Source organism: Lepidochelys olivacea (genome assembly GCF_965140295.1).
Source record: "Lepidochelys olivacea isolate rLepOli2 genome assembly, chromosome: 10".
NCBI classification, from domain to species: Eukaryota; Metazoa; Chordata; order Testudines; family Cheloniidae; genus Lepidochelys; species Lepidochelys olivacea.
The window spans coordinates 39,286,693-39,575,050 of NC_140420.1; the positions used below are offsets into that span (position 1 = coordinate 39,286,693).

The window sequence follows — 288,358 nt, forward strand, 5'->3', positions numbered from 1 at the left end:
CCCTTTGTGCCCCTCCTACACGTCACCACATACTGTTCTAGTGCACCGCAGCTGGCTTCCTTTGTGCAGCTCATGGATGTATGACCCATAGCTAAGCAGTTCTGCTTCCATCTGGTGGAGGGCAGTGATGGACATAAGCACTATACAGTAGAACCTCTGAGTTAGGAATGTCTCAGGAATGGAGGTGTTCGTAACTCTGAAATGTTCATACTTCTGGACTAAACATTATGGTTCTTTGAAAAGTTTACAATTGAACATTGACTTAATATAGCTTTGAAATTTTACTATGCAGAAGAAAAATGCTCCTTTTAATCATCTTAATTTAAATTAAACAAGCACAGAAATTGTTTCCTTACTTTGTCAAATCTTTGTTTTTAAACTTTATTTTTTTAGTAGTTTATGTTCAACACAGTACTGTACTGTATTTGCTGCTTCTTTTTTTCTCTGCGCTGCTGCCTGATTGTGTACTTCCGGTTCCAAATGAGGAATGTGGTTGACTGGTCAGTTTGTAACTCTGGTGTTCGTAACTCTGAGGTTCTACTGTACATTCAAATCACCATCAACCTATTTTGAAATAGCGTATGCCCCTGTTGGGCTTGCTATGTTAGATACACAGGAGATCTTTAACAATGCTCAGAACAATACACTGAGAGATGTATTATTTTTCTGATGTGGACTTGAAAGAAACTGTTCCATGCAGGGTTTCCCCAGTGGCATTGGCTGGCTCTGTATGTATATAATTAGTGTGCATACGATAGGGGAGATAGTCACTGCTGCTGAAATAGTTCTGCTTCTCCTGAGCTCCTCTCAAGGCATTTAGATGCTGGAAAGAGAAATCTGTGGCACTGGTAAATCCTTTTAAAGTACAATTGTTGTGCCTTTTGAAAGGCATTTTATGTTATTGTCACAAAGGGTGAGAAAACCACACAACTGTACAAACTTGGCAGGCTGGCCCAAGGGCAGTGAGAGGAAGGGGGCTGTATGAATCTCCTGCCGGTTGCTTTCTGTGAAAATGGAGCGCTTTGATTTTAAGCGAGACTGGCAGTCATTTATGATAACAAGCTGTGAGGAGGAGCTCTGAGCACACCATGTTGAGCTTAACCCTGTGAACCCTGACTCCTTGACTCTGATCCCTTCTTCTCAGTGCCCTGCTGCAACCTACCTCTGCGTTAGTAGGGACAATAAAGACGGTGATGGTGGATGGAATAGAATTACAGAGGAGACGTAGTGGGGAGCATGGGTAACCTTTGGGAGAGGGATGCAGTAGATCACTAGGAAGTGTCTTTGCAAGCTCTTTTAAAGCAAGCTGCTACCACAGGCAATTCAGGGCCCCCCTGGGCTTTCCTCGTCTCTTGCCAACTACTCTGACTGCATTGCCAGCAGCCGTGGAACTTTGGAGTTCCACCATTGTGTCCCTCTTGCAGCAAACGAATGATCCCGATCAGCCCCTTGTTGCCAGAGCCTTGAACCTCAAGAGCAACGCTCCACGCAGCACAGCCAAATGCTTTTCCAGCACTTCATGCCCACGTGAAAGCAAACTCCCACCTTCTCCCGTTTCCCATTTCCCAGTGACTTGAGATGCACATGAGCTGTGAATATCCTCAGAGGGTTGTGATCAGGAAAGCAGCCAAGAAAGGCTGGTAGTTGGGTATTTGTTGTTTTCATTTACTTCTGTGCTGCTGCTTTGGGAAACACTTTGAATCTCTGTTCCAGAGGGAAATTGATGAACCAAAAATGTCCAACCTTAGGGAAGACTGGGAAGTGGGTTTTTTTTCCCTCTGGGAAGTCAGTAGGTAGAGCACAGTGCTGGGGCTCTAGGTTCTATTCTAGCCTCTGCCACTGACGTGCTGTATGAGTTTGGGCAAGCCACTTCTGTCTGCTATATTAGAGCTAGGTATTACTGTTATTAGGGACCATTCACAAATGCCCCTTGTAAAATATTCCTCCTCCTGTTTTGCCCATACAGTATCCTACTTTTGTATTGCAGCTTATGTCTTATCTTAGCATATCTGACAGCAACAACAACAATTAATTCTACGTTTCACACACACGCTGTTTGGATGATAGAACTAATATTTTAAATCTCACAAAGCACCTTTCATCCGAACCTCTCAAAGCACTCTAATGAATTAAGCCTCACAACATTTCTGGGAGAAAGGGTACATGGGAACCCATTTTGCAATAGGGTAAACTGAGGCACAACATGTTTAGAATGACTTGTTTAAAGTTAAACAGCAGTGGGAGAGTTGGCAATAGAACCCAGGCAGTCTTCTGCTCTAATCGCTGAGGGCCAGATTTTGACTTGATTCTGGATTGATACTAGTGTCACTCCTTTGAAGTCAGTGGTATGCCACCTAGCCGCTATGTCCTTGGTGATTCTTTATCAACATGACAACTAGTGTGTCCCCAAAGCTATGTCCTTTTTTGGTACAGGGACTCTGAGTTCCTATGCACACCATATAGGCAGAGCATCAGCTTCCATGTGTGCCTGACTTCTGCCTTCATTACAACACATGGGCCAACTCAGCCAACCATTCCCTCCCCATAGAATTTGGTTACATATTGAAACAGCAAAGCTACAACCTTTTCAAAGGCACAGTGTCACTCAGACTAACCCAGGATGTAGGGCTGTATTTTATCTGCTACTCCCATGCCTCCTCCAATTTGTTGGTCTCCATTTGGCTCATCAGCATGGTCTTCCTCAGTCTTGCTGGTTCTGCTTTGGTCTGTGTTTTTCTAGAGACACCAGTCATGCTAGGACCCTGTAGCCTTTTATTTTATTTAATGTTAATTCGGCTCTGGCAGCTACAGTATCAAGTTCAACAGAATCCCCTCAGTTAGCTCTAGATTTAGAGTTCATAGGAACACATGAAACCATAGGCAAATAACACATACAATTACAAGAGCATCTATCTTTTAAAAGTTTTATTAAAGTTACCAACAAAGCTATAAATGTTACAGCATATACAGTTCCTATAAACACATATAATGAACTAGTTATACCTACAGACATACTCACATCCTCCTAGATGGTGTTAGTCTGTTGGCCCTTTCATGGATTGACCATCAATACAAGAGTGGCTCCTGCTGGAGTTTCCCATAGGAAGCCTAATTTTCTGCTTTGGGCATCCCTTTTTATACTGTGAGTTTGTCTATACCTATGTTCTGTGCATGTACATGAAAGTGTCAACCCTCTCTTCTTTTTATTGCTTTGTCCCTTGGAAACACAAGGGACCCCAAATTTTATAGGCTGGGTAAGTTCTGGTCAATATTGATGTACCACCTTTCAGCGGTTAGGGCATGTGTTAGAGACTGTATTTGTTACAGCATTTAATGATTTAATTTTAATCTTCCCAGCTATACTTTTGCAACGTTACCGAATAATGGAAAAGAGGCATTAACTCTTGGGTTATTTCTTGGTCATTGTCTTGCGCCATCATTTCTTGTCTCCAAGGCCTAAAATAGCTAAGCTAAAGTCTTGCAGGCTTTGGACTACAGGTCTTGCATTTCAGCTTGTCTTACTTATGTCTAATACTTGGTTCCTGTAAATCCTGATTAATCTTATACTTTTATAGTTCTACAAATCAACTCTAATTAACATACAATGAATGTATGTAATATAACATTAATTATCACATTACGTGATAAATGAATACTAAAAAGTCATTGGCTGCAACCTGAATACAGCCATGGGAACAATCTGTAGGCCAGAGGAGATATCCTGTAACAGAGGAGTCATGCTGATGGAGTCGGCCTGATGGCATGGATTTGGCAGTTCCCTGGGTAGGATAGTCTCTCTTGAGCTGACTAATTCAACTCTTCATGTTGTCGAAATGAACACGGACAAGTTTGGGGCTTAGCAGGAGACTGCCTGGCTCTTGGTATAAGTTAAATCATCCCTGAGGCTGCTCTAACTTATTCTCTGCCTCGGTGGCCCTGGAAAGCAGATAATCATAATAGCACAGAGCACTCCAGCCACACCCTCCATCTACCCCTTACACCAGGGGTCCAGAAGCAGGGTCATAATAGCACGCCATGACAGCTCTGCACTGGCTGGGGAAGCCTTTTGCACAGGTAGTATTCTTAGCCCAGTTTATGGCTCCTTTATGCTGCTAGAGTGCCATAAAAGGGCCTTAACGTAACTAGGTTGACTAGACAGCAAGTGTGAAAAATCAAGACACGGGGTGAGGGGTAATACGTGCCTATATAAGACAAAGCCCCAAATATTGGGACTGTCCCTACCAAATTGGGACATCTGGTCACCCTAAATGTAACTGAGAATCAGGCCCCCCCTCGCTCCATGTGCATATGCCTTTAGAGAATCTATATGGCAGAGAACAATTCATCTCAGAACAATATTACTCACTGCCTAAAGCCCAGTGGGATGAATGCTACTGAGGCAGCAATGATATAGCCACATAGAGCTCCAGCAAACTAGTAAAGAACCAAATCATTCCTTCCCAAACCCCAAATGCCATTTATTACTTCTTCTTTTGTAAAGAAGCTCCAGATGGTTCAGATGGATACCCCCAAACCAGACTTTTAATCATGTAGGAAAATCAAGATAAAGACTGTTCCTTTTAGTCTAACTCCCCTCCCCTCAACATCCATAATTGTACAGACTAAACCCCCTGTCAAGGTTCCTTCCTCACTCTGAACTGTAGAGTACAGATGTGGGAACCTGCATGAAAGACCCCCTAAGCTTATTCTTACCAGCTTAGGTTAAAAACTTCCTCAAGGTACAAACTTTGCCTTGTCCTTGAACCGTATGCTGCCACCACCAAGCATGTTAAACAAATAACAGGGAAAGAGCCCACTTGGAGACATCTTCCCCCAAGCCCTACACCCTGTTTCCTGGGGAATGCTTGATAAAATCCTCACCAATTTGCATAGGTGAACACAGACCCAAACCCTTGGATCTTAAGAACAATGAAAAAGCAATCAGGTTCTTAAAAGAAGAATTTTAATTAAAGAAAAAGTAAAAGAATCACCTCTGTAAAATCAGGATGGTAAATACCTTACAGGGTAATCAGATTTAAAACATAGAGAATCCCTCTAGGCAAAACCTTAAGTTACAAAAAGACACAAAAACAGGAATATACATTCCATTCAGCACAGCTATTTTACCAGCCATTAAACAAAAGGAAATCTAACGCATTTCTAGCTAGATTACTTACTAACTTAAGGAGTTATGAAGAGCATTCCTGATCTGTTCCCGGCAAAAGCATCACACAGACAGACAGACCCTTTGTGTCCCCCCGCTTTGAAAGTATCTTGTCTCCTCATTGGTCATTTTGGTCAGGTGCCAGCGAGGTTATCTTAGCTTCTTGACCCTTTACAGGTGAAAGGGTTTTGCCTCTGGCCAGGAGGGATTTTATAGTTCTGTATACAGAAAGGTGGTTGCCCTTCCCTTTATATTTATGACACCCCACCGTCAGAGTATCAGAGCTAATATCTACTAGAAGAGGTTTGCTGGTACAGTTATATCAATAGATGCAGCTTTCATGCTGGTATAACTACATCTACGCGAGGGCTTCTGCCAGTATTGAAAAGTTGTAAAAAATCACCCTTAACTGGCATTAATATGCCAGCCAAAGTTTCTGGTGTAAACCTGGCCGGTATCCCCTAATACTAGCTTACTGTACTTAGGATCTCAGCCTGTCTCCCTTCAGTTTGCCTTGGGCAGATCTGCTAAAATACCCCTTTCACATCAAACTCGCTTCATGATTTTGACTAGAGAAGATTCAAACCAGACCATCAGATCTAATCATCACAATTGTGTGGCTCAGAAGCCAAACCTAGAACTGAATTTTGCAAATCACCTGCTTTTTAATGGCTTGAAGCAAAAGTCTGGATCTAATTTTAGTGTGTTTGAAATCTGGATCTAGGTCCTGATCTGACTTTTGGGACCTAAGATTAGCTTTATTTTTGGCCTGTTACCTGAATTTCCTCAGTGCATCTCCTGCAGCCTGGAAGGATTTAAGACTTTATACAACAGGACTAAGCCAGGTGTCGCCCATCTGCAGTAAAGCCACCCACCTCGTATGCCACTGAGTTTTGTCTTCCTGGTGGTTTAGGAGAACATGTGTTCTTAGGGCTCTTGGGGGAAGAAGGGGAGTCTTGTGGTTAAGGCAAAGGCCTGCAGGAGACCAGGCTTCAATTCTTGGCTCTGATCTAAATTTCCTATGTCACCTTGGGCAGATCAGTGAAGGCCAATCTATGACACATGGGACTTGCCTGAGCAAGGAAGTGAAACGAACTCCCCTACATGAGCCACACACAAAGTAGGAGAGAGCAGTGTATGCATGTGGTTGTGTGTAGAGCCTTAACAGCAGCCAGCATAGCTGAGCTGGGGAAGAGGGGGAAGTTATCCATGTCTGCTGTGCTAGGGGGCTCTCTGATGCCTGATGTACACCTAAAACTTAGCTCTGTTGCTCAGAGGGTGTGAAAAATGAGAGATGTAGTTAAGCCACGTTAAGTCCACATGTAGACAGCACTAGATTGATGGAAGAATTCTTCCATCGATGTAGCTCCCACCTCCTGGGGAGGTGGACTTGCTATGGCAGTGGGAGACACCCTCCCATCGCTGTAGGAAGAACCTACAGTGGCTCAGCTGCAGCCGGGTAGTGTTAGCCTCAGAGGGATGGACTGACTACAGCCATGGGGAAACCCCTTCTGTCACTGCAGCGAATGCCTACATTATGGGGGCACGGCTGCAGTGTCATAGCTGTGCTGCTGTAGTGTCTATGGTGTAGACATAGCCTCAGTAGAATGTTGGTTTCTGGGGTGGCTGGTGCAGCTGGGCACTGCCCTTCACTCAGGGTCTGTGGCAATTGCCCAATCCAGCCCTGTTGCCTCAGTTTACAAATCTGTACAATCAGGAAAACCACATTGACTCCCTTCCCATGGAGGGGGGTTGGTAGTGTCTAGGATGGGGATGGGCAAACTTTTTGGCCTGAGGGCCACATCGGGGAATAGGAATTGTATGGGTGGCCATGAATGCTCACAAAATTGGGGTTGGGGTGCAGGAGGGGGTGAGGGCTCTAGTTGGAGGGTGCGGGCTCTGGGGTGGGGCTGGGGATCAGAGGTTTGGGGTGCAGGAAGGCACTCTGGATTGGGATCAAAGGGTTTGGAGAGCAGGATGGGGATCAGGGCTGGGACAGGTGGTTGGGGAGAGGCTCAGGGGTGCAGGCTCCGAGTGGTACTTACCTCAAGCGGCTCCCGGAAGCAGCAGCATGTCCCTTCTCCGGCTTGTATGTGGAGGTGCAGCCAGGAGGCTCTGCACACTGCCCCATCTGCAGGCACTGCTCCTGCAGCTCCCACTGGAGTACTTAGGAGCTAGAGCGGAGCCATGCCGCAGCTTCTGGGAGCCGCGTGGTGCAGCCCCCAACCCTGCACCCCGGCTGGAGCAGGGCCAAGCCACGTGGTGCGGCCCCCAACCCTGTGCCCTGGCTGGAGTGCCAGTGCGGGGCAAGCCCCAGACCCTACTCCCCAGCGGGAGCTTGCGGGCCGACTTAAAATGGCTTGGACCGTAGTTTGCCCACTTGTGGTCTAGGAGGTGCTCAGACACTAACGGTGCATGCCATAGAAAAGCGTTTTGTGGCAGAGCCCACTTCACTCATGACTACCCTGCTCTATTACACAGCTGCTCTTCCTCTCTCGCAAATGCGGCTGACAGTCTGATTCATCTGCAACAGGGTTCTTCCTAAACCTTTTCATGTGCTGTGCCGGTATCTAGCTAATAGCCTGCCGTGGCCCAGGCTGACAGGGTCAGAAATGCCTGCACTGCACAACTGTGGTGTCCTGCTTTGACATTTGCCCCATACAGTTAGACACATTGCCTCATTTTGTAAGTCAGGATTTCCTGGGGGGTTCCTAGGGAGATTCCTTCCATGTACAGCATTGTATGATTGGCCTCCAAAGCATCAGCTACTGGACCCTGTCCAAGTCTGGATACCAAAGTAGACAGACCTATGGGTGAAATTCTGATGCCATTGAGATCAACAGGTGTTTTGCCATTAACATCAGTGGGACCAGGATGTCACCAGTGGGCTGACGCAGTACAGCCTATGTCATTTAATGTGATGCACCAGTGCCACCTCACCTACCATGTGACTATATTTTGTATTGGGTCTCTCACATGCAGGGATGTGGGTTTAGCTGGTAATATAATAATAGTCAGTGCTTTAAATAAAAAATGATGATTTATTTTGCAGTAGTGTCCAGGAGCCTTAGTCTTGGCCCAGGACCCAATTGTGCTGGCACTGTACACACACAGAACAGGAAGACAGTCCATGCCCTATGTTACACATGTTCATTAACATAACCCTCACAACACCCCCTTGAGACTGACAAATAACTATTACTATCGCCATTTTACAGGGGTGGGACCTGAGGCAGGGAGTATAAGTTGCCCAAGATCACCGCACAAGTCAGCAGTAGAGCCAAGATTAGCCTCAGGAGCTTCTCACCCTCCGTATCTGTGCAGAGCAGACTAGGCCAAGCTTGTGACGTTGCACTCCATATATTTTATGGAAATACATTGTATTTACACTCATAAGCATAACTGGAATATGCTTTATGCAAAAGGTCTCTTGTAAGGTATCATTACAAAGTTTATAATCTACTGAGTGTTTGTATGAATGTATCATTCTTGTATCTGAAACTAGAAATATGAAGTATTACTCTGAAGTCCTATTGTAACTACGCAAAGTGTGGGCCATTAATGGTGGCATGGAATCTTGATGGCTCCCATTAACTGGGACAATTGGTTGTGAATCGCTCTGTTTACTCGCAAACCTTCCTGGGTATGTGCAGGCCAGCCCTGAAAGAATGGAAAATAAGGTCTTACCATCTCACCTGGTACTGGAATCCATATTAAACCTGGTGCTTTTCCATTTAGAAGGAGGGGTTGGGACCCAGAGAGACAAAAGATTCCTGCCTTGTGCCAAAGCTATAAAAGGGGGTGGAACAGAACAAAGGGGGCTGCCTGTCATGAGAAATTCCCTACTTACCACCTGAGCTGGGACTAACAAGAACTGCGCCAGGGGAGAGGATTGGGGCCCATACTAAGGAGTCTAGCCTGTGAAAGAAGCTTATTGGAACATCTCTGAGGGTAAGGTTCACCTGTATTCAGTTTCTTAAATGTATTAAGCTTAGACTTGCGTGTTTTGTTTTATTTTGCTCGGTAACTTACTCTGTACTGTCTGTTATTACTTGAAACCACTTAAATCCTACTTTTTATACTTAATAAAATCACAGAGTAAGTGATTAATACCTGGGGGGAGCAAACAGCTGTGCATATCTCTCTATCAGTGTTATAGAGAATGGACAATTTATGAGTTTACCCTGTATACGCTTTATGCAGAGTAAAATGGATTTATTTGGGGTTTGGATCCCATTGGGAGCTGGGTGTCTGGGTGACTTGGAGATAGGTGACTTGCTGAGCAGTTTTTGGTTAAAGTCTGCAGCTCTGGGGGCATGGACCAGACCTTGGTCTGTGTTGCAGCAGACTAGCATGTCTGGCTCAACAAGACAGGGTTCTAGAGTTCCAAGCTGGCAGTGGAAAATGGGCTCAGAGGTAGTTTCAGCACATCAGATGACAGTCCCAAGGGGGTCTCTGTGACCGAACCCGTGACAAAGCTGCCTCCCTAGGGGATCAAAGAGTAAGATGTATTTTGAAAGGGCTAAATACTGAGAGGTGATGAAGTGGGAAATGATTCACACACTTCCTGTGGGTGATGTCTCTTGAGACCTCCCCTGTTAAGCAACAGATGCCTTGGTCAGGCCTGTGAAGTGCTAGCCAGCTCCTGTCAGTGCCAGGAGGCTGCAGTGCTGGTGCCTGGGGACAGGCCCTGGATATGCTTGGGAAGTGGTGGCTTTCAGCAAATCTTTCACCACAGAGAAGTAAGCTTGTGCCAAGCAAGTAGAGCCTGATCCCAAGCAGTGGGAGTCTTTCCATTGACTTTGGTGGGCTTTGGATCAGGCTCCTATTTAGGAACTTATGCCAGTGGGGTCTTCGCGTGCCTGGGAGGGGAGTGTGAAAGAGCATAACATACAAGCTCGGGATAATGACATGTGCAGGATCACACAGACTTATATTACTCCTGGGGGAATTATGCGCCACTGTGCATACACAGAATTCATGTCCCCTGCAGATTTATTTGATTTCCTGCAAAAAAAAAAAAATGACTTTCTGACAGGGAAGCAAAGGGAAGCTGCAAGATCAGTCATGCACCACTCCTTAGCAGAGCAGATACATTGTTTCAGGCTCCCGTAGCAGCCAGCAGAGAGGTAAATCACCGCAGGGCTGGGGACACCTCAGCCAGTGGCTCCTACCATGAGTTAGGATCAGCTGCTAGTGCCAGCTGGGTTGGAGGCAGGAGGGGACAAGATTTCCTCTTCCCCTGAAGTGTCTGGGGCTGTCTCAGACCCACCCCCAGAAACTGCGGGAAGCTTAGCATCCTCCCGCTCCCTGCCGACATAGCTCCTTAATTGTGGGGGAGGGGTCACTGTACGGGAGTTGCTCCCCCATTCACCCAACCCCCATGCATCCGGGCCTCCCATACCCAGATACTCCTGCCAAGTCTCACTAGGTATATCCAGAACCCTCCTAGCCCTCTATACCTATACCCCCACCCCACTGAACCTGAACCCCTGCCTCCAGACCCCCACCCCTGCACTCAGACAACTCCACACTGAGTTCCTTATGCTCAAACCACCATCCTGATGCCCCACCCCCTGCACTACCCTGAGCTTCCATATCCAGACCCCCACACCACTGACCCAACTAGCTGCACCCAGACCACCACTCCACAGACCCCCCTACTGCTGAGACCCCCCCCCCACCCCTCTGCTGAGCCCCAACCACCTTCACCTGGAAGCCCCTGCAGAGTTCCATTGCCTCTGCACCTGGAACCCCCCCAACAAGCCTCTGGGCATCCAGATCCCCCCACACCTAGACCCCCCACTGAGCTGCCTGCACCCAGACTGTCCCACACAGAATCCTCTCACCCCACATCTGGATCCCCCACACTGAGCCCCTCCACACTTGGATCCTGCTTGGTTGAGCATATTTGTCTAACACCTGGTGCTCCTGGGTGCAAATGGGCTTCTTGATTTCCTGGGTGGTGCTCGAACGCCTGCTCCATCCTAGGCCCCGCCCCCACTCCACCCCTTCCCCCAATTCCTCACCCTTGCCCCACCTCTTCCCACCCCAGCTCCATCCCCTCCCCCAAGGGTGCTCCATATTCCATTAGTGCCTCCCCATAGTGGGGGGGCATGAGCAAAAGTGCAGGTCACATGTGTGTCCCCCCCGTGCCCAGCCCTGTGGCCACCGCACTCTGCCTGCTCCATGTTGCCTGCGGGGGGGTGCTTTGTCTTCCCGCTGTGCCTGCTCTCCCGGCACGTTCTTCTGCTCCCCAGGAGCCCAGGCAGGGAGCAGGAGTGAGCCCCTTTTAACACCGGCCCCTCCTGGTCACTGCTCTCCAGCCCTGCCTGGCAGCTGCCCGAGAAAACCTGGCTGGGGAGGAAATGGCTTCCGCTCCCCATCTGGCTTGGCTGCCAGGGACCCCAGCACCCGAGCCCAGGCAGGCAGCGGGAGTCACCTCCAACTATGCTCTTTCAGGCAACCGCAGCGCTGCAGAGCAGCGTCTCAATGGCTCGAAGGGGCTGGTGCTGCCCCTTCCACTCCCAATGTCTGGGCCATGCATCGCCCAGGCCCGCCCACCCTGTTTCTCCCCCAGCATGCTGCCAAACAGCTGATGGCAGTCTGTTGGAGGCACTGCGGGGGATGGGGACAGGCTGATTGACAGGGCCCAGCCCTGGACCACCCACAGAGTCGGTGCCTATGCCCCAGAGTGTTTCGGGGGCAAGCCCAGGCCTTGTGCTGTGTCAGGGTCGGGTGCAGCCTCACTACTGAGTCTGGGTCCTGGGGTTGGGGGGGCTGCAGGGTGATCTACAGCCAGTGGCCTGTGCTCCCCATTGCCATGCTGGAGCCTCCATATTTATTTATTGACAAATAAATCTTGCAGAATTTTTAAATATTGTTGCAGAACTTTAAATTTTTTTTGGTGCAGAATGCCCTCAGGAGTATGACATGCAGGTACTGGAGGCCTCCCTGGCTCAGCCTTTGAAGGGGATGTCAGCAGGACACCTGGGGTCAGTTCTGAACTCTGCCACTGACTTACTGTGTGGCCTTTGTGCAGTCATTTCCCCTTCCTCTGCCTCAGTTTCCTCATCTGTCAAGTGGGGACAATATATCTGAGCTACTGTACAGTGGGCTCTGAGGCTGAGCTAATTAATTCTTGCAATGTTTTTGGGGCAAGCTGCTGTGAAGGGGCAAAGAACTGCCACTTATTATACATAGGTTTCAGAGTAGCAGCCGTGTTAGTCTGTATCCGCAAAAAGAAAAGGAGGACTTGTGGCACCTTAGAGACTAAATTTGTTAGTCTAGTCTCTAAGGTGCCACAAGTACTCCTTTTATTACACACAGTGTGCCTTGCCAGGGGCTATGGCGGGGAGGAGCGGGGAATCTCCTGCAGGAGACCTTGGGTCTGGTTTGCTCTGCCTGGGCAATGAATATCCCACCAAGCTCATTTTTGTAGGATTCAGGGGTTGCTCCAGTATTGCTGGCCCAAAGTTTCCCTCTTCTACCAGCTGTGCATTGACCTGGGGGCATTGCAGGGGAACTGCACATCAGGAGAGTAGCGTAAGCCAACTCAGTATTTGTGATCTGAGTGTGTGCCTTGCAAGTACAGCACGGATGCTCAGCAGTGCTCTGGTCACTGGAGTCAGCCCTCCCAAAGGCCAAGATTGTGTTGAGCCAGACCTTGACTTTGCTGAAGCTGGGTGTGGGCCATTCACACGGGAGTGTAGCATGCTCAGCACCGGAGCAGATCAGGTTCTTTTGTGGCACTCCCCTGCTCCCTTTTCACAGGGACAGATTCATGTGCATTCCAGTGACAATAACAAGCTGTGGTTGGCTGGTCCTTTAATTCCAGTCCCCCTAGAGTCCCAGATCCCTTTTGCAAACACACTACTTCATCGGAATTCTGGCGGGAGCCGTGATTGATGGGAGCAAAACAATCCTTCCCCCACCACCTCCCTTCTTCATTCTCTCCCCTCCCCCTCCAGCTATCTTTATGGTAATGGCACTTGGCCAGCTCCCAGCTCACATGCCATCTCCATTCTTTCACTCCAAAGGTATCAGAACAACGGGGATGCCGCTCTTTTGTTGGAGCCAATGTATGTGATAGGTGGAGAGATAATTGTCCCCTTGGCGCCCACCCTTTCTCCTAGCACCCCCCTCCCTGTGATCACCTAACCCCAAGGCCTCTCAGACTGCAATATTGAATCTGTCTCACTGGCAAATAGATTGGCTAAATGGGCTGGTTCAGAATCAAAGCATGGACCAAAGCAATTGGGTCTGGACAAACACTGCAGATTGTAGCCTGTTATGGAGTGGGTTGGATCCAAAGGTGGTGTGGATTTGGGATCTGAAGGCAGGTAGCAGCCCTCCCCCAGAACAAGGCAGGGTTGGCAGTGATAAGCATTTAGAGGGAATGCACAGGTATTTATTCTGGGTCAGAATCACAGGGGTTAAGGCCAGAAGGGATCATCCAGATCATCTACTCTGACCTCCTGTACAACACAGGCCTCTAAACCCCTGCACTAAACCCAGGAGCCTGCATTAGACTAAAGTATTACAGCCTTCTGGAGACTAATGTATGCCACAGGCAGAGAATAGAGGGACCAAGGTGCACCAATGCCCGAGGCCCCTGCAATGGCAGGGAATTGAGTTAATGAGCTATATCCACCTATCCAAGCAAGTGACCACACTCTTCCTACTTGGAGTCTAAGAGCAACTGGGTCAACAACACTATTGTTATGGTCTACACCTTTAAATTAAGGATAACTGGACCATGGACCAGAGCATTGGAAACTGTTCCTATTTTTATTCTACCTCCCAGGGTTGTAGCGAGGATTAATCAGTTGATTAGATGAGCCTGGAAAAAGGCTAATGTAGTGCCAATCTTTAAAAAAGGGAAGAAGGAGGATCCTGGGAACTACAGGCCAGTCAGCCTCACCTCAGTCCCCGGAAAAATCATGGAGCAGGTCCTCAAAGAATCAATCCTGAAGCACTTACATGAGAGGAAAGTGATCAGGAACAGTCAGCATGGATTCACCAAGGGAAGGTCATGCCTGACTAATCTAATCGCCTTCTATGATGAGGTTACTGGTTCTGTGGATGAAGGGAAAGCAGTGGATGTATTGTTTCTTGACTTTAGCAAAGCTTTTGACATGGTCTCCCACAGTATTCTTGTCAGCAAGTTAAAGAAGTATGGGCTGGATGAATGCACTATAAGGTGGGTAGAAAGCTGGCTAGATTGTCGGGCTCAACGGGTAGTGATCAATGGCTCCATGTCTAGTTGGCAGCCGGTGTCAAGTGGAGTGCCCCAGGGGTCGGTCCTGGGACCGGTTTTGTTCAATATCTTCATAAATGATCTGGAGGATGGTGTAGATTGCACTCTCCGCAAATTTGCGGATGATACTAAACTGGGAGGAGTGGTAGATATGCTGGAGGGCAGGGATAGGATACAGAGGGACCTAGACAAATTGGAGGATTGGGCCAAAAGAAATCTGATGAGGTTCAATAAGGATAAGTGCAGGGTCCTGCACTTAGGACGGAAGAACCCAATGCACAGCTACAGACTAGGGACCGAATGGCGAGGCAGCAGTTCTGCGGAAAAGGACCTAGGGGTGACAGTGGACGAGAAGCTGGATATGAGCCAGCAGTGTGCCCTTGTTGCCAAGAAGGCCAATGGCATTTTGGGATGTATAAGTAGGGGCATAGCGAGCAGTTCGAGGGATGTGATCGTTCCCCTCTATTCGACATTGGTGAGGCCTCATCTGGAGTACTGTGTCCAGTTTTGGGCCCCACACTACAAGAAGGATGTGGATAAATTGGAGAGAGTCCAGCAAAGGGCAACAAAAATGATTAGGGGTCTGGAACACATGACTTATGAGGAGAGGCTGAGGGAACTGGGATTGTTTAGTCTGCAGAAGAGAAGAATGAGGGGGGATTTGATAGCTGCTTTCAACTACCTGAGAGGTGGTTCCAGAGAGGATGGTTCTAGACTATTCTCAGTGGTAGAAGAGGACAGGACAAGGAGTAATGGTCTCAAGTTGCAGTGGGGGAGGTTTAGGTTGGATATTAGGAAAACCTTTTTCACTAGGAGGGTGGTGAAACACTGGAATGCATTACCTAGGGAGGTGGTAGAATCTCCTTCCCTAGAAGTTTTTAAGGTCAGGCTTGACAAAGCCCTGGCTGGGATGATGTAGTTGGGGATTGGTCCTGCTTTGAGCAGGGGGTTGGACTAGATGACCTCCTGAGGTCCCTTCCAACCCTGATATTTTATGATTTACAGCGCCGTAATTGAGAGCAGAATGAGGTTCTACCAACATTAGTGTAATCTCCTTTAGGCTCATGTAAATCAGGAGTAACAGCACTGAACTCAGTGAAGGTGCATCACTGTAAAACTGGGGAGAGAGGAGAATTAGACAGTGTGTTATAATGAGTGGGAAACGGCCATTTTGTTTTCCCCAAGAACTCTGGAAGGAGACAAAACAATTTTTGCTTCATTCAAAATTTTTCATAGAACTCTTGTATTCCAAAATGAAAATGTCAACAAAGATTCCACTGCGAAAGAGAGAAAAGTCGACAAAAGAGGGAGGAAGAAATTAACGCTGAAAATAGACTGAAAAATGTAGGTTACTAATCAAAACAATCTTTCATTTCAATGAAAAAAATAGGAAAATTTCAAAAATGCCAAGAAATATTTGAACATTTTTGTATAATTCTAAAAGCCATTTTCAGTCTGAAGAACCATTTAACTGAAAACATCTTGACCAGCTCTAATTCTTATTAATTATGATGATGAAATTTTTGTCTCTCACACTGCCTTGCTTGCTGTTTGATTTTCCATATATTTTTTTTCTCCATTAGATTTTGTCTCATTCACCTTTTTTGCTCCTTCCCCACTCCCAGTTTCCAAGTGGGACACAAACCATTAATATTTGCACTTCCGCTGAAGTCCCAAGTGCACACAGTGTGAGTGGTTTTGGAATTAGGCGAAGTGCGTTCACTCTGGGTAGCTTTCGCACACTTGCAGTTTATCCCATGCAGGGGCTGCTGCTGTTTAAGGCCGCTGGGGGTACTGAGTTACGTCTGCGTGATAGATGCGCTGCAGCCGATCTCGTGCCGGTGCAGTGGTGCTTCCGTGCAAGAGGAGCGGGAGTGAGTGGGCGCTGAGGCCCAGTGCTAGCTGTCGGACGCAGCGGGCTGCAAGGTCGCAGAGTCCGGTGGCTAAGGCCGCGGGCTGGGAGCGCCCGGAGACTGTGTTCTAGTACTAGGTCTGCCGCTTGCTTGCGGAGTCTGTTTTCCTCTCTCTGCGCTTCAGTTTCCTTGCATTTAAAACAGGAGTGACCCCCTTCTTCATAAAGTGCTCTGAGATCAGTGGCTGAGGCCCACCCTACGAGAGCTCGGTGGCCTCTTTTCTCTCCAAGTGCTTGCCATAGAGAACAGGATCCCAGGCATGAAGTGATCCTGCTGGTTCACCTCCCTATTTCACCTTCTTCCTACACGTTTATATCCAGGGGCTCTTCTGCAGGCCTCTTACACCAAAATTCCCCAGCCAGGCGAGTGCCTTTTACTCTGTCTTTGCACTCCCTATGGCTAACTCTATCACTGTGCTGATGGCCATTTATCTCCGGCTGCAGCTTCCAGAACTGTCTGTGCCAGACATTTCACAAATAAATCACTGCTCTGGCCTCTAAGGTGCTGCCTCTTCCCCACTCCCCAGAGGGACCTGGTTCAGGCAGGAGGAGCTGTCAGACTTTCAGCACAAAAAGGCCCATGCTAGCTTCGACACTAATATGCACAATCCAAGCTTGCTGCCCACAATGCTGTGTGCGCACACACCACTGGAGTTACACACAGAATCACACATGCACATGCCATGTACCGAGTTCTATGCACACACCAAAAGAAGCTTGCATTCTGTACATACATAAACACTCACGGTGGCTTGGGCACACACACACAACCACACTACAGCAAACCCAACCGTCATGAACACTCTCAGATACATACTGTGTTTGCATGTATTTACGCACGAAGACACACTCACACAGAGACCTCCCTCCACTCTTAGCACTTCATAAACATTCCCTTTCCTCTACCCACTTCCCACCTTTCATTCCCAGTGTAAACTGAGAGCACTGAGGTGCCTGTAGAGAGTGTGGGGGTGTCATGGCAATTTTCCCCCACACCCCTTTCCTGCCTCCAACTCCAGTTGAGAGGTAGGTTCATGCCTCATCCGTCACAGATGTCACCACCTTCACCTCTGTCGACATGACTGCATTAACCCGTGCCTTGCCTTAGCGCTGTAAATCAAAGCTCACCTCCTCCCTCCCAACCAAAGAGAAGCAAACTGTCTGGGTAAGCATGGCGGGGGGGGGGGGGGCTCAGGAGGCAAGGCAGGAGATGCAGCTGAAGGAAGTGGGATAGGAGAGCAAGCTGCCTTCCTGCTCAGGGGTTTACAGGACACGTGGGGGGCATTGAGGCTGTTACAGAAAAGGACAAGGGGTGCTTTCCAGAAGTCCGGGGCCCTCTATAAAAGGAGGAACCCTGGGGTTTGGCTAAAGACAAAAGCACAGGCCTTGTTACCATAGAGACGCAGGCTCAAGCATGCTCATGTTAGGCAGGCTTCTCCCCTGCTCCTATAACAGGCCCAGAGATCAGGGGTGATGTGACCCCCAGGGCAAGCCTGTCCTTTGTCTAATGTCCCTGAATTATGGAGTCAGAGGCAAAAGACACTAACGAGGACGCTGAGTTCCAGGGGAGGAGAAAATAACAGGTAGGTAGAAGGGGTCCTGGAGAGGTGACCAACAAAGGGAGATAAGCAGGTTACACTATTAATGTGACTGGCCATGTCTATGCTAGCAAGCTTACAGCGGTGCAGCTGCACTACTGTAAGATTTCTCATGTAGTCACTCTATGCCAAAGGGAAATAATTAAACCACCCCAAAGAATGGGAGTAACTATATCAGTGGGAGATGCTCTCCTACCAACATAGCACTTCTGTTGGTGAAACTTATGTTGCTTGGGGTGGCTTATTCACACCCCTGAGTGACATAAGCTATACTGACAAAAGTGCTCATGTAGACATAGAGAGACGGGGTCTATGGCTATCTCCAGTGTTTCTCATGCACAGGGGTGGCTCTACCAATTTTGCTGCCCCAAGCAGTCACCGCCGAATTGCTGCCGCCACAACAGCTGCGGAGCTGCTACCGAATTGCCGCAGCGCCCGGAAGAGCAGCGGAGCTGCCGCCCAAAAGCCGCCGCAGTGGGAAGAGCAGCAGAGCTGCCATCAAATTGCTGCCCTGGGACACGGACTGCCACCCCATTCTGAATGCCACCCCAAGCACCTGCTTGGAAAGCTGGTGCCTGGAGCCAACCCTGCTCATGCATCTCTCATCTTGGTAGTGAAGCACAGTGCAATAGTAACTAACCTATGAGGAGAGCAGACAAACCTACTGAGCTGCAGAGTTTCTGGGTGTTTTTCCTTGAGGAAAGTCTTTATGTAGCAGGGTTTTGGATTTCACCCTAAACACTGTCAGACTTGGGCATCACTCGATCTTCCCGACACAGAATAAAGGTCTTGCTGCTGAGAACTCTGTGCCTTGCTCCTCAGACTCTAAACCTGGGGATCTTCAACGGAGCAATGCAGCTCTCTTGGAGGGTCACTGATGATGAGGCAGGCTGTGAGAGAGCCAGGCTGCAATCCACTGAAGGCACTGTAGAATACAGCCAGGACTCTTCTATCCAGAGGGAGCCAGTCAAGGTGTCAAAGCACAGGTGTAATGTTCTCCTCAGGCTTTGCTGTGTGATGCAAGAGGCTGCATGCTGCATCAGTTGCTGCCTCCCTGTGGCAGGTATGTCCAACTCCAGGTACTATGAGCTGCAGCAGTTAACCATAGTGTGGCTCACTGAGGCTAGATCCTAGTCCATAGTTTCCTGCCTGTTTGAAGACAGATGCAGCCATTCCTCACCACTGAGGCTTTTTGCATGCTCAGGAGCAGTGAGAAGTCCAGCATGACTCTGAGACTCCACACAACTCACTGACCTGTGGTCTGATGCTCTCAGCCGACCGTGATATCAGAGTACTGGCAACTTCCGCAAGGGATTCCCCCATCCCTGCTACTAGCTCTTTGCTCTCACCTGGGATTAGCTTTCTCTCCATCCATCTGCTATATATTTGTAGGCCTAGGGGCAGCATGGTGATGTGAAGCTGCATTAACTGGAGAAGGAGATGCTGATAGTCAGTGTGACGAAGTGGGAATGTTCTTAATGTTTTATCTGAATACTGTGTGGGTGCCTCAGTTTCCCCATGCATTTCTTAAGTATCTAGGTGGTGGGATAAGGGTGTGTGCTTGTTGCAGAGCTCTAGAGGGCCAGTGTGATGCTGTCTGCACAGAGAATGGCCGACACCCTGTCTCCTGGCAACTGATGGCCTGGGCCCCTCCCCTGCAAGGTGCCAATTGAAGGTGTTGGAGAACAAACACCTGTTCTGTTGCCTCCTGGCCTGGGAAAGAGACAAAGGCCAGAGGAGGGGCTGGAGGGGGTTTCAGTTTAGAGTTGGTTGGGGAAATGGATGGAGGCCCAGAACTGGGGTCTGGGCTCTCTACCCCCCAAGATGGACCTGGCTGAGGGGTCCTGTTTTCTGTACGTACAAGCTCTGTTTTGGACTGTGTTCCTGTTTGTTTTACTGGCTGGCTGAGAGTCACGGTGAATTGCAGGAAGTGTGTGTGTGTGGGGGGGGGGGGAGGGTGGTTCAGGGCTCTGATTCTCCCACACTCTGTGACAGTCAGATGTTGGAGACAGTGAAGAGTCTTCCACTTTCTGGTGGCGCACAAGTCTGTGGTGTCTCTTATCTCCTCCACTCTGTCAGATGGTGGAGAGGAGGGGAGAGTACCAAGCCCTGTGGGATTTTGCATACCAGGGGCCTGTGGGATAAGGAGCAGGTGCTCATCACCGCTCTCTGGGATCAGTGCTTTAGAAATGAGTGGACCCAGCTGAACATTGCCTCAGTGCACTCCTGCCAGATCTAGCATGCATGCCATAAACACTGTATGATCAACAACACCCACGGCTGCAGAGATCAATAGAGAGGTCTGTTTCCTGTCCATGGTCAGGAGATGCGCATCTGTTGGCACCAGCAGGGCCAAGTCTGTTCAGTGTTTTTCTCTGAAAGCTGCTGGTGAAGGATCCAGGCTGTGGCCAGAGGAGACAGACACTGGTGCTACCACTAGACCTTAACACAGAAAGAGAGGCTGGAAAATGTGTGGTAATCAGCACAGTGGCTGGGGTAAGCATAGGGTTCTTCTCTCCTGCTGGATTACTACATGTTTTTGCTTCTTTGAAAGCAGCACTAAAGATTTCCTTTCAAGGAGGCCAAATGTTCTCTTTAGCCACCAGTGAGGGCAGCAGAGGTATTGGGCCAGATATTTGCTCATTGATGGGAAAGTTTATTAAAACCTAGATAGACATATTGCTTGGGTGACTGTTCTGAATCCTGACCAGGAAGCTGGGACAGGAGTCATTCTGGGCTCTGGCTCCGCCAGGCCTGCCTAGGAAGTGATTTCCTTCATGTTTTACTTGAGTGAGTCTCAGCCCTGCTTCTCCATAGCCTTGTTAGTTGTGTAACCCTCTGGGCAGCGTACATTACACATCCCTGTAGTGAGGTGGACTGGCCCTCCCCAGACACAGAGGAAGGGACTCGTGGGCAGAGCCCTACCACCTAGCTCCGCCCCCAGAAGCCAAGGGGCAAGGCTAGGAGTATAAAGGCGGGACCCATAAGCTCAGTGGGCAGCCAGCCACTGGAGGGGACAGGTGCTTCATCTTAGCCCTCACACTGGGAGATGGCAGCAGAGTGCAGATGACTGACCTGACCCCAGGGGAAACAGATGACTGGCCCAGGCCACCTGGACTCCTGGGTGACCTGGCCCCACAGGGAGCAGATGACTGGCCTGGACCACCCGACCCTGCAGGAGACTGCTGGCTGGCCCAACTCCCACAGAGCTTCTGCTGGTAACTGAGGCCCCTGCAGATCACCTTATCTCACTGGACCAACAGGTACCCTTGGAGAGGGAGTGTGGAAGAGGCCCAGGGGTAGTAGACCCCTGTTTAGCTGCAATGCTAGCAGAGGGTGAGTCAGCGTGTTGCGGCTTGGATCCCTGCTGACACAGTGGTAGACCCCTCTGCCACCCTTAGGGCCCTGGGCCGGGATGTGGTGGAGTGGGAGAGCCTGCATCTCTCCCCCCACCCCCGCCATCCAAGTGTTGGGTGGCAGTCTCCCCCTCCCTCAGGCTAGCTGAAGGAAAGCCTGAGGTAACCGACTTTGGGTACAGGCCCAAGCTGAGTGACTTTGTTTCCTGCCCAGCTCTGAACCAGAGCCTGGGCTTGTTGACTACTTGCAGCCCCACCTGAGTGCAGGCTTGAACCGAAGGACTGCAGCTCACCCTGAGCAAGGGGCTGGACTATGGGCTTTAGCTCGCCACTGCAGTGAGAAGCTGGGTGAAGGACTGCCAGTTCCATTGGAATGAGGGGGGAGACAACGGAGTTGGGGCACAGCCGGAAGATTGTGCCCTGAAAAGGATGCCATGGTCCGGGAGTGATGGGGTGCCCTACAGACAGAGGGCGCAGAGGGTGCTCCAGAATTGGACAGAGCTAATTCCTGGAGCAATCAGCAGGAGGCGCTGTGGTGGTGAGCACAATCTGTTACAGTCCCCCTCTGGGACACTCCACAGAGGATAGGAGTCCTTACAGCCTTAACTACAGAGCTTTTGCTCAAGCTGCAGCAGCTTGTGTTTCACTCTGGAGTTCCCTGGGTCAGTCCCCCATGTGTTAGCTAAGGGAGATTGCATCAAGGTTGCATGTACTTTTGCCTCCCCAGTGGGGAATGGGAAGGTTCAGTACAGGAGGTTCCTAGGGTGCCTGGGTCAGCTTCATGCCTTCCTAGAGCCCCAGACTAAGTCTCATCTGCATTCACCCGAGGTTTGGCAGCTGTGCTGATCCTATGTTGAACTGCTCTTGGAGATGCATTTGTGAGTCCTAAGCCCTGGATCCAAGCCAGCAGCTTCTGCTTTAGAAAGGTTTCTCCATGGACTACTGGAGCTGTGCAGGGGGATGGAGCAACCTGCTTGCAGCTGATGTGAGGTCATCTGTTACAATGAGCTGGTGACTCCTTCTCTCGCCTGCTCTCTAGTCCCCCTTCCCCTCCCCACCCGGCCAAGTTCCTGTATCCAGCAAAGCCTGGGAAACATGCTCTGTCGGTCTGGGCCCAGAGCCCAGCCCATTGTGGCCATGAATTGCTGCAGGATAAAGTAAGCTATGGGATGGGATGACAGTTCTAGGTTAGGCCTGTAGAGGAGGAGGCAGTAGGAAGCTGGGATAAGAGGGAGTGCTGGGGTCCCTAGCTGGTTGCCAGTTCTGCTGGAATCTTAATGAAATTAAATTCAATCCCAGGGCACTGAGGGGGCATTTCTGGGAGGTGGAAGCTGCTCCTTTGTGAATCTCAGCTGCTAAGAGTATAGGGCACTATGCTTGGTTTATCTCCAAAAGACACCCCCTAGCTTGTACTGGCCCCCATCTCCATGGCCACCCTATGACTGCTCAGCATTTCACTCGATGGCTGGGCAGTGCACGGAAGACATCGCCCACGTGCCTAGAAACACCTTCCACTCCCAGGCTTAGGTGGAAGCATCCTAAAGGTTGTGACATCCCTGTTTGTGTCCAGAGACATTCCCACCCTGCCGCATGGCTGCAGCATCTTGTAGGGCACAGTCCAAAGGAGTGACGGGACTACCACTGGCCAACTCATTCCATTGTGAGGATATTGTCTCACTCAGACCTGTTCCAGGCATTCTTGAGGCTGGAGCTTTGTTTCTGGACAGCAGGGCAGTGGGACAATCCAAGTGCATATGAAGGCGAGTTGCTCTGAGTTTGCTGGTTGGGGAGCTCTGAGTGCCTGCATCAGCTCACGTACTGACTGGCTTTGCATAGAGTCAAAGCATTAACACAGCCCAGTTCGGGATGCTCTTCACTGACTGGCCAATTGCTGAGCCCTTCAGCACAAAGCCCAGCAGACAATGCATAGCAGGCCTGGCAGCTTTCCCCCCCAGCTGACATGCAGAGGAAAGCCCAGGGCACATACACAGTTTAAGGCTGCACTGCAGGTAGCATTGTGTCCTGGAATGTACAAGAGACTTTCCAGAAAACATCCCAGGGTAGAGGAGGGAAAGCTGGGCTTCCTGTTTGCCAGCTTGGGGGAGGAAGAGGGAGGCTTACTGAAGCCAAAAGTCACATTTCAGGGACTGTTTCACATGAGAGCAGTTTGTTCGGATTGCTAGTTTGTCTGGAGGCTGTTATTTGCTTTGTTAGCCTTTGGGCAGGGGCAGATGTTGGAGGTGCCTATATGCAGAAAGGCTTCTGGGCAGAAATCTTCATGCTGGACTCTCTTACCCCTAAACACCAGACAGTGAGAGGATAGGCTGGTGGAAAATAGTCCTGGTAGCCAGAACAAGTTGGTTTTACTTCTGGCTCTAACTCACTCTGTGACCTTGGGCAGGTCACTTCACTGCCTTGTGTGTCCGTTTCCCCATCTATAAAATGGGAGTGGTGGTATTTCTCCATGCCAGGGAGGGTGCTGGGAGACTTGGTTTGTTAAGTGCTTTGAGGTCTGTATATAGAAGTTTTGATCCAATCCCAGAGTACTATCCATATAAACTTGTGGAACTCAGCCTCTACACTATCATGTAGCAATAAGAGCTCACTGGGCATCCAAAAAGGATTAGACACTTGTACTGATAACAAGAGCCTGGACAGCTATGACAGATACAATGCACTTTTTTTAAGAAGGGAGACCAACCGTCTTGCAGCAGGGCATGAGCCCATCACTGTCTGACGGGAGATAGGAAGAAACTGCCCCCATGAGCTAGTTATTCCATCATTGCCCCCTGCAGTGTTTCTTGGACCTGTTTTCAAAGCAGCAGGTGCAGTCAGAAACAAGATATTGGCCTATATGGCTTCCTAGTCTGATCCAATCTGGCAGTTCCTATGCTCCTCTGAGTTCATATTCTCCAAGGCAATATGTTCACCTCCTTGGGTGGGAGGGGTCGAGCATTTTGCGTGACTCCCCCTGAGCCAATCTTAATCCAGGTGGACATGCTACAGAGGGAGGCACATGGCCTGGATTCCTGGAAAGGCAGAATCCTCCCCAGCAAGGGGTCTTTGCACAGGGGAATAGAATAAGTCAGCCTCTGATGCTCCTGGGTCTCCAGCAGCAGGCAGAGATCTAACAGGGCCCTCCACGTGGGCCCCTGAGAACAAAACCAGGCAGAACCCTTTCCCAGAAGGAGGTCATATGGCCTTCTGCATTTCCTCCTATTGCTTCCCTCACGCCACCAACACAGCTGGGCATGAGCTTCATCCAATAAGCTCTCTGGCAAACCCCAATTTTGGTCAGATCCTTGTTCAGCAGGACTGGCTGAATGAGAGCATTATTTGGCATTAGCACCCTGGATGCACCCCATCCAAACACTCTTGAGGCAATAGACCCCATTGCACCCTGCATGAGAACCCTCTGGGCAAGGAGCAATTGCCCAGCACTGCCCTCTTGATCCCATTGGGTGAAAGTTGCATGACCCTGTTTGGTTTTGCATGGTGGACGTGCAGTGTAGTCCTGAGTGCAGAGCCCTGCACAGAGGGTTCCAGGTTTTGTACATAGTCAGACATAGGGAAGGTGTGTGCTCCTGCCCAGATGGTGCTTAACCACATGAACCTGTATGCAGGCCTGATCCAAGGTGGAAATTCACACCTCCAAGGGAGGTTGTGGAATCCCCATCACTGGAGGTTTTAAATAACCGGTTCGACAAACACCTGTTGGGGATGATCTGGAGGTTACTTAGTCCTGCCTCAGCAGAGAGAGCTGGACTGGATGACCTCCCAAGTTCCCTTCCAGCCTGACATTTTGATGATTCTGTTCCTACTCCCATCTGCTAACAGCAAGGAATCAACTTGCTCCCAGAGGCACAGAGACTAAGTGTTGTATTCCATTCCTTTGCCCTCTCTATCAATGAAATGTGATCTCAGCAGACATTGAGGGTCTTTTTATTCACCTTCTCCTGACACTGGAGCTATCCAATTTTGCAAGCCTGGCTGGAAGTGATCTTTACTCTGGTTGGGTATTTAATAAATATTCCCCTATGGACAGCTAGGAGGGCTGGGACCTATCTCCCCTGGGCCTGAGCATGCAGAAAGGGAAACAGCAGTCAATTGGGGGAATTAATGACCATATTTTGGCAAAGCTCAAGCAGCTAATGAGCTGAGCTGCACGGTTATTTGGCTGGGTTTTCACTCATTTTTCCTCTTGTTAAATTAACTGGGCGGGGAACACTACAGCTGAACTTTTGACTTGGTGTCTTGGCAAACTTTCCCTTTAATTAATATGTCACTGGGAGTGGCCAAAATAAGCCCCCAGCCATAGTGGAGTAGCAGGTGTGTTGGGGGTCTGGAATTGTACAAGTGGCCTGATGCTGCCATCCTACAGCAGACAAAACTCCAGTTAACTCCAGCGGGAGCTTTGCCTGAGTAAAGAATGCAGAGTTGGCCTTAGGGTTTGTAAAGAGCTCCATCCTGTTTGCTAGGTTAGGATGTTTTCCATGCTCCCAGATAAGGATGCTGCAGAACATGCATTTAATGATAGTATAACAGCAGCCACCTGACACTTCATGTTTGTCACTAAGCTGCACCCCATCTCCTCTCAGAACATCCAGGCAGCCATGGGGACAGAACTCAGATGCTCCTCCTAAAGCACAGGCCACTTGAACTCCAGGAGAATAGCCATAAGCTGTTAGCAGTATGAGGCCTAGGAGACACATCTGAACAATACTGACTGTGCCCAGTAGAGGCCCAAATTCATTAAAATGGGAAACAATTTCTTCAGGGATGTACTCTGTCTATTTACTGTCCCAGGGTCAACCCAAGAAATGCCTGAGGGGAAGTATCTCACTTCTTGCAATCTGATCACTAACCATGGAACCTGGCTCTCCTCTGTCATGGTCTGTGGAACTACCCCAGTGTGAGAGCAAGGAGAATCAGGGCCTTCTACTGAAGGGGCTTCAAGGATACTGGGTCTTAGGAAGCAGCATAGGGTTGCCAACTTTCTGATTTCTGAAAACTGGACACTACAACAGGAGAGCCGGAACCATCCCCATCACTCAATAATCCCCCCTTCCTCCTTGCTGGATCCAGTCCACCTCCCTCCCCCTCCCTCCAGCTGGGCTCCCTCAGCTCTGGGGCTAGAACAGGAGCCTGCTTGCCCGCCCATGAGATACAGGTAGGAGGTAGCCCCAGCTGAGCTGGGGCTGGCATGGGTTGATGACCCAGTACCTCCTCCCTTGGCCCACCAACCCTTGGTAACTGAACTTTTGGTATCCAGTCAGTAAATGTGACCAGAAGCTGTACAGGCAGGGCTGGATTAAGATTATGAGGGGCCTTAGGCTAATGGGAGGGAAGGGCCTAAGTATGAATTACATATTGCAAAAAAAATTATGAAGTCAAACATTTATCTACATACATATTTATGTAAAATTAACAAGTTTATTCTACTCTCACTACACTCAATTCTTCAAACAAATTGTTTTCCCTAGTTTAGCTGTGGCAAAGTTATGAATGATGTCATTGTAATTCAAAGACCTGACTATTTTATTCTCAATGCTCAAGAGAGACAAAGAACTGAGATGATCTTGAGTCATGGTGGATCAGAGGGCATTTTTTTACCCTTGTTAGAAGAGAAAAAGAATGTTCTCCACTACAGTTAGTGATCATCAGTGACAAATACAGCCATAATGCAGTTTCAACATTTGGGAAACTTTCTATCACATTGAATTCAGTGATAACTTGGTACATCCAAGTAGATTTGCTTTCATCATCTTTTCTCTGTATATCTGAGAGTGGTGTGAATTCCACAAATTGAAGACATTCTTTAGTAAAATCTACTGGGAGATCGTCTGGGTACTTTTGACACAGACGTTTGATATCTTCACTGACTTTGGAACTTAAAATGTTAGGTGAAAAATTTGTCAGTACACTAAAGGTTTTGTCCATATTTTCATAAGCCTTGATCCGATATTCTAATGAGCTCTTCAGTTTGTTGATTGTGATGAAGATATTAACTCTGAAGGCTTCCTTGTCACTGAATGAATGGGCAGTTGCATCATCGCATGTCTTCTGTCTTTTCCGGCATTTGGCTGACTTATACTCATGGTTAGCAGTCCCTGCAGCCACCTGAATTTCATACTCATCAAAACTATCCCGCATTTGTTGAAGAACAGTTCCAAGACTCCTCATTAGGTTTACAGCAGTGGAAAGGTCAATTTGAGCACTTTGCAAGCTTAGACTGCACCTGCTGAATGGCTCAAGTATATCATTCCAGACCTCTCACACAATACCAGTTTCCAAAGTGTGCATTGCATTACTCAGGATCTTTGCATTTTTTCTTGTTGCTGATTTTCGAGATTCATCATCCTTGATGCTCTCTAACGCTTCAAGGATGTTGGGGTATCCCAGAACAACTGTATTCACAGCTTCAGCGTTGGCACTCCACTGTGTCGCTGAGTTATTTGGGCACTAGGCATTCCTTTGGTAGTGAATCTCTAAGAATCATCCAATAACTGGTTGATGCAGAGGAAAAAATTGTACAATTCTTGGACAGATAAAAAAAAACTGTTTTAACACAACAACCCATGGCAGTCTGACCAACAAGGTTGAGTGAGTGTGCAGCACATGGTATGTAATCAACCAAAGCATTGTGCTCTTTCATCTTGGTCTGCGTCCCTGAATCTTTGCCACTCGTATTACTTGCATTGTCATGTTCATGACACAGGCTGATGTCAATCCTACTTTCGGTGAGGAAATCAAGTAGGTATGAGGCAAGTTTTCCCTTGTGTGGCTCATGATGTTTATAAAGGTCATGAAATGCTAAACTGGTCCACTGGGTAGCATATAACGCAAGGTGACAGCTGATCCACATGTGACGCGTCTGGTGTTGAGTTGATGGATACTGAAAAATATCCCACATCTTTGATCTCCTCTACAATGGCTGATAGAGCATCTTTGCCAGCAGTGCAATGAATTCATCACAAAAAGTCTTTGATAGATATGTATGGCCTTTTCCACGATTTGTGTGCTCATTGATGTGCTGAGGTAAGAGAGTCGAACTTAGCAATTCGCTCTAGAATGCCAAGGTAACTGCCATTGTGTTTCAATCCAACAGTCTCATCTGAGTCACAGAATGGCAGAACACGCTCAGCAAAAAACCTATGGTTTCAACTACATGTCTGAGAACATTCTTCCACTAAGCATGAGCTTCCAAAAACTGTTTTTTCCATTTGGGTATCAATTCTGCCACTAACTTTCTTTCGGCATAGTAGCTGCTAACTGACAATGCATGTTGCTCACTCATTGCATGATTGATAATGTATGCAGTTTTCAGAGTAATAGCCGTGTTAGTCTGTATTCGCAAAAAGAAAAGGAGTACTTGTGGCACCTTAGAGACTAACCAATTTATTTGAGCATGAGCTTTCGTGAGCTACAGCTCACTTCATCGGATGCATCTGATGAAGTGAGCTGTAGCTCACGAAAGCTCATGCTCAAATAAATTGGTTAGTCTCTAAGGTGCCACAAGTACTCCTTTTCTTTTTGCGAATGTATGCAGTGTTCTTCCAATCACTGAAGCCTTTGCAGAACATTCCCTAGTCTTTGGTATCAGAAAACAGGCAGCAATAAAAACAGTACACTTCTTAAAAGGTGAATAGATGAGCCATTCTTGCTTGCCAATCTGTTAGGCTTCACATTCAAACATGGATTTGGTCAAATAACAGTTGTGATTGGTGTACTCTTGCTTTGTCAATGAAAAGTCAGCATCTAGATTCTGGCATTTCTGTGGACTTCTCAAGATCTTATTGCATATTGGACTGAGAAGGACCATGTCCCACTCTCCTGGGTCATTGGAGAACGATATTTTTGTATTACTATCACTGGGAAAGTCTTCAGAGGAGTGGGGTGAGAACGCAGCTAGAGAATTCACAGGAGGCTGCTCCTTTTTCGTCAGGCGCAGGCTCAGCAGGTTCACTTGGGTTGGTATTTGCCTGGACTTCCTCACCACTAGACTTAGTAGGAGGAAAAAACATTAGAGAAGGAGTACCTTTCAGCACTACATCTTGCCTTTGCCATCTTTCTTTGGCCTCCTTCAGTTTCTGCCATCCTCCTCGCTTCAACATGGTTTCTATTGTCCAGTTTAGTCCTTCTGTGTACAAAATTCAATATTTACTTAGCCCACAAAGACAAAATCACAACCACCATAAATTCAATTCACAATCTTGATGGATTAATTTGTACAAACAAATATCTAATGAGACAAAGAATTTCCAATGGCCCCACTACTGTTGCTCAGCTGTTACTTCAATATGGAATGGAGGTACAGTAGGGCCTAAATATAGGAGAGCCTAAAAATTAGGGCCTAAAGTAAGGCCTAAAAATAGGAGGGCCTAAGGCTATAGCCTTCTTAGCCTATAGGTTAATCCGGCCCTGTGTACAGGCCCCCTTTCAATCAGACTTTCCGGTTGAAAACTAGACACCTGGCAATCCTAGCAGCAGCTTGCATGTAGGAAGAGGCAGGTAACTTCCCACAGAGACACTCAGCCCGACAGTGCCTTACACTCACCCTCCCTGTTCTGTTCTCACGTGCATCCCTGCAACCTTGGTCAGCTCTGTGGGGAGTGGCTAGGTATAAAGAAGACTAGAATTAGGTACAACAGGAGTTTAGGGCTTGTGCAATGATTTTATGAAAGCTGGCCCCAATTCCAGACCTTGGGGTAGCTGTAGCAGAACAACCCTCAAAATATAGACAGGCTAAGCTGTTCTTTGAAATCAATGGGCGTTAGGCACTTCATTCCCTTTTGAGGATCTGGGCCCAAGGGACTTGCTCCAGGTCCCACAGCGAGTCAGTGGCAGAGACAGGACCAGGACCCCCTATTCCCACTTCCCTCTGCTCTGAGTGCTGAATGCCACATCCCCTGTGAACCTGGACTGACAGGAGTGGCAGGGAAAAAATTATTAAAAACATAAATATGCATGTGAAAGTGTCTCCATCTGTGGGTGGGCTGGCCCTTTAAGGGAGTTGGGCCTAGTTCTCCTCCTCCCAGGTGAGGGGTTTTGGCTTGGGCAGGTGGTTGGGTCAGGTGACTGAGCATCACGTGACAATAGCCTCAAGGCAGAGCTTTCCATAAGACCTACAGGAAACAGCTGTCAAGGAGCAGCAAGAAAAGGTTGAGGGGGTGAGCCTGCGTCTGGAATGGGGCCACTGGAGCTCTCCTGCCTGGGGGAAATGACTTGAGAGAGAGCCAGCGCCTGAAGCCCTGATATAAGAGTAACTGGGGAGCCCTGAGGAAGGGATCAAATTGGCTTATGGAACCCTGAGCTGAGGGTGAGGGGTTGAAAGACTTGGTTTGCTTGTTCGTCTTGTTCACCCCCAGAAGCAGTGGGTAGACTTCATTATGTGGCGGGAAAAACTGGGACTGGTGCAGCCAAGAATGGGAGATTAAAGTGCTTACTACTGACTGAGAGGAAACTGAAGCACAGAGCACCAGGTACTAAGATGATTTTGTCCTGCTCTACCTAAGGCACTTAGCACGCTTAGGGTGTTACCACAAAGTAAATAATTTCTCTGATCTATGTGAACTGCTTCCCATGAATATAATTCCTTCTTTGCCAGGACATGTCCCAGTCACCCGCTCCCTACGCCATTACAGAATCTAAACAAACAGATGGGGAGATGCTGGCTGGGGTGGCTGCTCTAGTCCCTCTCTCCATTCAGCCACAGGATGACTTGGCAATTGAAGCCACTTGTCTCAGTGCTCAGAGAGATGGGGAGGTGTTTACATTTTGCTTCTGTCTTGCTCTGGTTCTCAGGCATGTTAAAAACACTCGGATTCCTTTCACTTACAACAGAATTGTTCCTTCTTACTCCACTCCTCTCCCATGAGCCCCTGCAGCTTCCTGATATCACCCAGTCCCTTGAGGCACCTGAATCCTTTTTTCTTGGCCTCGCTGTGCTCCCTGCATTGAAGCCATTGTCAACAACTCCTCTTTCTCTCTTTTTTTTTTTTTTTACCACCCTATACATCTGTCCCCACCTTCAACAGCAACCCCCTTCTCCCATTTCCATCCTTCATTTGCTTAGCAGAGTGGTTGTGTCATAAATATAAAGGGAAGGGTAAACCCCTTTGAAATCCCTCCTGGCCAGGGGAAAGCTCCTCTCACCTGTAAAGGGTTAAGAAGCTAAAGGTAACCTCGCTGGCACCTGACCAAAATGACCAATGAGGAGACAAGATACTTTCAAAAGCTGGGAGGAGGGAGAGAAACAAAGGGTTTGTGTGTCTGTCTGTAGTCGTCTTGGCCGGGGACAGAACAGGAATGGAGTCTTAGAACTTTTAGTAAGTAATCTAGCTAGGTATGTGTTAGATTATGATTTCTTTAAATGGCTGAGAAAAGAATTGTGCTGAATAGAATAACTATTTCTGTCTGTGTATCTTTTTTGTAACTTAAGGTTTTGCCTAGAGGGGTTCTCTATGTTTTTGAATCTAATTACCCTGTAAGATATATACCATCCTGATTTTACAGGGGGGATTTCTTTATTTCTATTTACTTCTATTTTTTATTAAAAGTCTTCTTGTAAAACACTGAATGCTTTTTCATTGTTCTCAGATCCAAGGGTTTGGGTTTGTGGTCACCTATGCAAATTGGTGAGGCTTTTTATCCAACATTTCCCAGGAAAGGGGGGGTGCAAGTGTTGGGAGGATTGTTCATTGTTCTTAAGATCCAAGGGTCTGGGTCTGTAGTCACCTAGGCAAATTGGTGAGGCTTTTTACCAAACCTTGTCCAGGAAGTGGGGTGCAAGGTTTTGGGAAGTATTTTGGGGGGGAGGACGCGTCCAAACAGCTCTTCCCCAGTAACCAGTATTAGTTTGGTGGTGGTAGCGGCCTGTCCAAGGGGTAATATTTTGTACCTTGGGGAAGTTTTGACCTAAGCTGGTAAAGATAAGCTTAGGAGGTTTTTCATGCAGGTCCCCACATCTGCACCCTAGAGTTCAGAGTGGGGGAGGAACCTTGACATGGTGGCAGCGGTGGGATTAACCTGAAATCATTTTGAGATCCAGTTGAGATTTTTTGAACTAGAAATACAGATTTTAAAAAGGAATTTTTAGGAAGTCCAGAAGGCAGCTTTGAAACTGAAAGCAGCTTGGTTTCTCTCTGCTTTGTGGCCAAGCAGAGACAAAAGGGGATTATCTTGTGAATTGCAGGTTTTCTTGCCTGGAGGCAGGGTACTTAACTCCTGCAGGGAAATTCACAGTCTTCCAACCCAGAGGTTTTTTTTTTTCTTTTCTTCCTAAAAGTAAATAGGGGGTGTGTGCTCTACCCATTTGCCTGGAGACAAAAGTGGCAGGGTTTTTTTAGGATTTTGATTTTTTTTTTTTGTTTTACAAGGAGCACAGGTTTGAAAAGAAATTTTTTTCTTCTTTGGGCTGGGTAAGCAGGTTTCCAAGTAGTTGGAGGGTTTTTGCTTTAATTTGGGCCCAGAGCAGAGACAAGGGAATTGTCTTTTTCTGTAGGCTGACAATCACTATCAGAGAATAGGTATTCTATTCCAGCACAGCAAAATTTTACAGCCAAGTTTTGTTTGTTTATTTCTAAACCTCGGGTGTAAAGTTAGTTAAAAACAGAGAGGTTAGAATGGCCAAATCCTCAGCTCGACTACAGCTGGAATTAGCCAAATTTCAGGCTGAGGAAAAACAAAGGGAACATGAAAGACAGATAGAACTCATGCAGCTGAAGAAGGAACAAGAAAGGGAGGCAGAACAACACCAAGAGGCTGCCCACAAGAGGGAAATGGAGGCAAGGAAGCATGTGGAGGAGGAGAGGGAAAAAGAGAGGAAGCATGTGGAGGAGATGGAGAGGATAAAGGCCCAGCAGAATATACCAACAAACCCTAGCAATCCTTCTCCAGGTACCACTTCCCATCCCAGAAAGTTCCCCACCTACAAGGCAGGTGATGATACTGAGGCCTTCTTAGAAAACTTCGAAAGGGCCTGCCTTGGGTACAACATCTCTACTGACCAATACATGGTAGAGCTGAGGCCGCAGCTCAGTGGACCCTTAGCTGAGGTGGCAGCTGAAATGCCTAAAGAACACATGAACAAGTATGAACTGTTTAAATCCAAGGCGAGAGTCAGAATGGGGATAACACCCGAGCAGTCTCGTCGGAGGTTCAGAGCCCTAAGGTGGAAACCAGACGTGTCATTTACCCGACATGCCTACCACATTGTAAAACATTGGGATGCCTGGATATCAGGAGCAAGTGTTGAATCTCCAGTAAATTTGCCCTTCCTAATGCAAATGGAACAATTCTTAGAGGGTGTTCCTGAGGAAATAGAAAGATACATCCTAGATGGGAAACCCAAAACTGTAATTGAGGCAGGAGAGATTGGAGCCAGATGGGTGGAGGTGGCAGAGAAGAAGAAAACTGGTCGCAGTTGGAGCGGAGACCAGAAGGGACCACCCCAGACCACACCCTATTACCGGGGGCCGCCCAAAGCCCCACCTACCTCCCAAAGAACCCTCCAGACCCCTTATCGTCCCACCACCCCGTTCTCCAGCAACCCTCCTCGCCCCAGTGACCCGTCAGCTGGACGATGTTTTAAGTGTAACGAGCTGGGGCATGTAAAGGCCAACTGCCCCAAGAACCCCAACAGATTACAGTTCATTGCACCGGAATCACACCAGAGGTCCACAGGCCCAGATACCTCCCAGATACCCTTGGAGCGGAGGGAAACTGTGAGTGTGGGTGGGAAGAAGGTCACCGCGTGGAGGGACACCGGAGCACAAGTGTCAGCTATCCATGCTTCCTTAGTGGACCCCAATTTAATCAACCCAGAGATCCAAGTGACGATTCAACCCTTCAAGTCCAACTCTTTCAATTTGCCTACAGCCAAGTTGCCTGTCCAGTACAAGGGCTGGTCAGGAATGTGGACTTTTGCAGTCTATGATGATTATCCCATCCCCATGCTGTTGGGGGAAGACTTGGCCAATCATGTGAAGCAGGCCAAGAGGGTGGGAATGGTCACCCGCAACCAGGCTAAACAAGCCGTGAGGCCTAGCTCTGTTCCGGAAACTTCTATCAGGACCCAGTCAGAGGTGATGGACCTGGACCCCAGGCCAATGTCTGCAACAGCAGTAGTGGATCCAGTCCCAGAGACCCAGACGGAACCAGTCCCAGAACCGGAACCAGCCGAACAACCAACACCAGACCCCGTGTCAGCACTGAATCCAGTACTTGCAACCTCAACACCAGAGGGCCCCACCGAACCTGAACTGGCAGCAGCCGATAACCCTACACAAGAGGCTCAGCCGGAGCCTGAATCCCAACATAGTGCACCAGCGGAGAGCGGTTCACAGTCAACAGAAACAGCTCCATCCCCTATATCGCTTCCAGAGGGACCAAGCCTAGGTCCACAATCCCATGAGGAACTGATGTCTCCAGCATCAAGGGAACAGTTCCAGACCGAACAGGAAGCAGATGAAAGCCTCCAGAGAGCTTGGACGGCGGCACGGAGCAACCCACCGCCTCTCAGCTCTTCTAATCGATCCAGGTTTGTTGTAGAAAGAGGACTTTTATACAAGGAAACTCTTTCTGGGGGACACCAGGAAGACTGGCATCCTCAGAGAGAGTTGGTAGTTCCAACTAAATACCGGGCCAAGCTCTTGAGCTTAGCCCATGATCACCCTAGTGGCCATGCTGGGGTGAACAGGACCAAAGACCGTTTGGGGGGGTCATTCCACTGGGAGGGAATGGGCAAGGATGTTTCTACCTATGTCCAGTCTTGTGAGGTGTGCCAAAGAGTGGGAAAACCCCAAGACCAGGTCAAAGCTCCTCTCCAGCCACTCCCTATCATTGAAGTTCCATTTCAGCGAGTAGCTGTGGATATTCTGGGTCCTTTTCCGAAAAAGACACCCAGAGGAAAGCAGTACATACTGACTTTCATGGATTTTGCCACCCGATGGCCGGAAGCAGTAGCTCTAAGCAACACCAGGGCTAAAAGTGTGTGCCAGGCACTAGCAGACATTTTTGCCAGGGTAGGTTGGCCCTCTGACATCCTCACAGATGCAGGGACTAATTTCCTGGCAGGAACTATGAAAAACCTTTGGGAAGCTCATGGGGTAAATCACTTGGTTGCCACTCCTTACCATCATCAAACAAATGGCATGGTGGAGAAGTTTAATGGAACTTTGGGGGCCATGATACGTAAATTCGTAAATGAGCACTCCAATGATTGGGACCTAGTATTGCAGCAGTTGCTCTTTGCCTACAGAGCTGTACCACATCCCAGTTTAGGGTTTTCCCCATTTGAACTTGTATATGGCCGTGAGGTTAAGGGGCCATTGCAGTTGGTGAAGCAGCAATGGGAGGGATTTACACCTTCTCCAGGAACTAACATTCTGGACTTTGTAACCAACCTACAAAACACCCTCCGAACCTCTTTAGCCCTTGCTAGAGAAAACTTACAGGATGCTCAAAAAGAGCAAAAAGCCTGGTATGATAAACATGCCAGAGAGCGTTCCATCAAAGTAGGAGACCAGGTCATGGTCTTAACGGCGCTCCAGGCCCATAAAATGGAAGCATCGTGGGAAGGGCCATTCGTGGTCCAGGAGCGCCTGGGAGCTGTTAATTATCTCATAGCATTCCCCACCTCCAACCGAAAGCCTAAGGTGTATCATATTAATTCTCTAAAGCCCTTTTATTCCAGAGAATTAAAGGTTTGTCAGTTTACAGCCCAGGGAGGAGACGACGCTGAGTGGCCTGAAGGTGTCTACTATGAAGGGAAATGTGCTGGTGGTGTGGAAGAGGTGAACCTCTCCATGACCCTTGGGCGTATGCAGCGACAGCAGATCCAGGAGCTGTGCACTAGCTACGCGCCAACGTTCTCAGCCACCCCAGGACTGACTGAACGGGCATACCACTCCATTGACACAGGTAATGCTCACCCAATTAGGGTCCAACCTTACCGGGTGTCTCCTCAAGCTAAAACTGCTATAGAACGGGAGATCCAGGATATGTTACAGATGGGTGTAATCCGCCCCTCTGAAAGTGCATGGGCATCTCCAGTGGTTCTAGTTCCCAAACCAGATGGGGAAATACGTTTTTGCGTGGACTACCGTAAGCTAAATGCTGTAACTCGCCCAGACAACTATCCCATGCCACGCACAGATGAACTATTAGAGAAACTGGGAAGGGCCCAGTTCATCTCTACCTTGGACTTAACCAAGGGGTACTGGCAGGTACCGCTAGATGAATCTGCCAAGGAAAGGTCAGCCTTCATCACACATCTCGGGCTGTATGAATTTAATGTACTCCCTTTCGGGCTGCGAAATGCACCCGCCACTTTCCAAAGACTTGTAGATGGTCTCCTAGCGGGATTAGGAGAATATGCAGTCGCCTACCTTGACGATGTGGCCATATTTTCGGATTCCTGGGCAGACCACCTGGAACATCTACAAAAAGTCCTTGAGCGCATAAGGGAGGCAGGACTAACTGTTAAGGCTAAGAAGTGTCAAATAGGCCTAAACAGAGTGACTTACCTTGGACACCAGGTGGGTCAAGGAACTATCAGCCCCCTACAGGCCAAAGTGGATGCTATCCAAAAGTGGCCTGTCCCAAAGTCAAAGAAACAGGTTCAATCCTTCTTAGGCTTGGCCGGTTATTACAGACGATTTGTACCGCACTACAGCCAAATCGCTGCCCCACTGACAGACCTAACCAAAAAGAAACAGCCAAATGCTGTTCAGTGGACCGGAAAGTGTCAGAAGGCCTTTAACAAGCTTAAAGCGACACTCATGTCTGACCCTGTACTAAGGGCCCCAGACTTTGACAAACCGTTCCTAGTAACCACAGATGCATCCGAGCGTGGTGTGGGAGCAGTTTTAATGCAGAAAGGACCTGATCAAGAATTCCACCCTGTAGTGTTTCTCAGCAAAAAACTGTCTGAGAGGGAAAGCAACTGGTCAGTCACTGAAAAAGAATGTTATGCCATTGTCTACGCTCTGGAAAAGCTACGCCCATATGTTTGGGGACGGCGTTTCCACCTGCAAACCGACCATGCTGCACTAAAGTGGCTTCACACCGTCAAAGAAACTAACAGAAAACTTCTTCGGTGGAGTTTAGCTCTCCAAGATTTTGATTTCGACATCCAACACATCTCAGGAGCTTCTAACAAAGTGGCTGATGCACTCTCCCGTGAAAGTTTCCCAGAATCAACTGGTTAAAATCGTCCTTGAGATGTGGAAAATATTGTTAGTCTTTATGTACTTGGTAGTATATTTAGAGATGCATGTGTCTTATTAACTCTGTTTTCCTAGAGCTCCAGGAAGAAATCCCAGCCAGTGTTTCACCCTAGCTGAGATTTGGGGGGCGTGTCATAAATATAAAGGGAAGGGTAAACCCCTTTGAAATCCCTCCTGGCCAGGGGAAAGCTCCTCTCACCTGTAAAGGGTTAAGAAGCTAAAGGTAACCTCGCTGGCACCTGACCAAAATGACCAATGAGGAGACAAGATACTTTCAAAAGCTGGGAGGAGGGAGAGAAACAAAGGGTTTGTGTGTCTGTCTGTAGTCGTCTTGGCCGGGGACAGAACAGGAATGGAGTCTTAGAACTTTTAGTAAGTAATCTAGCTAGGTATGTGTTAGATTATGATTTCTTTAAATGGCTGAGAAAAGAATTGTGCTGAATAGAATAACTATTTCTGTCTGTGTATCTTTTTTGTAACTTAAGGTTTTGCCTAGAGGGGTTCTCTATGTTTTTGAATCTAATTACCCTGTAAGATATATACCATCCTGATTTTACAGGGGGGATTTCTTTATTTCTATTTACTTCTATTTTTTATTAAAAGTCTTCTTGTAAAACACTGAATGCTTTTTCATTGTTCTCAGATCCAAGGGTTTGGGTTTGTGGTCACCTATGCAAATTGGTGAGGCTTTTTATCCAACATTTCCCAGGAAAGGGGGGGTGCAAGTGTTGGGAGGATTGTTCATTGTTCTTAAGATCCAAGGGTCTGGGTCTGTAGTCACCTAGGCAAATTGGTGAGGCTTTTTACCAAACCTTGTCCAGGAAGTGGGGTGCAAGGTTTTGGGAAGTATTTTGGGGGGGAGGACGCGTCCAAACAGCTCTTCCCCAGTAACCAGTATTAGTTTGGTGGTGGTAGCGGCCTGTCCAAGGGGTAATATTTTGTACCTTGGGGAAGTTTTGACCTAAGCTGGTAAAGATAAGCTTAGGAGGTTTTTCATGCAGGTCCCCACATCTGCACCCTAGAGTTCAGAGTGGGGGAGGAACCTTGACAGGTTGTAAAAGAGGGGTTCTTCCAGTTCCCCACACCAATAGCTGACTGTCTCCCCCTTCCCGTAGCATGGTCACTGCTCTGTTATGGCTCATAACATGAGTTCTTGCTGCTGCTGAAGGCACCTTACAGCACCACATTCTCAGTGTGCTCTGTGCTGCCTTTGAGGTTTCAGCATCCTGTGGCACTGCTATATATGGGATCACTGGCCCATGGCTTATCTCTCTAGCCATTCCTTCCTCATCTCTGGAGGTGGTTCATCCAAGATGCCACTCAACGAGTCCCATTGACTTCGCTGCTTCTCCTATGGAATGGAATAGGGATGAAAATAGGAGGGTTTTAGTAGAAATTGCTCAATAAATCTGAGATATTTAAAAAATTACATCCTTTCTCTCTAGGCTTTTGACCCTTGTACAGAAAAGGTATAATTCTCTACTAAATTCTCTAGAGGAGCTAAAAGACCTTTAGAAAGGTGATCATTTTCTATTAGATTCTGTAGGACTCTCCTAGAAGGGTTGGCTGTCTGCTCTTTTCTTCTGTCTACCTTCTGCTTCCATCACCTCTGAGCACATGTAGCTGCCACTCAACTCAATGGGATCTGAACATCATAGAATCATAGAATATCAGAGTTGGAAGGGACCTCAGGAGGTCATCTAGTCCAACCCCTGCTCAAAGCAGGACCAGTCCCCAGTGTTTGCCCCAGATCCCTAAATGGCCCCCTCAAGGATTGAACTCACAACCCTGGGTTTAGCAGGCCAATGCTCAAACCACTGAGCTATCCCTCCCCCCCAAAGATGGATTAGGGCATGGATCTTCGAAGGTATTTAGGGTCCTATTCCCATTGATTTCAATGGAAGGCAGAAGTCTAAACACCTGGGCCTTGGAGCCTTGCTTTGGGCACCTCATCAGGAAGTCTTGGCCTCCATTTTTCTCCTGCCACCAGAAGCAGAATGAACCACCCAAGGCTGACATTCTGATGGAGCTGCAGGCAATGGGAAAGGGAAGCTCACTGGGCTCCAGTAAAGCATGGCCTAACCCCGGTGCATCCCCTCCCCCAATTACCATGGTGAGGCATTGTGCAAGCCAAACGACGTTTCCCTCGGGATGGGCCTAGGTGAAGTGGCCTAAACTGGCCAGCCACATACAGCTGTGGCCTCAGTGCCCAGCAGTTGTCAAGTGGGCTTAGGCATACCTGGGCTCCAGTGTCTTGCCAAACACAGCTGTGGCCTGCGGGAAGGGGCGAGAGAAAAGAGGGAGGGGAGAGCGAGTGTGACATGGTTGCAGGTGCTACTTAGTGCTAATTGGACAGGGGAGGAAATCATCTTCAAAATGCTCCTGTTAAAACCTAGCAGCTATTTCCCAGGCCACTTCTCCAGGGGATTTGCTGGCTGCTTTTTGGAGGATGAGCTATGTCACTCCAGGGCTAAATGGAGAGCCTAAGCCTGGGACCTTGCTCAGGCGAAGCTCACAGGACCAAGCCCTGAAATCCTCAGCTGATGGAAATCAGTGTTTCAGTGGAGCTCTGCCATTTACCCCAGCAGAAGGTAAAAAGGGGAGGTTCTAACCTCCCAGAATGTGGCATCTAGTTCCACTCTTGGCACTGCTGGGACACCCCCATTCTTCAGGCCCAGCTCCACTTGGTCATTCAGACTCTTTGGGGAGTGATAGCCCATCACTGCATCTTGAGCTACTCCCTTCATACCACCTGTCCAATACTAGTGCAAGTGTAACCCACACACCTCCTGGGTGTGCTGTTCTGTCCCACCTAGTGGTACTGAGACCACTAATTGAGAGAGAGGTAAAATGAGTCTGCTCTACAGCCTTAGCCCAGCCAGTTGGCTTTTAGCTCATGCAGTAGAAGCTCATGCACTAAACTCCAGAAGCCCCAGGTTCTATTCCGCCTGCTGACAACCGGGGTCTGTCAGCATTACACAAGCAATGCGCTTTGCCTGAGTAAAGTGCACTATAGGTGGCAGCCTATGGCTCCATGACTTATTTGCTTGCACCCATTTGTTTTCCAGCTCAGGGTCTGCATTCCGAATCCTGGCTGCATAGCGCACTCTCAGATGCTGTACTAAAGACGACTGATGCCATCATACAAACAGGCCTGGCAGGAACGCTCTGCAGCCTGGATGGAAGGTAGTGACTTTTCCCCTTCAAGGGAGGGGTGTTTATAGCACTTCCCATATGACAGAAAGCCAGTGAGAGGAGGGAGGCCACTAGCATTACATTGTCTGAATGGAGCTGATCTTAACCAAGGAGAAGGATCTGTCACCACTGGGCTCCTTTGTTTTAAGAAATACACCCTGAGATCTTGCCCTGAAGCTCCAGAATGGCCCTAGCTCCTCCTGTGCATTCCCTAGCCAGCTTGTACTGAGCTCTCGTAAAGCTTTGTCAATGCCCTGGGTCTTCAGCGACCTACTGGTATTGCCGACCTAGGAGCTCAGAGATCTGGTGAAGCAACTCAGACCTCCTTGGTACCAGTTCCTACTCCACTAGCACTGTATTTCACAGAGCTGTGTGCTCACATACATGGCTAGGTGTGTGCATGCCAGTCTGGGGTGAGTCTGCTGTGCATACAGTATGGGTGAGGGAAGGAAAGTTCTATAGACAAAAGCAGTCAGAACTAACCCTGTTGAACTCTAATAGGAGACTGTGCAGTGATGAACTAGTTACACTTGACAAAAAGTTTGGGTGGGGAAGAAATGACAAGAGCCAAGGCTAGCTCTGTTCATCATACATGATAAAGAACTCATGTCACAAGCTGCCTCTGTCTAGGGACAGGTAACCATTAGCTGGGGGAGGGGATTACCCCCAACTTCATTAGCATGTGGAATAACTTGCTTAATCTTCTGGGAGCTGGTACTGATTCTGAATTGGATATTTATGGAATAACCATGTCTCTAGTATAGCAAATGAATAAGTAGATAATTCATGCTTGTGGACCTTTGCTTCTTTCTGTCCTCAGTGCCCATGAGTGAGTCCTACTGCTCTCTTACATACAATGCAACTCCCCCACCTTTTCTGCCCTGCGTGTCCTTCCTGAACAGTTTATATCCATCCATGACAGTACTCCAGTCAGGTGAGGGATAAACTTCTCCCAAGGCCTACTGTTTTTTCCTTAATGGCCCATTACCTTGAATAAGCCCTTCACAATTAGCTGTATAGACTGGAAGCATCTTGCCTAGCGGGTATCACCCAAGTGTAACCACATTTGAAATACAAATACATAGTCCATATTCATAACTCCAGATACAAAAATGATACATACACACAAATAGATAATAGTATTCACCAAATCATAACTTTTCCAATGACATTCTGTACAAGGTGCATCATAATTACATTATAATAATACCACTATACTAAATATGGGGTGCAGAATGTCACAGGCATCACCCAAATCCTCCTGGATTCTGATCTCTGCTTCTTCACAACAGAGACAGAGGGTGAAAAACTTGAACAGAAAGGAGGAGTTAGTTTGCAGTCAGTGCAGTCTACTGTCCAACTGAGAAGGACAGCATATTGTGTTTCGTGTTGACCCAGATCTGCAGCTGTTGTAAATCTGCCTAGCCCCACTCAGGACAATGGATTTACATCAGCTAAGGATCTGACCCTTTCTCTAGTGTTATGTGGGATTTTGTAAAAGGCTGCCCCAGAGTAATAAAAATGATGGAAGAGAGTTTCTCACTGTCTCTTTAAAAGATGTCTGAAATTATTCTAGCAAACACATAGTGTGGGTGTGGAGTGCCAGACCCTGTGGATTCGTTTTGGGATGTGCTCTCAATCAAGGTGACATGTTTAACCCTGGCAAATGGTATATTCTAGCACAGCTTCTCCTCTGGACAGCAGGAGGTTCCCACACAGGCTAGTGGAGATTTAGCCAAATCAATCACTTTGGATACCCCAAGGAGAGGTACAAGAATGGTTTCTGGGCACCTGTTTCTAGCCTCTGAGAGAAGTAGAAAATTGCTACAAGCAAGCTACTGGAGATGTAGGCTCAGTGCGCCCTCTAGTGTCCAGAGACAGGAACACAGATACAGCTCTGCTCTTGTAGCTATCACACAGTTTGATCCTGTGTAAACTATACAACCAGTGACCAGTCAAGGAAGACATGCTAGCTAGGCAAGGTAGAGGGCTCACCTGCCTTTGGAGGATGAGGGTCCTGCTTTGTGACTCAGCCTCATGAGCATGTGAAATGTCCATACAGAAAAGCCTGCTCCCAGATGGGAGAGATTGCTGAGTCTTGCTGTTCAGAGCTGGGACTCAGACCTGGATCTGAATGTCCCCAAAATGTTCCAGGGTGGGGGGCCTTGAGTGGGGCTCATCAATAGTTAAACCATCTCTGGCATCTGGTTGCCAGCTGGAAGATCCAAGGAACTCAGTGCAGGATTTCTCCACTGAGCCCACAAAAGCTTATACCCAAATAAATGTGTTTCGTCTCTAAGCCCTGGTATACACTAGGAGTTGAGGTCGAATTTAGCAGCATTAAATAGATTTAACCCTGCACCCGTCCACCCGATGAAGTGTTTTTTTTGTTTTTGTTTTTGTTTTTTTTTTACTTAAAGGGCTCTTAAAATCGATTTCCTTACTCCACCCCCAACAAGGGGATTAGCGCTGAAATCGGGCTTGCCGGGTCAAATTTGGGGTAGTGTGGATGCAATTCAATGGTATTGGCCTCCAGGAGCTATCCCAGAGTGCTCCATTGTGACTGCTCTGGACAGCACTCTCAACTCAGATGCACTGGCCAGTTAGACAGAAAAAGGCCCATGAACTTTTAAATTTCATTTCCTGTTTTGGCCAGTGTGGCGAGCTGCAGGTGAGTGCAGAGCTCATCAGCAGAGGTGACCATGATAGAGTCCCAGAATTGCAAAAGAGCTCCAGCATGGACCGAACGGGAGGTACGGGATCTGATCGCTGTATAGAGAGAGGAATCCATGCTATCAGAACTCCGTTCCAGTTTTCGAAATACCAAAACACTTGTCAAAATCTCCCCGCGCATGAAGGACAGAGGCCATAACAGGGACCCGAAGCAGTGCCACGTGAAACTTAAGGAGCTGAGGCAAGCCTACCAGAAAACCAAAGAGGCAAACAGCTGCTCCGGGTCAGAGCCCCAAACATTCCACTTCTATGATGCCACTTCTGCATGCCATTTTAGGGGGTTCAGCTACCACTACCCCAACTGTGTGCTTTGACTCCGTCAATGGAGAGGGAGGCAACACAGAAGCAGGTTCTGGGGACGAGGAAGATAGCTCACAGCAAGCAAGCAGTGAAACCGGTTTTCCCAACAGCCAGGAACTGTTTCTCACCCTGGATCTGGAGCCAGTAACCTCCGAACCCACCCAAGGCTGCCTCCCAGACCCACCAGCCGGAGAAGAGACCTCTGGTGAGTGTACCTTTTTAAATAGTATACATGGTTTAAAAGCAAGCGTGTTTAATGATTGATTTGCCCTGGCATTTGCGGCCAGTACAGCTACTGGAAAAGCCTGTTAACATGTCTGGGGATGGAGTGGAAATCCTCCAGGGACATCTCCATAAAGCTCTCCTGGATGTACTCCCAAAGCCTTTGCAAAAGGTTTCTGGAGAGGGCAGCCTTATTCCATCCACCATGGTAGGACACTTTACCACACCAGGCCAGTAGCATGTAGTCTGGAATCATTGCAGAACAAAGCATTGCAGCATATGTTTGCTGGCATTCAAACAAAATCCGTTCTTTATCTCTCTGTGTTATCCTCAGGAGAGTGATATCATTCATGGTGACCTGGTTGAAATAGGGTGCTTTTCTTAAGGGGACATTCAGAGGTACCTGTTCCTGCTGGGCTGTTTGCCTCTGGCTGAACAGAAATATTCCCCGCTGTTAGCCACACGGTGAGGGGGGGGGAGGCAAAATGCGACTTTGTAATGAAAGCACATGTGCTATGTATGTAATGTTAACAGCAAGGTTTACGGTGAAAGAGTGTACCCATTGTTCTATAAAATGTGTCTCTTTTTTTAAATACCGCTGTACCTTTTTTTTTTTTTTTTTCCTCCACCAGCTGCATGTGTTTCAAGGACCACAGGATCTTCTCCTTCCCAGAGGCTAGCAAAGATTAGAAGGCAAAAAAACTGCACTCGTGATGAAATGTTCTGAGTTCATGCTGTCCTCCCACACTGACAGAGCACAGACGAATGCGTGGAGGCAGACAATGTCAGAGTGCAGGAAAGCACAAAATGACCGGGAGGAGAGGTGGTGGGCTGAAGAGAGGGCTGAAGCTGATAGGTGGTGTCAGCGTAATGAGAGGTGGCAGGATTCAATGCTGAGGCTGCTCTGGCGTATGGTTGAGCTGCAGGAAAGGCAGCAGGAGCACAGACCACCACTACAGCCCCTGTGTAACCAACCGCCCTCCTCCCCAAGTTTCATAGCCTCCTCACCCAGACGCCCAAGAACGCAGTGTGGTGGCCTCTGGTCACCCAGCCACTCCACCCGAGAGGATTGCCTAAGTAACAGAAGACTGGTATTCAATAAGTTTTAAAGTGCTGTGGGGCCTTGTCCTTCCCTCCTCCACCACCCCTCCTGGGCTACCTTGGTAGTTATCCCCCTATTTGTGTGATGAATTAATATAGAATGCATGAATGTGAAGCAACAATGACTTTATTGCCTCTGCAAGCGGTGATCGAAGGGAGGAGGAGAGGGTGGTTAGCTTACAGGAAGTAGAGTGGACCAAGGCGGTGGGGGTTTTATCAAGGAGAAACAAACAGAACTTTCACACTGTAGCCTGGCCAGTGATGAAACTGGTTTTCAAAGCTTCTCTGATGCGCACCACACCCTCCTGTACTTTTTCTAACCACCCTGGTGCCTGGCTGCATGTAACCAGCAGCCAGGTGATTTGCCTCAACCTCCCACCCTGCCATAAATGTCTTCCCCCTTACTCTCTCAGATATTGTGGAGCACACAGCAAGCAGTAATAACAATGGGAATATTGGTTTCGCTGAGGTCTAAGCAAGGCAGTAAACTGCACCAGCGTGCTTTTAAACGTCCAAATGCACATTCTATCACCATTCTGCACTTGCTCTACCTACAGTTGAACAGCTCCTGACTATTGTCCAGGCTGCCTGTGTATGGCTTCATGAGCCATAGCATTAAGGGGTAGGCTGGGTCCCCAAGGATAAGGATAAGCATTTCAACATCCCCAACGGTTATTTTCTGGTCTGGGAAGAAAGTCCTTTCCTGCAGCTTTTGAAACAGACCAGAGTTCCTGAAGATGCAAGCGTCATGTACCTTTCCCGGCCATCCCATGTTGATGTTGGTGAAACGTCCCCTGTGGTCCACCAGTGCTTGCAGCATTACTGAAAAGTACCCCTTGCGGTTTATGTACTCGCGGGCTTGGTACTCTGGTGCCAAGATAGGGATATGGGTTCCACTACAGTTAGGGAATCCCATTGCAGCAAAGCCATTCACTATGACCTGCACATTTCCCAGGGTCACTACCCTTGATATCAGCAGATCTTTGATTGTGTTGGCTTCTTGCATCACAGCAACCCCCACAGTAGATTTGCCCACTCCAAATTGATTCCCAACTGACGGGTAGCTGTCTGGCATTGCAAGCTTCCACAGGGCTATTGCCACTCGCTTCTCAACTGTGAGGGCTGCTCTCATCTTGGTATTCTGGTGCTTCAGTGCAGGAGAAAGCAAGTCACAAAGTTCCATGAAAGTGCCCTTATGCATGCGAAAGTTTCGCAGCCACTTGGAATCATCCCAGGCCTACAACACTATGCAGTCCCACCAGTCTGTGCTTGTTTCCTGGGCCCAGAATCGGCGTTCCACGGCATGAACCTGCCCCATTAGCACCATGATGCCCACATTGCCAGGGCCCGTGCTTTGAGAGAAGTCTGTCCATGTCCTCATCACTCTCATCACCGTGCTGATGTCGCCTATTCGCCCAGTTTTGCTTTGGCAGGTTTTGGTGCTGCATATGCTGCTGGATAATGCACGTAGTGTTTAATGACAGGTTTCAGAGTAGCAGCCGTGTTAGTCTGTATTCGCAAAAAGAAAAGGAGTACTTGTGGCAGCTTAGAGACTAACAATTTTATTTGAGCATAAGCTTTCGTGAGCTACAGCTCACTTTAATGTGCTCCTAATTGCCAAAGTGATCTGAGCGGGCTCCATGCTTGCTGTGGTATGGCGTCTGCATGGAAAAAAGGCATGGAACGATTGTCTGCCGTTGCTCTGACAGAGAGAGTGTCGACTGACGACATGGCTTACAGGGAATTAAAATCAACGAAGGGGGTGGCTTTACATCAAGGAGAAACAAAAACAACTGTCACACAGAATGGCCCCCTCAAGGATTGAAATCAAAACCCTGGGTTTAGCAGGCCAATGCTTAAGCTACTGAGCTATCCCTCTCCCCGGTATTCCAGGCAGGAATGAATCTCCATTAAACTTTTCAAGGTGCCCCTGGCAGACCTTACCAAAACGACTGTCGGCCATTGATTTCACAGAGGGAGGGAGGGAAGGGGGAGCAAATGAATAAAAAATAAATCTGGTCTATTTCTTGTTTTGATCCACTCCATCTATCTTTTACATCTTTGGCTAGCAGCAGACGGTGCAGTAGGACTGCTAGCCATCCTCCTCTCTTGGCTGCTCGGCAGAAGACGGTGCATTACAACTGGTGGCAGGACTAAAGAGAATGACCTGGTTGAGTCACTCCTATTTTAGTCCCTGCACCCATGTCTGCCCAGGCGCTCCTGACCGACCTTACCGAGGCGGCCAGGAGCACCTTGGACATGATGATGATGGTTATCAGGCCTATTGCACCGTCTGCTGCCACAAGGCAATGAGCTGCTGCTGTGTAGCAATGCAGTACTGCGTCTGCCAGCACCCAGGAGACGTACGGTGACAGTGAGCTGAACGGGCTCCCTGCTTGCCGTGGTATGCCGTCTGCACAGGTAACTCAGGAAAAAAGGCGCAAAACGATTGTCTGCCATTGCTTTCACGGAGGGAGGGCGGGCCTAATAACATGTACCCAGAACCACCTGTGACAATGTTTTTGCCCCATTTGGCATTGGGATCTCAACCCAGAATTCCAATGGGCAGTGGAGACTGTGGGAACTGTGGGATAGCTACCCATAGTGCAACGCTCCAGAAGTCGATGCTAGCCTCGGTACTGTGGAAGCACTCTACCGAGTTAATGCATTTAATGCACTTAGAGCATTTTGTGTGGGGACACACAAAATTGACTATATAAAAACAATTTCTAAAAAAACAACTTCTATAAATTCAACCTAATTTCGTAGTGTAGACATACCCTAAGGTGGCACAAGAAATCCTCATTGTTTTTGCTGATACAGACTAACACTGCTACCACTCTGAAACCTCTGTGAAGTCTGTTCTTAGAATAATGCAACAGCACCTGTTTCTAAATACCTGATGGATCCAATTCTGCCACCTCTGCTCAGGCCGAGTAATACCTTACTCCTTGAATAGCCTTGTTGATTTAATTGGGAGTGCTTAGGGGTAGGACACTGCTCAGTCTGAGGAAGGGTGGCAGAATCTGGCCCTTTGTAATAAATTAGGTACTCAGAACCTTACAGACCAATCAGGAGGCCATTGCCCCACCTGACAATCAAGGTCTGATGCACATGCACGCACATGCATGGCATGGGGGCTGCTGGCTGCATTTGGAGGAGGATATGAGAATCTCACTGAAGCAATGTCCATAAGGCTTAGTGGGAGTGTGTGTTTTGAGCAGGCTAAAACATGACACTGTTTGAGTACAGAGAGTGCCAGAGCAGTAATATGAAGCTGAGCAACAGGAGGGATACAGAGGAAATGCTGGGGCCATCAGGGGCCTGTCTTTGTAGCTTAGTCTCAGTCACATGACGTAGGTCACCCCCAACACATAGCAGTGGTCAGTGGCTCCTGTTAAAGGGTGGGGAGATGAGAGGCAAGGAGCAAGAGATGGGCCCAGTCCAAACACCCCTAAACTGTGGGCGAGTTCAGAGTGGAATTTCACAGCTACCCTTAGGAGCCACATTGTCAAACAAACTCAGCAGCCAGCCACCCCCCGTGATCCAACAATCCAGCCATTTCACTGAACTCCTGCAAGGGCAGTGGAGCACTCAGCACCCACAGTGGGGCTGCATTTTCCAAAGGGCTCAGCAACCCACCACACGGTATTCTTCTGACAAACCTAGTCTCTGTGATGTGCTGAACCAAACCCCTTGCTTTGTGGGTGTTTGGGTGGCTCTGTAGTTTGAAACTAGGGCTGTCATTGCAATATTAACTGTTGATTATCAGTCCCAGGAGAGCTACCATCTTTCCCCTCCTTTCCCAGGAACTTAGTATTCCCTTCAGAAGGCTCTTCCCTGCAGATCTCCCACATGCCTGTTCTCATGCCTTTTATTCCAGGCAGTGGAGTGGGCGAGCAGAGCTCTAAGCTAATAGACTGAATTTCTTTGCACCCCGACATCTCACCGGCTGAATGTGTTCTTATGCGACTGCTTTTGAGTAAACAATATTGTGCCTACCGTTGGATGTGTTGCAGTAAGAGCTGGGTTAGAGAACTCGGACCAACATTGCCTTCACCATGACATCAAATACAGATCTAAAAACCTTAAGTGCAAACCTGCCTGTTACCCTGTGTCCTTGGACAGTGCTCTGGCCCTGTATGCATTAGCTAACTGACTCTCACAACAGCTCAGGGAAGTAGTGCTCTCCATGCTGTACCTATCAACACTGCACGTACACCGGGATGTGCTGTCTCTGCACCTACAAATTCCACATCCCGCACAGGGAGGGGCTTCTTTATAGCTATAAACTTACTAAGGGAGGCTGTCTGTACCGTACAAACCCTGTAACCCCCCCATCCCACACCAGGAGGGGCTGTCTCTGCACCTCTAACAAGCATGGAAGGGGCTGGGATCAGAATCATGGGACTGGCTTTGCTCATGCCAAAATGCCCAAAGCCAGAAAGGAATGAAAATATAATCCCATAACAGTGTAGCCAAAACCTTATCTCTATTTCCCACCACTGTCACCTACAGCGGGAAACTGTCTAACCAGCAAGAGGCTACCTCTGGCCAGCAAACCTGGCATCTTCCCCCGTGTCCAGTGGAACAGGGACAGTTCTGATGTAGAGATGTGGGGAAGGGGCTGAGGTTCTCAGGCTGTTGACAAGCATTTCCACTAGAACTGGGTGAAAAATGATTTTCCCACCCTGTGAGGATTCTCAAAATTTCAAAACTTGTCGTGTCCCGAATCAAAATGAAAAGTCAATCTTGAAAATGTTTGTGAACCAAAAATCTGCAAAAATTTCAGACTCAGGTCAGTTGCTTCAAGTCAACTTTTTAAAATCAGTTTTGCTTCAATTTCAACCTTTTAAAAATTTAAAAGTTTTTTTGACCATCAGTTAACTCAGATTTCAAAACAAAAAGTTTTTAAGCAGAAAATGGAACTTTTCCTTTTGTTGATTTCAAAATTTTTCCCCAAAAACTTTTCAAAATGGAAAATTCATTGACACCGACCCTGTCTTGGGAAAAGTTGTACTTTTCACAAATCAGCAATTTCTGATGAAAAACTTTCAGTCAAAAAATTCCCAACCAGCTCAAATCCACCAGCTTTCACTGAGCCCTTAATTACATTGATTATCCAGGCAAACTGATGGCGAATACTGAATTAATGTCCAGTTGCAGAATGCTCATCTGGAGGGTTAGGGCATGAGATGGTAACTGGATTCTCCTTATTATTAATTATTTTGTGTTAGTAAGTTGAATTATGGATCAAAACCCCATTGAGCTAGGTGCTGTACAAACACAGAACAAAAAGACAGGCCCTGCCCCAAAGATCTTCCAAGAGTCTTTATATTTTCAACTGTGCAAGTCAAATCCAGAGCCAGTGTCAGCAGGAGTAACTCCATTGATTTAAATGGCACCCTTATGCCAGGGCTGTATTTGGCCCTGTTCTGGCAGGAATGGTGATTAGTAACTGCCTGATGTAGAGGAAGATGAGTTGCGAGAACAGAAGGTACCAAGTATCAGAGGGGTAGCCATGTTAGTCTGTATCCACAAAAACAACGAGGAGTCCGGTGGCACCTTAAAGACTAACAGATTTATTTGGGCATAAGCTTTTGTGGGTAAAAAACCCACTTCTTCAGTTGCTATGCCCAAATAAATCTGTTAGTCTTTAAGGTGCTAGGGGACTCCTCATTTTTGAGAGCAGAAGGGTTCATCCACGCTTGTTCTCCCTCTGAGTCTCTGGCCTGTTGCCACAGTTTGCCTTTCAGATTGGCTGGCATTGGAATGCAAGGAGCACTCTAGTATAGTCCTGGAGTTTGGGCCCATCATCGCTTCTCCACCAGTATCCTGCCCACAGCTTATCAGTGAGAGGAAGGATGGGCTGGTGACCAGAAAGGCCCTAGGCTGGGTTCAATCCCCTGTTCTGCCATAGACTCCCTTTCTGACCTTGGATGAGACATCTCTTGGCCTCAGTTTCTCATCTGGGAAATGGGGATGGGCCTCCTTTCTTTGTCTTATAGCCTGTGAGCTCTCTGGGGCAGGGGTGTGGTGTGTATGTAGTGTGTGTATGTGGCGTAGTACAATGGAGCCCACATCTCAGCTGGGGCCTACAGACACTACTGGGATCATGAGTGGGGGGTAGCCTTTTAATCAACTAATGTGTGTGATATTGATTTTCCCTTTTCACCCACAGTCCTCACCAGGAATTGGTGCCAAGGGGCCTGTGACTTTTTAGCAAAACTCAGTTATTACACTAGATAGCAGAGGAAGGGTTTTCCTGGCTGGCTGTTTCAAAAGGCATTTCTGTCATATCCATCTTTTCACTCATTCTGTATATCTGTCTAGTCAATCCTTCTCTCCATTCCATCTGTCTGCCTATCTAATCTAACAATCATAATCACATTTACAATATACCCATCCCCATGGTGTCTGGGCACCACAGCACTTCTGTGATATAGGCTTTGTTCCTTGGAAAGAGCCTGTAAGAGTAGCATATCAGCATTGCACTGTTCCAGGGAAAATTATTTTGAAATCAGGTGCCATCACCCAACCAAAACCCACATGAAAGGATGAAGGTCCTGATCCTGCATTGAAATCTGCATACTTGCAGCCCTGCACCCCAGGGATCATGGGGCTTTGCCAGGGGAAAGGGCAGACTCTGCACTCATATGGAGCTCATTGCAGGATTGGGGTCTAAGTATTGGATAAAGCAAATGAAAGTCACAGTAAATGAGTCATCAGGAAGGTTGCTCTGGCTGCAATGTGAAGGCACAATAGTGAGTGTGAGGGAATTAGGGCATCATGCAAGAGACATCCAAGAGGCCAGCCTGGTGGCAAGTACATTAAGCTGTCTGTAGGGGAGCCAGGATTTCTGCTTAGATTGGCAAAGCCTGTGAATGCTGGGGCAGCAGCATGTTGATTGCTAGCAACTGGTGCTGCGGAGGCTTGGGATAGTACCATCCAGCCCTTCTAGGCCAGAAGGAAAATTGGTACCTGGGGGATGTAGGTGGGGCAATTATTTGGAAAGAAATTCAAAGCTGGATAATTTTGCTTTTCCTTGTGAATTCCCGATCAGCCACATTTTCACCACATGTTCATGCTGCTAGAGGCTGGCATTTGACAACATCAGGAGGATATTTCCTTGGGAAAGTATTTTCTCAGTGAAACTGACCTGATTTCCCAGTCACATCGGGGGGAAATGGGCCCCTCCATTTCAGGGGGACAGAAAAGTGTGTCATGTGCTTGTGACAAGAATCCAACATACCAAGCTAGCTTTAATCTAGCTCAAGTACCAATAGCAGTGAACTTGTGGCAGCATGAGCAGCAATTGCTCAAGTGTGTACCCAGGATCCTGGGTGGCTTAGATTTTTAAAGATATTTAGGGACCTAAATATGCAGATGGGTGTGTAGTGAGGTTTTCAAAGTGCCTAGACTGCTTTACAGATTCTGGAGGTCTCCCCTTGGTCCCTAAAAAGAAAATATTTGCTGCAATATTCACCCTGCCCCCGTTCCCATTGAAAGCAGCAGGAGCATGGTTGGATAGCTTTGGGATTATGGATTTCTGGATTTGGCTGTGGATTCCTTTTCTTGGAGTGCTTTGCAAACTGGATTCGGTTCTTTTATAGAACTGGGTTTCAGGAATAGACTTTGTCTGTGGTTCTCAACCCCCTCAAGAGTTGGGGGCGCTGGGATCAGGGGTTTCAATTTGGGCACAGCTCTGGTCTCTGCATTTAAACCTTATTTAAATGGTGATTATTTTTATTAGTATTATTAGATCCACCTTTGTGCAGATGACAAAAGCTTCTCTGATACAAAGAGGGATTTTTGAACACAAGGCGAGTGGATCTCTAGGATACAGGCTAAATATAAGCAGAGTGCCTGCCTGCCATCTCAACAGCCCCCAGGTGCAGCATAGATTAACTTGTCAGGTCTATTGCATTGACAACTGAGAGCTAAAAACAACTCCTACAAGTGTTCACAGTGCATTTATGAGCAAGGCAGCTTATTAGCCTGGTCAAAATTATCTTTGTATGTGCCAGGGACATCTTAAATTAAACAAGCATGGTCTTGTGCAGAGGTGGGCAAACTGCAGCCCGCAGGACCATCCTGCCTGGCCCCTGAGCTCCTGGCCCGGGAGGCTAGCCCCCAGCCCCTCCCCTGCTGTCCTCCCTCCCCCTCAGTCATGCCGCCGCATGGACAGCGCTCTGGGTGGCGGGGCTGCACGCTCATGCAGGGCAGCACGGCAGCATATCTGGCTCCGGCATGGTTCCCAGACATGCTGCTCTGAGCGGCATGGTAAGGGGGCTGGGGCCGGGGGGTTGGATAAGGGGCAGGGGGGCCTGGGGGGCAGTCATGGAGCAGGGGGTGGTTGGATAGGGGGTGGGGTCCCGGGGGAGATGGTTACAGGCGGGGGGTCCTGGGAGGAAGCGGTCAGGGGATGGGGAATAGGGGGCGGTTGGATAGGACAGAGGTTCTGGGGAGGCAGGCGGGGGTTAGATAGGGGGTGGAGTCCCAGGGGGTGGTTAGGGGCAGGGGTCCTGGGAGGGGGCGATCAGGGGACAAGGAGCAGGGTGGGGGTTGGATGGGTGGGGGATTCTGAGGGGGACGGGAAGTGGGAGGGGGCAGATAGGGAATGGGGGCAGATAGTGGGCAGGGAGCAGGCTATTTGGGGAGGCACAACCTTCCCTACCTGGCCCTCCATACAGTTTTGCACCCTGATGTGGCCCTCGGGCCAAAAAGTTTGCCCACCTCTGGTCTTGTGGTTAAGGCACTGGGTCTGGGGTTCTGGGTTATAGTCCTGTCTCTTCTGCATGCTCGCTGTGTGTCCTTGGAAGTGGCACCTCACCCTTCCTTCAGTTTCCTGTCTATAAAATGGGGATATTGTAATAATCGTTCCTTTGTCTATTTAAATTCGGAAACCTTCAGGGTAGGGACTGTCTCTTACTATATGTATATACAGTGTCCTGGACAGAGGGCACCTGATCTTGGTTGGAGCATTTAGGTGCTATCACAATAATTACAGTTCTGCCTACTAGCTGAACTACAGCTTCCATTCCTCCTGGAGTGGCTCCCTCAACCCCACATCAAAGCTCTGCTGCAGTATGGGAGTACACCTAGCCAGCATGGATTGAACATTGCTGAGGGGTTGTTCCAGAGAGGTGCGGGGTGCTGTGGACTCTGCTGCTACAGGGACACTGTAGTGGGGTGGATTGGCCGTCCACAGACCTGGAGGGGGGGGAGCCCCTCATTGAACCCTGATGGGTGGAGCCACACCACGCTCAACCCTCCTGTCCGAAGTTAGTGGGTGGGACTGGAAGTACAAAAGGCGAGCTGGAGAACCCAGCGGGAAGGCAGCCGCCGGAGGAGCCAGACGCCTCCCGTGAGTTCCCAAGCTGGGAGGCTTCTGCAGACCCCAAGGGAGCAGAGGACTGGCCAGGACCGGCAGGGCCATTTACAGACCCGAGCATGGAGGAGCTCCAAGCACTGATAGAGGCCTTCTTCCCCGATGACCAGGAAAACCCTCTACAGAGCCAGGTACACCCTGAGGGGGAGTTAGGAAGTGGCCCAGGGGTAGCTGACCCCTGTCTAGCTGCAACGCTGACAGTGAGCGAGTCAGCTTTTGCGGTCTGGATCCCTGCTGACCCAGTGGCAGATCACCCAGTGAGCCGGGACGCAGTGGAGTGGGTGGGCCTGTGTTCCCCCCTGCCACCCCAATCCATGGGTGGCAGTCTCCCACTCTCTGAGGCAAGAAGCCTGCGCTTGTCGACCCTCCACCAGAGCTAGGAGGCCCAACTGTTTGCTGCTCAGCCTGGTGGCTTCACTAACTGTGTGTGTTGTTCGGCCCTGAATGCAGGCCCAAGTTCCCGTCGCCCCGCTGATTCCCCATGTCAGGCAACCCCCAGAGACATACTGGGGTGGATTGGCGGCCCACAGACCCAGAGGAGGAGGAGCCACTCCTCCCCCCCACCCCACACTGACTACAGACACCCAGCCCTTGCGAGCCTAGGAGCAAGGATCTGAGCATTAAACCTTATCCTCTACACACTTGTGTTGTGCTATCAGTGGTTGATACTGTGTGTGCTGTATGGACGGGAGGAATGGACTGGGATTCCTTGGTATGTCCAACCCTGAGTCCACACAATTCTTAGCCATTCTGATCTGGAGATCCTGTAGTTTTTTCACACCACTGTGTGACGGAAGTTACATTGACTTAAGCAGTAGTGTAGACAAGTCCACATTCTCTCCTCGGGGAAGAAGCATGTGCAGTGGCATGTCTTGTTTTGGTAGATGTTGCTCTGTAATTATGGTAGAGAAGGCAGGCCAAAGAAATGTGCCTTGCCCTAGGAGCAGAAGGTGGTGAGGTTTGGGATGGTCCTAAGTTCCTGAGAGACTTGACTCCAGAGACTTGGACTAACCCCCCAAGAAAGTTCTGTCTCCTGCACAATGAGCTTTACCCTGATTGTAGAGAGATCAATTGCGCCAGAAGAGCAGAGATGTTGACCATGGTCTGCATCCTGAAGCTTTCGGTGATCTTTTAGATATCCAGGCCATGGAGCATCTTGAAGATAAGGACCAAGACCTTGAACCTGATTTGGTGTTTAATGGGAAGCCAGTGTAGAGAGAGAGGACAGGTTTGATGTGCTCATGGTAGTAAAGATCCATCCTAGAGTACTGTTAAGGAGTAAAGATAGTCTCCTGCTCCTCCACTACCTCTGTCCTACCTTGAGGGAGTTTTATAATTTGGGCAAAATACTTTGACTGTAGAAGAAAGCATAGGGGCTCTCCATAAACTACATTACACATGCTTTGGTGATTTTCAAGCCCCAAGCACCCCTTGTGACACTTTGTAACAATAAAACAAATATGCAGAATTAAGGAGCTAGCCACACACTAATGCATTATATAATATATGAATAGCCTGTAAACCCCACCCTCAGATGGGGTTATTCTAATTAGGGACGGAGTTAAGGCCCCGGAGCTATAGTTCTGATCTTGATGGCTGATGGTCTGAGTTGGTTCTGGAGAGACCTGCTCTATTTTTATCTTGGCTTATTGCAACCATTTTATTTTGCAGTCTCATCTGTGACTTGTTTTGTGTGATCATGTGTGTGCGCTCAGTAACGAAATCTCACGCTAAACCACATGAGCAATGCTAGTTGCACAACAACAGTCTGGATGCAGCAGGGTTTTTTCCAAGTGCCATCCACTCCCCAACCTGCAAACCAGCACAAGAGAGATCAGGATTATCCGTGGAATGTTCCCAGAGTCTACTTGCTCTGGGAGTTGCAGGGTGAAGCTTTGCTAGCCCCGGATGTGGTAGAATGGGATCCTACTGAGTGCACTTGCCTAAGGCTATTGCTCTACATTCATTATCACTTATGGAAAAAGAAAAGGAGTACTTGTGGCACCTTAGAGACTAACCAATTTATCTGAGCATAAGCTTTCATGAGCTACAGCTAGCTTATGCTCAAATAAATTGGTTAGTCTCTAAGGTGCCACAAGTACTCCTTTTCTTTTTGCGAATACAGACTAACACGGCTGTTACTCTGAAACCTATCACTTATGGCAAAGTCCTGAAGTCCTCATGCAGGCAAAACTTCCCTTGATTTCAGTAAGAGTTTGCCTGAGTACAGAGGAGTTAAAGCTGAGTAGCAACCTCAGCATCTGGCCCTCTGACTTGAATGGGAGTTTTGCCTGAGTAAAGAATTCCAGGATTCGACCCTTGGTGAAATGGGAACCACCTGTTTCCCCAATGTAATATTCCACAGACTCTCTCTTTGGGTTATTCTAATCAAATTAATGTTTCATACCCAGATAAGAACAGCTCTTTGGAGATGAATAGCTGTATAATGTGGATGTGTTTCAACTCCTGCTAGAAGACTTTAGGTTAATGTTAGCAGGTGGTTGAGATGAGAGATTAAAAAACCCTCAACAATCAATATTCATTCATAATCTGAGAGGAAAACAATATTTCTTCTCAAAAATATTAACACCAAAGACATGATGAATCTTTGAATTATATTCAAATTGGGGAAGAATCCAGCCTCCTTGGACTCTGATGTTTGGACAAGTATGGATTCTGACTAGCCCTGATCCTGTGTCTAGGACACTAGACTGGGACCTGGGTTCAGTTCCTGGCTGTGCCACCGATCTGCTGGGTGATGTTGGGCAAGTCACTTCACCTCTCTGTATCTGTTTCCCCTCCTGCCCTTTGTTTAGACTGTAAGGTCTTTGGGGGCAGGCACTGTCTGTATGTTTATATAGCACCTAGGACATGGGGCCCTGATCTCAGCTGAGGCCTCTAGATGCTCTATAGTAATTATAATAATAACGGGGTGAGGTGGTCCCTTAGATAGCTTGGCCCGGTGCGTTTAGAAGATCTTGAGCATAACCTGATATTTTCTAGGAAGTCAGCATAAGGAGCAGAGCATCAAACTAAGGTGTCTACACAATGCCCTGCAGTGCCAGGCCCACCAGCCATGTGGAATGTTTGGATAAGGTACCTAGGAAGCCTGTGAATCTTGTAGTGTTTTTTCCATGCTCCAGCAGAAAGGCTGTTTAGTTTCACTGAAGACATCTGCATGAACATTGCTGCTAGGGCTGTCTAGTAATCACAGTTAACTCACATGGTTAACTCGAAAATATTAATCGTGATTAAAAAAATTAATCACGATTAATCACACTGTTAAACAATAGAATAACAATTGAAATTTATTAAATATTTTTGGATGTTTTTCTACATTTTCAAATATATTGATTTCAATTAAAATACAGTATACAAAGTGGACAGTGCTCACTTTATATTTTTTATTAAAATATTTGCACTGTAAAAAAGATAAACAAAAGAAACAGTATTTTTCAATTCACCTCATACAAGTACTGTAGTGCAATCTCTTTATCATGAAAGTGCAACTTACACATGTAGGTTTTTTTGTTACATTAACTGCACACAAAAACAAAACAGTGTAAAACTTTAGAGCCTACAAATCCACTCAGTCCTTCTATTTCAGCGAATTGCTAAGGCCTGGTCTGCACTATGAGTTTATGTTGAATTTAGCAGCATTAAATCTAATTAACCCTGCACCTGTCCGCACAATTAAGCCATTTTTTTCGCCATAAAGGGCTCTTAAAATCGATTTCTGTACTCCTCCCTGACGAGGGGATTAGCGTTGAAATCGACATCGCCATTTCGAATTAGGGTTTGTGTGGACGCAATTCGACGGTATTGGCCTCCGGGAGCTATCCCACAGTGCACCATTGTGACCACTCTGGACAGCACTCTGAACTTGGATGCAACTCTTCAGGTGTACAGGAAAAGCCCAGGGAACTTTTGAATCTCATTTGTTTGGCCAGGCAAGCTCATCAGCACAGGTGACCATGCAGTCCCAGAATCGAAAAAGAGCTCCAACATGGACCGAACAGGAGGTACTGGATCTGATCGCTGTATGGGGAGACGAATCCATGCGATCAGAACTACGTTGCAAAAGACAAAATGTCAAAACATTTAAAAAAATCTCCAAGGCCATGATGGACAGAGGCTACAGCAGGGACGCAACACAGTGCTGCATGAAACTTAACTGGATGCACGATTAAATGTTCTCTGAGCTCATGCAGTCATCCGCCACTGACAGAGCTCAGCAGAATGTGTGGAGAGGCACAATACAGGAAAGTGGCCAGTGAATGTGAGGACAGGAGGGATGATCAAGATGAGAGGTGGCAGCAGGAAGATCAGAGGAGGCAGGATGCAATGCTGGGGCTACTCCGGGATCAAACGGACATTCTCTGGCGTATGGTGGATGTTCAGGAACGGCAGCAAGATCACAGACTGCCGCTGCAGCCCCTGTTTAACCACCCTCCCTCCTCCCCAAGTTCCATAGCCTCCTCACCCAGACACCCAAGAACGCGGGGGACAAAGGGGGAGGCTTTGGGCACCCAACCACTCCACTCCAGTGGACAGCCCAAGCAACAGAAGGCTGTCATTCAACAAGTTTTGAACAAGTGGCCTTTTCCTTCCCTCCTATCCTCCTCCCACACCCCACCTGGGCTACCTTGTGAGTTATCTCCCTATTTTTATAATCAATTAACAAAGAATACATGGTTTTTAAATAATAGTGACTTTATTTCCTTTGCAAACAAGCTGTGATCAAAGGGGGGAGGGCGGGTGGCTTACAGGGAATTAGTCAACCAAGAGGGTGGGTTTTCATCAAGGAGAAACAAAAAGAAGTGTCACGTGGTACCCTGCCAGTCATGAAACTGGTTTTCAAAGCTTCTCTGATGCGCAGCGCTTCCTGCTGTGCTCTTCTAATTGCCCTGGTGTCTGGCTGCGCGTATTCAGTGGCTAGGCGATTTGCCTCAACCTCCCACCCCGCCATAAACGTCTCCCCCTTACACTCACAGATATTGTGGAGCACACAGCAAACAGTAATAGCAATGGGAATATTGGTTTCGCTGAAGTCTAACCGAGTCAGTAAACTGCACCAGCTCACTTTTAAACATCCAAATGCACATTCTACCACCATTCCGCACTTGCTCAGCCTATAGTTGAGCAGCTCCAGAATGCCTGTGTACAGCTTCATGAGCCAGGGCATTAAGGGGTAGGCTGAATCTCCAAGGATAACTATAGGCATTTCAACATCCCCAATGGTTATTTTCTGGTCTGGAAAGTAAGTCCCTTGCTGCAGCTGTTCATACAGGCCAGAGTTCCTGAAGACATGAGCATCATGAACCTTTCCTGGCCATCCCACCTGTGCTTTCAGCATCATTGAAAAGTACCCCATGCGGTTTATGTACTGGCTGCCCTGGTGGTCCGGTCCCAAGATAGGGATATGCATTCTGTCTATCACCCCACCACAGTTAAGGAATCCCATTGCAGCAAAGCCATCTACTATGACCTGCTCATTTCCCAGAGTCACTACCTTTGATAGCAGCAGCTCAATGATTGCGTTGGCTACTTGCATCACAGCAGCCCCCACAGTAGATTTGCCAACTCCAAATTGATTCCCGACTGACCGGTAGCTGTCTGGCGTTTCAAGCTTCCACAGTGCTACTGCCACTCGCTTCTCAACTGTGAGGGCTGCTCTCATCTTGGTATTCTTGTGCTTCAGGGCAGGGGAAAGCAAGTCACAAAGTTCTATGAAAGTGCCCTTACGCATGCGAAAGTTTCGGAGCCACTGGGAATCATCCTAAACCTGCAACACTATGCTTTCCCACCAGTCTGTGCTTGTTTCCCGGGCCCAGAATTGACGTTCTACGGTATGAGCCTGCCCCATTAACACCATGATCTCCAAATTGCCGGGGACCACCGTTTTAGAGAAATCTGTGTCCATGTCCTCATCACTCTCGTCACCGTGCTGCCATCGCCTCCTCTCCTGGTTTTTCAGGTTCTGGTTCTGCATAAACTGCACGATAATGCGCAAGGTGTTTACAATGGTCATAACTGCTGCGGTGAGCTGAACTGGCTCCATGCTTGCCATGCTATGTCATCTGCTTAGGGAATCCAGGGAAAAGGGTGCAAAATGATTGTCTGCCATTGCTTTCACGGAGGGAGGGTTGACTGATGACATTTACCCATAACCACCCGCAACAAATTTTTGGCCCCATCAGACATGAGGAGCTCAGCCCAGAATTCCAATGGGCAGCGGGGACTGTGGGATATGTGAAAGTAGAATGAATTATATTGAAATTATAATTCATTAAAGAAATGCTACTTGAAGGGTTTGTTGAAATACAGTTGTCAGGAAGAGAAACATTAGGGAGTGTGAGACAAGGGGTCCTCAAACTAATTAACTTAGAGCTCCTACTGAGCTAGGAGATTGGTAAACGTTAGTATGCAAATAAGATATGTATGTATATTTGTCAGTTTCTGCTTCCTTTTGTCTCTTATGTTAAATTGGCTTTGGCTTCGCTGTATAAATAAGTTATCTTTAGCCTCAGAGAGGGGCTCGCATCTGGGTGCATTAGCAAGGTGCTTTGCTAATAAACAGATCTGTCCTCCGAAGCAGAGGACAGAGCAGGTAGGGAGTATTAATTTAGCTGAGTGTCCCTCCTGCCAGCCTTGAAGAGCTTGCTTAAGCAGGCTCCAGGTTGGCTGAGTGGGAAGGTACTGAGGAGGGAAATGAGCAGGCAGCTTTCGGGATGTCAGTCGGCTAGCCCTCTGCATCACCAAGAAGTTTGAACCTGTTTCAGGGTTAGGAGCTGGATGCTGGGGAAGAGATAGCTGGGAATATATGGTAAAACCAGTGGGTAAAATCTGCCTTGCAGTAGGAAGGGAAGGTTAACAGTGGGAGAGCTATGATCCAGCAGGGAGGGAGCAGCAGAAGTGCTCGCATAGGTAGGTGGTGGATGTTCACTGTTCAGTTTCAGTGATGTTCGTCATTTAACTTGAGCAGGGGGACCTGGACTTTGGAATGTGCTACTGGATGAGTCAGTTGACCCCTGTGCTTAAAAAGTAGGCAACCTTTTGCAGGATGTCTGGGAGGCACCATCTCTCTGTGTCTGCCCACGAGAGGTGCAAGTAAATGGGACTCTGATAGATTTTAATGCTCTATATGTTTAAAGGTTACCACCCGACTGGTGCTCCTGGACTCAGGGTGTGTTTGCACTGAACTGGGGGTGTAATTTCCAGCTCAGATCATGCTAGCATGTCAAAATTGAAGTGTAGCTGTTACGGTGGGAGCGGCTAGCCACCCAAATTTGATTGGGCAGATTGGAAGAGGCCCTGGAGGTGTTTTGCCTTCTTCTGTAGCATGGGGCACGGGTCACTTGCAGGAGGATTCTCTGCTCCTGGAAGTCTTTAAACTAAGATTTGAGGACTTCAGTAGTACAGATATAGGTGTGAGGTTTTTTGCAGGAGTGGTGGGTGAAATTCTGTGGCCTGCATTGTGCAGGAGGTCAGACTAGATGATCATAATGGTCCCTTCTGACCTAAATATCTATGAATCTATGAATCTATGTGAGTCCTGAATCTGACTTTGACAGATAGCTACCCACAGTGCACCGCTTGGAATGTCAACGCTTGCCACAGTACTGTGGATGCATACCGCCAAATTAATGTGCTTAGTGTGGGTGCATGCACTCGACTTTATACAATCTGTTCCCAAAAATCGACTTCTGTAAAATCATTTTGTAGTGTAGACATACCCTAAGAGAAACAAGTTTGTTTACATTTACGGGAGGTAATGCTGCCCACTTAATTACAATGTCTCCTGAAAGTGAGAATAGACATTCTCATGGCACTGTTGTAGCTGGTGTCACAAGATATTTACGTGCCAGATGCGCTAAAGATTCATCTGCCTCTTCATGCTTTGGCCATCGTTCCAGAGGACATGCTTCCATGGTAATGACACTTGTTAAAAAAATAATGCGTTAATTAAATTTGTGACTGAACTCCTTGGGGGAGAATTATCTCTCTCCTGATCTGTTTTACCCGCATTCTGCCATATATTTCATGTTATAGCAGTCTCAGATGATGCCCCAGCACATGTTGTTCATTTTAAGAACACGTTTGCTGCAAATTTGACAAAATGCAAAGAGGATACCAATATGAAATTTCTAAAGATAGCTACAGCACTCGACCCAAAATTTAAGAATCTGAAGTGCCTTCCAAAATCTGAGAGGGATGAGGTGTGGAGCATGCTTTCAGATGTCTTAAAAGAGTAACAGTCCAATTCAGAAACTACAGAACCCAAACCACCAAAAAAGAAAATCAACCTTCTGATGGTGGCATCTGACTCAGATGATGAAAATGAACATGTGTTGGTCTGCACTGCTTTGGACCATTATCGAGCAGAACCTGTCATCAATATGTACACATGTCCTCTGGAATGGTGGTTGAAGCATCAAGGGACATATGAATCTTTAGCATATCTGGCATGTAAATATCTTGCAACACTGGCTACAACAGTGCCATGCAAATGCCTCTTCTCACTTTCAGGTGACGTAAACAAGAAGCAGGCAGCATTATCTTCAGCAAATGTAAACAAACTTGTTTGTCTGAGTGATTGGCTGAACAAGAAGTAGGACTGATTGGACTTGTAGGGTCTAGTTTTACATTGTTTTATTTTTGAATGCAGGTTTTTTTGTACCTAATTCTACATTTGTAAGTTTAATTTTGATGATAAAGAGATTGCAGTACAGTACTCATATTAGGTGAATTGAAAAATACTATTTCTTGTTTTTTACAGAGCAAATATTTGTAATAAAATATAAAGTGAGCACTGTACACTTCGTATTCTGTGTTGTAATTGAAATCAATATATTTGAAAATGTAGAAAACATCCAAAAATATTTAAATAAATGGTATTCTATTATTGTTTAACAGCGTGATTAATCACGATAAATTTTTTTTAATCACTTGACAGTCCTAATTGCTGCAGATTTCTGCCAAAAACTGCAGGGAATCTGTTCTTTCTTCAGTGAGATTTGCCCATAACGGAGTCCAAGCATTAAGGGTGGTATTTAAGTTTAGAGATGGAGCTGAGATGTTTCCCGAATGAATTTCTGTACAGTAGCACCATTGAGTGCATTTGTCTCTCTGTATTAGCATTTTAACCTCTGGCCCAGATCAGCCACCTCCCAGCAACAAGAACATATGGGAGGGCCAAGGTTAGGCAGAGAATTCCACTGCTTTGAAACTTCTTCATACAATGTGAGTGGGTGGTGGCGCCATGCGATCCCTGGGGAAATCGTATGGCTCTAGAGGTAGTCACAGAATACCAGGGCTTCACCCACCAGTCACAGTGCCTCTGTGGGTCATGCCTCCTTGCCGGAATTATAGCTCCATCGGGAACCTCACTCTGTTGCAAAGCACTAAACTAAAGTAAATGGTGGAGAGAATGGGCCAGGATCTAAGAGTGGGTGTGGGTGGATTCATAGATTCTGGACCATTGTGATCATCTAGACTCATGTTCTGGATACAGAGGTCATTTCTACATCTAGCCCAGGGGTGGGCAAACTTTTTGGCCCAAGGGCCACATCGGGGTGTGAAACTGTATGGAGGGCCAGGTAGGGAAGTCTGTGCCTCCCCAAACAGCCTGGCCCCCGCTCCCTATCCGTCCCCTCCCACTTCCTGCCCCCCTCAGAACCCTCCCCATCCAACCCCCCTGCTCCTTGTCCCCTGACCACCCCCTCCCAGGACCCCCACCCCAACCTCCCCCTGGGATTCTACCCCCTATCTAACCTCCTGCCGCTCCCTGTCCCTGACTGCCCCCCACAGAACCTCTGCCCTATCCAACCGCCCCCTGTTCCCCATCCCTTGACCGCCCCCTCCTGGGACCCCACCCCCTATCCAACTGCTCCCTGACTGCCCCCCAGGACTCCCTGCCCCTTATTCAACCCCCCAGCCCCCTTACCATGCCACTCAGAGCAGCATGTCTGGGAGCCGCGCTGGAGCCAGACGCGCTGCCCATGTGGCGGCGTAACTGCGGAGGAGGAGGGACAGCAAGGGAGGGTCCAGGGGCTAGCCTCCCTGGCCAGAAGCTCGGGGCTGGACAGGACAGTCCCACAGGCTGGATGTGGCCCACAGGCCGTAGTTTACCCACCTCTGCCTTAGTGGACCCCAAATTCATCAACTTAGAGACCCAAGTGACGATTCAACCCTTCAAGACAAACTCTTTAAACTTGTCTACAGCCAAGTTGCCTGTCCACTACAAGGGCTGGTCAGGAATGTGGATTTTTGCAGTCTATGATGATTAACCCATTCCTATGCTGCTGGGGGAAGACTTGGCCAACCATGTGAAGCTAGCCAAGAGGGTGGGAATGGTCACCCGCAGCCAGGCTAAGCGAGCTGTCACACCTAGCTCTGTTCCTGAGCCTTCTTCCTGGGCCCAGTCTGTGTTACCCGAGACTGAGGTGGTGGAACTGGATCCCCTGCCAACGACTGCAACAGCCGTAGTGGATCCAGTCCCAGAGACCCAGCCAGAGCCAGTCCCAAAACCAGAACTGGCAGAGCAACCAGCACCAGAACCATTGCCAGCACTGAATCCAGCGCTTGCAACCTCGTCTGCAACTCCAACACCAGGGGGCACCACCGAGCCTGCCCTGGCAGCAGCAGCTAAACCTGCACAAGAGGCTCAGCCGGAGCCTGAACCCCAACCTAGTGCACCTGCGGAGAGCAGTTCAGTCACTGGAACCAGCCCCATCCCCTGCATCGCTTCCAGAGGGACCAAGCCCAGGTCCACCATCCCGTGAGGAACTGATGTCTCCAGCGTCAAGGGAACAGTTCCAGGCCAAGCAGGAAGCAGATGAAAGCCTCCAGGGACCTTGGACAGTGGCACAGAGTGGGAAAACCCCAACACCAGGTCAAAGCCCCTCTCCTGCTACTCCCCATCATTAAGGTTCCATTTTAGCGAGTAGCTGTGGATATTCTGGGTCCTTTTCCGAAAAAGCCACCCAGAGGAAAGCAGTACATACTGACTTTCATGGATTTTGCTACCCGATGGCCGGAAGCAGTAGCTCTAAGCAACACCAGAGCTAAAAGCATGTGCCAGGCATTAACAGACATTTTTCCAAGGGTAGGTTGGCCCTCCAACGTCTTCACAGATGCAGGAACTAATTTTCTGGCAGGAACTATGTAAAGCCTTTGGGAAGCTCAGGGGTGAATCACTTGGTTGTCACCCCTTACCATCATCAAACAAATGGCCTGGTGGAAAAGTTTAATGGAACTTTGTGGGCCGTGATATGTAAATTCGTAAATGAGCACTCCAACAATAGGGACCTAGTGTTGCAGTAGTTGCTCTTTGCCTACAGAGCTGTACCACATCTCAGTTTAGGGTTTTCACCATTTGGACTTGTATATGGCCGTAAGATTAAGGGGCCATTACAGTTGGTGAAGCAGCAGTGGGAGGGGATTACATCTTCTCCAGGAACTAACATTCTGAACTTGATAACAACCTACAAAACACCCTCCAAAACTCTTTAGCCCTTGCTAGAGAAAACCTAAAAGATGTCCAGGAAGAGCTAAAGGCCTGGTATGATAAACATGTCCGAGAGCGTTCCTTCAAAGTAGGGGACCAGGTCATGGTCTTGAAGGCGCTCCAGGCCCATAAGATGGAAACGTCGTGGAAAGGGCCATTTACGATCCAAGAGCACCTGGGAGTAGTTAACTATCTCATAGCATCCCCCACCTCAACCCTAAAGCCTAAAGTGTACCATGTTAATTCTCTAAAGCCCTTTTATTCCAGAGAATTAAAGGTTTGTCAGGTTACAGCCCAGGGAGGAGATGACACTGAGTGGCCTGAAGGCGTCTATTATGAAGGAAAAAGTGACGGTGGCGTGGAAGAGGTGAACCTCTCAATGACCCTCAGATGTATGCAGCGACAGCAGATCAAGGAGCTGTGCACTAGCTTCGTGCCGATGTTCTCAGCCACCCTAGGACGAACCAAACGGGCATACCACTCCATTGACACAGGTAATGCTCGCCCAATTAGAGCCCAACCTTCTTGGGTGTCTCCTCAAGCCAAAACTGCTAATGAACAGGATATCCAGGACATGCTACAGATGGGTGTAATCCACCCCTCTGAAAGTGCATGGACATCTCCAGTGGTTCTAGTTCCCAACCAGATGGGGAAATACGCTTTTGCGTGGACTACCGTAAGCTAAATGCTGTAACTCGCCCAGACAACTATCCAATGCCACGCACAGATGAGATATTGGAGAAACTTGGATGTGCCCAGTTCATCTCTACCTTAGACTTAACCAAGGGGTACTAGCAAGTACCGCTAGAGGAATCCATCAGCCTTCCTCACCCATAAGGGGCTGTATGAATTTAATGTGCTCCTTATGAGCTGTGAAATGCACCCACCACCTTCCAGAAACTTGTAGATAGTCTCCTAGAGGGATTGGGAGAATCTGCAGTCACCTACCTTGACAATGTGGCCATATTTTCGGATTCATGAACAGAACACCTGGAGCATCTACGAAAAGTCTTTGAGCGCATAAGGGAGGCAGGACTAACTGTTTAGGGTAAAAAGTGTCAAATAGGCCTAAACAGAGTAACATACCTTGGACACCAGGTGAGTCAAGGAACTATCAACCCCCTACAGGCTAAAGTAAATGCTATCCAAAAGTGGCCTGTCCTAAAGTCAAAGAAACAGGTCCAATCCTTCTTAGGCTTGGCCTGTTATTACAGGCGATTTGTACCGCAATACAGCCAAATTGCCGCCCCACTGACAGACCTAACCAAAAAGAAACAGCCAAATGCCGTTCAGTGGACCGAAGAGTGTCAGAAGGCCTTTAACCAGCTTAAAGCGACACTCATGTCTGACCCTGTACTAAGGGCCCCAGACTTTGACAAACCGTTTGTAGTAACCACAGATGCGTCCAAGCGTGGTGTGGGAGCAGTCTTAATCCAGGAAGGACCAGATCAAGAATTCCATCCTGTTGTGTTTCTCAGCAAAAATCTGTCTGAGAGGGAAAGCCACTGGTTAATCACCATTGTGTATGCTCTGGAAAAGCTACACCCATACATTTGGGGACAGCGTTTTCACCTGCAAACCGACCATGCTGTGCTGAAGTGGCTTCATACCGTCACGGAAAATAACAAAAAACTTCTTCGGTGGAGTTTAGCTCTCCAACATTTTGATTTTGAAATACAACACATTTCAGGGGCTTCTAATAAAGTGGCTGATGCAGTCTCCCGTGAAAGTTTCCCAGAATCAACTGGTTAAAATTGTCCTTAAAACGTGAAAAATATTGTTAGTTTATATAAAATCAGTAGTATGTCTAAAGGTGCATGTGTCTTATTAACTCTGTTTTCTCCTAGAGCTCCTGGAAGAGATCACAGCCAGTGTGGAACAGGCTATCCAGCACTATCTGTGATTTGGGGGGCGTGTCATAAACATAAATATAAGGGTAGCGTAAAATCTCTCCTTGCTGCTGTACTGAATCGCTTTACCTGTAAGGGGTTAAGAAGCTCAAATAACCTGGTTGGCACCTGACCAAAAGGACCAATAAGGAAAGAAGATACTTTCAAATCTGTGTGGGGAGGTTTTGTTTGTGCTCTCTTTATTTGTTCCCTCTCCGGACGGAGAGAGAAGCCAAGCAGGGACAACTTCTCCTGAAAACATACCTGGAATAATCCAGCTAAGAATTACAAAAATTGTAAGTGAGGCAAGGAAATGCGTTAGGTTATCTTTCGTCTTAGCTTGTAAATTTTTCCTGTGCTAAGAGGTAGTTTTATTCCTGTTTTGTAACTGTGAAGCTGAGACCAGAGGGGAGTCCTCTGTGTTTTAAATCTTTTTATTACCCTGTAAAGTTACCTTCCATCCTGATTTTGCAGGTGTGATTCTTTTTCTTTATAATAAAATTCTTCTTTTAAGAACCTGATTAATTTTCAGTGTCCTGAAAACCAAAGGGTTTGGTCTGGGCTCAAGTTGTAACCAGGAAAGGGGCTGAAGGGGTTTGGGGGGATATTTTGGAGGAATAGGGACTCCAGGTGACACTTTCCTCAATTTTTGTATGAATCACTTGGTGCTGGCAGCAATACTGTCCAAGGACAAGGAAAGGAATTTGGGCCTTGGAGAATTTTTTAACCTAAACTGGTAGAATATAAGATTAGGGGGTCTTTCATGTGGATCCCCACATCTGTACCCCAGAGTTCAGAGTGGGGAGGGAACCCTGACAGGGAGACAGGAGACCACTTATCTGGGGTACAGCTTGGGCTGAGGGCAGGTACGAGCCCTCATCCGGAAAGTTCAAGCACTCCAGGAATACCAGGCGCTGACCACAAAGAGGCAGGTGCGTCAATTCTTGGGCTTAGCTGGATATTACTGGCGGTTTGTACCCCACTTCACAACCATTGCCACCCCTCTGATGGAGCTCCTGACCAAAGACAACCGCCGAGTTTGCTGGTCCAACAAATGAGAGAAGGTCTTTCAAACCATCAAGGAACGGCTGTGTAGCAAGCCAATACTCTTCAGCCCTGGCTTTCATTGTGGATTCATCGTTCAGACCAATGCCTCAGAAGTAGGGGTTGGGGCAGTCCTCTCACAGGAGGTGGATGGGGAGGAACACCCTATTGTTTATCTCAGTTGGAAGCTGTTCCTGAGAGAAAAGAATTACTCCATCATTGAAAAAGAGGCCCTAGCAGTTAAGGGGCGATCAACGCCCACACCAATTACATCCTCGGGGCCCCCTTTATACTGGTTATGGACCATGAACCCCTGAAGTGGCTCAGTAAGATGAAGGACACTAATGCCAGGCTTATGGAGCTGTATCTAGCTGTGCAGCCCTACACCTTCACCATTCACCATCGGGAGGGGAGGGACAATGCCAATGCTGACTTTCTATTCCGCTTAAGGGAGGGTGAGGTCAGCAGCTCTGAAAGTCGGGAGCTGGATTTGCGGGGTGGGGTGTATAGGGAGCTGGGGTGGCCTCCCTCCGAACCAGAGGGTAAAGAGCCACTCTCTTAGCCTGAGTGGGCTGGGCTAGGCCAAGCTTATTCTACCCCAAGAAGGGGAGGGATGGAACAGGAAGTACGAAAGGCCCTTAGCCCAGTCAGGGCAGCACCAGGAAGGAAGGGAGGGAGACACAGACTGCTGGCTGTTCTCTGTAGACCCTGCTGCCAAACCAGGGAATGCCCTGGACCAGGGGAAACCTGACCTTGAGGAAGGACTCGGGCTACCAGGACTGCTGGCCGCAGAGTACCCCGGGGGACTGGAGGAGTCACGCAGCAACTCCAGCCAGAGTAAGCCTGATGCTGAGGGCAAGCTGGAGCTACCAGGGCTACTGGCAGCTCAATATCCCAAAGAGTTGGAGGGACCCACTTGAGAGACCAGGTAGGAAGTAGCCCAGGGGCAAAACTGGACAGTGCAGTATTTGGTCAGCGTGTTGTAGACAGATCCCCGCTGACCCAGTGGTGGGACCCTCTCCTCCTGCCACTATCAGGGCCCTGGGCTGCAATGCAGTGGAGTCACGTAGGCCTGCATTCCCCTACCACTCTGTCTTGGGTGGCAGAACCCCGATAAAGAGCTCTGACTCTTCCCAGCACTCCCCTGCCTGAGGGGCACGTCACAGACTCTTGCTGGTGACCCCCTGCCTGAGGGTAGCATCACCGACTCTTGCCGGTGCTTCCCAGCTTGAGGGGCGTGTCACAGACTCTGGCTGGTACTCCTGTGTCACGCCAATTATGACAGCACACCTCCCTCTGCTAATTCCCCATCAACGGAGAGGTGTGATCAAGGCCTTTTGGCGAGGCAGTAGTTCCCCACTGCCCCCCAGCAGCTCGGCAGACCAACTGAGACCTTGCTACAGAGCCCTTTCCTGGTATTGGGTCCCTTCTCTCACCTGGATCCTTCCTCAGGATCTTGTAACACCGTGGCCCAGGAGGGATCCTTCTGTGGCTAGCTCTAGAATTCAGCTGCTGGGTTTGGGGCCCAGCCCTAATATCCAACCTAAACCTCCCCCACTGCAACTTGAGACCATTACTCCTTGTCCTGTCCTCTTCCACCACTGAGAATAGTCTAGAACCATCCTCTCTGGAACCACCTCTCAGGTAGTTGAAAGTAGCTATCAAATCCCCCCTCATTCTTCTCTTCTACAGACTAAACAATCCCAGTTCCCTCAGCCTCTCCTCATAAGTCATGTGTTCCAGACCCCTAATCATTTTTGTTGCCCTTCGCTGGACTCTCTCCAATTTATCCACATCCTTCTTGTAGTGAGGGGCCCAAAACTGGACACAGTACTCCAGATGAGGCCTCACCAATGTCGAATAGAGGGGGACGATTATGTCCCTCGATCTGCTCGCTATGCCCCTACTTATACATCCCAAAATGCCATTGGCCTTCTTGGCAACAAGGGCACACTGCTGGCTTATATCCAGCTTCTCGTCCACTGTCACCCCAGGTCCTTTTCCGCAGAACTGCTGCCTAGCCATTCGGTCCCTAGTCTGTAGCTGTGCATTGGGTTCTTCCGTCCTAAGTGCAGGACCCTGCACTTATCCTTATTGAACCTCATCAGATTTCTTTTGGCCCAATCCTCCAATTTGTCTAGGTCCCTCTGTATCCTATCCCTGCCCTCCAGCGTATCTACCACTCCTCCCAGTTTAGTATATTTAGGGTCTAAAGGTAAGGGAGGATTTTGGGGGGAAAGATGTTTCCAAACGGGCTCTTTCCCAGTAATATACCGGTTAGATGTTTGGTGGTAGCAGCGATAAAGTCCAAGGGCAAAAGGTAAAATAGTTTGTACCTTGGGGAAGTTTTAACCTAAGCTGGTGAATGTAAGCTTAGGAGGTTTTCATGCAGGTCCCCACATCTGTACCCTAGAGTTCAGAGTGGGGAAGGAACCTTGACAGGGTCTGGCTCCAGACACGCAGGTAAGGTAACCCCATCATCCCTTGTGTTACTATCTGGGGGGGAAATACTCTCTTCGCTGATGGCCAGGCCATTTATGGGCCATTTACATGTTCACTGGCCCCTGCCCTCTCCACCTTCCGATCTCTGGTGGGTTCAGTTCTTTGGCCGTTACTGACCCAGAGTCCGGATCCTGTCTTAAAGAGACACAGTCACTTTCCAAGAGTATGTCAAAGCTGATGTGCTGAAGGACCACAGCTAACAGCCCTATGCCCTGATCTGTGTCTGCACACTAACCGGAGCCATAGGCCAAGTGAATGGCTGCCATTTGGGAGCCTTCCCACAAGTTACATTGCCCCTCAGCAGCTTGCGGGGTTGCACCACACTCCCGGAACAGTCTCGGTCCCAGAATCTCTTTCACGCCGTGAATGTCTCCCCATTGACCACCATCATCCGCTCCCATTGGGGTTCAGAGGGGCCTGAGTCCCGGAGTTACAAGCAGACATATCTGCTCGGCTTGGAGTGGAAGCCTATCTGTCTTCCCCCTCTCCTGGGCAGCTCTGCCCCAGGAGCTGGCTGGGTCACTGCTTCCCAGCTTGCTCTCTGAGCCTGCATTACAGGCTGTCTTCCCTTTGCCCATTAACCCTTCGAGGATTCTCTTGTGTGAAAATTTCCTGTATCTTTGGGCATGACACCACCTTGCATCCTTTTGCCCAAAGTAACGACATCTCAGGTCCTGCAGGTCCCAGGGAGGGGGTCTGTCTGTTCTGGCATTCGGGGGAACCCCCTCATTGGGCTTCCTGGAGTCTCACCTCTGAGAGGTCTCTGGGTGACTCCCCTTCCGAGTCCTCAACACGAGTCTCTCTTCCCTCACTTTCCTGCTGTCCATAACCTCAAGTCTACCAATGTACCTGCACTTTGCAGGGCTTTGGGCTTCTGAGGACAGATGTTCTACAGCTGCCCCAGTCCAACCAGATTATACACATCCTCTGTGGGAGTGCCCCACACCATTTCCCAGCTGCAGAGATATTCTCCCAGCAGGATGGTGACCTACTTGTATGTGGGAGAGCAATACAGCAGTGCACAGACAATCCAGGAAGTTTCTGGAAAGTGTAGGGGACAATTTCCTGGTGAAAGTGCTGGAGTGACCAAGTAGGAGCAGAGCTCTTCTTTACCTGCTACTCACAAACAGGGAAGAATTAGTAGGGAAAGCAAAAGTGGATGGGAACCTGGGAAGCAGTGACCATGAGATGGTTGAGTTCAGGATCCTGAAAAAAAAGGAAGGAGAGTCGCAGAATACGGACCCTGGACTTCAGAAAAGCAGAGTTTGACTCCCTCAGGGAACTGATGAGCACAATCCCCTGGGAGAATAACATGAGGGGGAAGAGAGTCCAGGACAGCTGGCTGTATTTTAAAGAACCCTTATTGAGGTTGCAGGAACAAACCATCCCAATGTGTACAAAGAATAGTAAATATGGCAGGCCACCACCTTGGCTTAACAGTGAAATCCTTGCTGATCTTAAACACAGAAAAGAAGCTTACAAGAAGTGGAAGCTTGGACAAATGACCAGGGAGGAATATAAAAATATTGCTCAGGCATGCAAGAGTGACATCAGGAAGGCCAAATCACAATTGGAGTTTTAGCTAGTAAGGGATGTTAAGAGGAACAAGAAGGGTTTCTACAGGTATGTTAGCAACAAGAAGGTGGTCAGGGAAAGTGTGGGCCCCTGACTGAATGGGGGAGGCAATCTAGTGACAGAGGATGTGGAAAAAGCTAATGTACTCAATGCTTTTTTTGCCTCTGTCTTCACGAATAAGGTCAGCTCCCAGAGTATTGCACTGGGCAGCACAGTTTGGGGAGAAGGTGACCAGCCCTCTGTGGAAAAAGAAGTGGGTCAGCACTATTTAGAAAAGCTGGATGCGCACAAGTCCATGGGGCTGGATGCACTGCATCCAAGGTTGCTAAAGGAGTTGATGGATGTGATTGCAGAGCCATTGGCCGTTATCTTTGAAAACTTATGGCGATCGGGGGAGGTCCCGGATGACTGGGAAAAGGCTAATGTAGTGCCCATCTTTTAAAAAGGGAAGAAGGAGGGGTAGTGGGGCAGCTGCCGCACTCCTGGAGAACAGGGGTTAAAAGCAGACAAGCTAGGCTGATGGGGGAAGCAACCACAGGTGTGGCCAGCTCATTTAGTGCCCAGCTGGCCCTGATCAGAGGGCTGGGGGCCAGGAGCTGGAAGAGTCTCACTCTAGTCCTGGAGTGGGAAGGGCTAGCTGCCTGGAAGCAAGGTACGTGAAGTGGAGCAGTGCTGAGGAATGGTAAAGGGAGCTCCAGTCTGATAAACCCCCAGGCTACAGGCCTTGTTGAAGGCCTATACAAGGTACTGGGGCTGCAGAGGGGCAGCCTGGGGATAGGCCAAGGCAGCAGGTCCTAACCCCTTGCCAGTGATGAATGGCCATTACACACTGCAGTCTGCCCCAGTGAGCAGGGGCTAGATGATGACTGGCAGTAGCCACTGAGGCAAGGTGGATTTAGAGGTTGGAGGTTCCCCTGGGAGGGGAGATCCAGAGCGTGGGGTTACTGCTGGGGGCAGAACCCTGAGGTAAAGGGCACTGGGGTCCGGGAGAGACACGGGGGCCTGAGGCAGGTGAGCCACTGGCCTGCATAGGGCACTCCATACACTGGAGAGCTAATTCCCAAGATGACCAGCAGGATGCGTCGTGCTGGTGAGTCATCGCCTTGCTACAGGAGGATCTGGGGAACTACTGGCCAGTCAGCCTCACCTCAGTCCCTGGAAAAATCAGGGGGGTCAAGGAATCAATTTTGAAGCACTCTGGGGAGAAGAAAGTGATCAGGAACAGTCAGCATGGATTCACCAAGGACATGCCTGACTAACCTAATTGCCTTCTATGATGTGATAACTGGCTCTGTGGATGAGGGGAAAGCAGTGGATGTGTTATTCCTTGACTTTAGGAAAGCTTTTGATACGGTCTCCCACAGTATTCTTGCCAGCAAGTTAAAGTATGGGCTGGATGAATGGACTGTAAGGTAGACAGAAAGCTGGCTAGATCATTGGGCTCAATGGGTTCCATGTCTAGTTGGCAGCCAATATCAAGCGGAGTGCCCCAAAGGTCAGTCTTGGGGCCAGTTTTGTTCAATATCTTCATTAATGATCTAGAGGATGGCGTGGACTTCACCCTCAGCAAGTTTGCAGATGACACTAAAGTGGGAGGAGAGGTAGATACGCTGGAGGGTAGGGATAGGATACAGAGGGACCTAGACAAATTAGAGGATTGGGCCAAAAGAAATCTGATGAGGTTCAACAAGGACAAGTGCGGAGTCCTGCACTTAGGATGGAAGTATCCCATGCACTGCTGCAGACTAGGGACCAAGTGGCGAGGCAGCAGTTCTGCAGAAAAGGATCCAGGTGTTATAGTGGGCCAGAAGCTGGATATGAGTCAACAGTGTGCCCTTGTTGCCAAGAAGGCTAACAGCATTTTGGGCTGTATATGTAGGAGCATTGCCAGCAGATCGAGGGACGTGATCATTCCCCACTATTTGGCACTGGTGAGGCCTCATCTGGAGTATGTGTCCAGTTTTGAGCCCCACACTACAAGAAGGATGTGGAAAAATTGGAAAGAGTCCAGCAGAGGTCAACAAAAATTATTAGGGGGCCGGACCATGATTTATGAGGAGAGGCTGAGAGAACTGGGATTATTTACTCTGCAGAAGAGAAGAATGAGGGGGGATTTAATAACTGCTTTCAACTACCTGAAAGAGGGTTCCAAAGAGTATGGATCTAGACTGTTCTTAGTGGTAGCAGATGACAGAACAAGGAGCAATGGTCTTAAGTTGCAGTGGGGGAGGTTTAGGTTGGATATTAGGAAAAACTTTTTCACTAGGAGGGTGGTGAAACACTGGAATGCGTTGCCTAGGGAGGTGGTGGAATCTCCTTCCTTAGAAGTTTTTAAGGTCAGGCTTGACAAAGCCCTGGCTGGGATGATTTAATTGGGTATGGGTCCTGCTTTTGAGTAGGGGGTTGGACTAGATGACCTCCTGAAGTCCCTTCCAACCCTGATATTCTATTATTCTAATCTATGATGCCTAGGGTTTCTCGTACACCTCCAGAATATTTTCCTATCTGGTTCAGGGGTCCATTGAAACTTAAGCAGCAAAGCCCATTTGAACCTTCATAGTCTCCAGTCTCTGCATTGTCCATTTGGCTGAACACCCCTATGGCCTTGGGCCAAGCCAGAGGGTGATACAGCTGTGCCTCTCCACAGGGTCAGTCTGGTTCAAGTCACAAGCCTTCTCACAGGCAATGAGGTCAGTATTGTAACCCTCCCCCATTACACTAGGGCACACTTTGGAATCTAGGCTTCCTGACAAATTGGCATCTTGGGGTCCTTCCCCACTTGCCCCACAGGAGGTGCTCTTGGCCTGCCTCTCCTCCAACTCCAGTTCATGTTTTCACTGTTCCCAGCAGCCTCTGCTCCTCCAGCTCCTTTGCTCTCAGCTCCAGTTTCCATCTCTTCACATCCACTGGGGGGAACCCAGGTTGGGATGTGCTTCTCCTGGCTGGGGAACCGTGTCTCGTGGACCCCCTGCCCAGGGCTGGCTCTAGGTTTTTTGCAGCCCCAAGCAAAAAAAATTTTTGGCTGTCCCCCACCCCAGCCCTAGGCTCTCCCCTCTCCCCACCCGCACCCCCTGCCACTCCAGCTCTGGGTTCCCCCCTTCTCCCCCACCAGTGCCCTCTCCCCCACCTCCCTGCCACCCCAGCCCTGGGTCACTGGTAACTTGCTCCCAGGGCAGGTCATCAGCATCCCGCTCATGACACAAGCAGGGGCGGAGGCTGCATCCACCCGACTCCTTCCCGGCGCCCGGGGGGCCCTGACTCTGCCCGCTCCCCCCTTGCCTCCAGCCAGTCCAGCGCTGGCAGGATAGGGGTAAGCAGCGGGGCTCCCGGGCCGCGCCTCAGCCCAAGGTCCCTCCAGCTGGGGCTCCCGCCTCCAGGACCGGCCAGGAATCGGGAGGGCAGAGCCGGGGGGACCGCCCTGGCAAGGGGCTGAGGAGCTGGGGCAGGGCAGCCTCAGAGGGAGCGGCTGGCAGGGAGCGGAGCCCCGGAGAGTGGGACGCGGGCCCTGCACGGCAGCGCCTCGGGCACCGGTCCCCTCTATGGACCCGCTGCTGCTGCTTCTGGCTGCCCTGCCACAGCCCCAGGGCGGCTCGGGCCGCTTCACCCAGCCCTGGATGTGGCGCTGGGGGGCGGCCGCTCTGCAGCACCTGCAGGTGGCTCCGTGCACTCTGCAGGGCGCCCCCAGCCCAAGTGTCCCGCACTCCACCTGCTGGATGGCTTGGCTACAGCCGGCGGCATGAACCACAGCGGCCCCAGGGCACCCCCCGCGCACTGCTGCTGGACCCCAGTCCCGGGGCCAGCTTTGGCCACCCACTGCGGCTCTTCCCCCTGGACTTCGGCATCAGCTTAGGGGCTGGGACAGCGTCTACCTGGGTGAGCGCCCACAGGGCCGGCCCCCAAGCAAAAAAAAAAAAAAAAGGATGGCCCAAATGCCGCCCCTGCAAATGTGCCACCTCAAGTACCTCCTTGCTTTGCTGGTGCCTAGAGCCTGCCCTGCCCCTGCCACTACACCAACTGCCCCCCTGCTACTCCCAGGCTCTCCTGGAAGCCCTCCTGGGTTCTGGGCCTCGCTCCTTGGACTGGGCATTCGCTACCAGCCGGGCAATCAGCTCCTCCTGGGTGAGCCTCCCAACTCTCAGCCCTCTCTCTCCCTGTACAGATGTGCAAGGTCCCTTTTAGGGAAGTGGTTCTAAGCCATTTCCTTGCTGGGTCCTTCAGTTTCCCTTGCCTTATTGCTGGCAGCCACTCACTGCAGAGCCCCTCCGCTCGCAGCCAACTGTCTACAGGGTGCATCCACCAGCCATCCTCTGCTACCAAGTTGTCACAGACTCACAGGACTCATGCTCTCTCCCGGCTCTGTAGGGGTCCTGGGAGGAACCCCCTTCATTGTGACAGCTCTTCTCAGGAGTCCACTCTCTCTCAGGGGTTAAGCCATAGGCCCCTTCACCTCCTGGAACCACACCTCTCTGAGCCTTCAGCATGCCAGTCTCCCGCTATGGACCTAAATGTACTGTGCTATGGGCGAGAGCAGTGCACGGAGCCTCCTGCCCTCCCTCCCCCACCTAGGAGCCGGACCTGCTGGCTGCTTCAGGGGTGCAGTGCCAGGACAGGAAGGGAGCCTGCCCTGCTGTGCTGCTGACTGGGAGCTGCCCACAGTAAGCCCGTGCCCCAGCCCTGAGCCCCCCCCCCAAGACCAGAGCCCCCTCCTGCACCCCAAACCAGTCAAGTCATCCCTGGCCCAGCCCTAAGGCCCCTCTGAAACCCTGAACACCTCATCCCCGGCCCCGCCCCAGAGCCCGTACCCCCTCCTGCATCCCAACCCCCTGCCTCAACCTGCAGCCCCCTCCTGCACTACAAATCCCTCAGCCCTAACCCCCAGCCTTGATTACCCTCCTGTACCCCCAAACCCACACCCCCAGCCCAGAGATCATACCCCCTGTCTCAACCCGAAGCCCCCTCCCACATTTCGAATCCCTCAGCCCCACTCCAGACCCTGGAGCCCCCTCCTGCAACCCAAACCTCTCAGCCCCACCCCAGAGCCCGCATTCCCAGCTGGAGCCTTCACCCCCTCCAGCACACCCAGGCAATGTGCATGGGGGGGACGATGTCACAAGGGCCAGGTGACATGCCCTGAGGGGTGTGCAATGTTTTGGAGGCAGTGTGTGTGTGTGTGTGGGTGTCTCAAAACGGCCAGGTGACGGAGGCTTGTTGTATTGGGGGTATCACAAGAGCCCGGTGATGAACTCTGAGGGGCAGGCAGTATTTTCAAGACAATGTGTCTCGGTGCAGCGTGTGTCACAAGAGCCCCATGACGGGCCTTGAGGGGCAATGCAGTGATTTGGAGGCAATGTATATGGGGAGGTGTCAGAACATGGTGATGGGACTGAGGGATGCTTGGTGTTTTGGAGGCTCTGTGTCTGGGGCGGCAGGTGTGGCAAGGGCCAGATGACAGGCCCTGAGGGGCGCACAGTATTTTGAAGGGAGTGTGTATGGGGGGTGTCACAAGGGCCAGGTGACGGGTTCTGAGGGGCTTGTACTGTTTTGGAGACAGTGTGTACAGGGGCCAGTTGAGAGGACCTAAGGGACGCACAGTGTTTTGGAGGTAGTGTTTATGGGGCGGTGTCTCCAGCACTAGGTGACATGCCCTGAGGGGCGTGCAGTGCTTTGAAGGCAGTGTGTATGGGTGCATGTCAAAGAGGCCAGGTGACGGGCCCTGAGTGGCACATAGTATTTTTGGAGGCAGTATGTATGGGGGAGTGTCACAAGGGCCAGGTGATGTGCCCTGAGCACCATGCAATATTTTGGAGGCTAGTTGCATTGTGGGGGTGTCACGAGCCCGGTGATGAACTCTGATGGGCAGGCAGTATTTTCGAGACAGTGTGCCTGGGGGTCATGGGCAAGGTCACAGGCCCTGAGGGGTACACAGTGTTTTGGAGGCAGTGTGTCTAGGGGGGTGTCACAAGGCTTGGTGATGGGCCATGAGGGGCGCCCAGAGTTTTGGAGGCAATGTGCATGGCAGGTTGTCACAAGGGCCAGGTGACAGGTTCTGAGGGGCTTGCACTGTTTTGGAGTCAGTGTTTATGGGGGGGTTATACAGGGGCCAGGTGACTGCTTCTGAGGGATGTGGTGTGTTTTGGAGGCGGTGTGTATGCGGGGGTGTCACAAGGACCAACTGGTGGGCTCTGAGGGGTGTGCAGTGTTTTGGAGGCAGTGTATATGGGGGTATCAGAAGGATCAGGTGACAGGACTGAAGGAGCGCAGTGTTTTGGAGGCTGTGCATGTGGGGCGGGGGGTGACAGACCAGGGTTGGGCAAAGTTTGTGGCCCGAGGGCCACATCGGAGTGCAAAACTGTTTGGAGGGCCAGGTAGGGAAGGCTGTGCCTCCCCAAACAGCCTGGCCCGTGCCCCCTATCCGCTCCCTCCCACTTCCTGCTCCCCTCAGAATACCTCACCCATCCGACCCCCACTCCTTGTCCCCTTACCGCCTCCTCCCAGGACCTCCGCCCCCAACCACCCCCTGGGACTCCACCCCTATCTAACCTGCTGCCACTCCCCGTCCCCTGACTGCCTCCCCGACCAGAACCTCTGCCCTATCCAACTGCCCCCTGTCCCCAGACCACCCTCCCCGCCCAGGACCTGACCCCCTGCTCCCTGCCCGCCCCCCAGGACCTCCTACCCCCTGGCCCCCTTACCATGCTGCTCAGAGCAGCATGTCTAGGAGCCGCACTGGAGCCAGACACACTGCCATGCTGCCCTGCATGAGCGCACAGACCCTCTGCCCAAAGCGCTGCTTGCACGGCACCCTGGCTGCGGGGGGGGGGGGCGGGGCTGGGGGCTAGCCTCCCGGGCCAGGAGCTCAGAGGCTAGGCAGGATGGTCCCACGGGCTGGATGTGGCCCGCGGGCCATAGTTTGCCCACCTCTGATCTAGTCCAATGCCTCATGGTAGACCTAGAACATATCTGTTAGAGAAAAATGGATGATGGAGAATTTACCACAACTCTTGGGAATCTGACCCAATGATCAATTACCCTCCTTGTTAACCATACAGTCTTATCTCCAGTTTGAGCTGGATGATGCTTTGTTGCCTCAGACTCTTCTCCCTTGGACAGAACATGGGCTGAAGAAACATGTTTTCCACCTTTTCCATGGCCCCTGTGTCAGAGAGTGGAGGGGACACATCGCCACCCCCCTGGTATTGTTTCACTCCATCTCATGACTAACGCATGCATATTCATAGCACACGTCAGTATGTATTTTAGTAAGAAAGCACTCTGAGTGAAATTGCATCCTTTAAAATCAGAGATCAGAGAGAATGTATTTCCAAGTTAGCATTTCTTATAATAATCATCTCCCTCAGAGAGATGTGCCATCTAATAGCTGCTGTGCCACATCCATTTTTATTATAATAATGAAATCAATTTATGAGCAAAATTGCAACAAACACTACAAAATTTTACTCATTATGATGCCACGGAGTCTTCTGATTGTTTGTCTTCAGTATCAAGTAAACCTTATGAGCTGCTTCTTGGATTTGACACACCCGTACTTACTTCACTCTTCAGCAGCTCATGCTGATACATAAAATGTCTCAAGAAAGTCCTGATTCTTAGGGCCTGATTCTCCTCTCTCACCAAATCTTGGGCTTGGTATAGAGCTGCACGGTATTGCCCAGCTCCAGGAAGGCAGAATGTCTCCTGGGATCACCATCCCCTGGGAAGATGCAGTGTGATCTCCCCATTCTGGGATGGATTGTACCCTACGGGGCACTAGCAGGGACTGTAATTGCACCTGGCCCCTGAATTGGGATGCAGGTGAAGGAAAGTCCTGGTGCCATCCTCTCTCATGGGACCTCACCATGATCTAGCCCTCAGTTTTCACTTCAGCAAACTCCCACCGACTCCTGGATGTGGTCTGTTTATACAAGGGCTCAAATCAATGCCCTGCCCAATATTCTGGGGTGTTTGAAATCGGTCCTGTCTCTCCATGGCTGTGCTGGTGTGCATGACACGGTACGTATGAGCAGGGAGAGAGTCATCACCCCATGGTGGTTACTGTGAAAACGAAATCTGTCTTTGTAGCCTAGTTCCAGCTCCCCTCGTCCTCAAGGTGCACAGTCCCTTGCTCTCCCCATTCAGATTCTGTTTGGCAGCAGAATATTGAATGCAGCTGAATAACAAAGTAAGGATGGACCACAGGCCCTGAGGAGAGACAGCATGTACAGTGTGGGCCAGATCCTCAGCTGGTATAAATCACTCTATTGACTGCAATGGAGCTATGCTTCTTTACACATGCTCGTCCTGGGCAAGGAACCAGCTCCCCTGACTCAATTATAGCTGAAAAGCTGGGGGAAACTAAGTGCTTGTTTGAATCCATCCTCAGCAGCAGTGTGTCCCTCTCCCTGTGGAAGGGCCTGCTGTGCTCTAAGCATTGTCCTCGAAGCACAGTAGCCCTCCATCTCCCCCATTAGATCTGATTGGGGTCCATGGTCTCCATTCCCAAGCCCTGAGGTTTGTCTCATCCCTGCTGTAAGCTCTCTGCTGGAGATGAAAGCTCAGCTGGTGTTCTCCATTGGCATTTCTGAGCCAGACTGCCAATTTCACCTGATGTTTCCATTTATTCTGAGCTGAGAATAATTAGCCCCTTTTTGAAAATCATGGTTTGCTGCAAGGAAATAGGAGCTGGGCAGAACACCACCAGGGGGCCATTGTGAGTTACCTGCATTGGGATGTAGCTGCCTCCCTTTCAAAAGGGATCCATACTCCCAAGCTTCCTTCCCCAAACCCATCAGCTCAATGCTCTCAGTGCTATTAATCCTTTCTGCATGACTTGCTGCAGCAGGGACCCATGGCCTCAGTAACGTGCTGCCTTTCACATGAAAATGTGACATTTCCATTTGCTTCCTCCTTTCATGCACCTCACACAGCGCTGTGAATATAACAGAGTTAGAGCAAATCCAGCCAAGCATCCTGCATGCCAAAGGAAATGCAAAGCTGGTGACATGAGGTGCATGGAGGGTTGCTGCAAAGGATCATGCTTGGAGCACTGAGATGCCCCTATTTTTTCCTTCTGCTTTACAACCCCCTCCCCAGACTCCTCTAATTTCCAGGCCTGCTGCCACAATACTCTGGGCTCAGAAAGGACAAGGTGGTCTAGGGTAGATCCCCTCCAACCAGCTTGGATTCTATTACGCTCAGTTAGATTCCCTTAGACAGGCTGTCACAGGGTGCCTAGCCCCTTAAGAGAGAGCAGGAGGGTCCAGTGCACCTGGACTGATTATCTGTTGTTCAGCTGGTTGTAAGGGGGACCCTGAGACTCATAAAGAGGGAGATGGCTGCAGAGAGCAGCAAGGTTCCTGCAGGGCCCTGACTCAGCTAGAGGAGAGGAGCTGTGGAGAAGGCCAGAGGTGCTGGGAAGACAGACTCTCAGGGAGGAGGGGCTGGGCTCAGCTGAAACTGGGATGAACACTTTGTAGATCAGACTTTGTGAAGGGCATAGTAAATTGGACTTCAGAAGGGGAAATGTTCTGAATATCGGGCCTGTGCGGACTTCCTAAGAGAGCCTGAGTTAAAGGGAAGCTGAGGCAGGCCTTAGCAGAACCACACTTGGCAAGAAGGGGGTGGTACAGGGCAGGCACGCCCTTTGATATCTTCCCACACCTACTCTGCCGACTGGGCAAGGGAGTTTGTGTAACTTGCCTCCCAAGGAGCCAGAAGAAGGTGACACTTTAAAGCAGGGTGAGGGTTACTTTAACTTGCAGATTTGTTGGGGTTTCTTCTTTTTAGGAGTGGAATTACATCAGCGTGGAAGGGGTGCCAGAGGAGAATCAGGCCTTTGTGTGTAAAGTACAGCAGTTTAATCATAGAATATCAGGGTTGGAAGGGACCCCAGAAGGTCATCTAGTCCAACCCCCTGCTCAAAGCAGGACCAATTCCCAGTTAAATAATCCCAGCCAGGGCTTTGTCAAGCTTGACCTTAAAAACCTCTAAGGAAGGAGATTCTACCACCTCCCTAGGTAACGCATTCCAGTGTTTCACCACCCTCTTAGTGAAAAAGTTTTTCCTAATATCCAATCTAAACCTCCCCCACTGCAACAGTTTAGGCCTGGTCTACACTAGGAAATTAGGTTGATTATAACTGTATTGCTCATGGATGTGAAAATCCACCCTCCTGAGCAACACAGTTCAACCAGTCTGACCCCTAGTGTAGAAAGCACTGGGTTGATGGGGAAAATTCTCCTGTCGACCTGGCTATGGCCTCTTGGGGAGGTGGATTACCTACGCCACTGGGAGAATCCCTTCCATTGGTGTAGGTAGTGTCTGCACTGCAACAGAGTGAGCGTAAGTAGGTCTAAGGGAGTCTAATTGTGGCCTGATTTTCCCCCTCACTCCAGTTCTATACCACTGAATCTCCATTGACTTCAGTGGTGTTACTCCTGATATATATCCGTGTATGTGAAAGGAGAATCAGGCCTTGTCTATGTTAGCACAGGGTGTGTGTAAGTGTGTGCTAAATTTCACAGGTTTACAGACCCCCTCTGAATTTCTAATTGGGTACCCCTCCAACGCATTATTAAGGATCTACAACCTATCCTAAAGGATGACCCAACACTCTCACAAATCTTGGGAGACAGGCCAGTCCTTGCCTACAGACAGCCCCGCAACCTGAAGCAAATACTCACCAACAACCACATACCACACAACAGAACCACTAACCCAGGAACTTATCCTTGCAACAAAGCCCGTTGCCAATTGTGCCCACATATCTATTCAGGGGACACCATCACAGGGCCTAATAACATCAGCCACACTATCAGAGGCTCGTATACCTGCACATCCACCAATGTGATATATGCCATCATGTGCCAGCAATGCCCCTCTGCCATGTACATTGGTCAAACTGGACAGTCTCTACGTAAAAGAATAAATGGACACAAATCAGATGTCAAGAATTATAACATTCATAAACCAGTCGGAGAACACTTCAATCTCTCTGGTCACACAATCACAGACATGAAGGTCGCTATCTTACAACAAAAAAACTTCAAATCCAGACTCCAGCGAGAAACTGCTGAATTGGAATTCATTTGCAAATTGGATACTATTAATTTAGGCTTAAATAGAGACTGGGAGTGGCTAAGTCATTATGCAAGGTAGCCTATTTCCTCTTGTTTTTTCCTACCCCCCCCCCCCCAGATGTTCTGGTTTCACTTGGATTTAAACTTGGAGAGTGGTCAGTTTGGATGAGCTATTAGCAGCAGGAGAGTGAGTTTGTGTGTGTATGGGGGTGGGGGGGATGTGAGGAAACCTGGATTTGTGCTGGAAATGGCCCACCTTAATTATGCACATTGTAGGGAGAATGGTCACTTTGGATGAGCTATTACCAGCAGGATAGTGAGTTTGTGTGTGTGGTTTTTGGGAGGGGGGTGAGAGAACCTGGATTTGTGCAGGAAATGGCCCAACTTGATTATCATGCACATTGTGTAAAGAGAAAAGGAGGACTTGTGGCACCTTAGAGACTAACCAATTTATTAGAGCATAAGCTTTCGTGAGCTACAGCTCACTTCCTCAGAAGAGCTGTAGCTCACGAAAGCTTATGCTCTAATAAATTGGTTAGTCTCTAAGGTGCCACAAGTCCTCCTTTTCTTTTTGCGAATACAGACTAACACGGCTGTTACTCTGAAACCTGTCATTGTGTAAAGAGTTGTCACTTTGGATGGGCTATCACCAGCAGGAGAGTGAATTTGTGTGGGGGGGTGGAGGGTGAGAAAACCTGGATTTGTGCGGGAAATGGCCCACCTGATGATCACTTTAGATAAGCTATTACCAGCAGGACAGTGGGGTGGGAGGAGGTATTGTTTCATATTCTCTGTGTGTATATAAAGTCTGCTGCAGTTTCCGCGGTATGCATCTGATCAAGTGAGCTGTAGCTCACGAAAGCTCATGCTCAAATAAATTGGTTAGTCTCTAAGGCCACAAGTACTCCTTTTCTTTTTGCGAATACAGACTAACACGGCTGTTACTCTGAAACCTAAATACCTTTGTAAAGCTGGCCCAACAGCTTTATAGACATTAGCCAGTTTATTAGACACCTGGGATATGTCTACACTGTGGCTGGGAAGTGTGACTTGGGTAAACAGACTTGTGCTAGCTCTGCTTCAGCGACCATGCTAAAAATAGCAGTGTGGACATTGCTGCATGGACAGTGGTTTGAGCTAGCTGCCTGATTCCAACCCCACCTGATGGTCTGGATGGCTAGCCCAAGCCACTGCCCATGCTGCAACATCCACACTGCTGTTTTTGGTGCGCTAACTTAAGCAGAGCTAGCGTGAGTTTGTCTCCCTTGCTGGGAAATACACCCCAGCTGCAGTGTAGACATATCTTTGGAGTCCTGCATCATAGCCACCATCCTTCAGTGGTGCTATGCTGATTTATTCAAACTGAAAAACTAATAGGACAAGTCAAAATCAGAGAGGATGCTACACTCAACCCGGCAGGAATCAGGAGTAACTTGATGACACCAAGTGAGTTATATCCATATGAAACTGTTGCCGGCACCCAGTGCCGAGAGGCTGAACAACAGCTTGAGTGGTTCGTTACCCGGTGTGCTACACCCAATAATCACAACGGGGTGGAGAAGCAGAAAAGTTTATTTGCAGCTGCAAAAAGGTACAGGGAGAATAAAATCTCAAATCCTGCACAACAGAGCAGGAAGTTACACAGGCTTTTATACATCCTTTTTTCCAGCATACTTATCCAATAGCAAGCTGCTCCAAGTATCCATATAGCCAGCCAATCCAGTTCCCAGCTAGTTCCCTGATTCTCTGTATCATTTGTTAAACTATACATAAAGCTGCTTTATTCAGCATTGTTCTTCCATATCTCCCCTGTTTGGCCTTGCTTAGTTTCAGGCAGTCTGACTCTGCAACATACTGTTGCAGATTCTCAGCATAACTGCTGTGTGGGCCTCCAGGCGGGGGGGCCAAGGACACTTGGGCCTAGCACACAGAGCTGCTGCGAGTGCCTCCAGGCAGGAGGGGGGGGGGCCAAGGACACCGGGGCCTAGTGCGAGGGGGCTTCATCGACACTTGTGGTCTTCCATCCCCTCGAGTTACCTAGTGGCCATGCCCCAGTGTTCCCAACAACTCCCCCCTTTGAGAACACTCAACAGCCTTGGCTCTGAGTTTTCTCACTTGGGCTACTTATTTCTTTACAATATGACTTTGCATGAGCACTTTGTGATAGCCCTGAAGAGAATGACTTATTAACTTTTGCAAAAGGGCCCTGACACATGATACCGCACAGCATAATACCAGTAATACAAGCAGTACAGGAAAGAAAAATTTTAATAGCAGGCTAAATAAACCACCAAGCCAAGACGACAAACCCCAGCCTGAAAACAAGGTTTGCAACCAATCGTTCTCTGGGGCAGTATAGGCAACCTGTGCTCCGGCTCGGGCATGGGCTTCAGCCTGTACCACCTTTTCATAGATCTCATAACTGCTATCATTTACATATACACAACATCGGGGCCCGACGAGGGCACAAACCCCTCCTTGGGATGCCAAGAGATAGTCCAAAGCCAGCCTGTTTTGGAGGGAAAATCGTCCTGAGCTGCTGTACCTCTTTATTTAATGTTTTTACTGCGGACCCTAAATCACTAACTGAGTCCTCTAACTCTAAGGCCACTTTCTCAAGTACCATCTGCAGCCTTACAGTATAGCGGCCTATGCATGCCATGGCTGGCCCAGTAAACAGTGGTGCTATTCCCAGTACAGAGCACCCTACCAGCTTCTCGGTTGTGAGGGGATTCTTCATATTGCCCGCCAATGCCTTAGTCAGTCGCCGCAGGGTCTTTTCTCGTGACTCAACAGAGGTGTCTCGGGCATTTCTAATCTTTCCTTTGGGCAGTGTGGCAGTTATGGAAAGATGAGGAACTCCATGAGCTATATAACAGCTACCTGTCCAGTTGGCTGGCAGCACCTTGTAAGCCTTTCGGCCACATACAAAATAGTGACCCTGTAGGGCCCAATAAGGACTGTTTCTTAAGGGGATTCCTGGGATATTTAAGGCTGCTTTTTCAAACAGTTCATATGCCCCTAGGGGGGCATCCCATCCTCCTGATTGGGTACAAGTGGGGGCATTTCTAATTGTGCCGTTCAAATTACACTTGCCATAGGGACCACTACAAACCCACCATTGGCTTGCTACATTGGAGATATTAACTGGACGGCAAGTTACATTTCCAAACCCCTTTTTTTGTGGTAAGATTATTTGTAAGTGTTTCCCTAAAAGGGGAGGAACCATTACACCCACACCGTTGGCCTCCCCTGTTGGTCTTTATCCAATACCCATCAGCCCACTGTGTAATAACACAGGAGCTCTTTCCCACAGGATGCCCATAGGGATCAGATTGGTTTCGGGTAAAACATAACACTCCCTCAGTGAGTACTGCAACTGAATACTCCTGGTCCTGATAGGTGGCTTGCTGTAAAGAGGTCTTGTTCCAGAACGGTGAGTCCGTTCTTTCCTGCTCTTTGGTGGTGGCTAATTCTGCTAGGGTCAAGGGCAGCATGTCAAGGGGCATTCCCGTTTTGGGGGATAGTGGAGTTGGAGCACACACCCAGCAATCAGTCTGGTTTGTTAAAGTAGCAACATGGTGCGCAAGCAAAACAAAGGAGTTATGCTCCCGATATGCACAATTTGGAAATACCAATACAGAGAATAACAATGTTACCCAATTAATTATCACCAGAGTCTTCCCCACCCAGGGTCTCCAGTACCTGGGTGGGCCCATTTTAGCATTAAGGTGCCCGCTATTTGTGTCTTTTAAACAGTAGCTTTAGCCCGAGATCGTCACTAGATGAGGAGTCAGCAGGTTGGACGGTCCACTGTTCTGCTGACGAGGGGGCAGGTACTGCCTTCAGACGAGAGTGATGGATCCAGTTCTTGTGTCCCTTGATCTTTGCCGCTGTATGGGAGATCAGCAGGACGGTATAGGGTCCTTTCCACTTTTCCTGGAGAGGCTCGTCTTTCCAGGTGCGAACAAGCACAGAGTCACCGGGCTGTAAGGAGTGAACGGGAGAGTCCAAGGGGAGAGGCTGGGAATCCTTGGTATACCTGTGAAGAGACAAGAGAACAGCAGACAGGGAACACATATACTGTGACAAAAAAACATTACCCAACTCCCATTCCCCTGACAGAACCGGGGTGCCATTCATAGGCCATGCCCTTCCAAACATAATTTTAAAGGGACTGAGCCCTAATCTACCCTTTGGGAGAACGCGGATACGGAGTAGGACGAGGGGCAAAGCATCAGGCCATTGCAGTGAGGCTTCTTTGCACACTTTTGAGAGATGCCGTTTAAGGGTCTGATTGGTCCACTTCACTACCCCACTGGCTTGGGGTCTCCACGGCGTATGGAGTTTCCAGGGGATCTGTAAGGCATGTGAGATGCTTTGAATGATTTTTGACGTGCAGTGTGTCCCATTGTCAGATTCCATCCACAGGGGGAGTCCAAAGCGAGGAATGAGCTCCTTAACAAACTTGAGGGCCACTGTCCTGGCAGTGCAGTTACGGCATGGGAAGGCTTCTGGCCATCCGCTGAACCGATCCACTATAACAAGGAGATATTTGAACGCTTGAGTCTGGGGAAACTCAGTAAAGTCTATTTGCCACACTTGTCCGGGGCTTAGAGTGGGTTCTAGGGCAGCTGGTGGCACAGGATGTCCCGGTCGGGGGTTATTCTTTTGGCAGACTAAGCAGTCCGCTTGTACCTGGGCAGCCAGGAGTCGGAGTCCGGAAGTGATAAAGTATTTTCCCATTAGCTGGATAAGTGCTTCCCTGCCAGCATGAGTGGTTTGATGTAGTTTCTGCAGCACTGGCTGGATTAGGCCCTTTGGTAAGAGGACCTTCCCTTCTGGGGAATGGAGCCATCCCTCCTTTTCCCGGAGACTGAGTTTGTCAGTTAGCTGTCTCTCCTCCCCAAAGTACTGAGGGGTTGGAAGCTCCCCTACTGATGGGATAAGGGCATGCATATGGGCGTTCTCAGTCTGAGGGGATGGCAGGGTGGCAGCATGCTTAGCCTCTCTATCTGCCCGGGCGTTACCTCTGGCCACATCTTGATCCTCCCTTTGATGGGCTTTACAGTGTACCACCGCCACTTCCGAGGGGAGTTGTACAGCTTCTAGGAGCCGGAGGATTTGGGGCCCGTACTTGACTGGGGAGCCTTGGGCTGTCAGCATTCCCCTTTGCTTCCATAGGCCAGCATGAGCATGCAGCACACCAAAAGCATACTTTGAATCAGTAAAAATGTTGACCCGCTTTCCTTTTGACAGTTCAAGTGTACGGGTCAGGGCTATTAGTTCGGCAAGCTGGGCAGAGGTCCCAGCAGGCAAACCTTCAGCTTCCACAGTGTCATGGAGGGTCACAACAGCATAACCCGCCCTCCTTTGCCCATCTATTACAGTACTGCTACCATCAGTGTACCACTCATAATCTGCATTTGGGAGAGATACATCCTTTAAATCCGGACGGCTGGAGTACTGGACATCTATGATCTCTAAACAGTCATGTTTCTGTTCCTCTGTTTCTGGCAAGAGAGTGGCTGGGTTAAGGGAGGGGCAAGGCTGTAGGGTGACTTCAGAGTTCTCTAACAGCTTAGCCTGGTACCGAGCAATCCGAGCCTGGGTAAGCCAAAGCCCTCCCTTTGCATCCAATAAGGCTCGGACCATATGGGGAGTATAGATTTGCATAACCCCTCCCAATGTTAGCTTCTCGGCTTCCTCAAGCAATAGGGCAGTAGCTGCGACCGCCCGTAAACATGCCGGCCAACCCTTTGCAACCTGATCCAATTGCTTAGAAAAATAAGCCACAGGACGCTTCCATGCTCCTAACAGCTGTGTGAGCACTCCTAGGGCCACCCCCCTTCGTTCATGTACATACAACTGAAACGGCTTAGAGAGATCCGGCAGGTCCAGAGCTGGGGCTTCCATCAATTTTCTTTTCAGGATTTTAAATGCCCTGTCAGCCTCTGGGGTCCAATAGAAGGGGTCATGATCTGCTCCTTTTACACAGTCGTACAGGGGTTTAGCCCACAGTCCAAACTCTGGGATCCATATCCTGCAAAAGCCTGCCATACCCAGAAATGCCCTGAGCCGCTTACGGTTACTTGGGGTAGGAACTTGACAGATAGCTTCCTTTCTTTCGCTTGAAAGCTGACGCTCCCCTTGCCTTAGCTGTAACCTGATTCCTTTCCACCTCAGACAACAGGGTTCTCAGGAGGATATTACAGTCGTCTCAATCGGCTTGTGACTACTGAGGCACCCCTCAAAGACTGATATAAACCTGCTTGGGTTGGTGGAAAACTCTCCTGCCTGTGCTTTAAAAGCTGCTAAGTCTATTGGATTGAATGGCACATGGGTGTAAACTTGCATAGTGGTAGCCTGACGTCCATCTGCCCCTGGGCAGGCCACAACCGTCTCGGTAAGCAAAGGATAGAGTACCACCGAGAGGGCAATCTCTGTAACCCGAGGCATCCTACCCTTATAAGGTGGGGGTGTGGGGGCCGAAGGGGACACCGGCTCTGCCATTACAGTGGGGGTCTGGGGACTAACATTAGCTGCTACTGAACCAGTCGGAGTCAGATTACAGCGCTGTAAAATATCTGGTCAAGTACATAAAGTCAGAAACAAATGCGCATACATATGTTCATTCCATTTACCCATTCACTGACAAAACAAAACTAATTGGAGGATCGTGTTGTAATTAATTGACCCTCCTGGTGGCCACCACTCCTGGTCCTCTAGTTGATATTGAGGCCAGTCAACTGTACAGAATCGTTTTAATTGGCTCTTAGTCATCGGATCCGCACCAAATACCTTCCAGTTTGCTAGAATGCACTCTAGGGGCGTACACCGTGCCCTAACCTCTGAGCTCTGTCCCTGTCCCATACCTACAGGGTAACTCTGGGCGTCCCCAGGTTCCAACAGAGCATATAATCCGGATTTTAAAAGGATCCTACCTTATCCAAGGGACCGGTTCTTCACCGCCGTCCTGCAGCTGCTCCTCCCCCACGTCTAAGGGACCGGTTCTTCACCGCCGTCCACAACAGCTTCTCCACTATATGAGTGCGTTGCACCGTTGTGCCCTCTGGGGTCGATCAAATCGCGTCTCCTCCAAGACCCCCGATGAACTCACCGGTGCGCGCTGGGCGTCGGCTTTCGCCGCAATCCTCGACCTCCAGGAGGGGTCCGGGCAAGGCTAAATTGCAGCCTCGTCGCCCACCCAGGGACGCCAAAAGCTGTTGCCGGCACCCAGTGCCGAGAGGCTGAACAACAGCTTGAGTGGTTCGTTACCCGGTGTGCTACACCCAATAATCACAACGGGGTGGAGAAGCAGAAAAGTTTATTTGCAGCTGCAAAAAGGTACAGGGAGAATAAAATCTCAAATCCTGCACAACAGAGCAGGAAGTTACACAGGCTTTTATACATCCTTTTTTCCAGCATACTTATCCAATAGCAAGCTGCTCCAAGTATCCATATAGCCAGCCAATCCAGTTCCCAGCTAGTTCCCTGATTCTCTGTATCATTTGTTAAACTATACATAAAGCTGCTTTATTCAGCATTGTTCTTCCATATCTCCCCTGTTTGGCCTTGCTTAGTTTCAGGCAGTCTGACTCTGCAACATACTGTTGCAGATTCTCAGCATAACTGCTGTGTGGGCCTCCAGGCGGGGGGGCCAAGGACACTTGGGCCTAGCACACAGAGCTGCTGCGAGTGCCTCCAGGCAGGAGGGGGGGGGGGGCCAAGGACACCGGGGCCTAGTGCGAGGGGGCTTCATCGACACTTGTGGTCTTCCATCCCCTCGAGTTACCTAGTGGCCATGCCCCAGTGTTCCCAACAAAACTGACAAGTTTTTAAGATTATTTTACTTAAAGAATATTGTGACAAGTTGGATCACAGAAACCCCTTTGGGGCTGCCAACTGATGTGCCAAGACTACTACTGCTCCTGCTTTCCCTGCCCTCCCAGCTTGGGACTTCAGTGCCCTGCCTGGTTTGAGCCAGACCTGCTAGCCTGCTGCAAACCCAGACCCAGGTCTGAACCACATCCCCTAACAGCTGTAGTTGTAGAAGTGTTCCTGTCTTTAACACTCAAATGCCTAAGTCCCAATAGGGTCCACACCCCAAATAAATCTTTTTTTACCCTGTATAAAGCTTGTACAGGGTAAACTCATAAATTGATCACCTTCTATAACACTGATAGAGAGGTATGCACAATTGTTTGCCGCCCCCCCCCCCGGTATTAATACATACTCTGGGTTAATTAATAAGTAAAAAGTGACTTCATTAAATACAGAAAGTAGGATTTAAGTGGTTCCAAGTAATAGCAGACAGAACAAAGTGAATTACCAAGTAAAATAAAATAGAACACACTAGTCTAGGTCTAATACAAATGCAAATAAAAACCTCACCCTCAGAGGAATTCCAGTAAGCTTCCTTTTACAAACTAGCCTCCTTCTAGTGTGGGTCTAGCAATCGGTCACACCCGCTGTAGTTACTGTCCTTTGTTCCAGTTTCTTTCAAGTATCCTTGAGGGTGGAGAGGCTCTCTCTTTAGCCAGCTGAAGACAAAAGGGAGGGGTCTCCCATGGGCTTAAATAGACTCTCTCTTGTGGGTGGTGACCCCTTCCTCTCTCCTATGCAAAGTCCAGCTCCAAGGTGGAGTTTTGGAGTCACATGGGCAAGTCACATGTCTATGCATGACTCAGTTTTTACAGCCAGCAGCCATTGTTTGCATGCTACCTTGAACGTCCTCATGTAGACTTCTTATGTGGATTGGAGCCTTCCAAGATCCATTGTGTGTTAAGTACTTCTTGATTGAGCACTTAATTTGCACATTCCTTTTTCAAGAAACTGACCAAATGCTTTACTATGACTACTTAAAAATTAAGCAAGTACACAGCCAATATTCATAACTTCGAATACAAAAATGATACATGCATACAAATAGGATGAATAGATTCAGTAGATCATAACCTTTACAGAGATATGTTACATGGCATATGTAGCATAAAACATATTCCAGTTATGTCATATATATATATATATATATGCGTTACCTAGGGAGGTGGTAGAATCTCCTTCCTTAGAGGTTTTTAAGGTCAGGCTTGACAAAGCCCTGGCTGGGATGATTTAACTGGGAATTGGTCCTGCTTCGAGCAGGGGGTTGGACTAGATGACCTTCAGGGGTCCCTTCCAACCCTGAGATTCTATGATTCTATAAGCATATTTCCATAAAGCCTTATGGGGGGCACCATCACAAATATCACCCTTAATTTTGAATTTTACAGCTCTGGTCAGATTGAGTTGAAACTTGACCATCCTCTGATTATAGGGGTTATTGTTTTGCATTTCCTTTCTTTCGTTTGTTTACATTTGTATTTCTCAAAGATCAGAAGAATTCTCCCATGTACCCATTAGAGGACTCTTAACAAGCTCCTGGTATTTCAGTGAATGACCCAGTTCCATAACCAGTTATTGCAGGATTCTTAAAAATGTCAGTTGTTGGCCCATAATGGTTTCCCTTTAATGCAAACCCATACTTTGATTCATGTCAGGCCATCGACCAGAATGTGGTGATGATGATATATTTGGGTCTGTGCAGATTTGAAAAGCTGTCACAAATAACTGTGCAGAACAGGGGTTTTAAAGATTAACAACTCAGCCATTCAAAAAAAATGCCCAAATTGTTTGAAAAGCTAATTATCTGGACTTCCGCAGAAAACCATGACCCAAAATAGCTCGTGGACAATTCCAGCCAAGGTTGCAATGGAGTTGGAGAGGTGGGGGAGAAAAAGTGGGAGACATTCTATACCTTGGGGGAGTGTACTGTAACCCTCATATTCCTCATTTTCTTATAATTGTGATCTTGCATATAAAGCATGTCTTGTAAGGTATCAGGGGAAAGGTTATGATCTGCTGAAAGTCATTTCTCTATCCATATATGTGTACCATTAATGCATATGATGTTATGAGAATTGTGTAGTATGGTAGTCACTAAAACATGCTGTAAGTTGGGGGAATCAGCCAGATATTAGCTCCCCAGATGCAACAGCAAGGAAAGTAACCAATGTCCAGGCGGGGTGTCAAACAACCCATCAACAGCCATTGTCCAGCAAGGGAGCTACAATGCAATGACTCACCTGCATGAGGCCGCACCAGGGGAATTGCTCAACCTTGCTTGGAGAGACTCAGCAATGCCCCACAGACATGCCTGGACTTGTGCTCCCCAAGCACATGGACTGAGGGTGTAAAACAGACAGAGTGGACACATACTGGGTCCTTCTCCTGTCCCCACCTTTGCTGCAAGCAACCAAGACCCTGAGAAGAATGGCCCAGGTTTAAGAAACAAACCTGTATATTAAGAACTGCAATATCCAGTGGGGTGAGAAAAACTGCTTAATCTAGATATTGCCAGTCTAATAGGGTTGAGAGTTTAGATTGTGTGCTTATATTTTATTTTATTTTGGTAACCACTCTGACTTTTTGCCTATCACTTAAAATCTATCTTTGTAGGTAATAAATGTGTTTGTTTATTCTACCTAAAGCAGTGCATTTGGTTTCAAGCGTGTCAGAAACTCCCCTTGGGATAACAAGCCTGGTGCATATCAATTTCTTTGTTAAATTTACAAACTCATATAACCTTGCAGCGTCTAGTGGGCATAACTAGACACTGCAAGATGGAGGTTCCTCAGGTTTTGTCTGGGACCGGAGATACTGGCTAGTGTCATTTGGTTGCACAATCCAAGGTGCAGCTTACATGCCAGAGGCTGTGCATGAACAGCTCAGGAGTGGGGGTTCTCACAGCAGAGCAGGGTAAGACTGGTTCCCAGAGTCAAGGATTGGAGTGACCTAGCAGATCACTGGTCCAGATAACACCAGGGGAACATCACAGAGTTGCACTGTATATAAGAGAGCAGTATGATTGTTCAGCGCTCCAGTATGAAACTGGAGAAAAGCCTGTTGATAGTCTTTGGGTTAAGTTTAAAGGTGAGAGCAACATGGTTGGTGTCGTGGTGAGCATCTGCTCTAGACCACCAGACCAGAAGGATGAGGTAGATGAGGCTTTCTTTGGACAATTAACAGAAATTTCCAGATCACAGGCCCTGGTTCTCATGGGGGACTTCAGGCACCCTGACATCTGCTCGGAGAACAATACAGCAGTGCACAGACAATCCAGGAAGTTTTTGGAGAGTGTTGGGGACAACTTCCTGGTACAAGTGCTGGAGGAGCCAACCAGGACCCATGCTCCTCTTGACCTGCTGCTCATAAACAGGGAAGAATTGGTCTGGGAAGTAGAAGTGGGGGGCAACTTGGGCAGCAGCGACTGTGAGATGGTAGAGTTCAGGATCCTGACAAAAGGAAGAAAGGAGAGCAGCAGAATACAGACCCTGGACTTCAGAAAAGCAGACTTTGACTCCCTCAGGGAACTGATGGGCAAGGTCCCCTGGGAGGCTAAAAGGAGGGGGGAAAGGAGTCCAGGAGAGCTGGCTGTATTTTAAAGAAGCCTTATTGAGGGCACAAGAACAAACCAACCTGATGTTCAGAAAGAATAGGAAATATGGCAGGTGCCCAGCTTGGCTTAACAGAGAAATCTTCGGTGAGCTTAATACGCAAAAAGGAAGCTTACATGAAGTGGAAACTTGGACAGATGACTAGGGAGGAGTATCAAGCATGCAGGGATTTAATCAGGAAGGCCAAAGGAGTTGCAGCTAGCAAGGGACGTGAAGGGTAACAAGAAGGGTTTCTACAGATATGTTAGCAACAAGAAGATGGTCAGGGAAAGTGTGGGACACTTACTGAATGGGGGAGGCAACTTAGTGACAGATGATGTGGAAAAAGCTGAAGTACTCAATGCTTTTTTTGTCTCAGTCTTTACAGACAAAGTCAGCTTTCAGAGTGCTGCACAATATGGGGAGGAGGTGAGCAGCCCTCAGTGGTGTAAGAACAGGTTAAGGACTATTTTGAAAAGCTGGGTATACACAAATCCATGGGACCGGATGCAATGCATCCGAGGGTGCTGAGGGAGTTGGCTGATGTGATTGCAGAGCCATTGGCCACTATCTTTGAAAACTCGTGGTGATCGGGGGAGGTCCCAGATGATTGGAAAAAGGGAAACATAGTGTCTATCTTTTTTTAAAAAAAAAAAAAAGAAAATCCGGGGAACTACAGCCTCACCTCTGTCCCCAGAAAAATCATGGAGCAGGTCCTCAAGGAATCCATTCTGAAGCACTTGGAGGAGAGGAAGATGATCAGGAATAGTCAACACGGATTCACCAACGGCAAGTCATGCCTGACCAACTAATTGCCTTCTATGATGAGATAACTGGCTCTGTGAATATGGGGAAAGCGGTGGATGATGTCGGTGGATGAGAAGCTGGATATGAGTCAACAGTGTGCCCTTGTTGCCAAGAAGGTTAACAGCATATTGGGCTGCATTAGTAGGAGCATTGCCAGCAGATCCAGGGAAGTGATCATTCCCCTCTATTCGGCACTGGTGAGGCCACATCTGGAGTATTGCATCCAGTTTTGGGCCACCCACTACAGAAAGGATATGGACAAATTGGAGAGAGTCCAGTGGAGGGCAACAAAAATGATTAGGGGGCTGGGGCACATGACTTATGAGGAGAGGCTGTGGGAACTGGGCTTATTAAATCTGCAGAAGAGAAGAGTGAGGGGAGATTTGATATCTGCCTTCAACTATCTGAAGGGGGGTTCCAAAGAGGATGGAGCTAGGCTGTTCTCAGTGGTGGCAGATGACCGAACGAGGAGTAATGGTTTCAAGTTGCAGTGGGGGAGGTCTAGATTGGATATTCGGAAAAACTTTTTCACTAGGAGGGTGGTGAAGCACTGGAATGGGTTACCTAGGGAGGTGGTGGAATCTCCATCCTTAGAGGTTTTTAAGGCCCGGCTTGACAAAGCCCTGTCTGGGATGATTTAGTTGGGGATTGGTCCTGCTTTGAGCAGGGGGCTGAACTAGATGACCTCCTGAGGTCTCTTCCAACCCTAATCTTCTATGATTTATCATTTCTACACAGCACACCACTGGAAAAAATGAGATGTTTTTGCTAGGAAAAGTCTGGCACTGGAATAATAGGACTTGCTGCAAGTCCGCTTTGAGGGGCATTGTCAGAGCTGCATGTGGGGAACCCAGGACTGTAACAATATAGGATGCTGCAGGTCAGGACTCAGAGCTCTGTGTAGGGAAAAGGCAGGGGTGTTGCAGGGCTTGATTTGGAGGGTTAGCAGAGACTTAGACCAGATGAGAATAGTAGCATTATATACAGCTGTAAGTGATTACACCATGCAGTGCGGTGGACAGTCTGGTCCTGTATATTTGTCCTTTCCTGATTTGTTGGTCGGTTTCCATAAACTGAAATAAATCAACCAGCCAGAGAAATGCACACTTTGCTCTTTGTGTTTGAGGAACCACAACATTTTCTACTCTTTGGGCCAGATTGTCAGTGGAGTGACGCTGATTTATACCAGATGAGGATCTGGCCCTATATGCTGCAAATTAATTCCTTAGTTTACCTTTCCTGAACCACTGAAGCCAATGGGAGCGTTGCCATTGACTTCAGTGGGTGTAGGATCAATCCTTAATCAATGAAGTCAGTTTCACTTTCATTTCTAGTCAGTTTCACTTCTGGTTCTTAGTGTTGCAGTGATTGGGTTGTAAACAGTATTTGTTTGACATTATTATTATTAATAATCACCTGTTTGTACAGCACCTAGCACCATGCAGTGCTGGTCCTTGGCTGGGCCTGCCAGGTGCTAGTGAAATACAGATAATATCGTATAACAATAACATGAATTAAAAATCAATGGAAAACATTTCTATTGGTTTTAGGTTTCAGAGTAACAGCCGTGTTAGTCTGTATTCGCAAAAAGAAAAGGAGTACTTGTGGCACCTTAGAGACTAACCAATTTATTTGAGCATAAGCTTTCGTGAGCTACAGCTCATTTCATCGGGTGCATACTGTGGAAAGTGTAGAAGATCTTTTTATACACACCTTGGCCCACCTTGATTATCATACACATTGTAAGGAGAGTGGTCACTTTAGATAAGCTATTACCAGCAGGAGGATGGGGTGGGGGGAGGTATTTTTTCATGCTTTGTGTGTATAAAAAGATCTTCTACACTTTCCACAGTATGCATCCGATGAAGTGAGCTGTAGCTCATGAAAGCTTATGCTCAAATAAATTGGTTAGTCTCTGTTGGTTTTAGGTGTTGTAAATACTTGTTGTTTTAACTAAATCTACACTTTTTGACCATTTTGTTTGATGAGAGCCCCTTAATATTAATGGGTCTTTAAAACAAATTGTTGTTTCACACACGCAAAAGACCTCCACAGAATCCAGATGCTGGTGCTATATATAAGCATATGAATAGCATTAAGACCCTGCCAGCCCCTCTGTATGTTGGGATGGAAAGCTGAGCCATTCCGACTGCTCTCAGAAATCCTAGCTCAGACAGCAGTAGAGCTTCCCCATATTAACTTTACTGAGAGACAGAGGCTTAATTCAGATATCTCAAATGGGTATCCCAATGATTCCCACAGTGACACCTAATTTACATTGGTGTCAGTGACAGGAGAGTTGGGCCAACGACTGCCACATTGTACAATCACAGCTGTGTCCCTGTCACTGGACCTGATTCTGCTCTTACTTCAGATTTACACCAGTGTAAGTCAATTGAAGTCAGTGGAGTTGCACCAGGTTCTATAGCAATGTACCATCAAATAAGATCAGAATCAGGCCTTCTGCCTTTATCACTCCCTGTTCAACCCCTCTAGCCAGCTGGCTCTGGACAGATCCCTCCATCCATCTCCTCACTGATGGGGGCAGAACCTTATTATTTTGCCCTGAGTCCAGACCTCATTTGCTACTATTGTTGACCAGTTTGAATCCTGCCTAAAAAATTTGCTCCTTTCACTTGCTTGTGCTCAGTGCTGTCAGCGCCCTTCTTCATCCCCATCTTATCTAACCAGTGCTCCAGGCATGGCCCTGCTATCTGAACTCCCATCTAGCTCATTTAGTTCTCATCTCACATCATACTGCACTTTCTGTTAAATCCTCTCTTGTGCAGCTGATCGCATGCACACTCCCACTGGGCCAAGTTCTGCTGTTACCATGGTGTAAATCCAACACAACACACTGACTTCAGAAGGCTTCAGTCCTTTTGTTGGCCATATCACACTGTAAATTGGTGTCGAATGTGCTGTCCATTCTCTTCCCCACGGCCTTGTCCATTCTGGCATTTTTGTTAAAATATCCTGCTGTGGGCCCATCCCCCAGTGCAGAGTCACAGATGCTGGGGGCTCCTGCCTTGAATGGGGTAAGACCACAGGTGGCCAGATCTTTGGGTCTGGGTTGTAAGCTGCCAGGATGTGGGCAGCCTGCCTAGTGGATGGAGCAAGACCGTGTCTGGTGGTTGTGGTGGCAGTTCAGGATAGTGGTGAGCATAGATCCAGGAATCAGGCACCAGAATGAGGGTGAAGGCAGGATCGGGAGCAGACCAGGGAGGCAAAACCAGACTAGAGTGGACAGGAGTCAAGGCTATAATGAGGCTGGAACAAAGGAGCAGGGAAAGCACAGCTGTGGGCATGATATGTGTTAAGTGGCTGCTGTAGAGCTCAAATAACAGACTCTCCTGTCCATGCAGGAAGTATTGCAGTTTGGAGAAGGCTCATTGGACCCAGCTGAGCTTGCTGGGTTGCCTAGCAAGCAGTCAGAGAGCTAGCTGTGCTCCTGACATGGGTGAACTGCCTTTTCATCATATAGGTCTGCCAGTGGACCTCACTCCTGCCTTTCAGTCCCACTGCTATTCCAGTCCTGACTCCAGCCCCATCCCTAGGTCTGCTGATCACCTCAGTCCTGACCTGCAGCTCCTGTTATTGGAACAGGGCCACATGGAGTGGGTGAGCAGTGGCTCAGGCTGCCCTGACCCTCCATAGCGGCTAGGTAGTGGATTCACTTCCACTTCTTGACCCGGGAGAAGGATCTGGCTCAGTCATGGTGGGAATTCCCAGCAGGCTGCTCAGTTACTCATGCTTTGTTTTGGTGAGCTACCTAAAGTCCAATGCTTGGGTTCTTTCCACCATTTGTGGAGCAGGCTTGCAAAGTGAGAGGAGTTTTACATTGCCCCTGGCCTACTGGACAATGGACTACAGTGAATTCCATAGCTCAGGGCCTTCCCCTTCCCACCCCAGAGTGTTCAATGCTGGCCTTCCTCAGCCGCAGCACTCCTATGGAAGGCAGCTATGTCTGAGGCCTGAAGAGCTGCAAGTAGAATAGCATGGCTCCACTCATGCAGACCCCTTTAAGAATATCACCCTTTACCGGGAGGGACAGGCATCCCTGGTGTGTGAGGTCTGCTCTCTTCTAGCGCAAAGCTTATACAGTCCAGGTCACCTGCTCTGTGCTCTCACCACCTACATTACCACATTCACAGACCTTAGTGAATGATAGGGAATTGGCTTAGTCGTGTACCACTGCTTTCTACTGGATGCAATCAGAACTGCTCAACTTTGTGTAATGAGCTCTTTATTGCCAACAATTAAAGGCAATCTCTTCTTCAAGGGCTTTTGGAGCAGGAGGGCCTGGGTTCTAACCACTTGGCTGCCTCAAAGCTCTAAGTGGCCACAGTTTCCAGTGTAGTGACACTGGCCACCAATTTATTACTCCCTCTTTCTACTAACCCTGATTAATTTTCTTTTCTTTTCTTAATGTGAATTCTAAGCACCATCAGCCTAGAGAGAGAGAGATTTGAGCTCTGCAGATTCACACAACTGAACTGAGAGTTAGCAACAGAGTTTGTCATCCAAATATTTATTTTTACCTGGTCTGACAAAAAAAACAAATGACCAAACACAAACCAAAACAAACAGCCTCCAAATGAACATCTTCTCCAATGGCGAATGGAGCTGCCTATTGATTTGCAGCAGGGCTAAAAATAACTTTAAACTCTTCATCCAGAGCTGTGAAAAATATTCTATTGCTAGGAGACCATGGTTACCGGGAGACAGACATTGCTAGGCTACACTGGTTGCCTTGGTGACAGCTGGGGGCCTGAGTCATCTGCAGTGCAGTCTATCTTTGGCAAAGGCTGGTCAAATAGTGATGGGGTTCCAGCTGACAGCTCAGCTCCATGTACTGTTGATATTTGTTTCTGGTTGAGAAGGGTGTGGGGGAGGGAGCTCCAGGGAGAGCGGGATTGTGCTTTTGAATAAGTACAAATAAATGGACCAAATAAAGCCGCTAAGGGGAGAAATGAAGCTGCTTTTGCTTTCAAATGCTCCAAGCATGCTTGTGACTGCTGGGATGAGAGTATTGCAAGGGTCAATTAAATGCCAGTAATTAAAAAGATGAACCTATAAAGTAGATTTGTGTGTCCTCCTAGATCCAAGCACATTGATTGAGAGGAAGGGACCCACCCCTTCACTGACATGTTAAATCCTCTTCCTTTCCTCTCCTACTTTGGGATTACAGCTGTAGTAGATGTGGTACCTAGATAGACAGCTAGCCCTAGTGTCAGTATTACAGGACCCAATCAGGCTTTGGCCTACAGGCTCAGTTCTGCATAAGTCAATGGGATCATTACCACTGATTTTGGGTGAAGGATGAAGCCCTAAATGAGCTGCTGTGCTGCATTTGAAGCTGCGCAGGGGGTTGAAATCTCCATTATGATGCATTAGCCCTATAAATGTCTTCATTTAGCAGTAGATAGAAATTACCCATGCTCACTCAGAACTTAGCAGGGCTCCCTCTTGAAGTGAACAATCCAGTCTCTGCCTCAGATTTCCTGGCCTTGCTCAGCAGATTTTCTAGGCTCTACACACCATGCCCCATCTCACTGGTGATGGTGCTAGGCCTTGGGAGGAAAGGGGGCTTTAAGGTAAAGTAAGGGGCTGGCAGGAGCTGGCAGATCAGGGTTTGAATCCTGGCACTATGTGACAAGCAGGTAAATCACTTCCCTTTCTGTGCCTCAGTTCCCCTATCTGCAAAGTAGTAATAATGCTATTGCACTATCTCAGAGGGGTTTGTAAAGGTGAGTTCAAAGGCACTAACCTGTGGCCTTTTTAATTTTGCTTCTTTATGATCTATGAAGAAAGGGCCTTATTCTTCTTTCACTTACACCATATATATCTCCACCATGAGCTCAGACTCTGGACTTGCGGTGTCCCTGCAGCAGTGGAACATATTCTATCCTACAGCCCTTGCCATGTGGTCTCTTCTACAGTGCACTCCTATTGGCCAAGGCGAGGAGACTGGGCTGCAGGAAATCAGGGGTGGGATTTCCTGCCAGATCTCTAAACCAACAAAGACTATGGAGGGGTGTGGAGGCCAGCTCCTCCTCTCTGCCCATCAGTGCTCCAGGAGCTGGCCTTCACAGCACTGCTGTTGATCTGTGGAGTCAGAGGATGCCTCCTGCAGCACAGAAATCCCATCACTGCCTTGGAGCGCTATCCTGGAGCGAAGAGTACTGCCAACTGGTTCATCATTGCTGCTCTTGCTCCTCTGAGCTGCCTCAAGTGAGCAACGAAGGTAGTGGAGCCTGTTTATTTTGTGCTGCAAACCGCTAGGTGGTAGGACATTACTGGTGATCAGAACGGAAGAGGGACTATAGAAGAGCAAGATCTCAAAATACTCTTGGAGCCCAATCCAGCTCTCTTTTCACTGATTTCAGTGCAGGCTGGATGGGCCATTGCTAATCAGCAAACACCGTTATTATCAGCAGTTAAGGTAGAAATGCCTATAGCTGAGGTTGCCTGACTTTCCATAACACGGCTGTTACTCTGAAACCTGTTTTCATTTGCTTTTCACTTTGCCAAACTAACTGTTCAGGATGAAATTTTCTGTTCCAGATATTGGCATTGGTCTGGAAAGTTTCAGCAAAAATGGTCTAGCCATTTCCAAGAACAAGATTAGGGAAAAACTGATTGTGATACCAAAGTTAACAAATTGTGAGAATTTTTTAAAGAAACTTTAGTGTCTCCATGCTGTGAAGCAAGGACTTGAAATCTCGTAGGAGGCTGCTTTTGGAAAAGGAGTTTGTGATCGTGTAATTAAAGACTATCATAATTCATATGGGCAAGGTGGGATGAATTAAAGTTGCACAAGCAACCTTAGTTCTGGTATTTCCTAACTTTTGAGGGCTTGACTTTGCAACCTTAATGTTCTTTTAATGCGGGGTGGGGGGAGAGAGAGAGAGTGTGTGTGTGGTAAATGGCTTTCTCTTTGATGGATTTGGAAGTTCACTCAAGTGTATGATTCCCCTCTTAAAGACTAGTAAATTTGCAAACTCTTCAGTCATCCTCATCTGATGATGATGAAACACCTTGTCCATAGCAGAGATTACATCATACTGACCTCATGCAAAGTGGTGCAGCTTGGAAGTACTCAGTGCATTACAGGGCCTTTGAGACCGTGATAGCATAAAACTGGCAGTGTCATTTTTTCATGCTCACTAGCTAAAGCAAAGGAAGAAAGGCTAATACCTTGGGATAACCAATGACATGAACCAGTCAGATGCACCATAAATGTTGTGTATTAACTATTTCCACTGCAGAAGCTGAGGGGAGAATAAATGGAGATGATGATAAATCCTGGGTTGTCCCAGGTTGGGAGAGATGATTGAGCTGATAGAATTAAATAGGGGTTATGAAAATCTGTAACTCTGTATGGCGTGGAAGAACTCATAGCCTCCTTCAGCCCCTTCCCTCCTTTCATCAGGAATATGGACTTGATTCTGATCACGACTGGGACAGATGCATCCTGACATTGGTCAGAGATTCAGAGGAAGTAGTTTTGCTTCCCTTATATGGGGACTGTTCAAGTTCAGAGAGCCTGTGGACTGCACTGACTTGCACTTCTTGCTGCCATAAGACTGATGGGGCTTGCAAGAGCAGAGAATCTCCAGGGCACAGGGCTGCCCCTACCATGCCTCTCCCCTTTTCTAGCCAATTCCTAACACTCCGCCATCCTGGAGTGCTCCCTGCACCAGGGGCTCCTGAGGGAATAGTATAAAGCTGGCTCAGGGATGGTGTCCCTAGCTTCTGTTTGTGAGAAGCTAGAAATGGGCAATGGGGGACGGATCACTTGATGATTAACTGTTCTATTCTTTCCCTCTGAAGCACCTGGCATTGGCCACTGTTGGAAGACTTTATCCTGGGCTAGATGGACCTTTGGTCTGACCCAGTATGGCCGTTCTTATGCAGGGCAATATTGAATCTGGCCCATTCACTTTCCTGTAGTTACTCCAGATTTACACTAGTGGGGGTGGAAGCAGAATCTGACCCCAGGGAGTGATTTCTCTTCTTTCCTCCTGCAAATTGTTGGTGGTGGTTGACATTTCATGCGTCTTTTGTTGTCGTCCAGAAGGGGGTGCTGTCTGGGCTGATGGGGAGCTTCAAGCAAGTTTCTAGGTCTGATTGCCTTCTATTCTCCCTTCTGCCCATTTGCACTCCTCGCTGGCTTGGAAGAAACTTTGGGCCATAGGAAACACTGGGGCTCAAAGGATTAGAAAGAGTGAGGGGAATGAGTCTGGGTAAGTGATGTCCATTTCCAGGATGCCAAGGTGAATGCTCACAGGACAGCTGGGCCAAGCTGGCTGAGAAACGAATAGCAGCATTGATATATGTGAATGGAGGCTATCCAGAAGGATTAAGAAAGACAAGAACAAAAGCACTGTGCTGCTCGGAAGCATTTTAAAAACTATGGCTCCCAACATTGCAGAGAGTTTTGCATGGTCTCAAGGGTCTATGCACACAGAGCTCCTTATAGGATTGTAGCCTATGCAGAGGAATCACTTCATTCACCACTGAAATGCAGCCACCTCTAGTTTGGAGCAGCAGCTGTTCAGCAGCACACAGCAGCACTGCACAACAGTTGAAGGCAAGGAGTGAAGACTACTGCATTCAACTGAAACTTCAGGGTAGAATTTAGGGAGCAGAATGTAATTACCCTGATTTCAAATTGGCCAGGACACTGGACAGCATTTGAACAAAGTGCAGTGGAATCTGTAATAGTCACAGAGGAATGAGGAGCTCAAAAGAGGTGGCACCTCTAACTCTACAGAGCTGCTTAGTGCCATGTCCTGGGTACCTCAAGATTACTGCTTGCACAGCAGCAGGCTGCTTTCCCTGAGACTTGACCTTTGTGGCCATTAGAGAACTGTGCCTCCTACACCTTCACCTTTAAAAGATTGGTGTGTGTTGATTCTAACACTAATGATAAAGACTTTTTTCCAAAGGAGAGACAGATGATGTTCTTTGGAGCTAAGGGGTGAATCTTGTCCTTTGGAATCCAATGGGAGTTCTGCAGCTGGCATCATTTATACCAGGCTTTTTGCGCAGGGTGACTGAAATAGAGTTATTTCATGGAAAGGGGCTTTGCAATGATCTCTTATCCCTACCTCTTAGGATATTTTGACTGTGACTTTGTAAGAGCATTATTTATCACTGGATAATAGTGATACAGGTTGGAATGATTGGCAAAGTCTGCCCGCAGCTGCAATGGGGCCCTTATCCTGTTTTTGGTTCCATGTGTATGGACCCTTGCACCTCTGTGGGGCCCTGTTGACTTCACTGGGACACTGTCTGCATGAATCTGATTGTAGAATCGGGACTGTAGATGCTGTGCAAAGAAAGGGTCTGATTTTACCAACCGTGAGCAATCTCATTGGCTTCAGCACTGTGCTCACTAGTGTTTGTGGGACTGGACCCTAGAGCTGTGATGTACACACCTCTCACACCAGAGAATTAGACAGTAAGGACGAAATTCAGTGCTCAGCTGCACTGATGCAACTCTGCTGAGCCAGCTGCTGATCTCAGTGTTCTTTGTTTTTATATGGTGCTTGTACCTGACATCAGTGGAACTCTTCTAGATTTACACCTGCGTCACTGAGATTGGGTCCCGAAGATTCCCGAATGCTCGCACCAGAGTTCAGATATAGCACTAGCAGGTATTTCCTCTTGTTCTTAGTCATGTATATCAATAAAACAGGACCAAGTGGTTTCATAGCCCTAAGCTCTCTTGGTTAGGTGGGAGGTAATTTTCTGTGAATTGCCTGGTCACTCAGACCAGCGTTGCCATTTGCAATATGTGGGGGCCTTTTAGCTCTTCTCCAGTTCTTGACAGTTAATCTATTTACAATCATGCTGGATTTCCGTTAGAACCTCTCGCGTGGCTCATTAACATTTCATAGCTCTTCCTTTTAATGGGGATGCATCACATATACTAAATATTGCTACAGTGGAATTGGTTGCATTTCAAATGGCCTATTCAATTGCCTATCGTGGGCCAGCTTGCAAAGCTGACCTGTTGCCACATGTCTGTTTCATCTGGCTCTGTGCCAACAGGCTGGAGCCTTCTCAGGTAGGGAAAGTTGGTTAAGGGAAGAAATCTGAGGCCTTAGATAGCACGGGATCTGTGCTGCATGTATGTTCCCCTGATATAGATACATCCCTGCATCACAGTGACCAGTCATTATTTAATTACAGGCATTTCTGGGGCAGTCCTCACTGTAGTGTCTAAGCACCTCACAGGAATGAGTGACTGAATCTCCACAATGTCCCTGCCACATAGGGCAATATTATTCTCCCTTCCCTGTCCTTACAGCTGGGGAAGCTGAGGCACTAAGCAGTTAAACAACGTGTCCAAGCTCATAGCTTTTGCCAGAACTGTGACTAGAACCAGATCTCTTCAGTCTCAGGCTGCTGCCTTAATCACAAAAGCAAACCAATGTCCTCTCTTGCAGAGAGTAGACCCAAACTGCCTTTTGAGACTGCTTAAGGCCAATCAGCCAGAAGGGGTCACTGTGGAGCAACGCAAGGCTGATCCTTGGATGAACTTCAGCTATTTTTCTTCTCAGTTCAGTCGGCTCTGAAAAGAAAGACAGAGGGTTTGGTTTTGCTCCTTGGCCTGCCCCATGAGTTGCTGAGTATTGCCTGAAGTGACATATGTGGGTGCTCAGCACCTCTCGAGCTGAACCAATAGTCACACGCCTGCAGCCAGATCAACGTTGGTGCAGCTGCCCAAGTAGCAGAGAACAGAGGCCGGGACTTCACATCAACCATGCTGATTGGCAAGACATGGTGCTGTCTTTGGGCCATCAGAACTGCCCTACAGCCACCGTTAAGAATGATTTGCCCTTGCCATCCCATGTGGTTTCTTCGCCATCTCCCCAGCCTCGGGGTTTAACCTAGGACAGTGGTTTCCTTTGTGGGATTGTCAGTGAAGTGAGCAGTTTGCAGCAATGATGCAGGGAGCATAAACAAGAGGCAAATCTACGCTCTACCAGGTGAGTAAAGCCTGAGTCGGGAAGCAGCAAAGTGGTGCTTCTGTAGTGCTGCTGCTTCATTGTGGTTCAGACTCTGGACATTGAGGACTGTGTCTGTGTTTCAGGGCTGCATGCTATTTTCCCCTGGGGTGCTCCTCTGGAAATCCGTTGCACCTCCCCTATTGTATTTCCCTTTGAGGAAGATTTAGATCAGACCCTTTAACCAGATCACTGCTGAGCAGAGAAAGACACGTTCTTTCCTGCCACAGGCTCTGTGTGTTACCAGGACAGTGTCCCTACCCCAGCCCCAAAACTGGCATGCCAGGACCAGGAACTGAGTTTGGCTCTCCCACTTTGCTGCTGAAGTATGACCACTAGGCTGACCATGTGTCTCTGTGTGCCTGTGGGCTGAATCCTGCAGACACTGACTTGCGTGCATAGCCTAACATGTGGGAGTTGGCGCTACATGCAGGAGGAAAGGTTTGCAGGATTGGGATCTGCTTTCCTTATGGGTCTATGTTAAGTGTTTGTGTTTGGGTGTTCCTGTACATTTGTGTATGTACAAAAAGCGCTGGTTCTGAATGGTGCAGAAATCTGGCAGGAGCAGCTGTTCCCAGGAGACTGCAGCCAAGATGATAGAAATCTCTGCAGGTGAGTTAACCTAGTGAGCTCTCCATCAGACAAGAGGCTGGAAACTGCCAACACCAGTTGCTTTTATTATGATTAGTGTAGTGTAGCACCTATAGGCCCCAACCAAGATCAGGACTCCACTGTACAGGCACTGTACAGACACACCTAGTAAGAGAGAGTCCCTGCCCCAAACAACTGACAGCCTAAATAGAAAAAACAGACAAAGTGTGGGAGGGGAAATTGAGGCACAAGCAGGTGAAATGACTTGCCCAAGGTCACCAGCAAGTCAGTGGCACATCTGAATTACTCTGCAGCTTGTGGGAGTTCATGGCTACCATCCTGAACTTTGCTTCATCCTCAGGCCTGAAACCTGAACCCCAGGTAGCCTGATCCTTATCCGAACAGCAACTCCAAAGCTCCTCTTCAGTGGGTGAAGGGGCATTTGTCTGCCTGTATCATAAACCTTGTTTGCCTCAGTTGTGGTGTCGTGCGTGCTTCTGTGTATGGGTGTGGTCTCTGAGCCAGTACCCCCAGTCGGTGAACACTGGCATAATCCCATTGGCTTCAATGGAGAGACTTCAGTTTACACTACCTCAGGATCTGGCCCATTTATTTCAATGTAGCTACGCTGATTTACACCAGCTGAGGATCTGGCCTCCTCTCTGGATTTGCCCAGGCAATTGTGTTTGTATGATCTGAATGTGGAACTCATTCATGATGCAGGGACAGAACACGAACAATCAGCACAATGGGCAGAATGCATCCTGACCCTAGTGTATCTGGGATGAGCTTGGCCCACTGTGACCACACTTCCAGCTGGAGCAGAATCTGTGGAGCCCTGGGAGCTTGCCATGCCTATCTCCAGGGAGCCTCCCAAGCCTGCAAGGGCCCTTGCAGTGGAAAGTATGGTACCAGGGAAACCAGATCATCTTCAAGTAAAGCACAGTAGGGAGAGAGGGGGACAGAAGCAGGAAATGGAGAGGCTGTGGGGACTCTATAGACAGAGAGAGCAAGGGGGGGGGGAGGTTGTGTGTGTGTGTGTGTGTGTGAGAGAGAGAGAGAGAGAGAGAGAAAGGGATGTTTCTATTTTAAGACCTGTGGCCTGTTCTCCACCCCTCCCCCACACAACACATTACATGCTTGCCAGATTGAGAAACCTGACCTGCCTTTTAAATAATCAAGAAGGGAGCAAGGCAGCCAGGACTCTGCAGGGCTGGGGAAGGTGGGTGAGGCAGGTTTCAGTGGCAGTTGGGGTAGGGAACCTTTAACGAGTGTGTCTGGCTTGAGAGTAAGGGGGGGTTGCCCCCATGCTTGCTGACTGTTCCCTTCCCTTTAGTAGGGACACTAGTTGAGTTGAGTGGCACATGTGCCCAAGGAAACTGGTGGGGTGAGGGAGTGGGCATGCTCCATTTGTTAAGGGACAGCTAGTGGGGTTCAGAGCTCCAGCTCTGGCCTTGCTAACTTTCTGAGTCTGGGGAAGTTTGCTGTCCCTTGGGCAACAGATCAGGAGAGATGTCCATGCAGGCCCCCAGCCTATGGGCACAGACGACCACTGGAGCATGTGGGAGTGAGGGCATTTGCTTCCTTTCCCAGTGCCCGGGGTAGGAATTCAGCTGGTTCCCCCATCTCCCTGACTTCAAAGCTCATCCGTAGCTGGACCCGGATGGCCCGGAAAGCTAGCTAGCAGGTGTGTTAGCCTGATGTTCATACCCACTGGCGGCGTGGCAGGAATGTGGATCAAGGGTGAAAGGCACAGCTGAGCATGTCATGCCAATGACAGCCCAGAAGGACTCATCAGGAGCAGCAATATTTCATACATTTCATGTGAGTCACAACAGCTCAGCTACTTGCCACTAACCCCGCTGTGTACGGGAGCTCATGACAAGCTTCCTGTTTCATTACCCAGGGAAGGGTTACATTGGTGCCCCAAAAGGAGAGAGGGGAGCACCACGTGCTTTGTGTCCAAAACCAAATATTCACAGTTAAAATATCTATCACATTTCTATTCTGCCTATCACCTTAGTATTCTCCTATCTAGCTGTTTTGTCTTTTTGCAAATGCAAGTCCATATGATTGACCTCAAGAGGGCAATAAGGAAAGTGGGGGGAAGCCAATAAAAATCCTAATCCTGGATGTTTCCCACAGTGAATGGTTGTAATCTCTGAGTATCCTAGCCAGGAGTTGGGGAGACTAGCCAGCCTGCAGTCATGCATTAATGATAATAATGGCTGTGTCTCTTTAACTGGGTTTGGTCTACGACTGTGTGTGTGTGTGTGTGTGCGCACGCATGCCAGCGTGTGCGTGTGAGACAGCTTGCATCTTTCAGATCGTGCTCTCTGGATACCAGCTCCGGGTTTGCTGGGGAGGAGGGGAAGTGTATTTCAGTCCCCTGAGATTGCTGTCTGTCTTGCTTGCTTTTTTTTTTTGGTGGGACAAATTCTCTCCCACCCTTATTTTGCAAAACATCAGAGTCGTGGATTTTTCTCTGAAAGACTTGATCTAATGACGCAGTGTGGGAGAATCTAGCTCCCTGGTCCTGTGTCTGACCGCGGCTGGGGGCTGGTGTAAATCAGAGTGGGTGATTTGTTCTGTTTCTTCTCCTGATGCTGTTCTGTACATGAAAGGAGGAGCAGCTCCCGAGGAGGCATGGCATGAGCTGGAAGCAGTCGCTGGAGGTAAGGGCTGTATCTTGCTGCAGATCCTTTGACTCACAAAGCCCCCTATGTCAGTTTGTATTGATGTCCCTAGGAAAACATCCCACCCAGAGGGATGCGGCTCAGTGCTACAATGAGAACCAGGGAAGGTACAAGGACTGTAATTATAGCCCTCCTTGATGATCATTGCATCATAGAGCTTGGGTTATATAATGGCAGGCAAGCATCACCTTTCTAGTAGAACTAGGCTCCATTCATTTCCATCCAATACAATGCTCTTTGCTCTGCCCCGTGCTGCTTCTTTGACTGGCTGGGAGAAATGCTTTGGTGTCAGCCTCTTTTTTTCTCTGCATTGAATAGAAATGGTGGAAGCTGAATTCCCAGATGCCAGTGGTGTGTGGTTGATTTATTTATTTATTTATTTGCTCCATAGACCTGAGGCCGATGCTGTGATTCCTGTGATTGCCAATGTGCTGAATGCTTTGCTTTTTCAGCCCCCTGAAAGCATTTGGGTTAGCATCCTTTGGGGTAGAGTAGCTAGCTGGGCCAGTGGCTCAGAGCATGCTAGTGGGAGACCCAGTGTTCCCAGCTGAGGGGATTTCCCTTGCTCCCCAGCCTTGTTCAGGATCATTGTCCATTGTGCTGTTCCCTTCGGCTATGCTCTGGCTCTGAGTTGATGTGGCAATCGCTCAAGCCAGTGAACCAGAGAGAGTGGCAGAGAATCAACCTCCTGGCTGGCTGTTATGGACCCCACTACCTCACTGTTCTCTCTGGTCTCAGGGAGGAGGAGCTGGAGGTGTGATGGCCAAAGATAAATCTGGGCCCAGAGGAAAGGCTGGGGCATTGCTGCAGGCTTTAGGCTGGAGGCTGGCTGACTTGTGTGACTCCTGTTGGTGGAGTGGGCTGTCAGGCCATAGAAATCTTGGGAAGTCTGTGTCTGTGCAGCTGGCCCACTGAAGCACTAGAAAGTTTTGTTTGTGGGGAGGGGGCTCTGGAACAAACTCTGCGGAGGACTGTAAGAGCAGAAAGATTGCTCAGGGACTCAGCCCCCAGCCTAGCTGTAGCACACTGAGTCAGAGGCTTGCCAACTGGCAGCATGGGAAGATGGAACCTTTTCCTCCTCTACTGGCAGCTGCATCAGGAGCTGTTGTGCCACTGGCCTGGCATAACTTTTCACATTGAAATGGTGGCAGAGAGAGAGAGAGAGAGAAAGACATAAGAACAGCCATATTGGAACAGACCAAAGGTCCATCTAGCCCAGTATCCTGTCTTCCGAAAGTGGCCAATGCCAGGTGATTCAGAGGGAATGAACAGAACAGGTAATCATCAAGTGATCCATCCTCTGTCGTCCATTCCCAGTATCTGGCCAGGGACACCAAGAGAGGCCAGGGACACCATCCTGGCTCATAGCCATTGATGGACCTATCCTCCATGAATTTATCTGGTTCTTTTTTTAATCCTGTTTTAGTCTTAGCCTTCACAAAATCCTCTGGTAAAGAGTTCCACAGGTTGACCTTCATCCCCATGGCTCAAAGCCTGAGCCAGCCTTTCTTGCTAATTCATCTCTGGACCCTTCCTGTGAGTGCAGCTGGTTACTGCAGATTCATCCCATTCAAAGTGCTGGTGTTAATCCCCACAGGGGGTCCCAGTGGCTTGGCCTTCCCACCCAGCTCCCCCATCCTCCCCCCTGTTGGAGAGCACATTGCTTTAGATGCACAATTGCAGATTAGCTGTAGGATAACTCCGCTCTCAGTAACATCTGGGCGAGCCCAGTCAAACCCATGTAGTTGTAATGGGTGTAACTAAGAACAGGTCACTGTGTATGGAGGGGTGTAGTGCGGGGAGCAGAGGTGATTGATAAAGCAGCGGCCTTTTCTGTAACCATCCTAATTCCATAGATCCAGGGCTGCTTGCATTCAGTTTCCGCGTCTGCTGTATCTCTTTGCTTGAAGCCATCATCCAGGAGGGTGACATCAGGGGCCCTTTCTTTTGCTCCTGACCTAAAGGGAAATCCACCTTTTGGGAGCTCAGGGCAAATGCTGAATAGAGCAGGAGCAGCTGAGGCGTGGAAGGGAAGGCAGGGGGAAGGTAAAAGAGAGGGAAAGACAGAGGGAGGGTGACAGGAAGAGAGAGAGAGAGAGAGAATTCTGCTTTCTGGGATGATGTTCACATTCTGCTCTCTGGGGACCTTCTGGTATGGGAAGGTCCCCAGCTGCCCTGGGTCCATGGTGTTTTCAGCCCTGTCATGCCCAGCTCTGCTGTCCCCACTGGAGCCCAGCCCTGGACAGCAAAGATGCAAACCCATTGAAAGGGTCAAGGCTGGAGAAGGAGGCAGGAGACCTGCAGGCACATTGAAAGTGATGTCAGCAGGATGATGGGCAGTGTCAGCAGTGCCATTATAGGGGCATAGGAAAGTCCCTAAGGAAAATCAAACAGGGTATGCTGGGAGGTCAGGCAAAACAGCAACATTCTGTTAGGCCCAGGACTGGCTTGTGGGGTTGGGCGTGTCTGTCTCAAGCAGGAGCACCAAGACATTTATTCTTCAGTTTGTGCCTTTGATTCCCCTACTCCCTGTATATACATGATGTAATTGCAAGTTACTCCACTTGGCTCTGAGGCTAGAGGCAGGAACATTTGGATGTGTTGGGCTTGTCTTCACTGCAACTTGAGTTATAACTCAAGTGTTGCCCCTACCTCCAGTCCTGTCCACACACTAAACCCCTTCACTCAAGTGTGATGATGGCTGGCCCATTGGGGGATGTAGCTAAAGCTCATCAGCAGCTAACACGACCACTTTGCAATGTGGCTGCAGGCTAGCGCCACTTGAGTGACCTCCAGTGCCTTCCCACCAGCTCCGGGTTTGCTGCTCCCCTCCATGTGCCCAAAGTGGACACGATTCCACAGAGCAAAGAACTAGGAGGCATGCCCCTGAAGTCTTAGCACCACACATGTGTGAGTGCAGGGCCAGGGTGGAGAGTTCCACTTCTCTCCCATAGCTGGCTATGCTTGGAGAAGTAGAAAGAGCCAGGGTTGGGGCAGTGGACTGAGAATAGTGCTGGGGGCCAAGAATTCCTGAGTTTGAGTTCCAGGCCAGCCAATTATTTGGTGTGGGACATCGGGCAAGTCACTTCATAATAATAATAATACCCTGCCCATCTCTAGTGTCTTCCCCCAGAGGATCTCAGAGCACTTTACAAGCAGCAGCGAATCTACCTTCCTGTGATGCTGGTGAGTGCCACTGAGAAGGGAGGTGACTTGGCCCAGGCCACCAACGACAGAGTCAGGAACTCAGATCCCCAGATCATTTCTTCTGCGCTTTAGCAGATTCCGCACTGCGGAATTGGGGTGACGCTAGCTCCTTTCTGCCATGGGTGAGGATCAATCAGTTCATGCTTGTATAACCTGAGAGCCAAGTACTATTATTAATTGGCTCTAATTGTTATCAGCAACATCTTGGGTCATCATCCCCCCACCCCCACCATAGGCGCACAGCTGTGCAACTTTCTGGTGAAATGTGTATGCAGGTGACTTAGTGTCTCCCAGACACACACACACACACCATCCACACCCCCAGCCCCCGGGGGCACAGTTCATCTACCCAGCAAGGAGTGGAGTGAGCCTGAGGGCTTCTCAAATCAACAGGCAGCTCCAGCAGAGACATCCCAGGGGCACTCAAACACCCACATTCTCTGTTGCACTTGGAGCCTGCCAATGCAAAGCCAGTGATGTTGGGGACCTGCTGCACTCAGAGAGGGTGGCGTTGAGAGGTGGAGCCTGCTGGACCCCAGTGCTGGCATCCAAATCCCAGGGATGTTTTCCCCTGCTGTGTAGATTCTGGGTTATGAATCCTGGTATTCTAATCCTCACCTTTTGCGGACCCTGCGCTAGCAGATCCCATGCTTTCAATCTCTACACTGGTGATTTGCATTGTGCTCAAGGCTGGGCAGTTGAGGTTGGGCTGTTGAGTTGCCCAGGGCTTACATGCAGGAACGAGGTGGTGTGTTGGAGAGGATGAGGCAGTATTCCTTTTGGAACCCATGTAGACTCTGCCAAGGCACTGCTGGGGCAGGAGGAAATCTTAGGAGCTGCAGCAGGGCACTTTCTGCTAGTGGTAGCAGACACTGACTGGAGGCTGCTTTGAGAAATCAGCTGATGCTCTTGTCATAGCTCAGGCTGCTGGCATTCTAGCTGCTACTGCAAGGCAATGGTGCTGCGGTGGGGAAGCTCTCGCTACATCCCAGGACAGGACACTGCTGTGTGGAATCTCCTGCTGCTGGCTTCCCAGCTGGGCAAACAACGAGCTCTGCTATGTGACACTCGGAAGGACTAGCCAAGCTCCCATTCTCGGACTGTTGGTGTAAATCTTTGCTCACTGTCAAGGAGGGTGAGGGACGTTGCTTTATAGTGGGTGGGAATTTTGTTAGCATCCATTTTTCATTATTTTCCTTCTCAGCTGTCCTCTGACAGCTGGTTCCTTGTTAGTTTGATTGGGCCTAAATTTACCCCAACAGTAACTGAAGTCAGAGGAGTTACACCAGGGATGAATTTGGCCTCCTATCTCGAGATCATCTGTGCTTCAGCATCTTGGCCCTCTCGTCTCTGACTATAATCCCTGCCGTCTGACTGAGTCGTGGGAAACAATGCATCTTAGTGGGCTTCTGTGCCAGGAGAAGGAAAGGGTGTGTGTGAGGGACAGGATGGACAGGCTGATTCTGCACGGTGATGGTAAATATGGGGCTAGAAGGGCCAGTCCTTCTGTGAGACAGAGAGCTGATGTTCACACAGGGGGAAGCAAGCCCTCGGTGCCTCAATTTCCCCATCAGTAGAATTGGGACAATAATATTTATCTAGCTCCACAGGGGTTCTGGAACAGGTAACAAATTAATCTTGGCAAAGTACTGCCATCACACCTAGAGGGTCCCATCCACCAGTGACCTGCTGACACATCTGCAATAGAAGTGCATTTTCCTACACTACTCTGAAATGTGTCACCTGTCTGAAATCACTCACTGCAGACTATCTAGAAATGTCAGCAGTATGACAGCTGTGCTCTCCCTGTTATATTTTATGAACACTGCTGACTTGCTAGAGTACCTGTGGGTGGGCCCCAGCCTGCTGACTTCAGTGCTGGAATCGGTAGCACTGCTGGACTTCTGAATGACTCCAGTGAAGAGGTAAACTAGCTTTTTCTCTGGAGATCAGAGAAACAGCAGATTGGAACTGTTTGAGATATTTGAAGTGGAGGTATGAGAAGGACACAGTTCAGAAATGCTGGTAGCATTCTGTCCTTTCCACCCCCACTTGGGGGAGAGTGACCATTTTGGGAGCTTGAAATTGGATTTAATTTCCAAATGCAGGGCCAGAACCGCAGCTGCTGTAAATCAGTGTAGCTCCATTGACTTCACACACACTGACTTCAGTGGAGCTACTCCTCTTTACATCAGCTGAGGATCTGGCCTAGAATGTTGTTTCGTCTGTCAAATACAAACACGTGGATTCATTGCAGGTTTTCTCATGAGTTCAGGGCTCCTGGAACCGCTCTCTCTCTCCCTCTCTGTAGTAGGAAAAAAGCATTGGCTTTGATTTAAAAAGGCCAGGGAAGAAGGATGATTTTGTGGGGACAGGAGTCATTAATTCTATTCCTGGTTCTGGTATGGATTCCCTGCTTGGTCACTTAATTGATTTGTGCCTTGGTTTTCCCATCTGTAGTATGGGAATAATCCTGCTTCCCCATCTCACAAGAGTGTTGCATATCTTTGTTGATTAGTGCCTGGAAAAGTGTGTCGAGCTCCACTAGAGGCAGGTGCTGTGTATGTGCAAAGTATTATTATAAAAGGCACATATAAATTATTGCACGGAATCCACAAGGAGACAGAGAGGTAGGTTATACTTTGGTCCAATCAACCTTGTCAGTGTCCCTTTAAGACGTCTGATAGACTAACAAGCCATTTGCTTACCTTATCCAAAGAAGTAATAGTAGAGGAAAAGGCTGGTGCTGCAGCACCTAGAGGAATGTCTGAGGAGGAGAAAGCCATGGGCATGTGAGTCCACAAGGTATGAGGCAGTGGAGAATCAGGCTATGAAGAAGCAGCGATTCCTATTAATTTCTGGAAGTTTTATTTACCTCTCTGTGGTTTGGATATTTTGCTGAGCTGAACCAAATCAAGCCACATGGAGAAGCATATTGCAAGTCTTCAAAGAGAGAGCAGGCAGCCACAAGCAGACTCCGTCCTTTGATCAGAAGACCAGCTTGCTCCTGCCTATGGTAATGGACCTTTTTGGTTCTAGTGCTGGCTGTGGATTTATTTATTCCTCCCCCACCCCCCCAGTGGGAGAAGAAATTGTCTGGTCTCCATGGGAAGTGAATGCAGCAGCCCCTGTTCTGCAAGTAGGCTCCAAGGAACTGGGAAATGTAGAATGTGCTATTTCCAAGGTGCCAGGCAGTTCCTCAGTGATGGGCACAGTAGAAAATGGACTGGTTGGTTGGAAGGTAGGTAGGTAGGTAGACAGGAAGCAGCTGAGAAGAGGGCTGGATCTGTATGTAGTGCTGTCTGGCTAGGTTAGACTGTCAGTCTGATCAGTTAGCAGTGGGGTGACTCTTTGCAGGTTCTCCTAAAGCCTTTTTAATCATGTGACTTTTATGGCTGTCTGTGAGGAGGGCCAGAAGCAAAGAAGTACTCATTCATGTAAATAATGACAGGGACAGAGAATTTTCCCCAACCCCCATGTGTGCATGCACCTTCCTCCCACACACAGTGCCCATACCCGCTGCATACATATGTATATATATACACATCCATCCCTACACCTTATGCATGCATCCACCTGCATGCAAACACATAGAAACCACACCCCATCCCATCTCGCTCCTCCCCATGTACACACACCTTCCATGGTGCAGAAACCCTTCCACAGTCTGTGCATACACCTCCACACACATAGACATGCCACCCCATACCTCTGTGTGTGTGTGTGTGTGTGTATATACACACACACACACACACACACACACTAGAGATGGAGCATACCGGCTGAGTTCAGATCTGGATCTCCATTTACATAGTGGTTAGGGGTCTGAGTTCACTGACAGACAGACTGAAAACCAGGCAGGCAGATCAGGAGAGAGAATGAAGGACCAAGTGAACTACGCACAGGGAGGCAAGTGGAGTGAGGGTGGAGATGGGATAAGAGGATTTTTGGGGCTAATTTCAGACCCTGTGGGAGTGGGTATGACTCCATTGAAGTCAGTATCATTCCACACACAGACACCAGGTCTACATTAGAGGTAGCGGCATTGTTCACTGCAAGTACATTATCTGTCAAACATCACCTTTTTTTCCCCTGGGTCTTTGCAAATCATCACCCAGATTTTGTTCTTCATTCTTCAATAGCATTTGCTGACCAGTTTGATGGATGATTTCTGAGCCTACAAAACTGTTTGCTACTCTCATTGTGCTGTTAGGTCATGTGGTATCACCTCTGCTACCCGACTGGACATGTGGAATCTTTTTAAATAGGAGAGTGAAGGATATGAATGATGACTAATGGATAGCAATTAACTAATAGCAGATACTCTTGTTTGCTCATGTATACCCCTGACCCATGTGAATCCCTTTGCTCATATGAGCCATCCCTCAAGAGGCAAGCTAGCCAGAATCCAGCTGGGCAGATCTACATGAACTTGACTAGTGTTTCTGCAGCACCCCACCAGCAATGGCCAGCCTGATCTAATTGCTGGAAATTTCTCTCTTGATGCTCTGTCCTTTCATAACAACCCCTATGGAAAGGGCTCCCAGGGCAGACCTGGGAAGCTGAGTTTTGACTTTACCACTGGGCTGCAGATTAAACCCTTGCTAGTTCCTGGTGTTGCCAGTCCCTCCTGGAGCCCTGGGGATTTCCAGAGGATTCTCCTCCACCATGGAGGAGTACATTAGCTGTTCTCCAGAAGGGAAGAGGATGGACTGAGAAGATCTGGGTGGCTGTCAGGTGAAACTATAAAAAAAATCATCCCCATAAGTACAGATGGGGGAGAAGAAAGGGACAGTTGAATGAATGGACCACTGGGCTTCTTCCTGGAGAGAAGGGGACTGTTTGGAATTACCGCCACTGGAGCACATGGGAATCATCTGCCTGTGCCAAATTCTCTGCTGGTGCAAATGGGTGAAGTTCCAGAGCTATGGATGTTTACACCAGCGGAGAATTTACCCCTCCTCTGATTCAAACCAATAGGCAAAACCCTTGCTAGGTGGGTTTTTTAAACTGGAAAGAGAAGGTACTAGGGAAAGTCTTGAAAGGGGTATTACACCAGTCATGGGAACAGAAAGGATGGGACAAAATGGTTTATGGGCAGAAGGTAAAGGGAAGGAACTGGACAATCAATGTAGTCTAGCTCTTGAAGGTAGGATATCACATGATCAGAAGTTTCCTCATCGCAACGCAGGAATCATGGCAAACTTGCAGGGTGAGCTAGAGGGTTTTAGTTAATATGGAAGATCACAGCCTGAATGCAAGTGTGACTGGCTGGCTGGCTGAGTGGTTACAGAGGCAGGGCTGGCTGGTTAAGGTGGATGGATATAATGATAGTGCATTTACAGATCCAAAGGATCCGAGAGTGAGAGACACTATACATGAAGCTCATTTCTTCCACCAGCAACGTGCGGCCCATCTGCAATGAAGCACAACTGTTTAACAGCACATGGCAATCCTGTACAACAGTTTAGGACAGGAAGTGAAGTGGGGTTCCTTATTGAGTTGAAACTAAAGAGGGAGATTTTGTAGCTTGGACCTCAGTTTTCTATGCAAAGGACTGTACTGCTGTCAGCACAGTGCCCCAGCATCATGCTGGCATCACCCTTGTTATGCCTATTTTACTGATAGGTAAACAGAGGCACTAAGTTGGTAAATGACTTGTGCTGGGTCACCCAGTGAGTCAGTTACTTACAGCCTAGGATTTCTGAGTCCCACTTCCTTGATCTAACTACTAGACCATGCTACCTCACACTGTAAGCTTAAGACAGACAACAGGGTAAGACTGTGGGGAACAAGAAAAAAGGATTATCTTTTTAAAAGACTCCCCTCAAATGAGCCATTTGATCCAATTTGTCTGTGCATTGGGCGAGTGATTTGTGCATAAGGGTGGAGGAGGAATTGCCTTATTTCCAAGGCATGGATTGAGTTTGGAAGATTTGATTTTCTGGTCAGCCAAATTTCTGTAACTAGTTGTATGAGCTACCAGACATTTTCTGGCCACCACGCTTTGTCTGGGAATTGTCTACTTTTTAATATCCAGCACTCTGAGTCTTGTCAGCTGCCTCTACTACAGTTGCTACAGGGAACTACAGGCCAGTCAGCCTCACCTCAGTCCCTGGAAAAATCATGGAGCAGGTCCTCAAAGAATCAATCCTGAAGCACTTACATGAGAGGAAAGTGATCAGGAACAGCCAGCATGGATTCACCAAGGGAAGGTCATGCCTGACTAATCTAATCGCCTTTTATGATGAGATTACTGGTTCTGTGGATGAAGGGAAAGCAGTGGATGTATTGTTTCTTGACTTTAGCAAAGCTTTTGACACGGTCTCCCACAGTATTCTTGTCAGCAAGTTAAGGAAGTATGGGCTGGATGAATGCACTATAAGGTGGGTAGAAAGCTGGCTAAATTGTCGGGCTCAACGGGTAGTGATCAATGGCTCCATGTCTAGTTGGCAGCCGGTATCAAGTGGAGTGCCCCAAGGGTCGGTCCTGGGGCCGGTTTTCTTCAATATCTTCATAAATGATCTGGAGGATGGTGTGGATTGCACTCTCAGCAAATTTGCGGATGATACTAAACTGGGAGGAGTGGTAGATACGCTGGAGGGGAGGGATAGGATACAGAAGGACCTAGACCAATTGGAAGATTGGGCCAAAAGGAATCTGATGAGGTTCAATAAGGATAAGTGCAGGGTCCTGCACTTAGGACGGAAGAACCCAATGCACAGCTACAGACTAGGGACCGAATGGCTAGGAAGCAGTTCTGCAGAAAAGGACCTAGGGGTGACAGTGGACGAGAAGCTGGATATGAGTCAGCAGTGTGCCCTTGTTGCCAAGAAGGCCAATGGCATTTTGGGATGTATAAGTAGGGGCATAGCGAGCAGATCGAGGGACGTGATCGTTCCCCTCTATTCGACATTGGTGAGGCCTCATCTGGAGTACTGTGTCCAGTTTTGGGCCCCACACTTCAAGAAGGATGTGGATAAATTGGAGAGAGTCCAGCGAAGGGCAACAAAAATGATTAGGGGACTGGAACACATGAGTTATGAGGAGAGGCTGAGGGAGCTGGGATTGTTTAGCCTGCAGAAGAGAAGAATGAGGGGGGATTTGATAGCTGCTTTCAACTACCTGAAAGGGGGTTCCAAAGAGGATGGCTCTAGACTGTTCTCAATGGTAGCAGATGACAGAACGAGGAGTAATGGTCTCAAGTTGCAGTGGGGGAGGTTTAGATTGGATATTAGGAAAAACTTTTTCACTAAGAGGGTGGTGAAACACTGGAATGCGTTACCTAGGGAGGTGGTAGAATCTCCTTCCTTAGAGGTTTTTAAGGTCAGGCTTGACAAAGCCCTGGCTGGGATGATTTAACTGGGAATTGGTCCTGCTTTGAGCAGGGGGTTGGACTAGATGACCTTCTGGGGTCCCTTCCAACCCTGATATTCTATGATTCTATGATTCTGTGCTGTGCCGTTCCCATGGTGGTCTGCAGGGTGCGAAGTACAATGCAGGCTAAATCATCCCCAGTGCAACAATCGGCATGAATCTAGAGCTCTCCAGGCAGCTGGTTAGCAGATGGCTTTACAGCAGTGGATGCTGAGCCCCAGTACCAGAATAGAGACCCCTGAACTCATAGGACGTTCCACTCTGGATTTGGCAGTTTGCTATTATTTGTACAATAGAACCAGCCTAGACCTTTGTATCCAGAATGCTCTGGAACGCTGGGAAGAAGGATCAGATTCAGACCTGATTCTGGTTTCAAACTTGGCATCTCAGCTCCACCTTCCCCTGAAAATATTGGGTATGTTAAACACTTGGGCCCAGATCCTCAGCTGGGGTAAAATCAGTACAGTGGCACTAAAGTCAATGGAACTATGTGATTAGCACCAGCAGAGGAGCTAGCCCTTTGCAAGTCTTTGATATTGTGATTCTTACTACGTTTTTGACAGGGTTATTATGCTAGTGGGTGGGGGAGAAATTGTACACATGATGTGCCTTGATTTTAGGAAGGTTTGACAGAGTCCCACATGGCATTCTCATAAACAAACTAGGGAAATGTGGGCTAGATTAAATTACTGTAAGGTGGGTGCACAACTAGTTGGAAGACCATACTCAAACAGTAATTATCAATGGTTTGCTCTCAAACTGGGGGGGTGTATCTAGTGGGGTCCCACACAGGTCAGTCCTGGATCTGGTACTATTCAATATTTTCATAAATGACTTGGATAATGAAGTGGAGAGTATGCTTATAAAATTTCCAGATGACACCAGGCTGGGAGAGGTTGCAAGCACTTTGGAGGACAGGATTAGAATTCAAAATGACACTTGAAGAATTGGCCTGAAATCAACAAGATGAAATTCAGTAAAGACAAGTGCAAAGTACTGTACTTCGGATGGAAAAATCAAATGCACAAATACAAAAATGGGGAATAACTGGCTAGGTGATAGTACTTCCGAAAAGGGTTTGGGAGTTATAGTGGATCACAAATTGAATATGTGTCAACAGTGTGATGCAGTTATGAAAAAGGCTAATATTCTGAGGGGTATTAACAAGAGTGTCGTATGCAAATCACAGAAGATAATTGTTCTGCTCTATTCAGTCCTAGTGAGGCCTCAGTTGGAATAATGTGTCCAGTTTTTGGTACTGTATTTTAGGAAAGATGTGAACAGATTGGAAAGAGAGTCCAGAGGCGAGCAACAAAAATGATAAAAGCTTTAGAAAACGTGGTCTATGAGGAAAGGTTAACAAAACTGGGCATATTTAGTCTTGAGAAAAGACGACTGAGGTGGGACCTGATAACAGTTTTCAGATATGTTCAGGGCTGTTATAAAGAGGACTTTGTGACCTGTTGTTCTTCTTGGCCACTGGAGGTAGGACAAGAAGTAATCAGCTTAATCTGTAGCAAGGGAGATTTAGGTTAGATATTAGGAAAATATTTCTAACTCTAAGGGTAGTTAAGCTCTGGACTAGGCTTCCAAGGGAGGTTGTGGAATCCCAATCATTAGAAGTATTTAAGAACAGGCTGGTTAAACAGCTGTCAGGGATGGTCCAGTTTACTTGGTCTTGCCTCAGCTCAGAACCTGGACTAGACGACCTCTCAAGGTCTCTTCCAACCCTACATTTCTATGATCTTTCTGTCCTGTACACTAGATTTACATCCATGTTGCCCACTGACTTCAGTAGAGTCACTGCTGATATACATGGCTATAAGTCAGATCAGAAAGAAACGCAAGCTTTCTGCTGAGCTAGTTTAAACAGATCCTGTACAATCCATACAAACACATGTCCACCAATCAGGCTGTCTGTTATGGGTAGCAGATTGTGAGAATACTACTCGAATACCTAAAAACATGACATGTTAAATGACGTCTTCATTGGTATTTAAGGAGAGGAATGATTGCCATCTCTGGATGTGCATCTCTTTGCAGGTAAGCTAGTTAACAAGAGGGGGTCATGATATAGTCTGTCAGGAATTCTGTTTTTGTTCTGTGTTTGTACAGCACCTAACACAAAAACAAAGAGGAATCCGGTGGCACCTTAAAGACTAACCGATTTATTTGAGCATAAGCTTTCATGGGTAAAAAATCCACTTCTTCAGATGCATGGAGTGAAAATTACAGATACAGGCATAAATATATATTGGCACATGAAGAGAAGGGAGTTACCTTACAAGTAAAGAACCAATGCTGAAGGCCAATTTAGTCAGGGTGGATGTTGTCCACTCCCAATAATTGATGAGGAGGTGTCAATACTAAGAGAGGGAAAATTGCTCTTGTAGTGAGCCAGCCACTCCCAGTCCCTATTCAAGCCCAAATTGATGGTGCTAAGTTGGCAAATGAATTGTAGCTCAGCAGTTTCTCTATGAAGTCTGTTTTTGAAGGGGCTTTTTTTGTTGAAGAATGGCTACTTTTATATCTGTTACTGAGTGTCCAGGGAGATTTAAGTGTTCTCCTCCTGGCATTTGTATGTTACCATTCCTGATGTCTGATTTGTGTCCATTTATTCTTTTTATGTAGAGACTGTCCAGTTTGGCCAATGTACATGGCAGAGGGGCATTGCTGGCACATGATGGCATATATCACATTGGTAGATGTGCAGGTGAATGAGCCTCTGATGGTGTGGCTGATGCGGTTGGGTCCTATGATGGTGTCGCTAGAGTAGATATGGGGACAGAGAAGGCAACAGGGTTTGTTGCAAGGATAGGTTCCTGGGTTAGTGTTTCTGTGGTGTGGTGTGGTGTGTTGTTGCTGGTGAGTATTTGCTTCAGGTTTGGGGGCTGTCTGTAAGCGAGGATTGGCGTGCCTCCCAAGGCCTGTGAGAGTGGGGGATCATTTTCTAGGATAGGTTGTAGATCGTTGGTGATGAACTGGAGAGGTTTTAGCTGGGGGCTGTACATGACGGCCAGTGGTGTTCTGTTAATTTCCTTTTTGGGCCTGTCCTGTAGTAAGTGACTTCTGGGTACCCATCTTGCTCTGTCAATCTGTTTCCTCTCTTCCCCAGGTGGATATTGTAGTTTTAAGAATGCTTGATAGAGATCTTGTAGGTGTTAGTCTCTGCCTGAGGGATTGGAGCAAATGTGGTTGTATCTCAAGGCTTGGCTATAGACAATGGATTGTGTGATGTGTCCTGGATGGAAGCTGGAGGCATATAGGTAAGTGTAGCGGTCAGTAGGTTTCCAGTATAGGGTAGTGTTTATGTGACCATCACTTATTTGCACTGTAATGTCCAGGAAGTGGATCTCTTGTGTGGACTGGTCCAGGCTGCAGTTGATGATGGGGTGGAAATTGTTGAAATCCAGGTGGAATTTTTCAAAGGCCTCCTTGCTGTTGGTCCATATGATGATGTCATCAATGTAACGTACGTAGAGAAGGGGCGCTAGGGAACGTGAGTTGAGGAAGAGTTGTTCTAAGTCAGCCATAAAAATGTTGGCATACTGTGGGGCTATGCGGGTACCCATAGCAGTGCCGCTGACTTGAAGGTATAAGTTGCCCCCAAATCTGAAATGGTTGTGGGTGAGGACAAAGTCACAAAGCTCAGCCACCAGGTGTGCCATGGCCTCATCAGGTATACTGTTCCTGACAGCTTGTAGTCCATCCTCATGTGGAATATTAGTGTAAAGAGCTTCTACATCCATGGTGGTCAGGATGATGTTTTCAGGAAGATCATCAATGCATTGTAGTTTCCTCAGGAAGTCGGTGGTGTCTCGAAGATAGCTAGGAGTGCTGGTAGCGTAGGATCTGAGGAGAGAGTCCAAATAGCCAGATAATCCTGCTACAAGAGTGCCAATGCCTGAGATGATGGAGTGTCCAGGATTTCCAGGTTCCTGGATCTTGGATAGCAGATAGAATACCCCTGGTCCGGGCTCTAGGGATGTGTCTGTGTAGATTTGTTCCTGTGCTATAGCAGGGAGTTTCTCAAGCAGGTGGTGTAGTTTCTTTTGGTACTCCCCAGTGGGATTGGAGGATACTGGCCTGTAGAATGTGGTGTTGGAGAGTTGTCTGGCAGCCTCCTGTTCATAATCTCACGTGTTCATGATGACTACAGCACCTCCTTTGTCAGCCCTTTTGATTATAAGGTCAGAGTTGTTTCTGAGGTTGTGGGTGGTGTTGCATTCTGTAAAGCTGAGGTTATGGGGAAGCACTCTATGTAGAAGTCCAGTCTGTCTTTTTGACCGTCAGGAGGAGTCCACGCAGAATTCTTCTTCTTGTAGTGTTGGTAGGAGGGTTCCTGTAGGTCAGTACTTTGTTCAGTGGTGTGTTGAAAATATTCCTTGAGTCTCCAGTCAAAAGGTCTGACAAAGGAGGTGCTGTAGTCATCATGAACAGGTTGGATTATGAATAGGAGGCTGCCAGACAACTCTCCAACACCACAGTCTATAGGCCACTATCCTCTGATCCCACTGAGGAGTACTAAAAGAAACTACACCATCTGCTCAAGAAACTCCCTGCTACAGCACAGGAACAAATCTACACAGACAAATCTACCCCTAGAGCCCTGACCAGGGGTATTCTATCTGCTACCCAAGATCCATAAACCTGGGAAATCCTGGATACCCCATCATCTCAGGCATTGGCACTCTTACAGCAGGATTATCTGGCTATTTGGACTCTCTCGTCAGACCCTACGCTATCAGCACTCCTAGTTATCTTCAAGACACCACTCACTTCCTGCGGAAACTACAATGCATTGATGATCTTCCTGAAAACATCATCCTGGTCACCATGGATGTAGAATATTCCACATGAGGATCGACTACAAGCTGTCAGGAGCTGTACCCCTGATGAGGCCACTGCACACCTGGTGGCTGAGCTTTGTGATTTTGTCCTCACCCACAACCATTTCAGATTTGGGGACAACTTATACCTTCAAGTCAGCGGCACTGCTATGGGTATCCGCATGGCCCCACAGTATGCCTACAAGATCTCTATCAAGCATTCTTAAAACTACAATACCCACCTGGGGAACTGAGAAAAGAGATTGACAGAGTGAAATGGGTACCCAGTAGTCACGTACTACAGGGCAGCCCAAAGAAGGAAAATAACAGAACACCACTAGCCATCACGTACGGCCCCCAGCTAAAACCTCTCCAGCACATCACCAACGATCTACAAATGATCCCTCACTCTCACAGGCCTTGGGAGCCAGGCCAATCCTTGCTTATAGACAGCCCCCCAGTCTGAAGCAAATACTCACCAGCAACTACACACTACACCACAGAAACACTAACCCAGGAACCAGTCCCTGTAACAAACGCCATTGCCTTCTCTGTCCCCATATCTACTCTAGCGACACCATCATAGGACCTAACCACATCAGCCACACCATCAGAGGCTCATTCACCTGCACATCTACCAATGTGGTACATGCCATCATGTGCCAGCAATGCCCCTCTGCCATGTACATTGGCCAAACCGGACAGTCTCTACGTAAAAGGATAAATGGACACAAATCAGACATCAGGAATGATATCATACAAAAACCAGTAAGAGAACACTTCAGTCTCCCTGGACACTCAATAATGGATTTAAAAGTAACCATTCTTCAACGAAAAAACCCCTTCAAAAACAGACTTCAAAGAGAAACTGCAGTGCTACAATTCATTTGCAAACTTAGCACCATCAATTTGGGCTTGAATAAGGACTGGGCGTGGCTGGCTCACTACAAGAGCAATTTTCCCTTTCTTGGTATTGACACCGCCTCATCAATTATTGGGAGGGAACAACATCCACCCTGATTAAATTGGCCTTCAACATTTGGTTCTCCACTTGTAAGGTAACTCTCTTCTCTTGATGTGCCAATATATATTTATGCCTGTATCTGTAATTTTCACTCCATGCATCTGAAGAAGTGGGTTTTTTACCCACGAAAGCTTACGCTCATATAAATCGGTTAGTCTTTAAGGTGCCACTGGACTCTTCGTTGTTTTTGTGAACACAGACTAACACGGCTACCCCTCTGATACTTGGCACCTAGCACAACAGGGTCCTGATCCATGACATGGGCTCCTAACTGTAACACAAATAATAACAGTAATAATATAGTCCTGAGAACATAAATCTGGTTATCAAACCTTAAATAAAGCCTTGCTGTAGTCACAGCATAGCATCAAGAAAACCAGTACAGTACCTGAGACAATGTCTCATCATAGACTTGAAGGCCAGAAGGGACCGTTGTGATCATCTGGTCTGACTTCCTGTATAAAAGCCTGCCCACTCCTGTAATAGACCCCTAATCTCTGCCTGAGTTACTGAAGTCCTCAAATCATAGTTTAAGGACTTCAAGATACAGAGAATCCACCATTTACACTAGTTTAAACCTGCAAGTGACCCATTTCCCATGCTGCAGAAGAAGTGAAAAACTCCCTGGTCTCTGCCAATCTGAAATGGGGAAAAATTCCTTCCCAACTCCACATATGGCAATCAATTGGATCCTGAGCACATGGGCAAGACCCACCAGCCAGATACCTGGGAAAGTGTTTGTACCATTATACAAGGCACTGGTGAGACCTCAGCTGGAATACTGTGTGCAGTTCTGGTCTCCCATGTTTAAGAAAGATGAATTCAAACTGGAACAGGTGCCAAGAAGGGCTTACTAGGGTGATCTGAGGAATGGAAAACCTACCTTATGAGAGGAGAGTCAAGGAGCTTGGCTTGTTTAGCCTAACCAAACCAAGGTTGAAGGCAGATATGATTGCTCTCTATAAATACATCAGAGGGATCAATACGAGAGAGGGAGAGGCGTTATTTAAGTTAAGCACCAATGTGGACATAAGAACAAATGGCTATAAACAGGTCATCAACAAGTTTAGGCTCAAAATTAGGAGAAGGTGTCAAACTCTCCTTGGAAGACTGTTCTAGAATTTCACTCCTCTGATGGTTAATCAAGCTCAATCTTAAAACTCAGCTGCAACTGTTAATAGGAACACTTCCCTGTTTGTGCAGGAAATACCTTGCCTGAGGCATCCTAGGACTGCATTAGCCTTTTTCACAGCCACATTATATTGGTGGGTCATAGTCATCCAGAGCAGTCAGTGCTCTCTATACAGGATATGTAACTCCTACCCCTTGCAAAATGAGCAAGACTGCATGAGGGGCTACCCTACAGAGCAGATAAATACAGTGGGCCAGATCCTCAGCTGGTGTAAATTGGCATTGGAGGCAATGAAGCCAATGCTGAATTACACCAGCTGGAGATCTGGTCTCAAATGCATCTTCTTATGGAAAGCACCAAATGGTACATTGATTGCCAGATTGTTCCTTGGCGAGGTTCAGTCTGAAGTATCTCCTGCAACCCTTTGGATCCATATCCCAGTGAGCTCTGGTGTGAGAATGGGGAAGATCTTAATTCTTCCAACCCACCCTCTGGGAGCATGCGTAAGCAGCTCTGTGGAGTAATTAGGGTCACCTCTGCCGTCATTGGTAACATCATGGGGACTTCCCTTGTCTTAGCTCTGGGTTTCTGAAGTTGACCCTTAAAAATGTCATTTGCCTGACTGTGTTCATTGGGCCAAATCCTTTCTCCTGCTGTGGTGAGGTGGGCAACAGGCAGGGCATGAGTCCAACATACCATTCAAGAGTGTGCAAGGAGGGGGTCCTGCTTCTGGGTCCTCTAGTACAACATAGCCCCATGGAGGCTGTGGCCAGGCTTGTGCCTAGACAGGGTAGTGGAAGGGAGAGCAAAGATGCTCAAGATGTAGTGAAAAAACAGTAATGGCAGCAAGCAGATAGGAAAAATCCTTGATTTAACTTTATGAAATGACAAGGAAACATTAAGGTGGGTGAAAGCAGGGGAACCCCTGGGGGCCAGTGACCACAAGGCATAATGAGAAGTGGGGAAAGAAACCAGTGATGAGCATCCTTTGGAAAGAACTATGGCTGACAGGGTGAGAAAAACAAGAGGAGCTGGTAACCACATGCCTCAGGAGATGATCTATGGAGAGGGGTGGGCTGGGAGGTAGCTCCTCATGTCCAGCACCTCAGCATGCCTGCTGGAGGTAAGTGCCTGAGGAAAGGATGTGAGGAGAGCAGCGGAAAGCAGAGGCGGAGGAGTGAAGTGGATCTCAAGGGAGAAGACAAGTGGAGTGCTATACAGAAACACATGGTAGAGGAGGGGAAAAAACCAAGGGCTGACATGTTTCCTCTGGCACAGCAAGGGGTGGTGTAGACACTGCTCTGCCCAAGGACTAGCCCTGGGGGCATTGTGCCTCCCCTGCTTCCTCCTGACTTAGTTGGGGAAGGCTTAGTAATGTGCTGTGGTTCTATACCAGCAGGAAATTATAACACGCCCATGCACCAGCTGTGTGGCCAGCAAGAGACGGGTGGAGTCAAGGCTCAGTCTATTTCGAGCCCAAAGTGCAGGTCTGGGATCTTGGCTCAGAACTGCCAAGGGGGAGGAGGAGAAACAATAGGTTGATTTAAGGCTGAAACTGGTCCTGGCAAAGAGGAGGATGGTAAAGTAGCTATAGGGGGGACTCAGTCAAGGCTTTGTGGATGTATGTATGGCATGAGGCAACATTCAAATGCTGTCATGCTGAGGTCTGGGAAGTCAGGGTACAATCTGGGTCATAGCAGACATGGAACTAGCCAGCACTAAAAGCACCATGCTCTTGGACCCGTTCCAGAATTCTCTGGGAATTGAGCAAACAAGTAGCTTTAAGACATGGTCTTAAACCTGGGGCTCTCAGAGCTCTGTTCGAGCCATTAGCCAACGTTGTTTTGTTTGGCTCTTTGCAAGCAGCCTGACTGGGCTGGGAGAATGTGGGTTATGTAATACCCTGGCCAAGTGTGTGTTGTTCCCATCTGACTGACAGAGGTGAGCTGCCTGCTACCTCTCTGAGCAAATGGCGCTTGTCAACATGCACTGGGGCAACTTCACAGGTGATTTAAAATTGATTTAGATAAACTGGAGCAAGAGGCTATGTGGATGCTTTTATTTTGCTTTAGCCTAAGTCAGTTGGGAACAGGGTCAAGCTAAACTGAGGCAAGCCACGCTTAAACCACAAGAAGTGTCCACACAGGGGTTTGCCCTGGGAGAACAAAATCACTGCAAGTTCGTGCATAGTGAAAGACATAAGCCCTTTAGCTCAGTGTGTTTTGTAGCTAGCTATCTCAGATTCAACCCCTGCTGCTGACACAGCCAGGGAGATGTTACAGATGGGGTCTGTCTCTGAGTCTGGCCTGGGTCTTCCACTACTGTTGTTAGAGTTTTGGATGGATACGTGTATCTGCTGGGCATTGAAGCATCTGAAATGTCCCTCCTCTACTTTAGAGGCTGCACTTGTAATGTTGGGAAGCACAAAAATCCCTGGACAGATCCCTTTATGTGGGGCTGGGCAGCAGAAGGGGCAGAGAGACCTTGCAGCCAGTGCTAGTGCAAACCTAGGGCAAGAAGATTATTTTTTATTAGTATCTTTATTTTTTATTGGCCATTTCTTACCACGGGGCTCAATTCCACAGCCAGCAAACCAAGCCCAGTGTGAATGGAGACCACGTCCTGATCTGCTGGCAGAGTCCTTAACTGGCTGCAAGATGATCCCTGGATTTTCAAGTGTGCCTTCTATGATGTGTATATCCTTCTACTTGAAAACCACATTGCTTAAAGATGATGAGCAGGTCTGTCTTTGAGGGTTAAGGCAGAAGAGTTCTGCCTGCCCTGCTTAACTCCACTGCAATTCAATGGATCATCGGTCTCTCGGAGGAACAGACAGAACAAGTTATCAAGGACCAAAGCACTAAGAGTTCTGACTCCCTGCCTGCCCTAGAGTTTCTGATCTGTCTTCCTCTTTTCCTTCCTCACTGGAAGCCTGTGTCTGAGATAACAGATGGCTGATCATTCTGAATGCTGGCACTCATTTCTCATCTTGCTCTCGGGGGACTGGATGGCTCAAGAAATTTTTACTATGGAGCCTTTCACCTCTAGATCACTGGTTTGGAGCCCACTCCAAATGGTAACAACAAGAATCTGGGGAGGGATTCATTGAAAAAAATGTCTGTCCAGTGAATGTTGCATTTTTTCGTGTCTATGAGCAGATCTCAGTTGGCCAAGACATACTGGATACTTGCATTGATTCACAGAGTAACCCTCAATGTGCAGCTCAAATAGAGCAGGACAGACACCTGCAGGCGTGTGCTTGCACTATTCAGCCAAGCCTAGTAGTGAATGTCCCTCATTGTTTAGGAAGTACAGTGTCCTTTGAAGAAAAGACACATGGAAGAATCTGGTCTCTTGAGAGGCTGAAGCATGAGTGGGGTGAGGGTGCTCATGCATCACTCACATATAACCTCCTTCAGGGCCTTGCAGCTCTGTTTCTGCCTGCATCTCAAATCCTGTTTTGCAGGCCGCAACCAAAACACATCAAAGCTGATGGAAAGACTCACCTTGATTTCAATGGGCTTTGGATCAGGCTGTGATAATCGTTCCTCCGCCAGTGCTAGCCTCAATGACCTGCTGTCTCTTTCTGCCACCGCCCTCTCCATAGACATCTCCACGCAGCCCACTCTGCGGAGCCAGCACTCTCCCCACATGCAAATCCCTCCTCAAGTCTCAATTCTTTTGTGATGCCAGCCAGGGTGAAACCCAGGCCACACTGAAATCAGTGGAAGTTTTGCCATTGATTTCAATGGGGCCAGGCTTTCAATTCAGATATGAACCCAGCCAAATGAAACAAATGCCTCCCAGTGATTTTTTTCTCTTCAGCCTTCCCCATGCAGCCCCTGTCATCTCTGCTTCTCGCTCTGAGACAGGCACTTAGCAGATAGTAATAAATAATAAAGAACCCACTGGGGCAGCTGTAAATGGCTAATAAGGTGCACACCAGCCCGATCTGTGCATGTAGAGGTTAGCACCCTGCAGTGAGTGCTCCCTTTCTTTAGAAATTTGTCCCATCTACTTTGCCATCAAAGCCCTTTGCAAGGCAGCTGGGCAATAAGGGGTGCATCTTCCAAGGAAAAACGGGGCATGGCTGGGGTTCCACTGCATCCAGGGATCGCTAGCTGCTTCTGGCAGCTGATGCAGATGTAATGTATGCCAGGGGGACTGGATTGGTGTAGAGTTGCCCAGGATTGAGAGAGAGCAAAGGGAAGCTCTGGGCACCCTTTTTCTTCACCTGCATCAATGGCTGATCAGTTGCAGCTGAGCTCTGGCTTCTCAGCTTTGCCTTGCCTTTTCTTATGCCAGTGCTCTGTCAGCTATGTAACAGCAGGAGACAATTATCCTGTGACTAATTTCTAGCCCATTAATATTCTCCTCCCTAAGTAGCAGCCATCCATCAGGCTCAGCTGGGGACTACGCAATGCTTTTTTTTTTTTTTTTAACATCAAATTATTGTGAAACTAATTGTTCCTCTTGGGGGCACTGAGCTTGGATCAGGTGGGTGTGTCCGACATGCTGCAGGTGGCTGGTGGGACACTGGAATGCAATCCTCCTTGTGTATGACCTCTTAGAGAAGCAGTGTGATCTACTGGCTAGAGCACAAACCTCGAAGTCCAGAAACCTGGCTTCTATTCCTGACTCTGCTATGTGACCTTAGACAACACACTTCCCCTTCTGCTTCCCTTTGTCTGGAAGCTCTTTGGGGCAGGGATTTGTCTCTCAAGTATTCATCTGTTCAGTGCCTAATACTGGAGAGCCCTGACCTCAGGTGGGGCTCCCAGGTACTCCTGCAGTACAAATAAATGGTATAAATTACCAAATATATTAGACCTAAAATCACAGCTAACCTTTCTGTTCCAGCTCCACCAGCCAGATAATCTGTCCATCCCTCATGCACCCTTCCCTAGAACTCTAGCTGGTGGAGATCCATTCTCTGACTCTTAGAGCAGGCCTACAGCCCTGGACCAAAGCTATGGCAGGAAGGAAGATGCAAATAATGGAAATGGTGTTGAAATCAGTTGTTTCTCCCCACCTCTATAGTGGCTTGGTTCTGTTTATTGAATACAAAGCAAGAAGTCGATACTGAGCTCAGAAATAAGGGCAGGATGACACTAATGCTGCTGGTCCCTGTAATCTGTTGGCATCTCAATGAATGGTGGAGATGCCAGCACCTAAGAAATGGGTTTCCTTGCTACCTATATCTCTGATTACTAAAATGATTCCATCATCCAAATGATAGGCAAACCTCAGCCGGTGCTGTCATTTCCAGTTTGGTTTAATGGCTTAGCATGCTCTGGGGAGATACATAGCAGAGTATCTTAGTGGCTGAACTTTTAGGTTCTTAATCATGTGAGTTTTGTGTATATGTGGATAGCTGAATAGATGGATGGATAAATGTTGTGAACACACACGTATGTGTACACACCCCAGCACCTATATATAGTGTGTTCAAAAAATCTGTCTTATTTAGTCTAGTCTAATCTAATCACTATCTGTATAAACACACACACACACAGAGATTGATCTACCTGTCTATCCAGATATTTTATACATCTCTTATCATCACCATAGTATCTACTGTGGGCTTTGCCATTTAAATTGAGAATAATGTGTTGATCTGGCCAAATACACACACACAAGCAGAGGTTGGCCTGATGAAATCAAGATGTGGACTCAATTTTCAGAATACTAAGTGCTGTCTGCAGAAGGTATATTCCATTATTTATTGTGTGGTGTCTTTATTATTACCATATGCCTAGTTATAAAGGTTCAACACTCAAAGCAAGCTGAATGTGTAACCGCTCTGCTAATTAAATCCATAGAATATAAATCAAGATGTTCAATGGAGCCTTTATTCCCCAGGACTTTAGGAGAAAGCCTTTGTTTATTCCTTATTACACAGAGGCTCTTCTAGGTTTCCCTTCCCCTCTTTCCCCCGTTTAGAGCAACTTGATTGGCTTGCATTAGCAAAAATGGCTCGTATGATGAATTTAGTGGATGTGACTCTCTGTGGGGGTGGGGTGTGTTTCAGTGCATAAATAGATCCAAAGGACTGATATTGGGTATGTGTGTGCGTCAAATAATAAGGACCAGTTTTTTATTTTACACAAACCTTGTACACCAATCTGATGGTGTAAAGGGGCTTTAAAGTGAATGTAAATATGCCTACAGTGTAAAGGGGCCTTCATGTAAAGGAGAATCTGGCTCTCAGTATCCAGAAACCGCTCCTGGTGCTTTCCAAGCAATAGATCTTTCCTGTATGCCTCAGACAGAGTTTATCCTCTCTGATCCTGCTGATTTCTTTTCCGGAGTCTGAGACTAACTGAGCTGTAATTGAATCTGAAGTTGTTTCTGACCTGCTGCTCCAATGCCGAGCCTTCGGCAACTTCCTGGGTTGCTCTCCAAGGTGCTGATTCTCTCTGTGTTGTTGAGTGCGCCAAAGCCACTGTCTGGGGTGTTGAATCTTTGCCTTCCTCACACTGCATGAAATTAATGTGCATGTGAACATAGGAACTGCCAGATTGTATCATCCCAGGGGTCCATCCAGGATTCTGTCTCGATCAGTGGCCAGTACCGGATACTGCAGGAGGCAGCTGTGGGATAAAGATCAAGTAATCATGCATTAGCTAGATGAAGTGCCTGGGATTTGGGAGGGTGAAATTCAGCCCATAACTCAAGGCCAGAGCCTGTACTACATCCCCCTGTGGCTCCTATTCTAGCCTATGGGATGACTGGATCCAAATAATCACAGATACCTTGGACCTGCCCTTGGCCTATCCCCATTGTTACCCTCTGTGAGACCACCAGAAAGCCTCCTTCTGCAGCACTTGTCATTGCTGAAGCCCTCTGCTGGGGTGGCATTTAGATAGGACAGGGGGCAGTTCTGTGCTTCATACTAAGTGTTTCTGGAGAGAGAAACCCCATAGGTGTGAGACTGGATTCCTCTCAGAGGAAGGAGCTGGCAGATCCTGGCTGGTGCTGGTGGCAGGAGGGGCACTGGGTCTGGAGAACCACCAGCTTCTGGAGCTACAGTGACTCTGGTGGAGTCTTGACATGCAGCAGAAGCTCCCCCTTCAACAGTGGGTTGGGAGGGAGAGGTGGGGCAGGAACTTCAGGGGACAGGCCCCACTGGGGAGCTTCCCTGTTTTCCCCATTATTTTTTGAACAGACTCCTCCTTTCCCAAGGCATGTGCCATTGTGAATGTGGCTAATATATTACCATTCCCTGCAGGTAAAGCAGATACGCCACCCAGATCAAAACCCTCAGCCTTTGATCCAGCCCATTTCTGGAGCAGCTGTTTGCTAAACACCAAGGTCCTGATCCTCAGCTGATGTAAATTGCTGTTTCTACTTGGGCTCCATTGACCCTATATTGGTTTATACTGACTGGCCCTGATTTCCTGCGTGAAAGTGTGGGCAGAGCAGCTTCTAAACTCAGCAGCCCTGCTTTGAAGCTTTCTGCAGTGATTCCAGACTGAGCCTTCCCCTGTGTGCATGTGTTAGAATCCAGGACACTGTGTCATGGACTGCAGGACTCTTACACTGCAGGGCTGTACCCAGTATACTTTTAGCGTGTAATTGGCCAATACACAGTTAATAGATTTCAAAACCAGAAGGGACCATTGTGATCCTACAGTCTGACCTGAGTGTGCACAAGGCTTTGTAAAGCAGGGTTAGTATTGCTATCCTCATTTTACAGCACAGGAAATTGGGTCACCTAAACATGTTTGAGGATCTGGACCCAAGTGACTTGCCCAAGTTCACCCAGCAGGTCAGTGGCAGAGCTGGGACTGGAACTCCTGGCTCCCGGTCCTGTGCCCTAGGCCACACTTGATTGAATCACACTTGGTCTGCCTCAATAAGATGAAGGGCTGGGTGGCTGAGCTTCAAACCTGGGCTCTTTGTAACCTCATGTGTGGGTCCCTAAACTATTGCCATTGGTCCTTCCCATTGCTTGAGTTGGTTTTGAGATGGCAGCTTTGCAGGCATGTTCCACAGCTGGTAGAACAATCACTCACAAGTGTTTATTCTGAGCTCCCCATTTCGATAGCCAGTTGACGTGTTTAGTGACTTTCCAAGAGCTGTGAACCTTCTCTCATTAATACACCTAGCAGCACTGGTTTGCGTGGGGATATTTTGAGTTCCTATGTGCAAATCAATTAATTCCTAATTATGTGTGCGTACACAGTGTTTACCTATGTGCCTGATCCTCTATTTCCGGGCATCTCACTCAGCACATTTTCACACTGCTGTATCATTCCCAGCTCAGAGGGGCTATTAGTCTAAAGCTGTACAGAGCCCAGAGGAGGGAACTACTCTTTAAACCAGGGATGGGCAAACTTTTTGGCCTGAGGGCCACATCTGGGTATGGAAATTGTATGGTGGGCCATGAATGCTCCTGGTTCCCGGCCAATGGGAGCTATGGGGGTGGCACTTGGGGCAGGGGCAGCATGCGAAGGCCCCTGGCTGTCCCTACGCATAGGATTCAGAGAGGGGACATGCTGCTACTTCCAGGAGCTGCGTGGAGCTACGGCACGTGCGAAGCAGGGCAAGCCCCAGACACCACTCCCTGTCAGGAGCTCAAGGGCCAAATTAAAATGTCTGAAGGGCCGGATGCAGCCCCTGGACCATAGTTTGCTCACCCCTGCTTTAAACACCGTGTGGAATGGGCATATTTGAGGGGATTAGGGGACTATATCAGTTCACAATTGAGCATGCATATGTGTAAGTGAAGACTAACACTCAGACCACAGTGGTCAACTTAGAGCACTCCTCTGGGCTGTTTCCACCTGTACTGGATAATAAGCAGGAATTGTGGCATTCATGTCTGTCCAGTGCGTCACGAATGTATCCCCCTCTGAATCTCACCATTTTCTGTATCTCAAAGTGCTCCCCAAAATGCCAGCCAGCATCTTGCCCAGCATCTGCTCTGCTTCATAACCCTTTCAGCCGGAAGCAGGACCAGCTTGTCCAACAGACTCAGGCTCATCCCAAATGAATGGTTGTACCAAATGATTAGAGGAGTGTGCAGAGCTGGAAATGGCTCAGTAAAAACGTGGTGGGCTGAAAACATCCACAGAGGAGCATAAGGAAGGACTGACCAGTTCTACCACAATGCACCCTAAACCAATGACTCGAGTGGCTCCAAGTGGCTAGGTGCTGAGGACCCAAGGGTACACACCCCAAAATCCTAGCACAAAATACCAGTGTGGCTAATGGGGCTGCAGCTTCACTAGCTGTGGTATGTGGGCTCTTGGTGCTGGGCTCAGCTAACGTGTGACCTAGCACACAGGAACACACTAGGCGTAGATATACCCAAAGTGGGACTTGATTGATGCCAATGCCTCTTGCTGGCTGAGGTTCATTCAGGCTGTTTTGTTGCATGTGTCTCCTCTATACTCATCCCCCTTTTGCAGAAACAAACCCCTCACCTTACTTTCCTGCTAGCTTCTGCTGCTCTTTCAGCCAGACGGCCCTTCACTGTCCCTGACTCAAATGCTTGGCCTTTCCCTGTGAAGTGGCAGCAGCAATTAATTGTGTGCAAAGCTCTCTTGGTACCAGGGCACCAGTCTTCAGTGCTTGTATTGTAATTCTCTCTTGTGACTTGTGTTGATCTCTCTCTTTAGACATCCCAGTGTGTGTTCTGCTTGCTTCCCTAACAGCTGTCAGGCATTGTGCTGATGGTTTTAAGTTCCTTCCTCTTGGTTTTTTCCCCCTCTTCTTTAAAGAAAATTTAGTATGTGTCAAAGGAGCCAGACTGATAGCACCAGAGCCTCGAGTACTCTGTGTGTTTGCGGAGCAGGTGCGGCATGGGCAGGAGCAGAGCCAGCTCCTTTGCACTGCCCTTCCATTGTGCCTCAACCTTGACCTGGAGCAGGGTAGTCTTCATGGGGTCTGGACCATCCTTGTGGGTGTACAGCACCCAGCACAATGGGGGTCTTCTCCTGGACGCAGGCTCCCAGGCACTACCACAGTGAAAATAACACTGATAAAGCCCAGTCACGTAGCTTAGTGTCTGCTGAGTTCCAGTATGTGTACCAGCAATCTGTGGTATGATTGCAGCTCATGTACACATTCTTTCACAAGCACGGCTACACATGGCAATGAATATGTGACCGTACAGGCTTCAGCGTGGTCTGGACAAGCATGCTGGAGACTCTGAAGACCTACCCATGTTACTGAAGCTCATGCCACCACATCTACGCTACAGTTAAGTGGGTTCGGCTGCCTCATTGAGTCAGATGGCTTTCCCCCTGGATTGAAGGAAGATGGATTTCTGAGGAAGAGAGGATCTAGGGTGTGGGCTGAGCTGTCCTGAGGGAAGAGCTATGGGAGCGGCAAACCCCAGGCAGAAGGCTTGAGCTGAACTCTGCTATCTTATTGTTGTTTTTCTTTGCTAACAAAGCCAAACTCCAGGAAAGGTGAGTTTGGATTCTATATAGTGGATGGGCTGTGTTTGCAGAGCAGGTAGGGAAAGATGCCAGCAGTTGTGGCTGTTTAGTGATGTGTCCACTTGTGTGCTGAGGAAAGAAAGGACTGAGAGCACCAAATGATTCCCTAAAGGCTACTGAACTGTTGGTAGTTGATAACGACTATTCTGGACTATACCAATTTGGTCTGATTCAAACTTGGAGATGGAAACTCTGAATCTTGTTCATTACAAATCTCTGGAACTGCCAATTCCCCCCGTTTGCGAATTTATAGTTAGTGTCCATTCTGTTTTCTCCTAATCACTTTCTTGCAACAAATGCACATTAAAGGTGTAATTGCATTTGCCATTTTCTGACCCAGTCCCTCATTATTTCAGAGTTTTACCTAGAGCTGTACCCCTAGCCCAAACACCCTCCAACTTCAGAGGAGAGTTCAGAATCTGAGCCTGGAACTGCATCCACATTTTGTGAATGCCTCTGACCTTTATAATGGACTGAAACAAAAACTGAGATCTAATCTCTCCCCCAAATTTAGGGTGTTTTAAATCTGGATCCAGAGCTGAAAGTTGTGCCTTGAGCTCATCTCTACCCTTAGAAATGGTGTAGCGCTACATCAGCCCAGGCCCCTCTATATGGGGGTCTCTTTGGATTCCATCATTCTTTTATACTGACCAGCCCTTGTCTTTTCATGTTATCTGCAAAAGTTCACAGCAGGCAGCTTACTCTTTACTGAAGTACCATATGGCATGAGCAAGATTGGACCTCAGAATGATCTTGTGGCTCCCTGCCTGCCTCTTCTGTTCTACATGGTCTATAATTATTTCCTACCATACTCTGGGTTAGGTTACTAAGGGCTAGACCCTTCTCCCTCTTAGGTGGACATACAAGGCTCAAATAGAAGCAGAACACCTGCAGATCCACTACACACAAGATGGCCAAGCTGTGGAGAGGACTCCCATGGTCACCTCATCCCCTATGTGCTGTGGGGAAGTTTAGGAGAGGGCTGGAGAGGCATAGCCACTGGATGAGGCATAGCAGGCTTTGGCTGTTGCTGCCTGGAGGTTGCTGGGTGGCTATGTCTCTGCTACATGCCTGGGCTCCAGGTTCTGCAGGAGGATCCCCACTTACTTGGGTTTTGAGAGGAAGATTGTCCCTATACCAGTCATTTTTAACCCAATTTGGAACTTCTTCATCAACCCTCCCCTTGTTAATGGCAGAGTTGGCACCATCTCACTTATCTCATCTAGTAGTCCCTTCCTCTGGTGTCTGGGTACTAATACCTCAAAGGGCATCTCTGCCCATGCTTCAGAGACCTCTCTGGGCTAACAGTCCTTTTGAACTCTTACCAGTCTCGGGGCCCCAGTGCTGGCGGAATCCTTGAGTGTCACAAAACTGCCAGGTTGGCTTCTACCCAATACTGCCTCATGGCCTTACCCTAGTGGCAGGAGGAATAGGGAGTGGCCAAGGCATCCTTATGCCCTGGAAGCCGCCGATTGCCAGAACAGCCCCTAGGGGCCATAGAGGGTATAAATGAGAACAGCCCTGAGGCTACTCTGACTTACCCCAGGAATCCGCCTGACCCTGGCTAAATACCTCGGGTCCCAGGCGTGCTTGTACTCGAGGCAGCTAGCCACTTCCAGCTCCAAGTGCAGATGTTCCCATCCCCCCTGCACTTGTGTCAAGCCCAGCTTGGTTGGGGGCCCAAGATGATTTTGCCATCATAGCCACTGGTCTTGATCCCAACTCCTAAATTCAGGGAAAGGAATATAGACACTGGGGATTTGATTCAGGACCTATTGCTAAGAAATCCCACTAAGAGCTCTAGTCAGAGCAGGGAATGAAGAGTCTGTGAAACAGTAAGAGGCAGAATTTAAGGCATCAGCAATGTGAGATAAAAAGAAACACATGCTCCAGCTAGCTCCACCTGCTCTGCATAGCTGAGCTTGTGTACTCCTGTGCTCAGCTGTGCTATTGTAGGTCAGCTAAGGTGCTGCGCTCCCGTGTGGGCTGCATGTCTGCTAGGAGGAATACAGAGCTCAGCCCTGTGGTGCAGGCAGTACAGATGCGCTTGGTGTATTCCCTTCACAGGCCAAACTCCCATTGAAGTCAGTGGGAGTTTGGCCTGCAAGCTTGGGCCATAAATCTTAATATTAAAAATGGATGTATGTGCTGTGTTCAGTGCTATGATTTCTCAGAGCAATAACATCTGCCACATAGCCATATACAACTGTATTTATAGTTATTAACCCATTGCCATCTCAGTCTGCACAGCTGTCACTTAGCTCAGATCTGCAGAGGAAATAGACATTAAAGCAATAACTCTCACAACAGTCATCAGAGGTAGGTGTTGTTTTCCCCAGTCTGCAGAGGAGGACAACTGAGGCACAGAGCTCAAGAGCCTCGTGTCAAATCAGTGGCAGAAGTAGGAGTGGAACTCATAGTAGAAGTAACCCCCAGTCCCTTAGTCTAACCATTAGTCAACATTGCCTCACTAGATTGGCAAGATATTAGACCCAGGTGTTGGGGTTACATGTGTACAATGCAGATGCAAAATGTGTGCATGTTATTTGTTTGTGTGCCTGCTGTGAGCGTGCAATTAAAAGGATTGTGCATGCAATTTTGACAGATGCCCAGGCTAGGGGCTAGTTATCGTTGTGATGATTATTTGTCTAGTGGTTGCTGGCTACGTGTTCTCCACTCCAGAACACACAACAACATACACAGTCCCTGCCGCAAAGATCTTGATACTGAAGTGCCTGGTTTGGCCCCCCTTCCTCATGTGATTTCCCTGGGGCTACTCAACCTGAATGACAATGGCGGTATTGGGCCCTAAAGAGATAAGCTATCCACACCAGTATATTTCCCAGTGTGTCCCATCTCTGGGTGTCGGCCTCTGAGATCATAAGAGAGGAACATGGTCATGAAGTATATTATTAACACAGTGCCTGATCCTCAGCTGATGTGAATCATCAGTGGTGCCACTGGCTTTAGTAGAGCTGTGCCAGTTTATACCAGCTGAGGATCTTCAAGCAAACTGGGTTATATATGAAATACGATGCTGGGAGGCCACAGCTGCATAGCTCAGAGCTGCTGGTTTTAATAAACATTCACATTTCAGATGCACTGTGTAGCTCATACATCCCAAGATGTGCATCTGTCCTGCCATCCTGCAGGAGACCACAATGAACGAGTCCTTTAAAAGCTTAAACAGAGCAGCTAGCAGAGGGGAAGGCATGGAGCTGAGTCACTTCTAGTTCACCCTGGTCCTAGAATAGCTGGGCAAGAGCCATTCTAGCCCCTGAGCTGATGACTGCTGCTGAGTAATCAAAGGACAAGGCAGGCAGTTTTCTCCTGACACACAGTCCCAGGGAGCCTGGGGTCAGGGCAAGCTGGTAAATGGCTGAGAGAGCATGGAGGGTTTCTGTGGGGAGGCATCAGGGAGTGGGTACAGCAAGTGCTCCCAGGGAGGAAAAAGGAAGTCAAGCTCAGTGGAGCAGTTGCGGGATGTGCAGCTGATTAAAGGATCAGTCTTGGACACATTCAGGGCTTTGGGGCAGAGACGATGCAGGAGTACCAGGATGTTGGCTGATATGACCCCTTACATTTGAGGAAGCTGTAGATCCCTGGAATCCATCTAAGCTCTGCATGAGTTGTACCCCACTCATCACCATGGACCTTATCCAAAGTCCATTAGAATCACTGGGAATCTGTCCACAGACTTCAGTGGGCTGTGGATCAGGTCTCATGGGCCCATGCACATATGCTTTTAATGTCACACAGGCAAGGTCCCTAGAACTCCAGCTCTATGCTGGTGTGTCAGTGATGTCCGCTACCAGTGCAGCTAGGGCTTAATTAGTGCCCGCCCTTTGAAGTAGGAGCCTAAAGCTTTCACCCAGATAGTGCAAATCCTGGTGATAAATTATCTGCCTTATGGTCCCCAGAGGAGGCACTAGGACCTGTTCTTTTGGGGCACCAGGAAATTTAAGCCTGGCCCTGGTGGGAATTAATTGAGACCTGGACATCTTGGATCAAGAAGGAAGTTTGCCTGTGTAGGTCATTGGTTAGGGTGTTTTCTGAATCCTGCTCTGAGCCTGAGCCATAGAGAATGGCAATCCGGTACAGCTCCCTCAGCCTGGCTCTTTAGCTCAAGCTGTAGCAGCTCATGCTTTTAGCGCTTGGTTGTCCCTGTTTCAATGCCTGGTGTGCTGGCCAAGATGGCAGCCATCACACACACTAAGACCTGTAGGTTCTTCAGACCACACAGCTGTAATGAAGATGGGGGCAGCTGAAATCAACTGCATTTTAGATGCCACTGTAAGGGCTTCTGCAAGCTGCCAATATGGCCCTGGGTTGAGCACATTGTGGGTGCCCCCAGCAGTTCTAAATGATTTTCAAGACTGATGATTGCTCTTCTTTCAAATAAGCAGTGATGGTCCTAAGACAAAATCCCAGATCCAGGAAAGTTCTGATCCAGATCCATCTCCACAGCACGTCACTTGAGCCCATCTGTGCTTTTGGTGTTGCTGTGCCAATGAGCTACCATGCCATCATTGGGTACCATGCCTGAGCAGAGAGGGGCAGAGTCAGCACATGGACAAGTTCTGCAACCATCTGATAAAGCATAAAAAAACTAGGCAACTGGTTTGTGTTGATTGTCTAGGGATGAGGGAACCTCCAATGTTGGGGGGTTGGGACCCAAAGCTCAGATGGCTGGCTGAAGCAGGGGGGTTACCTATTAGCCCCCAGGAGCATCTCATCCAGAGTGTTAAAGGCCAGTGCGCAAGGCAAAGACACTAGAGGAGTGTTCCCAGGTCCCACTTTAGAAGAGAGGCGAGTGAGGGAATGGGTCAGCCTCATGCTCCCAGGAAATGCTTAACCTGGGATTTAGGAGGAGTTAGCCCATCAACCCTTCCCCAGGCAGAATAGAGGGAGCCTGAACCAGCCAGAAGTGGGTGGAAGGCTGTCGCCTGCCCAGGCCCCTCATAAAGGCAGCAGAAGGAAAGAGCACCTGGGTCTGCTGGAAAGAAGGGTTCTTGTGGGTGATTGGGGAGGGGGGCAGGGAACGTCACTTACACTCTTGCACTGCTTCTGGGCCTGCTGAGATATTGGAAGCACCCTGGGCATTCAGGATCCTGGGAAAGTTTCTGGCCAGGTGCAGATCCTGGGCTCTGGAGGAGGAAGGGATATTTGCTTGGAACCTGCTTTGCTATGGAATGGATCAGTACCATTGGGCAGGAGCAAGTTTACTAATGAAGTCCTGCAGAGCTATGGACTGGTGTCTGCTGAGGTGACTCTGCCCCATTCACATGGCTGTGGTGACTCTCTGTTAGCCACTCAGGTGGTTGGAGTTCACAAGGCCAGTACGGAAACCTTGCAGCGGCAGGATTTGCTGAGGTGAGAAGCACGCTGCCCAGGGAGGGACAGAGCCATGAGTGTTTGTCAAGCAATGTAAGCTCAGGGCTCGGAGTGAAGAATCTTGGGTTTGATCCCTGATACACTGTCCCAAGAAACTGACACTCTAAGTTGAGAAGACAGATGAAGGGTGGGAGGGGAAACTGAGCACAGAGTGGGGAAGTGACTTCCCCAACGTCATCCAGCAAGTCCATGCCAGAGTTGGGGAAAGAAACCAGGTCTCCTGATTCCCAGCCCCGTGCCCTCCCCATTAAAATGCTGACCCCAGTACAGCAATGAGCTAGCCTGACCCTGAATTCCTTTGGAAGAGGGACATTGGGCCTTGTTTTATCCCCAACCAGCTAATCTCCATGTGAGTGATGTGTGGAGGCTTCATGGGGCCCGCCCCACTCCGCATGAGGCTGCAGGGTAACACATGGGAAGCAGCTATTTATGCCGGATTCCTCCCTCCATTAGGGACTGGGACATCTCCATCACAAATCAAGTGGATAAAATATTTGACTCAACTCGCTCCCTGCTTTTATCTCCAGCCCAGGGGAATTGGGCTGCTGAAAGCATGCTCAGGGCCCAATAGCTGCTGCTGCTCCCAAATTAACAGGCCAGCCAGATGAATGCTGACTTATTTATTTACTGTCTGTAGTTGCCCTGGACCACCTTGGGGGATGATGTCTGACTGAGGCACCAGTAGGCCTAGTGGTGAGTGACTAACTGTCCCCCTGTGGCTTTCCTTTCCTGGCCTCTCCCACCATGAGTGTGGTCACCACTGGCCTCCTGAGCAGCTGAGGGAGGAGGAGTGGCTCAGCTGGAGGGAGGTCAGAGACAAGTGGGGTGGCTGGTTGGTAGAGATGTGGTTCCTAGAAGTGAAGAGGGAGCTAGCTGGAGCTCTCATACATGTGACTTTGTGGAACCCAGGGCTGGGCCTTGCCTGACAGCTTCCTGCAGCTCAGGCTGCAATCCTAGCTGCTCCGTATTCAATACAAAGGAAAGGGAAGTGCAGAGGTATACGAGGCCTAAGTCAGGACTGAGGGGCATAGGCAGAGCTGTGTGGCAGCCTGGTAGTGAACTAGCAGGTTTACTCCTAGATTTGGCTCATGTTGCTGTGAACCCAGGGCCCATTCTGCTGCTGCTGTCTGGGTTTAGACAGAGGTTCTATACCCTGTCCATTCTGAGTGGCAAGCTTGCAGGGCCCCTGCCGCTCACCTCCTCTCTTGTAAGGCTTTTCTGACCCCACTCCAAACAGCCCTGAGTACGCGTGCACAGAGGACACAGTGTTTCCCTGCCAGAGGTCCGCTTGTGGCTGGGTAATGAAGGCTCTTTCGATAAGTGTTGTGTTTGCTGGCAGGGAGGAGAAGCCACTGCTGGGTGCACGGTGTTTCTCCCAGCCAGCTGGCACTATGCAGCCAGTCATCTGGGCTGGCATGTGACCCTCCTCAGCATTAGCCCAGAAACCAGACAGAAGCTCCCTATTCCCTGCCTCATTTCAACATGTCTGAGTGTGCGGATCTCTTGGGATACAGCTCTCTGTGCATTCATGAGGCTGCGTCTCACACGGGAGATGGCTTAGAGGTGACATGGAGCCTACCAGCTGCACTGCAGAAGGGAGGAGTCTAAGGAGAGACAGAGGCTCAGGCAGTTTAGGGGCTCAAGACAGGCTATCAATTATTCATGGCCACATTTATAGAAGAAAATGCACTTAAATAATACATCTCAGAGGGGGAGAGGTATGGGAGCATGGTTCTCCGAAACATGGAATATTTATTGGCCTGTTCCGTTTTCATTCCTTGCTGTCACTTCACATCAGCGTGCTCTGGGCTTTTGGATGATTCTAAGGCAGGCCCAGGCCTCATGCCTGGCACGAGGTTCTGCTTTCTATTGCTATATAAATCTGTATATCCCTATATATACAGCTCTTTCTCTCTCTTTGTTCCTCATCTTTCTATCATCTGTCTCTTTATCTCCATGCTTTATCTAGCTCTGTATCTCTCTCCCCTGCATACCCCATCTCTCTCTTTCATCTCTTTATCATCACATATACAAGTACCTACATAGGGGAGGAGTTTCTGAAAGCAGGTGGTTCTTTGATCTAGCAGAAAAAGGCATAAAGAGATTCAATGGTTAGATGTTGAAGCTAGATGAATTTGGACTAGAGATAAGGTGCATGTTTTTAACCGTGAAGGGAACTAACTATTGGAACATCTTGCCTCAGAATATGATGGATTCTCCATCATTTGAAGACTTTAAACCAAGACTGGACATATTTCTAAAAGTTCTGCTATTGCTCAAACAGCAGTTATAGGCTTGATGGAAAAATTACTGGAAGAGTGTCTGTGGTCTGTGTTATGCAAGGGGTCAGACTAGATTATCAGAATGGTATAGTCTGGCCTTAATATCCATCCATCCATCCATCCAGGGCATCTATCTCACTGGGTGTCTTACCTCTCCCCTGAAATGACAAGAGAGGTGCTGAATTGGGGGGATGCTGTTGACAATTAGAGAGAGGATCATGGGACCATCAGTTGAGATCTCCAAAAGGAGATCATCTGGGATCATCCATACAGCTGGCAAGGCCTTACATGAGAGCAAGGTCCCAAGTAACTGGAGTGGGCTTTTGTGGGGGGGTTCAGTCCTGAGTTGTGTCCCTCTTTTGTCTTGCTGCTGGAGCAAAGGACTGGAGTCTGGAGATTAGCTCTTTCCTTCCTCCCCCCTCCACTCCATCTCTGATCATCATCTGGCTGTGGGACAGGATGATAGGGAGACCCTAAAAGTAGCAGATCCTGCCTGGGCTGCATGGCTCCCAGAAGAGAAGAGCCCCTAAACAGCTCCTTGCTTTGACAGCGATTAAAGCCACCCCCACATGGGATCAACCCACCTGAAAACAGGAATGGGGTAGATCCCCTGGGATGTCCATAGGAATATAGACCTAGTGTTTGTCAAGCCAGCTGCACCATCCTTAGCTTTTCCTGTTCTGCTTCAATCTAAACTCTGGTATTTCTGCACTCATTACTCCTGAGGGCATTCTGCGCCAAAAAAATTAAAAATTCTGCAAAATTCTTCAAGTTTTATTTATCAATAAATAAATATGGAGGCTCCAGCATGGCAGTGGGGAGCACAGGCCACGGGCTGCACAAAGGTGGGAGATCACCCTGCAGCCTCCCCACCCCTGGGACATAGACTTAGAGGTGAGGCCTGGGCTGTCCCAGAAACACCCTGGAGTCCTGCCCCTCTGCACCAGGTACACCAGGTGTGGGGCAGGCAGGCTCAACCAGGCAGGATCCAAGTGTGAAGGGGCTCAGTGTGGGGAAGCCAGGTGTAGGGTGAGAATGTTCTGTGTGGGACAATATGGGTGCAGGCAGCTCAGTGGGGGGTCTAGGTGTGGGGGATCTGGATGCACAGAGGCTTGTGGGGGGGTTCAAGGGGAAAGGGGCAATGTGACTCTGCTGGGGCTTCCAGGTGAAGGTGGTTGGGGCTCACCGGAGGGATCTGGTTGTGGGGGGGTCTCAGCAGGGGACACTGGGCGCTGGGAGAGTGGGGCTTGGTGGGGTGGGCATCTGGGTGCAGCTAGTTGGAGGTCAGTGACCACCTTCTTCTTGCTAACCTATCTGAAGAAACCCTTCTTGTTACCCTTCACATCCCTTGCTAGCTGCAATTCCAATTGTGCTTTGGCCTTCCTGATTACATCCCTGAATGCTCGAGCAATATTTTTATACTCCTTGTAACGATGCTGCCCGTGGGAACCGGTTGAGGTCACTCAATCAGGGTGAACTGCAAACAAAACGGGGCAGATTAACCCCAAACACTGGTAGCTATTTCAATATTTAGATTTACCAAGCCAGCCCAAAACAGCCTCTGTGTTACCTCACTGGTTACTCAGAAGTCCAAACACCCTATTTCCCTTAAAGTATCCAGCCTCAGGCCTCCATCCAGACACACATCAAACATATGATGATAAATTCTGAAAATCTTATTTCATCATATAAAATGAAAGGTTCTCCCAATCCCAAAGAATCAGCCACACACCCAGGTCAAATGATAACTTAGATCTTATCAACTAAACTAAAATGTATTTAAAAAAAGAAAAGACAGAGAGTGTTGGTTAAAAGATCAATATAAATACAGACTTGAATTCAATTCTTGAGGTTCAGATACATAACAGAGATGAGTTTGCAGCTGCCAAAAGTCTTTTTAGAAATAGTCCATAGGTTATATTGTAAAAAGAAAAGGAGTACTTGTGGCACTTTAGAGACTAACCAATTTATTTGAGTATGAGCTTTCGTGAGCTACAGCTCACTTCATCGAATGCATGGATGGATGCATCCGATGAAGTGAGCTGTAGCTCACGAAAGCTCATACTCAAATAAATTGGTTAGTCTCTAAGGTGCCACAAGTACTCCTTTTCTTTTTGCGAATACAGACTAACATGGCTGTTACTCTGAAACAGGTTATATTGTGTTAGTTGTCCGAAGAAAGCCTCATCTACCTCATCCTCCTGGTCTGGTGGTCTACAGCAGATGCCCACCACGACACCACCCTTGTTGCTCTCACCTCTAAACTTAATCCAAAGACACAACAGGCTTTTCTCCAGTTTCATACTGGAGCTCTGAGCAATCATACTGCTCCCTTACATACAGTGCAACTCCTCCACCTTTTCTCCCTGCCTGTCCTTCCTGAACAGTTTATACCCATCCATGACAGTGCTCCAGTCATCTGAGTTACCCCACCAAGTCTCTGTTATTCCAATTACATCATAGTTCCTTGACTGTGCCAAGACTTCCAATTCTTCCTGCTTGTGTCCCAGGCTTCTTGCATTTGTGTACAGGTACATAAGATAACTAGCCGATTGCCCTACTTTCTCAGTATGAATCAGGAGGCCTCTGCTGTTGCACCCTCCTCCATGTGTTTCCTCCCAGTATCCCATTTCCCTCAGGGCTTAGGTCTCCATCCCCCTGCAAACCTAGTTTAAAACCCTCCTCACTAGGTTAGCAAGCCTGCTTGCAAAGATGCTCTTCCCTCTTCCTGTTAGGTGGATCCCATCTCTTCCTAGCAATCCTTCTTTCTGGAACAACATACCATGGTGGAAGAATCCAAAGCCCTCTCTCTGACACCACCTGCAAAATCATGCATTTACTTCCACAATTCCCTACCTGGGCCTTTTCCTTCAACAGGGAGGATGGATGAGAAGCATCAGAAACATCTCCCTTGCCCCCGCCCCCCAGGTTAACCTAACTAATCACTGTCTCACCACTGGGCTGACATGCTCCATTGCACACCTCTTGGATGGAGCTTGCCAGCCTGTGGATGCCACTGTTTCACAGAGACATTAGGACTCAGTGTGATCTCTCTGCCACTAGATTTATACAGGTAAGCTCCTTAACTTCAGTGGAGTTACTCCTGATTTACCCCAGTGTAGGTGAGATCAATCTCAGGCCCTGTGTATCCGGCAGTAAAAACCTGAGGATGGCAGGAGCCACTAAGATGCTGCTCAATTATTTGCCATGCAGCCCCTCTGGTCTTGGACCAACGAACCAGTCCCGTTGGCAACTGGGCAGAACACGAGTGCTGAATCAGATGGAGCCTTTTCCATCAAGTTCAGAAAAAAGCAGGTCATGAACCATGTCTTAGTGTTCCATTCACAAAGGCAGGTGACAGTATTTACCATATACTGTACAGTGTGTGACCCAGGCCATTCCCTTTTCATAGAATCTCAGGGTTGGAAGGGACCTCAGGAGATCATCTAGTCCAACCCCCTACTCAAAGCAGGACCATTCCCCAGTTTCTGCCCCAGATCCCTAAATGGCCCCCTCAAAGATTGAACTCACAACCCTGGGTTTAGCAAGCCAATGCTCAAACCACTGAGATATCCCTTTCTGTGATGGACAGTGTCTTCTCTCAATCTGTCCCCACACCAAGGGCAGCCAGACTTTGCTCAATGGAGGGCCATGGCAGCAGCTTGCCAGGAGACCAAGGACTATTGTTAGTGTGTGTGGAATGAAGCAGATCACAGTTGCCCTCAGCTGCATTCTCCCAGGCTCCATCTTGAGCCAAGCTGAGCCCAAATACCAGTGCCTGCAGAAGAGTGGTCTCTGCAGCAGAAGACAGCTCCATACACAAGGATGGGAACAGCTGGGGGCTGACCTAAGAACTCCGTAGTCTGGGGCAAGTCCAACCCTACAGTTTCTCCTCAGCCTCTTCCCTTCAGGGCTGGAGTGACCACAGCCGTGGGGCCCCTGAATCCGGGTGTGTTGGTTGGAGAGTGTTGGAGGTGCCAAGATCAGAATTGGAGGAGGATCTGATCCCAGGGGGAAGCTCATCCTATCTTCTGGGCACCTTACTGCCTATTTGCTTGGCACACTTGACACTGCAGGTGCATGTCTCTGTTGTTTGTGAGATGGAGAAAGGGCCATCACCTCCTGTCAATGGAGACAACCCTAGATCCTGATGCTCATTCTATCATGTCTCATTTCCTGCTTGTACAGCACATTACAGTCCTCCCAAAATCCCATGAGTGATACTGTGCCACTCTAACACTCAGGCACACTGAGCCTGCTGTTGGGAATCATTAAGAAAGGGATAGATAATAAGACAAGAAAATATCATATTGCCTCTATATAAATCCATGGTACACCCACATCTTGAATACTGCATGAAGATGTGATCACCCCATCTCAAAAAAGATATTTTGAAATTGGAAAAGGTTCAGAGAAGGGCAACAAAAATGATTAGGGGTACAGAACGGCTTCCATATGAGGAACAATTAATAAGACTGGGACTTTTCAGCTTGGAAAAGGCGACTAAGGGGGGTTATGATAGAGGTCTATAAAATCATGACTGCTGTAGAGAAAGTAAATAAGGGAGTGTTATTTACTCCTTCTCATGACACAGGAACTAGGGGTCACCAAATGAAATTAATAGGCAGCAGATTTAAAACAAACAAAAGAAAGTATTTTTTCACACAATGCACAGTTAACATGTGGAACTTCTTGCCAGAGGATGTTGTGAAGGCCAAGACTATAACGGGATTCAAAAAAGAACTAGATAAGTTCATGGAGGATCAATCCATCAATGGCTATGTAGCAATGCGAAGACTCACCAGCGTGGTGCCTCCTGCTGGTTGTTTGGGAATTAGCTCATCCAACACTCGGATCGCCTCCTGGTGGCCGGTGTCTCGCCTGCCTCAGGCCCCGGTGCCCCTCCGGGACCCTGGTGCCCTTTACTTCAGGGCTCTGCCCCAGCAGTACCCCCACACTCTGGATCTCCCCTATCAGGGTACCTCCTGCCCCTAAGCCCACCTTACCTCAGTGGCCACTGCCAGTCATCATCTAGCCCCCTTTCCCTGTGGAAAACTTCAGTCTGTAATGGCCACTCAGCATAGGCAACGGGGTTGGGCCAGCTGCTTCTGCCTATCCCCGGGCTGCACCTCTGCCATCCCAGTATGTCCCTAGGCCTTTAACAAGGCCTCACCCTGGGGAGTTGTCAGTCTGGAGCTCCCCAGCTCCTCTTGCCCTTCCCCAGCACTGCGCTGCTTCAGGTACCCTGTGCTCCCAGGCAGCTAGGTCCTTCCCACTCCAAGGCTGGAGTGAGACTCTGCCCAGCTCCTCCCTGAGCCCTTATAACGGGGCCAGGTGTGGCCTGATTGGGGCATGGCCCCAGCTCTGGCTGCTTCCCCAGTCAGCCTATGCTTTTTCCACCAGAGCGGGGTAACTACCCCGCTACAGGCTATTAGCCAGGATGGACAGAGATGGTGTCCCTAGCCTCTGTTTGCCAGATGCTGGGAATGGGCGACAGGGGATGGATCACTTGATGATTGCCTGTTCTGTTCCTTCCCTCTGAGCACCTGGCATTGGTCACTGTTGGAAGACAGGATACTGGGCTAGATGGACCTTTGGTCTGGCCCAGTGTGGCCGTTCTTATGTTCTTATGAGCCACAGGGAGGAATGACTTGCTCAATGCAGCATGGAGCGCCATGTAGAGCACTGTACCTTTAATAGGCTCTGGGAAGAGCTAGTTGAAACTGTTGATGACTGAACACCACAGGCCAGGATTAGGCTTAGGCAGCTCTTGGTTTCCAGACGCCTCCTCCATCACCTGGATCATGCTGCCTAACACAGCCGTACTAATCCTAAGGAAACAGAAGGTGAAGCCAGGGGATGAAGAACTGGAGGGAGGCAGGTCCCTGTGCATGGGAACAGAGGTGGGGCCATGCCCAATGATGGGAGCAGGTTGCACCGGTCAATCTCATTATTAAGAGGGGGGGGTCACACAAGAACATGTTGAGAACCTCTGATTTATTCCACAAAGTGTCCATGAGCAGATCCCAATTGCCTCTAGTCTACCCAGTGTCCAGCCACTTCTCATTAATACCTGTGGCCAACTCTTGGTCCATGTTCATTGGGGAGTGCTTCAGTGCATGTCTGCAATTCCAAGCTGGGTGGAGCTGGAACTCCCACTGAATGGTCCTGCTCCCTGAATGGATGAGCCTAAAATAAGTTTGTGATCACAAATTCTAGATGCACTCGTCCCACAGTGGTGCAAACCGCCCTGATTCTGTGTTTGTTCATGCTAATAACCTTAGAATCATAGAATCATAGAAGATTAGGGTTGGAAGGGACCTCAGGAGGTCATCTAGTCCAGTCCCCTGCTCAAAGAAGAACCAACCCCAAGTAAATCACCCCAGCCAGGGCTTTGTCAAGCCGGGCCTTAAAAACCTCTAAGGATGGAGATTCCACCACCTCCCTAGGTAACCCATTCCAGTGCTTCACCACCCTCCTAGTGAAATAGTGTTTCCTAATATCCAACCCAAACCTCCCCCACTGCAACTTGAGACCATTGCTCCTTGTTCTGTCATCTGCCACCACTGAGAACAGCCTAGCTCCATCCTCTTTGAACCTTGCTTGCTACAAAATCCATCTGGTGCTAAATGAATTAAAAACGGACATGAGCACAGCAGGTGGGGTGAGCTACTGAGCTTGTTTATCCATATAGGGCCTGATCCTGCTCTCACTTAAGTCAGTAGTAAAGTTTCCATTGGCCTGATCCATCTATACCTGTGCACTGTAGGTGTAATATATTAGGGGCAAAATCCTGGCTGTATTGAACACAATTTGTCATTGGCTTAATGGGGCTGGAATTTCACCCTCTGTCCTGAATTATCATCTGAACCAAGGCCCTTTGTACCACTCTGGACAGTGACCTTAACATGAGTGTGAATGGAATTGAGCCCACTTTGCCCCTCCAGAGCAGTGTCAAGGGACCTAAGGCCTTGTCTACACTGCAGAGTTTTGTTGGCAAAAGGCAGCTTTTGGTGGCAAAACAGTGGAGATGTACATACTGCAATGCCACTTTTGGCAAAAAAACTCTTCGGTTTTGGTGACAAAATGAAACCACCTTGACGAGAAGCATAGAGCTTTCTGTGCAAAAATTTTGTCAACAAAGAGCCAGTGTAGACGCTACCGTTCGTTATGTCAACATAACTGACCTTCCCCAGTATTCCATGATGCCCATTGTGCCCCCTCTACTCACTGTTTTGAACTCAGCTGCTCTGCAGGCATGCACCCTGTGACACTGCACCCCATATTTGTCATAGTAATATTATAATATGGTTATGGCATAATTATGATGCATTTTGTACAATAAGTCACGTGAGGTGTCATTGGAAAAGTTTTGATTTGCTGTATATGATTATCCTATTTGTATGCATATATCATTTTTGTATCTGTCGTTATGACTATTGACTAGAGATCTGTATTTCAAATGGGCTTACTCTGGAAAACACCCACAGCCAGCCTCTCAGGTACAACAGTGAAGAAGCCAGACAGTGCTGATGGCCCATCAGCAAAGACTATGGACTGTGGAATAGCTTAACCTTCCTGTGGGTGTTTTGGCCAACCTGTAAGCAATGGCTGCTATAACACTGCAAGGGCATGGGACCAGACTACATGTTTGGGAAGTCAGTATTTTCCCACAAACTGATCTGGGAACCAAGTTTTGAAACAAAGGGTTCCTGCCATATTCTAAAGCTATATAAGGCAGGGAGTGACATCATCTGTTTCTTACTCCCCACACAAAAAGACTCCTGGAAACATCCAAGGAACAAAGACTGAACGCAGAAAGTACTGGACCTGGGCTAAAGGGATTTCTAGCTGGTGTATGAAAGACCTGGGGATTCCAAGCTACAAAGCAAGTGTAGCTTGAGTTTAAGAATCTGCAGCCCATTTGTGTAATCAGTTGGGGTGAGAGATTGTTAATTCAAATCCAGTCCATCTAGTATATTAATCTTAGGTTGCATTTTTGTTTATTTGCTAGGTAATCTGCTTTGATCTCTTTGCTATCACTTATAATCACTTAAAGTCTATCTTCTAAACTTGTTTTTGCTTTATCTGAAGCAGTGAGCTTGGAGTGAAGTCTGTGGGAATCTTACTTCAGAGGGGCTGTTGCATATTCCTCTCTACACTGTGTGGGAGGAGAACTGAATAATAAATTAATACTGGTTGGGGTTTGGACCAGGGCAGGATGATATTGTTCTGGGGTCCTTGGCTGGAAAGCTGGGGCTTATTTTGGCTGTAGCTTCTCTATGGTTGGTTCACATGCAGTGGCTGGTCAGAGAGCCTGCATGTAACTGCAGCTGGGTGTGTCCCTACCTGTGTGTATACTGGTGAAAGTGTAAGACTAGGAACATGTCTACAGCTTGTCACAGAAGCACAGCAGGAGAGGGAGCCTAGGCTGCTGAGTCAGAGGGCTCAGCAGTACCCCAGTTCCAGGTGGCACCGGGGGCGGGGAGGGGTGAACTTGTCACATACCCCTCCTCTTTTAAAACTCCAGGAAGCTTTGACATTCCTCAGCATGGAGGGCTCACAGAGCTGCTGAGGATGCCACTGCCAGCAGCTGAGGAGGCTGTGGGAGAACTTGGAGGGAATCACAGAACCATATGCAGACAGAGTGGGCTGCTGCTGCAGGGGGTGGGTGGGATGAGGGAGGGCGGAAGGAAGGGGGGAGAAACTGCTGTACTGTGCAAAGCCGGGGGCTGATGTGGGGGAGTGTCCCCTCCCCCAGGATTGGTTGCTCAGGCTGCTGTCTGAACTTAAAGAGACAGCAAGCCGACACACTCTCCCCCAATACACAGACTTCCCCAACACACATTCTGTTGCCGTCTCTTCCCCCCACACACACACTTCCTATCACACCCTCCCTCCCCCTCCCCGGACACACTTTAGTTGAAAAGTGGCTGACAATTTAGTAGACAGCCCATGGAATGATGGGTTTGAGAAATCTGCATCATGTTACACTGTACTGTCCCATGAGGCATTGCAAACCCTTCCCAAACCACCCTGTGGCCAGTTGCACAGTGGAATAGCCACCTACCCACAGTGAGTGCATTTGTATTGATGCAAGAGCTGCTAGTGTGGATGTGCTCTGCTCCGGACACAAGGAGCATAGTGTGGGCAGGCAGCAGTGGTTTAATTAAAGCAGCATAACTTTTTATCTACACTGTGGTGTAGACAAGGCTTTAGTGTAGATGAGAAGCTGGCCCTACCCTTCTAATTTGGTAGCATTTTACATCTATCTTGCAATGATGTAAATGCTTGCCCCAAGTGCGGGGCGATGACTATTGACATTGGAGTGTTCATAGTTGTATTAGCCGCTTGGGGTCAGGAAGGAAATTCCCTTCTGGCCATGTTAATGCATTGCGGGCAAATTAAAGTAAGATTTTGGCTGGAAACAACAATTTTTAGTTACAAAGTGTTGTTGCCATGTTGTCCTCACCCCTCTCCCAAGCACTGTCTGGCACCTTAGCCATGCAATCCCTATTACAGTGATTTTTAAACAGAATACCTGTTTATTCATTTGTAATGCACACAGGATGATTGGCATGCAGAATAACACTCGGCAAACCTTACAGGCAGCCAACTCCGGGCTCCACTGCCGCTTTTAGCCACCTACAACAATGGGCAGGCACGATGCCTCCAGGTGCTAGGAGCACATGCAGCAGCAGTCCCTCTCATACCTTTTAACAAGGTTCAGTTTGCAGTCCTCTCTCACCAGCTGCTACTCACCAGCCTTCATCTTATTGAGCTGCCCCACTTGAGAATCCAACTGCCCTGGGTTCTTGCTCCTGTTCTCCTGTGACACACACATTCCTACAATGAAGGAGGGCTGGGATCAGCATCCAGCCCCCATCCTGCGCCCAGTGAACATAGGGCTTGTCATAACAGATCGAACCAAACATCCACTCTTTGACAGTGACCAATACCAGCTGCCCCCAGGAAGGTGCAAGAAAGCTCTTGATGGACAGCTATGCATTAACATGACTGGGACTCAGCTGGTGCCCTGAATCATGATGGTTCATAGCCCATATACATTTTCATTGTGTCTAATACAACTATGAACATTCATACGTCAATGGTCCCAGTTCTCCATCGCCCCCGCACCTGGGGCAGGCATTTATATAATTGTAAGATAGGTGTAAAATGCTACCAAATTAGAAGGATAGGGCCAGCTTCTCATCTATACTAAAGCCCCTTGACACTGCTCTAGAGGGGCAAAGTGGGGTCAGTTCCATTCACACCCACGTTAAGGTTACTGTCCAGAGTGGTGTGAAGAGCCTTGGGTTAAATAATAATTCAGGATAGAGGGTGAAAACCCAGCCCATTATGTCAATGACATAGCTCCTATTGACATCAGTGGGGGTCAGGATTTCACCTCTAGTGTTTTACACCTACTGTGCATTGGTATAGATGAATCAGGCCCAATTGGAGTTTTGCCAGTGTCTCCAGTTGGAGCAGGATCAGATCTTAGTTAAACAGCCCACCCCACACCCTCCAGAGCATCAAACTGTGCTAACCCTATCCCTATTCCTCTACAGATTTATTTTGTACCAGGAATGAAGTCTTCAGAATGCTATTATTTATTGTGTGGACTACAGTAGTCCTTAGCACTGGTATGCAAGGCACTGTACAAACATATAACAAAGAGACAGGGGTGCTGCTTTCCAACCCAAGAAGATCAAAGGCCATGTTTACATCAATGGAAGATGTTGATGCTTTGCATTCATGGAGCTATTTAAAGGGATTTAAAGTGCTGCCTTCCATTGATTGTAAAGAGGAAGGAAAGACTGTTTGATTTTAGGCCAGATTCTGCCCTGAGTTCCCCTCTTGAGGGATCCCATTGAGTCAGCGAGGTTGCCTGAGGGTGGCAGAGGGAGGAGTACCCCCTCTGCACCCAGCATTACACCCCATTGTGCTGTGGTGGTGCTGGTGCAGAGCCAAAGAGCCGTGTGGTCTCATCGAGGTGAGTTGAGGATGGTGAGGCAAGCATTCTTTTGAATATCATGGCTTTTGCCAGTGAAAGAAAGAGTCTGCTCCTGAGTTTTCAGTGTGCTGGTTCCAGATATGACAGTGAGGAGGACCATGTAAGGAGAGAGAAAGAGAGAGAGAGAGAGGCCTTTCAGAGTTCCACACACCCCTGCCCTCACCCCTTCCACTACAAACACACCAGATTTAGAGATTCATGTTATTGTCCCATCCTTACCTTTTGAATTGCACTGGGTCTGCTTATATACAGAGGAGAATGGCGGCCTCTAGTGGCACATGCTGGGATAAACATGTGCCACAGGGAGAGAAGATTGGCTTGTCTGGAGACCCAGGATTGCTGCAGTTTGAAAGTAAAACTGCAAGACGGATTGTCCCATTCCCACTCAAGCTCCCCTTGTGTGTGGAAATAGAACAAGGCGTCATGTTTCCTTCTAGGGATCCCTACACTGTGCAGTTACAGTCATGGAATCCCTGTTCCTTTTGTTGCAGAGTTGTGACTCGCACTGTAGGGCTGATGGTCAAGTGAGTGATGCAGCCGGGAAGGGACAGAAAGAAAAAGTTCCTTCTTGATGGAGGGGCCTCCTGCAATGAGTGATGATGGTGTTATCTAGGGTCAGCGTACCCTCATCCCTCTAATGACCTTAGCTCTTCTGCAGCACTTCCTTTTTGACAGTCTTGGAGCCACCTTGCTTTGTGGGAGGTGATGGGCAGATGACAACTTACAGTGTTATTTGATGTAGCGCAGCTGAAATGTTATGGTTCTAGCACTGTGGAGGCAGATCCAGGGCTGGTGTCAACTGGCAGAACTCCTAACCTGAGTTCTAATCCTGACACTCACACTGGTGTCTTCTGAAATCACCTAACCTCTCTGCCTCAGTTTCCCCTTCTGAGAAAGGGAATAATAACACTCCTGTACCTCTCTGGGTGGATTGTGAATCTTATAAGTGCTGTGAAAATGAAACATGCCTGTTATTACTGTGACAGAGGGCCAGAATCAGATACATCCCTACCAGTTATAGTTATCTCAGTTTTACAGGGGGAAACTGAGGCAGAAAGGTGACTTGCTCAAGACCAAAATGAGAGTGTTTGGCCTGAACCTCAGTGGTTCCAGGGATGTGCTCAAACCTCTAGACCACACTGCTTTCTCAGCTGCGAAGGTCAAGCTGTTGATCTATATCATTCTCAGATACATGGACTGCCCTAATCTACACCCTCTGCAACCCCAATGAAATTCAAATCAGTGCTTAGAGCCCACTGAGATGGATGCCATAGGAAATCTGAGATAGGCTGCACACTGTGTGAATCAGGGCAGGACTGGGCCCCCGAATTCCAGACTCTCAGCCATAGCCTTTACCTACAAAACCATTCTCCTTTGGGCATCAGTTGCATGTTCAGGCCTTTTTTTTTAACTAAGAGCTTCAGCCAGGTAACTGCAGTCCTGGAGCATTAATATCCCAACTGCCCTGGAGTGGCAGGTCCACTGAATGACACTGCCCCCTGGGCCAGAGCCCCACCATTTGCAGACCAGATGGAGCATTTAAGGCCAGGGTCAGTGGGGGTCTCTGGAGATGTAAAGTACACAGGGAGGGGGCAGGACAAGGTGAGATTCTTAGAGCACCTCTAGACTCAGTTGGCCTTGCATCTCAGCTTTGCCCTTGGTTTCCATGTACATCTCAGGCTCCTCCCTCTCCCAATGGGTCTCCAGAGAGGCACCCGGGAGAGAGAACTGCCCCCTAACCTCTCCCCATTGTGTTCCAGAGTGACTGTAGAAGATGTCGAACCAGAGTACTGGTGACACCAAGCCCCCATGTTTACCCCGGAATGGATTGGTGAAGATCCCCACCCAGCCCAATGGACTTGGCTCTGCCAGCATCACCAAAGGGACACCAGCAGTGAAAAACCGGCTGTGCCAGCCTTCTTCCGTGCCTGCTATCATCAGCCCAGCCTTACCCAATCACAGTGACCTTCCCATACCCAGTCTGGCATCACCACTGTCCTTGGCGACTCTGGCAGGGGTGCCGTCCCCTTCCAGCACCTCCATGGTGGGACTGAACTTGAGTGAGGCCTCCCTGAGAAATGAGCACCCCTCCCCAGAGAGGCTCCCTGGCTCCCCCACGGAAAGGCAGCTTGCTGTGGATGAAAAGATCCTCAACCGCTTGTTCTGGTACTTTTCAGCCTGTGAGAAATGTGTCCTGGCCCAGGTGTGTAAGGTGTGGAGGCGGGTCCTGTACCAGTCCAAGTTCTGGGTAGGCCTGACACCAGTGCTGCACACCAAAGAGCTCTACAACACTCTGCCCAGCGGTGAGAAGGAGTTTGTTAACCTCCAGGGCTTTGCTGTCCGGGGCTTTGACAGCTTTTGTCTGGTGGGGGTCTCAGACCTGGACATTTGTGAGTTCATTGACAACTACCCCCTGTCCAAGAAAGGGGTGAAGTCCATGAGCCTTAAGAGATCGACCATCACGGACGCAGGGCTCGAGGTAGGTCTCCTGCCCCCAGTCTGGCTACCGGGAACCACCGAGATGCGGCTGAGTGATGGAAGACTCCTGTTCACTGCAGTCCAGCTCCCGGGAGCAAGGCAGGGTTCTTCCTGATAGGATGTTTTCTAGAGTTCTCTCCAGTCTGGTCTGAAATGTCTCAAATGATGGTGCTCCCAGTGCTTCCTAGGAAGCCTTTTCCACAGCCCCATAGAACTCACTTCATTTGCCATTGCTGAATTCCATCCCATTATTCCTTGTGACCCTGAAACAATCCTACCTCTCTTTGGGGGTCTGAATTCCATCCAATCTCTCTCTGGTGAGCTAAGCATGGTATTTCTGGGTCAGTCGCACCACAGCTGGGCTGTTGTTATTACAGAAGTGGCACCTCAGGTACCAACTGTGAGCAGGGCCCCATTGTGGAAGGTGCTGTATAGATACTCCATCACTGCCCCAAAGAGCTCAGAATCTCAGGCAAGAGACAGGAAGGAAGTGTTGTTATGTCCATTTTATGTATGGGCAGCTGAGGCCCAGAGGGATTTTAAGTGAATTGTCCAAGATCACATAGGAAAGCTGTGGTGGAGCGAGGAATTGAATCCACCTGACCTAAGGTTTAGGCCAGTGCCTTACCCACAAGATCAGCCTAACACCACTCTGATTGCTGGTGTGATTCTCTGCCTACGCTGCCCGGACTCTCACTTGCCATAGTGCAGTGCAAGAGAAAACATGCTCCTTTAATTCTGTAGCCACAGTCCAGACAGAATGCTTTGTATCCAAATATATTGGCTACAAATTCCCATGATTCTTCCCTTCCCTAGGAGGCTGGGAGCTTGTTAAACAGATCTGTGTCAGCTAAAGAGATTGCTTCCTTTAGCCATTCCCATAGTTCCGCCTCACTATCTTCTCTCAGAGTTGGAATACTAGATTCGCTGCCCCCTACTGAGGTCTGGGATCCAGCTGAGAAAGCCTGCATGATATGATACAACATTCATCCCCAGGCAACTGAGTCAGCCTGAGTGGATCATTATGGACAGGGCACAGACTCATCACTCCTTAGTCTCCGCACTCAGCAGCACTTCTGCATTAAGGAGGTGAGCGAGGCCCCCATGCTGAGATCCCCTCATTCTCCCCAGGGGGCAGGACTCAACAGCCCTGGGACTCACTTCTGTTTTTTTGGCTTATCTTCCTAAAAGCTCATGCATCAGAGTTTTAGCCAGGCACCTGCAGGGGCCAGGAAGGATTTTTTTTCCCTTCCAATGTATGCTGAGGTGGGGAGTTGATCTTCTTCCTCTGAAGTATCATTGATGGCCACAGCTGGAGATGGGACACTAGCCAGAGTGGCAGGGCTCTGAGGTGGCACCAAGAATTCTTTCACTCAGGTGTGTGGCTGGCTGGTTCTTGTTCATGTGCTCAGGGTCTAGCTGATCACCCTGTGTGTGGTTGGGAAGGAATTTCCCACAGGTCAGACTGGCAGTGACCTTGGGAAGTGCTTGCCTTCCTCTGCAGCATGTGGGTGAAGGTCACTTTGCAGGATTATCTGGATGCATCTCACTTAATCATTTTTCTGCCATTCCATTTGCCTTGTGCATTGGTACACCTCAGTCCCCACTTTTCTCTGCCTGTGACACATAATCCTTTAGTCTCCCATGAGCTGTAATCCTTTGGGCTGAGTTCAGTTGTTGGATTTAGTGTGCAGGTGCTGGGTGATGTCAGCGGACTTATGGACAGGAGGTCAGATTGTCACAAGATGGTCTGGTGGTCCCTTCTGGCCTTAAACTCTATGACTCCCCATCTTCTCCTCCACTTCCTTGCTGCATTCCAAGTGAAATCTGTCCCCGGGCACAAACCTTTGACAGCGCAGAGTAAAGACCCTTTACTCCATTGCCCTTTAAAACAATCTGGCCATAATAATATTGCTACCTAGCTTTTCTGCAGGACTTTTCATCCACATATCCCACAGCATTGTACAAAGGAGGCAAGTATTATTCTCCCCATTTTATACATGGGGAAACTGAGACACAGAAAGGTTAAGTGACTTGCCCAGGGGTCATCCAACTGAACTGGGAATAGAGCCCAGGTCTCCAGAGTCTTGGCCCAATACCTGCACCGCTGGACAAAATTCTCAATGCCCCCAGGATTGTTGTGTCTTTTGCTCTTTACACAACAAGAATAATATAAAGCAATCACAGACACACAGTTAGGTTCCAAATAACCATACACAAGCATGCCGGGCCTAGCTATGTCCATCCTGCTGCTCTGGCTGGTTTCTGGTGGCATCTAAAATGGAGAGCATGGTGAGCACCACAAGAAGGGATAGGGATACTATCATCTTTCTATACACTGCTGTTACACACACAGGAAAGGTGTAGTTACATTTTCAAGGCTAACCTTAACTCAACCCCATTTTCCCCTGCCCTTCCAGCCAGGAGACTCCTCATCAATGCTCCATAAGCAGAAAGTCCACCCTGCTGTGTGTATCCATTCCAGCAGAGCCCTCCGTAGATGTGTGCTGGTAAAGCCCATTCCCAGTCTTCCAGCCTTCATCAGCTACAGGGCAGGGAATCTCTTCCACCCATCAGGAGGGTGTCAGGGTGGATTACAAGATGGTAAACCTTGGGATATGAGTGCCATGCTGGAAAGAGTCCCCCAGATTTGTAAGCTGGTGCCCCCTAGTGCCAGAGTGGCTGCTGCCAGAGCAGTGTGCAGGACCCAGGCAGAGGAAGGGGAGATCCTTTGGCTGCATCCTGGCTCCCTAAGCCTGCATCATGTGACTTGGTGACTAACCCAAAGGGAGGGGATACAGGATGACATTAAAATGACATCTTGCTGGAGGTCCCAAGAAGGCCTTCCCCCTTCCTCCATCCCTCCCTCAAGCACATGGGATTGACTGCAGAGCAGAGATGGTAGGCAAGGTGAGGCAGGGTGTGACCACTGGGATACATGGGAAGGTCAAGGTGTGACAAGGCTTCACATCTGGGCTGTAGCAGGAGGGCAGGCTGGAGAAAGGTGATGCTCTAGCCTGAGTGGTGGATGGATAGTTTGCTGGTTAGAATTTAGTGTCTGGATGGGGATGGTGGTGAGCTACAGCCAACAGGGGAAGTGTGAATGAAGAGGACTGTGACGTCTAGGTGGTATGTGGGTGGGGACCCAGGAGCAGAGTTAATGTTATGTTGGAGGCTCAGGTGTGTACATCAAGCATTTGTGTTTTACGTGTTGTTTTGAAGGCAATATATTCCTGACAGTGTCTCTGCCTTAACAGAGAGCTTTAGTCTGGGGCAGTGGTTCTCAACTTATTACACATTGTGGGCCACTTATGTGGGTCACAAAGTGTTACCTCCTAGGCCACAGAGGCTGGGAGGCAAGGCAGCGGCAGCCCGGACCCCAACCCCGGACCCCTGCCACTCAGGGCTGGCTGGCTGGCTGCCTGCCCTGGACCCCCGCTGCTTGGCTGCCCCAGATCCCAGAGGTTGCAGGGCCAGGCAGCTGCCCTGGATCCCACGGGGTGGGCCGGCAGCCCCAGACCCCCCCCCCACACACACACGGGGTGGGCCGGCTGCCCTGACTCCGGACCCCTGCCACATGGGGTGCACTGGACCCCTGCCCTGGATGCCCACTACGCAACTGCCCCAGACTGGGGCCGGGCAGCTGCCCTGGAGCTCACAGGGCTGGGCAGCTGCACCAGACCACGGACCCTCAAACATGTGGGACCCAGCAGCCTCGGACCCTCAACCCTGCAGGGCCGGCCAGCTGCCCTGACCCCAGACCTCCACCATGTGGCTGTCCTGGACCCCAGAGCTTGCGGGGCTGGGTGGCTGCCCCATACCTCAGGCCCCTAACCCCACGGGGCCAGCTGGCAGCCCCAACCCCACCGGGTGGCAGGGCAGCCCGAACCCCCCCCCCCATGCCTGCCAGCGAGGAATCTGGCAGACCCAGGAAATGTGGACCAGACTTTAGCACACAGCTGGTCTGGGCCGCAGCTATGTGCTAATTGGGCCGCATGTGGCCCGCAGGGTCAGAACCGCTGGTCTGGGGATTTTCTTAGCTGTTGTTAAATGGGGAGAGAGTATGCTGGTAATGCTCACATGCTCACAGATATTTTTCAGCTGCAGTGACCTCTGTGACAATGTCTACACTATGGAGACAATAGTGGCTTAGTTATGTCACTGTAGCTATGCCAGTATAACCCGGTAATGTAGACATGGCCACAGAGCTCACTGTCGCTGAGAGACATCTGTGAGCATGTGAGCATTACCAACATACTCTCTCACTTTAACAAGCTTCTGTTGAGATGGAGGGGGATTTTTCTTTGCTGTAGAAACACCATTTCACCGAGCAACACTAGCTAGGTCAACAGACGCATTCTTCTATTGACCTAGAGTGGCTGTGTGTACACCAGGGGTTAGGTCCGTGTAGCTACAGCACTGAAAGGCACTGATTTTTCATACCCTGGAGGGCCATAGTTATATTGTCCTACATTTTAAGTGGAGACCAGGGTTTTTTTGTCAGCTGCACTCATGGAAATTGAAAGTTCCACGTGCTGTTCTGGGTGCTTAGAACACCCACTGTGCCTCACGTGCAGTCCTTACAGGACTCAGGCATGCCTCTGGTGTAAGACAGCCTGGGTTAGAGTGCCCCAAGAGGTTATAAACTTCACTGGTATAGTTGCCTGAGCTTGTATGCACCATGAGCCCCACGACACAGGTCTTCCTAAAGTTAGGTGTTACAAACTCCACCAGGATGTGCTGAGGGGGCGTATCACTTTCCAGCAGAGCTTAGGTCTCAAGGATCTCACAGGGGGCAGAACCCAGGACTGCTGGCAGGGTCCTCTGTTAATCTGTTGTGCCTAATGTCTCCAGCAGAGCAGAGGCTCTGAGAGAGGGTAGCCCCCTGAGTCCTGGGGGAAGTGTTTGCATTGGTTCAGTGGGGCTCATTTTCACTAGGTTTCACTGTATGTCTAAGACCATATGAGCCATATTAATGGAAGAGGATACATAACAGGACAGGCCTGGCTCCATGGCCAAACAACAGGTGACACAGGAAAAGAAAAGGCAGGAATTGAGCATGGAAGGGTGGCGGGAGGGAAGAAGGTGGGCTGGAGACTAACCAAGGAGAGGCTAGGATCTTCACATCTTTATGTTGCAGCATATAACTGAGATTCAGAGGCCGCTCAGGAGAAATATCATACTTGAGGCCTTCAGCCAGTCACCTGCAGGGCTCAGGAAGGATTTGTAGCTTGATGAACAATTGGCCAGGTGTGTTCTGGGTTTTGGGGTGCGGTTTTTTGTGTGTGTGCTTTCCTCTGAAGCAGCAGGGATTGGCCACAGCGGGGGATGGGACAGCCACATGGATTGGAAGAGTGCTCTGAGGCGGTACAAAAAATTATCTCTCTTAGATGCTGGCTGGTGTATCTCACTCTCATTCTCAGGGTCCATCTGATCTCCAGGTCGGGGTCAGGAAGGAATTTTCCCCCAGGTCAGATTGGCAGGGACCTTGGGGGTTTTCACCTTCCTCTGTAGCGTGGGGCATGTGTTGCTTTCTAGGATCATCCAGGCATGTCACACCTAAACAATTCCCTACCATTACTGGGGCCTTGAGCACTGGTGCACCCGTGGCACACAGTAGTTTAGTCTCCTGAGAACTGAAAAGCTTTAGTCTAACCCCAGTTATTGTGCTCAACACATGGGTAGAATGTAGTGACCTGTGAAGTACAGGAGGTCAGACTAGATGATGTAATGGTCCTTCTGGCCTTAAACTCCATGAATCTATGAAGTGTGGCAGAGGGATTGCCCAGTGCCCATGGGCTTGACAGCATGTCTCTTGGCAGGTGATGCTGGAGCAGATGCAGGGTGTGGTGCGCCTGGAGCTCTCTGGCTGCAATGACTTCACAGAAGCCGGCCTGTGGTCGAGCCTGAATGCTCGCATCACCTCCTTAAGCATCAGCGACTGCATCAATGTGGCTGATGATGCCATTGCCGCCATCTCCCAGCTGCTTCCCAACCTGACTGAGCTCAACCTGCAGGCCTACCACGTGACGGACACAGCCTTAGCCTACTTCACTGCCAAGCAGGGCTATACCACCCACACCCTGCGCCTCAGCTCCTGCTGGGAGATCACCAACCATGGGGTGGTCAACATGGTGCACAGCCTGCCCAACCTGACCGTGCTGAGCCTCTCTGGCTGCTCCAAGGTGACTGATGATGGGGTGGAGCTCGTGGCTGAGAACCTGCGGAAGCTGAGGAGCTTGGATCTCTCATGGTGCCCTCGGATCACTGACATGGCCCTGGAGTATATCGCCTGTGACCTGCATAAACTGGAGGAGCTCGTTCTTGACAGGTAGGTGGGTAGCTTTGATAACCCCTACTGTGTCGAGCTGAGACAGGAACAGCTGGGAGCACAACTAGCATTGCTCACCATTCCCTACAGAGCTTGCTGCTGGGAAAGGCTGGGATTAGAATAGCTGTCAGCTCCCCTATAGAGGGAGAAATGAGGACAATACAGCTCAAGATCCTGCTCCATTCCCTACAGCACCTCCTGATGGGAGAGGCTGGGGCTGGAGTAGCAGCAAGCTGCCTCTCATCACTGCTGAGAAGCAAGAATTGTGATGTTCTCCTCTGGTGTTATCTGGACCGGTGATCTGCTACGTCACTCCAATCCTTGACTCTGGGAGTCAGCCTTACCCTGGTCTGCTGTGAGAACCCCCACTCCTGGGGTGTTCACGCACAGCCTCTGGCATGTAAGCTGCTCCTTGGATTGTGCAACTGAATAACACTAGCCAATATCTCTGGTCCCAGACACAACCCTAGGAACCTCTGACTTGCAGTGTCCAGTTATGCCCGCTGGATGCTACAAATTTATATGAGTTTGTCAATTTAACAAAGAAATTGATATGTACCCGACTTGTTATCCCAAGGGGAGTCTGACACGCTTCAAACTAAACGCACTGCTTCAGGTAGAATAAACAAAAAGATTAATTAACTACAAAGATAGATTTTAAGTGATTATAAGTCAAAGCATAACAAGTCATATTTGGTCAAATGAAATAAAAGCAAAATGCATTTTAAGCTGATCTTAACACTTTCAGTGCCCTTACAAACTTAGATGCTTCTCACCACAGGCCTTCAACTAGGCTCTCCCCTTTGATCAGCACTTCAGTCGCTTGGCGGGTGGTGTCTGTAGATGTAGGTGGAAGAGAGAGGAAGAGCATGGCATACGTCTTTCCTTTTTATCATGTCCTTTCTTCCCTCTTGGCTTTGCCCCCAACTTCACAGTCAGGTGAGCATTACCTCATCGTAGTCCCAAAATGACCAAAGGAAGGAGCGTGACTCACTCGAGAGTCCAACAGATCCTTTGTTGCTGTCTAGGCCAGTGTCCTTTGTTCCTGGGAGGCTGGGCTGGGTTTGTCCCATACATGCCCCGATGAGGTGTGAACTGCCCCTCTGCTTCTGAAGAGTTTTTGCCTGGGCTTGCTTTGAGCCATGAGGACACATTTTCAGCCTCATAACTATGTACATGAAATTACAACCTATAACATTACTATAACAGTGCTCAGTACATCATGAGCCTTCCGAAGACAGCTGACACGACAAACTTTGCATTAGATACCACACAATCATATTATAAGGATGAACATGGAGGTTCTGGGTGTTCCCCTGAGGTACAGAACATCACACCTCCCCCCTTAGAATCATAGAATCTCAGGGTTGGAAGGGATCTCAGGAGGTCATCTAGTCCAACCCCCCCCCCATTCAAAGCAGGACCGATCCCCAATTTTTGCTCCAGATTCCTAAATGGCCCCCTCAAGGATTGAACTCACAACTGTGGGTTTAGCAGGCCAATGCTCAAACCACTGAACTATCCCTCCCCCTTAGTTTACTGCCAGAGGTTTAGTCACTGACTATTTCAAAGTTTGTGTTATAGTTCTTTTGGCATCCAGCCATTAAGGCCATGAGGCGGTGTGCCTCAGTTTCCCCATTCAGACACAGCAAACCAGGTTTTTTATGGTTTCTCTGCTGTGATCAGCTTTAAACCTGTTTACAGATATTAATTGAAAAGTAGCATTAACATAAGATTTAACATCAGTAACAAAATTCTTATCCCAAAACTTAACATTAATACCAACATTTTTATCACAGATGGTATTTACAAGTATCTTTATGACACCACGCCCTCTGTTCAGATAGTGTAGTTTGAGGGTAGTTTATTCATTACCCATGGTGTCCTTTGACTCTCTCCCATGTAATCAGTCACTGGCTTTTCCTTCCCTCCAGTGTTCCCATCTTTGTGGGCTCTTAATTTAATCATTTTTTCTGGAATTTTGGTGCCTCAGGGTCTGGCAAGATAGGTGTTCAGGGGCATCCTGCACATTGGCTGGCCCTTTGTGGAGCAGTCTCCCAACCCCAGGACTGTACATATGCAGAAAATCCAGTTTCCCTTTGGGGGTTACCCTGTGTTTCCCCTTCCCAGCACTGACTCCTTCCCTGACCCCTTTTCCTAGAGGACTATGATCTGTGCTCTGTGGGCAAGGTGTGTTTACTCTTTGATCAGATGCACCTTTTCCCAGCAGCTTTCCCATAACTGTTCTCTGTGTCTCACCAGCCTGGAAGAAAACACCCCCCTCTCTGCCGGTTGGGTCATTTGTATTCTGGCAAACTACCACCCTGGCAATTTCCTGGTCCCAACTCCTCTGCTGTCACAGGCATTGGAGCTGCATCTTGATTTAAAGAGACACAGTTACTTTCCAAAAAATTATCAGAAATAGCATCCTGAAAAATAGGGACCTGGATTGGGGTACCCTCCAGCATCCCTTTCCCTGTCCCTGAGAAGTCAGCTGTGTGACTGCTCCCCTCCAGGAGGTCAGTTACACCGTTCCTTCTCAAAACCTGAGTCACAGGCTGAGTGCCTGGGTGCACAGATGCTGATTCAGCCATCCTCCTAGTGTCCTGGGCATCCTGTCCCAAGTGACCAGTGAGGAGACATTCCTGTACCCCCACTATTCCTTCCCCAGTTTCCCCCTCTGGGCCCCCTCCTAAGACACATTTCTCTGTGCTCCCTAGGAAGGGCTCTATCTCTTGTTCATCTGCAAAACTTTGCCAGCTAACAACTGGGACAGTTTCCTTAATCACTGACAACACCTCTCCTGCCCCTGCGCCTGAGGGCATGTTGCCTTCTGCTGGAAAGGAGCTAGTCTCAGCCCCTCCCATACTCGGAAGCACCCCACTTCCCTGTGTTACAGAATCACAGGAATCCTCACCCACCTCAGTGGTTTCTGAGATGCCCTGCCCCTTCTCTGGGCTCTCCTCTGGGACACATTCCTCTAAGCTCCCTAGAGCTGATTTTGCCTCTGATTCAGCTGTGACCTGCTGGCATTACAACCTGGACAGTTCTCTCCCTGGCAGGCATTACACTCCCATCCCTTCCTGATGTGGTGTTGCCTCCAGCTGCAATGCAGGAGTTGGTCTCAACCACTGTCCCACCTGGAAGCATGTGGCTTCTCCCTGCTGCAGAAGAATCAAGGAGACTCTCTCCCATTCTCTCAGCAATTCCTGAGACCTTACCCTTTCCCTCAGGGGTCCCAGCATAAAGCTCCCTCCTGCTGCAGGCAAATACTTTAACCTGAGCTACATGGAAAAAATCATTACCAAGGAGCAGGTCAAACAGGAGGCGTTCTATTACCCTCACAGTCAAAACACTTTCCAAACCTTCCCACACCACATGGATTTTAGCTAGTGGTATGAGGAATCTGCTTTCGCCCATCCCCACAATCTCTGCCAGTTGGCCAGATAGCATACTGGCCTCTAGACCACACTCTGCTTAACCAGCGAGATCTGGGCCCCCGTATTCTTCTGCCCCAAGTACTCCCTGCCATTAATTTCGACAACCTTAACATGCTCAAGGTCTGGTTCTGCAGAAGCTAATCTCACAAAACCAACATGATAGGTTTCAATAGCTTGGGGTGGGGGGTTCTGTGTTGAGGACAGCTTTCACTCATTTTCCTGCTGTCCTGTTCTTAGTTTCCTTTCCTAAAATAAGCAACAGAAAATAACAAAACTGTGACCTCCTCCTGACTGTTCTTAGCCACTGCACTTCAGACTCACTTAAAGTGTGAACTCCACTTGGAGTAACAAGCTGCACATACACCCTGCTCGCTGCACCACTCTGACATTTCCCTCTGGTGTTGTCTGGACCAGTGATCTGCTAGGTAACTCCAATCCTCGACTCTGGGAGCCAGCCTTACCCTGCTCTGCTGTGAGAACCCCCTCTCCTGGGCTGTTCACGCACAACCTCTGGCATGTAAGCTGCTCTTTGGATTGTGCAACCGAATGACACTAGTCAATATCTCCGGTCCCAGACACAACCCTAGGAACCTCCATCTTGCAGTGTCCAATTATGCCCACTGGATGCTACAAGCTTATATGAGTTCATTAATTTAACAAAGAAATTGATATGTACCAGGCTGTTATTCCAAGGGGAGTCTCTGACATGCTTCAAACCAAATGCACTGCTTCAGGTAGAATAAACAGATTTACTAACTACAAAGATTGATTTATAATCACTTAAAATCTAAGTATAACAAGTCGTATTTGGTCAAATGAAATAAAAGCAAAATGCATTCTAAGCTGATCTTAACACTTTCAGTGCCCTTACAAACTTAGATGCTTGTCACCACAAGCTGGCTGGTTGCTCTTCAGCCAGGCTCCCCACTTGGATCAGCCCTTCGGTCGCTTGGTGTGGTGTCTGTAGATGTAGGTGGAAGAGAAGGAGCATGGCAAACATCTCTCCCTTTTATCATGTCCTTTCGTCCCTCTTGGCTTTGTCGTCCCCCACCTCATAGTCAAGTGAGCATTACCTCATTGTAGTCCCAAAATCACCAAAGGAAAGGGGGTAACTCACTCAAGAGTCCAACAGATCCTTTGTTGTTGCCTAGGCCAGTGTCCTTTGTTCCTGGGAGGCTGGGCTGGGTTTGTCCCATACATGCCCCGATGAGGTGTGAACTGCCCCTCTGCTCATGGAGAGTTTTTGCCTGGGCTTGCTTTAAGCCATGAGGACACATTTTCAGCCTTATAACTATATACGTGAGATTATAACCTACAACATTACTGTAACAATGCTCAGTACATCATGAGCCTTCTGAAGACACCCAACATGACAAACTTTGCATTAGATATCACACAATCATATTATAAAGATGAACATGTGGGTGCTGGGTGTTCCCCTGAGGTACAGAACGTCACACAGTTGTGGTCAGAAATGCTACTGTGCTCCCTTCCCACCGTGAGCAGGGCACTATGAAATTCATGACTGTGAAAAATGCATCACAGACTGTGAAAACTGGTTTCCCCCCATGAAATCTGGTGTGCCTTTACCCCAGTGGTTCTCAAACTTTTGTACTGGTGACTCCTTTCACATAGGAAGCCTTTGAGTGCAACCCCTCCCCTTATAAATTAAAACTACTTTTTTATACGTTTAACATCATTATAAATGCTGGAGGCAAAGCGGGATTTGGGGTGGAGGCTGACAACTTGCGAATCCCCCATGTAATCTCGCGACCCACTGAGAGGTCCCGACCCGCAATTTGAGAACCCCTGCTTAACCCTATACTATACAGATTTCACAGGGGAGACCAGCATTTCTCTAATTGGGGGTCCTTGCCACCCTTACTTCTATGCTGCCTTCAGAGCTGTGCGGCTGGAAAGTGGTGGCTATTGGCCAGACACCCAGCTCTGAAGGCAGTGCCACTACCAGCAGCAGCACAAAAGTCAGGGTGGCAGAACCATACCAGGCCACTCTTACTTCTGCGCTGCTGCTGGCGGCGGCTCTGCCTTCAGAGCTGGGCTCCCGGCCAGCAGCCGCCGCTCTCCAGCCGCCCAGCTCTGAAGGCAGCACCTCCAGCAGCAGCGCAGAAGGGTAGCAGTACTCCTACTCCCTACAACAACCTTGTGACACCCCCCCCCCACACACACACAACTCCTTTTTGGGTCAGGACCCCTACAATTACAACACCATGAAATTTCAGATTTAAATAGCTGAAATAATGAAATTTACAATTTTTAAAATCCTATGACTGTGAAATTGACCAAAGTGGACCATGAATTTGGTAGGGCCCTAACCATAAGGAAATGTCACTGGTGTGTTTCAGTTATGGATAACCCTCAGTCCCCACCAGAGGGTGAGGGTGGCACATGGAAAAGCATTTGGAAAGTTGTGAACTAAAACTGGCATTAAGACTCCAAACATGGTTTCTTCTCACAATGTAACATTTCCTCCTGGGCAATGTATGAAATGGAGAGAAATGGCAAAGAGAGAAGGGTGGGGAAAAGAGCGAGAAGGGAAGGTGAGGTATTATACCTTCCAGCCTTTGGGGGAAGATACATCCTGCTTCTGGCCCTGAGGTTGGAGGTGGGCCTGAATCAAATTCCCAGATCCAAGCTCTTGCTCTCCTTCCCCCAAATTTTGGGAAATCTGGATCAGAACTCTGCTCTTCAGGATCATTTCCACACCCTCTAGAATTCAGTTCAGAGGGATCCCACCCCACCCATAGACTCATAGACTCATAGATATTAAGGTCATAAGGGATCATTATGATCATCTAGTCTGACATCCTGCACAATGCAGGCCACAGAATCTCACCCACCCACTCCTGCAATAAACCTCTCACCTATGTCTGAGCTATTGAAGTCCTCAAATCATGGTTTAAAGACTTCAAGATGCAGAGAATCCTCCTGCAAGTGACCCGTGCCCCATGCTACAGAGGAAGGAAAAAAAACCCAGGGCCTCTTCTAATCTGCCCTGGAGGAAAATTCCTTCCCGACCCCAAATATGACGATCAGCTGAATCCCGAGTATGTGGGCAAGATTCACCAACCAGATACCTAGGAAAGAATTCTCTGTAGTAACTCAGATCCCACCCCATCTAACATCCCATCACAAGCCATTGGGCCTATTTACCATGAATAGTTAAAAGATCAATTAATTGCCAAAATCATGTTATCCCATCATACCATCTCCTCCATAAACTTATCGAGTCTAATCTTGAAGCCAGATAGGTCTTTTGCCCCCACTGCTTCCCTTGGAAGGCTATTCCAGAACTTTACTCCTCTGAGGGTTAGAAACCTTAGTCTAATTTCCAGTCTAAACTTCCCGATGGCCAGTTTATATTCATTTGTTCTTGTGTGCACATTGGTACTGAGCCTAAATAATTCCTCTCCCTCTCCGGTATTTATCGCTCTGATAAAAAGAAAAGGAGTACTTGTGGCACCTTAGAGACTAACCAATTTATTTAAGCATAAGCTTTCGTGAGCTACAGCACACTTCATTGGATGCATACTGTGGAAAGTGTAGAAGATCTTTTTATATACACACAAAGCATGAAAAAATACCTCCTCCCACCCCACTCTCCTGCTGGTAATAGCTTATCTAAAGTGATCACTCTCCTTACAATGTGTATGATAATCAAGTTGGGCCATTTTCAGCACAAATCCAGGTTTTCTCACCCCCCCCCCCCACACACAAACCCACTCTCCTGCTGGTAATAGCTTATCTAAAGTATTTATAGAGAGCAATCATATCTCCCCTCAACCTTATTTTGGTTAGGCTAAACAAGCCAAGCTCCTTGAGCCTCCTTTCATAAGACAGGTTTTCCATTCCTCGGATCATCCTAGTAGCCCTTCTCTGTACCTGTTCAAGTTTGAATTCATCCTTCTTAAACATGGGAGACCAGAACTGCACACAATATTCCAGATGAGGTCTCACCAGTGCCTTGTATAACGGTACTAAAACCTCCTTATCTCTACTGGAAATACCTCGCCTGATGCATCCCAAGACTGCATTAGCTTTTTTCACGGCCATATCACATTGACAGCTCATAGTCATCCTGTGGTCAACCAATACTCCAAGGTCCTTCTCCTCCTCCATTACTTCTAATTGATGCGTCCCCAGCTTATAAATAAAATTCTTGTTATTAATCCCTAAATGCATGACCTTACACTTCTCACTATTAAATTTCATCCTATTACTATTACTCCAGTTTACAAGGTCATCTAGATCTTCCTGTATGATATCCCAGTCCTTCTCTAAATTGGCAGTATCTCCCAGCTTTGTATCATCCACAAACTTTATTAGCATACTCCCACTTTTTGTGCCAAGGTCAGTAATAAAAAGATTAAATAAAATTGGTCCCAAAACCGATCCCTGAGGAACTCCACTGGTAACCTCCCTCCAGTCTGACAGTTCACCTTTCAGTATGACCCGCTGTAGTCTCCCTTTTAACCAATTCCTTATTCACCTTTCAATTTTCATATTGATCCCCATCTTTTCCAAGTGTGAAGGCTCAACCCTCACTTCTCTGAACCTCCTCTGGAGCCAGCAGACCTGGACCTGGAAACTCAAAAAGAGCACAGCTATCTTCACTAGCTATCTTGCTCTGAGGCCAGAAGTATCTAAAGAGCCTTCCTCATGGAGTTCTTGTGCATTAGTTCATGCCAATGCAAAGAGCATGATGAAAAAGTGGTGGGATGAGGAGGGGGAATGAACCAAACTTGTTGAACCTCCTGGGTTTGTTTGGAGTCGTGCGGTTGCATGGTTTGCATCTGCTCTGCACCCACTAGCCCACCTCTGCTAAACAGATTGCGCATGATGCTGAGAGCACTATGCGGTGCCTTGCATAATGTTGTCAATCCCATTGATCCTTGGAGCTCCGGGGCCAGATCCACAGCTGCTGTAAGCTATCAGAACACTGTTCAGTGGAGCCTTGTTGATTTACAACAGCTGAGGATCTGGACTTGAGGTTGCTAAGGTGAAGGATGGGAGCAAGTTTATATGTGCTGGACAGTCTCCTTCCTCCCTCCCTGCTCTTCCGTTCTCACTTTTATGTCATGTCAGAAGCCTTCAGCAGGCAGCTTGCTGCATGCTCCTTTCCCACCACACCTATCCTGCCAGCCTCTTCTTCCACATGCAACATCTTCCATGCTCCCTACCTCTCACAGTCTCTGCTCTCTGAGCCACCCATCCCCTGCTGCTTTCTTGTGTAACATAGGGGAAAAGGGCGCAGGCCTCTGAGGCAGGAAGGAGGTCCCTGCCGGGGAGTGAAAGCAGGATGGTTTAGGATTGGCCCCATTCTGGAGGCCCAACCTGACCTGATTCCTCCTCCCACTAGCCACAGGACTCCCTTGTACGGGGATGCTTCCTGGAGACTTCTTCCTTAAGCCAGGAAATGGGCCAGTCCTGATGGTATAAAGCATCCAGTGCCAGTATCTCAAAGAAAGAAAGGATCTCCTATTGAATGGAGGGCTCATCTCCAAAGGGAGATGCAGGTGACAATGGGCAGAGAAGAGTGTGTTGACCAGTAAGTATAGTGGAAGAAAATTCAAGTAAAGAATGCCAGACTATCATAGGGTGTGGCTACTCCAAAATGCCCCCAGCTATTGAATGTGGCACTGCCCGCACTCCCTGCCTCAGTTTCCTTCTCCCAAGATAGGTCTCCTCACCTCTCCATGCACTGGTCTGTTTTGGGGATATGCCTTAGCTCTCTGGCCAAGTCCCAGACAAACTTATTCCCTCCCCAGAGAGCAAAAGTCTAAATGTAAAAGTCCCAACAAACAAAAGGTTCTTCTGGGCACTGGGGCTTCTCTTCAACCCGCCCTCTGAGTTACCTTTGTGAGTCTTTCTGGCTCTGGGAGAGAGCACTAGGCACATAGGCTGGTTCCCTTGAAGTACCATTCTCAGACCCTGGCTCAAGGGGACCCCTGTTTACTCCCTGTGGTTTCAGGTCCCAAACTGATCTCTCTCAGTCCTTTTATAAGGCCCAGGTGTCCCGTAAACTACTATCTGACCCTTCATAGGTCCCGCCCACTCAAACTGAGAAGCAGCTAACTAATAGTGGGTCCCATCTCTCCTTAAAGGCACCAGTCATCCTGCAACAACAAGCACCTGCTGTGGTTGCCTGGTCTGACCTGATTTGGGTCATAGAGTCTCTCCAACAGCCTCTCTAATCCAGATCCTCAGTTGGCATAAACTGGCATAGCACCAGTGAAGTCAGAGGGCTACACTCTCTTATACTTCCTGGGGATCTGGCCCTCCCTCTACAGTCATGGCTGTTCTTCCTGTTCTGTGTCTCACAGTGTGTGTGCCCTCAAGTGCCAGTGGATATGTCACCATAGAATCCTGCTTTTCCCCAGCATTGGAGAAGTAGAATTCAGGTAGTTCCTTATGTGGAGACCATAGAGAGCCAACCAGTACTGAGGTTGCTATTGACTAGTGGTGTTTTTTTTTTTTTTTGTGAGCCTAGTGCTGATTAGAGAGCCCTGGGAATGAATTCTCTGTTTCCCCACAGATTGGGGAGGGCGTGGGCATCATCAGTGCAACCTTCCCTGGACACTGCCTGGTCACTGCTCTGTAGACATTGTGGCACTCTGTACCTCGGGGGAACACTCTGCATCCCCATGTTCATCCTTATAATATGATTGTGTGGTATCCAGTGCAAAGTTTGTGATGTCGGGTGTCTTCGGAAGGCTCATGATGCACTGAGCATTATTGTTCTAGTAATTTTATAAGTTGTAATTTCATGTATGTAGTTATGAGGCTGAAAATGTATCCTCATGGCTTAAAACAAGGCAAAACTCTCCAGGAGCAGAGGGGCAATTCACACCTCATCAGGGCATGTATGGGACAAACCCAGCCCAGCCTCACAGGAACAAAGGACACTGGCCTAGGCAGCAACAAAGGATCTGTTGGACTCTAAAGTGAGTCACCCCTCTTCCCTTGGTCAGTTTGGGACTACGATGGGGTAACGCTCACCTGACTCTGAAGGTGGTGGTGGTGGGGGGGGCAAAGCCAAGAGGGAAGAAAGAACATGATAAAAGGGAGAGACGTTTCCCATGCTTTCTCTCTTCCACCTCCATCTACAGACACCACCACCAAGTGACTGAAGCGCTGATCAAAGGGGAGAGCCTGGCTGAAGAGCAACCAGCCAGCCTGTGGTGAGAAGCATCTAAGTTTGTAAGGGCATTGAAAGTGTTAAGATCAGCTTAGAATGCGTTTTGCTTTTATTTCATTTGACCAAATATGACTTGTTGTTTTTTGATTTATAATCACCTAAAATCTATCTTTGTAGCTAATTAATCTTTTTGTTTATTCTACCTGAAGCAGTGTGTTTGGTTTGAAGCCTGTCAGACTCCCCTTAGGACAACAAGCCTAGTAGATATCAATTTCTTTGTTAAATTGATGAATTCATATAAGCTTGCAGCGTCCAGTGGGCATAACTGGACACTGCAAGACAGAGGTTTCTAGGGTTGTGTCTGGGGACAGGAGATATTGGCTAATGTCATTCGGTTGCACAATCCAAGAAGCAGCTGGCCAAAAGTGCTCACTCACTTAGCTGGGAGAAGCTTACATGATAGAGGCTGTGCGTGAACAGCCCAGGAGTGGGAGTTCTCACAGCGCAGCAGGGTAAGGCTGGCTCCCAGAGTCGAGGATTGGCATCCTAGCAGATCACCGGTCCAGATAATACCAGGAGAACATCACTGACACCACTGTGACATGGGTATGAAGTTCAGGCTCTATGCACAGCCCATCTGAGCTTCTCTTATGAGACAGCCAAAGAAGCTGACAATTGCGGTGGTAGCTTTTGTGAAGTGGACACCTCTGTGTGAGACTCACTTTACCCAGGGCCACCAAACAGTCATCTACGATCTGTATTGTAGGTGATGTGAGCTAGAGGCAAAAGGCTCATTAAGACCCCCAGTTCCCCCAATCCTGTAATTCTTTTAAGCAGAGGGTAGGAGGTGCAGGAGGTGAAGGAAGAGGAAGAAGCACAAGATACTGAGGATATCTGAGGCTGAAGGCCTTGCTGTTAGCTAGGCATCAGAACACAGGGAGGACTTCTGTTCTCCACCAGATGCCTGTGCATCTGAAAGCTAGTGGGGAGTGTCTGTTCCATTTAGTAACTTAGTAACACAGAGGAGCCAGTTCAGGAGGTATGAATTGTTTGGGGTAGATGTTAGGTTTCCGCCTCCCTTCCCTACTGGCATCTTTCTTGTGATACTGTGCTTCTGTCTGCAGGTGTGTGCGGATTACAGACACTGGACTCAGTTACTTATCCACCATGTCATCCCTTAGGAGCCTGTACCTCCGCTGGTGCTGCCAGGTAGGTGAACAGAAAAGGACAATGCAATGCTAGGGTTACATCTCCTTCAAAGCATCTCCCCAGTAGGAAGCGACTAACCCACTGGAACATGGTTCTGCTATTAAATCTTCCCCTCTGCTTTCTCTCTGCAATGGCTGCCTCAGCTACTGTGCTTTGAGATCAATGGATGAAAAATGCTGTGTCAGTGATAAGTAACATGATTGTGAAGATAACAGCAACTTGCCTGGGGCACTATTATTAAGTGTGGATAAAGCTACCCAAAACCTCTCCGGGGAATGCATGTGGAGCTTGTAGAATACATGGCATTTGATGCAGAGCAAAATGGCTCACTGCAAGTAGATACTCAGTAAGTTAGCAAGTAGCGAGTATTGGTGTCTATTGATTAGAGCAGTGAACTGAGAGTCAGGGGATGTGGGGTCTATCTCAGCTCTGACTTTGGTCAAGACATATAACCTCTCTGCCTAATTTTCCCCATCAGTCAAAGGGGAATGATCCCAGTCGAGAGGTGAGTACACAGTGCTTAGCTGCTTGTGAAAAGCAAAGTAGAGTTCATTTTTCTAGTTCTGTATTGACAGTCCAGGATGCCTTCCTCCCTATTCTGTCATTTTAGGTGCAAGACTTTGGTCTGAAGCATCTCCTGGGCATGAGAAGTTTGCGTCTGTTGTCTCTTGCTGGTGAGATCCAAACACTGGTTTATTCTTGAGATGATAGACTGGTTTCTGGAGAAGGGGAAGCCTCAGCTTGGGGACAGGGCCATGACACAAGGGATAATCCTGGCCATGTCACAGCCTCGTGAATGACCGCTAGGATGTCATGGGAGAATGTTTCTGGGCCATGACACAATGGTGGGCTGGCAGCATGATCTTCCAGCCTGGAATTACCCTTTGTGGAGGGTAAAATTGGCTGGTGACAGGCAATTGCAGGAAGCAGGTCAGCCCCTGTAAAAAGCAGAGGGGCAAGGAGAAGACCCGTCCTCCTACTCTCTCTGTTGACGAAAGGAGACAGTGGAGGAAGCCAGTCCAGACAACTGGAGGATTTCCTTCACCTGGACATTCCATGCTGTCTCCCACTGGCTGTGTCAATTACTGTCACCCCACTCGCTTTATCTAGTGTCCTGTTTGTTCTTTCCCTGGGATACTCCAGCTAGAGCCCATCTCCCACTCTGGACAGCAGCACTCCCAAGTTCTCTCTGAACTCATGGGGCCTGGTTGTCAGAAGTCCTGAGCACCCACCAGTCAGACTGAAATCAAGTGAAGAAGTGCTCAACACTTCTGAAAATCAGACCCAAAGGGCCAAATTCCACCCTAGGGTCTGCAGAGTGCCCAGTCACTACAATTCCTGACAGCTCCACACAGGGCAGGGACTGAGCCAGAGGGCTTCATTTCTTGCAACCCACCTCAGCCTTCAAGGCATGACTTTTACCACCACCTTTCCAAGCAGCTTGAATTGGAGTCCTGGTTCTTCAAAGGAGTTCTGAGTTGCCTGAAAGTGTTTGACTGGAATGGATGTACCAATGTGAATTAATTGTGTTTGCCCTGCTCCATCACGAGACCTTTCCTTCATTACCAAGGAAAGCCTGATGGAGAAGCTTGAGCTTCATTCTCCTCACTCTGACACTGGTGTCAATCAGGAGTATGAGCATCTCAGAGCAGACCCCATGGATTCTAAAGATTCTCATAGGCTACAAGTCAATGGAGAATACTAGAAATTAGGGCTGGCAGGGCCCCCAAGAGGTCACCTAGTCCATCCCACTGGTGCTAACCCTCGTGCAAGCTTGTTCTCCCCCCAGTGAGCGTCACAGCAATGTGACATTTTTTGTGTCAACACCACCCTGCAGTGACCTGCCCTCCCATCTGTTCATGGTTTATGCCACTCATGCCCCTTCACTGAATTTATGTCCTCATTTGCTCTGCTCTGCTAACAGAGCTACTGCTCAACCTGCCCAGGACCCAGATGCGGAGGACAGCATAAGTTAAAGACTCATACTGAGATAATCGTGCTAGGAAGCTAGGAACAACCTCAGGTCAGTTTCTTTGGCACAACAATAATTGCTTGCATCTCACATTCATGAATCAGCTTTTCTAATATAAATTACTTAAAATAACCATTGTGAGATTAGATCATTTGTTTAGTTGTGAGATGATGGTAGATTTGGGTCCAAAAGGAGGGCTGGCCTTTGTCAAGAGGGCATTTGTGAGGTATGATCATGGAGCCATTGTTATGCTCTCAGCAGAGCTATTCCTACTCCATGGCTCACCTGACTGCTTCCTCCGCTGGTTTCTGCAAAGAGAAAAAACATGTTTCCCTCTGAATCAAAACAGCAGCAGCACTTTTGAGCATCATTCAAACCCTGATGACTGAATAAGAAAATAGCACAAAAGGTTTCCTGTTAGTCACTTTAAGTTTACTGGCTTTCTGAATGAGGCTTGGGGACAAATGGTCTCTGCGCTACTTACAGTGGTGCAAATCAGGAGTGACTCCATTAATGTCCACAGAGTTATGCCAGCATAAAGGAGATCAGATCATAGAATCATAGAATCATAGAATATCAGGGTTGGAAGGGACCCCAGAAGGTCATCTAGTCCAACCCCCTGCTCAAAGCAGGACCAATTCCCAGTTAAATCATCCCAGCCAGGGCTTTGTCAAGCCTGACCTTAAAAACCTCTAAGGAAGGAGATTCTACCACCTCCCTAGGTAACGCATTCCAGTGTTTCACCACCCTCTTAGTGAAAAAGTTTTTCCTAATATCCAATCTAAACCTCCCCCACTGCAACTTGAGACCATTACTCCTCGTTCTGTCATCTGCTACCATTGAGAACAGTCTAGAGCCATCCTCTTTGGAACCCCCTTTCAGGTAGTTGAAAGCAGCTATCAAATCCCCCCTCATTCTTCTCTTCTGCAGGCTAAACAATCCCAGCTCCCTCAGCCTCTCCTCATAACTCATGTGTTCCAGTCCCCTAATCATTTTTGTTGCCCTTCGCTGGACTCTCTCCAATTTATCCACATCCTTCTTGAAGTGTGGGGCCCAAAACTGGACACAGTACTCCAGATGAGGCCTCACCAATGTCGAATAGAGGGGGATGATCACGTCCCTCGATCTGCTCGCTATGCCCCTACTTATACATCCCAAAATGCCATTGGCCTTCTTGGCAACAAGGGCACACTGCTGACTCATATCCAGCTTCTCGTCCACTGTCACCCCTAGGTCCTTTTCTGCAGAACTGCTGCCTAGCCTAGCCATTCGGTCCCTAGTCTGTAGCTGTGCATTGGGTTCTTCCGTCCTAAGTGCAGGACCCTGCACTTATCCTTATTGAACCTCATCAGATTCCTTTTGGCCCAATCTTCCAATTGGTCTAGGTCCTTCTGTATCCTATCCCTCCCCTCCAGCGTATCTACCACTCCTCCCAGTTTAGTATCATCTGCAAATTTGCTGAGAGTGCAATCCACTCCATCCTCCAGATCATTTATGAAGATATTGAATAAAACCGGCCCCAGGACCGACCCTTGGGGCACTCCACTTGATACCGGCTGCCAACTAGACATGGAGCCTCATTCAAACTGGCCTTATGTCCTATAGTGGATGGATGCAGTGCTGCTGAGGAGGTCTAATTGGGTGGATTGGTCATGCTACCTGCAGATGGGAGAGCATGATACAGCAGCCCTCCCCAGCCCCAGAGACTCAGGCTGTCTCCCCCGACAGACATCTCTGCTGTCATATGGTATGTCTACACTGTAAAAAAAGACTACTTGCACTGTGGGGCTCGAAATAGCTGTATAGATGTTTGGGCTCAGGCTGGAGGGTCTGAAACCCAGTGAGGGTGGAGGGTCTTGAAGCCCAGGCTGCATCCCAAGCCCAAATGTCCACACTGCTATTTTTAGCTGTGTAGCACGAGTCCGAGTCCATTGACCTGAGCTCTGAGATTCATTGCCGTGAGGGGGTTTTACAGTGCAGACGTACCCCTAGAGTTTAAGGCCAGAAGAGACCCCCAGATCATCTTGTCCCACCCTCCAGTCTTTCACAGGCCACCAACACCCTCCAGCACCTGCACACCAATCTCAGCAACCAGCATTAGATCAAATCATTGGAGCCCTCAGGAGACTGAACTATTGTGTGCCAAGTCAGAGAATAGGAAGGACTGAGGTTCACCATTGCCCTAAGCTCCTTTGATGGTAGGAAATTGATTTAGTGGGATACACCCAGATGATCCTAACAGGGCCGACAGGCAGGGGACAAGTGATGGAGCCTGATGGCATTACTCTCCCTTTTGCAGCTGGTATTTTGAGATGGGCTTGACTGATAGCAATCCAACCCACACCCCACAAAGCAGAGGGGTGGCTAAGTTCTTCCATGTCTACCGTACATCATAGCTTCTTGCTCACTGGGCATTTCCACCTTCTGGTTTCAGGCTGCCCCCTGCTGACCACCACTGGGCTCTCAGGCCTTGTTCAACTTCAAGATCTGGAAGAGCTGGAGCTGACCAACTGTCCTGGTGCCACCCCGGAGCTGTTCAAGTATTTCTCCCAGCACCTGCCGCACTGCATGGTAATCGAATAAGCAGCCCCAAGGATTGGCCAACCTTTGGAGCTGTCTCCTTCAATCCCAACCCAACACTGGTCAACCAACCAGAGTTATCATTTTGTTTTAATTTTGTTATGTTTTGGGAGAGATGCTAACGACTATGTTGATTTAAACCACTCACCATGTGTACAGCAATCAAGAGTTAGTTAATCACATCAACGCATTGGATGAGGACACCTAGAGAGAGGGGTATTTGCGGTCTCCGTAGAGATGGGCACCCATCTGTTCCATAAGACAAAACCTCCTGCAAGAATCTCTCTGCAAAGTTTGTAAATTTTCCACGCCTCCATCATCACTCATCTTCTTTGTAATGGTCTGTCCTGAAAAAAAAAGTTAAAAAACACAGCCAAACAAAAAACCAACAAAAAATGAGCAAACAAAACAAAGCAAATGAATGACCATGATTGGAGAGTTGGGGTGGGTTGGCACGGTTTCATGTCCTGCATGGTGTCCCACTCAGTGCTGGATCCCATGTGGTTTCTGCCCAATGTCTCATGTCACAGCAGTTAGAAGTTCCTTCTGAGACCCCCCACACTTCTGGGGGTCTTGGCGGTGAGTCTGGGGGAGGGGCCTGATTGGAGCCCCTCCCCATTCTGGGTTCTGTGTTTCCATCATGGCATATGTTGGCAGGAGATGAGACAGAAAGCTTAGAAGAAAAGAGGAGAATCCTGAGGGACAGAGAGACTCGAAGGAGAAAGGATGAAATTCCTGATGCCATGTGTTTGCTCTGTCTCTTAATTACTTCAGCGGGACACTGCAGGGTCTGCCACGCTGGAGACATTTTAAAAAATAAACCGACCAACGCTGTGAAAGAGAAGCACAGGGCCCGTTCTGAGGCTTTTGGCAGGCCGGGTGTCTTCTGCTCCCGAAGATGGAGCTGATATGCTGCCCATGATCGTCTTGTCTTCATTGAAAACATGGATCCGTGAGCAAGTTTCCTGAGAAACAAACAAACCCAACTCCCCACCCAATCCTCTGAAAACCCAATAGCCCCAAGGTCACATGATCTGGGGTAGACGGTCGCCTACTGCTGTTTTCATTTTGTTAATAAGATGTTCTTCTCAGAATAACCTGCAGCCTTCGCATGCTAGCTTGCTTCAGTCTTGTGGTAAGGTAGGTTCTGGAATGCATAGGGGCTGGGAGGGTCTATGGGGCAGCCCTCTGCCCAGCTCCAGTTCTCTTCCAGTGTGAAGCTGGTGTGGCTTTGTATCCAATCCACATACATTTATTGGAGTACAGGTTTAACTGTGGGAGCTAGGAGCCTAAAGCAGCTCCGCCTCCTTCACCTGCCTGAGCCTCCTTCAACTATCTCCCTTCTAGAGCTGCAGGCTCAAGAAGGGGTGAGAAAGCTATGGCGTCCTACTGGGCTTGATTTGTGGCAGCATGCCTTATGCCTGGCAGCATCTTTCCCCAGGCTCACCTCGAGGCCAGCTCAGTTCTAGGACAGAGGGAAGGCTGGCAGCACATCAATCAGACCAGCCTGGGATCCTACGAAGGCAGTGGGCCCTAAACTGTGGGGTGCAGTCCCCAGGGGGGTGCGGAGGAACTTCCAGGGTGCCCTTTGCTCTGTCCCCAGCTCATCTCCAGCCCCACCCAGGCCCCAGCCCCAGTTGTAGCCCCCAGCCCCAGTTTAGGGTTACCAGGTTATTCACAGTAACAAGCCTCTGCCACTGGGGGATGGGGGGGGCTGTGGAGGCAGGAAGAGTAGCAGCTGCTACTGGAGCCTGGAGGAGCACTCAGCACCCGCTCCAGCCAAGAGAGGTACTGGAGGCTTCCCCGTCCTACTCCACTCACCCCTCCACCCCGGAGCATGGCTCCCACACCCCTGTCCTGCTCCACTCATTCCCCACCCCCAGAGCACAGCTCTCCCTGCCTCATCCTGCCCCACTTACCCCCACCCCTAGAGCATGGCTCTCTCGCCTCTGTCCTGCTCCACTCATTCCCCACCCCCGGAGCACGGCTCCCCCTCCCCTGTCCTGCCTCACTCACCCACCCCCCGGGGGCCCTGGACCAAGTAAGGAGCGGTGCAATCAAAAAAGTTTTGAGACTACTGTACGAAGGTGACCACCTTTTCAAAATGCAACAATGGAACACATGCAGGGGTCCCGCCCCCTTCAGTGGCCCCAGCCCCTACTCCTCCTCTTCCCCCTGAGGCCCCACCCCCTGGGCAGGCCAGAAGCCAGAGCCAAGCAGTAGTAAGAGCCTCCCAGGCAACCTGGGCTGCTGTGGGGAGCCCTGGGCCTGTGTCCCCACCTCCTTGGGGCATGCAGTTCAGGGCAGGTAGAGGAATCCACAGCAGCCCAGACTCCCTGGATGGCTCTAACTACTGCCCAGCCTGGCCAGCAGCAGAGCCTCGGAGGGCGGGGGGGGGGAGAGGAGGAGCAGGAGCGGGACGTCACGGTGGGGTGGGGCTAAGGCCCATCTCAGCTCCTGGAAAGAGGCTGGCACTGCCCCCTGAACCTCAGGCAGGGGCAGAGCAGCACTGCTGGGAATCCAGGACAAATGTCCCAGAGTCATTCAGCCCAGTACCGGGTCTTGAACTCTGCATTTCTGGGCTGTCCTGCCCAATTCAGGACAGGGTGGTCACCCTAGATACTGGCTTTTCCCTTCTTGCTACTCTGCCCTCCAGACCACTTGTGGCTCCAAGGGGGAGGCTTTCCCATGCTGCTTTCAGGCAGCTACCACTTTGACCTGCTGCTGGGCCCTGGCTCAAAGGAGCCCTTTACATCTCCCTGTGGCCTACCCACTGTCAGAAGCTGCCAGCAGGGTCCCCTACCCCTGATGCATCAGGAGGTGGCTAGGGCCCCAGTGCCTGAGCAGCACCTGGGTGCTTGGAGAATGTCCCCTGTGCTGCACTCAGGTCCCAGTCCAGGAGGGGCAGGGGGGATCTGAGAGAGGAAAGACCGGCTCAGCTGTACTGTCCGCAGCCCAAACCAGCTCTCATCAGCTGGGCTCTTTAGTCTTCTGGGGATGAAATCTCTTTTGTTTTGGTTTTGTTTGCGGGGAAGTGAGGGCCAGGGAAAGCCAACAGCTTGTGGGGAGCCAGGCTCTCTTCCCATCACTGCTCATTCTTGTGCTGGTGCATTTCTGCTCCATTTACTGCTTGCAGTGAGGTTGGAGGAAGCCCACTCCCAGCTTCATGTACTTGCATATATCTCATCCCATGCATGTCCCCCAACAGACTGAATTTACTGCTTTGGAGGGATGCCCCCCCTCCCTCTTCAGTCACCGTCTGGGCCTCCCCTCTCCTCCAGGAAGGAAGTTGATGGCAATACAGCCAGCTGGGTGGAGCTCCTGGGCTGGAGAGAGGAGCATGTTGTTTTCTAGGGATGGATGCAGGAACGTGTGATGAAGAGATTGGGATTCTGTAGGGGTGGTGTCAGGAGCATCACTCATTCATACCCTGTGGCTGACTCACAGTTCCTGGGTGCCTTGACAGTCTCCTGTCCCATTGTAATAAAAAGCCAGAGCAAATCCATCTCCTGTGGTGTGGAAAAATGGAGTCTGCAATGCAGGAGAAGCAGCCCCAGGACCTAATGCCAGTGTAGCTATTCCAGCATCTAAAGCCATCTCCCAGACACCAGCAGAAAGAGTCCAGGCAGTGACCGCTCTGTGTCTCTTCTCACAAGTCCTCCCAACATCATCAGCACTTTCTACACTGCTTCATCCCTGACCTCAGCCAGGAATGGCCTGAAGGGAAGGGTGCTGACCACAGCAGTTGTTTGAAGGTTCCCGTGGTTAGACACTTTCAGTCCTAATCTCAGTCCCTTCTTCTCGAGCAGGCAGGGCCAGGAGCTCTGTAGGAGGCAGCACACACAGCCTAAGAAGGGAAGGAGTGCCTTGCATTGCTCAGCAGCAATCTGCCCTGTTGCTGTTAGAAGCTCTTGTATTGAACCATAAATGGACATGGCGCTTTGCAAACTAGACCTGGTTCCTGCCCTAAGGCCCTTACAGTCTAGCAGTTAATAGGCACCCTGGTTTCAGCATAGGGCAGTAGGTAACAGCTGCTGATTAGGTGAAGCCAGGGGTGTAACTGGAAGGGCTTGTCATGGAGTCTTTATTACTAGCTGGGATTAGTGCCCCTGGACTCTATGCTGTCTCTATGACATCCACTGCCACTCCCAACATGCATTTGGTACCAGACACTGCAGCAGGCAGGGCGGTCTGGATCCCAGACCACTGGGCTTTCTCATGTGCTGAACAAAGCCAGGAGACTCTCTGCTGGTGCCAAAAAAAGGTTAGGGGCCCCTTTCCCGATTCTGAAATCTGTCCCTTCCATCTTCCCCATAGCCTCAATCCCTACCATCCAACCTCCAAGCTCCTGCCTAGCTCTCCCTTAACCCCCATCCAACCCTCAGACTCCCCAGCTCCCTCATGGCCCCCTACAGGCCCCCAGATCCCTCCACGGTCCCCCTCATTCCCCTCCATGTTGATCCAGCCTCCCACCCAGCTCTTCCTCCATCCTCCTTCAGTCCAGCCCTCAGTTCCTCCAGCTCTTATCCAATGATTCCTCCAGGCCCTTTTAGCTTCCCTGCTGCCCCCCACTTCCCTGATCCACCCCCACCTTGTTTCAGGCCCCCACAAGCCACCCCAGCTCCTCCCTTGGTCCCCTCCAGCTCTGTTCCAACCCCCCTCTGTTCCCCAGCTCTGAATTAGACCCCCCCAAGCTCCATTCTGACACCCCCTCCTTTTAACAGTTCCAATCCAGCCCCCTAGCTCCACCCAGTTCCTACCTAGCCCCTCTAGTTGCCCATCCCCAGTTCCCCCCAACTTTTCAGCCCTATGCAAAACAGCTGATGCTTTTACCTTGTGCAGCATGAAGAGTTGGGACAGTGTGTTACCCATCTCCGTCCCCCATGCTGCAGTTCCCTCATCCCTTCTCCACACACCCTTGCTGTCTGCTCCCACCTGGAACCTACGGTTGTTCTGGCCGGACGGGCTACCCCCTTTCCCTGGGTTAGTTGTGGCCACATAACCTTTTGGGCCCTGGTGCAACTGCACAACTTGCACCACAGAGGAGGGGAGATGACCCACAACACCTCGGACTACAGCTCAGCTGCTCAGTAATGAACTGGTTTAATTGTTTCTAATAAATATGTATGGACACAGCTTTCTTAGTGGACAAGAAAGAACTGATTTAGTAATCACTTTTTTATTACAAACTTTCATTGCCATAAAGATTTGTAAGCTTTAAGTGATCGATCTTTAGGCTATTTTGCAACTTCCTGCTCCATTGGCCTCTCCTTCCCTCCCTCCGCCCTCTCAGTTACTGCATGATTTCTGGGTGTATGAGGGGCATGACAGGGGAGCCACTAACTTGGCTAAGCTGTAGCTTTGGTTGCTAATTGCACTATAGGCAGGTCCTTTGCTCAACTTGCCAAAACCACTGGTTAGACAGCTGGAGCTTTGTTCATTTGACATTTTCAGTCTTCCCAGTGGAAACACTGGAAAACTCTGACCATTCCCAGGAAATCCACAGGGACTAACAGCTATGCCAGCCCACCTGCTGGGATACCCACTCCCAAGGCCTCTGAAGAGGAGCAGCTGTGGACATAGGGTAAGCAGGTCTAAGGTGCTGCTGGGCTAGGCCTGGAACCTCAGGGATCACCCCAAGAGGCTTGTTTCTCATGATGGTCTTCTCTAACTGAGGAATTCCTAGAGCTACTTCTGCTCAGTTGTATGGTGATGGGTTTTTACACGGGGTTCTGCTTCTTACACGGGGCCTGGAAGCCCCGATCCTCCTCAGAAATAACACTGCAGCCAAGTGCAGAGGGTCCTGAGGCATGTCTGGAAACAAAGAGGGCCTAGTGCAGATGAATGAGCAAGAAAAGAGAAGTTTCAGAGTGGTAGCCGTGTTAGTCTGTATCAGCAGAAAGAATGAGGAGTACTGGTGACACCTTAGAGACTAACAAATTTATTTGAGCATAAGCTTTTGTCGGCTAAAGCCCACTTCATCAGATACATGCAGTGGAAAATACAGTAGGAAGATAGGCTTATGCTCAAATAAATTTTTTAGTCTCTAAGGTGCCACAAGTATTCCTCGTTCTTTCTGCAAGAAAAGAGAGACTGCATTGGAGAAAGGTGAGCTGTAGAGCTGGATCGGCGGGAGGGAGGAAGGGAGCAGGAAGACTTTAGGGAGGGTATTAAAGCCTTCTCTTGCTTAGGTGCCAATATTTCTAGAGCTGCCCCTGCAGCCACCTGCAGATTGAACTCACTGTGCAACTATGGACCATGTGAATCTCTGCATCCCCCCAACTCCACCCCAATTACATTTTCCTTACTAAGCTGCTACTGCTAGGACAGGGATGTCAACAGTACCTGGCATCTCACTGCTGCTCAGTTAATAAGCCATCAGATCACACAGGTTGTTGCAGGCAGCCTCCCACACTGAGCTCTGACTGCTTCTGTGTACTTGATCAAGCAGGAATCCAGAGGTCACCTTCAGAGTTTACTTGTCCATGGAGATGTCTAAAGGAGTTCCCTGCCCTTTGAACTATTTCCTGCTCCTCAGGTTCTCTTCAGACAGACTTGTCTGCCCTGGGACACTTATGGCGTCATCCACCATGATCTATATTTAACTCTCTTCCCTTCTGAGTTCAGATACTGATTGGTAAACTGGAGCAGCCCAGAGGCCCGCACTTTACAATCCATTGTTTTTTCCCTTCTTGCTTAAACTTTGTCCCAGACCCAGCTGGTAAATTTTGCACATGTAAATTGAGATCTGTTGGCCGAAGGATAGGCAAGAGAAGACAGGTTAAGCATTTTTATGGAGTTGATCCTGTCAGGTGTTGAGCCCCTGCGACTCCCATTTTCTTCAATGTTAGTAGAGAGCTTTATGTGTTACCTTATTCACCGTAAGTGAGCAGGCACGGGACAAAGGTGACAACCCACAAGGACACAAGGATTATTACTGCTATTGCCCCAACATGCTAGATGCTGTATATTGTAACAGACAATCCCTCCCCCAAAGAGTTTATAATCTAAACAGACAAGGCAGACAAAGGAGAAATTGAGGCACAGAGTGATGAAGTAACTTGCCCTAGGACACAAAGCAGATCAGTAGCAGAGAATAAAACCCAGGTCTCCTGAATCTGTATCCAGTACTCTACCCACTGGATGACACTCCATCTTCAAGGAGGTTGCAGTTATCTGAACCCAGGATTTGCCATACTCAGTCAGACCATTGCTCCAAGTCCAATATTCTGCATCTGACAGCAACTAAAACCTGATGGTTCAAAGAAGGGGACTCCATAATGTGCCTGGCTAACTGTGCAATGGTGCCTGTGAAGGTGGGCAAGGGTAAACGCCTTCCTGACCCAGAAGATCATCAGTTTGAGAGTTGGCTGTTCTTCTCTGGGTTTGTAAATTGTTATAAATAGTATTGCTATAATTTTCTCCAGCTCTTTCCCAGATTAGTTTATCATTAGCTGTCTTTCCACCACGAGCTCTTACAATGCTTAATTTGGCCATGTGGTCTTATTGAAATATATTTTGGTGTGGGCTGGGTCCCCGATCCTTAAAATCCTGTAGTTGTTTGAGCGGAGCTGTTGTCTTCAATTGCAATTGAGGGCAGTTGGCACTTTGGTGGATTAGGCTGGTTCCTTTTGGGGACTGAGCTAGCAATTGCTTCTCTGTATTGCGATGATTAAGCCTCATATTTGTGTAGGACCCTGTATGCTTCCCCTCTGCGTTAGTGCCATTCTCCTGGAGCTCGAGTTTTACTGGAAATGGCTGAGCATGAGGTCATGGTTGAGGACTAAGAGCCAAATGAAGGGCCTATCCATCTGGCAAAGTGATGTAGAAATTGATCAGTGCAGCAACTTTGTGCTAATCTCACAAGCTCATTTGCTTTTAATCACATTATGTACCAGATTCATCCCTAGTGCAACACCATTGACGTCAATTTGAATTTGAAATTGGCCTCTGGTCTATACAGAGCTGTAACGTGATGATACCATGCTTTGGTCCCATCTGTGCAGGCAAGACCAAACCATGTTATAACGTGGTCAAGAGGCTATTGTGGCATAGATTCCATGGCACCAATCTGCCATTGCAGATGGTTTTTATGTATCATTTCAGGAGTGATACTGCTACAGGGACCAGGTAGAAGATAGCCTCATGCACAGGGGTTTTGAATGAAACTCTGAGAATGGGACTCTCCCACCCCTTACACCCAAAAGCTAGTCCTGCCCATAAATCTGATGCATCAGGTTGTCCAGAGTTTTCCATCTGCTCACTGGAGTTCTCAACAGTGGAAGGGGGTTGTGAGGAAGGTTTGGGCATGTTGGAGAAGCCAGCAAGCAGAGCGTGTCTTCAGAAAGAAATGGTGCATTTTTTCTTCTAAGGGAAAGGAGAATTCATGAGGTTGGCTCTTGGACCTGAGTGTGACAGGACCTTCCTTACGTTGTGGAGCAGAATCAGGACAGGATCTTGGAACTTCTATAGAATGGGTGTCAGCCAGTCTTCCCCTGCTATCCTGTGTTAGGGGATGGGCTGGATCAACTACTAAGTCTTTTCTACCTCTAACCCTTATGATCATTCTGTTTAGTAACTATATTTATTCGCCTGACTCTATGCTTCTCTCCTTTCCATACTCATTTCATAGTGCCTCCAAGAAGGTGATCCATTTTACTGCCCTTAAAACTTATCCTGGGGAACTTCACCTGAGATGGAAAATAAAATGTCAGATTTTAAAATGTGGCATGTCTTTACCCTCCTGCTGGTGGCTAAGGAGCTGACAAAGTGACCTTGTGTGGCAGTCCAGCATCGGAGTGAAGCAAACAGTATGGTTGCTGCTTCCACTGTGGTTTTACAATCAAGCGAACTTTACCGGTGGCTAGGCCTCCAAACTGGGAGTGTCACACAAGAAGTTAGTATTCTGCAGGGAGGGCAACCTTGGAAGGGCACAGAGATGCAGATTCGCAAAGTGAAAAGCCTTTCTTTGCAGTCATGGTACAGCTGATACACAGGAGCTCTGTTACATGAGGCACTGAGCACAATGAGAGTGTCTTGCTTCTAAAGGGTGTGAGAAGCTATTACATTTTATTTTAAAAAAGAGGGGAGAGGATAATTATAAAACTATATGGGCTACACTGTGCGTTTAGGGCAACCTCTGACTCGGAGTTATGCGGTGGTACACCTATAGTGCAGGAGCTGCCAGAAGCATTGGCTCTTAATCAGGCACAATGCCTACCAGAGTTCTGGGAAGCACAACTGTTTTGGCACAATGTAGTCAGTAGTGCAATAGGAGCAGGCATAATAACACGCCCCCCCTTACCCCTCTTTGCCTTCTTTGGAGTGACTAGGATCAGTGTCAGCACCTAACAGAGTCTGTGCACTAAGGGGAGCACAAGAAACCAATTGCAGGGGTGGACCAAGGGGGGGGGCAGCTTGGGATTTAAACTGTCTCCTGCAGTGTTGAAAGACTCAACACAAGAGCATTGTACTAAGGCAGGAGAACCAGAGAATGAAACTGACTTTAAACAGAAAGGGAAACGAGTTCAATTGGATTGTCCAAGCAGTGTGAGACGCAAAAACCAGGAAGCATTCTGCAGTAGAAAGTACTTTTGATTTTTAAATAATTTACAGAAATACATTATATGTATTATGTTATACACATTATATGACAAGATCCCTAACTGGTGTAAACTGGCATGACATCATGGTCTTACTGATTTATATCAGGTTATGAGCTGGAGAGACGTCCCAAGATTATTCCCAACAGTATGACCCTTTCCAGTTGTTTTTTTTAATTCTGAACTTTCCAAAGAGACGTTACTCACCCAGGCAAAGCAACTATGATGTTTTAGTTGGGTGACTTTTTCAAAAACCTGTGAGGTCAGAGAATGTGTTTGACACCAATCATAAAAGAACCAAGGCTTTCTTATGAGCCTGAACACAGTGCTGAGGCAATGAGGGAATTCAAGAGAAAAGCAACTAATTTCTAATTGGAACAATGAGTTTAAAAATATAATATTTAAAAGAATCAGGGGAGGAAACATTGATGGGCTGGTGTAAATTGGCAATGGAGCTATGCAGATTTACACCAGCTGAGGATCTGTCCCAATGTTCCTAAACTGGCTGACACAGATCATCCCAATCCTTACAGGGTTCTGTCACTGGCTTGGTTCTGATTCAAGCTCTTTAGCACCCCAGTTAGGTGTCCACTGGGCCAAAGTATTACTGAAGTTTCTGACATTGTGATATTTCAAATTACTATAGAACGAAAATAGATGGGGAGAGAAAAAAATCTGAAAAACATTTTCTTACTGTACATACGACCTCATTCTTCTGTATATTCTGAAGATATAATCTTATATTTGGTATGTGTTTCTTGTGCTATTTTATCACGTGACTTGTTTATAAAAATATATATTAAAAATTTTAAAAAATACAAGGCTTGGTTAATATTCCTGTCTCTGGCATAATTTTTAATATAAATCTTTGAACTATCTTTCATAGTCAAATGTACAACATAAGAAGGTATTATCCAGCAAAGTCAAATGCCCTATTCCAAAATATTATTCATATGGAGGTAAGGAGTACTTGTGGCACCTTAGAGACTAACCAATTTATTTGAGCATAAGCTTTCGTGAGCTACAGCTCACTTCATCGGATGCATACTGTGGAAACTGCAGAAGACATTATATACACAGAGACCATGAAACAATACCTCCTCCCACCCCACTCTCCTGCTGGTAATAGCTTATCTAAAGTGATCACTTTCCTTACAATGTGTATGATAATCAAGTTGGGCCATTTCCAGCACAAATCCAGGTTTTCTCACCCTCCGCCCCCCCCCCCAAACTCACTCTCCTGCTGGTAATAGCCCATCCAAAGTGACCACTCTCTTTACAATGTGTATGAAAATCAAGGTGGGCCATTTCCAGCACAAATCCAGATTTTCTCACCAGGTTTCACACAAACTCACTCTCCTGCTGGTAATAGCTTATCCAGAGTGATTGTACATACACATTGTAAAGAGAGTGGTCACTTTGGATGGGCTATTACCAGCAGGAGAGTGAGTTTGTGGGGGGGGGGGGGAGGGTGAGAAAACCTGGATTTGTGCTGGAAATGGCCCAACTTGATTATCATACGCATTGTAAGGAGAGTGATCACTTTAGATAAGCTATTACCAGCAGGAGAGTGGGGTGGGGGGAGGTATTGTTTCATGGTCTCTGTGTATATAATGTCTTCTGCAGTTTCCACAGTATGCATCCGATGAAGTGAGCTGTAGCTCACGAAAGCTTATGCTCAAATAAATTGGTTAGTCTCTAAGGTGCCACAAGTACTCCTTTTCTTTTTGCGAATACAAACACGGCTGTTACTCTGAAACCTGTCATATGGAGGTGTGGAAGAAAATAAATCCTCACTCTCAGGTTGGAATGCAACAAAATCCAAGACAGCTTTATTTCAGGCAATTGCCAGGGAAGAAATACAGCTGACAGAGAGCATCAGTTTCTCCAAAGTACAAACAATAAGCCACCATCATTTATACTCTTTTATGGAATGCATTAATTAAAAACATCTGCAATTTATTTATATTATGTCCTGCCCAATCCATTATTTTCTCACTTCTCTCTGACTTCTTTTCTCACAACGTCTTTATCTTCAATTGAGGACACACCTCTTGTTTTCCATTGGATGCTATTGAGGATGTGCCTCTTATTTCTGCGGGCCAGGAAGCGGAAGTTACTGGAAGAGGAAGTGGTGCGGGCTGACACTGAGATGAAAGGGTGACCTGAGAGGTGGGGACAACCATTTTGCACACAGCTCTTTTCAGTCCCAGTGCATCATGGGAGTTGTTTTCCTTCCCTCTCATCCCCCAGCAAGCCTCTCCATCAATGAACCAATGCATCACGGGAATTGTGGTTTCTAACCTGCTTGACCTCTGCTCCCCCAGGTATTTGCCTCTGCCTCATGCCTGGCCGCACAGCACCTTGCTAGTCCGCCTCAGATCCCTACCAATCAGCCCCCACACCCCAATCCCTTCCAACCTCTACCACCAACCCCAGCATCCCAATTGCCCATTCCACTCCAAAAGCCCCACCATCCACCCTGTTACCACCCCATGGGGCCCACGGCACCGTGGGGGATGTAGTGTCTGCTGCTGCCAGCTCCCGTCAGGGTGGCACTGCCAGCAGCAGAAGTCCAGAAGAGCTGCCGACTGGAGGCACTGACTTTGCTGTGGAGTGGCACTGCTTGCCTGGGAGATGTCTTCTCTCTGCTCTGCCCCGAGCCCCACTCCGCAGTATTTCCCAGAAGCTGTTGTGAAAATTCTTCATTTGGTACAATAGAACAACTCACTACTAATCTTTCAGGATGAAACAGTCTATATTGCAAAGCAGTTAGGAATTGCCGGAGACCATTCAGGGGAGATTGCTTAGTAAAAATTCTTCATTGCAACAAATCAAGTGACTCCTAATCATTCAGGGAGAAAAGTTCTCAGAGAATCTACATTGCAAACCAGTTAGGAATCGCTGTTCACATTTCAGGGCAGAAGTTGTAGTGAAAATTCTTCTCGGCAAACAAAAAGAACAACGAGAACAACGATTCTCTGAAAATCAGCATTAGAACCTAATTACAAATTTCTCATGACCATTCAGATGTGTTTGGTTCATGAAAATTCTTCTTTGTAGCCAAACAAGAAGCTAATGCTAATCCTCCAGGGCAAGAAATTTTTCAGAGTATCTACACTACAAAGCAGTTAGAAATCATTCCTGATAATTCAGAAGACATTCGTTCATGAAAAGCCTTCATTGCAAATAACCTTAACTGCAAACAGTCACTGATGATAATTCAGATCTCCAAACTTCTCAGATAATCTCCCTCATTATTCAAGGAAAATCTTTTCATGAAAATTGTTAACGGCAGTAGTATACGGCTCGATAGCATTCATCATAATGCATTTTTGACAGGTTTCCATGCCCCATTTAGGGCTTATGTCCCACTCTCCATCCTCATTTCCCTTGGCACTGAAGTTTGGCGCCGTTGGCCATTTTGAAAAAATGTTATGTTTGACGAGGGGGAGTGTCGTGTGCTACTTTGATACATTTAGAGCAAAAGGTTGAAAGAAATTTCCCCCTAAATCAGTTACAGTTTGGAACAAGGGAATCCATCCCCCTGATTTTGAACAGCCCTGCACATCCAAAACCTTCATTACACAGAGCCAACTACCTTTAAAGAGGGCAAAGAAATTTCCCTCTGAGGCAGCTGCAATTTCCAGTGTTGAAAGCAAGGGTCCCATCCTTAAAAAGGGCCAAGAAATCTTCCCCTGAAGCAGTGACAGTTTCCAGGGGTGGGAAAAGGGGATCAGACCCCCCCGATTTTGAACAGCCCTGCCCCTCCAGAGCCAAGAAATCTACCTCTGCAGCTTCCAGGGACATTGGTAAGCGATGCGAAGCGGTCAAAGCCCCTAGTTTTGAGCAACCGTATGCCATCATAGCCCAGAAGGACTCAGCTTTAAAAAGGGTAAAGGCAAAGAACCCTGTAGCAGCAACAGTGTCCAGGGGTGGGCTTGAGCAGGGTCAAGGGGTCAGCCCCCCCTGATTCTGGTCGCTGAAGAACCGTTGCTACAAATAACAACCTACCTGCAGGTCTTGCTGCATCAGTTGTTGTTTGTAATAAGCTGCTTAGTGTTTGTACATCTCTTAAGCATTTAATAGATAAAAAGTGTTCGAAGCTAATTCTTGAGGTGTTTCAAAAGCAACATTCTCCAGAAGAAAGGGTGGTTTTAGATCAAAAGGTAACAGATACATGTGCACTGTCTGAAAAGGTGGAAAGCGTTTTGAAGGGAGAAGGGAGGGTGTGACTAAACATGATACCTAACAACGTAGAGAGGGGTTGGGGAAAAAAGTGGAAGAAATCTAAAAGATTGAGGAGGCTTTTGGCCAAGAAACTTTAAAAAGCCAGAGCTTTTTTATGAAAATGACCCCCAACCAAGAAAGGGAAATAGACATAGACCCCCCACAAACCCCCTCTTCTGAAGGTACAGATTCTCCCGCTCCTAATATACCTCCTCAGGTGTATTTGGAACATGTGAGACACTGGATAAGACCCTGAAGAGAGTTTAACACATGAATATTTTCAAGAATTTTGTTTCACTAATTTGGACAGAGTAATGGGGTTCACAGAGGCCATGGTGGCAGTTGACACCGCTACTCAAAATTTGCTAGATGATATTAATAATCAGGTGGGGCCTGAAGATTTTGTTCAGCTATGCTTAGATGCCCTGGGGCTAAATCACCGAAGATTTAAACACTGTTGATTTTTTAAAATAACTTGGTTACGGTGTTGCAGAGTAACGCAGAGATCGTGGGTTCCGGAACTCTAAGACTGGTTGTTATGATTATTAGAAGCAGGGCTGGAGAAGTTAGCTCTGTAAGACCCTTAAAGACTATCACGTATAGTAGAATCACCAAAAAAAAAGAAAACATTTAATTGATTTAAATAACCAGGGTGACAACCTGTGTTTTGCCGGTAGCATGCTGGATCTCCTATCAAATGAAAAACTGACAGATGCCCAACTATTAGAGCGCACCAGACATCTCCAACAGGAGCTGGGGCTTTCAGACCAAAAAATGATTAGCTTTACAGATGTGAGCTCTTTTGAAGAGCTTTTAGGTGTGACTATTACAATCATGTATCATGAAAATGGGAATTGCCGCTTTTTTCCAACAGCTGGTGTACATCACCTCAAAACTCTTTTGTTGTGTTACATGACAAACATTATTATGGCATCCTAAATATTAAAGCCTTTCTAGGAGCAGCATATTTGTGCAACTACTGTCACGCCACATACAGCCACAAACACCAGCACGCCTGTAAAAACCACTGCAGTATGTGTAATAGTGCAGAGTGCATTGAAGTGGCCAATGGGAAAAAAAGAGATGCCCCGGTTGTAAGCTGTTTTGCAAGTCCGAGGCCTGTTTAGAAAGGCACAGCACTCTGGCAAAAGACGGTAAAGTTGACTGTAAAAACAGAAGTCTTTGCGGTAAGTGCGACTTCTACAAAGTTAAAAATCACAGGTGTAAAAGCAAAAAGTGTCCCCAGTGTTCTCAGAAGACCGATATCATAGATGGTCACGAGTGTAATATGTGTAATATCTGGTCTCCAGAAGAGAGGAAGGATTATGTGTTTTATGATTTTGAATGCATGCAAGAAATGGGGGTACACATGCCAAATTATGTTTATGCCTTGCACTTAGATTTAAAAAAACAGCTGGGAATTTAAGGGGGAAGAATGCATCAGTGAATTTGTTCAAACCTTTGTAGACAAGCGTTTTAAGGGATACACTTTTATTGCGCATAATGCTAAAAGTTACTTTTGTTATTTCATCCTTAGAAAATTGATTAAAGAAAAAATCAGCCCCGTAATGCAAGGCGGAAAACTAATGTGCATAATGGTGGTGAACTTGGACATCAGATTTATAGATTCTTTAAATTTTCTTCCCATGAAACTCAGCAAGTTACCCAAAGCTATGGGGTTTGAGGAAGTCAAGGGGTACTTTCCGCACTTTTTTAACACTGCTGAAAATCAGGACTATGTGGGGGTCTATGCCCGGGATAGAGTACTTTGGAGTAGAATACATGATGTCTGAAGAAAAAATGGAATTTCTGAACTGGTACCAACACAATCGCCAGAAAGAACTGCGCTATTATTGTCAAAAAGATGTTGACATTTTCGAGAGGCTTGCGACTGGTTCAGAAAACTCATAAAAATGACAAAAAAGCAGATTGTTAAAATCCCAGGACAGGAAGACGAGGAGGTGGCCACTAAGTGTATAGACCTCTTTCAGTACCTTACATTAACCTTGATTTGCATGGCCATGTACTGGTTTAATTTTTTAAAACCGCGAACCACAGCCCTTTTGCCATTAGACAATTACCACAAACAGCAGAAGAGATATTCCATGCCGGCCATTCAATGGTTGTTGTACGTAGCCCACACAGAGAACATTTACATCCAACATGCTTTGCAGGGTGGGGAGTTTAAAGTGGGGTCCTATTTTTTGGACGTTTATGCTGACATAGCAGGTAAACCTACGGCCTTTGAATTTTACCATTGTTTTTTTCACGGCTGCCCCATCTGCTATTGTGAAAATGATTACAATCCTTTGCTTAATGCGATCTCTGGACAACTGTACAACCGAACCATGATTAAGGCTGAATGTCTAAAAAGACAGGGGTTTGAGGTAAGGACCATATAGGAACATGAATGGAAGGCTATGCATTATTTTTAATACAGCTTCTAAACACAAAACAAACACAGAAGCATGTATCTGTGTCTCAGTCCGTGGTCTGCAAACATTTAAGACCAAAACCAGTCTGATAATGCAACAAAAATTAAAATTGTTTAAGTAAATATAAGCTTAATATAACTTTCACATGGATTTGTTACAAACCACAGCCCAGGGAGCAGATGCACTACTATGATTTTACCAGCCTCTACCCTTTTGTTAACAAGACTAAACAATACCCTGTGGGGCACCCCCGTATTGTGTATGAGGGTTTTGGGGATATCAGACAGTACTTTGGCATCGCCAAGGTTAAAGTGTACCCTCCAAGAGGCCTGTATTTCCCCGTATTACCATACAGAGTCGGTGGTGAACTAATGTTCCCTCTGTGTGCCCTTTGTGCAGAAACAAGACAAAAGGACCCCTGCATGCACAGTCAGGAGAAGCAGGCTTTAACAGGGACTTGGTGCACAATAGAGTTGGCAGAGGCTTTAGACAATGGGTACAGAGTCGCTGAGATTTATGAAGTCTGGCACTTTAACTGCTCTTAAGATGCTCCGTTTCCAGACTACATTAAAACGCACCTGAGACAGAAACAAGAGGCCTGGGGCTTCCCTCACTGGTGTACGGACAAGTTGAAAAAAAAACCCAGTACGTTAAAGAGTACCATGAAAGAGAAGGCATGTGTCTGCGTCTAAACAAGATTAAGGTAAACTCCGCAAATTTCAAAGCTGTTTTTAAATTCCTTGTGGGGAAAATTTGGTCAGAGAAGAAATTTGACTAACACCAGTATAGTGGCGGACACCGATGAGCTCTTCAAGTACGTCTTTGTACCTTATTACGATGTGTCATTGTGAGAGTTTATCGACGATGACACAGCCGTGGTGTCTTGGAAGTACGCAAAAGACCACTGCACCCATTCCAGCAACACTAATGTGTTTATAACATGCTTTACCACCGCTTATGCCAGTCTAGAACTCTACCGTCTGTTAAATCTCTTACAGGAGCGGTGTCTTTACCACGATATGGATTCTGTGATTTTTGTGAGTAAAGAAGGGGCATGGAGCCTACCTCTAGGGGATTATTTAGGGGATCTGACCAGCGAAATACCACCAGATTAACACATCGCGGAATTTGTGTCTGCCGGGCCTAAAACTTATGGATACAAACTGTCTAGTGGTAAGATCTGAATGAACGTAAAAGGAATCATGCTCAACTCAGGGAATAGCAATAAAATTAATTTTGAAAGCTTAAAAGAACTTGTCTGGGATTACCCCACGGGAGAGGTCCCAAAAGGAATTGTGGTACAGCAGCCAGGGAACCTTCGGGGTAAAAAAAGCACTGGTTGTTAGACATGCGAACTCTGGGGGGGAAAAACAGAAAGTCGTTTACGACAAAAGAGCCCTCGAGGTGGATTTTAAAACCTTGCCATATGGGTATTGATTAGTATGAAAAGCCACATTCAGTTTGTTCACCCCTTTTCCTGTTTGCTTTGTGGTCCTTCAAATTCTGGAAAATCATTTTTTATAAAGCAATTGTTAGAAAATGAGAACAAAATGTTATCGTGGATGCCTAAAATATTGTGTGGTGTTATAGCTGTTGGTAACCACTGTATAAAGAGTTGTTGCAAAAATTTCCATGTATTACGTTTTTGGAAGGTTTACCTGATACTTTTAATGATGAACAGTTATTTCCTAGTAATAAAGTGAATATGGTTATTACAGACGATGTAATGGAGCCTGCTTCTGAAAGCGGTGAAATCGAAAAAGGCTTTACAAAATACATGCACCACAGGAACCTAAGCATTATGTACATTGTGCGAAACGTGTTTTGTCAGGGAGAAAAAAAGCCGAATGATTAATTTAAATACTAAGTATATGGTTCTTTTAAAAAACCCACATGAGAAACTGCAAATCACCACTCTGGCTCGGCAAATGTACCCTGGTAAAACACAATTATTTTTGGAGGCTTTTGAGGACACTACCAAAAATCCCTATGGATACCTGCTGGTGGATTTGAATGCTTCAATGCTTGAAGTCTTCAGGTTAAGAACAGGCCTTTTCCCCCCAGACTGGTCCTGTGTATACACCTTTAAAAAAACCCCACAAAATAGTTATTTTTATCAAACTCCCATTTTAAAAAAGAGCATCCCCTTGTCTAGCTGCGTGCAGAGAAACCTGGCTCTTTTACGATTCCTCACCAAAGCCAAACTGCAGCAAAGGAAAGCTATCCTCTGATCAGTTTCTGACGATCTGGTAGCGGCCATCTCAGAAATAGCACTCAACACTTTAAAAGGAAATGAGCCTCTAAAACACTGAAAAATAAGCATATTAAAAAGCTGAGCGATAAAAGGCTATCCCTCAAAAGAAAAAAGCTAACTGTAAAACAGGCTGGGGGCTTGATTGGTCCTTTGTTGAGCTTTGCACTCTTTCTACTGTCAGTCCTTTTAATTAACAGATAGTGGAACACGCTGAAAAATTGTACCTCGTTCCTAGCCATCAGTTTGAACAAATAAAACGTACCTCTAGTGGTGAAGAAAATATCAGAACTACAACCACTCACCAATTGGATTCAGAGATGAAAGACATTCTTCAAAGATCTGGTTTATCTGACTACAAGAAGGCTAAACTTTATGAGGGGTCCTGCAAAGATACCTAGTATTGGCCAAGCATGGTGAAATGGAAAAGACCACAATAAACCTCATTCTCCCCAAGCAGGAACAAGAGGAAATTCGACCTCCTGAAGTCAAGGAGGGGGGGTTCATCGGACTTTCTTGTTCGGGAGGTAATGGAGGAGGTAAATCCTCACTATAAGAAAAAAGCTGATATATTGTTAAATAAACTCAGACTGCGTAAAGATGTTTTTTCTTGGGTCAATAATGGAAGTTTTGTGTACTGGGGGGAAGCAATTGAGGGGTCTCACATGCTCGATTTAGTCAGGGGGGTAACCAGCTCTTATTCTTTCGCTAACAATAGGACTCCGAAAGGGTGGAATGTTTTTATTAAAGCCTTGGCGGAGCTGAACGTGCCTAAGTCCGTTGTAGGGCATGTTACCAATAAAGAGTTTTTAGAACATCTAAAAACAGGTCTAGAGCCTGCCAAGACCATAAGTAGCATCAACCCTTTAAAAAATGTACCGGCTAGAAAACTGATTGAAAAATTGAATGGTTAATGGTGTAAAATAAAAGACGTAAACAAATTTCAATGTGTGCTTTATTGATGCACTTCTTTAAACTCACGACAAGACAAACATGTCTGGACAAGTTGAAACGTGTAACCCTTCTGCCCATCAGAGTTGGCAGCAACAAGGGCCGGGTTCAGTATAAAACCGGCTTGAGCCCCCACTCAGTGACCTGGGACAATTACATACCACCCCCTTGGGTGCCTCCAAGAGGCAATACTTCCCCTCTAGCAAGCACAGAGTCTGAGTGCAGCAAAAGCCTTTTAATAAAGGAGGAAAACAATGCAGAATTATGTTGGGGAAACACCACAAACAGAATTCATAACACCAACTATGAGCAAAAGACCCACCCCCAAGTAAGTTTGGCAGTGTCCTTTTCCCCTCAGGGTCTTAAGTCCAGCAACCCAATAGTCACCCCCCCTCTTCCCCAGTTTCTGTCTGTCCTTGGTCAGTGCAGTCCCCCAGAGTTCAGAAGTTCATCTGCAGAGTTTACCTCTCAGCCTGGATGGAAGTGGAGGGAGGTATGGGGGGCATCTTACATGCTCCGCTGCTCGGGTCGATGGCCAAGTACCACCCCTCTCCATGGGGTTCTGCTGCAGTCTTCACCACCAGCCATGCCTCTCTGTCAGCTGCCCTGCTATCCGCTCCACTCCGCTCTCCACTAGCTGTCCTGCTGTCCACTCCTCTCTGCCAGCCACCCAGCTATCCTCTCCGTGCTAGTTGTCCTGCTGTCCGCTCACCAACTTGTCCTCAGGTCCCCCCATAACACAGCTCTCAGCAATGTCAGCTGTTTAGTGATTTCAGCTCTCAGTGGTTTTTAACAGGTAGTAGGGAGCACTTCAGTGCTGGTGCACCATTAGCCCAAAGTACAGTGAATGCTTAGACCTAGGGAACAGTGATTTCAGCTCTGCAGAATATAACAAGACTCCTAATGGAGCCAAATTTAGCTCTCATTATTACACTGTGAAGAGAGACAGGATCAAAATAGCGTTTAGAGCCTCAGAAGGGGCCCACACTACCAGGTACACATACCTGGAACCCATGTCCCTTGCCTAGCGAGTGCTACTTGGTTGAGGGCGAGTCCCTCCGTCATAAAATGCCAAGTACAGTTCTACTGTCCTTGATTCACATAATCAGGATATTTATTACCCTTTATTACTCCTGCCCCAATAACAGAGAGACTGGAGATCCCACAGCAGCCAAAGTGACCATTTGGGCAAGCAGTCCATCATGCTAGGCAGGGTGGGTGTGCCCATACAAACGAGAGTGCCAATGCAAATGAGATCAGCCCCTGAAGTCCTTTTCCACAGCTCACCACCAGATGTCAGGGTAGAGCTCATTCTGACTCTGCTTACACATGTTTGGGACAAATCTGGGCATGGCTGGTCTCTTCCCTTTTACAAACCGCACCACAAGGTGGTCCTTTTCTGGTAAATCATTAGTGTACAATTTAAAATGCGATAAAAAGATAAACCCCTACTACATTGCTTAAAAAATAATACAACGATAACCGCAGGTTATAGCTAGAGGGTCCTGTAGTTGTCTCTGATGAAACACAACGTTACTAGAGTTACAGTTTAAAAAAGTCATAATAGATTTAGAAAAAAGTTACTGTCTAGGGGAAATCTGAAGGAGTCAAAGAACTCACCAGGCCCCTGTTTTGGTAAATAGAGAGCCAGCCAGTGTTCCCTGGGTAAGTCATGGGGGGTGCTTGTTAACAATAAGCCCCAAAGGTCTTCCAGACACAAAACCCTTCGGGAGCAAGTCTCTAGGAAAAACATCTGAAAAAGAAGCGTCCTTTGATAAAATACACCTTAGCTGCCCAGTATTTATAATCACATATAATCAAACGGGACATTTCTTCTATGGTTCACTTCGAGCATATTATCAAAAACCCCATACACTATCATGTTAACTGTAGAGGGCAGTGCCATTGCAAATTGAATTTCCACTTTCAGGTTTCCAGTTTTAATCAGAGAATAAGGATTGGCGCCCTCCTGGTCCGGGGGTCAGATCGAAGATGTACAGTGTATAGCCCTGGGAAAATTCACTATGGTCAATCAGGAGCGATTGGTCTTTTAAATATTTCCCAGTCACCTGCATGAGCTGCATTTACTCCCTCACACAGTTTCCATTCTCAAAATTGGTTTGTAGGGGTTTTGCCGGCACCTGTTCGCCATCCACATACAAGGCCACAAAATTAATGTTATGTTTAAAGTTAAAAGGGTTTTTAACATAGCTGCTGCTGAAGGCTTCGTTATCTATAAAACTGATTATGAGCTGCTTGGGTAACTGTCACAAAAAGAAGTTTTCCTGGTTACTGACACGACTGCCGGCCGGAATGCTAAACAGCTTTATGTCCATCCTGTCTACCAGGTACTTAGCATTGGCGGTCATTAGAGCTTCAGCGTGCCCCAAACGGACCCCCGGGGTCTCTATCATCCGTTTTACAAACAGGGATGCTGTAATAATGTGAACTTTATAATTCTGGTTGGCATTCCCGCTCGTGAGGCAAAAAACATCTTTGCTAATTTTAATTTTCAAGTCCACGCCGTTCAGCAATAGTTTTTTTTTGAAAAAACAAATTGCTGTGTAGAGGCCCCAACAAATACAGCTTCCTGCTGCCGGCCATTAGTCTGGCCCTGCGCATAAACCCCTGTTACCAACCCCGACCCAAAACAGTGCTTTCGTGGGCCCCTGCCGTGTCTTTATGAAACCCTCCTGTCGAAAACTGCATAGCGAGGGTGTCATGGCTGTAGTTCAGAATCAGCTCTATCAAGGCTCTGTAAGGGTAACAATTGTTGCTCTGACTGATAAGACGGTTGCCTAGAGCGACGTCCAGCTGGTTAAAAAGGGTGGTGATGGGGTAGTTTGTTAGGGTAACACTGGCATTGTTGTCAATGTCTGACCCATCTTCTTTTACCAGCTTGCAGCACATGTACAGCTGTGTGTTGTTAAGGTCTAAGTGTCCTGAAACACAAAATGCTAGAGGGGCATTCACCGTTAAAGCGGCCAAAGGAAGCATCGCTACATAAAAGCTGTTCTCGTTACTGGTTTGTGTTGGGGCTATTTGAAATAAATCCAGTTCTAATTTGGTGCATTTTTCAGCACCACGATGAATAAAAGCCATTTTAAAAGATATCCCTTTTACCCTGGGCAACGCTCTGCTACCTCTTCTTAGGGTGCCTTTTAGGTTTATGACTGAGGCGTCTTCTGGCAGCTTTTTTTCTTAAGGGCCTAGGAGGCGCTTGAAATGGTTGGTGCGACACTGTTCTTTTTCTCCTCATCACCACTAAAGGGTTTTTAATGTTTTAAAATATCCTGTGGCATGTGCACTCCTATTTTTGTTTATAACGGCGCTAAACATGTGGTTCACTACGTCTCTGGTTATATTTTTTGCGGCTATTTTCATGTGGGGTTTAATAATTTCAAAATCCCTTTTCAAAAGTGGCTTTTCTAAAAAGATCGTTGAATATCCCTCCTAAACCAGCTCCGTACATGATGCGTAATCCTTTATATCCCAGTAAGCCATAACAAGCCTCGGCCTTGTAGTAGTTCCTATACAAAAAGGGATCCCAGTAGTTTTTTATAGTCACCATTCTTCAACCTGGGGCGCAAATGTAGTTTAACAATCACCTTCCCAAAACTAAATAAAATGTGTTTATTCTGATCCATCATTATTTCAATACTGTGAAAAAGTTACTCCTCTACCTTGGTAGGTCTTGCGCTTATTGGCGGATTTACTCGCCTTGGAGCTTCATGGCAGCCCTCAGCTTGGCTGTTTTTCTGACCCACAGTCCAGGTTGACTCCTCCTGTGTCTGACCAGGAGTTGGGAGGATTTGGGGGAACTCGGGCCCGCCTTCTACTTTGGGTTCCAGCCCAGGGCCCTGTGGAATGCAGCTGTCTAGAGTGCCTCCTGGAACAGCTGTGCAACAGCTACAACTCCCTGGGCTACTTTCCCATGGCCTCCTCCCAACACCTTCTTTATCCTCACCATAGGACCTTCCTCCTGGTGTCTGATAATGCTGATACACCTCAGTCCTCCAACAGTCCGCATTCTCACTCTCAGCTCCTTGTGTCTCTTGCTCCCAGCTCCTCACACGCACACCACAAACGGAAGTGAGCTCCTTTTTAAACCCATGGTGCCCTGATTAGCCTGTCTTAATTGATTCTAACAGCTTCTTGATTGGCTGCAGGTGTTCTAATCAGCCCGTCTGTCTTAATTGTCTCCAGAAGGTTCCTGATTGTTCTGCAAACTTCCCTGTTACCTTACCCAGGGAGAAGGGACCTACTTAGCCTGGGGCTAATATATCTGCCTTCTATTACTCTCCTATAGCCATCTGGCCCGACCCTGTCACATATCCCCCCCTCTACTCAACACTACGGGGTTGGGCAACTTGGGACGTCAGGCAGTGTACTCGTGACAAGTCTCTGCATTGCCATGGTGGCTTTCAGCCCGGTGTTGTGTGGTGAATTGGAAAGGTTGCAGGGACAGGAACCATCTGGTCACTGCAGGGTCATTGTGGTTAGAATAGGAGGTCATGGCAACCAAATCCGCCTACCATTGCGCGTCCACATCAGGCACAACCATTTCATTGCTTTTAAATTTAATACTAGTCGGTTTTTGTAAAGTGTAAGCATCTTGATCCTCAAGCTAAGGTGCAACCTGCTTTCTACTCAAAGTTTTATGGTGCCTTTTAGTACACTGAAATAAGGGTGTGACACCTCCGAAACTCACAACTTCTCCAGGAGAGTAATAAATTTTCTTTAGCAACCTCACCGTCTAATCCGTCTTACTTTAAAACAAAACATAAAATATCAGGGTTGGAAGGGACCTCAGAAGGTCATCTAGTCCAACCCCCTGCTCAAAGCAGGACCAATCCCCAATTACATCATCCCAGCCAGGGCTTTGTCAAGCCTGACCTTAAAAACTTCTAAGGAAGGAGATTCTGCCACCTCCCTAGGTAACGCAATCCAGTGTTTCACCACTCTCCTAGTGAAAAAGTTTTTCCTAATATCCAACCTAAACCTCCCCCACTGCAAATTGAGACCGCTACTCCTCATTCGGTCATCTGCTACCACTGAGAACAGTCTAGAGCCATCCTCTCTGGAACCACCTCTCAGGTAGTTGAAAGCAGCTATCAAATCCCCCCTCATTCTTCTCTTCTGCAGACTAAACAATCCCAGTTCCCTCAGCCTCTCCTCATAAGTCATGTGTTCCAGTCCCCTAATCATTTTTATTGCCGCTGGATGCTTTCCAATTTTTCCACATCCTTCTTGTAGTGTGGGGCCCAAAACTGGACACAGTACTCCAGATGAGGCCTCACCAATGTTCAATAGAGGAGAACGATCATGTCCCTCGATCTGCTGGCAATGCCCCTAATTATACAGCCCAAAATTCTGTTAACCTTCTTCGCAGCAAGGGCACACTGTTGACTCATATCCAGTTTCTCATCCACTGTAACCCCTATGTCCTTTTCTGCAGAACAGCTACCTAGCCATTTGGTCCCTAGTCTGTAGCAGTGCATGGGATTCTTCCTTCCTAAGTGCAGGACTCATCAGATTTCTTTTGGCCCAATCCTCTAATTTGTCTAGGGCCCTCTGTATCCTATCCCTACCCTCCAGCATATCTGCCATTCCTCCCAGTTTAGTGTCATCCACGCCATCCTCCAGATCTTTAATGAAGATATTGAACAAAACCGGCCGCAGGACTGACCCTTGGAGACCCCACTTGATACCGGCTGCCAAGTACACATGGAGCCATTGATCACTACCCATCGAGCCTGACACTCTCGCTAGCTTTCTATCCACCTTATAGTCCATTCATCCATTTATCCAGCCCGTACTTCTTTAACTTGCTGGCAAGAATACTGTGAGAGACTATATCAAAAGCTTTACTAAAAAGGAATAACATGTCCACTGCTTTCCCTGATCCACAGAGCCAGTTATCTCATCATAGCAGGCAATCAGTTGGTCAGGCATGACTTGCCCTTTGGTGAATACATGTTGACTATTCCTGATCATCTTCCTTTCCTCCAAGTGCTTCAAAATGGATTCCTTGAGGACATGCTCCATGATTTTTCTGGGGACAGCGGTGAGGCTGTAGTTGCCCAGATTTTCTTTCTTTTTTTTAAAAGATGGGTACTATGTTCCCCTTTTTCCAATCATCTGGGACCTCCCCCGATCACCACGAGTTTGCAAACATAATGGCCAATGGCTCTGCAATCACATCAGCTAACTTCCTCGGCACCCTTGGATGAAAAGCCACGTTCAGTTTGTTCACCCCTTTTCCTGTTTGCTTTCTGGTCCTTCAAATTCTAGAAAACCATTTTTATAAGGCAGTTGTTAGAAAATGACAATAAGGTGTTATTGGGCTTGGCTGAAAATTTTGTGTGGTGTTAGAGCTGTTGGTAACCATTGTATAGAGTTGCTGCAAAAATATCCATGCATTAAGGTTTTGGAAGGTTTACCTAATACTTTTTATGGTGAACATTTATTTCCTAGTAAAAAAAGTGAGTATGTTTATTACAGATGATCTAGTGGTGTCTGCTTGTCAAAGTGGCGAAACTGAAAAAGCCTTTACAAAATATGTACACCACAGAAACCTAAGTATTATGTGCAAAACCTGTTCTGTCAGACCAAAAAATGCTGAGTAATTTCAGTAGTAAGTGTACAGTTCTTGTTTAACCCTCCCTGCGATAAACTGCACTGTAACCCAGCAAATATACCCTGGTAAAACATAATTCTTTTTGGAGGCTTTTGAGGACGCTACTAAAAAACCCTATAGGTATCTACTGGTGGCTTTAAACGCTTCAGCGCGTGAAACCTTCAGTTTAAGAACAGGCCTCCCCCCTTCCCCGTCTGGCCCTCTGTATATTCCTTAAAAAAAACCATAAAAACTTATTTTTAATCAAACTTCCATTTTAAAAAAGAGCATTCCCCCTGACAAACATGTCTAGCTACGTGCAGCAAAACCTGGCTCTTTTAAGATTTCTCATCAAAGCCAAGCCCCAGCAAAGGAAGGCTCTTCTCTGCTCAGCTTCTGATGACCTAGTAGCGGCCATCTCAGAAATAGCGCTCAACACTTTAAAAGGAAACGTTCCTCTGAAACCCCGACAAATAAGCGTCCTAAAAAGAAAACAGGGGATTATTAAAAAGCTGACCGATAAAAGGAAAAAGTTAATTGTAAAACAGGTTGGGGGCTTTATCGGACCTTTGTTGAGCTTTGCACTCACTTTACTGTCAGGCTGTCCCCTCTTGCCCCCAACTAAAACTTCTCCAGCGCATCATCAAAGGTCTACACCCTATTCTGAAAAATGATCCTTCACTCTCACAGATCTTGGGAGACGCTCTGCCCCTCTTTGCAGCGATTGCGAGTCTGGATCCGGACACAGCTCATGCCAGCCCCGTGGTGTCCGACAAACGGCGACTCTATGAAATGGGGTGGCCTGCAGCAGGACGTGGCTCACAACCTTGACAGGATTGAGTGTATAACCTGGGTGCTGAGCTCTCAAGGGTTCACGACGACGAGATACTGCTGGGAAGTAGAGGTTGGGAAGTGGGGCCAGCCTGGGCTGTGTGGGTGGCCAGCAGAGAGTCTATCAGGAGGAAGGGCTGGATCAGCTTTTCTCCTGAGTAGAGGATCTGGGACATGGACCAGTGTGGGAGCCATTACCTACCCAGGAAAAATCGGTGTATCGCTGCCTTAACTATTTTTTTATGATCAAACTGGAACTTTAGAAAAATGATTACTAATATAGTCATATTACCAATATAGTAATGTGACTAATCTGATGGCTCAAAATTGGCAAAGTAGAAGGAATTCTGATATATAGTGATGTGTAGAGTAAGAAACGACATATTCTTTTCTAGAGAAGAGTCCAATAAACAATACATGATGATAGCCCCCAAATAAAATGTGTTGTTGAAAAGTTTGTAATAATGAAAAAAAGTCAAGAAAATTCAAATGTTTTAACACACACAAAGATTTCCTCAAAATACTTTTAAAATGAAAAGTTTTGTTCAGCTCTAATTAACACCTATTATTACATATAATCAATGAATTGATTTCCTGGTTCTTTCTACTGTAATTGTGAACGGACTGCCATTGATGGGTGGAAATCATGTCACAACGTAAGAACATGTCAAACCATGTCCTGAAATATCACATTGGCCAAAAGGCTCCAAGAAAGGTGAATCCTAACATGCAGTTACATGTGTTGTGTGAAATTGTTGATGAAAGAAAACCCAGAAAGTCAGAGAAATTGTGGGAGCTCCGAGTCGCATGGATGAGAATTAATAAGGAGAGCTTCAAGGAAGGCTTAACCAAACCTACACCAGTTTTAAGCCAGAAGGGACCATGAGGTCCACAGGAAGGGACATGGATTATTGAGGATGGTGACCTCTAATTAATATGAAATTTAATATACTCTCAGACGTTCGCAAACGCTATTGACCAGTTTAAATGTAACACCAGGAGTTGGTAGAATTTTATTTGGCAGTTTAAATATAAGTTGATTGACCTCTGTGGGTGAAGGTGTCTAGCAACTCAAAATCATTAAAAGTTTAAAATAGAGTTACAAAAATAAAAAAGGATCTAACCCAAAAGTGAAATGTTTCAAGCTTCACAAATCTCCACCACACCTTAGAACATGCATTTGCTCTGCTGACAATCAAACATTTAAAAGCTATGGGTATTATGGTTGTTATATACCTATTTTATTTAAATGTCAACCTCCAAAGTTTAAACATGACTGAAATATGTTTAAAAAACAAACAAAGAAGCCCCAACACCACCTAGGGCCCCCTCCAAGATCAACAAAAGGGACTCTTAGGGAAGCGGTACCTGAAAGTCCTCAAGTATTTGTTAATTCGAAATTGTGGTAAGTGAATAAACCTGTTAACTATGGACTTTTAAAATCTGTTTGAAAACTTCTGGGTTATCCTCATTCCACAGAAACGATTTTGAAGCTTCTTAAAGTACCTGGAACCTATTTTGAAAAGGCTTAAAACTACAATACACACCTGGTGAAGTGAAGAAACAGATTGACAGAACAAGAATGGTATCCAGAGGTCACCTACTACGAGACAGGCCCAACAAAGTAACAGAACACAGCTTGCCGCCACTGACAGCTGCCAACTAAAGCCTTTCTAGCGCATCATGAAGGACCTAGAACCTATCCTAAAGGACGATCCCTCACTCGCACAGACCTTGGGAGACAGGCCAGTCCTCGCTTAAAGACAGCCCCCCCACAACCTAAAGCATGTGCTTTCTTTAATAGTTGTAATATTTAAATTGGTGTCTTTTATTGTAACAGTGTTTTACTATACAAATGGTTTTTAAAAATTCGTTTTTAAAAGTAGTTTTCTTTTTATTCTTCAAAAAGAAAAGAGGTGTGGGTTTTTTAAATGGGGATATGTATCTTCTTAAAAGACTTCGCTTAAATGTAAGTGATTCAGGGGTCTAAGCTAGACATAAATGTGGGTGTTAAAATTTTTTTTGGTGTTTTAAACTGCTGGGGTTTGCGTGTGCCAGAGTTTGTGTCTCAGCTTGTGCAAACATGGGTGTGGGTTTTTTTAAAGAAAATATATTGCTCGTTTTTTTAAAAGAACTATACATCTTGAAACTGAGGGTATGGCTTTCTGTACAAAGTATGTTTTAAAATGGATTTCAGTTTTTTTTCTTATAGCAGTTTGGTTTTTATTCTGATAATAAAATGATACTAATAAAATAAATATTTATATTGACAATTACATGATTCTAATATAATGGAAAATATAAAAATTGAAAATGATACTCTTCAATTACAGACGGATCACTGCTTGTGACAAATCTCGCATGGAATTTTCATATATAAAAGATTGAGGGCAGGGAGTTTGGTAAAAATTACTGACAAAGGAAAACATAACTGATCAGTGCCTATGAAAAATCTGTCATTGATTCTTCATCTTAAAGCCTTTCAGATACTGTGTGGGACCGATCGGACTGTGAAAATTACCAGCAAATTAAAACTCATTACTCATCATGGATGGGAAACAATTTCTCAGATCTTCATTTATAAAGCAGTTCTATTTATATTTATAAATTTTATTTTATTTTATTTATTCTATTTATATTTATAATTTTTATTTATTTCATTAATAAAGCAATTCTATCCTCAGCTTTTGGGCTAAATCTGCTAGTTAAAATTTTAGTCAAAGGTTGTGGCAAATTTCTCAGGTAATCGTTCTCCTAAATCCAAAAGTATACTGTGGAGATTATTCGGCAGAGATCAGCGATCAAAAATTACAAAACAAATCTCATTATTTATCATTGCTGGCTAGTTTCTCATGGAATCTTCATTTTAAAGAAGTTATGGTACTTTCCTGATAATTTGGAAGATATTTGTCCGCACAGACAAAGCAAAACACGTTTCACATAATTTCAGGTGACACATTACTCGAAGAATCTCAATTCCAAATAAGTTAGGATGCTGGTCTTTTCATATCGAAGAGATCGGTTAGTGAAAATAATGATTGGGACAGTATCCTCATTATATAACCATGAAGCGTCCCTCTGACAGTTGTCACAAACTTATCAGTGATGAGCTTTTCAACTAACCTAAGGCTCAGGACAGTATCCTAATTGCTTTAAAATGATTCAAAGAGAAAGTTTTTCCGAGCAATCGGAAAATCGAGTTTAACTTTTTAAAAATAATTTTCACGTTGTCCATTCTCTTCCAAATGATCTGGACCGAAATGAAGGTCTTTAAGACGAAGATTCCATGAGAAATTTGTCACAAGCGATATTCAGTGATAAAAGTCTTTTGTTTCTTATTTTCAACAACCTATCGCTTGGAAATTATGAGTACAGAAGTATAAGTACAATAGGATCAAGATTCCTTGAGAACTTTACCACCAGCAATAAGTTTTGCTTTGTTTTTAATTTCTAAGAGCCGATCTCTTTCAGAAGGTAATTAGAGAAATTCAACCGATTTAGTATGAAGGTTCTCAGAGAAAGTTGTCATCTGAAATCATCAGTCATGAATTTTGATTTGTGTATTTGCGCATTAGGTTTCGTGGGCTACAGCACACTTCATCAGTAGAATGGAACACAAGTTGTGATGGACGTGCATATGAACTATGTATATGAACTATATTTCTCATTGGTCCTTCTAGTTAGGCCCCCCCCTCTATTCATGATGCCCTGAGGGAAGCACAGTGATTTGGCGGCAGTGTGTATGGAGGTTTCAGAGTAACAGCCGTGTTAGTCTGTATTCGCAAAAAGAAAAGGAGTACTTGTGGCACCTTAGAGACTAACCAATTTATCTGAGCATAAGCTTTTGTGAGCTACAGCTCACTTCATCGGATGGGGACAAAAGGGCCCCATGATGGGATCTCCTCAATATAAGGGGGGGATAGCAGCCTTTATCTATGCAGTAACATAAAATCCTTCCTTGGTAGCTGTAGTGGATTGCCTTACTTGTAAAGGGTTAAACAGTATAACATCTCCTGAAAATATACCTGGAATAATCCATTTAAAACCACAGAACTAAGTAGGGCAAGTAAACGCGTTCTTATCTTTTGTTTTGGTCTGTGAATTTTCCTTATTTCTGTGTTTGTAAGTGTGAAGCTGAACCCAGAAGGGAATTGTCTATGTTTAAAATCTTTTTATTACCCTCTAAAATTACTTTCCATTGTGATTTTACAGATGTGATTTTTTTTATAAAGTACTTCTTTTAAGAACCTGATTGATTTCAGTGCCCTGAAAACAAAGGATGTGGTCTCTGCTCACATTGCTAAGGCAATTGGTTGGTATAGTATTCTCAAGCCTCCCTAGGAAAGGGTTTGAAGGGATATTTTGGGGAGATAGTGCTTCAAAGTGGCCCTTCCTTGAATTTTTGTGTTAATCATTTAGTGGTGGAAGCAGTACCATCCAAGGAAAAGGAAAAGAACTTGTCTCTGGGGAAATTTTAACATAAGGTGGCAGAATTTAACATAAGTTGGCAGCTTTGGGGATCTTCTGTGCGGGTCCCCCCATCTGTATATCAGAGTTCAGAGTACGTGGGGGAACCCTGACATACTGATAGCGGTGGAATAAATTTTAAACAGAAGCAAAGATCTCAGAAGGAGATTTTTAAAGCACACATTCTTTGTTTTTTAGCTGGGAGCATGAGTGGTATAGAGAAAGTAAATAAGGAAGTGTTATTTACTTCTCATAATACAAGAACAAGTGGCCACCAAATGAAATTAATAGGTAGCAGGTTTAAAACAAACACAAGAAAGTATTTTTTCAAGCAATGCACTGTTAGCCTCTGGAACTCCTTGCCAGAGGGTGTTGTGAAGGCCAATACTATAACGGGGTTCAAAAGGGAGCTAGATAGATTAATGGAAGATAGGTCCATCAATGGCTATTAGCCAGGATGGACAGGAACGGTGTCCCTAGCCTCTGTTTGCCAGAAGCTGGGATTGGGTGACAGGGCATGGATCACTTGATGATAACCTGTCTGTTCATTCCCTTTGGGGACCTGTCAGTGGCCACTGTCAGAGGACAGGATACTGGGCTTGATGGACCCTTGGTCTGACCCAGTATGGCCGTTCTTATGTTCATGTTCTTATGATGAAACCAGCAAGTATTATCCATCTGGGGAGTATGGGAAAGTACAAGGGGAGAAAGGGGACAGGGGGAGTCAGGGGAAGCAGAGGTCCATGAGAGGTGGGGTCTGGGTGGCAGAGATCATAGAGAGAGGATGTGTGGGAAGCAGAGATCAGAGAGGGGATGTGGGGGGAGCAGAAATCATAGAGAGGATGTGGGGGGAGCAGAGATAAGAGCGAGGGGATTGTGGGAGCAAAGATCAGAGACAGGGAACTGGGGAAGCCAAGAACAGACAGAGAGGGGATGGGTGAGCAGAGATCACAGAGAGAAGGGATGGGGAGCAAAGTTCATAGGGAGGAATCTGGGGGAAGCAGAGGAGAAAGAGGTTCTGGGGGCAGCAGAGAAGAAATGGGTGTGACAGGTTCCCCCGGGGTGCCACCTGGAATTGGGGTACCACTGAGTCCCCTGACCCACCAGCCTGGGCTCCCTCTCACACTGTGCTGCTGTGTCAAGCTGCAAAGCCCTCCAGCCTGCACTTTCACCAGCATTCACACAGGTAGGGACGCACCCAGCTGCAGTTACACGCAGGCTCTATAACCACCAGCTTCCGAGCCTGGGACCCCAGAGCAGTACCATCCTGCCCTGGTCAAATCTGGCCAGTATATGGGTTTAATACCCGGTCCGCCTCTCCCTCAATGTGAAGAAAATAATGCACACTTGTGGTAACCAAGCAAAGATTTTCCCCAAGCACTCCAGTCAAAGCTCACTGCTTTGGATTAAAACATAAAACAAGTTTATTAACTACAAAAAATAGATTTTAAGTGATTATAAGGGATAGCAAACAGATCAAAGCAGATTACCTAGCAAATAAACAAAAAATGCAAACTAAACTTAATATACTAAATAGATTAGCTATGAATAGCAGATTCTCACCCTAATTGATGGTACGAGCAGGCTACAGATTCTTAAGGCACAAGCTGCATTAGCTTTACAACTTGGGTTTCTCAGGTCTTCATGCGTAGGCTAGAAATCCCTTTAGCATGGGCGCAGCACTTCCCCCAGTTCAGTCTTTGTTCCTCAGGTGTTTCCAGGAGTCTTCTTGTATGGGGAGTGAAAAACCCTGATGATGTCACTCCCCTGCCTTATATAGCTTTTGCATATAAGCTTGGATCCCAGACCAATCTGTGGAAAAATACTGACATCCCAAGATGGAATCCAGCATCATGTGGCCTGGTCACATATCCTTGTACAGTCATAGCAGCCATCACTCACAGGTTGTCTGTGGAGTTCTCAGGAAGGCTCACCAGGTGGGAGATAAGCTTCTCCTAAAGCCTTTTGTTCTCCCTAATGGCTCATTGCCCTCAGTAGGCCCTTTCCAACCAGCTATCTAGACTGAAAGCATCTTGTCTAGTGGGCATTACACAGGTGTAACTACATTTGAAATACAAATACATATTCAATATTCATAACTTTAGATACAAAAATAATACATGCATACAAATACGATAATCATATTCAGCAAATCAAAACTTTTCCAATGACATCTCACATGATTTATCTTGTACAAACTGCATCATAATTATGTCATAATCATATCATAATAATATCACTCTGAAAAATATGGGGTGCAGTGCCACAATGGCGTCTGGGGGATCAGAGATTAGAGAGGAGGTCTGAAGGAAGCAAAGAAAGAGGGGTCAGGGGAGCAGAGAACAGAGGGGGGCGGTATCTGGGAAGAAAAGAAATCAGAAAGGGGCTTGGGGGAGCAGAAATCAGAGGGTGAGAGAAGTTCTGGAGTGGGGAAGCAGGGATCAGAGAGAGGGTGTGGGGGGAGCAGGAATCAATAGAGAATCTGAACTAAATTCACGGCTGGCTTTAGCAGGCATAACACCATTACTGTGAATGAGGTTGCACCTGTTTACCCAGCAGTGTGCTGTGCTTCTCTCTGGGGTAAGGGCCTGCAGGAGAGTCTGCTTGGGGGCCAAGGGAAGAAAGATCAAGGAGTTTGGGGTTTGTTGGGAGAAGAGTCCAGGAGGGGGATGTCAGTGCAGGGATTCTCCATCTGAACTGAGTTTCAATCCCCAGCCAGATGAGCTAGGCTGTGCATGTAAAACACACTGCCTTTTGCCTGCAAACTTTATGTCCTTCAAGTAGAGCTTGAAGCAATCACAGTGGGGTTCCCAGTGGCGGCTCAGGCAGGGAGCAAATGGAGTTTATTATTCAGGCACCCATCTGGCGCTGTCTCACAGGTGATGCTCTGAGAGAAACAGGAGTGAAATGGACTGGGAGGGCTGGGAGACTCACAAGGGACCAACAGGATGATCCTCAAGCCCCAAAGCTCCCAAGGCTGCTCAGATTCAGAAACTGGGGGAATCACTGGGCTGGGCCCCTCTGTTCACTATGGGGAGACTGATATTTTGTGAGGACTGGGACCAGAAAAGTGAAGGGTTTTAGCCCTGGGTGCATCTAGGACAGCATTTCTCAAATGCGGCCATCATGGCCGCATTTGGCCACAACAACTTCCTAAGCGGTGATGTGGAGTAGGGAACGCATTGGCTCCTCCCCCTCCCTCCCTGTTTCTCCTGGATGCACTGCTCTGCATGTCTCCAGAGGCAGATGGGGCACAACACTGAAGGAGAAAGTGAGTTCTCTAACTGGGGAGGGACGGGGGCTTCGTGGACTTCAGCTCTGAGGTGGTTGGGCAGTGGGGACTTAGGGAACCTGGCTGCAGACCAGGGCTCCATCCATGGGGCTTCAGGCCCCAATACCCAGCTCTGGCCATGGGGTTTCAGATGCTGACCCCCCAGCTCTGGCCATGCAATCTTGGCCTTCAGCCATGGGGCTTCAGACTCCAACCCCTGGCTATGCAGCAGCGGGCTCTGATCCCTGGCTCTTGCTGTGTGGTACCGACCCCTAATCCTGGTGGCGGCTGTTGGCCCTGAGAACTGACCCCTGTCCACGCACTCCAATCCCCAGCCCTGGCCACTGACCCTAGGTGCCAACCCTGGGGTTCCAGTGGCTGGCAGCCCTGGGTGAAGATCCCCAGCTGCAACTGCTGGCCCTGGGTGCAGATCCCCGGCACTGGCCTTGGGCTCTGGCAGGTGCTGGCTCTGGATGCAGATCCCAAATGCCAGCCCCCAACACTGGTGGCAGCCGACCCCTGGCTGCATACTCTAACCCCCAGACCTGGCCACTACCCCCGGGCACTGCTCCTGGATGTCAACTCTGGGTTCTGGCAGATGCTGGCCATGGACTCTGATCCCCAACCCCAGGTGCAGATCCCCAGCCCCAGTCACGCAGCAGCAGGTGTCAGCCCAAGGCTCCTGTGGGTGCTGGCCCAGGACATTGACTCCTAGCCCTGGCTGTGCAGCATCAGGCGTGGACCAGGACTGGGTGCTGGCTCCAGATGCTGACCCCCAGCTGCATGGTAGCGGGTGCTGATCCCCAGCCCTGGGCGCAAAACCCCAGCCCTGGCCACACAGCTGCAGGCATCAATACTAGGCTTCAGGGGGTGCTGGCCCAGGGCACTGACCTCCAACCCCAGGCGCTGACCCACACACCCAATCACGCGATGGCGGGGCCCCCCATACATTGCCCCTGGCCTCTGCTGCCTCACCCACCCCTCCATCCATCTTCCTTGGTCACTGCTGCCTCACCCCCCATTCCTCCATCCAAGTCTTAACTTGCCAGGCCTTGCTGTGAAAAGTGATATTAACAAACATACAAATATCATTTTTCACAGTATTATTTTTATTACTGAGTATGGAAAAAAACCCTACATAAATAAATTACAATGATTTGGGTGTGTGTCCATGCATAGCTTTTTGTTTTTCCGAAAGTTATTTAAGTATTTTAGGAAAAAGTGTCAGTGCGGCCATGAGCAAGAGTTGGTGGCTGCACTCTGAGGCCACCAAAAATTTTTTGAGAACCCCTGATCTACGAAGAGTGCACACAGCTGTCCCCGTGCTGCCTCTGCCTTGGGAATCACAGCCTTAAAGACATCCCCACAGCTTCGCCAATGCTGCTGCAGGGCCTGATGTGGCAGCCCTGTTAAGTGGATACATACTTGGTTAAAAAAGGCAAACAAAGAGTAACTATTAATGGAATGATGTCGGATTGGAGGGATGTCCCAAGTGGGGGTCCAAGAGGTCCCAACTCTGGGTCCAGAGTTCTTCAACATTTTTATTAATGACCTGGATGTAGGTATAGAGTGCATACTGATCAAATTTGCACATGACGCAAAGCTGGAGGATACCAATACTTGCTAATACTTTGTAGGATAGGGCTAAAATTCAGCAAATCTTGACAAATTGGAGAACTGGACTATAGACAACAAAATGAAATTCAGCAAAGACACATGTAAGGTGCTACATTTAGGGGAAAAAACCAAATGCACAAATACAGAATGGGGCTTGGCAGCAGCACTTTTGAGAAGGATCTGGGAGTTGTGATGCAGTTGCAAAAACAGCAAATGCAATTTTCAGTTGTATTAACAGAGGCATATCATGCAAGTTACAGGAGTGATAGTGCCACTCTACTCAATGCTGGTTAGGCCTCAGCTGGAGTACTGTGTCCAACTTTGGTGGCCAATATATAGAAAGGATGTAGAGAAACTGGAAAGGATCCAAAGGAGAGTGACAAAGATGATCAGAGGGATGGAACACAAGCCATATGAGCAAAGGCTGAAGAAACTGGGTATGTTCAGTTTGGAAAAGAGGAGATTGAGGGGGAATATAATAGCGGCCTTCAAATACTAGAAAGGCTGCCATTAAAAAGGTGGAGAAAAGTTGGTCTCTTTTACCACAGAGGGCAGGACAAGAGACAATGGGTTCGAACTACAGCCTAGCAGATATAGATTAAATCTGAGGAAAAACTTCCTAGCTGTAAGCACAGTAGGACCATGGAACAGATGCCTAGGGAGGTCATAAAAGCTTATTCGCTGAAAGTTTTCAAAAGACTGGATAGCCATCTGTCTTGGATGGTTCAGACACAATAAATCCTGCATCTTGGTACGGGGTTAGCCTAAATGTCTATAATTCCCTCACACAACTGTGCCAGTGCTGCTGCAGACCCAGCTTGTCCTGTCCTCTATGCAAAGTTTTGGGTGGATGGCCTGGGGCATCTGTAGGAAATGTTCCACTAGGCACTGACCTGCTGGAGGAGTCCAACGGGGTATGCTGCAGTCGCATTCAGTATTCAACCATGCATTAGTTTCCATTCAGTGTTGTCTAGTCTCTCTTCCCTTCCTTTCTGAGGCCTCTTGGAGAGGAGGTGAGATCCTGTGGGCTTTGCTGTGAGCAATATCATGGTGACACACAGTTCTGTAGCTCTATAGCTCCTTCTTGGCACCTCCATGGGGTTGTGTGGCCCTCATCGCCATGGTATATGAGAGATTAATAGAGATGTCACCTGTGTGAGGCGTGCAAATTGTCTATAAGAGATTAGCACCTGCACAGAGAGCAGCGAGCTCAAATGGACTGCAGGGAAGGTTGCAGTGGTGCAGGGGGAATGAGGAAATGCTCCAAAGAGCTGCCAAAATGTTGACCTCTTCTGCCATCAAAGTGCTTCACCCTCCTACCCTGAGTGTGGGTCTCGGGCCCATCATCACTAATCCTGTCCAACATCGTAGCTGCTTCTGCTTGGCAGAGAATGATGCCCCTTGCTCTGCAACAAGGATCCAGCCATGGGGACTGTGCCTTGGTCTCCTCCAGGCTGGACTATGATAACTCACTGTGCTGTAGCTGGGCCTACATATGGAAACCACGCTGAATCTCCAGTTTGTGCAGAAGGCAGAGCCCATCTCCTTAGTTAAGGAAGGGAAGCACAGGACTCTTCACACCAGGGTTCCTTGCTCTCCAGTGGATCAACATCTGCTTTCAGTGCCAATTCAAGGCCATGGACTTGAATGGCCAGGGACCAGCTGCATCAGAGACCTCCTCTCCATCCTGATCTCACTGAGACAGCTGTTCTCCCTTGGAACAATGCAGATGACAGTGCCCAGTGTGGAGTCCTTGGTGAGGCTTTCTCCACTGAGTTGTTCAACTGCTGAATAAGCACACAGAGGAAGACCACGCCAAAGCCTGTCATTATTCCTAGTGTGTTGCAAGACTCTCCTCTTTGAAAAGCCACACTGTGTTATACCAATAAAATAAAAACCAGCAGGATCTTATTAAAGGGGATAAGACAAAATGTCACATTTATTGTGAATACAAAAAGAATCGTAGTAGGCAGTCAGTTATAGCTATAACATTTCATTCAGTTTCACATTCAGTCACACGTTCGTTCATACACACACACAGGTTCTGCAGCTGCTGTATAGTTACCAGTCCTGAATATAGCTTGAGTTTGTGGCTTGGGTTCATAGCTTGTGGTGGCTAGCTGGCCAGGAAAGCCAGGCACAAGGAAGAGCCGGGTCTCTGTTGGACATGCACCGATGCCTTTCCATGTTGGCAGCAGAATGTTACCCTCCAAAGTCTTCCATCTCACCCATCCTTTTTGTAGGCTTTAGTTTGAATCCAGAGTCTATAGGTCTTGCTGTGTCACGCTGCCTCTGGGTTCGGTGTGATTGATCACCCGTCAATTACAGACATGACTTTCAGCCTAGGACCTGGCTTTAATGTTTCTTCAATTGCACTTTTGTTCTTTTCTTTTGAGGGTGGACTCCTCTTACTTTGTCAGAGCTGTTGTCTGCATCTTCAACTGTTGGGTGTTTACACCACTTTATTTCATCAGGACAGGCTGGGGCTGGAGGTTGATTCCATCATCCATACATACCTCATTCACACATCTGAACTAAACTAATAAGATTACAGCAGGGTTTTGCAAAAATGAAGGTTGCAGCAAGCTTTTACAAAATGGAGTGAGCATTTTAAAATGGAGTTTGGGACAAGTTAAAATGGAGTTTGAGTTACAGTATGAACAAGTGTAAGGAATGGCAAACAGTGAACAGAAGTTACAATATAGACAAGTATAATGTATGACAGACAGTGAGCAGAAGTTACAATGTTGTAACAGTGCAAGTTTCAGCGATTTAAGCAGCAATTGGATTGAAAGTGAAACTCAATTAGCCATTTATTGGGGTAACCAGCTTTATGAATGAACGTTGTTTCATTCATAAAACTTTGCTTATGCAGTTATATTAATAAAGTGACCAAACAAAAACAATTTCATTGATCAGTTCTACAACTGCAGCAATCTCAATGACAGGTTTCAGAGTAACAGCCGTGTTAGTCTGTATTTGCAAAAAGAAAAGGAGTACTTGTGGCACCTTAGAGACTAACCAATTTATTTGAATATGAGCTTTCGTGAGCTACAGCTCACTTCATTGAATGCATGCCGTGGAAACTGTAGCAGACTTTATATATACACAGAGAATATGAAAAAATACCTCCTCCCACCCCACTGTCCAGCTGGTAATAGCTTATCTAAAGTGATCATCAGGTGGGCCATTTCCAGCACAAATCCAGGTTTTCTCACCCTCCACCCCCACACACAAATTCACTCTCCTGCTGGTGATAGCCCATCCAAAGTGACAACTCTTTACACAATGTGCATGATAATCAAGTTGGGCCATTTCCTGCACAAATCCAGGTTCTCTCACCCTCTCACCTCCCTCCCAAAAACCACACACACAAACTCACTATCCTGCTGGTAATAGCTCATCCAAAGTGACCATTCTCCCTACAATGTGCATAATTAAGGTCGGCCATTTCCAGCACAAATCCAGGTTTTCTCACATCCCCCCCACCCCCATACACACACAAACTCGCAATTACAACCCAGAACACAAAAAGAAAAGGAGTATTTGTGGCACCTTAGAGACTAACCAATTTATTTGAGCATGAGCTTTCGTGAGCAGCTCACGAAAGCTCATGCTCAAATAAATTGGTTAGTCTCTAAGGTGCCACAAGTACTCCTTTTCTTTTTGCGAATACAGACTAACACGGCTGTTACTCTGAAATCTCCCTACAATGTGCATGATAATCAAGGTGGGCCATTTCCAGCACAAATCCAGGTTTTCTCACCCGCCCACCCCCATACACACACAAACTCACTCTCCTGCTGGCAATAGCTCATCCAAACTCACCACTCTCCTTACAATGTGCATGATAATCAAGGTGGGCCATTTCCAGCACAAATCCAGGTTTTCTCACCCCCCCACCCCCATACACACACAAACTCACTCTCCTGCTGGCAATAGCTCATCCAAACTGACCACTCTCCTTACAATATGCATGATAATCAAGGTGGGCCATTTCCAGCATAAATCCAAGTTTAACCAGAACGTGGTGGTGGGGGGGGGGGTGTAGAAAATAACAAGGGGAAATAGGCTACCTTGCATAATGACTTAGCCACTCCCAGTCTCTATTTAAGCCTAAATTAATAGTATCCAATTTGCAAATGAATTCCAATTCAGCAGTTTCTCGCTGGAGTCTGGATTTGAAGTTTTTTTGTTGTAAGATAGCGACCTGCATGTCTGTGACTGCGTGACCAGAGAGATTGAAGTGTTCTCCGACTGGTTTATGAATGTTATAATTCTTGACATCTGATTTGTGTCCATTTATTCTTTTACATAGAGACTGTCCAGTTTGACCAATGTACATGGCAGAGGGGCATTGCTGGCACATGATGGCATATATCACATTGGTGGATGTGCAGGTGAACGAGCCTCTGATAGTGTGGCTGATGTTATTAGGCCCTGTGATGGTGTCCCCTGAATAGATATGTGGGCACAATTGGCAACGGGCTTTGTTGCAAGGATAAGTTCCTGGGTTAGTGGTTCTGTTGTGTGGTATGTGGTTGTTGGTGAGTATTTGCTTCAGGTTGCGGGGCTGTCTGTAGGCAAGGACTGGCCTGTCTCCCAAGATTTGTGAGAGTGTTGGGTCATCCTTTAGGATAGGTTGTAGATCCTTAATAATGCGTTGGAGGGGTTTTAGTTGGGGGCTGAAGGTGACGGCTAGTGGCGTTCTGTTATTTTCTTTGTTGGGCCTGTCCTGTAGTAGGTGACTTCTGGGAACTCTTCTTTCTTTTACACTTTCTTTTTCACTTTCTTTTACAAATTTCCTTGCTAATTGCAGGAAAAACAGAGGAATTGCCCCCCACATTTTCCTGTTTTTATTCTATAGGCAGGCCAGGTTTCAATGACTTTTATCTTTTAAGGGTTATGGGGAAATTAACCCACTGTTTAGTCATTAAATCCCTGAGTTTTCCTTCTTATACAGCAGACCAAGTTTATAATGTTTTTCCTGCTGTGTTAAGCTTTAAGTTTTATTTACAGGTAATAACTGAGAAGCATCATTACCATACGACCTTAAAGGGTTTTTCCAAAAATCATACACACTATACGTTGTTACAGGGATACTTATTATCTTTAAATTTATTAAAAATTATCTTGTTATACCATGCCTTTTATTTAGACAATTTGTTTGCTGACCAGGTGTGTCCTTTATCTGCAGCTCCTTTGTGCTGCTAGTTCTTTCCTTCCTTTATCATTTAGGTAATTTGCATTTTCACAGACACTTCCTGCTTTTGGATTTAAAGCCATCAGCAGCTCAGAGACTCTATCTTAAAAGGGACACAATCAACTTTCACCAGAGTTTTGATTACTTTTAACTTCTGCTTCCAAAACACACAGCAATCTGAAAAAGAAAACCCAACCTATTGTGGCTCCCTTTGGAGCCCTAATAGCATTTTAATTAAGTAGCATGGTATGTTTGCATTTCTTTTGCCCCTTCTACAATATACCCTGCACATGTTCTGGGGCAAATGCACATTCCTTCCATAGTTTAACTTCTATAACATTATCCATATCCATTTTTACATAAGGTGTAACTATTTCTTTTTTTTTTTGCTTACAGAGTTTTCATGTACCTTTATCAAAGTGACAGTCTGATGACTCAGAGCCATTTTAAGACTCAGTGTTTCTAACATTGTTTTTTTGTTTGTTTGTTTGTTTGTTTTGTGCTCTTCACCCCTGCTGTTGCTTCAGAAGGGCACTGTCTTTTATTTATTTATTTATTTACTGCAACTCTCATCTGCTATTTTGTTACAAAAACAAACAAACAAAAAGAATCCAGAATTTTTTTTTATTCTCCTGATTTTGACTGCCCTGCTGCAGTCACAACTTAAAAACATTTTAAATTTTGTAAAGCATTGAGTTACCTTTTAAGGGTTAAATGCCAAATCCCAAAGCCAAACAACTAATTACCTGTGTCTAGCAAAAAGGTCTGTCAGTTTTGCAACTTTGAATTAAAGAGTCAAATGGATATTTAGTGGCATTATTTAAAACAAAAACAACCATCTGGTCCTTAGAACTTTACATATTTACACACACACAGACAGATACATACACATTTTCTTTCCCTTAACATCCCTTCCACACTGCTCTGTTTTTGTTTTTTTTTCATCTTACATTCCCTTAATACATTTGAGGCAGTTAAGTTCCAGTAGAACACCCTTACATCCTTTAGTGATTTTGATTACATTACCCAATAGTCAAACAATTTTGATCAGATTCTCTCTCTGCCTGCCGCCTGCAGCAGTCCCTTATAGACCATTTCTGTGGGAAAAGGGCCCATTTTCCCTCAGAATAGCTGTAAAGGCTTCTGGGGACAGAAGCGTAGTGCTGGTAGTAGTCACTCTACCTGACCCCCTTAGCCTAGACCATTTTTCCAGAAATTTACAGGAGTCCGGACTCTTCCTAAAATACATAAACTGAGCCGGTGTTCCTTTAGGGAACTGTCCCGACTTAGACGTCTGGTTACCCATACAGGAGGACTTTACACACCAATCACACAAGAAGGAAAGTTGGGTTTGTCAGAGCGATGCCCGGTGCAACACACAAAAGTAGCCCATAGGCTACTCCCTCAATCGCCCTTGCTTTCACACCAAGGGTTTTACCCAAGGCACGGTGCGGCTGCAATTGCGCAGATTTCACTCACTCAGATCGTGGGGACAGGAACCCTTTGGTCAGCCGATCCCCAGACGGAGACGGTGCCCAGACTCAAACACACCACAGGGAGGAAGGATAGATACAGAGACAAGACAGTCCTCAGTCCGGACAAAACACAGAAATAATTACCTGACCAGATTCCTGATGTCAGATCCCGGGATCCCTACCAGAACAGAGTGGGAACCAACAGGTTCGATGGCGTAGACTTCACTGTGGTCATGCACCCTTCCGTTCTGGTGGAGGACCGCTCGGGTCAAATGCCCAGGTGCCAGCCTGCCACGGCCATCCTAAGAACGGTCAGGAGTCACACGGCCCCAGTGAAGATGGTTGCCATCTCGGTGGAACCTCCAAATTGTCAAAGTCAGATTCAGGACTCACATCATTTGTTAGGCCACTCTGTTTATTAGCAAAGCACCTTGCTAATGCACCCAGATGTGAGCCCTTCTCTGAGGTTCAAGATAACTTATTTATACAGCTAAGCCAAAGCCAATTTAACATAAGAGACAAAAGAAAGCAGAAACTGACAAATATACATACATATCTTATTTGCATACTAACGTTTACCAATCTCCTAGCTCAGTAGGAGCTCTAAGTTAATTAGTTTGAGGACCCCTTGTCTCACACTCCCTAATGTTTCTCTTCCTGACAACTGTATTTCAACAAACCCTTCAAGTAGCATTTCTTTAATGAATTATAATTTCAATATAATTCATTCTTAATTCATTCTACTTTCACAAAAGTCTATATGGCTTTCCCATAAGGAATGCCCTGGGAGGACAGCATGTGTGGCAGGGTGGGAGTTGCAATATTGGGGCTCCTTTGGCACATGGGTCCCAGAATGGCTAATCCATCTGACTGGGTGCTAATCACCCGCAGTGCGTGATGCACACCGGCAAGGCTGGCGCCCCACTGAAGTGGAGAAATGAGACTTGTGCAATTTCCAGCTGATAGTCTCCCCTGTTTAAAAACAAGCAGGTCTCCTCAAGGCTCTGAGCCATGCACAGCTCTCCCGAAGGCCATCAGTACTGGCGCACAGACAGCTCTGTCATGGCTGTCTCTGCCCAAGGCCCTGAGCAATACAGTTGTGGCAGTTGCTGGAGGGGCTGACCCCCTTTCAAATCAGACGTGACTGCTTTCTCCTGTAAAGCCATCTGCTTGTATGTCTGGCACAACATGTTGTCTCCTCACCTTATTCCATCAGTGCCACAAACTATTTAACTGGAGCAAATACAATGGCCTGCCAAGGTTATAGCTTCATAGATTTTAAAGTCATTATGATAATCGACTCTGGCTTCCTGCATAACACAGGCCACATAACCTCACCCAGTAATTTCTGCATCAAACCCATGACTTCAATTGGAGCTATAGCATCTCTTTTAGAAAGAGATCCAGTCTAGCTTTAAGGACTGCAGGCGATGGAGAATGCCTCACATGGTTAATCACCCTCACTGTTAAAAATGTGCACCCTAGTCTGAATTTGTCTCTCTTTAGCTTCCAACCATTGGATCTCATTATGTCTTTTCCTGCCAAGTTAATCTCTTCACCATGGAGGTAGACTGTGCTCAAGTCATCTGTTAACCTTCTCTTGGATAAACTAAATAGATTGAGCTTCTTGAGGCTCTCATTCTATAGCAGGGTTTCCAGACTTTGAATCTTTCTTGTAGCTCTCTTCTGAGCCCTTTCCAATTTTTCAACATCCTTTTTGAAGTGTGGACACCAGAACTGGACACAGTCTCCAGTAATGGGCTCACTAATGCAATACACAGAGGTAATTCCAGCTTCATACTCCTACTTGATATGTCCCTGCATATACAGCCAAGAATCATGTTTGCCCTCTTAGCCACAACATTTCACTGAGAGCTCATGTTCGGTTGGCTGTCTACCATGCCCCCAAATGCTTTTCAGAGTCACAATGTTCCAGGATACAGTCACCCATCTTCTAAATGTGACCTTCAGTCTTTGTTTCTAAAAGTATGACTTTGTATTTGGCTGTGTTAAAACATATGGTGTTCAAATGAGCAGCCCTTACCAAGTGATGCAGATTAGTCTATAGAACTGACTGATCCCTGGCTGGAAGTTGAAGCTAAGACAAATTCAGATTGGAAATCAGGTGTAAATTTTTAACACTGAGGATAATTAACCACCAGAACAACTTATTAAGATTGAATGGGTTCTTTAAAGACATGCTCTAGTTCAGAAGGGATTACTTTGGGGCAGTTCTCTGGACGGTCTTATACAGGAGGGCAGACTAGATAATCACAGTAGTCCCTTAGGGCCTTAGAATCTATGAACACCTGTGATTATTTACCACTCCACCCGTGTATCTGTCACTTTGCCAGGGAATAAGAGAGAGGATTGAGATTCAGGAAGCTGCTTCTCAAGTTACATGGGCTCTGTCTCTCACTCTCTGAAGATGGACACCTCTGGGGCCTGATTCTTAATTGAGTTACTCTTGGTTTACACTGGGCGAGATCTTACCTCTCCCATTAGGAGAGAAGGATTTTGCTGCATGCCCTTTAGCACTGCCAGTATGTAGCTGATATCAGCCAGAGTTGATGTTAAGAATAGAAAGCTCGTGTGCTGTGGAACAAGGAAGTGCATGACAGTGGGATATACTGGCCATAGCTCAAACTTCATTGTCCAGTCATTTTAACTTACTCCAAGGGTTTTCCCATTTCTGGTGGCTCATGGTCAAGCAGCTGCCCCTCAACCATCGTGAGAGCTCCAGAGGATATGGGGAGACAAAGGGCTCAAGGGACAAATCAGCATTTGCCAGCCGTTCCTAGCACTGCAGCATCAGAGTGGCCACAGTCTTTCCTTCTACTTAAAGTAGAAAAGAGCTGTGGGAACCCTTAGCAGTTACTGCCCTTTTACTAGCAACTGCTGGGTGCAGTGTCAGAAGCCATCCAGTGTGCAGAGTACATATCACCCCATTGTTAGCTCCTGTTCTATTGGAATTCTGTTCAGAATAGTGTTGCCTCTGAGGCAGATGTTTGAAAGGATCTGAATTTGTTTTATTTCCTTGTTATTCCTGCTGCATTTTCTCCCACAACCTGTGTGCCCTGTGGCATGTCTGATGCCTCCCTGAAGGGTGGCAGAAGAGCCAAGAGATGTGCCTGAAAAGCTGCACTGAGCTGACACTAAATGTAGGTGTCTCGGGAGCAGTGTGCTGTTGCTTGACTTGTACTGCAGCAGCAGATTTAGCCTGTAGGCTGAGGCGCCTCTTGCTTAGGTCACAAGGTCAAACCACTCATCAGCCAGAAAGGCAGTCACCCAAGGGCTCCTTGAAGTCTGGGGTCATATTTTGTGTATGGGAGTGTGTTGGCTCCCAATAGGATGGATAAGAGACCTACTACGCAGCTGGCATGTTCATCAACAGATCAGGTACATTGTCCCTGGGCATGTATGGACACAGCATGGCAGGTGTGATCTGCCTGAATGCAGCTGACACGTTCATCAGCAGAAAGGTGACCAAGACTCAGACCATGTCAACGAAGTGTGGCAGCTCAGGTATGGTCTACCTGTACGTAGCAGGGAGCCTTGACAGACCAGAAGTGTGCTGTACCTAGGCCCAGCTGGATCTCCGGGAGGCCCAGCAGCTATGTTCTGTATGTTTGGTAGCACTGTTAGATCTGGAATGCCAGGCAGCAATCAACCTCTCTGCCTCACTGCAGCCTGCAGCTGTGTGTGCTGTGGCAGTGGACTCCCTGAGCCTGTGCTCTCCCCAGCTCTAACCTTGGCCAGAGCACACGCTGCTCTTGGCTAATGCAGCTGGCTGTTGTTTTTGTTTCATCCATTCCTGAGATAGGGCTCTGGAGTGTGCCCTTGCCCCTGGGCCCGAACTCCAAACCATGGCAACGTTATCATCTTCCTGTTTGTCTTCTGAGTGCTTCCATGCACAGCAGGCTGGGGGCCTTGCAGGGGGAGAGGTAGAGCTCTTCACTCAGTGGGACTCTTCTTAGAGAAACACAACAGGCCAAAGGCTGTTCTCGCCCATATGAAACACCAGTGGCTTAGCTGGAGTTATGCCAGCGGGAGCGAGATCTCTTCAGCTCCAGTCCCTCAGGAAAGCGTGCATTGATAAATCCAGTCTGTTTCCATGCCCTCATTTTGCCGTAATGATTCCCTGCTCCCTTTCCACTGGTTTATTCCTCTCTCAGGATCTTCACTGACTGTTAGTTGGATTGGTGTGTAGGGAATTCATTCCTATAACATAGGGCAGGCAGATGGGGGGAGGAGGAGCAATGTGGTCTAGTAGGTAGAGCAATGGATTAGGAGTCAGGCTTTTTAGATGCTGTCCCTAGCTCTGCCATTGATCTTGGGCAAGCCATGGTTAATCCCTTGGTGCCTCAGTCTCTCCGCCTCTAAAATGGTGATAGTAATGTTCACACACACCCCTTTAGAAATATTATTAATAAGTTTTAAGGTCAGAAGGGACCATTATGATCATCTCCTCTGACTTCCTGAATAGCATAGGCCAGGGAACCTACTCCAGCGAGTCCTGCACCAAACCCTGTAACTAGGACTGGATGGAAAACAAGGATGTGTGAAAAATTTCAAGGTTTGCAAATTTTTTTTCATTTTGCATTGGAACAAAATGGAGATCTATGTGAAAGTAGCAGCCCTAGGATATGCTGGGAGCAAATCCCTGCTCTGCATGAGGTAGAATAGGGACTTGACCCACATGCTGCTGACTGCCCTAGCCACTGGGATTGGCTGGTCTGGAATGACTCCGACCCTCATTTTTACCAGAAATTCCATCCTAGACCAGAGGCACCTTCCCGATGAAAATTTAATCCAAACTTTCTGCAAAAGGTCTGGTTTTGACTAATTGGTATTCTCTGACCAAAAATGTCTAGTCTAGTCGAAAAATTCACAGGTAGCTTAGCCAATAACCTGTGTTTGAGCTGAAGCACACTTCGCCTGGATTTAGAGGCTCCAAGTGGTGGGCAGTCCACCACATCCATCAGCATATTGTTCCAGTGCTTAGTGACTTTCAGTGCATCTTATTTCTCATCTGAATTTGTCCAGCTTCAGCTTCCGGCCATTGGATCACGTTATGCTTTTGGCTGCTAAATGAAAGAACCTATCAGAAACCTTCTCCCCATAAAATACTTAAAAGAGGGCCCCTAAGAGAGCTGGAGCATCCCTTAACAGGGCCTATTTTGGCATGTGATCTTTTTGCCTGTGGGGAGGCAAATCATCTATAGGGTGTGTTGAATAGGGCGGTAAATCTCCTGGCTCATCAGAGCAGCCCAAGAAGGCTTGGGTAGGAGAGAGTGATATTGACAAACCAGGTATAACTGATGTGCTGTGTTCAGAACTCTGGATGTTGGATAGGAATTATCAGCTGATTTACAAAGTGCCATTTGGTCCTGTTTGCACTGTGGTGGAGCGATGTTTGGTCCCATTTGCTGCCCTCTCCCCAGGTCTGCACAGATGGATCTAGGAAGGACTAGTGATGTTGTGGAGATAAGGGGAACACAGGAGGGAGCATATGGTGTGCTGCTGCCCAATGCAGCTGGGTGGTAATTCTTGTTCCAAGGCCTCTTCAGTAACCTTCTAGGTGAGGAATTCTACCCTGAGAACATCACTGCTGCCATGATGAGAGCTTTAAGAATGAAAGAATTGACGTGTTTCCAGAGCTGGTTCCATCACTCAGTGGTTAATGTGGGACAGATGAGCTGAGGCCTGGCGTGCCAGAAATGTCTGCCAGAGGCCATATTGGGGAAGCACAGGGGCCCTTCTGAAAGGGGTGAAGATGGGTAGTGGGTAAATCTTGGAATGCAGCTCCTATGTCAACTGCTCCTTGGTTAGTCCTGGTCAGTTAACAGACAGAGCAGTGATGCTTGTTTTGGGTGCAGAACACACCATGATGGGACCACTGTGACCTGCCAATGTAGGGATGGGAAGGGAGGAGGATATGGACAGGGGCATGTGGTGGACACCCAGGATGGGAAGGGAGGATACACTTGGGGGAAGGTGGTAGTTACCTGGGATGGCAAAGGAGGAGGATGCAGATGGGGGAAGGTGGCAGCCACCTGAAATGGGAAGGGAGGAGTATATGAATGGGGGCAGATGGGGGCCAGTGCTTGAGGGATGGTGTGAAATGAGAAGATCTTACGAAGTAGAGATGGGAAGAAAACTGCTTGACTCTGGGCTCTGCTAATGAGATACGGAGCCTGTTGCCTCGGGGTCACTCTCTCAACTACGGTTGGCTGTCTGGTGGCCCTGAGTGAAATGGGTTTGATGCCCTCAGTCCAGGGCCTAGTGCAGGGGTGGGCAAACTTTTTGACCCGAGGGCCACACTGGGGTGCGAAACTGTATGGAGGGCCAGGTAGGAAAGGCTGTGCCTCCCCAAACAGCCTGGGCCCCGCCCCCTATCTGCCCCCTCCCACTTCCCACCCCCCTCAAAAACCTCCATCCATCCAACCCCCCCCCACTCCTTGTCCCCTGACAGCCCCCTCCCAGGACCCCTGCCCTTAACCGCCCCCCAGACTCCACCCCCTATCTAACCCCCACTGCTCCCGCCCCTGCCAGGACCTCTGCCCTATCTAACTGCCTCCTGTTTCCCATCCCCTGACCACCCCGTCCCGGGACTTCCCACCCCTAACCATCCCCCCCAGGACCCCACCCCCTATCCAACCGCCCCCTGCTCCCTGACTGCCCCCCAGGACCTCCTGCCACTTATCCAACCCCCTGGCCCCAGACCCCTTACCATGCTGCTCAGAGTGCTGCCCGCGCGGCGGCGTGGCTGCGGAGGAGGGGGTACAGCAGGAGAGGGTCCAGGGGCTAGCCTCTTGGGCCAGGAGCTCAGGGGCTGGGCAGGATGGTCCCGCGGGCCAGATGTGGCCCACGGGCCATAGGTTGCCCACCTCTGGCCTAGTAGATAGATGCTACATCACAAGCCTGTTGTTATAGCTGATGCTAGCTGGCGTTCTGGTTGGCAGCCTCTGCAGAGAGACCAGGGACAGCCTAGGTCATGAGGCGTGATCTCCCCTCTCAGCCCTAGAGGTCGTCCCTCAAGGTCAGCATGGAGGCACACATGTGGCGCTGGGGAAGTTTGTCACTTTGTTGGGCAAAGAAATAGGATTCAGGTCCCTGGAGTTGTCAATCTAGCCCCCCTCATCCACCTCCACCCCCACCTCCAGCACTAGATGGACACAATGCTTAAAACAAGGGAAGAAAAATTGACCCTGCTGAGCTGCTGAAACCAAACAAGAATGGACCAGAAGTTTCACCCCAAACTTTCCCATTCCACCTGTGATCAGAAACCCGACTGCTGAGATAGCACAAGACAATGTTTCCATGGTCTTTCCAGCCCCAACAGAGGCAGGAGGTGATGTAAACCTACTGTGACAGTGGCTTGAGATTTCCAAGAATCTCAGATAAGCAGGGGACAGTGTGGTCTAGTTGTTAAGGCAGATGACTAAGATGCAAGAGATTTGGGCTGTAGTCTTAACTCTGCCACTAATGTAGTGACCTTTGGTGAGTCATTTCCTCTCCCTTCTTCCCCATCTGTAACATGAGGTCAGTAATATTTACCCACGCTCCTAAAGTGCTTTGAGATCTATGGATGAAGAGTGCTATATAAGTTCAGTACATTATGGTGCATGCCTGAACACCTGAAAACTATGGCGATTGTGTCCTATAAAGATTGGGTGGGAAACTTTCCGCAGCTCATCCATGTCTTTTGCAGTTCACCCATCCCCACCCAGGCTCTTGCTCAGTCTGGTCCCCCGTGGCAGGAGCCTTTGGCCAGCACCTTTGGTCATTGAGGTGGGTGGGTGGAAGGAAGAAGAAGGGACCTGGCTAAGCATATGTCTCTAAGTTGAGGTTGTGCAAGCTGTAACAGGTAACAGTGCAAGCTGTAACAAGCTGTAACTCCTGTGGCCAACAGGAGCTGGATAATTACTGTGTGGCCATGAAGAAGATGGCAGACGATATCCTGTCTCTGCGCAGGCGTGTTGCCAGCCTGGAGGCAGAGAACAGCACCCTACACCGCAATCTGAGCATGCACGAGGAAGTGGGCCGCACATTGCTGAACGACGTGGACGTGGACGTCATGACCAAGGCGGAGACAGTCGACAGGATAGGTAAAGTACGCACTTCCCACCCCCACCTCTGCATGGCCCAGTAGAGAGCGAAGGAAGGAGGAGGCCGCCATGAGGAAGAGTGAGGAGTGTCTCTGACTGTGGTATTACAGGGAGTGGGAAAGTGAAAGGTTAATAGCCTTGGCTAGAGGCAGGCACGGTGTCAGTGACCCCCAGTCCCTGTTATTCCTGTCCCTGCCCTCTCCTCTGGGACTCTCTCTCTTGGCAGATGCTCCTCAGTCCTCACCATCCAGTTTAATTTGTATTTGAATTTGTGGATCTAACAATCTGATTGGGCGCTGTTGGCCTTGGTGAATAGACCTGCCCCATAGCTGTGTCCCCTATTCCCTGGGAGTCCTGGAAGCTGCTTGTATCCCTCAGACATGCCCCCGTGCCACTGACCAGGCTGTGTGGTCTCTTGCAGTGGCCCTCAAGCGCAAACTGGCTGCTGGGACAGTGGAGATGAGCAGGATGAAGGACCGGGTGCAACAGCTGCAGAATGAGCTGATCCGGGTAACTGTGCCGATGGCTTTGGCCTGCTTGGTCATTATTCCATAGAGGGACCCGTGAGTGTACACAGCTCCTGTCCTGAGGGCCTCATGGTCTAATTCAAACAGATATGATGCCCAGGGCACAAGCACAAGGATCTGGGCTGTCCCTAGTGAGGGGAGCTCTGAAGAAGGCTGCATGCAAGAAGGGAGTTTGACAGAGGAGACAGGGCTCAGCACGTGGGACATCAGAGGTTGCTCCCCAGCCCCAGCCTGCGGAGCAAGAGGCCAGGCTAAGGGTGAAAGTCAGCTGTGCTGCACAGCCAACACCCTCTGCCTTTCTCCTGCTATCCCATGCTGGGGGTCTTCCCCTCCAGAGGAGAAAGGAGGCCACCACTCTTTAGAGCTGCACGCTAGGAGCAGCGCATTCCTGGTTACAGGTGGAAATTAACACAGGCTCAGAGAGGGCAGCCTGGTGCCCGGGAGGCCCTCACTGGGGGCAAGCAGCTTGGAGCTGTGGGAGCCATCTGGAGAAGCAAATATTCCAAGACCCCTGGACAGTCTCACTAAGCTCCTGGAGACTGGGGCTGTAGTTTGAGTTCTCTGCTGATTACCCTCCTCTCCTAGCCCTGCAGCCACCCTGATTGACCAAGGGAGGAGAGTGGAGTAACATGGAGTAACAGGTGAACTCCAGTAGCTTTGGCAGCTCAATTCGAGTCACACCCTGCCATGGTTCCTCAGCCTGATCAGCGACTATTAGGAGCCAGAGAGAACCACAGGTCTGCCTGTGTCCATCCACCTCCGTAAAGAATCCCCTGTGCATTCTGATTCCCTCCCCGAGGGATCTGATGGTTTCCCTCCCTTCTCGCCCACCAGAAGAACGACCGGGAGAAGGATCTGGTGAAGCTGCAACGAGCCCATCAGCAGCAGCAGATGGTGCTGAGGAAGTACCAGGAGAAAATCACCAAGATGAAAGCCCTGGAAGACACTGTGCAGCAGCAGGAGAGGGTGAGCAGAGCACAGGTGCATGGGAGGGTTAGGGGAGGGCACCCAGCTGGGTGTCCCACAGTGCTTTGCCCCTCTTCCATGCTGGGGCAACATGCCCTGTGCTCATAGTGCACTCCCTACAGGGAGACCTTGCAACAAGCCACAGCAAAGCAAACCCATCAGGTCGTGTTTGTTAGCACAACCCAGGCACACAGGATCGGGGCCCCATAGTCTCACTAGCAGGGCGGGATCTTCCTGCCTCCATCTGCTCCCTCTTTGTCACCCATTTCCTGGTGGCAGGGCATAGGTGCACATTGTGTTACACAGAAGGTATTGGATGGATCGCTACAACCAACTGCACCATAATGAGCCAACATTCTGCATTAAGTGCTTGGCTTTTCAGGCTCTTGTGTTGGAACCTGGCATGGAAATAGGCGCTGCAACTGCAGGGCATCTGCTTAGCACCGTGAACTCTCTCATGCACCAGAGAATGGGATCTTGAAGTCCTGTGGGTCACCCAGCCCAGAACTTTGGGATGCAGATGCTTTCACTGAGTCTCTGGTATGGAGCGTGGTGACAGTAATTAATGCTAGCTCTGCAGATCAGCCACTCAGCTTTTCAAAGCCTACAGTCTGGACAGCCTTGGGAATCCTGGGATCTGAGTAGCAGCGATCCCCCATATCCCCAGACTGCAGATTTGCTCTAGAAGTGCATTCCTGCCTAGACTAACAGTCCCTTTGCCCAATCCCTGTAGGTCCTCGTCTCTTAGGGTTGTCTGCACTGCACTCTAAGACCAGATCTGTGGAACCAGGCTTGCAGACTTGGTGTTTCAAGCTCACGCTTGAGCATACACACTGCATTGTAAATCTGGCTTTACAACTGCTGGTCTCACGGCCATGCTAACACATCCATACTGCACTACACAGACCCTCTGACTTGGATCTGCAGCTTGAGCTGCATTCACAGCTGCAAAATGACAGGGTTTGAGCCCGAGTCATAGCAGGACTCAGGCTCTGATCCACACCCCAGCAGGGTCCTAAGACCTGAGTCCTGTGACTCCTGAGTGCTTGGTGACCTGAGTCAGACTGAATTGTGTATGGACAGAAGTAGAGCTTTGCCTAAAAGCTGAGGCCAGGTCTACACTACAAACATACATTGGTATAACTATGTCACTCTGGGGTGTGAAAAATCCACACCCCTGAGTGATCCGGTTAGACCGACCTAACTCCTGGCATAGAGAGCACACTATGTCAACAGGAGAGTTTTTCCCACCCACATAACTACCGCCTCTTGGGGAAATGGATTAACTACGCTGATAGGAGACGCTCTCCCGTCAGCATAGCAGCGTCTCCTCTGTGCCGCTGTCACATTTTAAATGTAGACCTGCCCATGTGCAGTGTGGACACACCCTTAAAGGACATGAGGTTCATTGTCTGTGGCCCATACACAGCCCCCTCCAGCTGGGGAGCAGTGCAGCAAACTGAGCATGAGGGAAGGCCAGCAACAGCATTGCAGAGCTAGGCCTTGTCCAGACTAGGGTTGTGGCGTTAGCATGTGTGACTCACATGTTTTAAAAGTCTAGTGCTGCTAAGGCCACACCGCCTTTAACATGCCAACCTCTGGGCTTCACCTCAGCTTGTTTAGCATGAGTTAAGGGCAATGTACCCTCTGCAGACTAGATGTTTAGACCCTGTTAGTGATCATGTGCTAACAACATGCCCCAAATCTAGTCTAGCCAAGGTCTCAGCTCTCTGCAGCACCCTGCTGCTGTAAGGGTTATGTGGGCCTTCAGGGGGCCATGATGGGAGCTCCCCTCTCCACTGAATTTCTGCCTTCCAAAGGTGATTGAGAAGATGGAGCGCATGCTGGAGGAGAAGGTGCCAGAGGCCGCTAGGACCTGTGAGCAACCGTTGGGTAAATGCCCCCCTCTCTTTTTGTGTGAGAGCCAGGGGCTGGGCTGGGCTCTGTTTTATCTGGGAGCCAGGTAGCTCCTGAGTGATGCAGGAGGGGAGGGAATGGCCCAAGTTACAGCTCAACTGGCCACATGAGAGGCAGGTGGGAGAAGCTCATAGGGACCCAGCAGAGAGGCTCATCATTCAGGGCCATACCCTGCCCCCTCCCTTACTCATGTTGGGCAGCACCAACCAATGGGGCTACTTGTGGAGTAAGTTGCTACTCCACGTGATGTCTGGCCCTGTGGAAGGGAAAAGCAGAGCCCCCAGTCAAGGAAGCCTAAAGCCCCCAGGTTCTGATTCCAGTATGGTAGGCTGTCAGGGGCAAAGGGGAGGTGAAATGACCTGCCCTCTCCCTGGAAGGGGGTGGGTAGTGAAATTGCTGGAGGGTATGGAGCCGAGCAGAGGTCTGAGTGGCTTCTCTGCTCTTCTCCCCCAGCTGATAGCTTCTCCAAGGAGTTCTACTCCACCCTGCTAGCCGAGAACATGAGACTGCGGGAGGAGCTGGGCAGAGCCCGCTACCGCTCTTCTCCCATCATCCTGCAGCAGCAAGCCTTGCCGGTGAGATGGGTCACCTTGGGGCCATGCCATGGGGAGGGTCCCCTGTTAGCCAGTGGGAGTGATTCACTTCATGTGCAGGATATTGTGGCTGGCCGTTCAGTTGCTTTATCAGTGTGACGGGTTCCCCCCGGCGTGCCATCTGGAACTGAGGTAACATTGAACCCCCCTGACCCACCAGCCTGGGCTCCCTCTCACACTGTACTGCTGTGAGAATCTGCAAAGCCCTCCAACCTGCACTTTCACCAGCATTCATACACCAGTGTTCCATCTAATTTTTCCCACACATGTGCGGAATGAATTTTGTTATATGCGCCAATACGAAGGCTCTGGCTGGGGGTGCGGGCTCTGGGGTGGGTCCAGGGATGAGAAGTTTGGGGTGCGGGGAAGGTTCACCTCTCCACACCGTGGCAGCTCCAGGGCTGGACCTGCCTCTCTCCCGGCCATGGCAGGTCTGGGCTGGGGCTGGGTTGGGGGCAGGGAAGGGGGGGCCTCTTCCCCAGCTTTGGCAGATCTGGGGCTGGGCTCTGTTGAGGTTGGGGGAGGGGCACCACAGCAGCCCTGAACGCTTGTGTGGCACTTAGTAGGCTGCTGTGCAGCCGCACAGCTCAGAGGAAACTTAGGTAGGGACACACCCAGCTGCAGTTATACGCAGGCTCTCTAACCTCCGGCTTCCCAGTACCATCCTGCCCTGGTCAAATCTGGCCAGTATATGGGTTTAATACCCAGTCCACCTCTCCCTCAATGTGAAGAGAACAATGGACACTTGTAGTAACCAAGCAAAGATTTTCCCCAAGCACTCCAGTCAAAGCTCACTGCTTTGGATTAAAACATAAAACAAGTTTATTAACTACAAAAAATAGATTTTAAGTGATTATAAGGGATAGCAAACAGATCAAAGCAGATTACCTAGCAAATAAACAAAAAATGCAAACTAAACTTAATATACTAAATAGATTGGCTATGAATAACAGATTCTGACCCTAATTGATGGTACGAGCAGGCTACAGATTCTTAAGGCACAAGCTGCATTAGCTTTACAACTTGGGTTTCTCAGGACTTCATACACTGGCTAGAAATCCCTTTCACCTGGGTCCAGCACTTTCCTCCAGTTCAGTCTTTGTTCCTTAGCTGTTTCCAGGAGTCTTCTTGTGTGGGAAGTGATGAACCCTACCCTGATGATGTCACTCCCTGCCTTATACAGCTTTTGCATATGGCGGGAACCCTTTGTTCCAAAGCTTGGTTCCCAGACCAATCTGTGGAAAAGTACTGACATCCCAAGATGGAATCCAGCATCATGTGGCCTGGTCACATGTCCTTGTAGAGTCATAGCAGCCATCACTCACAGGTTGTCTGTGGAGTTCTCAGGAAGGCTCACCAGGTGGGAGATAAGCTTCTCCTAAAGCCTATTGTTCTCCCTAATGGCTCTTTGCCCTGACTAGGCCCTTCCCAACCAGCTATCTAGACTGAACGTATCTTGTGTAGTGGGCTTTACCCAGGTGTAACTACATTTGAAATACAGATACATAGATAATATTCATAACTTTAGATACAAAAATGATACATGCATACAAATAGGATAATCATATTCAGCAAATCAAAACTTTTCCAATGACATCTCACATGACTTATCTTGTACAAACTGCATCATAATTATGTCATAATCCTATCATAATATCACTCTGAAGAATATGGGGTGCAGTGTCATAATCAGGTTGTAAACGCTTTGGGACAGGGACTGTTTCTGCTGACAAGTTTGTACAGCACCTGGCACAATGGGGCCTTGACCTTTGATTGGAGCCTCTAGCCACTACTGCAATGCAATATTATATTGTATTTAAAGAGCTGCCTTCATCACAGCCTCCACAGATCCAAGGTCTGTTCAGCTCCTCTCTCACTGGCTTTTTGCCCCCCAACCCCAACCTCCTCCCCACCCCCCGCATCAGCACTCCCATTATCTGAATTCCATGGAATGGTGGGGGGAAAGGGGTCACTGGCAGCCTGTGTCATGATGGGAAGGGGATGGAGGGCTAGAGTCTCTAAATCTCACTTGCTGGCTGTATTACCTGTTTGCAGGACATGTTCTCCACCAACTCAGAGAAACTGTCTTTGCTGGCCAAGGTGGAGAAGGCGCAAGGTCGCATTCGTGTCCTGGAAAGCCAGGTAATTGTCATGCCCTTTCTCATGGTCATCCCCCCAGTACACACATCCCATCCCCAATCTCCACCCATTGCATGGTCCTGTGGCATGAATGAGAATGAACTCTGACAACCTGACTCACCCCTTGGTGTGCCCCCTGGATCTGGTGTTTCCTTCGAGGTATCTATATACATGATCACAGGTGGATTAGGGGCTAGATGCAGACAAAGCATTGTCTCATCTCTGCTCCTTTCCCAGAGGAGGGTAGGACTTGTTATGGTTTATTGGCTGGTGAAGAGCTGACTCTTGCAATTGGCCTGGAAGGTGATCAGTTGCTGGTCAGTTGTAACTCTTGTGGACGGGAGTTCCACAGTCAAGCACTGGCTGCTGAAAAGATCAATCTCAAACTAGTCTTCCCCTTGAGTCTCATCATCGCTCGAGAGAACAACGTGGAAGGAGAGGCATCAATTTCTGACATAGCCTAGGCCCAGCCCATGGAGAGCTCAGAAAAGCAGACTCAAGGCCTTAAAGCAGATGTGTCCAAAAGCTCCTTTGCCCACCAGCCTCCCTGGCATTGAGCATTTTCACAGGCTTTCCCACAAATAAGCCCCTGAAGGAGGCTGCAGCATGAGTCTAACAGGTCCCCAAATCAGCACTAGTGAGGGGAAATGGACCTCAAAGGAACACCTTGGGTGTGGCCTCAAAGACCCAGTTGCCCAGGTGCCATGTTTCATATTCTCCAAGCTTCCCCTAATTCCAGCAGCGCTTTGCTGTGTATGGCTGGGTATAGGTTATGGGAGGCAGCCAGCTGGGGAATGTGTGGCTTGGATGGGGAAGCCACAGGTGAGCAGTCTGAGTTGCACAAGTCAATTTCCCATGTGTCCGTGAGCAGAGTGGTGGTGCCATGCACCACCACTGCCTTCAAGAGCAAACCCAGGGTGAGAGGGCAAGCAGGGCAGCACTACCATAGTGCTCTGAGTATCTGTTCTCTCCCTCGCAGCTGGAGGAGTCTGCAAGGAAATGGGGGCGGGAGAAGCAGGATCTCAGCACCCAGCTCCTGGAGCAAGAGCATGGCTTTGGGCGCTCATCCAGCACCATCCTGCATGATTTCTCACTGGTCAGTAACATGCCTGCTATGCCTGCCAAGCCACAAGCTGGGCTCACCCAGCTACGGTCTGACTCCTCTCATACTCAGCTGTTCACCCTCCTGCCATGGCCACTGTCCATGTGGCTGGTGTAAGAGCTGCGTTACTGGTCTCTAAAATTGTCCATCTAGTTTTTCTTAGCCAAAGATTGATGGCCAGGATAGGGGACTGTGTAAGGGCTCAGCACTCTTTCTAGGGCACAGAAGCTGCTCAAGGGACCTCCCCTCCCCACAAGAATATCCAGGCTGAAAGTCTCTGTGGTTTGTGCTAGTATAATGTCGACAGACCCCGGTCGTCGGCAGGCGGGATTGAACCAGGAACCTCTGGAGCCTCTTCCACATGAGCTAAAAGCCAGCTGGCTCTTAGTGAAGGCTGTAGAGCAGACTCATTTTATCTGTCTCTCTAAGTGGTCTTGGTGCCACTAGATGGAACAGAACACCACACGCAGGAGGTGTGTGGGTTACACTACCTCAGTATCACACCCCCTCCACACACTCCCAGGAGGAGAGGGGAGGAAGAGGAGAACCAGGCAGAGCAAGCAGAGGTGGAAGAAGAGCAGGAAAGAGAGTGGATCCTCATAGCCAGCCAGTCCTCTGCTGTGGGAAGGACTGTTGGGTTGACTCCACCCATCTGCACCACAGAGGCAGATCATTGGTCTAAATTTTGGTGCCTGAACAGCTGGTCACAATGAATTTCTTAGTCACCCGTGTCCCTGCAGTGTGCAGGGTTGGGACGGGGCTACCCTCTGTTCCCTGACCCACCCATGTGCTCTCTGGACTGCAGCAGTCTCTTAGCCCCCTCCCCCGCCCCTACACACACACACACACACCCTTAGGCTCCATCACAACTGGTTGGCCAGGGCCCTCTTTACCTAAGCCCTTTGACTTCTCCTCATATCACGGGGGGGCTGTTGTCAGACTTGTGACTTCCCAATCTTGTAGGGTGGCTGCATTTGTTGATTGGGGTAAGACTGAGTAGAACCTACCCCTGCCCATTCAGCTGGGTGGACAATCATCCACCATGGCCTGCTCTAGACCACAGGCATGGGGTTTTCAGCATGGCAGGTGGGCGAACATATTACTGAACGGCATACAGGGTCCAGCGCAGAATCTCCTTGTTAAAGCTTTGGGAGGAGAGAGTGGTAGAGCACCAGTCACAGAACCTGGTAGCGTCAGGGCTAGCACACAGGGCACACCCTGGGAACCACGAGATTGGGGCACTGGACACAAAGGACTCTGCCAGCACAGAGGAATGTAAGGGCTGAAAGGAAGTGGGAGACAGATGAATTAAGCTTCCAGGAATATCCCCTGATGTTCATTCTCTTCTCCCACACAGAAGACTTCACCAGACCACACAACACATATCAAGAGGCACCAAATGCTCGATCCTCTGCCCTAACACCTTCTGCAAGATGGACTTATTGGCAGTGCTGGGGAAAGACTGTGAATGTTCTGTCTGGTCTCCCCTCCTTTTCCCACCCCCCACCAAAACCAGACCTCTCCTAGGGGTCTACTGGAGATCTTTATTAAATGCTTGATGCTCAACCCCCAAGTGCTGTTACTGCAGACTGGATGGCCATGGAAAATACCTGTGCCAGGCAGCGCTCAGGGATATGCTTGGCCAAGTGATAGGATCCGGTCTGTGAAGCCCAGATCAAAGCTTGGAGAAGCGCCAGCTATGGGTGCTATCACAGGGCACTGGGGTTTGGGGACTTTGAATCTGGTCCAGAACACCAGCACATAAATCCCTGCCCCAACAGGTAACCCCCCCCCCTCCCCAACCCTATCTCCTCCCCATCTTAAATGACCATCTGTACGTTTCTCTCCCTAAGGCGGTTCAGCTTGGCTTTCAGCATGTTTTCAGCAGCTGATTTTTGCTGGTCCCTTGTATGATCACTTCTGTAGTGTTCTAAGCACAGTTAGATGGCAGCTGGTGTTGAGCTTATTGTATCTTCCCTTCCCCGCCTTCTCCCTCCTTGGCTGTGATGATGGAATGCTGCCCACTGTATAGCACATCAGCTATGCCTGAATGATCAATCTGGATCAGTTTCAGCCTCCAAGCGTGTGATGTTCATGGAGGTTGACATTCTCTTTACCTGTGGTCCACTTCTTTTATGCTTTGTTGGCCTATGCCCCCTAGGGAGTCCTGAGTAGAGAAGCAAAACATCACGGGCCAAATTCATCCCTGGGGTAGCCCCATTGACTTCAGCAGAGTTTCACCAGGGATGATTCTGACCCCTGGAATGGCCCACCAGGCTAGACTTAGCCCTGCAAGGTGAGGTGCTCGGCTAGTATGAGTGATGGGAGCAGCAGCAGCACATGGCCATGAGGGCCCTTTGCCCTGGCTGCCATTCCTCATGTCTGCAAGAACTCGTTTGAAGCTACTGGGCTCCAGATCCTTGCAGCCAGGGCCACTTGTGCAGTGGCAGAAGCTGCTCGTTCTTGTCACTAGCGCTGTTCCGCTGGCAGCAGGTGTTAGCCCCCAGTCAGTGTGTGCTATGCCTCCCGATCTGCAGAGGGAATGGGGCTGGGCCAGCTCTTAGCTTGCACTGTAGAGACTTGGGCTGTTGGCTGTTAGGTCCCTGGTTCAGTCCCCAGTATTGGCCAAGAGGGCAGCCCCCATACCTAACCCCCCTTTGGGTGTGGCAGGTTTAGTAGACAGGTGACAGCCGGGGCTGCACCCATACCAGCTCTGAGCACCGCACGCAGGTTAGCAGGTGCTGCCTGAGCCGTGCTCACCACTGGGGCTGACTTGCTAAGTGTACCTGATATGGAAAAGGCCTCACAGGTGTTGCCCCCAGTACAAGGGGTGTTGATTTGCAGAGCCCATGGAATGGCAGCATTTCAAAGGGAAGTGGCCATGTCCCATGGCAGCAAAGGGGTGCCATCTGCCTTGTTGCTTTAAGGGGTGGCAACTTCAAATGAGAACATGCCCCTCCAAAGACATCTGGTCTCGTTTGCCCCTTTTTCAGTAGCCCTTCCCTTTGCCACCCCTGTGATGCGATCCCAGCCTGTTGGGGGTGGAGCATCTCAGCTGTAGCCTGGAGGCAGGAAAGGAGGTGGGGGATTTTAAAACTGAACAAATGAACAGGGCCCCCAGTGGTCTGCCAGGTGCAGGGGGCAGAGCAGGAGCATATAGCCAAGGCAGAACATGGCACGGGGGTTGGCCACATCACCAGCCAGGAAGGCAGCTTTGGAACACGTATCCTGGAACCTTCAGATCTGACTGGTCAAGGCCTGCTGCCTGGAGATGTGATGAGGAGCAGGACGCTGGCGTGGCCAGGTGCCTGTTTTTCATGTCAAATCAGGGCACTGAATTGGGCACATCTGAATTGGGCATGCCAATGGGTACTTCCTATGGGGACTGGGAGCCCTCAACATTCCAGCAACTCAACCACACATCCCTGGTTCTTCTCTAACTATTCTCCAACTGCACAGATATCCCGCGGATCTCTCCAGAGTGCAATTTCAGTGCCTGTCAGTAACCGCACCTTCCCCATCCTCCTCCTGTAATACACTGGACGGGAACAGAAATGGACTTTCTGGTTCCCACCTTTTCTTAAAACATTTATTGTTTGCCCTTGAGTAGTTCTTGGAACATCATCACCCAGCTGAACGTCACCAGATATTGTTGTGTTCACATGCTAAATTCTTAAATATCTTCCTTGAGTCCACTACAGAGTTGCACTGGAAAAAAAATCACCAGCAATGACAATGTGATCCCAATAAATGGAAAGCAGAAAGCAGTGGTTGACAATTTTTAACACAATGGTACCAATCTAGTGGTATTTTCAGGGACAGGTCCAGTGGTTCTTTCACACCTTGGTACAAACCTGTACTACAATGCATTGTCACTAACGGGTCTTTGCAGCGGGCATTATAGTGATCATGGCTTCCATAAAGCTAACCACAATGATAGCTCAGTGGTGAGCCTTGGTGGGAGCACCTGCCCTTGAAGACATATACAACCTCTCAACCCCCTAGGAATGCAAATACAAGGTGAGAGTCACTTGCAATGCTGGTGCAAGCAGGTACAATTCCATTGAAGTTAGGGGGAACTCCAGAAGTGTAACTGAGATCAAAATATGGCTCCTATTCCCATCTCCAAAATGCAGTGACCTCTGAAGTAGATGTCAGCTGCTCCTTAACAACACACAGCAATACTACACACAGTAGCTTCAGGCTTAAGTTTAGGCCTGGCAGTGAGGCACACCACCTTCCAATTAAAACTGCAAGAGGAAATGTAAGGTAGCAGACTCTAATGGCCATGACATTCTCTTACTGCTGGCCTCATGTTACAGTTGGCTGGATTGCTGTGAGAGTGATGGGAAAATCAGCAATTTTGTGGTAAGGTATCATTTTTGTGGGTGTCATTTCTCACAGAGTTGGCATGTCTTGCTGTGACGCAGCAGGCAGCGGGGAGTGTTGACCTGGGAATGTGGCAGGGGAGTTTCACTGGGGATGGGAGAGCTGAGAGCCTGTAACCTGAGCCAGGAGGGGGAGGGGGAGGTAACACCTCCTCCCGGGAAACTGGACAAAGGCTGCAGGAGAGAGCCTGCTGGGGGGGTTTTGGTTTCAGTTTGGTGCTGGGTGATGGAACGCAGGGAACCCCAGGGCTGGGGTCTAAGCTCTCTGCCCCGCAGAAGGACTTGACTGAGGGGTCCTGGTTGTACCCACAAGCTCTGTTTTAGACTGTGTTCCTGTTGTCCAATAAACCTTCCATTTTACTGGCTGGCTGAGAGTCACAGTGAATCCCAGGAAGAGGGGTGCAGGCCCCAGAATCCTGCACACTCCGTGACAACTGGTGGTAGTGGCGGGATGTACTGCACCCCATGAACAGCACTTCCTGCAGTAAGTGACTGGGGAACAATAAAACGAAGGGGGATTGACGGGGACCAGGCGTGTTGAAGATTCAGAGAGAGACGGTTTCAGGGGGCGGTTAACCCCTGGGAGTATGTGACCAAAGAGAAGGACTTTTGCAGTAACAGGGTCCCCTGGGGGATTGCAGCGAGCGGTCCCAGGGGCGGAGGAGTCTGCAGCTCGACCCTGGCAAAGAGGTGGTGACCTCAAGAAGGACTGGCACACTAGGGGTTCTTCCTGGAAACCATGGAAAGCTGCACAGGCCTGCGAGTGGCCAGTAGGGAGATAACTGTTCGCCCAGTTAGAGGAGAAGGATCGCTTGGATGACCCGATCCCTGTCCCTGAGGGAAGCCGCCCGGTGGACGCAGCATGGGCCCTGGGGCCTGACCAGGCTGGGAGGGGTCAGACTGCTGACGAGAACATCCCGACACCCTTCCTACCTATGCCTAGGGGAGGGGTTGGGGGAAGCCCAGTGAGTACCGAGGGCACCCTGACCCCGGCAGCCAGCAGGGGATCCTCCCGGCGGAGCTCCCCATCCCTGGAGCGGAGGTGGCTGGAATGGGAGAGGGAGATGAAAACGAGGGAGCTGGAGGATCATGAAAAGCAGCGTCAGCATGAGCAGGAGGAGAAGGAGAGGCAACGTCAGCATCAGCAGGAGGAGAGCTGCGGTGAGTGAGGGGGGACCCAAGACTGCAAGGAGCTTTGATAAGTGCTTCCTGGCCCAGCGTAAGGCGGGGGAGGACATAGATAGCTTCCTGACGGCCTTTGAGAATGCCTGCTAGATGCACAGGATTGACCCTGCAGACAGGCTCCAGTTTCTCACCCCTTACTGGACCCCAAAGTTGTGGAGGCAGGGGACTACGAACTGTTCAAAAAGGCCCTGCTCCGTGAGTTTGGGCTGACCCCCGAGATGTATCGGAAAAGGTTCCGGAGTCAGCGTAAAACGCCTGAGGTCACATACCTACAACTGGTCAACCGAATGCAGGGATATGGCCGCAAGTGGACAGCTGGGGCCCAAGCTAAAGAGGACCTGCTTGACCTAATTGTACTGGAGCAACTGTATGAACAGTGCCCTTCCGACCTGAGGCTATGGTTGGTGGACAAAAAGTGAGAGAACCCACAGCATACAGGGCAGCTGGCTGACGAGTTTGTGAACAGTCGGTCGGGGGTAGCAGGGAGGAGTCCCAAAAGAACAGGCCGCCCACGATGCAGAGAGAGAGTCAGCATGGGACCTCCCAGAGGGGAAGTATGGAGAACCCCCTCCCAAGGGGAACGCCTGGCTTCAGGACCATCCGACCCGCTCGAGGGGACCAACGTGACAGGAGCTGCTATCACTGTGGCCAGAGAGGCCACGTACGGACCCAGTGCCCCAGGCTCAGGGACAGACTGAGCAGACCCAACTTACCCAGGGTTAACTGGGTAGGGACCCAGCTGGACGAGGGGCAGACGGCCCAGGCAAGGGGGGCTGCCAGCTTACCACCTGCTCAGGAGGGAAGAGTACCCCAGGCCAGCTCCTCCAGAGAGCTGGATGCTCTGGACTCAGGGTTCTCGGTTTACAGGGTGGGCGCGGGGCTGTCCCTCCAGAGAGAGTGCCTTGTTCCCCTGGAGGTGGATGGGAGGAAGGTCAATGGATACTGGGATATGGCCGTGGAGGTGATGCTGGCCTGGCCCGAGGTGGCGGCCCCAGATCGGGTGGTGCCCAACACCTACCTGACCCTGATGGGGGTGGGCGGGACCCCATTCAAGGTGCCTGTGGCAAGGGTACACCTGAAATGGGGGGGCCAAGGAGGGCCCCAAGGATGTGGGGGGTGCACCACCATTTGCCCACTGAGGTTTTGATGGGGGGGACCTAGAGGACTGGCCAAGCAACCCCCAGACTGCCCTGGTTGTGACCCGTAGCCAGAGCCAGCAAGGGGCACTGCACCCTGACCTTGGGGAGGGTACCACACTGGAGGCACAGGACCTTACCCTGGTGGGGAGGGAGCGCCGAGGGGCACGGCTCAGAGAGGCTGTGGCCTCAGACCCGGCTAATGAGAGGGAACCGGTCCCCATCCCTTCCCCAGCCACTGAGTTCCAAGCCGAGTTGCAGAAAGATCCCTCCTTGCGGAAGCTCAGGGACCTGTCTGACCTCAGTGTGGGACGGACCATGAGGAGAGATTGCCAGGAGAGGTTCCTGTGGGAGAAGGGGTTCCTGTACCGAGAATGGGCTCCCCCAGGGGAAGTGGAGTCCTGTGGGATCAGGAGGCAGCTGGTGGTCCCCCAGAAGTATCACCACAAGCTACTGTACCTGGCCCATGACATCCCCCTCTCAGGGCACCAGGGAATCTGGCGCACCCGGCAGAGGTTGCTACAGAACTTTTACTGGCCTGGGGTCTTTACCACTGTCCGGCAGTATTGCCGATCCTGTGACCTCTGTCAAAGGGTGGGGAAGGCCCAGGACAAGGGGAAAGCGGCTTTGAAACCTTTGCCCATCATAGAGAAACCTTTCCAGAAGGTGGCCATGGACATAGTGGGACCTCTCAGCAAGACAACCCGGTCGGGGAAAAAATACATCCTGGTGGTAGTTGATTTTGCCACCCGCTATCCCAAGGCAGTGCCCTTAGCTTCCATTGAAGCAGACAGCGTGGCAGATGCGCTCTTGACCATTTTCAGCCGAGTGGGGTTCCCCAAGGAAGTCTTGACAGACCAAGGATCCAACTTCATGTCAGCCCTGCTCCGGTGCTTGTGGGAGAAATGTGAGGTCCGGCACAACTGGGCCTCAGCTTATCACCCCCAGTCCAATGGGCTGGTGAAGAGGTTCAGTGGGATGCTAAAGATGATGCTGAAAACCTTTATGAACCAGCACCCACAGGATTGGGACAGGTACTTACCTCACCTGCTGTTCACGTACAGGGAGGTACCCCAGGAGTCTATCGGATTTTCGCCTTTTGAACTGTTATATGGAAGGAGGGTAAGGGGCCCCCTGGACCTGATGAGAGATGAGTGGAAGGGGAAGGCCACTCCCAATGGAGAGTCAGTGGTGGAGTATGTCCTGATCTTCCAAGAGAGACTTGCTGAACTCATGGGCCTGGCCAGGGAGAATCTGGCCAGAGCCCAGAAGAAGCAGAAGGTCTGGTATGACTGCACGGCACGGGCCCATGCCTACGCCAGCGGGGATCAGGTGATGGTTCTCATCCCTGTGAGAAAGAACAAACTACAGGCCGCCTGGGAGGGCCCTTTCAAGGTTGTCAAGCAGCTAAATGGGGTAAACTATGTGGTGGAGCTGTCTAACCGGGCGCACCACCGCTGGGTGTACCATGTGGATATGATGAAGCCATATTATGCCAGGGGGAATGTGGTGTTGGCCGTGTGTGGACATTGGGAGGAGCAGAGAGATGACCCTTTAGGAGATCTATTCCCTGGGACCAGAGCTGGTTCACCCCTGGAAACAATTCCCCTCTCGGATCAGCTAACCACTGCCCAGCAAGCTGAGATCAGAGGAGTGCTGCATCCGTACCGACAGCTGTTTTCCAACCAGCCTTGACTCACCAATCTGACTGTCCACCAGGTGCAGACAGGATCGCACCCGCCGATAAGATGCTCCCCCTTCCGAGTCACAGGGCCTGGAAAGAGAGGTCAGGGACATGCTGGCTTTGGGGGTGATCCAGCCATCTGTCAGCCCTTAGGCCTCGTCGGTGGTGCTGGTCCCCAAAAAGGATGGGTCTATCCGGTTCTGTGTGGACTATCGGAAGCTCAGTGCCATCACTGTATCTGATGCCTACCCCATGCCCAGGCCTGATGAGCTCCTAGACAAATTGGGAGGAGCTCGATACCTTACCACCATGGACCTTACAAAGGGCAACTGGCAAGTGCCGCTGGATGCAGATGCCCGGCTGAAATCAGCCTTTATCAACCCTCTGGGGCTCTATGAGTTCCTGACCCTGCCTTTTGGCCTCAAGGGAGTGCCGGCCACCTTATTGAAGGGGATGGAGAGTTTTGCCGTGGCGTATATTGATGACATCTGTGTCTTTAGCCAGACCTGGGAGGACCATGTGTCCCAGGTTAGACAAGTGCTGGACCGACTTCAGGAGGCTGGGCTGACCATAAAAGCTGAGAAGTGCAAGGTGGGGATGGCTGAAGTATCTTATCTGGGCCATCGGGTGGGGAGCGGCCACCTAAAGCCGGAACCAGCTAAGGTGGAGGTGATCAGAGACTGGCTCGCTCCCCACACCAAAAAGCAGGTCCAAGCCTTTATTGGGTTGGCAGGATACTATCGAAGGTTTGTGCCCCGCTTTAGCGCCATAGCCACCCCCACCACTGAGCTATGCAAGAAGGGGAAGCCAGACAAGCTGGTCTGGACTGAGCAGTGCCAGGAGGCTTTCCAGGCGCTGAAGGAGGCTCTGGTCAGTGGCCCAGTTCTGGCAACCCCAGACTTTGACAAGCCCTTTATGGTGTTCACCGACGCCTCAGACACGGGACTGGGGGCGGTGTTAATGCAGGAGGATGAAAAGGGGGAGAGACACCCCATCGGGTACCTGAGCAAGAAGTTGCTACCCCGGGAGCAACACTATGCAGCCATCGAGAAGGAATGCCTGGCCATGGTGTGGGCCCTCAAGAAACTAGAGCCATATCTCTTTGGGCAACACTTCACCGTGTACACCGACCACTCTCCTCTGACCTGGCTGCTCCAGATGAAAGGAGCCAACGCCAAATTCCTGAGGTGGAGCCTGCTCCTGCAGGATTATGACATGGACGTGGTCCATGTGAAGGGAAGTGCCAACATGATAGCAGATGCGTTGTCCTGGAGAGGGGGCCCTGAACTTCCCCAGGTCACTGGTCAGAGTGATCGCGCTCAGTTCAGTCTCGAAGGGGGGAGAGATGTGATGCAGCAGGGAGTGTTGACCTGGGAATGTGGCAGGGGAGTTTCACTGGGGATGGGAGAGCTGAGAGCCTATAACCTGAGCTGGGGGGGAAGGGGAGGTAACACCTCTGCCCGGGAAACAGGACAAAGGCTGCAGGAGAGAGCCTGCTGGGGGGGGTTGGTTTCAGTTTGGTGCTGGGTGATGAAACGCAGGGAACCCCAGGGCTGGGGTCTAAGCTCCCTGCCCCCCAGAAGGACTTGACTGAGAGGTCCTGGTTGTACCCACAAGCTCTGTTTTAGACTGTGTTCCTATTGTCCAATAAACCTTCCATTTTACTGGCTGGCTGAGAGTCACAGTGAATCCCAGGAAGAGGGGTGCAGGCCTCGGAATCCCGCACACTCCGTGACACTTGCATTTCGGATTCAGAAATCCCAAAGAAAGACAAAGCAAAGCTCATCCAAAATCACCACATTGCTCATCCAGAATTACCACATTTTGCCTGGTCTCTGCTTGACTCAGGGTCTGGGCACTGTTCCCTCTAAGCTGTGCACGTGTGCGCGCGCACACAGATCCTAAACCCCGCGCACATGACGAAACACCGTGCGCGCAAAAATGTGCACAGAAGAAATGTTTTGTGCACACAGCCTGTCAAAAATTAGAGGGAACATTGGGTCTGGATGGTGTCCATCAGAAACCAGAAAACAGCCTGCATTTGCATGTCACTAACCCAGAAGTGGGCAAAGTATGGCCCGCGGGCCTCATCTGCTACTCCCTGGCCCCTCCCCTGCTGTCCCTCCTCCGCCGCAGCCACGCCACTGCGCGGGCAGCACTCTGGGTGGCGGGGATGCGCACTCATGCAGGGCAGCGCGGCAGCATGTCTGGCTCTGGCGCGGCTCCGAGACATGCTGCTCTGAGCTGCATGATAAGGGGGCCGAGGCCAGGGGGTTAGATAAGGGGCAGGAGGTCCTGGGGGGCAGTCAGGGAGCAGGGGGCAGTTGGATGGGGGTGAGGTCCTGGGAGGGGGTGGTCAGGGGATGGGGAACAGGGGGCGGTTGGATAGGGCACAGGTTCTGGGGGGGACAGTCAGGGGACGGGGAGCGGGGGGGGGTTAAATAGGGGGTGAAGTCCTGCGGGACGGTTAGGGGCAGGGGTCCTGGGAGGGGGCAGTCAGGGGACAAGAAACGGGGGGGTTGAATGGGGAGGGTTCTGAGGGGGGCGGGAAGTGGGAGGGGCCGGATAGGGAGAAGGGGCTAGGCTGTTTGGGGAGGCACAGCCTTTCTGACCTAGCCCTCCATACAGTTTCGCACCCCGATGTGGCTCTCGAGCCAAAAAGTTTGCCCACCCCTGCACTAACCTGAGACTGTGCAAATCCCGGTGAGCATGCTCTCAGTTCTAATCCCACCTCGGTGTGTGACTGTGGGAAAGTGATGCCTCTCTGTGCCTCGGTTCCCAATCTGTAGAATGGGGCTAACGTGGAGGGGATGTGAGGCTAAATTCATGCATGGTTGTAAAGTGCTTTGAACTTCCCAAGGTACATCAACACTGGATCTGGAGGTGTAATTTTCACATTGTAAAGTCATATCATGCTTATTCTGATCAAGCTGGCATGCAGAAAATAGCAGCACAATAGCTGCCCCAAGTACAAGCCCATCTGAAATCCTAGGTATGTATACCGGGGACTAGCTGAAGCCATTGTCTAGGAAGCCATGGTTACACTGCTGTTGTTAGCATGCTAACTGGATAAGAACTAGCCTGGTGTGACGAAGTTTGGGATTTTTGTAGTGTTTTACATGAATTATGTGTGCGTGCCTCAGTTTTCCTTTTTTTGCTGCATGTGAGAGACAGGCATGCTGAAGCCTCAGAGAGGTTTATCCCCCGAGAGAGAGTGGACCCCCGAGAAGGGCTGTTGCAATGAAGGGGGTTCCTCCCAGGGACCATACGGAGCCCGGAGAGAGCATAAATCCTGTGAGTCCATGACAAGTTGGGAGCACAGGATGGTTGGTGGCTGCACCCTGTAGATGGTTTCCTGCCAGCGATAAAACACGGGAATTGAAGGAGCCATCAAGGAAAGGGCCTAGAACCAGCTTCCTAAAAGGGACCTTGCACGTCTGTGCAGGGAGAGAGGGCTGAGTGTTGGGAGGCTCACCGAGGAACTATAGATTGCCTGGCTGGTAGAGAATGACCAGTCTGAGGAGCAAGTTCCAGATCCTAGCAGGGCTTCCGGGATGCCCGGAGAGCCTGGGAGTAGCAGCAGGGCAGTGGGGTAGTGGCAGGGGGGCCACTGTACCCCCTTCCCCAGCCAGGACGAGGGCTTCCCAACCTGGGTTCCCCACAGTGGATATGAAGAGATGAAAACTGTGAAGCTGAGAGCGAAGGAGCTGGAACCGGAGGAACGGAGACTAACTGACTGCTTGGAGCAGTGAAAACATGAACTGGAGTTGGAGGAGAGGCAGGCCCAGAGCGCCTCCTGTGGGGTAAGTGGGGAAAGACCCCAAGATGCCAATTTGGCAGGAAGCCTAGAGTCCAAAGTGTGACCCAGTACAATGCGGGAGGTATATTGATGCCGACCTCACTGCCTGTGAGAAGACTTGTGATTTGAACCAGGTTGACCCTGCGAACAGACTGTCTCACCTCCATGCTTGGTCCCAAGGCCATACCAGTGTCCAGCCAAATGGATGGTGCAGAGGCTGGGGACTATGAAGGTTCCAACAGGCTTTGCCGCTTATGTTTGAATGATTCCGAGGCAGACAGGAAAATATTCCGGGGTGCACAAGAAACCCTGGGCATTACATATGAGGAGGTCACCACCCTGCTGGGGGAATATCTCTCTGAAAGGGGGAAAAGAGTGCTGGTCCACTCTCACAGAGGATGTGTATAATCTGGTTGGATAGGGGCAGCTCTCAGAAGCCCAAAGCCCTGCAAGGTGCAGGTACGCTGGCAGACTTGAGGTTATGGAGAGCCGATGGGGTGGGGAGAGAGACCCCCTGTTGGGGACTCAGAAGGGGAGTCACCCAGAGACCTCTCAGAGGTGAGACTCCAGGAAGCCCAAGGTGGGAGTTCCCACCAATGCCAGAACAGGCAGATCCCCTCCTTGGGACTTGTGGGACCTCGGATGTCATTACTTCAAGCAAAAGGATTCAAGGTGGTGTCATGCCCAAAGACACAGGTAATTTTCACCCAAGAGAACCCTCAAAGGGTTAATGAGCAAAAGGAAGACAGCCTGTAATGCAGGCTGAGAGAGTGAGCTGGGAAGCAGTCATCCAGCCAGCTCTTGGGGCAGAGCTGGCCAGGCCAAGGGAGTGGGGAAGGCACAGGGGCTTCCACTCCAAGTCCCGCAGATATGTCTGCTTGTGATTCCTGGGCTCAGGCCCCTCTGATCCCCAGGGGGAATGACAGGTAGGCATCAGTGGGAAGACATTCACGGGGTGAAGAGGTTCTGGGACCAAGACTCTTCTGGGTGTGGTGCAACCTCACAAGCTGCTGAGGGGCCATGTAACTTGGGGGAAGGCTCCCAGATGGCAGCCATTCACCTTCTTGGGTCCTTTGGCAGATCAGTGGGAAGTGACTGTGTCTCTTTAAGACAGGATCCAAACCCTGCACCAGTAAAGGTGAACCTAAGAGCTGAACCCAGAGATTGGAAGGTGGAGAGGGCAGACATCAGTGAGCATGTGAATGGCCCAAAAATGGCCCAGCCAGCACAGAGGGGGATATTTTCCCCCCTGGCTAGTAGCATGTGGGAAGAACTGCAAAGCTCTGGTTATCTGCCTGTCCGTAGCCAGCCCCTGGAGCTGACTGGGCCAACAGCCCTGCACAGGGGAGAGGAGACTCACACTGGCTTTGATGCAGCAACCAAAGCAGCAGGCTCGTTCTGTACCCTCACTGGGACACGGGTGCTGGGGGTGGTCGGACCCTCAGTGAAAGTCCTGTAGCGAGGATACATCTAATGGGGGCCCAAAAGAGGTTGGGGGCATGATCAGCTACCTGCAGAGATACTGATGGGGGATGGACTGAAAAACTGGCCAGACAGCACCCTGGTCCTTGCCTGTGGCTGAGGTCAGGGAGGGCCACTTGGCCTGGCACCAGAAATCCGCCCAGCAGGGGTGTGTGGAACCGCCAGTGGCGGGGAGTGAGTTGCCAGGGACAAGGCTTAACAGGATTGAGACCAAGGCCTTGTACCAAGGTGGTAAAACTAAGGCACAGCAATGAGGGCTGGTCCCTGAACCCAGCAGCTGAATTCTAGAACTGACCGCAGCAGAATCCCTCCTTGAAAAAGTGCGGGCCTTGTGGGCCATGGTGTTGCAAGATCCTAGGAAAGGCTCCAGGTGAGAAAAGTGACCCAGTACTAAAAAAGGGCTCCCTGAGGGAAAAGTAAATGTGGGTGATCAGAGCGTGTCTGGTGGTCTCCCAGAAATACCACCGGTGGGATGTCCCTTCTTCTAAACATCAGGGGATGCAGCGCACCCGGCGAGAGTGGGTACAGAACATTTACTGCCCCGGAAATTCACAGGGGTCCACCCTTTTGAGTTGGTGTATGGAAGGAGAAGAAGGGGACCCCTGGACTTGATGAGAAATAAACGGGGAAACAGTGGTGGATTCTGAACTATCGTTCTGGGGAAAGCTCACTGAGCTCATGGGTTTGGTCAGGAAGAACCTAGCTGGGGCCCAGGAACTGCAAAAGGGCTGGTACAACAATGTGCCTGATCGGGGACCGGAAGTGGGGGGGGTCTCAGCTCAGTGCACATGGTGCCTGGGAAGAGCCCTGTGAAACCAACAACCAGCTGAGTCATGTACTGGAGCGGCCCAATTGGGCAATTGTACCATGTAGACATGAAGAAGCTGTACTTTGACAGGGAAACTGTTGGTGCAGCCGTGTAGGTGGGAGGGTGGGGAAAGTGAATCTCTCTCTCCCAAGCCAGGAGCCGACCTCCTGCTGGAATAACTTCCCCTCTCTGAACAGCTAACCCCTGCCCACCTGCAGAGATCAGGGGAGCTCACTAATTTAGCTGTCCAGGGGGGGATGGGAGGTGTTCCCCATTCACAATCTCTGGGAAAACAGTGACATGCTGGCATTAGCGGTGATCCAGTCATCCTCCAGCCCCTGGGACTCATCCGTGGTGCTGTTCCCCAAGTAAGATGGGTCGATCAGAGCCAGTGTGCACTATTGGAAGCTCAGTGCTGTCACCATGTTCAATGCCTGCCCCATGCTTAGAATTAAAAAAATCTTAGACAAGGTATGTGTGGCATGGGCTTTTCCTCACTACTGCAAATCTCACCAGTGGCGACTGGCAGGTGCCTTTGGACCCAGTTGCCAGGTTGAAATCTGCTCCCATCAGCCTTAGAGGGCTCTGAGTTCCTTGTCCTACCTTTCAGCCTCAAGGGGGTGCCTGCCACTTCCCAGTGCCTGGGGGATCAGTTACACAGCGGGGAGGAAGACTGTGCCTGGTGTACTTTCATGATATCTATGTCTTCAGCCCAGCCTGGGAGAAACAAGTGTTCCAGTGCAGAGGGGCCTGGGATGCCTCCTGGATGTAGGCTGGATGGTAGAGGCCGGAAAGGGTAAGATGAGGGTGGCAGATGTGTTGTACCTGGGCCACAAGGTGGGAAGCAGCTGCCCAAAGCCAGAGGCATCCAAGGTGAAGATAACCAGAGATTGGCCTGTTCCTCAATTCAAGAAACAGGCCCGGGTTGCTAATGGGATGGCAGGGTACTGCTGAAGGTTTGTACCCCACTTTAGCTCCCATTACGAAGCTTGGTAATTTGGGCAAGCCAGACAAGGGTGGTCTGGACCTAACAGTGCTGGGGCACTGTGTGCGCTGAAGGAGGCTCGAATCCAGGGGCTGGTGCTGATAAACCCAGATCTGGACAAATCCTTCAGGGTGTTCTCTGACAGGCCTCAGACAGAAGGCTGGGTGCAGTGCTGATACAGGCCACTACGAAGGGGGAGAAAGACCCCATTGTGGACCTAAGCAAGAAGCTGCTCCTCCTCCCTAGAGAAGAAATGCCTGGCCCTGAGATGGGCTCTTAAAAAGCTGCAGCTCTATCTATTTGGGTGGTGCTTTATGGTGTACACTGACCACCCACCCTGCCATGGTCAACGGATAAAGGGCTAATGCCAAACTCCTAAGGTGGACTCTGATCCACCAGGATGATCATATGGGGTGGAGCATGAATGTTATAGCTGATGCTTTGTCCTGGAGAGGGGGGCCTGAACTTCCACAGCTCACTGGCTGGAGTGACCCAACTCACTTCAGACTCAAAGTGCAGGAGAGATGTGACAAAGTTGGGGATTTTGGTAGTGTTTTACATGAATAGTGTGTGTGTGTGTGTGTGTCTCAGTTTCCCTGTGTGCTGTGTGTTTAGCACATTGTTGAGAGAGGGTTTGTTGTTGTAGAGGACCAGGTGTGACCTCGCCTAGCATCTGGGAACTCTGGACAATGGCCTGGAGATGGGGTTCCCTAACAAGTGGTGACTAAGAGTCCCACCCCAGCTTGGCAGTCAGCCAGTTCTGGCCTATGGGAGGACAAAGGGCTGAAAGGAGAGGATCCCGGCCACCTGACCAACCAGTTCCAGCCAGAGGGAAACAATGGATGGATGAGAGAGGGCACCTCTTACCTTTTTACCTGGGATGTAAGACAAATCACAAGGGAGGAGCTATTGGGGTTGTTGATAGGTGTTATAGAATGCATCCGTTGGAAAGAGGGGGTTTCTCTACTGGAGAGACAGTAGGCAGAGCCCACTTGGATGCAGGACAGACCTAGATGTACTGTGCCTCAGCACAGGATACTGGGCCTGAGGACACGGAGAGTCCCGTGCTGGGTTCATATGCTCAATAAACCTTTCTGTTTTATGCTGCCCGAGAGTCACTGCAGTATAGCGATCTGGACTGCATTATTCCCTCTGGAGGGGTGTACTCCCAGGGGGGTCCAGACCGAGTGGACTACCTGAGGGACAGGCGTGCTGAGTTCCAGAAAGGTGGAGTTCCAGGAGATGGAGCTGTCTATGGCTTAACCCCCCGTGAAAGAGTAGACCACGCTAGAACAGATGTCGCAGTGAAGGGGGTTCCTCCGGGAGAATGTACAGAGCCAGGAGAGAGCACGAGTACTGTGAGCCCATGAAAACGTCAAAGTCAGTTGTTTTTTTTCAAGGGGAACCTTCCTGGCAAACCCACACATCTCAGACCTTTGTACTATGCAAAAACAGAAAAATATTCTTGAATGCAAATTGTTTTTTACCCAAGCCAAACAGAACTCATTGCCATATTTCCAATCTCCAAACAGGAACCAGGTCAGGAGCCAGGCCCCCAGAAGGCATGAGATTGGCTTAAACATAATGAGATTTATATATTTTCATTTTCCTTCCCTCTCGTGCCTGAGATTTCATAGTGCACCTTTTTTTCCTCAATTTCAAGCTTTTCTCAGCTATTTAAAAAACAACCCAAAAGCTGAGTTTCTCCTGGAGATGTGACTTTAAGAAAAACACCAAATGTCACAGGACTTGCAGTGAAATCACCAGAGTTGGCTGCTTTGAAACAGCCAGTTCTCTCCTAGATGCAGAGCAGATTTTGATTGAGCTCAATTTTTAATTTCAGAGTATCCCTTAAAAAGTACTACTTCACAGTGGATAGAGCACTGGACTAAAAGTCAGGAAACTAGGATCTATTCATAGCTCTGCGACTGGCCTGCTGCTTCACATTACCTCGCTGTGCCTCAGTTTTCTGATCTCCTTTGTAAAGTGCTTTGAGATCTAATTATTAAAAGAGGTAGGTGGTGGTGTTATTTGTACTGTAATTATATAGCGCTTTAAATTCAATAGCAGTTAGGAACGTGTCTTTGAGGATCTGGGTTTTGGTCCTTGTGCTGTGGCCCCCTCCTCTTTCCTCCAAACATATGAGCCAACCCTCTTCCAGGAAATCCTACCAAAGCAATCTCACCAGCACTGTTGGATCATCAAAGTTTAGGGTTAGCTAGCTGATCTGAAGGAGATTTCTATCACATGCAAAGAAATACATTTCTGAGCCTTCTCATTAGGAATAGAAGTGAGAGTAGCCAGCCATGTCCACCCTCCTACCTTGCTCCTCCGTTACTCCTGCATTCCTATGGGCGTGGCTTTCACTAACCTTCCATTGCCATTACTATAATTAGAGTGATATGGAGGCAAGGACAGCAGCAATGATTCAACTGGCTAGTCCTTGACAGAGACTGTGTTAATATAAGAGCAAGCCTAGTTGAGCATGTGCCAGTCTAAAGGAATTTCACTAACGAGGTGATTTGTCTGTTTTGTTCTCCCTTCCCTGAGGGCCATGTTAGCCAGGGGTGGGTTGCGTTTGCCAGCTTTAGCCAGTCCCAGCAGCCTGTGGATCCTCTCCCCTACCGAGGAAGGCCAGGCTCCTGCCTACCACCGGGCTTACACAGCTGTTGGCGAGGTTTACCCTCCTTCCCTCCAACGGAAGGTGGTCCGACCCTTCAGAGAGCTTCCAGGCAACTGGAGAACAGGCTGGCTTAACCTCTTTCACTTCTGGCAGGAGGGTGGTTTCCACAACGTCCACAACATCATGATCCACAAGTTCCAGAAGTTTGGACCCATTTACAGGTAAGAAGCTGTGAGGCTCTGCAAATTCCTGCTAAAGGTAGCTCAGTGGCATAAAAGAAAATGTGGGGATCACGGTGTATATAGGTATGGTTTTGAGGTACCATGGTCTAGTGGGTAGGGCAATAGAGCAGGAGACTGGAAACTTGGGTTCTCAGTCACTTGTGGGACAATCTTATCTATCTGCCCCTCCATTTAGATCTGCTTTTACATCTGTCCCCCAGGTATCCAACTCTAGTAGTGTAAACTGAGGAACATAGTGTTAAGCTAGTGGATTAGGACTGGGCGTGAGGCGACCTGGTCTGGTACTGAGTTGCTGCATGACAGTGGGCAAGTCACTGGCCTCTTTGTGCCTCAGTTTGTCCACCTACCCTTTGTCTATTGATATGGTAAGGTCTTTCCACCAGCCCCCCCCCACCCCCCCTCAGCACAGAGGGACCCTGATTACAGCGACTGGAATACTAATAGTCTAGCAGGTTCAGGTCTGAAAGACCATGCAAGTATCTGATCTGCACCAGTGTCAGCTGGTGGCTTAACTAGAAGTCCACCCTTTCTCTCCATGTGGGTTTGTACATCTAGGAGCTCAGGTGATGTGGGGATGGGCAGAAATACAAAACTCCCGTGTGTGAACATGTAACATCACACAGTGAAATTTCACTCTGTTCATTGCAGCACATGCCCAACTCAGCCACCAGTTAATATAACAGGGCAAGAGGCAAATCTGCCAATCAAAACATTTGTGGATTGTAACTGCAGCGAGAAAGCCGCCTGGGTTGGAAGTGGCCATTTACATTGTTTGATACATTTTCATTGTTACTCTGATCACACTCTCTTAGCTGGCAGAATCTTTAGGACTGTTTACAAACTTCTCTCCAAACTGTACTTAGTACAAGGCTATGGGCCAGATCCTCAGCTAACAAAAGTCAGGGAAGTTCTACAGTTTGCAACGGGGCTGTTTCCATTTACACCAGCTGAGGTGGTGGCCTTATATCACCAGTATCTCTCTAGCTCAAGGGTTATTTTCGTTATGAGACAACCTCATGGGCCCAAACTCCCCCCTAGACTTAGGCTTATGGATTTCATCCACTATCTTGTATATCTGTTACACAGTTGGGGCTAGTTTAGTGTGCACGGGCCTGGTCCTGAAGCCGCATTCTTTAATTTTGCTCAGCTCCCTTTGGAGGTAATAGGTGTTTTCCCTTGGTAACTAGAGTCTGATCTCGGCTGGTGTTGATCTCCGGCAATTCCCACTGTTTTGGAGTTGCAGGTGTCAGCAGCTCCCAGGATCAGACCCTTAGGAAGGACATTTAGGAGATGGCCCTATGGAACAAGGCTATGGGATGTGGCTGTGATGTAGTCTCGAAGACAGAATGTGGCAGAGTATTCAAGGGGAGCTGCCCCTTGCACTTAGGCCCTGGGGAAAGCGACAGATAATTCTTGCATTATCCGTGTGAAGGGCTAGTGGCAGGTACCATGCCAGCCTTCCCAAAGAGGTTGTTTTGGGGTAAATGGAAGGTGCCACCATGGCTCTCTGCCAGTTAGAGGAGCTGAGCCAGCATGAAGGGGTAGAGGGGAAATAGATCCTTCTTGAAACAGGTGACATAGTTTCCACCTCAGTGCTACAGGGGGAATTCTGGCTGAGTTCTGAAGGCTGCACACCCCTTTTGTCCAACAGAGACTCAGTCTGTGGCTCCAAAGCCACAATGCAGTGTCCTCAAATTCTTCAGTGTGTGCACTGGGCAGACAGGAAGAATGATCCTTTCCCATGCTGATCACCCCTTGATCACACTAAGTGTTACAGAGCCAGAGCAGCTGCACCACTAAACCCAACAGGTAGCCCAGGATGTCAAAGCACATTCACAGATTAAGCCTCACTGTCTCACTAGGTGGTAGGTAACTTATTACCCCTCCTTTTCAGGTGGGAAAACTGAGGCATAGGGAGGGTTAAGCCCAGCATTTTGATAAGTGCGTACTTTTCCCGAAGGTGTTAAAACTTGAGGTCAAGGCTTCATGCAAGGCAGCCAGGTAATTCATACTTTGGATTGGTGCAAGTGCCACTCAGATATGGTTCTGAGCAACTTATTGTATTCAGGCAGAAGAGGAAGGGTAGATCAGTGGTTAGGGTTCTAGTCTGGGATGCTGGAGACCTGTGTTCCTGCTCAAATACAGACTTCACATTTGATCACTTAGGTCCAGATTTGTAAAGGTACTTAGCTATTGCTGCACTCAGCGTTACAGCAAGGAAATTTATTGAGGCGCCTAAATCTAATTGGAAAAGGGGATTTATGCCTTTAGGAGCCAAATTGCCATTGAAAGCCAATAGGATTTAGACTCCTAGGTGCCTAAATTATTTTTGAGAATGACTTAGGCTCCTCAGCCACTTAGGTCTCACAAAGCTGAGCACACCGATGCCTAAGTATCTTTCAAAATCTGGCCATTAGTCTCTCTCTATACCTTAATACACCACTTGTGAAATGGGAATAACATGTCCCTTGTCACAAAGTTGTTAGGACAAATACTTCAAAGAACATGGAGGGCTCAGATTCCATGGTAATGAGCTCCGGCTGAGTTTTGGACAGAATTATTATCAGCAAGCTATTGGTAAAAGAAAGGCAGTTCAGAGATGAGCAGCAAAAGGTTTGCGTGAGGAAGATTAAATTGGCTAGCTATGTGCAGTTTAGCTTGGCAAACAGTGAGGAGGATTATCATGACAGGGTATGATATTAAGAAAGGAAATAAAATCAACTTACCAAAATTCCTGACTGTAAGTCTAACGAAAACTCTCCCAATGGGAACAGCTTGGGGCTACCCCTGTATTGACCAGGAAATCACAGCTCATTCAGTCTAATTCATTTCCATGGCTAACTCCTGTGATGGTCCCTTTTGTCCAAGGACTGCAAGCAAAATCAACAATTCAACTAAACAAGCCTCAAGACACTCCTAGGACAGAAGGACATATTATAACAGAAATCAGTTCTCCTGGATGCCAATCCCATACATTAATCATTAAACAAATGCAGAAGTATTAAAAACAGAAGGGAAGAGACCTCTTGGGTCACTGAGTGCAGTCGGCAGTCGTAATCCCATTTAGATTGTGAAGCACTTGTTAAGGGCTCGTCAAAAACCCTTTGCAGCCAGACTGGCCAAGTGATTTTGGAGTATATGTCTTATTGGGAGTCAATGGGATTTTACCCTGCTGTCACTTGGGTGCTGCTGAAAAGACCATCCTTTGAGAGCATGTTATTTATGATATAAGTGTTTTGATATTGGCCCATTTTTCACATTCAATATATATGCTCAGGGGCATGTGCAATGGGCATGTTTTAGATATTTCAAGTTAATTAAATACATAATTCAGATTTGATCCAGAGTTCATTAGGGTCAGTGGAAAGACTTCAAACTTTGGATCGGGCTCATAGTTTTAAACTTTCAGATGCTGAACAGAGAGACTCCGGCCGCTCTGAATTTCCCCCATTGCTACTCATGGGGTACCAGTTACAAGCCCTGCCCTACTCACCATTTATCAGGGTCAGGAAGTTATGTTGTCTTCAGCAGTTTTTGCTTGTGGGAGTGTCCTGATCCCCTGTCAAATGTCACAGAGAGAAACTCGGCTTCTACCAGAGTGTGAATATCATTAACCCAGAAGATGCTGCTACTCTCTTTAAATTGGAAGGCAACTATCCCGAGAGGTTCATGGTGCCACCTTGGGTGGCCTACCGTGACTTTCGCAACAAGCCATATGGAGTGCTTCTCAAGTAAGTAAGGGCTATAACCTCTTCTGACTGTCACTTCCGGCTATATAAAGAGAAACTCGGGGGGGGGGGGGGAATGAATCTTGCAAAGGTAGAGTCAATGTAGAAGTTGGGTGAGAGTGGAGATCCCTTTTCTAATGACAAAGGTAACTGGGCTCACTTTTATGTTGTGATCTAGGAAGGGAGGAGATGTAGCATGATGTGAAAAGAGGAGCATTGTCATAGTGATGCCCTGAATTTGGAGCATCAGCTGGGGAGCGAAGTGGGTTGGGCACCTAATTCTTAGGAAACTGTCTGAGGCTCAGGTGGGTTAGGTAGGTTTACCGGTAGCAGAGAGACAGGTCTGGTCTCTTAACTTGAGTACATGCCAACCTGCCCATCATGGAAAGCCTGCTTTATCCTAGCTTACACTCCCCATGCAACTTGCATCCCTGCTGCTAGGACCCGTGTGATTGTCAGGCCAGGACTCTGGCCTGGAACATGTTACTCAAGGTCTGCGAGGGAATTCACATGGGAACAGACCAGCAAGGGCATGGCAGCTGGACAGGAAGCAGTGGGTGCCACGCAGGGAAAATCACTCTGTGTTGCTTTGTGGGCGAGATGAGGAGGGTTGGAGTGATGGGGAGGGGCTAGGTGTAGGGCCGAGGAATGGGTGTATACTGTGCCCTGCCCTGAAAGGCTGGATATCTCAGGGAACACAGCGATGTGACTGATCTTCCTTTTATTTTTCCCAGGAAGGGGGAGGCCTGGCGCTCCGACCGCCTCGTTCTGAATAAAGAGGTCCTGTCTCTGAAGGTGATCGACTGCTTTGTGCCCCTGTTGAATGAGGTGGGTGAGGACTTTGTCAAGAGGGTGCGAGTCCAGATCGAGAAGAGTGGCCGGGGAAGGTGGACGGCCGACCTCACCAATGAGCTGTTCCGCTTCGCCCTGGAGTGTGAGTGGGCTGGGCTGACATGCTGCCGTTGCCTGTGGGGTTTCATTGGCTCAGTGGGGGCATCTGGGGGAAGCAGAGAAAAGCTACTGCTGAGTTCAGTTTGCACTAGTGCCTAAATCCAGCCACCCCAGACATGCCACTGATTCCTATGACTTTGCAAATGGCCTATCATTAGAAGTGGTTGAACCACACCTATAAGGTCTGAACGCCCTTAGGAGGTGGAAAATCCATCCTTTCTGCTTAGGAAAATCTGTTTGGATGAGCACCCAAGTGACCTTCAGTGGAAGCTCTTAGCATGAAACAAACCCCATGGGTTAGAATCAATAAGCATCTAGCCTTATGCCTCTTAATGCAATGCGAGGTTCCATAAGGATCATCCAGATGCTCTCTCGCTATCATGTCTGAATATCTTGTGGATGAAATATATATGACCACATCCGCAGCTGGTTTAAATCACCACAGCGCCACGGAGGTCAATGGAAATACATCAATTTACACCAGATGGCAGCTGAACTGTTTCTCTAGCTACTCATGGCACTTTCCCCAAGCATAGAGTTGATGGCTCCAGAGTTCTGACCAAATTTCAGCTGGAGTCATCCTGCCTCACCAGACTCTTCCTGCAGCCTGAGCTACAAAAAGGTGCTCTTTCTTTGTGTTCTGTACTGTTGTGCAGTGACTGCTGGCCCAGAAATACTACCATTACACCCCAAAGGTGGCTGCATTTCAGCCCTGTGTATATGTTCGTGCTGGACTAGAGATGAGTAGAAATGGCCCGTCTCTGGCGGGAAGAACTTGGATAAGATGTTCTTATCGGGAAGATATTGGATAAGAGACACTATATATTACATGCGATAGAACTACATAAAAATACATTAAGATTGTAAAGCCAAGCTCTTGGAAGCTAGAAAACGCTAGATTTACGGTTGCCTGTGTACCCTTAATAGAGAGCATTACCCCAGCCCTGCATATAAACATACTGCATAATGAAGGTGCTTGTGGCCAATGGCCTCAAATCACCCCAGAGTCACATTTTGCGGAATGTTTGGGTACTAACCCTAACCCTTGCCCCTGCAGCCGTGTGCAACGTCCTGTATGGAGCACGCCTCGGGCTCCTGCAGGATTTCATTGACCCCGAGGCGCAGAAGTTCATCAATGCTGTGACCATGATGTTCCACACCACGTCACCCATGCTTTACATCCCGCCCAGCATGCTCTGCAGGATCAACTCTAAGACCTGGCGGGACCATGTGCAGGCCTGGGATGTGATTTTCAGGCATGGTGAGAGCTCATGTGCACTGCTGCATAGATCCCACCCAGCTTAGACTAAGGCTGCTGGCTAGAGCAGGGGCGTTATGCGGTAAGGCTGTTATGCGGAATGGCCTAGACTCAATATGATACTGCAACAGATGAGAAGTTGTGGGAACATCATGGAGGGAAAAGAATGGATTTACATAGAAAATAATTTTTGCTCATAGGAACAGGTGAGTCTGGCAAGATACTTGCATCTTGCTATTCTGAGGGTTCTGATGTATTGCTAGGGTCTCTTAGATGGAAGGCAGCAGGGCTAGCTCTGCTGGAGAGCTGGTGGAGTTTTCTATGGTGCAGAACGGCTAACTCAAATGACCTCAGCTGGGAAATTATAGGAAAGACACAAAGTGTCAGGAAAGTGCGGGATTCCCCATAGTGTCCTTGCGGACCAGATTCTAGCCAGAGCTGGCCAGTCTTGGAAAGCTAAATTATATCCCATGGAAAAGCTTCACAGCTTTTTGCTGGGGACTGGTGAGATCCTTTGGCTTCAGAGATGCCATTAAAACGGCATTCCGTGACAGCAGTTTAGCATATTCAGGATACTCAGGGGCCAGGGGCTCAGAGGTGAGTATGGTGGCATGGGGAGTGGGAGGAGGGATGGGCCCTCATAGCTATATTACTAGGTGCTGCATTTACTGCTTTCCTTTTTTCTCCCTATCTCCCTCCTCCTTTTCCCAGCTGACAAGTGCATACAGAACATCTACCGACAGCTTCGGCTGGACCGAGAAAATACCAAGGAATATACTGGCATCCTGTCCAGCCTCTTAGTACAGGACAAGCTACCCATCGATGACATCAAATCGAACGTGACAGAGATGATGGCAGGAGGGGTAGACACAGTAAGGATGAGCCTCGGGGATTGGGGAGAGTGCCATTGTTGTAGTGTCGATTGTGACCGTATCCCTTGGGGTGCAGCCTCAGACTGTGGAACCACTCTGCCCCCTTAACTGCCCCCCTTCAAGTTGCAGTGGGGGAGGTTTAGATTGGATATTAGGAAAAACTTTTTCACTAAGAGGGTGGTGAAACACTGGAATGCGTTACCTAGGGAGGTGGTAGAATCTCCTTCCTTAGAGGTTTTTAAGGTCAGGCTTGACAAAGCCCTGGCTGGGATGATTTAACTGGGAATTGGTCCTGCTTTGAGCAGGGGGTTGGACTAGATGACCTTCTGGGGTCCCTTCCAACCCTGATATTCTATGATTCTATGATTCTAACTCTCTGCAGCCTGGGCTCTCACTCACAATGCCTTGCTTGTGACCAGCAGCAACCCCTCCAGGTGCTGTTATAACTCAGCATAACCACATGTGCAGGCCCCACAGCAAGCTAGATTGCATTAATGCTTTCAGAGCCATTCATTAATCACACAGAGAAAGGCACCAGAGCTCAGCACTGTACCTCAGGAATATACAATCTTGCACTGCTCGACAATGGAAAGTGGATGTACACTAGCCTTTGTACCCACACTTCACACAAATTCACTTGTAAAGATAAGCAGTAAAATAAATTTCTTCATGATAAAAGATGGATTTTAAGTGATATTAAGTGACAGGCAAAAAGTTAGAGTTAGTTACCAAAAGAAATAAAATATAAGCATGCAGTTTAAACTCTCAACCCAATTAGACTGGGCAACATCTAGATTAAGCAGCTTTTCTCAACCCACTGGATAGTGCAGTCCTTAATATACAGGTCTGCTCCTTAAACCTGGGCCAATCTCCTGTCTTGGAGTCTTGTCTTCGCCATGTCTTGGGTTTTTCCAGGGTAGATTAGGGCAGGAGAAGGGCACAGTATGTGTCCACTCTCTTTTTTTTTTTTTTTTTTTTTTTTACCCTCAGTCCATGTGCCTGGAAAACACAAGTCTAGGCATGTCTGGGGGGGGGGGGGCATTGCTGAGTTTCCAGGCAAGTAGAACAATTCCCCTGATGTGGCTTTATGCAGGTGAATCATTGCATTGTAGCTCTCTTGCTGGAGAACGGCGTTGTTTTTTTTCCTTGCTGTTGCCTCTGCGGGCCTAATATCTGGTTGATTCCCCAATTTACAGCATATTTTAGTAATAACCATACAACACAATTCTTATAACCTCACATGCATTAATGATAAAGATATATGGTTAGAGAAATGACTTTCCCTCTTGTGTTACAAGGCAAACTTTATATATAATATCATAATTATATACAGATGAGGAATTTGAAGGGTTAAAGGGTGCTCTCTCTCTCTGTAGAACGTGCCAGCGATATTACAATATCTCTGGTAATTGCTGTGTACTAGAAGGATTAGGAGAGAGCATTCATTACCTGGCGTTTCACTACTGACCAATGATGGAACCTCAACATAGTTCCCTGTTTCCATATCCTGGCTCCCCTCTGATGACATTTCCCACACTGGCTTTCCCATACTGCTCCTCAAAGGAGGATGCTCCTGGTGAGGTACACAAGGCAAAGAATGGCTAATGTTGAGAGTTTAGAATTGGAGTTCTGGCACCTGGGTGCCTCAATCCCATAGGCTCTTCTAAAAGTCCCGGCCCATAACATTTCAGAAATATAGCGGGGGGGGGGGCTCTTCTCTGAGCAGTACAAGGTGCTTCATTAAAGCCACACAACCTTGTCAAGAAGAGAAACTGAGGCACAGAGAGGTGATGCGGTATGCATGGTTCACCCATAGAGCAACATACCTAGGGTCAGAACATATCTGGTGTTGAGTTCTAGGATGTTCCCCTGTGCCCTGCTTCAGACCCCCATGACCATCCTCTGTGCCCTCCTCTAGACCTCCATCACCCTCCAGTGGGCCATGTTCGAACTGGCTCGCACTCCAGTAGTGCAGGAGCAGCTGCGGGCGGAGATCTTTGCAGCCAGACAGGCAGCACAGGGCGATATGCTGAAGATGTTGAAAGCCGTGCGGCTGCTCAAAGCTGCCATCAAGGAAACACTCAGGTAAGGAGTTTTTCTTTCAAAGACCGTGTAATCAGTTCCTAACCCCCACCACTTTCGACCCAGATATGGGTGCACAGATGACTGCCTTCTCTCTGTGGGAATTCAGCCTGGTATCTAGGTACTGATACAGCCCCCAGCACTACAGAATCTGAGCTCTGGAGGTGGAGTTTTTTTACCATTGAAGAAAAATGAGTGTCTCCCTTGAATGGCTGATCCTCTTAGAACAGCCGTTCTCAAATTTCATTGCACTGTGACCCCCTTCTGAAAACAAAAATTACTACACGACCCCACAATTGGTGACTGAAGACTGGGCTGGGTCAGGTGGGGCCAAAGCTGAAGCCCAAGGGATTCTGTCTTGGGTGGGGGGGCATGTAACTTTAGCCCTGGGCAGTGGGACTCGGGCTTCAGTTTCAGCCCTGGTGGTGGGGCATGGGCTTGGGCCCTGGGACCCAGTAATTCTAACACCAGCCTTGGTGACGCCATTAAAATGGGGGTCACAATCCACTTGGGGTTCCGGGCCCACAGTTTGGGAACCCCTGTATTACACGATAACTGCTCACTACCTACTCACCTATAGAACTATCACTTTAGTTCTAGTGGCGGGTCCTGTGATTTTGATGCTGGAGTCTCTGATTCTCTCCCAGCATAGTGGGTTTGCTGCAGTCCATCTAATACACTTTTTCATCAGTGCAGCATTTATGGCTTAGCAAGAATGGAAACATTTTTGAGGGAAACTGATGCAAAGGGTAATAAATTTACTTCCTTAAAGGACAATTAACAGCACCACAGAGCACAGTACTGTTGTCCTTCCAAAACAATAAGTTCACAGCATTGGAAGATTCCTCCATCCCACCTCCAGTGGGTTCACCATAACGTTTTTATTTTGCTTTTCCATGACAATTTCTCAGAGCTTCAAGGAAACAGGAGACGAGAACAAATATGAAGTCATTGCTAACTCTTGGCCACTGCTACACTGAACAGTGCCTTTGCAAACTGACAAAAAGCCCCATGCTGCAAAGTGTCATGTGCTCCTTGTACAAGAGAGATTGCAGGGATGCTACTGGCAGGTCAGACTTCTGTACCAGAATTTGGCTGGCTACAGAGATCCAAGATATGTGTTCTTTTTAAGATACCTTAGAACACGACTAGGTATGCTGTTACTATCTCTGATAAGGGATGTTATGCACTGTGCCACTTAGCAGTTGAAAATTATAATACAGTTTTAGCATAGAACTATACACTCAGTCGTAGGACTGGAAGCGACCTTGAGAGTTTATATGGTCCAGTCCCCTGCACTCTTCCCATAAGATACCATGAGTAAGGATATCACTAAACTGGTTCTCTCTGTGTGTGAGCAGCTTTCTTGACTCCTCCATGACCGACTCTGCCCTTGCATAGGAGACGCATGGCACATCTGCTGCTTTGCCAATTTATGCCTGTGGATCGAAGGGAGGGGGCAGTCCATTCATCTCTTTTTGCAAGCTTTCCTACTACTTCCTCATATTTCAGAATCTTTAATACCAGGCACTCAAGAAACTTGAAAAAATAGCACCAATGATTATTGAGTCCAACATTGACAACCCCAGGAAATCAGGTGAATTATTTTGTCTGTCTAATATTGGCCTCATTTATCTCCCATGATAGATAGGTAGCACAAAGACGGGGATTCATAATAAATATCATAAATCTGCAGAGATGCGCTCGAGTTCTGGGCACGTTATGTGCAAACACAAAGCCAAGTAAACCTTGGAGAGCCTCCAAAATGTACGGGAAGGTCATTTTCTTCTTAGCATCGGATGCTGCCACCCAGGAAGCGGTGGAGAGGGGCCTGGCAGTGGGGGGGTGTTTGTCCCCCTAGAGCAGCTAGAGGACCTGGGCGTCCACCTGGTCCTGACCTCTGTCCTTCCTTTTCTCCCCAATGCTGCCCTGTTACCCACGCTGGGGAAACCTGTTTCTGTTATCAGCCCTCTCCCGTTGGGCTGCAAGGACCCTACCCTCCACCACATTTTTCCTTCCGCCGGCAAGTGTAACTTTTACTGCTGTCAGCGGTGCGTGACGGAGTGGCGCTCAAAGGGTCCTTCCTAGTCCCCCACCAGGGGGCCCGTTACCGGGTGTACTTTTCCACAGGGGAACCCCAGTGCTACCTCTGCCGGGCGTCAGGGCATGTCCAGAGAGACTGCCCCTTAGCCCGGCAAGGAGGGGCACCTGGGATCCCCGAGACCCGGCAGGACATCGGCCCCATCATTGCCGACGCCCCGGCCGCCCGGTACCCGAACCCGCCCCCCCTCCTCTTCGGACCACCGCTACTCCCTTCAGGACTGCCGATTGCTGCCATAATAACAGTGAGTTCCCATCTGCCACGGACATGAGATCTAACCCTGGGAAATGGCAGACTAAACTAATAAAGCCCTGCACGTGCAGCATCAAAGCTAGCCAAAAATTGCAGTGCTTGCTTCAAAAGAGTCAATTTAAAAGTCTGGGAGTCAGGCAGCACAATGAGAGAAGGGAAACCTGTCCAAAAAGAATGCTCATCTGGGCCAACACATCTACAACTATTCTGGGACTTTGACTCCCTCCCATTTCAGACACGAAATTGCTTGTGCCAGGAAGGGTGCTGGGCTGCTAGATGGGCATTAATTAAACAGCCAGATCTTCAGCTGTGGCAAATCAACATCAGTCCGTTACTTAATGGGAGTTATTTAGATTTACCCCAGGTGAAGATCGGGCCCCAAGATTTTGCTCCTCTCTCCTGGTGGCCAGGAGGACATTAAACAGCTTATAGCAAAACCAGAAAGACAATAGGGAAGAGCTCTGGTTTCATGGCAATCATCTCCACTCTCAATGAAACAGCTTCTCATTACCAAGGCTACATGAGATATTGCTGTGCCCATAATGGCTCCTAGATTAGCAGAGATGATCTTGGGGCAGAGACGGTTTTTTTTAAATTCTCTGTACAGCACCTTTACAGTGAGTAGACCATGCCCATGTTAAATGCTTTGGGCCTGATTTTGATCATTTACACCAGTTGACTTGCATAGACAGACTATCAAGTGACTCCTGATTTAATCTCAGGACCAAAATTGGTCCCATTGAGGATATCAGAAAATGTATTTAGACTCTTAAACTGGCATTGTGGATACAGTCAAATGGAGATATTGACAAACATAAGGTTAGAGGAGAATAGGTCAAATGATGGGAGAAGTGATAAGAATACACCTAAATTCTTAAAGTACAGGCCTTTGCAGACAGGCCTGAATATCTATATCCTAACACTCCACCCCTTTTTTTTCTTTTTCTTTTGGGATCCTCCTGCCCAGGTAACCCTGGAAAAGCATAGGACATATGGTGACATATTTCCTGATAGGGCCAGGCATCAAGGTGGAAGGTGTCGATGCTCCATCTGTCCCACTGCCCCTTGTGTAGTACCATGCCCTGCACCTTCTCTCGTACAGGCATACTACACCTATTCCAATTAGTGTTCCAGACTTCCCAGTATAGTGGGCCTGAGAAGGTTGGGTCCGGGTTGTCTAGTACACTTTGGGGGGAGAGGTTTACTACATTACTTATAGGTTATAATTAGTGGCTGTTCTCTAGGGGGTTGTGCCCCCTTGATCATTTCCATATGCAATGTGTAACACACATATAGTTAACAATACACCAGCTGCTATGATAATCCACAGCAACACTGAGAGTCCTGACCACTGCAGTGTGGTCCAACATCCTGGCCACCACCAAAAACACTGCTTCTCCTCCTTTGATAAGGTTAAAATTTTGTCAGCACCATCCTGTAGTGTGTATTGTTAGTGTGTCCAACTGTTGGGGCTTGCAGCAAGTCGCTCTTGTAATCTTTGTGTACTTTTGTCCATATTGTGTGTCTGTTGAATATCCACAGTGAAATTTGGTATTGTCCAAACCAATTCAACTACTTGGAACGGTATGGGGTAGTAGGTGCTGGTTCGATTGTTTACAACGATTAGGTCCACTGATCCATTGGTGCACCATAGTCCAGGTGGCAATGTATAGAAGTTCATAATTTTGTCATACACTGGAAGGATTTTGCCTTCTAGTGTTATATTGCAGGATTGCATACATTCCCAACAGAATACACCGTACCCCGTATACATTACCCCTAAATGCCCCCCCTTTGCAATAGGCCATTGATCCTGCTCCTCCGTAGTCATAGGAGAGGAGCGCATCCATATTCCTCCTCTGGATATACAACTGCTTAATGTGATGACAGTCCAATTTACACCCATTCCATCCCCCCACACACCTATTACCTAGTGGCTCCCAATGCGCTCCCCTTTCCCTACTTACTCCCATTGGGTTCAAGGGAACCATCTTATTTGCATTTCCTTCCCATGGTATCATAGTAACAATTACACAAGAACTGTCCCCACAGGTCGGGGATGTTATTTTCCAGGTAGATGGGTATGTTTTTGCAATTGTGGATAAATATGGGCTAGCCTCCCGATTTAATACTGAAGGCCATTGTTCTGACCAAGCATCTCTCATAATATCCATTAACATTATAACTGAGCATTTTGAATACCTACGCACACTTCTCTCCATGTTAGTCTTCTGAAGTCATCCTCTACCCATGTCACCAGGTCCCCTGCCCAATGAGTTAACTGCAAGTTTACCTCTACTGCTGTCCTCCACCCTGTGGCAACTGCTGATAGTTGCTGTGCCATTAATTCATTAATTTGTTGATATTGACAAACATGAGGTTAGAGGAGAATAGGTCAAATGATGGGAGAACTGGCATGTAAGACCCAGGGAGAAAGCTTGAGAGGATTGGAGAACTATATCACAGCGATGCATGGCGGCTGTATGCATGGGGTAGCATCGAAACAGTGATCATGCAATTACAAGGACAGGGCAACACAGCTGGGACAGTTTAGGCTAAATATTAGGGGTAGTGTTATCAGACCAGTTTGGTGATAGCACAAATTGTGACTGGAACAACTTACCATGGAGTGATTCAAGACTAGACCTTACCCCCATCTGGCAGGATTGGCTTTAGGCATCATGTGGCTTATTTACACTGGGAATTTTCCCCAGTTCCAGCAGTAACAGTTCAGCCACCAGTGTTTGGATTGGTGGACCCTGCTGGAAACCAGAGTCAATCCTTCTACAATTCAAGGAAATAGGCTAGATGATTTGCTAGCTCTCCAAGCCCATTGAAGCAATACGCTGGTTTGATCAGCTACACAGACAGTAAGTTGTGCAGAATGGAAACTGTCTTAAGAAATGTGACAGGGCCATAGCTGGGCTCCCACCAAACCGCTATTGTGTTCCCAGGCAGGTGCACAAAGCAAAAGGGATTTTTGTCTGTCAGTCCTTTCAGGTAGGGTCCCAACCACAGCAGCAACAGGCAAGTCACATGGAGTACATCCCCTGTCAAGCTGACCTTCCCTGCCTCTGGAGCTTCTGGCCCCAAGTCAAACTTTCCTCGTAGAGTAAGGGCTGTGAAGCTGCTCTCCGTCCCAGCTGGGCTCTCCTCTTTTATCTTCTCCTGACACTAGGGCTGTTGACTAATTGCACTTAACTCATATGTTTAACTAAAAAAAAATTAATTGTGATTAATTGTCGTTTTAATCATTCTTTAAATAATAGAATACCAATTAAAATGTATTAAATATTTGTGGACATTTTTCTACATTTTCAAATATATTGATTTCAGTTACAACACAGAATACAAAGTGTACAGTGCTCACTTTATTTATTATTTTTATTATAAATATTTGCAGTGTAAAAATGATAAACAAAAGAAATTATATTTTTCAGTTGTAGTGTAGTGCAATCTCTTTATCAGGAAAGTGAAACTTAGAAAGATAGATTTTTTTTTTGTTACACAACTGCACTCAAAAACAAAACAATGTAAAACTTTACATCCTAAAAGTCCACTCAGTCCTACTTCTTTTTCAGCCAATCACTAAGACAAACAAGTTTGTTTACATTTAAGGGAGATAATGCTGCCTCCTTCTTACTGACTATGTCACCTGAAAGTAGCCAGCATTGCAAGGTATTTACATGCCTGATATGCTAAACATTTGTATGCTTCAGCCACCATTCCAGAGGACATGCTTCCATGCTGATGATGCTCGTTAAAAAAAATAATACATTCATTAAATTTGTGACTGAACTCTTTAGGGGAGAATTGTATGTCTCCTGCTCTGTTTTACCCACATTCTGCCATATATTTCATGTTACAGCAGTCTCGGATGAGATCCCAGCACATATTGTTCTTTTTAAGAACACTTTAACTGCAGATCTGACAAAACAAAACGAATGTAACAATGTGAGATTTCTAAAACTAGTGTCTCCCAAAATCTGAGAGGGACAAGGTGTGGTGAATGCTTTCAGAAGTCTTTAAAGGGCAACACTCCGAGACGGAAACTACAGAACCCAAACCACCAAAAAAGAAAATCAACCTTCTGCTGGTGGCATCTGACTCAGATGATGAAAATGAACATGTGTCGTCCGCACTGTTTTGGATCGTTATTGAGCAGAACCCACCATCAGCATGGATGCATGGCCTCTGGAATGATGAAGGGACTTATGAATCTTTAGTGCATCTGGCATCTGGCTACAACAGTGACACATGAACATCTGTTCTCACTTTCAGGTGACATTGTAAACAAGAAGTGAGCGGTATTGTCTCCCACAAATATAACAAATGTTTATCTGAGCCAGTGGTTCTCAGCCTTTCCAGACTACTGTATCCCTTTCAGCAGTCTGAGTTGTCTTTCACCTCACTTTAGAACTACTTGCTTACAAAATCAGACACAAACATACAAAAGTGTCAGAGCACACTATTACTGAAAATTGCTTACTTTCTAATTTTTACCATATAATTATAAATCAATTGGAATATAAACATTCTACTTTCATTTCAGTGTATAGTATATACAGCACTACAAGTCATTGTCTATATGAAATTTTAGTTTGTACTGACTTCACCAGTGTTTTTTATTTAGCCTGTTGTAAAATTAGGCAAATACCTAGATGAGTTGATGTACCCCCGAAAGACCTCTGAATACCTTCCGGGGTACATGTACCCCTGCTTGAGACCCACTGGTCTGAATTATTGGCTGAACAAGAAGTAGGACTGAGTGGACTTGTAAGCACTAAAGTTTTACATTGTTTTATTTTTGAATGCACTTTTTTTGTACATTGTTCTACATTTGCAAGTTCAACTTTCATGATAAAGAGATTGCACTAGAGTACTTGTGATGGGGGAATTGAAAAATACTGTTTCTTTTGGTTTTTACAGTGCAAATATTTCTAATAAAAATAAATATAAAGAGAACACAGTACACTTAGTATTCTGCCTTGTAACTGAAATCCATATATTTGAAAATATAGGAAACATTACAAAATTAAATGGTATTCTATTATTGTTTAACAGCGTGATAAATCGTGCGATTAACCGTGATTAATTTTTTAATTGCGCGATTAATCGCAATTAATTTTTTTAATCACTTGACAGCCCTATCTGACACCTATTGCAGGTGTAGCAGGTCAGGGCTGATTAAGCCCACTGCAGCTTGTTAACCCTTTCCTGGACAGCGGAGGATTTGTGTACTCTGTCACAAGCAACAGCTTGATGTTCTGGTTTAACAGAGGTAGGTCCTCTAGCAAAGCTGGAGCAGAATGGCATGGGGAGTCTTTGGGCTGAGCTCTTATTTCTAAGGCAGATGACTGGTCTCATGCACAGCCCTGATTGTATAGTCTGCCCACTGGGACAATATTGGCTGTAAATGAGTGATGAGTAAATCCTACCCTGATGCGCCCTCCTCCTGCAGGCTCCATCCAGTGGCAGTGACCATACAGAGATACACAACACAGGAGATTATCCTCCAAGACTATTTCATCCCCGCCAAGGTGAGTTTCCTGCCGTGGCAGGGCCAGATGAAAGGAGGGGAATAGGCAGCTGTGGAATTTTGGTTTTGTCTTCACTAGATTTTGCCTTAACATTTCCCACTGTTGCTGTTTTTGGTGCCTCTCCAATGGTGGTGGCCAGCATGGGAGAACAGCTATAGGCTGCCCCGGCCATTTTAAATGTTTTGTCAGCCAGTTCTAGTGCAGAATACCCTTGACTTGTAGCAAAGACTGCATTCACAGTCAAGGGAAGATTGTGGATAAGCATTGTTTAAAAACTTTCTTATGGCCAAAAGGATTGTACCAGGCTTGGGCTACTCAGTGAGGTCAGGGCTGGAGCACACTAGCATGGTGTTTAAAGAAAAGATCGACCATGAATCTGCACCGAGCCCAAAGCACAAGGGCCGGGCCCATCCAAATTGGGTGGTCAAGGCATGTTAGAGGGATGGGAATCTAGGCTGAACTTTAGACACAGCACAGAACTCACGGGAAACGGGATGGAACTTTAAACTACCTTTGCACCTGCCTGATCCTGGGTTGCTCTGGGGGCTGGGGTGTCCCCTGGCCCACAGAACACTGAGCTGCCCGGAATCTCTGCTGTACCTGAGCCCCACACATTTCCTTCAGAAGGCAGCCTTCCACCACACCTGCCTGCACTGAGGGAATCCTTCCACAGCTGGATATGAGACCCCCCTTCTGCTATTCCCTCTTCCCTTTTACCCAGCGAAAAGGGGTGGGGGAGGGAACTCCCCTAGTGAGGTTAAGCTGTGCACAGATATGGAGCTTACACTCGGTTGTAAGAGCACTTTAAATTGGCCCAAAGAAAATGGGGGAACTAAGGGTGTGGCTCACTGGAGCAGGCACAGGCTCGGAGACCATTGCCAGTTACAGAGTGAACAGCTCACAGCCTCTTTGTGTAGCACATACAGCACCGCTCTCCCTATGGAGCACACCATTAAAGTCAGCATCACACACCCCGAGGAAGGGCTGCCCACAAGGCCCTGTGTGTGGATGTCTGCTTGTGGTGGCACAGTTGCCCAGAATCACCCTTGGTGTAAGGGCAGATGCTGTTCCCTCACATTGTGACTGCAATGTCGCTCCCCTGTCGTGAGCGAAGTCTGGCACAGCCCCCGTGATGGATGCCAGCTGGGAGAGCTGCTAGCAGTCCACTCACCCTCCCTCCTCTCTCCCTTGCAGACACTAGTGCAGGTTGGAATTTATGCTATGGGCCGTGATCCCAAGTTCTTCACCAAGCCAGAGCTGTTCGACCCAGCGAGATGGCTGAAAATGGACTCTACATACTTCAGGGCGCTGGGCTTTGGTTTTGGGCCACGCCAGTGCCTCGGTCGCAGGATTGCCGAGCTGGAGATGCAGCTCTTCCTGATCCATGTGAGTCTGACACCTTCCTCCTTTGGCAAAGCCACAGAATTTGCAGAGCCCCTTTATCGCTGAGGCACCTTCGCAGCGATGTAGGAGAAGGGCCGTGGGCAACTATACAGAGAACCAGGGCAACCTAAGGCTCTGTTGGGAAAGAGAGAAACAGAGGTCTAGGCACTCAGCTGTCTGCATGGCTTGCACAAGTGGAATGAGCATTGCATGGTAGATAGGTCACGCAGCTAAGGTTGAAAATTACAGTTCAGGTGCATGTGCCTGCAAGCTCCCTGCAATCCCCTTTCTGCCCCCATACTGGGATCTGAAGGTATGTCTACACTGAACACTAAGCTAGGATCTGACTTAGGGTTGAGCCCAAGCCCCCCAACCCCCTCTTCCATCCACACACAAATCAGTCTGACTCAATAAGCAATCGGGACCCAAATCTTAGGACACTGCTATGTGGGTGGGGCTGAACACGAATCCTGCTCAAACCCGGTCCTGTTGCAGTGTAGACAGAGCTCAAGCCGACCCAAGTCAGACAGTCTGTGTAGCAAAGTATAGACATGTTAGCATGGCTGTGAGACCCGGTTCCAGCAATTGTAAACCCAGGTTTACAATGCAGTGTGGCTGCTCAAGCATGGGCTTGGCAGCACCGAGCTCACAAACTCAAATCCCACAGACCCTAGTTTATAATGCAGTGTAGCCATACCCTGAGAGTCCTGCTAGAAGTGTGCAAAAAATTAGCAACAAATATGCAAAACCACTCCAATTCGGGGGGGGGGCATGGTGTCTTTCTTTGCACTGGAAGCAGCATGGTCCAGCAGATAGCGCACTGGTTTCAGAGTCCTGGTGTCTAGGCCCAGCTTTGTCAGTGCTTATGGATATTCACCTCATCTCTCTGGCCCAGAACCACAAAGGTGCCTGAATACCTTTGAGGTTCTGGGCCTCTATGTCTTAAGTTTCCCGAACTGTAAAATGGGGCTAATAATAGTTGCCTTCCTTTATAAAGTGCTTTCATGTCTGCAGCTAATGAACATATTGCAAGGGAGGCTGAGCTGGTGGGTTGGGTGCTATCCTGGGGCTCCACAGATCCAGGCTTAATTCTCTGCCCTGGCACAGGAAGCCTGTATGATCTTGGGTGAGTCACTTAGCCATGCTGTGCCTCAGGTTCTGCAGCTGTACAGTGGGGATAATAACAGTGCCCTGACTCCCAGGGGTGTGTGAGAATAAACTCATTAAAGAATTTGAGATGCCCACATACATCGGTGATGGGGGCTACCTAAGGAGCTTAGAGCTTGGCTATACTCCTGCTTAAGTCAATGACATAACTTACAGTGGTGTCTACACTGCCTACACTGCCTACACAGAGCATCTCCTGCAGACATAGCTTCCACCTCTTATTGAGGTGGAGGAATTATGTCAATGGGCGAGCACTCTCCTATTGACATAATGCATCTGTGAAGACAACTGTAAATTAAAAATGGTAAAAAGGTAATTGTAATAATTTTTTATGATACATTTAAAAACGATCCACCAAAAAACTACCTAAGATCATGAATTTTCTTCTGGCTGTTAAGCCCATTTCTCCAGTGAAAGGTGGCTTCACAATGCAGGCTTCCCAAGCCATATGGTTTGTTCTATGGCAGATCACAGAGAACTTTTGCCAGTTTTCTTGAATTTCATGAAAAAACCAAAACTAGAGAGGTACAAAATCCTCCCCAAATAAGCAACATTTTTGGGTGTGTACATCCTCTCCTGCATGCACGGATGGAGAGCAAACACCATTTAGTGCAATGAATACAAGAACATTTAATGGATGTCTAGCCCCGAAGTCAACAGCACTTCCCTCAGCCAAAGACTAGGGATAAAGTCATTTCAATCTTGCTCCACAGTGGAGCTGCCAACACTCCTTTCTCATCCTCTGGTTATCAGGGTCAGTCACCTAAGGCCCCACTGAACATCAGTCCTGCAAATTTCCTGAACTGGGGTAGTCAACCCTGGATCTTCCAGAGGGCATAGTGGCATGTGGCAAGAAATTATTGTGCCACAGGTTGAAAAACTGGCTCTTAGTGACTGGAGACTGATGTTGCATCAGATTGCGGCGACAGTGCAATGAGACCTTCTCTTTCATTTCCCACATTGGCTGGAATCAAGATGATTTTGCATCTCTGACAGATTATCATTGTCTCCTTTATTCTATTTCCCAGATGCTGGAGAACTTCAAGATAGAAACCAAGAGAGGAGTGGACGTTGGTACCCAGTTTGACCTCATCCTGATCCCAGACAAACCAATATACCTTACGTTACGGGCCCTGGACTCCCAGCCATGAATGGAACAGAAGCTACCACTCCCCACTGATTCTGTGACAAGGCTGGGTGATGGAACCAATGTCAACCCATCTTGAGCCAGCTGAAGAGCTGTCACCTCTGTTTGGGACAATCTGGGTACATATGATTTATGTCCTTGTGGAACTTTGTCTCTAGACATAAAAATTAGACCCTAGTAAGAAGAAAAGAATGGGAGCTAGGGGTTGGGTGTGATGGGATTCCCCAGGGTGCAACCTGAAACTTGGGTACCACTGAGCCCTCTGGCCTATCAGCCTGGGCTCCCTCGCACATTGTGATGTCATGACAAGATGCAAACCTCTGGTAGGTACTGCACTTACACAGACATCTACAAGCAGGGACACACCCAGCTGAGTTACATGAATGCTTCTCTCAGCCACTCATGGACTAATAAATTTATTTGAGCATAAGCTTTCGTGAGCTACAGCTCACTTCATCGGATGCAACATGAAAGCTTATGCTTAAATAAATTTGTTAGTCTCCAAGGGTGCCACAAGTACTCCTTTTCTTTTTGCGAATACAGAGTAACACGGCTGCTACTCTGAAACCTGTCATGAACTAATAGAGAGGCTCCAGCCAGTCTGACCAGTGTAAATTTATTACCTGATCCACCGCTCCCTCAATGTGGAGAGGCCATAACACAAGCCTTTGTAACTGAGGTGAGATTGACCAAGCACTTCAAGCAAACTACACTGTTTTAAGTAAAGTGTCACACAGATTTATTAGCTACAGAAAGATAGATTTTAAGTGGTAGGCATAAAGATCAGAGAACATTGTCAAAGAAAATAAAAGATTAAATGCACAATGTAAAGCTTAGCCCTTATTACACCAGGCAGTATCAGATCAGTGATTTTCCCACCCCACTGGATGTTACAGTTCTTAATATATAGGCTTCTCATTAAGTCTGGACCAGTGTCCCCAGATGACCATGCTGAATTGGAATTCATTTGCAAATTGGATACTATTACTTTAGGCTTAAATAGAGACTGGGAGTGGCTAAGTCATTATGCAAGGTAGCCTGTTTCCTCTTGTTTTTTCCTACCCCCCCCCCCCCAGATGTTCTGGTTTAACTTGGATTTAAACTTGGAGAGTGGTCAGTTTGGATGAGCTATTACCAGCAGGAGAGTGAGTTTGTGTGTGTATGGGGGTGGGGGGGATGTGAGAAAACCTGGATTTGTGCAGGAAATAGCCCAACTTGTTTATCATGCACATTGTGTAAAGAGTTGTCACTTTGGATGGGCTATCACCAGCAGGAGAGTGAATTTGTGTGGGGGGTTGGAGGGTGAGAAAACCTGGATTTGGGCTGGAAATGGCCCACCTGATGATCACTTTAGATAAGCTATTACCAGCAGGACAGTGGGGTGGGAAGAGGTATTGTTTCATATTCTCTGTGTATATATAAAGTCTGCTGCAGTTTCCACGGTATGCATCCGATGAAGTGAGCTGTAGCTCACGAAAGCTCATGCTCAAATAAATTGGTTAGTCTCTAAGGTGCCACAAGTACTCCTTTTCATCATCTTCTTGGTGTGCCTGCTGCTTCCAGCGTACATGTGGAAGGAGAAAGGCCAAGATACGCTGCAACTCTTCCTTATTTTATACCCTCAGTCCATGTGATACTTGCCCAGATATGTCCCGGTGAGCTTTGCTAAATCACAGTGATAGAGTAAACCCCCATTGTGTGCACTTGGGTGACTGTCATTTGACTGTAAATCCCTTGAGTACAACACCCCTGCTGATTAATGGTCATGGAGCACCATCCTGGGCGTGTGTCCTTTGTATATCACCTGCAAATTTACAGCATATTTCAGTAACAACCATACAGCAAAAATCTCATAACTGTATACATACTAATGCTATACATATTTGGACAGAACGGGTTTTAGCAGAGCATGACTTTTCATATACCTTACATGGCATACTTTGTATGAAATATCACAATTACATGACAGTGATGAATATGGGGGTTTCAGGGTGCTATTTTGAGGTTATAGTGTGTCACGGTGGGGTGGGAGCTCCAGGACCCTAACCCAGGGTTTGTCTGTCACCGCCTTTGCTGCTGACCAATGCAATAGTCACTGGAAGAGACAATCTGGCTAGGCAGCTGAAGGGTGCTAACTGAAGTCTCCAGCCTGGAAAAAAAGTGTGCCTTTGTGATCAAATTCCTCCAGTATTCAAGGCAAAGTAGAGACTGTCCACAGGGCAAGATGAATGTTCATGCAAGTCCCCTGGCCTGTAGACCCCTGCAACATAGCCCCAAACCTCAGGCAGGGAAGTGGCAAAAGGATCCAGACGTTTCAAGCGTGTTAGCAGAGTTAGTCAAGGTCACCTTGACTGTCAGCACAGCCAATGCTGCCCTCTCAAGTGCACTGGAATGGGAAGATGCCCATCAGCTTTCAACCACCCATGTCATAGCCTTTGAGCAATTTTCCATAGGCACCACTGCTTTACCCTTTTCTCACCATTGTTTGCCAGTACACTGTCTAGCTGGGAGAAATATAATGGTTTGTCTTTGAATAGCACCCATCAGCTGAAGGTATGTTGACACTGATGGTGTAGTTGCCGACTTGGGTAGAGTTACCCAAGTGTCACGGATTCACAGGTCTCGTGCTCTCTCCTGGCTCTGTACAGTACCTGGGAGGAACCCACTTCAGTATGACAGCCCTTCCCGGGGGTGGGGTCCACTCTCTCGGGTTAAGCTATAGGCCCCTCCGCCTCCACCTCTCTGACCCTCAGTATGCCTGTCTCTCAACGTGGGCCCCCTCAGGGAGTCCCTCGTTCTGGACCCCCCCGGGGCCTCCACTTCCAGAGAGAATAATGCAGTCCTGATCTCTGGACTGGAGTGATTCTCAGACAGCATAAAACAGAAGTTTATTGAGCAGATGAACCCAGCACAGGAAATTCTCCTGCCCCTCAAGCCTAGCATCCCGCAGCGCAGTATATCTAAGTCTGTCCCACATCCAAGTGGGCTCTGGCTGCTCTCTCTCTGTCCAATCCAGCAGCCCCTCATTCCAGCCGATCATCCAATATCATCTCCCCCAACATCTCCTCCCATCTACTTTTTCTTCCATTCCAGGTAAACAGGTCACTGGGGCCCTCTCTCTTCCGTTCTTTGTTCTTTTCTGGCTGGAACTGGTTGGTCAGGACACCGGGATCCTCTCCTTTCAGCCCCTTGTCCTCCCACAGGCCAGAACTGGCTGACTGCCAAGCTGGGGTGGGACTCTTAGTCACCAGTGCTCTATCCACTGTGAAGTAGTACTTTTTAAGGGATACTCTGAAATTAAAAATTGAGCTCAATCAAAATCTGCTCTGCATCTAGGGGAGAACTGGCTGTTTCAAAGCAGCCAACTCTGGTGATTTCACTGCAAGTCCTGTGACATTTGGTGTTTTTCTTAAAGTCACATCTCCAGGAGAAACTCAGCTTTTGGGTTGTTTTTTAAATAGCTGAGAAAAGCTTGAAATTGAGGAAAAAAAGGTGCACTATGAAATCTCAGGCACGAGAGGGAAGGAAAATGAAAATATATAAATCTCATTATGTTTAAGCCAATCTCATGCCTTCTGGGGGCCTGGCTCCTGACCTGGTTCCTGTTTGGAGATTGGAAATATGGCAATGAGTTCTGTTTGGCTTGGGTAAAAAACAATTTGCATTCAAGAATATTTTTCTGTTTTTGCATAGTACAAAGGTCTGAGATGTGTGGGTTTGCCAGGAAGGTTCCCCTTGAAAAAAAACAACTGACTTTGACGTTTTCATGGGCTCACAGTACTCGTGCTCTCTCCTGGCTCTGTACATTCTCCCGGAGGAACCCCCTTCACTGCGACATCTGTTCTAGCGTGGTCTACTCTTTCACGGGGGGTTAAGCCATAGACAGCTCCATCTCCTGGAACTCCACCTTTCTGGAACTCAGCACGCCTGTCCCTCAGGTAGTCCACTCGGTCTGGACCCCCCCGGGAGTACACCCCTCCAGAGGGAATAATGCAGTCCAGATCGCTATACTGCAGTGACTCTCGGGCAGCATAAAACAGAAAGGTTTATTGAGCATATGAACCCAGCACGGGACTCTCCGTGTCCTCAGGCCCAGTATCCTGTGCTGAGGCACAGTACATCTAGGTCTGTCCTGCATCCAAGTGGGCTCTGCCTACTGTCTCTCCAGTAGAGAAACCCCCTCTTTCCAACGGATGCATTCTATAACACCTATCAACAACCCCAATAGCTCCTCCCTTGTGATTTGTCTTACATCCCAGGTAAAAAGGTAAGAGGTGCCCTCTCTCATCCATCCATTGTTTCCCTCTGGCTGGAACTGGTTGGTCAGGTGGCCGGGATCCTCTCCTTTCAGCCCTTTGTCCTCCCACAGGCCAGAACTGGCTGACTGCCAAGCTGGGGTGGGACTCCTAGTCACCACTTGTTAGGGAACCCCATCTCCAGGCCATTGTCCAGAGTTCCCAGATGCTAGGCGAGGTCACACCTGGTCCTCTACAACAACAAACCCTCTCTCAACAATGTGCTAAACACACAGCACACAGGGAAACTGAGACACACACACACACACACACACTATTCATGTAAAACACTACCAAAATCCCCAACTTTGTCACATCTCTCCTGCACTTTGAGTCTGAAGTGAGTTGGGTCACTCCAGCCAGTGAGCTGTGGAAGTTCAGGCCCCCCTCTCCAGGACAAAGCATCAGCTATAACATTCATGCTCCACCCCATATGATCATCCTGGTGGATCAGAGTCCACCTTAGGAGTTTGGCATTAGCCCTTTATCCGTTGACCATGGCAGGGTGGGTGGTCAGTGTACACCATAAAGCACCACCCAAATAGATAGAGCTGCAGCTTTTTAAGAGCCCATCCCAGGGCCAGGCATTTCTTCTCTAGGGAGGAGGAGCAGCTTCTTGCTTAGGTCCACAATGGGGTCTTTCTCCCCCTTCGTAGTGGCCTGTATCAGCACTGCACCCAGCCTTCTGTCTGAGGCCTGTCAGAGAACACCCTGAAGGATTTGTCCAGATCTGGGTTTATCAGCACCAGCCCCTGGATTCGAGCCTCCTTCAGCGCACCCAGTGCCCCAGCACTGTTAGGTCCAGACCACCCTTGTCTGGCTTGCCCAAATTACCAAGCTTCGTAATGGGAGCTAAAGTGGGGTACAAACCTTCAGCAGTACCCTGCCATCCCATTAGCAACCCGGGCCTGTTTCTTGAATTGAGGAACAGGCCAATCTCTGGTTATCTTCACCTTGGATGCCTCTGGCTTTGGGCAGCTGCTTCCCACCTTGTGGCCCAGGTACAACACATCTGCCACCCTCATCTTACCCTTTCCAGCCTCTACCATCCAGCCTACATCCAGGAGGCATCCCAGGCCCCTCTGCACTGGAACACTTGTTTCTCCCAGGCTGGGCTGAAGACATAGATATCATGAAAGTACACCAGGCACAGTCTTCCTCCCCGCTGTGTAACTGATCCCCCAGGCACTGGGAAGTGGCAGGCACCCCCTTGAGGCTGAAAGGTAGGACAAGGAACTCAGAGCCCTCTAAGGCTGATGGGAGCAGATTTCAACCTGGCAACTGGGTCCAAAGGCACCTGCCAGTCGCCACTGGTGAGATTTGCAGTAGTGAGGAAAAGCCCATGCCACACATACCTTGTCTAAGATTTTTTTAATTCTAAGCATGGGGCAGGCATTGAACATGGTGACAGCACTGAGCTTCCAATAGTGCACACTGGCTCTGATCGACCCATCTTACTTGGGGAACAGCACCACGGATGAGTCCCAGGGGCTGGAGGATGACTGGATCACCGCTAATGCCAGCATGTCACTGTTTTCCCAGAGATTGTGAATGGGGAACACCTCCCATCCCCCCCTGGACAGCTAAATTAGTGAGCTCCCCTGATCTCTGCAGGTGGGCAGGGGTTAGCTGTTCAGAGAGGGGAAGTTATTCCAGCAGGAGGTCGGCTCCTGGCTTGGGAGAGAGAGATTCACTTTCCCCACCCTCCCACCTACACGGCTGCACCAACAGTTTCCCTGTCAAAGTACAGCTTCTTCATGTCTACATGGTACAATTGCCCAATTGGGCCGCTCCAGTACATGACTCAGCTGGTTGTTGGTTTCACAGGGCTCTTCCCAGGCACCATGTGCACTGAGCTGAGACCCCCCCCACTTCCGGTCCCCGATCAGGCACATTGTTGTACCAGCCCTTTTGCAGTTCCTGGGCCCCAGCTAGGTTCTTCCTGACCAAACCCATGAGCTCAGTGAGCTTTCCCCAGAACGATAGTTCAGAATCCACCACTGTTTCCCCGTTTATTTCTCATCAAGTCCAGGGGTCCCCTTCTTCTCCTTCCATACACCAACTCAAAAGGGTGGACCCCTGTGAATTTCCGGGGCAGTAAATGTTCTGTACCCACTCTCGCCGGGTGCGCTGCATCCCCTGATGTTTAGAAGAAGGGACATCCCACCGGTGGTATTTCTGGGAGACCACCAGACACGCTCTGATCACCCACATTTACTTTTCCCTCAGGGAGCCCTTTTTTAGTACTGGGTCACTTTTCTCACCTGGAGCCTTTCCTAGGATCTTGCAACACCATGGCCCACAAGGCCCGCACTTTTTCAAGGAGGGATTCTGCTGCGGTCAGTTCTAGAATTCAGCTGCTGGGTTCAGGGACCAGCCCTCATTGCTGTGCCTTAGTTTTACCACCTTGGTACAAGGCCTTGGTCTCAATCCTGTTAAGCCTTGTCCCTGGCAACTCACTCCCCGCCACTGGCGGTTCCACACACCCCTGCTGGGCGGATTTCTGGTGCCAGGCCAAGTGGCCCTCCCTGACCTCAGCCACAGGCAAGGACCAGGGTGCTGTCTGGCCAGTTTTTCAGTCCATCCCCCATCAGTATCTCTGCAGGTAGCTGATCATGCCCCCAACCTCTTTTGGGCCCCCATTAGATGTATCCTCGCTACAGGACTTTCACTGAGGGTCCGACCACCCCCAGCACCCGTGTCCCAGTGAGGGTACAGAACGAGCCTGCTGCTTTGGTTGCTGCATCAAAGCCAGTGTGAGTCTCCTCTCCCCTGTGCAGGGCTGTTGGCCCAGTCAGCTCCAGGGGCTGGCTACGGACAGGCAGATAACCAGAGCTTTGCAGTTCTTCCCACATGCTACTAGCCAGGGGGGAAAATATCCCCCTCTGTGCTGGCTGGGCCATTTTTGGGCCATTCACATGCTCACTGATGTCTGCCCTCTCCACCTTCCAATCTCTGGGTTCAGCTCTTAGGTTCACCTTTACTGGTGCAGGGTTTGGATCCTGTCTTAAAGAGACACAGTCACTTCCCACTGATCTGCCAAAGGACCCAAGAAGGTGAATGGCTGCCATCTGGGAGCCTTCCCCCAAGTTACATGGCCCCTCAGCAGCTTGTGAGGTTGCACCACACCCAGAAGAGTCTTGGTCCCAGAACCTCTTCACCCCGTGAATGTCTTCCCACTGATGCCTACCTGTCATTCCCCCTGGGGATCAGAGGGGCCTGAGCCCAGGAATCACAAGCAGACATATCTGCGGGACTTGGAGTGGAAGCCCCTGTGCCTTCCCCACTCCCTTGGCCTGGCCAGCTCTGCCCCAAGAGCTGGCTGGATGACTGCTTCCCAGCTCACTCTCTCAGCCTGCATTACAGGCTGTCTTCCTTTTGCTCATTAACCCTTTGAGGGTTCTCTTGGGTGAAAATTACCTGTGTCTTTGGGCATGACACCACCTTGAATCCTTTTGCTTGAAGTAATGACATCCGAGGTCCCACAAGTCCCAAGGAGGGGATCTGCCTGTTCTGGCATTGGTGGGAACTCCCACCTTGGGCTTCCTGGAGTCTCACCTCTGAGAGGTCTCTGGGTGACTCCCCTTCTGAGTCCCCAACAGGGGGTCTCTCTCCCCACCCCATCGGCTCTCCATAACCTCAAGTCTGCCAGCGTACCTGCACCTTGCAGGGCTTTGGGCTTCTGAGAGCTGCCCCTATCCAACCAGATTATACACATCCTCTGTGAGAGTGGACCAGCACTCTTTTCCCCCTTTCAGAGAGATATTCCCCCAGCAGGGTGGTGACCTCCTCATATGTAATGCCCAGGGTTTCTTGTGCACCCCGGAATATTTTCCTGTCTGCCTCGGAATCATTCAAACATAAGCGGCAAAGCCTGTTGGAACCTTCATAGTCCCCAGCCTCTGCACCATCCATTTGGCTGGACACTGGTATGGCCTTGGGACCAAGCATGGAGGTGAGACAGTCTGTTCGCAGGGTCAACCTGGTTCAAATCACAAGTCTTCTCACAGGCAGTGAGGTCGGCATCAATATACCTCCCGCATTGTACTGGGTCACACTTTGGACTCTAGGCTTCCTGCCAAATTGGCATCTTGGGGTCTTTCCCCACTTACCCCACAGGAGGCGCTCTGGGCCTGCCTCTCCTCCAACTCCAGTTCATGTTTTCACTGCTCCAAGCAGTCAGTTAGTCTCCGTTCCTCCGGTTCCAGCTCCTTCGCTCTCAGCTTCACAGTTTTCATCTCTTCATATCCACTGTGGGGAACCCAGGTTGGGAAGCCCTCGTCCTGGCTGGGGAAGGGGGTACAGTGGCCCCCCTGCCACTACCCCACTGCCCTGCTGCTACTCCCAGGCTCTCCGGGCATCCCGGAAGCCCTGCTAGGATCTGGAACTTGCTCCTCAGACTGGTCATTCTCTACCAGCCA

The 288,358-nt window shown here is 48.4% G+C and overlaps 3 protein-coding genes and 2 long non-coding RNA genes across 8 annotated transcripts; 4 read left to right on the top strand and 1 right to left on the bottom strand.

The window, feature by feature from the left end:
• The first annotated feature begins 41,592 nt into the window (after positions 1 to 41,592).
• On the top strand, positions 41,593 to 45,184 carry LOC311527979. Its single transcript, XR_014713484.1, has 3 exons — positions 41,593 to 41,647; positions 43,857 to 43,951; positions 44,601 to 45,184. It is a non-coding gene; the product is annotated as an uncharacterized lncRNA (long non-coding RNA).
• Positions 45,185 to 85,608: 40,424 nt separating this feature from the next.
• On the bottom strand, positions 85,609 to 92,253 carry LOC311527133. Its single transcript, XR_014713253.1, has 2 exons — positions 90,999 to 92,253; positions 85,609 to 88,096 (listed from the first exon to the last, which is right to left on the bottom strand). It is a non-coding gene; the product is annotated as an uncharacterized lncRNA (long non-coding RNA).
• An 18,155-nt stretch (positions 92,254 to 110,408) lies between these two features.
• On the top strand, positions 110,409 to 183,250 carry FBXL16 (F-box and leucine rich repeat protein 16). Its single transcript, XM_084641316.1, has 6 exons — positions 110,409 to 110,622; positions 159,117 to 159,835; positions 165,657 to 166,165; positions 177,886 to 177,970; positions 178,581 to 178,644; positions 182,377 to 183,250. Exons 2-6 carry the CDS (start codon positions 159,131 to 159,133, stop codon positions 182,523 to 182,525), a joined length of 1,512 nt encoding a protein of 503 aa, XP_084497442.1. The 5' UTR covers positions 110,409 to 110,622; positions 159,117 to 159,130; the 3' UTR covers positions 182,526 to 183,250.
• A 168-nt stretch (positions 183,251 to 183,418) lies between these two features.
• LOC311527389 (coiled-coil domain-containing protein 33-like) lies at positions 183,419 to 242,395 on the top strand. Of its 2 annotated transcripts, none has more exons than XM_084641320.1 (9): positions 183,419 to 183,662; positions 233,390 to 233,585; positions 234,007 to 234,095; positions 234,947 to 235,078; positions 236,899 to 236,971; positions 237,449 to 237,570; positions 239,644 to 239,730; positions 240,707 to 240,823; positions 242,187 to 242,395. In XM_084641320.1, exons 1-9 carry the CDS (start codon positions 183,552 to 183,554, stop codon positions 242,247 to 242,249), a joined length of 990 nt encoding a protein of 329 aa, XP_084497446.1. In that variant the 5' UTR covers positions 183,419 to 183,551; the 3' UTR covers positions 242,250 to 242,395. The 2 variants fall into 2 exon arrangements, with proteins under 2 accessions (XP_084497446.1, XP_084497447.1); XM_084641321.1 differs by lacking the exon at positions 183,419 to 183,662 and adding an exon at positions 229,952 to 230,050.
• A 15,897-nt stretch (positions 242,396 to 258,292) lies between these two features.
• CYP11A1 (cytochrome P450 family 11 subfamily A member 1) lies at positions 258,293 to 281,383 on the top strand. 3 transcript variants are annotated; one of them, XM_084642146.1, is made up of 10 exons: positions 258,293 to 258,310; positions 259,073 to 259,140; positions 262,737 to 262,892; positions 263,624 to 263,823; positions 264,898 to 265,101; positions 265,810 to 265,970; positions 267,889 to 268,055; positions 275,867 to 275,945; positions 277,140 to 277,331; positions 279,524 to 281,382. In XM_084642146.1, the coding sequence occupies exons 2-10, from the start codon at positions 259,103 to 259,105 to the stop codon at positions 279,644 to 279,646; spliced, it is 1,320 nt and encodes a 439-aa protein (XP_084498272.1). In that variant the 5' UTR covers positions 258,293 to 258,310; positions 259,073 to 259,102; the 3' UTR covers positions 279,647 to 281,382. The 3 variants fall into 3 exon arrangements, with proteins under 3 accessions (XP_084498272.1, XP_084498271.1, XP_084498270.1); XM_084642145.1 differs by lacking the exon at positions 258,293 to 258,310 and adding an exon at positions 258,692 to 258,813; XM_084642144.1 differs by lacking the exon at positions 258,293 to 258,310 and having other exon boundaries at positions 258,696 to 259,140; positions 279,524 to 281,383.
• The last annotated feature ends 6,975 nt before the right edge of the window (positions 281,384 to 288,358 follow it).

Excerpts from the sequence above, each read along its gene's own strand:
- CYP11A1 (XM_084642144.1), top strand. The coding sequence starts at position 258,851 with ATGTTAGCCAGGGGTGGGTTGCGTTTGCCAGCTTTAGCCAGTCCCAGC. Across the intron at positions 275,946-277,139 it reads ACTATTTCATCCCCGCCAAG|ACACTAGTGCAGGTTGGAAT; the intron begins GTGAGTTTCCTG and ends TCTCCCTTGCAG. Across the intron at positions 277,332-279,523 it reads TGCAGCTCTTCCTGATCCAT|ATGCTGGAGAACTTCAAGAT; the intron begins GTGAGTCTGACA and ends TCTATTTCCCAG.
- FBXL16 (XM_084641316.1), top strand. The coding sequence starts at position 159,131 with ATGTCGAACCAGAGTACTGGTGACACCAAGCCCCCATGTTTACCCCGG. Across the intron at positions 159,836-165,656 it reads TCACGGACGCAGGGCTCGAG|GTGATGCTGGAGCAGATGCA; the intron begins GTAGGTCTCCTG and ends GTCTCTTGGCAG. Across the intron at positions 178,645-182,376 it reads GCGTCTGTTGTCTCTTGCTG|GCTGCCCCCTGCTGACCACC; the intron begins GTGAGATCCAAA and ends TTCTGGTTTCAG.
- LOC311527389 (XM_084641320.1), top strand. The coding sequence starts at position 183,552 with ATGATCTGGGGTAGACGGTCGCCTACTGCTGTTTTCATTTTGTTAATA. Across the intron at positions 236,972-237,448 it reads GACCTGTGAGCAACCGTTGG|CTGATAGCTTCTCCAAGGAG; the intron begins GTAAATGCCCCC and ends CTTCTCCCCCAG. Across the intron at positions 240,824-242,186 it reads TCCTGCATGATTTCTCACTG|AAGACTTCACCAGACCACAC; the intron begins GTCAGTAACATG and ends TCTCCCACACAG.